The 281,265-nt window shown below is 43.1% G+C and overlaps 6 protein-coding genes and 1 pseudogene across 10 annotated transcripts; 3 read left to right on the top strand and 4 right to left on the bottom strand.

The window, feature by feature from the left end:
- Positions 1–18,262: 18,262 nt before the first annotated feature.
- Positions 18,263–62,889, bottom strand: LOC127689802 (beta-galactosidase-1-like protein 2). The gene is made up of 21 exons (XM_052189387.1): positions 62,798–62,889; positions 62,072–62,269; positions 57,847–57,915; positions 56,850–56,945; positions 55,896–56,004; positions 53,263–53,355; positions 50,065–50,146; positions 49,041–49,105; positions 48,278–48,362; positions 47,383–47,520; positions 46,267–46,347; positions 45,573–45,679; positions 37,723–37,869; positions 35,415–35,483; positions 34,797–34,884; positions 33,945–34,032; positions 33,390–33,501; positions 32,588–32,704; positions 32,414–32,477; positions 21,799–21,920; positions 18,263–18,409 (listed from the first exon to the last, which is right to left on the bottom strand). Exons 1-21 carry the CDS (start codon positions 62,887–62,889, stop codon positions 18,263–18,265), a joined length of 2,169 nt encoding a protein of 722 aa, XP_052045347.1.
- A 12,962-nt stretch (positions 62,890–75,851) lies between these two features.
- On the top strand, positions 75,852–78,783 carry LOC127689801 (40S ribosomal protein S6-like; annotated as a pseudogene).
- Positions 78,784–92,555: 13,772 nt separating this feature from the next.
- Positions 92,556–115,198, bottom strand: Acad8 (acyl-CoA dehydrogenase family member 8). 4 transcript variants are annotated; one of them, XM_052188780.1, is made up of 11 exons: positions 115,033–115,198; positions 108,905–109,005; positions 107,928–108,097; positions 107,272–107,381; positions 106,812–106,888; positions 101,666–101,803; positions 96,875–97,010; positions 96,687–96,784; positions 95,988–96,140; positions 95,008–95,113; positions 92,556–93,174 (listed from the first exon to the last, which is right to left on the bottom strand). In XM_052188780.1, the coding sequence occupies exons 1-11, from the start codon at positions 115,133–115,135 to the stop codon at positions 93,122–93,124; spliced, it is 1,245 nt and encodes a 414-aa protein (XP_052044740.1). In that variant the 5' UTR covers positions 115,136–115,198; the 3' UTR covers positions 92,556–93,121. The 4 variants fall into 4 exon arrangements, with proteins under 4 accessions (XP_052044740.1, XP_052044741.1, XP_052044743.1 ...); XM_052188781.1 differs by having other exon boundaries at positions 95,008–95,110; positions 115,033–115,197; XM_052188783.1 differs by having other exon boundaries at positions 108,905–109,033; positions 115,033–115,126.
- Positions 115,199–115,300: 102 nt separating this feature from the next.
- On the top strand, positions 115,301–124,773 carry Thyn1 (thymocyte nuclear protein 1). Of its 2 annotated transcripts, none has more exons than XM_052188785.1 (8): positions 115,301–115,403; positions 115,544–115,694; positions 121,141–121,322; positions 122,621–122,689; positions 123,035–123,127; positions 123,811–123,906; positions 124,254–124,404; positions 124,598–124,773. In XM_052188785.1, exons 2-8 carry the CDS (start codon positions 115,652–115,654, stop codon positions 124,642–124,644), a joined length of 681 nt encoding a protein of 226 aa, XP_052044745.1. In that variant the 5' UTR covers positions 115,301–115,403; positions 115,544–115,651; the 3' UTR covers positions 124,645–124,773. The 2 variants fall into 2 exon arrangements, with proteins under 2 accessions (XP_052044745.1, XP_052044746.1); XM_052188786.1 differs by having other exon boundaries at positions 115,312–115,403; positions 115,589–115,694.
- Positions 124,774–125,210: 437 nt separating this feature from the next.
- Vps26b (VPS26 retromer complex component B) lies at positions 125,211–147,202 on the bottom strand. Its single transcript, XM_052188784.1, has 6 exons — positions 146,542–147,202; positions 136,897–137,053; positions 132,471–132,635; positions 129,915–130,090; positions 127,854–127,996; positions 125,211–127,467 (listed from the first exon to the last, which is right to left on the bottom strand). The coding sequence occupies exons 1-6, from the start codon at positions 146,762–146,764 to the stop codon at positions 127,321–127,323; spliced, it is 1,011 nt and encodes a 336-aa protein (XP_052044744.1). The 5' UTR covers positions 146,765–147,202; the 3' UTR covers positions 125,211–127,320.
- Positions 147,203–147,305: 103 nt separating this feature from the next.
- Ncapd3 (non-SMC condensin II complex subunit D3) lies at positions 147,306–214,765 on the top strand. The gene is made up of 36 exons (XM_052188778.1): positions 147,306–147,394; positions 147,833–147,948; positions 152,315–152,469; positions 156,350–156,512; positions 159,487–159,671; positions 160,048–160,221; positions 160,524–160,585; positions 160,940–161,027; positions 162,514–162,647; positions 164,772–164,844; positions 165,858–165,983; positions 166,116–166,368; positions 166,847–166,906; positions 167,141–167,215; positions 172,987–173,060; positions 173,577–173,711; positions 175,578–175,798; positions 180,681–180,872; positions 181,184–181,281; positions 181,394–181,509; positions 185,984–186,091; positions 189,030–189,147; positions 189,240–189,347; positions 191,062–191,300; positions 192,124–192,203; positions 201,778–201,915; positions 202,187–202,320; positions 202,539–202,735; positions 205,224–205,334; positions 206,695–206,877; positions 207,319–207,479; positions 207,716–207,849; positions 208,584–208,661; positions 213,966–214,040; positions 214,130–214,190; positions 214,263–214,765. Exons 2-36 carry the CDS (start codon positions 147,888–147,890, stop codon positions 214,369–214,371), a joined length of 4,479 nt encoding a protein of 1,492 aa, XP_052044738.1. The 5' UTR covers positions 147,306–147,394; positions 147,833–147,887; the 3' UTR covers positions 214,372–214,765.
- A 1,984-nt stretch (positions 214,766–216,749) lies between these two features.
- Positions 216,750–271,842, bottom strand: Jam3 (junctional adhesion molecule 3). The gene is made up of 9 exons (XM_052188777.1): positions 271,720–271,842; positions 223,476–223,541; positions 222,668–222,781; positions 221,059–221,211; positions 220,442–220,644; positions 219,358–219,457; positions 218,127–218,256; positions 217,993–218,047; positions 216,750–217,740 (listed from the first exon to the last, which is right to left on the bottom strand). Exons 1-9 carry the CDS (start codon positions 271,793–271,795, stop codon positions 217,705–217,707), a joined length of 933 nt encoding a protein of 310 aa, XP_052044737.1. The 5' UTR covers positions 271,796–271,842; the 3' UTR covers positions 216,750–217,704.
- Positions 271,843–281,265: the final 9,423 nt, after the last annotated feature.

Below are 281,265 nucleotides of genomic sequence, written 5' to 3'. Positions count from 1 at the left end.
GGCTTCCTTAAACTGCAGCCAGCTGGCTCACAGCACAAAGAGCAGACAAAGGAAGGAGCAAGAGCAGAAGACTCCAAGAAATTCACACATCTGATAAGCACTTCGAGCAAAGTAACAGTTTACAAAACCCTCATCCTTCCTATATACCAAAGACAGACTGAGAAAGAAATCAGAGAAACAAGCCCATTCCCTATAGCCTTTTAAAACCTAGCCCAAGGAGTGAATGACTTACTATTTTGTTAAGTACTCATTCTTCTCAGTCTGCTCCCTTCCCTTCCCTCCCATCACCCAGTGATATGAACCTTAGGTCTTCTGTCATTTCCCATGGACTTCCATGGTTTTCAGACTTCTATTTGTTTATTCCCACTGTGTTTTCAGGTTTTGTGAATTCTTTTCCTCTTTTTTTTTTTGCACATATAGTCTTTCTTCTATCCACTCCAGACCGTGTGCTACGCGTTATAACAAGTGCAGAAAATAACCCAAAAATAATTATGATTTTTTAAAAGGGCCAGCACCCAAACAAAACTCTCCAATAAGAAAAAACAAAAACAAACAAGCAAACAAACAAACAAACAAGAAAACCAGCCAGGCCACATACACATTTAATACCTGTGGATGGGATGGGTTACAAAGCCAGACACCAGACTCTGGAAGGAAAAACACCTTACCCTGCAAAGCAAGAAATAATACAAAAGAGCACAGTACACAGCGGGAAGGAAGGTGGTGCACAGCTGTGCACCCAGGCTTCTCTTCACTACCAAGACCCAGCTGCCCCAATGCCTTGCATGTGCTCCCAATGGCAGAGTTCTCTTGAATGGTTCATGTTTCTATCCTCACAGTACCTTCCTCCAAAGACCATGACAATCTCAACAGAAGCAAGCATGTTCTTCCACAGCCAACGCCCGGATAGTCCCTTCACAGCATGTATCTAGTGTTAAAACGCTTGCTTGCTTGCTTGCTTGTCTATGCAATGCTTGGGGTTTTGTTCTGTTTGTTGGTTTCATTATTTCCCACCACCAAGTTTAGATAAACAAGTTCACTTTGCATTAGAAAAAAAGCATTTACTGAACTCAGAATTTAACAGTAGAGAGTATGTTTAACTTATATGAGGCCCTGAATTCAATGCACTACAAAAAGTATAGAAATTTCTTTCTTAGACATCACAAAGATTTTTTTAATATATCATGGGCATTTCATAAAGTCAAAACAATCTATTGCTTTATGACTGACAAGGGAATTGTTTGTTTTTAGGATGGTAACACAATAGATCATGGTTAGAGAGGCACAGTCTTTGAAAACATACATAGAGACAAGAATATACAAAATGGAACCACATAAAGTTCCATCTTGAGTTCAGAAACTTCAAGGTTATCTTCCAGGAATGGATTGTAACTTTGTTATACACAGTTGGCTAGCATGCCAATGGTTCCATGCTCAACTCCAAGCACCTCAGGGATAAAGATTAAAGGAAAAAAATCTACTTTGGAGAGGAAAAGAAATATATCATCATTCTTTAAAACTGATGCAGTCTCAAACAGGAAAGCTTCTTGAGTTCCCCCAACAAATATGCCAAAAATTAATTATGACAAGATAAAGAAATTCTCCCTTGGCAACTTGAAAAACATCACTACCCTTCTCCCACTGTGGGTAGTGCTCTGCACTCTGTATCCTTTTGAGAATTTCCTGAACATGGTCAGTGCTTTCTCCTTTATCTCTACAGAAAAGGGAAACATTTGCCTAGATCTTTTAGTTCTCAAGGGCATTTATGTTGACTTCAATAGCACTGTGAATTGTGAGCCTATGTCCACACCCCTATCTCTGCTCCTGCAAGCACTCTACTGATGAGCCCCACTCCAAACACCATGTAAGATGGATTTTAACTTTGTCTTAAGCAAAATTGAACCAAAAAAGGGATTTATTTATATTCCATTGAGCTTTGGGGAAAGCAGAGACTATGGATGTTCAATTCCTTTCTGGATCCCAATATCCCATGACGTCTGGGTGTAAAACATGCTCTCAACAAGTATCTACTGATTAAACAAATAATTTAGGCAGCTGCAGGGAAAGGGCTGAATCCTCCCAAAGTGATTGCCCCCATGACATTTGACATAGAGAGATTAGAGTGGGGACTCCAAGTTTTAGGAGAGGAGTTTGGCAACAATCCAAGCAGACAGGACTAGCCACCCTGAGACAGCAAAAGCTGAGCCTGCGATCTCTGTGAATCTCTGTGAAACCTGTATATCTCCTTTTAGGCTGAGATAGAACATACCTGGTTCAGTACAAATATTCTTGGACTTCAGAGAGAAAAATTTCAACAAACCTGGTTTCCTGGATCCTTTGCGTGTTTATGTGTACACACATCTGTATTCATGCATGTATGAATGCGAACATAAATGGAGGCTGAAGATCGGTCTCTGGTATTGAACCTCAGGTACTCTGAAGCTTGATTTTTGATGCAGGATCTCACAACAGGCCTGGAACTCACTACAAAGGCTAAGTGGGCTGGCCGGGGAACTCCAGGAGTGATGGCTTCTCTCCACTTCAAGCAGATTCTCATGCTGACTGAACTGACTCAGCTAACTCTCCAACCTAGTTTCATAGACCTTTATTTAATTGGCTTTGCTATTTCTAATTCAAGCAACAATGTAGACCCAAAATGGATCAGAATGTCTGGTTGAAAGGACTTTCAGCACCAGGATGAAAGGGCTTAAAAGGGGGGAGTATAGGGGGTTAGGTGAGTGTGGCTAGGCGGCGTGGGGGAAGGTGTCCAGGCGGGCCCTTGCCTGGGCACCTCTGCCCCTGAGGGGCCACACACACAGACATGGTATAGAATAGAGTTTATTCAGAAACAGAGAGAGAGAGAGAGAGAATAGAGAGAGTGGAGGCCGGCCATGGCCACGTGGAGGGGGTAAGAGCCCCAGGGACAGAGAGGTGAGAGAGTGTAGGAGAGCAGAGAGCAAAGAGAGAGAGGAAGAGCAAGTAGCCCCTCTTATAGTGGGCCAGATCTCTGGGGCAGGGCATACCTAGCTATTGCCAGGTAGGTGTGGGGTGGAGCTTAGATAAAACCCCAACACTGGTCCCACCACATAAGCAAGGTATGCCTAGTGGGAGCCTTTTGCCTCTTTGTCTGAAGCAGAGAAAGAGAGAAATAGAAAAGTCTGCCTGTCAGACAGAATCAGAAGCTGTTCAACCAGGTGATGGCAGGCTTCAGCACTGGTGGCACTCAAACAGGGATCCTCTGAGAGTTTGAGAGTGGACACCACAGAAAAAGTGAGCGCTCACAAAAGGTGAAAAGTGTGGTAAGTATTTCTTGGGGGTAATAGACATAGGAAAACATAGACAAGGCAGTTCAGAAAAAATAAGGGAGCTTGGAAAAGCTAAAAGTCAAAAAGAAAGAGAAAGGGGGAAAAGAAAAAAGAAAAAAGAGAGAAAATGGGTGTGCAGATGCTTGGGAGTGTGTTTTGAGCTCAAGGGGCTAAAGAAAGAGCAAGCAGGTTTGTCTTGCTCACAGACTTTATATTAAATGACTATTCTGAATATTCAGCTGGTTGCATCTCATAGTTAATTACTGCATACGAAAATAGAAAAGTTGAACTTTATTAAGGCCTAAGAGAAAAAAATGTTTGTGGAAAATGTTTCAGATTGATAAATGCAAGGGATGGTTAGAGGATGTGAAAGAACTTGGATGATGATGATGATTTAGGAGTAAAAAAAAATGCTTCCGGGTGTAAATATACCAGTTTCTGTATCCATTCCTCTGTTGAGGGACATCTGGGTTCTTTCCAGCTTCTGGCTATTATAAATAAGGCAGCTAGAAACATAGTGGAGCATGTGTCCTTATTATATGTAGGAGCACCTTCTGGGTATATGCCCAGGAGTGGTATAGCTGGGTGCACAGGTAGTACTATGTCTAATTTTCTGAGGAATCACCAAATTGATTTCCAGAGTGGTTTTACCAGCTTGCAATCCCACCAACAATGGAGAAGTGTTCCTCTTTCCCCACATCCTCTCCAGCATCTGCTGTCCCCTGAGTTTTTCATCTTAGCCATTCTGACTGGTGTAAGGTAGAATCTCAGTACCGTTTTGATTTGCATTTCCCTGATAACTAAGGATGCTGAACAATGGAGTGCTATTCAGCTATTAAAAACAATGAATTCATGAAATTCTTAGGCAAATGGATGGAACTAGAAAGTGTCATCCTGAGCGAGGTAATGAAGTCACAAAAGAACGCACATGGTATGCACTCACTAATAAGTAGATGCTAGTCCAAAAGCTCAAAATAAACAAGTTACAATTCACCCAGCACAGGAAGCTCAAGAAGAAGGAGGACTTAAGTGAGGGTGCTATGGTTCCTCTGAGAAAGGGAACATAATACTCACAGGAGCAATAAGGGAGGAACAGAGGCTGAAGTAAAGGCCACCCAGAGAGTCCCCTACCTGGGGATTTATCCTATAAACACATATATCCTATAAACACATCCGTCCTATAAACAGTCACCAAACACCAAAAGGAGCATGCCATGGCTGTCTCCAGAGGGGCCCTGCCAGAGCCCTACAAATACAGAGGCAGAAACTAGTAACCAACTATTGGACTGGGCTAGGGGTCCCCAACAGAGGATCTGGAAGGTGATCTGGAGGAGCTGAAGGGGTTTACATCCCCATGGGAAGAACAATGACTTCGGACACCCAGACGCCCCAAGACACCCAGGGACTGAACCATCAACCAAGGAGTACACGTGGTTCCAGCCAGAATTGTGGCAGAGGAATGCCTTGTTGGGCATCAGTGGGAGGAGTGGTCTTTGGTCAGGTAAAGGCTCAATAGAGGCCCCAACAAAGGGAAATGGATGGGAGGTAGGGAGTGGGAGTATGTCTGGTAGAAGGGCATACACATGGAGGCAGGGGGTGGAAGGAAGGGTTGGGAATCTTTGGGGGGGGGGGCTTTTGGGAGGGAAACTGGTAAAGGTTTTACCATTGGCAATGTAAATGAAGAAGATACTCAAATTTTTTTTTAATTTTTAAAAAATGCTTCAGATAAAAGATTTTTAAAGTTTGTAAATGCAAGTAAAGATATATTAAATTGGCAAGTGCAAGTTGTATATTTTGAATGTCTAAGAAGATGTTTTATGGTATATAACTACAAGTTATAAGGATGTAAGAAATGATTTAAGATGTAAAAATGGGAAGTTTCATATCCCCCCACATATTACTATTATTTCAAGGTTCCAAATTTTTTATGATAAAATTAAAGATTTATATGGAAAATATTTCAGATAAACATGCCAAAATCGACAATTTCCATAAAAAATTAAAGAGTAAAGTGGTAGACATGTAAAACATTGCTAAATTAATTGAAATATAGGATAGAAACATTTTATGATAGAATTGAATATTTACATGGAAAATATATCAGATGAAATTGTAGAAAAATGTAGAAAAGCATGTTAGAATTGAAGATTTTCATGGAAAATTTTATATAGATATAGTAGTGGTAGTCATAAATGTATTCCTAAGTTGATTGAAAGTGGAATTATAAACGTTTTCTGATAAACTTGAAGATTTACATGGAAAATATTTCTGATAAATTGAAGAAATATATAGAAAAACATGTTAAAATTAAAGATTATCATGGAAATTATACAGATAAAATGATAGGCATAAAGATAATTCTAAGCTGATTGAAGGTGGAATTACAAACATTTTCAGATAACACTGAGGATTTACATGGAAAATATTTCTGGTAAAATTCAAGAAATAGACATGTTAAAATTGACTATTTCATGGAAAATTTTACATATAAAATGGTAGTTATAAAAACTCTATAAATAAATTGAAGGTGTAATTAGAAACATTTGTGATAAAAATCAAAGATTTACATTGAAAACATTTCTGATAAAATAGAAGTATATAGAAAGACATATTAAAATTGAAGATTATCATGAAAAATAATGCAGATAAAATGGTAGACATAAAAAAATTACTAAATTAATTAAAAGAGGAATTACAAATATTTTCTGATAAAATTGAAGATTTACATGAGAAGTATTTTGTTAGTCTTTATCTTTTTATTGGGGAGTTGAGTCCATTGTTGTTAAGAGACATTAGGGAATAGTGATTATTGCTTCCTGTTATTTTTTTATGTTATTTTAATGTTTGTGTGGGTATCTTCTTTTGGGTTTGTTGGAAAAAGATTACGTTCTTGCTTTTTCTAGGATGTAGTTTCCCTCCTTATGTTGGCATTTTCGATCTATTATCCTTTGTAGGGCTGCATTTGTGGACATATATTGTGTAAATTTGGTTTTATCATGGGATATCTTGGTCTCTCCATCTTTGATGACTGAGAGTTTTGCTGGGTATAGTAGCCTGTGCTGGCATTTGTGTTCTCTTAGAGTCTGTATGAAATCTGCCCAGGATCTTCTAGCTTTCATCGTCTCTGGGGAGAAGTCTAGTGTGATTCTGATAGGTCTGCCTTTATAAGTTATTTGCCCTTTTTTCCTTACTGCTTTTAATATTCTTTCCTTGTTTAGAGAATTTGGTGTTTTGATTATCATGTGAGAGGATTTTCTGTTCTGGTCCAGTCTGTTTGGAGTTCTGAAGGCTTCTTGTATGTTCCTGAGCATCTCTTTCTCTAGGTTAGGGATGTTTTCTTCTACAATTCTGTTGAAGATATTTACTGGGCCTTTAAGATGTAAATCCTCGCTCTATACCCATAAATCCTAGGTTTGGTCTTCTCATTGTGTCCTGGAGTTCCTAGATGTTTTGGGTTACCAGCTTTATGTATTTTGCATTTTCTTTCACTGTTGAGTCAATGTTTTCTATGGAATCTTCAGCACCTGAGGTTCTTTTTTCTATCTCTTGTATTCTGTTGTTGATGCTTGCATCTATGACTCCTGAATTCTTTCCAAGATTTTCTATCTCCAAAGATATCTTAATTTGTGATTTCTTTATTGTTTCTACTTCTACTTTTAGATCCTGGATGGTTTTGTTCAATTTCTTCACTTGATTGTTTGTGTTTTCCTGTAATTCTTTAAGAGATTTTTGTGTTTCTTCTTTAAGGGCTTCTGCCTGTTGACCCATGATCTTCTGTATTTCTTTAAGGGATTTTTATATTTTCTCTTTAAGGGCTTTTTCCTGTTGACCAATGTTCTCCTGTATTTCTTTAAGGGAGTTATTTAAATCTTTCTTGAAGCCCTCTATCAGCATCATGAGATACGATTTTAAATCCAACTCTTGCTTTTGGGACTTGCTGTGGTGGGAGAACTGGGTTCTGATGTTGCCATGTGGCCTTGGTTTCTGTTGGTAAAGTTCTTGTGCTTACCTTTTGCCATCTGGTGCTATTTGGTACTTTTGTCTCTGGCTGGAGTTTGTTCCTCCTGTAGGCATGTAAGCCTGTGTCCTTACTCCTCTGAGCTCAAAATTGAAAGCACTGCTGGGAGATCTCTCTCTCTCCTGGAGGGCTATGCATAGAAGGCTGTGGAGTTTCCTGGTTCCCTGGTACAAATGGCAGTGGGAGACTTCTGACCTAGCTCCTCCACTGATCTTGGGCCCTGTGTGCTCCTAACTGGTCCCCTCCAGAGAGAGGGTAGAGATCTCACCTCTGCTCTCAGAAGTGAAAGTGCTGCTGGGAGATCACTCTCTCCTGGCAGGCTATGCACAGAAAGCTGTGGAGTCTCCCGGCTCCCTGGTGCAAATGGCCCAAGGTTCAGAATTTTAACATTATTCAGTGGAGTTCTGATATGTTAATGGATCATTGGCAGCTTACAATTCAGTCACAAGCTCAAGATTTTAATTTCCCTTTGGTTGATGTCTAAATATAAACATTAAGATGCTTCTCACCATGCTAAAAACATGTCTGTTCAATCTAACCTCTGGATGGAGGAAAGAGTGTTCTGTGCCTTTTAACCCGAACCTATAGCCTTTACTAGGTCTCAGAGGCATGAGTCTACTCCTGTTGTCTAACAGACACATGTTAACTATATTTCTAAAATACATATTTCAATACAATAGTAAATAATAATGCACATCTTTTTGTAAACTAAAGTTCACATCAGCTTTAGAGAATCAACAATACTGAGTCTTGAACCTGTCTGCCACAGATCAACTGGTCTCCAGATAAGTACACATGCCTATTCTTGAAAATGGGATTTTCCTTTGGTCTTGGGTTTTCTAATCTGCCTCAATTGCTAGACAACTTTCATTTCTGTTCCTAGTTTATAATTTTCTCAGCAGATTCTCACCTGGCTGACAGACTCGATCCAGGGATCAGCTGTGAAACTGCTGAACTCTGCACTTGCTGAAAGCTGATGTTAATTAGTTCAGCCAATAAGATTGCTCCCTGTCTTTCATCTGGATAGCTAATCAGATGCTTTTGATAAATGCCCCATTGCCCAGCCTTTGACTAGCATTTCAGCCTTCCTGGACTTCTTTGCAATATCCCAGTGTCAGTAGGAAAAGCACAGAAGAGAGATATGAATTCCATTGTCCCACTCTACAGGTTGACATGCTGGGTCAAAGAGGAACTCTACTGGGTACACTCTGAAAACAACCCCATATCTCTTGTCAGGTTTTGTAGCAACCTGTGTTTCTTTGACTCAAGTGTTAATGACTGGGCAAATGAATGTTCCTATGTCTGGAGAATTATTTAATGTAACCCGTGACAATTGCACTCTTGATAATTGTATGGGTCCTGATTAAATGTAGTTTGCTGTGTCTGTAATTTGATTGTGTATCTAACATTGTACAAAGTATTTCTGTCACGGTATTTTGTCAACCTTCACTTGATATGTTTCCTGTTAACGTTTCAGAAGTTTGGTGTGCAAAAAGTGCCAATGTTGGATAAAATTTAAAAAGTGTTGAGTAAACCTAAGAGAATGGTCAGATTAATTATTGCTGAAATTCTTGCTATGTTATCTATTATAGCCACTGTTGGGTTCATAAAAAGAGAGAGGGGTTTAGAGCATGGAATAAGGCACTGTGGGGAAGGGGGTGCCTATGTGGGCCCCTGCCCAAGCACCCCTTCCCCCTGAGGGACCAGACACACACAGACAGGGTATAGAATAGAGTTTATTCGGGGCAGAGGATGGGAGTTGATGGGATAGTGGAGGCAGAGAAAGGCAGAGAGAGAGAGAGAGAGAGAGAGAGAGAGAGAGAGAGAGAGAGAGAGAGAAGAGTAGAGAAATGGAGGCTGGCCATGACCAATCATGTGGAGAGAGGGGGGGAGGGGAGCCCAAGAGGGGCAGAGAGGAGAGAGTGCCAAGAGGCAAGAGCAATGAGAGAGAGAGAGAGAGAGAGAGAGAGAGAGAGAGAGAGAGAAGGCGCAAGTAGCCCCTTTTATAGTGGGCCAGGCCTACCTGGCTATTGCCAGGCAACTATGGGGTGAGACATACCTGGCTGTTGCCAAGTAATTGTGGGGTGGAGCTTAAACAGAATCCTAACAGCCACTGCTACTACTGCTGCAGTATCATTGTGTCAATTTGTTCAAACTGCTCAATGTGTTAATGACTGGTCTAAGACATGCTAAATCCCTGCAATTTGATGCTGAAAATGATGCCTCTGAATGGTTGGAGCAATTAAGAAAAAGCATGCCTTCCTGGTCTTCTTTTACTCCTTTGGCCTTTTTAGTGCTTGCTTTAGCTACTCTAATGGTTATAGGATTATGCCTGTTACCACTTGTGGTTAAGTGTGCCCTCCATTCCTGTCTGAACATCCCTAAAGAGCTCCATCATATATGGCTCAAAACTGTAACCTAATGGGTTATGTCCCCATTGCAGAGGCTGACAGTCAAAGATTAGGTAAGATTCTCTCATAGAGAATTCATGTACGGATGATGGGTAAGGTCCACACTTTTTGAGGGGACACCTAAGACAAGCACAGTCTTTCTGTGCCAATAGCTGAGACAGCTTTGGCTTGTTTAAAATAAAAAGGGGGAAGATGTCAGGAGACATTTGCCTGTTTTTCTGCTAGGCAGAGTAAAGGTGGGTCAAGGTCTGTTGATAGATTTCTCAGCCTGCAGGGGGTGGAACAATAGGGGGAGGCGCACTTGAAGCTCAAGGCAGGAGGCTGAAGAGTCTATTGATTTTGGTGGAAAGAACAGGGAAGCCTCTAGATGAAAACAGACATCTTATGTGTTTATTTCAGCAATTGTTTCTGTATCTTGTGGCTACATCATGCTGTGAAGTATAAAAAGGCTAAGAAAAATAAACTCGAGGCTGATGCGGGATTGACCTGCAGCCCTCCCGATTCTAAATCTTGACTTTGTATCTTCTTTCTGCCTTTCCTATAATAATCTTCACTGACCCCTCAGAAAAAAATGTTCAACTCTTGCTGGTGGGCTCTGTCACATGTTATAGTCAGAGAAAAAGAGGAAACATGAGGAAAATCAAGTGACATCTGATTGATTTTAGTTCCAGTGTACTATTTGAACTTGACATAAACAGTTGTCTCCTTATGATTGGTTGAGACTCAGACCCTTGTTACAAACATAGGATATTCTGATATTCTGTCTTTATATAACCAGATGCATCTCATTACATACAGAAAAAATATGTAGGCCATATTTAAAATATGTAGAGAAACTGAGAACAATGTAACAATGTACAGCAAAACTGAAATGATACCCTGCCTCTACTTGGCCACAATGTGATAAAGCCAGATAGCAATACCAAAAGAAAGAACAGAAAGCACAGGAATTGCAGAAACTAAATAACACACCACTGAATGGTAGCTGGAACAAAGGAAAAACAAACAAACAAAAACGAAATTTAAAATTTCCTAGAATTAAATGAAAGTAAAAGCATAGCATACCAAGGCCTATGTCTGGGACATAATGAAGACAGCCCTAAAAGGAAGCTTTATAACACCAATTGTCTACACAAAAAACTTAGAGATCTTGAAATAATAAGTTAATAATGTGCCAAAAGCTTTGGGAAAATAAAAATAAATAACACCCAAAATGAAGCAGATGGAAAAGATAAAGTCAGGGCTGAAAGAGACATTTTTTTATTCTTCTCTCATACAATATATCCAACCTCAGTTTTTCCTCTGTCCACTACCCTAGTTTCCCTCCTCTTCTCACCCCCAGATCCACTCCTCTTCTGTTTCACTTCAGAAAATAGATGGCCTTCCAGGAATATCAACCAAACACAACATAACAAGATACAATAAGATTAGGCACGAACCCTCATATCAAGGCTGGATGAGGCAACTCAGTAGGAGGAATTAGGACTCCAAGAGAAGACAAAAGAGTCAGAGATACCCCCCACCCCCACTGTTAGGTGTTCCAAAAAAATACCAAGCTAACACCCATAGCATTTATGCAAAGGACATAGCCTAGACCCATGCAGAGTCCACAATTGCTGCTTCAGTCTCTGTGAGCCCCTATGAGCCCTGCTTAGTTGATTCTATGGCCTGTGTTTTCTGGGTGTCATTAACCCCTCTGACTCCTGAAACTCTTCTTCTCCCTCTTCTGCAGGATTTCCTGAACTCTGAGCAGAGGGACCTGACAGAGATCTCCAATGTGGGATTTCATTTTTAAAATGTAAATAATCAATGAAATGAAGATTTGATTCTTTGAAAATATTAATAAGGTTGACAAACCTCTAGCCACATAACCCCAAGGTCAGACTATCATAAAAAAGACTCATCAAAATCTTAAGATACAACTTCAAAGATTAAAATCTAGTGATCATTACTATTCACCTCATCAATTATTAATCCCTAATTTATTTACCATTAATCACCTTAATACAGATGATAAAGGTTTTACTCCTATACAAAAACATTGGGCTCCCCTACAGCAGACAGTTACTCCTTTAGTAATGTGGAAGGATCTTTTAACAGACACCTAGAAAGGGTCAGATATATTCACCTCAAAAAGAGGATATACATGCATTTTTCCACAGAATACAAAAACCCCAATGTAGATCCCAAACAGACTTATTCAACCCTTCACCAAAAAGCCTCTATCAAGAACCGTCCCCCCAAAAAAGTAAAAAAAAAAAATTAAAAAAAGTGAGAGAATATAGAAAATAAAGAAGCTTATTCTCTCTCCTTCACATAATATTTCTAATGTTTTTCTAAGATTATTTAGATTTTTTTACTGAAACTAACATGGTCCTTCTAAAAAAGCCTAAAGCATCTAAGAACATTCCTTTGGTAATTAGATCTTGCCTAAATTATCCTTATGATATATTCACTAGACAGTCCTCAGATTTAAAAGTTACTAAGGTAGAATGATTTTATCAAGTATTCTAATTGTGTTGATCCTATTTCAACTAAAAGTTATTCAGTTATTTTGCTATTACAAAGACTTTCTTATGTTATGCTTCCTACAGATTTAAAAGATGATGTTTGGTTTGATAATGTAGCTTTAGTAACACTTAAAATAGTTAATGAGCTAATTAGACCAAAATGTTTTGCTACAACTTTAGTTTCAGACATTAGTGCTTTGATAACCACCCTTATCTCACTTGCAATTTCAACAGTTACAATAGTCTCAGGTATAAACAATACACATTTGGTTGATGATTTAAATGTCTCTTTAATACTTACAAGACAACAGATTATAGATAAAAAGTTAAAAGTAAAACTTGATACTTTAGAGGATATAGTTTTAGCTTTAGGACAAGAGATAAAAAATATTAAAGTGCTTAAAAAATACTAAATGCCATGCCAGCTTTTGATACATATATGTAATGTCATTACGTTATAAGAAAAGTCACAATTAAAATATTACTAAAAAACATTTGTTGAAAGTTTAGAAGAAAATGATATCACTTATGATATGGCTCAATTACAAGCCCAAGTCTCCACTATGAACAAAACACATGTTGAACCTACTGACAGAGGATTTGGCTCAGTCTATTAGCCTTGGTTTACGGTCTTTAAACCCTGTTAGTTGGTTACATTGGATCATTGATGTCACCATGGCTACAAAAATAATAATTATTATTCTCCTTATTTTTCCAGTCATCTTCCAACTAATCTTTTCCTCCATCTACATCCGGGAAAAAAAAGAAAGAAAAACTAACTTCAATTAAAAAATAAAAAAGGGAGAGATGCCACACGGACCCCAGCAGAATCTCTGTGACAAGTTCCACAGACGGAGACATTAGACTTCAAAAGAAGGAGGCCTCCTGGAACCGGATGTGGAACTCTCAGCCAGAGAAAACATATTGAGCCATAGTTCTCATGGCAATTTTTTGTGTTTTGTTCTCTTTCATTCCCTTTCTTAGTTATAGGTCCCTGGTAGCCTAGACCATGATCTTAAGCAAGAATAATGGGGACCAAACCACCCTTGAGATGGGGCATTAACATGACCTTATCTCCAGGGAAACCAATGCTTTACTTTCAAATCGTTTACAAAATTATTATGATAGATGAAAACGTTCCCAACAATAAAATTTCATATGGCTACACATGTTTCATGGGAGGTGGGTTTTGGTATATGGTAAAGAAAGCCTTAACTAGAAAGAATTAAGATAGTTTAAATTTATACTTTGAAGATTTATAAAAAATCAGACATTAAATGTTAAACAATAATTAACCATAGGGGATAGAAAGTTATCTCAGCGGTTAAGAACACTGACCATAAAGATTTATTAACCTGTTGTTGAGAATATGCCACTAGCCTTGGATGACTGCCCTATTGAGTATATTCTTTTAGAATTGTTATATTTTGATGGTGACAGTACCTGCTCTGTTTGTAGATTCACTGAACATGTAGTTTCAGGGTCATAATGCTCAGATGATTTTTGTATTTTACTATGCCAAATGATTCTTCTTGGCATTCATGATTGTTTCACTAGATATGGTTTCTAAACGTTGCTATGTTTGGTTTAATGTATAAAATCCCCCGCTTGAGCACTACAAAAATATACTCAGATTCAAACTGCCTCAATATTTGTTTCTGTTTGTCACCACCAAATCCTTACCCACCTGGACTTCGAGGACCCCCATCCCAGGGACTCCCATACCCAGCTGGGAGGTCGGTGACATACCCCCAACCTTTCAAAACAGGAAACCATAAAAGAGAACTCTTTAAAATTGAGGTAAGGATGCTGAAGTGTAGCTCTCAATATATATGGCTACTGGCAGGGGTGGGAATAGGAAGAATTCACTTTTCTTTAAGGAACTGCACTCTGGCAGTTGGCCGATGAGTGAGTGGACATCGCAAATGGGACTCTTGGGGGAGGAGGCCCCAAGGATGGCAGAGCAGATATGAAAAAAAGTGGGAAGTAAGGGTGATGGGGTGCACTATGTGAAATAATCAATTAAATATTATGAAAAAGTATCTATCCCATAAAACTGCAAAATGTGAAAGAAATGGATGAATTTCTTAGACATATTCAGCCTGCCAAAGCTAAACAAAGAAGGAATAAATAAGGTAAAAACACCTATAACGTCTAATGAGATAACTGTAATTAAAAATCTCTCAACTAGAAGCTGGAGAGGTTGCACAATGGTTAAGAGCACATGCTGTTCTTCCAGAGAACCCAGGTTCAGTTACAAAACCCATATCAGGAGGATCACAGGCTCCTCTAACCTCAGCTCCAGAGGCATGTGACACCCTGGCAATCTTGGTTCTCATAGGCACACACCCACACAGAGACCCACAAATATATAGTTAAAAATAATAAAATAAATTCATTTTTAAAAAAAATCTCCCAACTATAAACAGTCCAGGGGCAAATATATTCAGTACAGAATTCTAACAGGTCTTCAGAGAAGAGCTAACAGCAATACTCCTTAAGCTATTCTACAAAACACAAAATGAAGGAACACCTCAAAATTCTTTTTACAAAGATGGTATTATTACCTGATACCAAAACCAGAGAAAGACAGCAAAAAAAAAGAATATTGACTAATAGTGCTGATGATCACAGATACATGATGTATCACGGATATTGATACAGTATCACATCAATAAAATACTTGCAAACTGAATTCAAGAACACAGCACAAACTTTAACCACCATAATCAAATCAGCTTCACCCCAGAGATGCAGGGATGGTTCAACATGTGTAAATGAATAAACGGTTATGCCAGATCACAAGGTCCCCACAGACCACCAGAGACCCCCAGGAATCCAACTCATATGCAAAAGCAACGAGTCTTTACTCAAGCTCCAGCTGGGATCCTCCAAACACTCCAACACAGTGAATGGTATGGAAGGTCCTGAGCTGGCAGTTACATGATAGGTTGACATTCTATTGGCTAGTAATGATTTCAGTTTGGTAGGAATAATAGCTGCTAGCTTAACTGATCTACTTTAGGTGTTAGATACTTTCCCCTTAAGAATTCATTGGTTGTTGCTAAGGGTAGCATAGCTATCTTCTCAGGGAATTGTTCTTGCATACAGATCATTCACTTGCTTTGTTAGAGTTACACCAAGATATTTTATATTATTCTAATAATTTCTTCAAACTTTCTTTGCAAGTCAAGCATTAATCTGGAGCTATAATTGTACAGCTATTGCACTGTTTCCAAGGTGAGAACATGCAGCATGCACCTGGGTCATTAGGACTGTGCTGTGCTGTGCTGTGCCCCATGCCTCAGTTCTCAATTGTTTCAGAATCATTACATCAGGGAACGTCTAGTTTCACAGAATTCGCCAGAGCAGAAGAAGAAAGAAGTAAGAAAGTCAGACAGAATAGAATAATTATGCACACCAAGGCAAACTGAAAAGCAGTCATGCACAAATGAAATCTATACAGCCATTTCTCCTAACCAGAGCTAAGGTTAGGAGAAATGGGAACAACTGTTTTTTTACAAAGAGCTGCCACAGGCTACTGAGATGTCTGGATCCAGGCCTACTGTAGCTAGTCCCTCATTTTAGGTGGCAGGTCCCCTAGAGGGATGTGCCTCTTGTTTCTCAGGGTCCCAGATGCCATCCTTTTCTACAAGGAGCTGCCACAGGCTTCTGAGATGTCTCCATCCTGATCTACTGCAGGCAGCCCCTGTCATTGTATGCTGTCCCAGCATCTCCCCCCTTTTTGTTTAAGAAGTTGTATGGTACAGGCATCCACAGTTAAGGCCAAGAGTGAGCATTGAATTAAGGAGGTAGCAACTGGAAAAATAATAAGACTAAGTCAGAGAAATCCAACAGCAATGGTGGCATTCTGTAAAAATGATCTCCAGTTCACATCTTGTACAAAGGAATCCACAGAGGAGGCAAAGGCAGTAGCCACTCCAAAGAAGCAGAGCCAACGTAAGAATTACTAATATCTGAAATTTCATGGTGTAAAGCATCAATATTCATAGCTATAGATGAATGACTCCACAAGCCTCTAATATGCCTCCAAATACTTTCCCAGTCATGAGTAGACTCATTAAAAGGCAGGGGAGTAACGCAAATCCATCTAAATAAAGAATGACACTGTAATGATAATCTGACTTTGATATTTTCAATTTTCTGTCCCATATAAAGAACTGACTGTTCTAGGGCATTCAACCTGTCCTCAAACCTGCAATCTTTTCTGAATCAATAGAGCAATACTAACATTTTCAGATAGCTGGTCCACATGATGAGCAGTGTCCTCAAACCCTCTATCTTTTCTGAATCAATGGGGCAACACTAACATTCTTAGATAGCTGGTTCACATGATGATCAGTGTGGACTTCCTTGACCAAAGAAACGGTAAACAAGGCAAAAGAAGAAATTACACCAATCAGAGCAGTGATACCTAGAATTAAGGTGGCCACCAAATGCCTACCTCTACAAAGCATAGAGGAGGCACTATGAATGGCTTCTATGCCAGGATTACAAAACCATGTCCCATTGATATAGACAGGCAAAGGTACGTAAGGAGGCTGTCAAAATATGACAAAAATGCTTTTCCTTGTAACAGTAAGGCAACTGTATAGTTGTCAATTTATATAAGTAACACGAGAAACACCATGACTATCCTGAACAAGGGAAAAATTGCCACATCTTCAGAGGAGAGAATAGAAAAAGGAGCAGCCACACAGGCTAGAACTGAAGCAAAAATTCTCTTAACTTCAGAGCAGGGTCTAATAAGTGATACTTTATGAGTAGCAGCAAAAAATAGTGGGGATATAGATCAGGCTGAACAGGAAGTAAGTGGGAATTAAAAGTTGGCTGAAAGGTAGAGGAAACCCATCTAGGGGCATACCAGGCATTAGCAGGGGAGGTAGATAAGGAAGCATCTCAATTGGTAGACCTATATTGTCTCAATTGCATAGTATAATCATAGCCGGGTGGTGGTAGCGCACGCCTGTAATCCCAGCACTCTGGGAGGCAGAGGCAGGCGCATTTCTGATTTTGAGGCCAGCCTGGTCTACAGAGTGAGCTCCAGGATAGCCAGGGCTATACAGAGAAACCGTGTCTCGAAAAAACCAAATTAAAAAAAAGCATAGTATAATCATGCTCTGCACTACTACAAGACCAATCTAAAAGTTTAAAAGTTTTATCTGTAAAATTAAAGAGACTGGGCTGGAGAGATGGCTCAGTGGTTAAGAGCACAAACTGCTCTTCCGAAGGTCCTGAGTTCAGATCCTGGGAACCTCATGCTCACAACCATCCATAATAAGATCTGATACCCTCTTTTGGGGTGTTTGACGATAGCTAAAGTGAGCGAGTGGGGCCAGAGCAAGAAGAAAGGAATACTCTCCCAGACAGAGATGAGCTCCTCACCATTCTGACAAGCAGATAAAAAGGAAAGCAAAGGAGGTGAAGAGGATGGACAAGAATAATGAAAACCACATTAGAAAGTAATAATAATTTTATATGCCAAATGTCTCACTGACCAGTGAAATTATCACCACGAGCATATTTCAGAGGAGTTGGAGATTCTAAGACTAACTCTCACCCCTCTAAAGAAAAGCATCCTTCACTGTCATCTTTAACAGTAAAACATATGGGAAGGGAGTAAACCATTCCAGAATAGTTGTAGCCAGTCAAAGTTCGTTCTTTCAAGTAAGAACTACTTTCTCCTCCAGGCAACTCAGTATCATTGGTGGTCACCTTAATTGGACCAAAATCCCAAGTGGCCATTTGAAACAAGGGAGGATCAGGTAAATAAGCCCAATAGGAATCTTGGGCAGCAGCCCAGGAAAAAGTATTCCCTGGGTGAAGAGGAGTGAAAACGTAGCAAGAAGATTGGATGGAGTAACCGATAGGTGGAGAGAAAGCACACTATATCTTGCAGCAGAGACCAACTCCTGAAGCTGATCCCAAGTTGGCAACATTGTGGTGGATGAGCGACCATGTAGCTGAAGTCTGGCGAAACGGGAAGAGAGGTGCTGCTCAGAGTTGTCTGGCATCATCTGGAATGAGGCACACTTCGCTCTCAGCCTTCATTGTCGGTAGTTGAGACGGGACTTCTTGCTTCTCTGCATTGGGAGTATATGATTTGACGAGATGGTCAGGAATCCAGACTGGTGACTCGTCATCCTGTGGAAAGACAAAAGCATACCCCCTTCCAGAGGCAAGAAGAACATCTGGTCCCTTCCAGGTAGATGGCAGGACATCTTTCCACAAAACTAATGGATGGTGTTGTTCCATAGGATCCCAGTGATGCTGCACTGCAGATCTACCTTGATAATCTTTATTCAAATAATTGAGTACAGAAAGAGCATGATTCAGTAAATGAGTGGGGGAGACATATTTTAATTCACCTCCCTGTAACTTAGCCAATTGTGTTTTTAATAATTGCTTAGATCTTTCAATGATCACTTGTCCTTGAGGATTGTATGGAATGCCTGTAGAATGCTAAATATTAAATTTAATACAAAAATTTGCAAAGGCTTTAGATTGATAAGCAGGAACATTATCAGTTTTCAGATGTAGTGGCATGCCAAGAAACACAAAGCAAGCAAATAAGTGCTGTCTTTGAATGCCTCTCCTGTCCTGGCTGTGGCAAAAATAACTCCAGAGAAGGTATCACCAGTAACATGAACAAAGGATAATTTTCCAAAAGATGAAACATGAGTTACATCCATTAGCCATTGGACTCCAGGCTTGAGTCCTCGAGGGTTAACTCCAGGCAGGGAAGTAGGAAATGTTGTAGGACAAAGAGAACAATTATTTTTACAATCTGATGAGCTGCCTCCCAAGTCAAAGAAAATTGATATCTCAATGCCTAAGCATTTTGATGGTGAATAGCATGGGAGGCAATTGTTCTACTAACATCATCTAGAAGAGTAACATGAGTCAGTAAATATGAGTTTCCTGTGACCAAAGGTCCAGGGAAACTAGCATGAACCTGAATATGTCCTACAAAATAAGGAATTGAGCACTGATGCAACAATTAATAAGTTATTAACTGTTGTTAATCACAAATGTCTCAATACCAGGGAAGAGTCTATATACACATTGAGAATCAGTATAATGGATAAAAGGAATCAAGGAATGGCAAGAAAAAACCTGAATGACTGCATATAGCTCTGTCTTTTGAGCTGAGGTAAAGGAGGCCTTAAAGGTCATAGTATCACTTTCAGAAACTATAACAGATTTTCCATTTGAAGATCCATCGGTAAGGAATGTTTTACATTGACCTAAAGGCTCCACAGAGAAGGCAGAAGGAAATATGACTTGCTGTAAATTCAAAAAAAAAATGTAACAGTGGATTTTTTGGAAGATGATATAACACTTGCCCTGTAAAGGAGGCAAAGGGTAATGCAAAGGAGTCAGAGAACTTTAACAACCATTCAACTTGAGCATTTCTGTAAAGTATTCTGATTACTTCAGAATCTTCACCCAATATCTCCCTAATCCTTCTTCCACCCTTCATAATCAGTGGAGCTATTAAATCATAATAAGGAATCAAAACTTTTGGAGAGGAAGCAGGCAAATGTACCCATTCCAAATGCCCCTGTTCTTGTCAAATAACACCAGTGAGTGTTAGGGAAGTATGCATGACAACAAATTCACAGGATTTATATAGATCAATTCTTACAATCAGTTGTGTCTGGATGGCTTCTTCAAACAGCTGCAAAGCCTTTTGTCCCTCTGAAGTTAACACTCAGGGAGACTTGGGACTACTATTTCCTTTTAAAATATCAAAAAGTGGCTTTACTTGGCCAGTGGTAAGTATTAAATAAGGTCTAATCCAGTTAGTTTCTCCCAGCAGTTTTTGGAAATCATTTAAGGTTTTCAACTTATATGTCCTAAATCTTAAGGCTGCATGTGAGATAGAAACAGAATGAATAATCTTCCCCAAATAATTATATGGGGGTAGGGTCTTTTTTAATTTTTTCAGGAGCCTGTTTTAACCCATATTGATTCAATAAAGTCAAGGAAGAATGAGCAATTCAAATGTCATCCATATAGTGAAAAAGCAACAATTCAGGAAACTGCTGATGAATGGGAAGCAAAGCCATATCCACAAATTTTTGACATAAAGTGGGACTATTTTTCATTTCCTGAGGGAGTACCTTCCATTGAAAAGGTTGGTGTGGCCTTTGTAAGTTCATTAATGGTAAGCTGAAGGCAAAACGCTTCGTGCCATCTGGATTTAAAAGAACTGTATAGAAACAATCCTGCAAATCTATATAACAAAACAGAGTAGCCCTGGGGAATCAACAGTGGGAGAGGGCAGTCCTGGTTGCAGAGCCCCCACAGACTCCATGGTTGCATTCACCTTCCTTAAATCTTGTAACAGTCTCCATTTGCCAGATGTTTTCTTAATTACAAAGTTAGATGTATTCCAAGGACTGGTGGATGGTTCAATATGACCCTTATCCAGTTGTTCTTGTACAAGCTGAATAGCTGCCTGGATGTTTTCTTCAAAAAGGGGCCACTGATTGACCCTTTGATCAGTGGTCCAGACTACCTTATCAGCAGTTCATTCAGTGACCCCAGAGGAAAAGGTTATCCTGATCCATGCCTGTTATATTTTGCTTTGACAACTACGGGGTCAGTTGAACCTTGTACATGTTTACTGAGCCCTTTTCCTGATATACAGGAGACGTCAGTCCCAGTGTCCAAGAGCCCTAACGAATCTCAGTCCAAGATGTTATCTGAGCCTCACTAAGAGGGAGCTGTTGCCAGGCCTTCAAAGCACAATCCATCACGTCTTCTAAAACTTCTGTTGGGTAGTTTTATCTGTTTTTCCAGAGTCACCCACTTCTCTATGTTCATGTAAGCAGAGTACCCTTTGTCTTCAAATTTTTCCCCAGAAATTCTTTTTCCACCAAAAAGAAGTTTAACATCATCCTCATAATTAGCTTTAAACCTAGGAAATCGTCACCCTGTGAGACTGGACTTGGAGAGGATAAACCAGTCTACAGGAGTGAGCCAAGTGCCTGCCAGATTTTCCACACAGGAAAGGGCATAAGGTGAAGTAGGGCCATACTTAGAAGTATTTTCTTTTAATTCCTTAATAAGTTTAAAAGAGATGGGTTCCCATTCTGGATCTCCATCATCATGCTTACTGTTGGAAAAAGCATCAAATTTCCCCTTGTTCTCTAGCCTTCTGCACTGCTTGCAGAATACAGGACTGAGGGGGTCTCCTCTTCTTGTCACTCCGCTTTGGCCTAGGAGGTAGAAGAGGGGACAGGTCAGGATTATGATATTTAGCTGCTTCCTCCTCTAACTCAGATTCATCTCCAGAATATAAAGGCTTTCCCTCATTATCATCATCATCACCACCATCATTGGAGGATGAAGCCTACAATACACTGGGAAAGAGGTGTTTTTGATTTCTTAGCAGTTTGTTTCTTAGCAGTTTGTTTAGACTACAAAGGAATATCTTCTTCCATAACAGTTTCTGTACTACAAACAGACCCTGCTGATGAGCTGGGGAGGTCTGTTATTTCAACATGGGACAGTGCTTGTTTTACCACAAGCCAGAACATAACTGCATTCTCTGGAACCTGCCCTTCATCCTCCTCATCCTTACGTTCCGGGATCCAGGTTTTCATAACCTTTCCTGCCCTTTTCCATGCAGCCTCATCCAAGGTTCCTTTATCAGGAAACCGGGGACTCACAGAACGAACAAAGAGAAGGAAATCAGAGAGCTGCTGCTTTTGAAAATGAATTTCCTTTTTAAGCAGTGACTTACGAAGAATCTTTTTATACATAGATTGCTCACTGGATTCAGCTTGCCCCATAATAAAACTATAAAATTATTACACCATCACTTCCTACCTATCCTTTCTCAGCACTCATCTCTGACCAAGGGGACTGCGGGTCCCCAGCTAGGGTCCTTTCCAGATCGACAACAATAGGAGAGGGGAAGAGGAGTACCCAAATCTTCCAGTTCTGAGTCCCATGACCTGGGAGCCTCTTACTGTCTGGGTCCAACCTCTCGACACAGGATTGGCGTTCTCTACTGGAAGCAGGGATATCTGGAAGGCACATAATAAATATACACAGACTACATTTGGGGTACAAGCTGACAGGCAATTTTTCAAGGCTTAAAGTTTCTCTTTCATTCTCTGCTCTCTCTGTATCTCTGTCTGTCACTGTCTGTCTCTATCTGTCTGTCTGTCTGTCTGTCTCTCTCTCTCTCTCTCTCTCTCTCTCTCTCTCTCACACACACACACACACACACACATACACAGCTTGAGGCTGCACACACTCTGCATTCTCCTGCACACTCTGCTTTTCTCCTGTGCTTTTCTTTTCTTGTACTCACACTCATACACACCTCTGTCTGTTCCCCTTTCACTCACACACGCACTCTTCACACACATCTCACACACACCACATGCACTCTTTTCACACACACATGCACTCTCCTTTCACTCACACTCTCTCTCTCTCTCTCTCTCTCTCTTTCTCTCTCTCTCTCTCTCTCTCTCTCTCTCTCTCTCTCTCTCGCCCTCTCCATACACGCCTCACATTCTCTCTTCACTCACTCTTCACATGTTCTTCTCATGCTCTCCACATTTCGCTCTCTCACTGTTCTCCACATACCCCTCACTCACTCTCTACATGCTCTCTTGCCTTTCTCTTGTTCCAGTCTTTTATTGATACTCCAAAAGCAGATATTTTTTAAAAAGGCATTGTATAATTATTGCCAAATCAAACTCAAAAAAATAACCACGTCCCACAAAGAATCAAGAATTACAATTGTTCCCCAAAGTTTCAAGCTTCCTTGTTTGTTGTATTCCATAGCTGCCTGCAGCTATTACGAACTGGATTGCTGGAACAGAAGCTGAGGGATGGATGAAGAAGGGGCGAAAAGAAAGGAGGGCCAGGACAATGTTTCACTGATCAAGGCCGGAAACTTTAATGTCGGTCAGACCTTTTAACAGTTTGGGCAAAACCTTCTCCCCAGACTCCGGGCTGAGTTCCGGTGGAAGTTGTCTAGCTTCTCTTGGAGGTCCTTGTCTCGACTGCTCCAGCAGCTGGGTAGGTCACCTGCTTAATTCAGGAATTCCTATACCTGGAGGAACAAATGAGCTTAACCTTCACTGAGCTTCTCCACCCTAGGATAAAAATTCCTGCTTTAACCTACTGCCCTATTAAGTCCTCTGCCCGGAGCCAGGGATTGTCCTTGACCAAAGTCAAGTTCCTACCATGAGATATGACTCCCAAATATGACTCTGTACACCTATTCCTAGGCCTATAGCCAAAATAATAATAATTGCAAACGTATCATTATTTAAACTTTAACATTAACTTATTATACTTCAGAACCGAGAGCTCCAAGGTCAGCTACTAGCATTTTCCTGCGAAACTCTAATGATAAATGACGGGCAAAGCTGCCAGGCAGTGGTCAGAAAGAATCAAGCTAACCCTTAACTCCGTAGTTCCCCTAGCTTTCTGCTTCTGCACATTGCACACAGTGACTCTCCTAAGAGTCCCAGTGTTTTGACTTAGTTTTACTAGTATAAGATTTTATGCATTCCATACTTTCTTATCCAGGAACCACTCTCAAATGTTGTGCAAAACTTATTTCATAACTTCAATAGCTTTTTTTTTCTTTCTTGGGGTCCCAATGTTGGCTCTATTTCTTTTTCTAATAATTTCTTCAAACTTTCTTTGCAAGTCAAGCATTAATCTGGAACTACAATTGTGCAATTATTGCATTGCTTCCAAGGTGAGAACACACAGCATACACCTGGGCCATTAGGACTGTGCTGTGCTGTGCCCCATGCCTCAATTCTCAATTGTTTCAGAATCATTACATCAGGGAACATCTAGTTTCACAGAATTTGCCAGAGCAGAAGGAGAAAGAAGTAAGAAACTCAGATATAATAGAATAATTATGTACACCAAAGCCAAGTGGAAAGCAGTCATGCACAAATGAAATCTATACAGCCTTTGTCCAGGGCTAAGGTTAGAAGAAATGGGAACAACTGTTTTATACAAAGAGCTGCCTCGGGCTACTGAGATATCTCCATTCAGGCCTACAGCAGGAAGTCCCTGTCTTTGTATGCGGTCCTCGGCAGAAAAGTTCTGTAGATATCTGTTAAATCCATTTGGTTCTTAACTTCTGTTAGTTTCACTGTGTTTCTGTTTAGTTTCTGTATCTATAATCTCTCCATTGGTAAGAGTGGAGTGTGGAAGTCTTCCACTATTAGTGTGTGAGAGTCAATGTTTATTTTAAACTTTAGTAAAGTTTCTTTTACAAATGTTGATGTTCTTATATTTGGGGCATAGATGTTGAGAATTGAGAGTTCATCTTGGTGGGTTTTTCCTTTGATTAGTATAAAGTGTCCTTCCCCATCTCTTTTGATAACTTTTGATTGAAAGTCTGTTTTATTGGATATTATAATAGCTACTCCAGCTTGTTTCTTGGGACAATTTGATTGGAAATTTTTTTCCAGAATTTTCATCTGAAGTAGTGTCTGTCATTGTCACAGATCTGTGTTTCCTGTATGCCACAAAATGCTGGGTCCTGTTTTCATATCCAGTCTGTTAGCCTAAGTCTTTTTACTGGGGAATTGAGTCCATTGATTTTGAGATATAATGAAGACCAGTGATTGTTGGTTCCTGTTATTTTTGTTGTTAGTGGTGGATATTATGTTTGGATGATTCTCTTTTGGATTTGTTGTGAGATGATTAATTTCTTGGGATTTCATGGGTGTAGTTTTCCTTTTGTGTTAGAATTTTTCTTCTATTCTCCTCTTTAGGGCTAGATTACTGGAAAGATATTGTTTAAGTTTGGTTTTGTCATGGAATTTATTGGTTTCTTCATCTATGGTAAAAGAGTTTTGCTAGTAGCCTGGGCTGGCATTTGTGTTCTCTTTGGGTCTGTATAACATCTCTTCAAAATCTTCTGGCTTTTAGAGTTTCTGTTGAGAAGTCTGGTGTAATTCTGATAGGTCTGTCTTTATATGTTACTTGGCCTTTTTCCCTTACCACTTTTAATATTCTTTCTTTGTTCTGTGCATGTGGTGTTTTGATTATTATGTGATGGGAGGAATTTCTTTTCTGGTCAAATCTATTTGGTGTTCTGTAGGCTTCTTATATGTTTATGACCATCTCTTTCTTTAGGTTAGGGAATTTTTCTTCTATGATTTTGTTGAAGATGTTTCCTGGTCCTTTGCATTGGGAATTTTCTCTCTTCTATTCCTTTTATTTTAGGTTTGGTATTTTCATTATGTCCTGAATTTCCTGGATGTTTTGACTTAAGAGATTTTTGCACTTTGTATTTTCTTTGACTGTAAGATCAATATCTTCTGTGGTATCTTCTACTCTTGAGATTCTCTCTTCTATTCTATTGGTGATGCTTGCATCTGTAATTTCTGATATAATTTCTAGGTTTTACATCTCCAGGGGGTGCTTCCCTTTATATTTTCTTTATTATTTCTATTTACATTTTTAGATCCTGGATGGTTTTGTTCAATTACTTCACCTGTTTGATTGTGTTTTCCTATATTTCTTTAAGGGATTTATGTTTCCTCTGTCAGGGCTTCTACCTAATTACCTGTGTTCTCCTGTATTTCTTTAAGGGAGTTATTTATGTCCTCTTTCAGGTCCTCTATCATCTTCACAAGATGGGATTTTAGGTTGGAGTCTTGCTTTTCAGGTGTGTTAGGGTATTCAGGGCTTGCTGTGTGGGAGTTCTGATGGTGCCACATGGCATTTGTATCTGTTGTATATGTTCTTGCACTTGCCTCTAGCCAGATGGCTATCTCAAGTGTTAACTGGCCTTGTTGTCTCTGACTGGATTCTGTCCCTCTTGTGAGCCTGTGAGCCTGGGTGTGACAGACCTCCTGGGAGTGGAGCTGTCTCTGGGTGTGGGAGGGGGGTCTGGAGCCCTGGCTCTGCCCCAGGCCAAGTTGTGAGCCAGAAGGAAGATGTCCCTTTGTACCTTTTGTATTAACATAAATTTCTGCCATTTTTCTCTGACAGGAAATTGGGTTCCTTCTCTTTGTGGTTATTTTGAGCCAGTTAGGTTATTTTCAACAATTTGGGTACCTGCTGCTGTAATAGGGAAACCTGAATCCAATATGTTCCAGGCTCCTTGCCATTAACATCCTAACCCTTCTCACTTTCTCCCCTCCCTAAACTTCCTCAGCTCAATTCACTGGCCTATTTCCCTTCTGCTTCTCATTTTCCTTTTAACCCTACTATTTTGAGTATTCTCCTCTCCCCCCCGCCCCATCAACTATAAAAACCATTGAGTTATAACCCTTAACCATACCATTGAGTGATATCATCAATCTATACAAGAACACATTCTGTCTCAATATTGCTTTCTGTTTTGTTTTACATATTTGTCTATTAGTCTTTGTGTCTGTGTCTAGGCTGGAAAAACCTGCTGGCTGTAGCCAAAGTCCTATTAGACATTTATCTACCATGAGGTCCGCTGGACCAGCAAAGAAAGTAGGCAAATCCTCTGGATCTTTCTGTGTGACTTTAGGTGTCTACTCCTATTGGAGGTGTCAGAGGATATCAGTTACCTGGTGAAAACAACTTAAAGAGATAAAGGTTGATTCTGTTGATATTTGAGGGCACAGTGCATCATTCCAGGGAAAGCGCAGCCATGAGATTTGACTTTCACTGTATCATGAGGAGCATGAGACAACTGTTCATATGTGCAGTCAGGGAGCAGAGGGGTGAACTCTGGCTCCATTTGTTTATCCCCCTGCTTGGAATCAGTGACCCCAGAGTATAGCATGGTACTGTGATGGTTAGTATTAATTGTTAAGTTGACAGAATCTACAATCACCTGGAAGACAGGCCTCTGTACAAGTCTGGAGGTAGTTATCTCAATTATGTTAATTAATATATGAAGAGCTATCTTGATTGTGGGAGGACTCAATCCCTGGACAGAGGATCCTAAGCTTATAATTTGCAGAATAAAAACTGAGTACTATGATAACTGCATTCATTTCTCTCTGTTTCTTTTTGTTTCTTGGTTTCTTTTTTGTTGTTGTTGTTGTTTTGTATATTTTTATTTGTTCAGTTTTTGAGGCAAGATCTTTCCACATAACCTTGGATGGCCTGGAACTCACTATGTAGATCAGATTAACCTCAAACTCGTAGAGATTCACCTTCCTCTGCCTCCTGAGTGTTGAGATTAAATGTGTGCACCACTATCACTGTGCTGACTGTGCTTTCAGCATCTTGCCTGTAGATGAGATGTGACCAGCTGTTTCAAGATCCTGGTACTTGGATTTCCCTGCCATGACAGATTGAACCTATGAGCTGTTCTCTCTAAAGTTGCTTTTGTCAGGATATTTTGTAACAGCAACAGGAAAAGAAACTGAGACAGGTATTACTGTGTTGTGAGTGACTCTCCCCCAAGCTAAGAAATGGCCATCTTGGGGAGTTAGGCTGTACCCTCTTGTAAAAGAATGGTCCCATTCGGGCTTGTTGACTGTTGGTGCTCTTTGTGGAGGGGTACCAGCAGCTCTATACCACCTGTTATATGCAATTCTGTATAACCTCTCATGGCCTTGTGGAAGTGCTAGAGTATATAGGCTAAGGAAGACCAGTGAGCTATAGGGAAGCCCTCATTCTGCTTAGTAAAGTCTTTCCAGGAACATCCTTCAGGGAGAATATCTATACCTCTAAAGTAACCCCTCACCAGTGCTCTAGAGGGAAGCCCAATAAACGTATTGGTTCCCTAGAGTAAACTTTGGTAGAATGCCTCAGTTTTGTCATTGGGACCTTAGGAGAAGGGGTAGACATGGCTTATGTCTCCCCCTGGGAAGGAATTTACATTTAGGATGAGTCTTCCTTCCTCCATTAAAGCTTTCTAGAAGTGCCCTCATTGGTGTGCCAAGTGATGTGTCTCCTAGGAGATTTTAAATCCCATCATGTTGATTAGGTTAACTACCATTTGGGTATATGACCACAATGCATGGTAATCCCATCGGGAGCCGAATTAAAATACACCAATTCCAGGCTTAAAACAAACTCAGAGCGTTCATCCAGTTTGAACACATATGGGTTATTTCATCCAGCACACCTAAATGTTCTGTACCAATTGATGTTGGGGTTTTTAACACATCCAAGAGAAAGTGGTCAATCCATGATGCTTTGGAAAGGGATTCCTGCTGAACAGTATCCCTCACTGACTTAAAGCACTCCTCTAGCACTGACTCTTGCTTCTGTCACACAGATGAGCCTTAAATCAAAGGAGTTTTAAGACAACATAGAGAGAAAGCTAACCTGCCCCACGAATTCCTAAAAATCAAACTGTGGTTACTTCACTTTTGAAAAAAAATTTTAAAACTTACTATATGCTAAAAATCACTACTCTTTATATTCATAATATAAAACATATATCTAGGAGAATGTTTGTAAATGTGAATTTGAAGGGGAAATTTCTTCAAGATTCTTATCATAGCCAAGCCTAGCTAATATACAGGCACAAGAGCTCACTCTAGAATTTGGGAATGAGGGAAAGAAATGGGGTAATTGTAAAAAAGAAGCTGCCATCCACTTAGAGGCTTCTGATGTTCCACCATGTAGACCTGTTGATTTAATCTCTTTCCTTCTGTCATAAATGGAATTTGAGCAGGACAAGTTCGTTTTCACTAATTATCAATATATAGAGAAGCAATTTAAGATTTCTTTGTTCCTGTATTAAATAATAAATTTATTTAGCATTAAAATTTTAACTAGCATTTGAAATCTATGTGCAGAAAATGCAAAGGAATGTAAGAGAAATTTATGATAAAATTATTAAAGAACAAAAGATTTCATTTTATCAACATGTTTGCAAAGTTAAAGGGCATTTTTAAAAGATATTTTTAAATGTAAAATCATCTAGAGGATTTAACATACCAGTATAAAACTAGAACCTACTTTTCTGTGTTAAGGCAATGATTATTTATTAAAATATTATTCTATTCCTAGTGATATCAGTGAAAATAATGGTTTTATTTTTTCTTTTCTTTTTTTTCTCAGATTGACTTCTTTTTCTTTATTTTCTACATTCTTTGTTTACATGCCAAATGATTTCCCCTTTCCCAATTCCCCCCTCCCCATAAGTCCCATAAGCCCTCTTCCCTCTGCCCATTCCTCCGATCAACCCCCTCAAATGATTCCCAAAAGAAGGAAGGAGAGGGCCCTGATCCTGGAAAGGCTGGATGTAGCAATGTAGGAGAATACCAGGACAGAGAAGTGGGAGGGGGTAGATTGGGCAATGGACAGACTGAAGAAGACTTATGGGACTTATGGGGAGGGGGGAACCAGGAAAGGGGAAATCTTTTAGAATGTAAACAAAGAATATGGAAATCACACTGGCAGTTCCTCAGAAAACTGGGCATGACACTTCAGGAGGACCCTGTTATACCACTCCTGGGCCTATACCCAGAGGATTCCCCAGCATGCAATAAGGACACATGTTCATAGCAGCCTTCTTTATAATAGCCAGAAGCTGGAAAGAACCCAGATGTCCCTCAATGGAGGAATGGATACAGAAAATGTGGTATATTTATACTATGGAATACTACTCAGCAATTAAAAACAATGAATTCATGAAATTCTTAGGCAAATGGTTGGAACTGGAAAATATCATCCTAAGTGAGGTAACCCATTCACAAAAGAACACACATGGAATGCACTCACTGATAAGTGGATATTAGCCCAGAAGCTCTGAATACCCAAGACACAATTCACATATCAAATCATTCCCAAGAAGAAGGAAGGAGAGGGTCCTGGTCTGGAAAGGCTTGATGCAGCAATGTAGGGGATTGCCAGGACAGAGAATAAATAAGGAGGGGGGGAGAAACAGAAAAAGGGTCTGGGTGAGGCATCTCAGCAGGAAAGAGCATTTGCCTCCTTGCCTGAAGACCTTAGCTTCATCCCTGGAAACCGTATGTGCTGTGACCTGTACATGCATGTACAGGCACACACGCTGAATGAAGGAGGAAGGGAGGGAGGGAGAGAGGGAAGAAGGGAGGGAGGAAGGAAGGAATAGAGGGAGGGAGGGAGAGAGGGAGGGAAGAAATATAGATGAGAAATTATTCTAATTTTAAGGTAAAGTATGGGGTTTTTAGAAACAAGGAAATGACAGTATTAATTACCATTTGAGAGATCTACAGTCACATGGGAGATGAACTTCTAAGGAAGCCTTAGCAGGACTGTCTTGAGGATGAAGTTAACTGGTGTGGGATGACACATCCAAACTGTGGATGACTATTCTTGGGCAGGGGATCCTGGACTGTGCAGCTGGGAAAATCAATCTGAATACTAGCATGAGCTCATGTTCGTTGTGCTCTGCTTCCTGCCACATTGGCAGCTGTGGCAGCTGCTTCAAGCTCCTGCTGCTTTGACATCTCTACCATAACAGAATGTGCCTTGAACTATAAGTCAAAATAAGCCCCTTTTTCATTAAGTTGCATTTATCAGAGCAACAAAAAAGAAACACAGACAGAGAGTCTTACTGGATAGCCTTGGCTAGCCTGGTATAGAAGACCTGAGCAGCGGTGTTATACGTATGATGCTAACTCCTGGGCTAACGCAAGCTGATGTTCCACATGCAACCCAGCCTAACTTTGCTTCAGTCCACAGACTCTGAGGTCTAGCTGGTACCTCTCTATATTCCTTAGTGCCATGCCAATTCATGTGGGGACCCTCTCCCAAGTTCCCTGAGTCTGTAACCTAACTGGAGATCTGTTTGCACTACACTAAAATTTGTAGTAGCTTTAAACACAATATGTCCTCCCTCTGTCAACCTGAGATGGACCACCAAACTGATTTACCCCAGGAATGTAGGCAACTCTGTGACCTTCAGTATGCCTCAGAAGGGTTGGATCCTAGGAGTATCAAGCATAGACCAGGCAATCAACAAAGACTATATAAATCAGAGGCCAATAGAAGAATGTGGAGGTACCAATGACTGACAGCCTCTAAGAAGCAAGAGTGGAATGACCGCTGGAAAGATAAAGAAAAATATCACTGATGTTTTTTACTCTAAATCCAGAAACCATATATGATAGCTGCCTGTCATCGCCTGCAGTTTGTTTTATTTGACTTCTTAGAAATCATTTGTTTTCACTTCAGATTTATACTTGCAATGCCAATTATTCTGAGCAACTTCTTGCTTTTTTCCCCAAAATTTTATTTGCTGGCCAAAGAGTTTTTAACAGAAGAAACATGACAAAGAAAGTCTACAGGTAATGCCCATTTTGTTGTGAGCATCAGAAACAGTTAAGCTAATGAGTCAAAAGATGGGTTTGCGTCAGTGAGGAGGTGGATGGCAGAACCCAAGCCTGGAGTGGGATAGAAAATGAAGCCAGTGTAGATGCGTGTATGGGCCAGGACTGATGGGTTACTCCCAGTACCACTGAGGATATGATTCAGCTGTCCATCTTCTAGCTTATATCACATTTCTTGAGATTCAATGTCCTGAAAAACAAAATATGATTAGCAAAATGTGTGCTAGATGTCCATCCCAAAGACGGTAAAACTGTGACCTGTGGGAACTAGAAAGCTCCAGCACTAGGCCCACAAAGACTCTGATGACGTGAGACACGTGATTCTCCAGAAGGCTCTCCGAGGCTGGGTTGTGACTCACTTGCAAGAACACTTGCTTTGCATACAATAAGGTCTCAGGCTTGATTGTCAGCCGTGGGAAAGGGAGGCGTGTCAGAGGACAAAAGGATATCTGACGCTTACTAACAAAAAAGGCTCAAGGGAGGCTAGGTACCAAGACAGTAGCTGCTTGGTAAGGACAAATATAGACACTCTGCAATTTGGGTTCCACACATTCCTTACTATGAAAACTGTCTAAAGGGCACTAGAAAGGGTATCCAAAAGTTACCTAATACAGCAACCTGAGAAAGAGCCACAGGGAGCAGGTTTGTTTTAGAAAAGGTTAGAAGTGGAAGATGCTTAGGTTGATTCACAATGAAACTTGGACCCCAAAAACATGGTGGGACCGTCAGAAAGGAAGACCATGGGAGCCGGGATGAGGCTGTCAGAGGTAGAGGCTAATTATGTCATCTTAAAATGGGAGAGAGGAATGGGGCTGTGTAAGCATTACAGAAAGTCCATCTACTATACAGGGGCTAAAGATGTTCCCAGATGGGAACGGCATACCTAGTTGAGCCCTGTTGGTGAAGCGGATGTTTACGTCACCTCTCAATTCCTCAAATATTATGATCTGCACAAAGAAGAAAGTAAATCAGTCAGAAGATTCAAGTTCTCCCTCTGAAGCCAGAGCAGAGTTCAAAGAAAGTGAACTAGAAAGCAGAGGACACTGGGAAAATTCACCTTATTAACTCCAGGATGAAGCAAGGAGCCAGGGACATAGATGGTTTCCTGGGGGCCGACATTCCAGTATCGTCCTAAGCTCCTTCCATTGATGGATATGACACCTTTTCCCCAGCCCTGAAAAATATTATGAGGTTTCGGGATCTAACTTCTAGATGTAAATATAGAAAACAGAAAGACCCCTATCCCAACGACACACCAACATAGAGCTCTATGTTATCCTTAGCATAGAGCACGACAGGATAGATTAACAGTGAGAGCCTTGGGAGGGATGCTGCTCTTCAGTCTGTGCCACTGCCCTGCCTGGGAGGTGGCTCAGCATCAGGCCTCAAGAAAGAATCTAATTCCATTCTCATTTCCCCAGATCTGACCCAAGCCAGCAGAGGGGATGCCCACCTATACTCCAACAATCATCACAACATATTGGGCTTTACAAGCATAGCTCAAATTGTAGACCGTCGAAATGGCAGCCAAGTTGTCCTGGATGACATGTAAACTCATGACAGTGGTGCAGGTCTCTACCTCCCGGGGTGTGTGAGGACTAACGAGTCATACTCACTAAATCCCTGCTGCAGTGCGTATACCAGCCAGCCTCACTGGCTCATGCCCCCGTTGTCTCTAGTCACTTTCCTTAGCCTGTCCTAATAGTCCTCAGAGAGAGACGACTTCAGGATGTGACTGTGACTTGGGGTGGCTCGGCTTCCTGCCACAGGACAAGACTCACACACAGGGGAGGGGAGCTTTTCTTAAGGTTCTTTGGGTAGGGGCCGGGGCCCATGAGCAGAAGAAAAATGGTGCTAACCTTTATTTTTATGAAGGTGTCCTGGGGAGGATCTCCAGCTCTCAAGTGGCTGAGGAAAAAGGCAGGGCCCTGAACATGGCCTGTCACTTTTTTCCAGGACTTGGGAAATTCTCTAAGAGAGAATCAAGAGTCAGTGAGAAGCTATACTTTTCTTTTAACATGCCACCTGAGACCTCTGAAGCTGGCCTCTTCTATGCACGCTGCCACCCCGCCCCTCCTGTGGTAGCAGCTACACCCTCAGATGCATGATACAGCAGTTTAACCAGTGGACTAGAGACAGTCACTAGCCTACTGGTAGACAGCTGAGAAGGTTGGCATCATTTCTTTGAGTACCTGGGATATTTTTGTTTTTTTCTATCAGGAAACCAAAGGCTGAAATTACCTAGAGACCTCTGAGCATGCTTCCAGCTCTACTTGGCCACCTCTTTGTGTTATATTTTATCTTATTTTGTTTATCTGCAGGGTGATAACCGAACTAAATGCCTCACACATCCTGGGTAAAGTCCTCCACCACCCTTACCTAACCTTTAATCATCCTGAAGGTAAGGCACCCACCTCTGTATGAATATATCTTTCATTTCCAGGCTGTAGATTTTAAATGGTCTTAGTGGAGACTTTTCTAGATAGATGTCTCCAGTTAAACCTAGGGCGTGGGAATGAGAGGGATTATGAAGGAGGCAAGAAAGACAGAAGGATGCTCGGGAAGGAAGGTGCTTTCATAATCTCAGCTGGCTAGATGGTTTCTATAACCTCCCATGGATTCCCCTCCCTCTCCCCTGCGTGCTGCTGAAGATTGAACTACCAAGGCTCAACAGGCTTCAGGCATGCTAGGCAAGTACTCTACCTAAGCCCACGTCCTACACGGGTATTATCCTTATAAGTGTACACTGAGATAGGGGGCTCACAATCCACATTAACAGCCCAGAATCATGGCAGCTGCTACAGATCTCATAGAATCGTGGCAGCCGCTACAGATCCGGCCAGCATGAGGCTTCTGGCTAGCTCGAATACTCAGGTTGGTCAAAGCACTTAAGGTGGAAAAACTGTGTGTGTGACTCTGTTCAGGAGTACTGGGCCAAGCAGAAGGACACACATAATCCCTGGGTTCCTGGAAATGAAGAAGTTATATCCCAAGAGAAAAACCCCCAACCAGGGACATCACCAGAGCTTTCTCCTGCTGGTATCTCTTTCAAACCCCCTACCAACAATGTGTGTGGCAGTGTTATGGGTCTTGCCTGGCATCTACACAACACAAAAATATCACAGTTTCTATATAGATATGCCTCATAACCAGGAAAGTGTGCTCTCTTTTCCAAACACACGCCTGTTCCCAGATGCCATTGGCCTGGGGAAGAGCAATAGCAGTTTGGTGCCACACTATCTCAGCTATCTTCTTCTGGAGCACACCTTTTCTCTCCTTGTTCATATCCTGCCCAGAAGAGAGTCGGCCTTGGTTCTCCACCAGGATCCTCAGAATCTGGGTTTTCTTGGAGACCTATTTAATACAGACCAGAGTAAGCCTCATTTGGCACCTCCTTCAGACCTTCCAGGACTCCCTGGAGCTGGGACGGGCCATGAGCAGGTGGCTTGCCGACTTCAGGCCTCAGAACCTTGGAGGTCTCTAGCTATGGGATAGGCAAGCCCTTGTACCCCAGTTTCCCCTCCCCCCCACCCGACTACCCCCCACCTCCCGACTCCCCCCACCCACCACCCACCACCCACCCACCCGTTTCTTTCCAGAAACAGGCACCTGAATATTTAAACAAGAACACTCTTGGGACTGGTAACCAAGCCAGAGTGCTCTGAACAGGGGATACTCAAGGGGGAGTGTGGTACTCACTCAAAGAACATTCACCAGTACCACCAAGTTGTACATACGTCCCTCACCCACCTCCTGATTGCTGGGCTCCTCTGCATGGAGCACACCAAGGGCAGAGGAATGGAAATAATCTATAATAAGGCCTCGCTAATTCTCAGGCCCAAGCCTAGCTAGAACTAGAATGTTATCCATTAAATGTTATATACATCTTTGAAAAGAAGCAGCTCGTGGTTGGTTTGGTCCAGGAGTCCTACATAGTTGTTATCCAAAAACACCTGCCAGACAAAGAAGAGAGCACTGTTAGATCCTCATAAAGAAAAGAAAAAAATATTGAAAATGCAAAAAAAAAAAAAAAATAAAAAACAAAAAACAAAAAAACTCCACAAAAAATAAAAAACAAAAAAATCAAAACAAACAAACAAACAAACAAAAAACCAAAGCAAGACCAGTACTGCTTCGGCTCAAGAGTTCACAAAGAACACGTTAAAGTAATACAATGAGAAGATGCACGAGGTGCAGCCTGGCACAGAGCCCTCGATGAAAACTGAACCCTTGATCAATGGTAGAACAAGGAGGGAACAATGTTTAAAAGACCTGCAGGGGGAGGAAGGTCAGAATGAATAAACATCAAGGAAATGATGGCAAAGGGAGAAGTAACTGAGGGAACAGCAGCTGTTCTGTGTCTATCAGCCTTAGCCCAAGGGTTTAACATTTCAAGGGGATCGATTCTTCCCAATTTGTGTCTGGAGAGCCTACTACCGAGTTTAAGCTGATTTTAGAGATGATCTGTGTGTAACGCCCCTCCCCCGCCTCCTCTTTACTATTACCTACTCTGCTGGTAGTGTTTTGTCAGCTTGACAATCTAGGGTCACTTGGGAAGAGGGAACATCAACTGAAAAAAGGTCTCAGATAGATTGGCCTGTCCGCAAGGCTGTGGGGAATCTTATTAATTCATGATTGGGATGTGAGGGTGAAGGCCCTAAGGGTGGTTCCACACCTTCCCAGGCGGTCCTGGGTTGTATAAGAAAGAAGACTGAGTAAGCTGCAGGCAGCAAGCCAGTTCTTGCCTTGAGAGTCCTACAATGATGGACTGTAGCCTATAAGCCAAATAAACTCTTTCCTTCCCAAAGCTGTTCTGCATCGTGAGGTTTATGACAGTAAGAGAAATGCAAACTAATAGACCTATTATATTGATTGGTAGATTAAACCACCCAGCAGACTTGGACTAGTCAGGTAAGACCACATAATAATAATTTGTTTCCCAGATTAATTAATTTAAAGCATGTAGGGGAATTTCCCCCCTAATTAATTGATTAGATAATAAAAACAATGATACGGGGTGGGGAAGAGAAATGAACTTTTTTAACGGGGAGGCAGGAGCAAGAGGAGGCAGGATATATCTGGAGAACTGTCAGACCCGGTGGCAACCTCCACCACCACAAGATTTCCAACATAGAATAGTTGATGAGTTTAGGATGATAGATTCCCCACCCAGGGCTTGTGTCATCTGTTGATTTTGTCTGGTGTTTTCCATTCACAGTGACTCGGGTGGGCAGAAGGGAAAGAACATAGCTGGGGTGGAATTCGGCCAAGCTTTGGAATGGGAAGATTGGACAAGGGACAGAGAACTAGGGGACAGGTAACCACATCAGAGTGCAAGCTGGTGAGAGCTTGCCCACAGCATATTCCCATACATGTGCCTATGGAGGAAAGGGTTGACACTGTGTGTCTCCAATCAGTCTTCGCATTATTTTTAAGGCAGGACCTCTTTATTGACCCTTAAGCAAGCAGTTTCAGCTGGGTTGGCTGGCTGGTCACTGAGCTCCTAAAATCTTCCTGCTGTTACTCCCCCGAGCTGGTATAACAGGCATGTGAGACCCTACTTGACTTTTTATATAAGCTCTGAGAATCTGAGCTAAAGTCCTCGGATTTATGCAGCAAACACTTTACCCTCTGAATTATCTTCTCAGTCCCATCTGAAGTTTTTTGAGCATTATCATATTTTCACTGAGCCTCTTAGGCTTTGGACTGGGAATACCCAACCTGAAGTCTTGGGAAAAGTGGATATAGAAAAGATGGGAGAGAAAGAAACCTTTCAGAATGCTTAGAAGAGCTCATAACTTGGAGTGGGATGGAACATCAGCTTCTGCACTGACTTTCCGGCTGTACCTCTCCTGAGAATGTGGCACACATATCTCAGCTAGATCTTAAAGACCTAAATGACAAAAACCAGCTTCTCATATACTATATTAACATTAGGGATTGATACATGATAAATATAGGGACTACTGAAGCACCTCCTGGATTTAAGATCACTATCAGCTCCTATAGCATTCAGGAGTATATGCCTAGGGATGTGTGTGTATAAAATATTTCACTAAAAGGACAGATGATAAGCAACAGCAATAATTTTCTGGTGGTCAAATGATTTGACTACCACTTAGACATTAATCTCAGTATCATAGGATGATATTAACACACAAGTTCTACTAGGAACTACATATTGTTCCCTACCTGCCCCCGGCCTTGAACATGACCCTTTGATGATAGGATGCCTCCACCGAAGATTTTGGTCTCATAAAGTATATACCCAAAAGACTGGCCACTCCGATCATTCCCTGGCAGTTGCTCCATGGAGAGTGGCCTGATAGACTTGGTTATCTGTGGCAGGGATAGGAGTAACAAACATGTTAAAGGGTTGGGCTAGAGAAAGGAATCTCAGAATCAAGAATTATGGCCCACTTCTCCAAGGAGATCATCCCAACAGCCATGCAAACAGAAACACTGAAAAGGACTACACAAGGATAACCATGTGTCTTAGTCAGGGTTTCTATTCCTGCACAAACATCATGACCAAGAATTAAGTTGGGGAGGTAAGGGTTTCTTCACCTTACACTTTTCACATTGCTGTTCATCAGCAAAAGAATTCAGGACAGAAACTCAAGCAGGTCAGGAAGCAGGAGCTGATGCAGAGGCCATGGAGAGATGTCTCTTATTGGCTTGCTTCCCCTGGCTTGCTCAGCCTGCTCTCTTATAGAACCCAAGAGCACCAGCCCAGAGATGGTACCACCCACAAGGGGCCCTCCCCACTTGATCACTAATTGAGAAAATGCCCCACAGCTGGATCTCATGGAGGCACTTCCCCAACTGAAGCTCCTTTCTCTGTGATAACTCCAGCCTGTGTCAAGTTGGCACACAAAACCAGCCAGTACACCATATTTAACCACAACATTTAAATTAACTTTCTGGTTTTCCAACCGATCTCATATTTTACTGCACACCCAGCCAGTGAGTTATTCCTATAATTTAAATGAAAAGCTGAAATCAAGAAAAGCACATGTGTTGTGGTATATGCCTGTAATCAGTAGTTGGAAGGCAGAAGGCAGAAACAGGGGATTCCTGAGGCTTGTAACTAGAGAGATTAGCCAGAATTGATGACTTTCAAATTTGGTGAAGAGACTCTGCTTCAATTTTTTTAAAGTACAGAATGATGAAGAGAAGCATATGGCACTTTGAGCCTTCATATACATGCATACACATATGTGTAAATACATTCACATGCACCCACATACATGTGCCCATACATATGCAAGCACACAAGCACACACATATATACATATATGTATATACATATATACAAATATGTAGAACAGCAAAAGCCCTTCAGAGCCCCTTGGAGAAACAAATTATTCTAAATCTTGGGAGCCACATAGCCTAGATCCCCCAGAGGAACAAAACAACAAAGATGTTGACAGCTGTGGGTATCCTGTCAAGAGGACACAAGAACCAACCAGAAGGGGTTCCGATGGACTACAGTGGGTCGATGTGAGTGTCAAAAAGACTATGATGACATACAACAATCTAGATCTTACATGCTTACTTACCCTTACAAAGAACCACATCAGAAAAAACAACAACAAAAACAAAACAAAACAAAAATCCTGCTGCACCTTTGGAAGACACATAAACCCATTTGTTTGATTAGAGAAAATATTTGAACTCACCCCTTTTCTGTACAAACTGTATTTAAAGGTAAAAAGGTGATGAACACCTTTCTGTAGAACAATTCAAGGGAATAAATACTGAGGGAATTTCAGAATTAAAGTATTTCCAAGATGTTTGTTTCATGAAGTGTTGGCTTATCTCGTCGACATATGGCTTATGTTGTTTCATTTCCCACTTTTTACAGAGTTATTTTAGTATTTTACACGTATGGGTGTTTTGCCTGCGTGTTTGTGCATCATGAGCATACAGTCCCTACAAAGACCAGAAGAGGGTGTTGGATCCTCTGGGCCTGAAGTCATAGATATGGCCTAGTGGGTCCCATGGAAGGACAACTATCAGTAACCACAGAGCCATATCTTGACCTAGATGATCATTTTAAAGCAGATCTCTCGTTTACCACTGAAGTTCAACATCTATCTTAAAACTGGAGGTGCTCTTTAAAAGAAGTCATCACTACAATAATATAAGCACAATAAAAACAATAGTTCCCTAATATAGGAAATTTTCTAGAAAATTCTTGGCAACTGATGTTCTATCTCCGTACTGTAAATATTCCCGGCGTGGTTAATTTCAATGCAATAAGGTCAGCTGCTACTGAAACCCACTGGGGAAGCAGCCAATGGGAAAGCTGAGAATGAGCATACACGCTAGCAGCACCTACCCCCACTGACCAGCACGGAAACCCGAAGCAGTTTGTCCGATGCTGTGGAGATGATACACAAAAGCACCATAGTAAGCTCAGAAGCAGAGATGCACAAGAGAAAAACATGGGCATGGTGGTGCATACATGTAATCCCACCTCTTAGGAGGCCAAGGGAACACCATGAATTTGAGGCCAGCCTGACCTACATAGAAAGAATTTGTCTCAAAAATGTAAATGACTAAAAGCAGAACGAGAAAATATGAGAATTAGCTGCTAGAGTGTTCCCAGTCTGATTCCCACCACAGCATAAATCCAAAATGCTGGTGCCCGTCTGTAAGCAGCTCCTTCTGTGTTGCCTGGCTTTCTTTCTTTCTTTTCTTTTCTTTTCTTTTCTTTTTTTTTTTTCTGTGACACTGAATCACACAGCACTTTCTTGTGCAATCCTAACTCCAGTTCCCAAACACATAGCCCTCCCTGTCTTTATAAATGGACCCTGGATGCCTCAGTCTCTCTACCTCAGCATATAGCTGCCATATTGTTTGCTTCTGTTCAGCCTTTCAGCCTTAATACTAAGTTGATCAAAGTCTCCCAGACTACTGTGACTGTCCCACACACAGATGTATCTCTATAACAATGATGATAAATCTCAGTTCCGCCCTATGTATGGCCCATGGCCCTCCAATCTGTTTCTCATTCAATCTTCTTATTCGTTAGATATGAAATTGTCTAGAATAACATCACCATAATTCAGTTCCAAAATACTGATATTTGATGGGTTCTATAAGAATAAGCATGCAATGTTTCCTTAGACCATTTTTCAATCTGTGTTCCTGGAAACCATAGGGGTAAGTTAAAAAGAGTGGCAATATCCCAAAAAAGGGATGGCTGACCCTTATAGGGGAAGAAAGTTCAATGCCACAGAACACCCTCACTAACCTAGTTTATTTATGTTTTATATATTGAACTTAACAATGAGTTTAGAGAAAGCATCCCTCTATGAAAAAAAAGACTAAAAATCCTCACCCTCGGTGAAGGAGAGATGCACTCCCCATCCTTGCCCCTTGCTACCTACAGCAGGAGGGAGAGATGTCCCTGCCCCTCACCTGCTGCAGCACTTGACAGTATGGGTCCTACACATTGTCGTAGGCAGCAAAGAGAGTTGGCCCTGGTTGTAGGTGGTTGCTGGTGAGCTGGCCCCAAGACTGTGAGAACAGAAAAACAGGGGGGCTGACTAGACAACTCTCAGGCCCAGATCCAGGACTTTGACTTGGACTGCTTCAAACTCTATCCAATCGATGAACTGCAGGAGTACATGAGGGGCAATCCTACAGATCCAAAACTACAGGATCTCCATAACATAGGGCAACAATAAAATCTCTGAAAGGAGTCCCAGTAAGATTCAAGTATTGATAGAGTAGCACAAGCCAAAGACCATATATGAGTCATTGTATTGAACATTTGCAAACAAAGAAATATTGACAAAGGGGTACACTGTGAGACACACTGTGACACACTATACCTTCCACAACAAGATTCTTTTCACTGTTGGTGGGTCAGTTATAAGTGTAGGGGACAGGTCTGAGGGAAGGGAGAGATGAGTGGGATTGGGGTGCATGATGTAAAATCCACAAAGAACCAATAAAAAAGTTTTTTTTAAAAATTACTACCATAAGTCTAGTCGACGTACTTCTAGTCTATTCTTTTTTTAATTTTATTTTCTATATTCTTTGTTTACATTCCAAATGCTTTCCCCTTTCCCAGTTCCCCCTCTCCCCATCAGTCTCATAAGTCCTCTTCCCTCTGCCTATTTCCCAATCATCCCCCTCCCATTTCCCTGTCCTGGTACTCCCCTACAATGCTAGATCAACTCTTTTCAGAACCAGGGCCCTCTCTTTCCCTCTTCTTGGGTATCATTTGATATGCTAATTGTGTCTTAAGAATTCAGAGCTTCTGGGCTAATTAATATCCACTTATCAGTGATTGCATTCCATGTGTATTCTTTTGTGATTGGGTTACCTCACTTAGGATGATATTTTCCAGTTCCAACTATCTGCCTAAGAATTTCATGAATTCATTGTTTTTAATTGATGAGTAGTATTCCATTGTGCAAATATACCACATTTTCTGTATCCATTCCTCCATTGAGGGGCATCTGGGTTCTTTCCAGCTTCTGGCTATTATAAATAAGGCTACTATGAACATAGTGGAGCATGTGTCCTTATTGCATGCCTGGGAATCCTCTGGGTATATGCCCAGGAGAGGTATAGCAGGGTCCTCTGGAAGTGTCATGTTCAGTTTTCTGAGGAACCGCCAGACTGATTTCCAAAGTGGTTGTACCATCTTGCAATCCCACCAGTAGTGGAGGAGTGTTCCTCTTTCTCTACATCCTCGCCAATACCTGCTGTCTCCTGAGTTTTTAACCATTCTGAATGGTGTGAGGTGAAATCTCAGGGTTGTTTTGATTTGCATTTCTCTAATTCATGATGCTGAACATTTCTTAAGCCATCTAAAGTTCTTCAGGTGAAAATTCTATGTTTAGCTCTGTACCCCACTTTTAATAGAGTTATTTGGTTTTCTGGGGTCTAACTTCTTGAGTTCCTTGTATATATTGGATATTAGCCCTCTGTCAGATTTAGGGTTGGTGAAGATCCTTTCCCAATCTGTTGGTTGCCATTTTGTTCTTTTGACAGTGTCCTTAGCCTTACAGAAACTTTGTAATTTTATGAAGTCCCATTTGTCAATTCTTGATCTTAGAGCGTAAGCTATTGGTGTTCTGTTTAGGAAATTTTCCCCTGTGCCCATGTCCTCAAGGGTCTTCCCCAGTTTCTTTTCTATTAGTTTCAGTGTGTCAGGTTTTATGTGGAGGTCCTTGATCCACTTGGGGTTGAGCTTAGTACAAGGAGATAAGAATGGATCAATTTGCATTCTTCTACATGCTGACCTCCAATTGAACCAGCGCCATTTATTGAAAAGGCTTTTTTCCACTGGAGGTTTTCAGCTCCTTTGTCAAAGATCAAGTGACTATAGGTGTGTGGGTTCATTTCTGGGTCTTCAATCCTATTCCATTGATCCACTTGCCTGTCATTGTACCAATACCAAGCAGTTTTTTATCACTATTGCTCTGTAGTAGTGTTTGAGGTCTGGGATATTGATTCCCCCAAAAGTTCTTTTATTGTTGAGAATAGTTTTTGCTATCCTGGGTTTTTGTTATTCCAGATGAATTTGAGAATTGCTCTTTCTAACTCTATGAAGAACTAAGTTGGGATTTTGATGGGGATTGCGTTGAATCTGTAAATTGCTTTTGGCAAGATGGCCATTTTAACTATATTAATCCTGCCAATCTATGAGCATGGCAGATTTTTCCATTTTCTGAGGTCTTCTTCAATTTCCTTCTTCAGAGACCTGATGTTCTTGTCATATAGATCTTTCACTTATTTGGTTAGAGTCACACCAAGATACTTTATGTTGTTTGTGGCTATTGTGAAGGGTGTCATTTCCCTAATTTCTTTCTCAGTCTGCTTATCATTTGAGTATAGGAAGGCTACTGATTTGCTTGAGTTGATTTTGTAGCCATCCACTTTGCTGAAGTTGTTTATCAGCTGTAGGAGTTCTCTGGTAGAGTTTTTTGGGTCACTTAAGTATACTATCATATCATCTGCAAATAGTGATAGTTTGACTTCTTCCTTTCCGCTTTGTATCCCTTTGATCTCCTTATGTTGTCTAATTGCTCTAGCTAGTACTTCAAGAACTATATTGAAAAGATATGGAGAGAGGGGGCAACCTTGTCTAGTCCCTGATTTTAGTGGGATTGCTTCAAGTTTCTCTCCATTTAGTTTGATGTTGGCTACTGGTTTGCTGTATATTGCTTTTACTATGTTTAGATATGGGCCTTGAATTCCTGTTCTTTCCTAGACATTTAGCATGAAAGGATGCTGAATTTTGTCAAATGCTTTTTCAGCATCTAATGAAAGGACTTTGTGGGTTTTTTTTCTTTGAGTTTGTTTATGTAGTGGATAGCATTGATGGATTTCCTTATATTGAACCATCCCTGCATCCCTGGAATGAAGCCTACTTGATCATGGTGGATGATCGTTTTGATGTGTTCTTGGATTCAGTGAGCAAGAATTTTGTTAAGTATTTTTGCATCGATATTCATAAGTGAAATTGGCCTGAAGCTCTCTTTCTTTGTTGAATCTTTGTGTGGTTTTGGTATCAGTGTAATTGTGGCTTCGTAGAACAAGTTGGGTAGTGTTCCTTCTGTTTCTATTTTGTGGAATAGTTTGAAGAGTATTGGTGTTAAGTCTTCTTTGAAGGTCTGATAGAATTCTGCACTAAAACCATCTGGTCCCGTGCTTTTTCTGGTTGGAAAGCTTTCTATAACCCCTTCTATTTCTTTAGGGGTTATGGGACTGCTTAGCTGATCTATTTGATCCTGATTTAATATTGGTATTTGGTATCTATCTAATAAATTGTCCATTTCCTCCAGGTTCTCCAGTTGTGTTGAATATAGGCTTTTGTAGTAGGATCTGATGATTTTTTTTAATTTCCTCAGTTTCTGTTGTTACATCTCCCTTTTCATTTCTAATTTTGTTAATTTCGATACTGTCTCTGTGCCCTTTGGTTAGTCTGGCTAAGGGAAAGCCCACATACACATGGAAATTGAACAATACTCTACTCAATGATACCTTGGCCAAGGAAGAAATAAAGAAAAAAATCAAAGACTTTTTAGAATTTACCGAAAATGAAGGCACAACATACTCAAATCTATGGGACTCAATGAAAGCAATGCTAAGAGGAAAACTCATAGCCCTGAGTGCCTCCAAAAAGAAAATGGAGAGAGCATACACTAGAAGCTTAATGACACACTGAAAGCCCTGGAACAAAAAGAAGCTAATTCACCCAGGAGGAGAAGAAGACAGGAAATCATCAAACTCAGTGCTGAAATCAATCAAGTAGAAACAAAGAGGACCATACAAAGAATCAACAAAACCAGGAGCTGGTTCCTTGAAAAAATCAACAAGATGTACTTCTATTCTAACACCTAAGAAATCAGGGATAGAGCTACAGTGATAGCTCAGTGGGTAATACCAGTGCACTCTCCTTGCAAAGGACTCGGATTCAGTTCCTACCAGTTTCAGTTGATCTGGTACCCTCTTCTGGCTCCACAGACAGATGTGGTTCACTTATATACATGTAGGCAAAACACACGTACACATTAAAAGAATCTTTAAAAAAAAAAAAGCAAAAAGCAAAAATAGAAAGAGAGAAAGAAAGAAAGAAAGAAAGAAAGAAAGAAAGAAAGAAAGAAAGAAAGAAAGAAAGAAAGAAAGAAAGAAAGAAAGAAAGAAAGAAAGAGAGAGGGGGGGAGAAGGAAGGAAGGAAGGAAAGAAAGAAGGAAGGAAGGAAGGAAGGAAGGAAGGAAGGAAGGAAGGAAGGAAGGAAGGAAAGAAAGAATCTTTACAGTTGGATCATGGGATCATGAAAGGGACTGTTTCCAATGTTATACAAGTTTAGACCATTTCTTCAAATTTAGTCTAATCTGAGTTTGTACCATTGGTTTCCTATTGCTAACTGGAAAACTTGAAAAGGAACTAAGATTTCCAAGGATTATTTTGGTTCCATAATCTTCTATTCCTTGGTCTTTGAGTTACCTCTTTATTTCCCATCCCTTTTTTCCTAAAGTGATACCATGTGTCTATACACCAGAAACACCCACCTTGACCAGATAGGGCAGGAAATCCCACAGGGTCATGAAATATAACAACGTCAAGGTCTGATAGGCAAACATCAGTGTGGCTTTTGGTTGAATGGGGGCGGTATTATCTGCAATGAAAAGCACATCGCTGGCAACCCTAGGATCTACCACAGCCCCATTGGAAAACACCAAGTTCCCTGCTATCCCACAGCCTCCACAAATGAAGGACCAAGTCCTGTAGCACTAACTTCCGAATTCTAGGAAGAATGAAGGCAGGTGCTATTTGAGTAAGGGTCTTCTCATGTCCTTAAATATGCGAGGAAGCACCCTTTATTTTCCTAGAAAAAGGAGCACATTGCCCTTGGCTGTTATATCTAGAGAATCTCCTAAAGCCCAGCTACAAATGCACATGCTTTCAGTCTGCCCCTCCTTCCTCCCTCGGCCAAGTCATGCTTACTGAATAGTGCAGAAGGGGAGCTGGAGCCTCTAGCTTTTAGGAGTTTTAGCAGATTGCAGGCCCAGCCAAGACCAAGCAGCATGGTCCTGTGCACACAAGAGCAGACCCTGTATCTCATGCATTTCCAATGTCCGTGACAAAATGAAGCAAATTGGGTTTCTCCCCAAAATGTCTCCACTCCCTCCCCTCATCCCTGAGCAGATGCCCCGGGAGGTCTATGTCACCCTTCAGATTGAAGTTACTACTGAGTCTGAGTACCTGTAACAGAATGGAAAAAATGCTGAAATTCCTGGTACTCAAGTGTATATTCTCCACCTTCTGATATCAGTGCACTGTAGTCTAAAGAAAACAAGAGAAATGTGTCATTTCCCCTAAGAACACCTTAGGATTGACTCCTTTCCCCTAAAAAGGAAAAACAAAAAATTAGCAACCGGGGCAGTGGGGCCCCTTGGGTTATGTGATAAGAGAATTTAACTAAGAGGCATAGGCTGAGCTTTCAGGAGGGCAGGGATGGTTAACAGGAGGCAAGCTGCACCAGCCTGTACGGCTGCAGGAGGTCCCGGCAACAGCACACGACCCTCCAATGCAGTGGCTTATCCTGCCTATCCAATTTCTTTTATGTGTAATAAATTAATACTTTTATTAAAAATTTTAAATTTCTGATCTTCCAAGCACACCATGAAGCTAATAAAAAGGCAGGCTACATACTGTGAGAAAACATTTACAGAGCATATACTCCACAAAAGCCTTTTATCCGGAGTTCAGGTTTTTAAAATTTTCAAAATTTCAAAAAACAAAAAGTTGCTCTTGGGAAAAAGATGGAACAAAGATATGCATATATACTTCACAAAAAAAATGAACAAATGATAAATCAGCAAACTGAAAGATCCTCAAAATCATTACTCATTAGAAAGACACGAATAAAAGTCTTGACTCCAAGATACACCTGTCAGAAAATTACATTAAAAAGAATCGAATATGGTAATAATGTGGAGGAAAATAAGACCTCATATTTCTAAATGAACATCAGTTTTATTTCACCCTTAATTTCCCACTTGGTCTCTTGGGAAATTTGGAGGCTACATTTTGTGGTGTTCTTAGAAAATCCAAAGCAACAGACTTTGCATAGAACTGCTTAAAACAAGGTTCTCTGTGCAGCAGATACGCATGACTAAGGTTACAAACCTGTCTGCTCATAAAGTCCCAGAAAGCCAAGACCCCAATACCTAGTGGAGTCATGAACAAATACCAAACCCTCAGTTTCCATTAAAGTCAAGACAGCTAAACAGGTCCAGAGAGTTCTCTAATCTTCTCTGTTCTAGACTCGTCAATGGGGCAGTCAGGTTGGAGGTGATTCTGGGGACCAATACTCACCATAACTGGTCACTACAGGCATGTAACCCTGTGAAAAATGAGCTCCGCCAATTAAGCCAAAGTTGGTGCCACCTTGGAACATGTAGAAGTTGAGGGAGAACCCAAGGCGGAACATCTCACGTACATCCTTCATCAGCACTGCAGAGAGCAAGACAGGGAGAAAGCAGAGACACAATTAGGATTTAAGTATTCACAGCTTATAGGTTTTCAAACTACCTCGACCTGAAATTATTAAGATCTTAGCGCTCGTGCCCAGAAAAACATGTTAGATGAGCCAGGACTGACTGAAGTAGTTGGTGGTATTTGTTTTCAAAATCCAAAGTCACGTATTACTTCTTTCTCAAGAAAGACCTTCATGACCTTTTAGGGGCATACCTATTTCCAGCTTACTATTTCTAATAGCTTACTATTTCTATAGCACGTACCAGCTTCTCACAGTGACTTATCTAAAATGGTGGCAACAGTCACATTTACCTTCAACTCCATTTAAACAGTCATCAACAATTCTCCAGGGAGAGCAAAAGAACTAAAATCAGATGAGCTGGAGCTGTATCACTATCTACTTCCATACTCAGCACACCGCCATTGTGTTACTCTATCTCACTGAACAATTTGTTCTCGTTACTTTTCTAACCTTAGACAAGTGTATTTATAATAAAAACTACAGAAACTTAGGTTCCTATTTCAATGACCCCCCAGAAGTGTTCATGCTCTGTGACCTCTCTTTCTGAGCAGATGTCTAGGAGGCATCTACTTATCCAGACAGATATTTATATGATAAGACATCTAGGAGCCTTATCCCTAAACCTCAAGGTTACAAATGAACTAGAAAAGGACAGCACAGTGGCACTGGGGTTCTCACATTTCCCTGAAAAGGTCAGGAAGGAGGACTCACTCTGCGGATCTCCAAGCTGGCGCAGAGCCCCCCATGTGTCAAAAGAGTTGGCTGTATATACCATCATCAGAATAGGGCTGTTTTCCTGAAGGAAAACAAAACATGTGTCAATTTTGGATGCTCTGCTGCAATTCTGAAGCCCTGAACTGCCTACAGGGGAACTCTGAAGCCCAGAGCTCCCATGTACCCTTTCACTGAAAGCACCCTGCCACTTCCCAGAACTCCCACTCTCACATGATCTTCCCAGCCACATGATCTCTTCATGTGGTTTTATTGGTCATCAGTTCCAAGCTTTTTGGTTTTTTTGTGGGGAAGGGCTGCCATTTCAATATTTCCCTTTCAAGATATCCTAAAAGCAAAAACTGGAAATTTATTTTTAAAAAAAATAGGATCTTTTGATTCTCTTGATGACCAGAGTAGAGATCTAGTAAGAAACACCTGACACAGAGGAAGAATTTAAAATATTCAATGACACAGTGGCTCCATCAGTGGATGGATTATGACAAATGCTAGCTTTCAACAATGTCCTACAAATCAGAGTAAACAAAAGTTAGGGTTGTAACACTCTAACACTATGGCCTGTGAACCAAGTATTCTGCATTTATACAATTTGAACCTAAATCCACCTAAAATAGATATTGAAGGACACTGCAGATTGCAATTTTAACTAAACTAATTAGTACTAAAATTTTTCTCACTAAGTAAAACAAGAAGTCATGGGTGGGGCAAGAATCAGTGTCTGTCATGTCTGAAAGGCCCTTACCTGAATGGATTTGAGGTCTTCATATGTTTCTTTCTTTATATTCTTCATGTGGATAGTGGACAGCACTGTGGGTAGGAAGAGCATACACAAGAACCTACCATGACCACACAGAGCAGGGGCAGAAGACTCTCCCAGAGCCATTATGGCATCCAGTCTATACCTCTTGGACTTATGCCTCCCAGATTCTCACTCCAATACTTCCATAGCCAGAGCTCGCACTAAAGATATGTGGCTACACTTGCAGCCACATAAAAGCATACAAAGGAACTTTACACATGGTCTTTCACTCAGAACTTATAATGATGATCTAAAAAGTTAAAATGTACTTAAAATATGCTGCATGGCACTAATCAGTACATGAAAAGCAAGTGAAGAAACTGAGACCCTGAAACTTGACATCTTTGGTTGTGGGGCTCAAATCTTGAACCTCTTTCATGCTTGCCTTCTAATTCAGGACTTCCTACTACCACAGAAAGGGCCACCAATAAGACCAGGGACAAGAACACTGGAAGAGAACAGAGCTGACCAAATTGCTTAGAGGAAAGATTTTAGAAATTATGTTTCTCAGTCTTGGTCTCCATGCGTTCACTCTTTCTTCTTTGTGCACCTGAGGTCAGACCCATGGGCACAAGCCAAACAAATGCTCTAGTCGTGAGAAGTTTGCCTTCTGACACCAGATTCCCAGCCGCAGTTATTCTCTGGACTCATTTCTCTGCCAGGGCTGGGCCCATGACAAGTCTACTCTGAAACACCTCCATTCTTTGTTCAATCAGGGTCACTTGTCAGTGCTGGGGACAACTTTTACTTGGGCCACAGATGGATCCAGGACCAGGCCACTAAAATTCTGAAAGAATGGAGTAGCTCTCTCATCATAACGGCTGCTGTCCAGCAAGATTGGGTCTTACTTCCTAACTCAGTTTTGCACACAAGTCCTTGCTACCGGGAAATGGGAAGAGGAAGCATCAGACAGACCTGTGCCTTTTCAACTTGGCCAGTGTAGAAATAGATGCAACGGAAACCGTACCATTTTGCAAGTGGCCCTTTTTGAGACTCGCACCATCATCTGCAGTCAGGAGCAGTTCATTGATCCCTCTTGACTCTAAAGCCTAAGGAGAAATTCATTAAGGGAAAAAGATTGCTCCTAGTCCCATGAGGTTTCTTCTTCCTGGGAGTAGAATAAAAAAACAAACTATGCCACTGGAAATACCACAATGAAGTTGAAAAATGGAGAGGAAGGCTTGATTCCCTAGAGTGGCTGGTTTGGGTTATCAACTTGACACAAGCTGAAGTCATCAGAGAGAATGGAGCCTCAGTTGATGAAATGCCTCCATGAGATAGATCCAGCTGCAAGGTATTTTCTCAATTAATGATCAATAGGGGCAGGGAGGGCTAGCCCTCATTGTACATAGTGCCATCCCTGAGTTAGTAGTTCTGGATTCTATAAGAAAGCAGGCTGAGCAAGTCAGGGTACACAAACCAGTAAGCAGTACCCCTCCATGGCTTCTGCATTAGGTCATGCCTCTGTTTGAGTTCCTGTCCTGATTTCCTCCAATGATGAACTATGGTCTGGAAATATAAGCCAAAAACAAAACAAAACAAAAAAAACTTTCTTCCCCAACTTTCTTTTTGGTCATGGTGTTTTGTGGCACCAGGAGAGACCCTAACTATGATATTCCCCTATGCAACTACTTTTAAGTTAAAAACGTTAAAAACAAAAATCCAAGTCCTGCCTCAGTTAAACTCCTCAACAGCGGTTCAAATTCCAAACCTCAAGGAAGAAGTTGAAGGTCAGCTGAATCACCTATTGTAGTGCTTTCCACAAAGCACCTCCTGGGGTTTCTCCAAGCTGGAGAGCAGAAATGAGTGTTTCATTCACAACGTCTCTAAATTTTCCCACATGATGCACACTTTTCAGTAGTTTCTTTGGTCATTGAGAAAGACAGGTAAGCTGTGGATTAATCCACCTACAGTGGCACTGTCACTTGCCACTAGAACCTTAAAGGTTTTTACTTGAGCCTGGCAGTGGTGGTGCATGCCTTTAATTCCAGTACTCAGGAGGCAGAGGCAGGAGGATTTCTGTGAGTTCAAGGAAAGCCTGGTCTCCAGAGCTAGTTCCAGGATAGCCAGGGCTACCTACACAAAGAGATTCTTCCTCGAACCCCGCCCCCAGAACCAAAAATAAAGTCCCTACTTTAATTACAAACACTCCAGGGATACTCTCAATCAAGGCAGACTAGAGATTAAGAGACGTATTTAATTCAAGATCAAAATACTGAGGTGGTGACTGTAGGTTCTAAGACAAGTCAAATGTCTGGTCTGTTGTGTCTTTTTGGACCCAGATTCTTAGAATTCACCCTTGAGTCCTCTGTTGGTATCAGAAAATGGTTTTTCTATAAGACAAGGGAGCAGAAAAGTCAGTTACGTAAGAGTGTCCAGCATGTCCCTTGTCACTCCTTGCCACTGTACCCTGGTTCCCATGGGTTTGATGAGGATTCCGTGTCTCATTCCAGTCCAGTGGGCGATGTGGCTTATCATTAGGTGACCATATAACACAGACAATCCAGAATGATTGAAAATGAAAAGTGGTGGCCACATCAGATCAGACAGAAACAGATTCTACTTCTGTAGACAATGGGCTACTTTTATTCCCACTGACACTTCTAACATAACCACAGAGGTAGGCAAAATATTTCCTAAAGATTCAGTTGGAGAACCTAGGCAGAGACTAAATTCAACAAGCCGAAGTGCAAGCAAAGAAGGGAGACTGGCATTCAGCGCCATTTTCTACTGAGAGAGCAGTGATTCCAGGAAACTGGATGGTAAAATTATCCAGCAAACAGCATGCTATTGCCAAGAGATGACTGGGTGGGTGACAACACATGCTGACTAACTAGCCTGGTCACTTGAATTTAATACCTGAAGCCTACATGATAGAAGAAGGAAAGTGACCCCCTGAGTTGACCTCTGACCACCACGTGTACATTGTGGAACATACACCCTGACACACAGACACACAAATATAAACAAATATTAATTTCTAAAATGTCAAACCTTTTAAAACCTGTATTTTCATGAGTAAATGGTTGGTTAAGTGTTTGTGTATTATGAACGAAGATGGGTTGGGAGCCTCAACAACACATAGTGATACTCACCGATAATCCTATCACTTCGGGAGGAGGAGGCAGGAGGATCAAACCTTCAAGGTCACCCTGAGAGCAGGAGGCAAAGGGACCAGAAAATGGCGCAAATAAAAAATCAGCAGTAGTAGATCTAATGCAAGTGTAACAGCAATGAATGGGAACAAACCAAATTGTTACAAAGACAGGTTCTTAGCTGTGGTGGTCGTGATGGTTGTAATGGTGAAGATTAACTATTAACCTGACAGGATTTAAAATCACCGGTAGGCCTATGGAAGATTATCTTCATTACATTAACTGAAATAGGAACTTCTATCCGAATTGTGAACAGGACCATTCCCTGGGTTAGGTATCCCCAGCTACATCAAACGCAGAACACAAGCTAAGCACTAACATGCAAGCATCTGTCTTCTGCTGCCTCCGGGGATGTGAACCACTGTTTCAAGTTCCTACTGCATTGGCTTCACCAACATAATGGACTGTATCTTGAACTTCAAGCTAAAAAAATAAGCCCTTTCTCCTTTAAATTGCTATTGTCTGAATATTTTATCACAGTGACAGAAAAAGAAACTAAGAGTACAGTTTTTTTTTTTTTTTTAAGACAGGGTCTTGTATCATTCAGGCTGACCTTAAACTTACTATATAGCTGAGGGTGATCTTGAACGGTGGACCTCTCTAACTTCACCATTCCCACCTCAACAACAGATCTACACATCACATGCTACTTGTAAGTATTGTCTATAGATGAATACATCTGAAAGTAGAAGAAAGGAAGAACACATAGTAAATGTATTTATTACCATGTGTTTTTCAGGTAAAGAAAATGTAAAAGTTCTTCAACCCAAAGAAAGCTGAGATAGTCATAGAAAGTAGAGCTGTCCTAAGGTATGTTTCTGCCTTATATTAGGGCAAACTGATATTTCTAGGCTGCTGTTTAGAACATAACCAAAAATCAATGATAAAAGTAAACCCCATTCATCTTCATACCTCACAGCTGCAGACAAGAACATACAGGCATTCCGGACACGTTTGCTCCACAACATAAGGAAGAACAAGAAGCAGAGCAGAACTGAAGGAGAACTTACCGTTTTCACATACGCCAGGTATTTCTTATCCATATAGTAGGAACCATATTCATTCTCGATTTGCACGGCAATGATGGGGCCTCCTTTTTTAAACTGAGTCAAGGAGATGAGAACGCGAGAGTGAGATAGCGGTGGGGAAAGATTGTAGTTTTCTAAATGCTGGTCACACTCAGGCTGAAGAGATGGCTCAGCGGTTAAGAGCACTGGCTGTTCTTCTAGAGGACCCAAGTTCAATTCCCAGCACCCACATGGTAGCTCACAACTATCTCTAACTCCAAAAGAGGAGTAAACAGAACACCAATGCACATATACAATATACCAATGCACCAATAAACAAATCTTTCTTTAAAAGAAAATAAATAAATCTTTTTTAATAGACCATAACAAACAAACAAACAAACAAAAGAAAGAAAAAAAGCACACTCCACCGAGAATGAACCATGATCCTGGTCACTTCTCCTGCTCAAAGTCAGTGGCTCAATTCAAATGCTTCCAAAACGGTTCCTTAAAAACACCCCTAATTAACTACCATTTCCTCTTGATTTAGTGTGTTGATCGAGAGGTCGAAAACTCCTGTAGCCACCCTTCCCACCGCTCAGATCTTTGCACTTAGAGGCACCCCTGCCTTCAGCATCTCCCTCCTTCTCATTGTCATTTCAATGCCTTAAGGAGCAATATTAAAATTAACTGGCTGGGCCAACAACCCCTCCAGTTACCACCTGCAAAGCCAAACTTATGAAACATTTCTTCACACTTCCTTCAGAGACGGGGAACAACCTCAGGTGCCTGTCCTGGCATAGGGGGGAAATAGACTAGGATGACTCCAACCCCATGCCCGTGATGTAGGTAGCAATATGGGAGCATCCAGGACTGTCTAAACCTATGTCACAAGTATTTGCACACGCAAACCTGACCATGGTGACTGAGGATAGCTTTAGATGGAATTGAAACAGGAAGATACTGAGAAAGCAGCAAGCATTTGGTCCCTACGTTATGTGGCAGGGGAGTCGAAGGGACACAGACTAAAGGTGTGGTTTAACTTTTTAAACTTAATGGCCCTAGCTGATGAACACTGGAAGACTTTCAAATCCAGCTTCTTCGCTTCATTTCTTATCTCTCCGGTGAAGAATACAGCAGAAGCAAAGAAAGATTCAGAAGCTGTCAGGACCGGAGACGATCAGAGAGACAAAAGAGCTAGAATACTACACGGGGCTACGAGATGCTGAGGATTGAACTCTGGGCTGATGTGGTAGGCAAGCAAGTAGTCTACCAACTGAGCTCCACTCCTAATCTGAGCATCTCTTCCTGTACTGTCCATAGATGCCCACATGTTCACTGGCCTGTGCTGTTTGGTCATTTACAAATTTTAATAGCTTTCCTGAGTATTGCCTATTCCCAAGAAGTCCAACCATGTGAAGCATTCATTGAGCATTTGCATAGACATACGCCAATTTTGCCATTGCTTCCATTCAACACATACAAATCTAAAACTGATAACTGAGGATGAAAGTTTCCTAGTGCAAAGCCTAATACCTAATAAATGTCATTAAACATTTGTTTCTCTACTCATTTTCTACCTGCTATAGATTCTCATCAACCTAACATGCTATTCTGTCCCAACTAAAGCCAACCTAAGTTGAAAATATTGTTTGGCGAGATAAAGAGGTGGCTCAGAGGTTAAGCGTACTACTGGCTGTTCTTCCTGAGGACCTGGGTTCAGTTCTAGAAACCCGAGATAGCTCACAACCCTTTGCTGCTCCAGTTCTAGGGGACCTAACACCTTTTTCTGGTTTCTTGGTCACTAAGTATATGTGCATATGTGTGTGTCTGTGTGTGTGTGTGTGTGTGTGTGTATGCAAAACATGAATATACATAAAATAAAAATAAATACTAAAAATATCAAACTGGGCCTGGTAAGATGGCTCTTCAGAGAAAATAATTTACCACAAAGCCTGATGACCTGAGTTCCATATCACATGATAGATAGATAGATAGATAGATAGATAGACAGACATAATTTTAAAAATTCAAACTGTTTCCACTGAAAACATAAGCTTTCACAAAAAAGTCGTCATCTGAACCACTATAATTCTGACGACTCCATTTTAGGCTCCTGAATTGAGAGACCATAACCTCTCCACGGCTCCCCTAGAGCAATGTTTGTGGTGCACTGACATATAGCTGCCTGCGAGAGCTTGTAGAACGACCTTTCACTCTAATTTCTGGTCATCTTGAGCAGAAGCTAATAACCAGCAAATCAAAGAAAAGACACACTGAACATTCTTCCAAGTGTCTTGATAGTTGGAGGGAGGGCAGATTCCAGTGGAACAGTTGGTGTAAAAGACAAAAGGAGATTAATTGAATCTAAGATCTCACAATGTAGCTCAGGCTGGATCCACTCAGCCTGAGAGAGGCTTCTCACTTCTACAGCATTCACCACCATGACAAGCAATGGCCTAACACCAGAAGCTCTCTTAGATAAGAAACTGGACTTCTTCGCTTCTAATACACAGAGCCCAACATATGCTCCCTGCTTCTTGAAGTGAAGAAAGCCACAGTACTATCCATTACTCTCCAGGAACTATATCTGTCAATCAATTTCCTCACCCATGGAGATGAGGACTGGGTTTTACCTGGTATTTTGCTATCCTGGGAATCAGATTGTCGAAATACCGATTCATTGCTTTAGTAAATCCCTTGTAAGTTGTACGCAGCTTCATTTTGGGATCCCTGAGTAACCAGCTATGATTTAGAAAAGAGATACAGACTTAGGATGGGAAACAGTGATAATAAATGCTCCAAAGAGGACTCTACAACACAGCTCACATTCACACACAGAACGGAGATGTTAGGGTGTGGTCCTGCTTCGAGAAGGAACAGTCAGTGCCAGTTAAAAGCACCTCAGCACCCCAAGATGGAGGGGCAACGGGGGGAGCTGTGAGAGTTTTGTAACTATGATCCAAGACCAAGTCCAGCAAACTGCAGTCTAAAACCAAGTTAGATTGTCTGCTTGACTAGATAGCTCGGTTGGCACACTTGTAACCAATCGTTCACATATTTTCACTGCAGTTTTCAGGCTAATTACAGAGGCTCGGAAAGCCTAGAATATTTGTTATCTGTACTTTACATCAGAATCTTGCTATGTAGCACTACTAATTATACTCATTATATAGTCTAAGATGGCCCCAAATTTGTGACAATCCTCCTCCCTCATCTGGGATTACTAGCTGGCCTTTTACAGGAAAGGCATATTGATAAGATTTATTGATAAGCTCTAGTCTGGAGTGAGAGGGTTATAACACTGTTTATAGAAGGGCTTTTGTTTGTGTGCACAAGAGAGAAGAAGAGACTAGTTCTACTGGAAAATACTCAGCTAGGAAAAGGACAGGTGGCCCTGCTACAGTATGCATACATTTTGAAAGTATTAACTAAGAGAAAACAGCCAGATTAAAAACCATCCCCATAATCCCCATCACCTGCCATCAATGAACAAAATAGTGTAGAGGTTTTTTTTTTTTTTTAATGTGTACAGAAATAAAGCCCTGTCAATGTGCTTCCCAACCAGGGACCCTCAGACCACAACTCACCTGGGCAAGCCTCCAAGGTCTAAGTCACCGCCGATGTAGGGGCCTGGACACACAATGACCCAGAGTCCCGTCTCTGAAGCCATGGTGATAAAAGCTCTGGAATGAAAGCAGTCACAGTGACGTCACTCCAAAGCAGGCCTCTGTTTGGCAGCTCTCAAGCTCTGTCTTCTGGTCTTTATTACTCTTATGAGCTCAGTACCCGAAAGGATGGTGACTTAGAAGATAGTATCAAATCTTAAAGATTTAAGACGGAAACTATAAACCATAGCTCAGAATCTGCTATTATAACCAAGAAAGCAGGTTCTTTTTGCTGGACTCACACTGCCAAATGCTAGCTAAAACAAGGTCTAGACCATACTATAAGAGCAGGCTGTGCAAGCCATAGACCAAAGGCTCAAGGAGACTTGAAGCCAAGTGAAAAACTGGCTGGCTTACTAAAGCAGAATTAGAGGCTAGGGCTTAGCAGCACACACCTTTAATTCTAGCACTCAGGAAGCAAAAGCTAGTAGACGTCTGTGAGTGTGCAGCCAGCCTGACCCACATAGAGAAGGCCAGGCCAGGTAGAGTTCATATGATAAGACACTGCCTCAAAATATCCACAACGTGTTTTAGTATGCAGCTCCAAACAATAGAGACAAAATCAGTCATGATAAAATTATCGAGCATGATAGCAAGGATGAGAGCAAAAAGGTATTATTACAGTCTGCTGAAGCAGATGGGTGGGTTGAGCACCTATCGCCAGTCTTCATGACTTGAATTCAACCTTCAGATATGCACATATGCACACATACAGATGCTTGCAAATTCAAAAAATACATTAAAATGTAATGGAAAGTATTTACTATAAATTAAAATGCTTAAAGCTATAAAACTAAACAAAAAAACAACAACAATAACCAAAAGTAGAACTATACACCCCATTCCATCCATCCTTCAACCCACCAGAAACTTTCCTGACTGAATCTCAGAATCAAGAAATTAAAGTATAAGCACCTACATGAGATCCACGTTTTCAGTGAAACGAAAGTAGCCCACTGCTGGCTCGTGGAGGTTCCAAGGAATATGCCTATCGCGGGGAAAAGAAGAAAAGTAAGAACCTCCCCATCTATCCTGATTCCTGCGTCCTTGACAGAGAAGCAAGCTTCTGTCCCAAGAGAAGCCTGTACCATGCACAGATGCATTCCCAACACTGAGGAGGAGGTGGAAGCAGGAGGAGCAGAAGTTTTAGGCCAGTTGGCTAGACAGCAAGACCTGTGTTGGAAAAAAAACCCTAACAAACAAAAACAGCTGGATGTGGGGTACCTGCCTATAATACCATCACTTTGGAGGCTGAAGGAAGAGAGACTCACAAGTCTGAGAACTGCCTAACCTGCGTGGTGATCACCTATCAAAATAATAATAATAATAATAATAATAATAATAATAATAATACAGGTCCTGGTGAAACATGTCTTTAATTCCACCCAAGGGTGGTGAAGTAGGAGGATGGAAAGTTCAATGACAGATTCTGGTAGAGAGTTCAAGGACAGCTCTAGCAATTTAGCAAAACCCTGTCTCAAAGTAAAAAGGGAAAAGGACTATGTATGTAGTTCAGTGGTGTGTGTGTGTGTGTGTGTGTGTGTGTGTGTGTGTGTGTGTATGTGTGTTCTGGATACAATTAAAAAAAAGGAATGACAGCCAAAAATGTGGCAGAGGAATGCCTTGCTGGGCATCATTGGGAGGAATGGTCTTTGGTCAGGTAAAGGCTCAACAGAGGCCCCAACAAAGGGAAACTGAGGAGGGGAGGTGGGAGTGTGTCCAGTGGAGGGGCATATACGTGGAGGCAGGGGGAGAGAGAAGGGGTTGGGGGTCTTTGGGGAGAGGGGAAATTGGGAAAGGTTTTACCATGGCAATGTAAATGAAGATGATATTCAATTAAAAAATGAAAAAGTTGGAACAAACAGAAGAGTAGACACCTAGAATAAAAGACCAGTGAACTTGAAGGTATAATAAAAGAATTGGGTGTGGTGGCTCATGCCTCTAGATCCAGCTCTTGGGAGGCAAAGGTGGATCTTTGAATTCAAGGTCAGTCCTGAACTAACAAGTTCAGAACAAGTTCCGGGACATCCAAGGTTACACAGGGAGACCCTGCCTCAAAAAATAAAAGACACTTAAACACATAAATGATGGTGTATTATTCCAACTAAAACAAGAAAGAGATTCTGTTACGTACTACAGCCTGGACGAGCCTTGAAGCATGGCGCTAAGTGAAAGAAGACAGACATGAAAGGACAGAGGTTGCCGTTGCCTGGCAACACTGAGCTGAGCACCCTGAATAACCAGGTGTGTGAAGGCAGAGATTAGATCATAGGTTGCCAGAAACTAGAAGAGAATGGAGAATCACGATGTAGCAGGAACCCAGCATGTGAAGATGAAAGGACTCCGGAAACAAGTGAGGGGAGAGCTTGCTCAACTATATGAACTTACTTAATTCTCTGTGTTTTGGGAATTTTGCAGAATGGACTGACATTCACGAGTGAACACGGGCCACTTTGTCGAGCCCATTCCTAAATACACCCTATAGACAGGCACATAGGTCACTCATGGCTGCACCATTAACAGCTTTGAACTGCAAATAACTCACGGCCAAACACCTTAGTGTGTGTGTGTGATTGACTGTGGGATTCCAAGTGGTTTTGTAAACAAAATAAACGGTATGTGGCATCTGGGTGGGTGTGTCTCCAAAACAATCTCTTGGGTTTGTTCTTGAGTTTTGTTTTGTTTTCTGACGGAGTCTCACAGGTATCCTAGACTGGCCTCAAACTTGTAATCCTCCTGACTCAACCTCCTAAGTGTGAGGCTCCCAGGTGTGCACCCCTGCTCTTAGCCTCCCCTTTTAGGTTTTGACTCTGCCTGCTTTTGAACTAGAACGTTGACCATCAGATATCTTGTTCTTAAGCCTCAAGACTCCACTATAAGTTCACTCCCTGCTGTCCTGAGTTTTCATCCTTCAAACTGGGGACTTCTCCACCCCATAGATGCAGGAACAATTCATAATCGCTCGTTCTACCTGCTGATTGTGCTTTCCCAGAGAAACCTGACTGCCACAGTCTACCATTGCTTAAGAATGGTAGAGTTGCAGCTCATGAGCTGTGAGATTCGGCACAGATTATCTTGATGGTTTAGAAACTCCGCAATAGGGAAAGGCTTGTGGGGGTGGCCCTCCTACATTTTCATGGTGTTTACCTCCTCCAGAAGCCTAAGTTCTCTCTGAGAAGAACAGAAGAACATTCCTTTCTGCTTCCTACTGCGGAGGGAGACACTGACATTTGTTGTGCACTCAGAGCATTCTGTTCTCAACAAAAGCTCAGGGAGACTGTTTCACTGAGTCCTAGCCAGACTTTTTTAAAAAAAAAAATCCCACCTCCAGCCTCCCGTCTGTAACAGGCTCCCAGACCTCAGCAAAACTGACTCCATGTTGAAAGAACCATTCAGGCTGAGAAGTCAGCATATAAGCACCACCTGCCAGAACTAAAGCAAAGACCTAGCCCACCAAAGTCCATAGATTTCTGGGAAAGTCTCAAAATGTATTCACCTTGCTTTTTGGCTTCTGTGGTTTTGCTTCTGGCTAACTGTTCTTCTTAACTGAAGTATGTTAACCCAGAACACAATTTTTGTGCTTAAAAGCTTACATTGTCTTAAGGGGTTTGCAGCCCCATGGAGGGAGCAACAGTTGTCAACTGGCCAGAACCCCCGGAACTCCTGGGGACCAGACCACCAACCAAAGAGTACACATCGAGGGACCCATGACACTGGCCGAATATGTGGCAGAGGATGGCCTTGTTGGATATTAGTGGGGGGAGAGGCCTTTGGGTCTGAGGGTGCTCGATGCCCCAGTGTAGGGGAATGCCAGGGTGGGAAGACAGGAGTGGGTAGGTGGGTAAGTGAGCATCCTCATAAAGGAAGGGGGAGGGGAGATGGGCTAGAGGGTTTCTGAAGGGGAGACCTGGGAAGGGAAAAACATTTGAAATGTAAATAAATAAAATATCCAAGAAAAAAAGAAAAAGAAAGAAAGAAAAATAAGGAAAAAACAAAAACAAAAGCTTACATTGAGAAAGGCTCAGGATATGTTTGGATCCCAATCACCCAGTGTTCGTTGCTAATAACACTAATAAAGATTTCTGTTGGCTTCTGCTCATGCCTGAGCAGCCTCCTCTGGTAAATTCTCCAAAAACACTCTCTACTTTCACATGGAAGAGAGAATCATTCAAATCTATTTCATGCTATCAAATACTCAAGGAAAAATAAACATAATACACACTTTTGCAGTTAGTTGCTATTTTAGTAGTGGTTTTTTGTTGTTGTTTGATTGGCTATTTGGGGGATTATTTGTTTGTTTATTTGTGTTTTAAACAAATCTTATGTAGCTTAAGCTAGCTTCATTTTTTTTTATGTAAGCAGGGCTGGCTTCGAATAATCCTCCTGCCTCTGCCCCCTAAATATTGAGAATACAGGCCTTTGCTATAAGCCTGGTTGTCAATTTGATTACATCTGGAATTAAGTAAAATTCAAACACTGGGCATGCCAGTGGTTAAGGAACCTCTTAAATGGATCGTTTAGGTGGGGAAGCCAACTCAGAAGTGGATCATCTGAAGGCAGAAGACTCAACCTAAATCTGGATCATTTGGGAACAAAAGATCCACTCTTAAATATGGGTCACAGTTTCTGGTAGCATCCCACAAAAAAAAAAAAAAAAAATGACACGGAACAAGGAAGCTTTTGATTTTTGCTTGCTTGCCTTCAATCTCACTGCAAGTTTATCTTGGCTCCTGTTAGAACCTGTTTCTTCCAGAAGTCCACTGTACAATGAAGACCAATGCTCTCCAGCACTTCCCTGGAACTCCATCATCGGATCAGGGCTACTGAGACATTTGGTCTCATGGACTGGCCAATTACCAGATCCTCAGGTTTTCTATCAGAGGACAGCCACTGTGGGACTACTCAGACCACAGTAAGCCACTCTAAGTCATACATATATATAAACATATGTGAATGCATATTTCTGCTCCTTTAGAGAACCCTGACTAATAAATTGGCTAATAAATATCTTTGGCTAATAAATATCTTTCTTAATAATAATAATAATAATAAATATAAATATAAAAAGACTGTTCAAATGAAGTCTCAGCTAGGATTCAGTTGAAAACCTCTTGAAACAAGAACCAGAAGAAGCAAACACTTACGTGGTAAGAGTGTTGAAGCCACAGGACTGCAACTTCCTCAAACTGAGTCTCCAGGAGTGCCTAGGTATCCGGAAGTAGTCTATAGTGCCAGATATGATCCGGAATGGATAGCCTTCCAGTGTGAATTCTGAGTCCTTGATTTCCAGACCCACTTTTCTGGTTATCAGCAACAAGGGGTTCAGGTGAGTCTGATTGAGCCTGCAAGGACAAGAAGGCATCTGAATTCTAGAGCACAGGATGAATGATCAGCAGGGCTCAGGAAAAACTGAAGAATTCAAGGTCAGCCTCAGCTTCAAAGCCCACTCTGTTTCTAAAGAAAAGAGATGGAGGAGAGGAAGGGAGGGAAAGGAAGAGAAAGAATGAGAAAGGAAGAGAAAGAATGAGAAAGGAGCTAGGGACAAGGCTCAGTGTGTAAAGTGCTTGCAGATTCCCAGAATCCAGGTAAAGCCCAGACACATCAAATGCAATAATGCATGTATCTAATCCCAGTACCGTTGGAGGAGAACGGGAGGCAGAGCAGGGAATCCATGGAAGGAGGCCTTGTCTCAAGCAAGGTGGAAGTCAAGGACTGACATCTGAAATTGTTCTCTGACCTCCACACACACACCGTGGCACATGCACACAAACATGCACATATACATGTGTGCACGTGCACACACAGGAACTGTTTTGAGCCTTTCCTTCAGAGGGCTCCAGGTATACTTCTGCAGGGGTCTGAAAACATACCTGGGTAACTGGTTATTGGTGAGCAGAGCCGTCGCACATAAGGCTGAAGACAGACACAGAATGCATTCAGGTCTCCCCAGGAAGGTCCACATGCTAAATGGAACAAAACAGAAAGGTCAGAAATAGAGTGGGGGGGGGGGAGCAGGGGGAACAGCTAGGAGCTGAAATAGGCCTTCCCTGGAGAAGGGTGGGAAGGAGGAGGGTGGCCTATGGGGAAGGCAGAATTGGTTCCTAGGCTTTGCACCAGCGGAGATAATGACAGCACAGTGAAGCCTTGCTGCTGACTGCAGAGGAGAGGCTTCGTGGCAATAGCTTGCTACACAGCTGGGTTTTCAGGCACGGTACACAGTTTGGTGTGGCTCAGGATCCCATCAAATGATGGTTTTAATACAGTGGAGCAGAATCTCTAAGGCTTCCACACTGGCTCTGCTGCCAGGGAATGGTTCCTCACGGCATCCAGCTTAGCACAGGGGGAAGGTCTTCACAGAGGGGATCAATTCTTTGTCTCCCGCTCAGTTTTTCATTTGTCTGCTACTGTTGGGGATCCAGCCAGACATTGTCAGAGGACTTACGGCCTGCTGATGTCTTTACGGTCCTCATTCTGGGGCAAATGAATCAAAAAACCAGTGAGTCCAAGACGGACTGGACTTTTTTTTTTTTTTTTTTTTTTTTTAGCAGAGTCTGAATGCTGCTCTTTCTAGCACCCACAGCACTGAGTTCCTGGGCTCAACTAAGTTTTCTAATTCAAATACTTGATGTTCTACTTTTTAAAAAAATTTAAACATCATTTAATTAACATGAGCTTATTATAAGGCTATTACTAAATCAAAGCAGAATAATGTTTCAAATCCAACCTCCTTTTATTCTCTCTCTCTCTCCCCCCTCTCTCTCTTATACACACACACACAGAGAGAGAGAGAGAGAGAGCGTCTATTCCACTTGCATTAACCACTCTTTTACACTCAGATCAACACCACCACCACTCCCATAAGTATTTTTGAGCAAATGCTAAGTCATTACTGTTAATAAAATGTCTAAATCAGGCAGAATTGAGAAAGGGTACATTAGGAAGATTTTCTTTAAAAAAAAAAACAACCAAAAATTAAACAAACAAGAAAAAAATACTGTGAGGAGGCTTTGGCAGTACACAGGGCAGGGTCTGGTGTGGTAAGAGAGGATAGAGGACTCTCTGGCAAGGTTTTCAGGGAGAAGAGGAGACACAAAGCAAAACTTCAAGAGACTCTGAAAGAGAGCTCCAAGCAGGCTCCTCAGTCTGAGCCAGTTTCATGGGAAACCCCAGAAGAGGCATGCATCCAGCCTGCAGAGACCAGGCTGTAAAAGCTCGCAGTACAGAACAGCCCAGACAATGTCAAACTGGGCCTCGCACAGCCCAGAGGACACTCATCTGGGTTCAAGTGGGCAGCTCATCAGGCTGACCTAGGCTGTGAGCCTTAGCTGTTCCAGAGACCACTGGCACCAAGCGGTGTTCCCAGAGTCTGGCCCTAAAACATCACCTCGTCCTGGTCGAGCCTGCACTGCCTCCGTAACTGTTCGTGTGATTAACCACAAGCCAGTCTTCCTGTCCTGCACACAAGAAGTGCTTGACACACACGTCCTCCCTGGATGATCAGCAGTACATCAAAGACCTCAAGGAGGAGATGCTGATGCCTTGCTGGACTGGTATCTTCTCGAAGCTAGTTGTTGTCAGCCAGCAGCCACAACACTGTGAGCCTTTCCTGATGCCTACTGCAGTCTGCAGCCTCGTGTCCCCACCAGGGCAAGCTGAGCCCAGGTGCCCAGACACCTGTGGTTGATGCCCGTCTCTCGGCCTGCGGGCACAGGACATCGTGGGTGGAGGGAAGGTCTGTTTCAAATTCTGCCAACATTATTTATCCTTTGTCCAGTCGCCAAGCCTCTTTTTTTTTTTTCCTGCAGATTTACTTAGGAAAGAGCCTCAATCTATCAGCAGGCTAGCTTCCCACAGAGGCGGGCAGTGCCTCTCTCATGAATGGCCTCTCCTGGGTCAGACTGAAAGTTCCAGGCCATCTCCTCCTCAACTGTGGTTCTTTAGATTGACTTTTCTTTGATTTTACTACTAAACAGTTGAAAGTTAGACATCGGATGAAGCACCAAGAGCAATGAGTTTTCCCCCCAAATTGCCTTCCCTAACTTAAGACTTAGATCTCTTTCCTAGCCTTAATTTTCAGACCACTCTCTATTCTTGTGCTTTTCCTGAAATGTACCAGGATAAAACCTCCTTGGGAACCCACTCAGCTAAAAGCCCTTTTGCCTAATCTGTCATTGTCTTAATTTACAACTATGATTTTTTTTTTTCATAGTGGTTTCCGCAAGATAGGCTTTCTTTAGCGCTGGCTGTCCTGGAACTAGCTCTGCCCTCAAACTCACGGAGATCAGCTGACTGTCCCTGCCTTCGGAGAGCTAGGATTAAAGGTATGGGTCACCACCATAGGCTATAGCTATGATTTTAACTCAACTATTTCCCCATAAATCCTTTCCTACTGGCCTTCACCTGTAACCTTTATGTTCTGTTCTTCCACTTTTACTGGTACTCTCGCCTTTTTTCACCCAGCGGGCGACTAAGCTCGCATGCTCGCTCGCACGGTCCCTGCAGACAAGGGATGTATAAACAGCGGGCCGTCTGCCTCTGTTGCCGGATGTTACGGTGATAGTTCCACCCCTTTTAAATCAGGCACCTTCTTACACTCCAGCACAGACCGTCCGCTTCATTAGCATCAGACGTCCCATAAGCAGGATCCTAAACACTGAGCCTGAGCGATACTTTCCTGATACAGTCGTGATTCTCCTCAGCTCTTCCAATCCTGGTTCCGAGCATCCTGTGGGTGACCGACCGGCTTTCCCTCCCTTGCCTTCTTTACAGCACTCACTTTCTATTATTAAATAACCCACATTGCTTTGTTGTTCTGTTGTTGTCGTCGTTTCCTGAGCTCTTAAATACAGCCCCCACCCAACTGAGCTCGAAGGACCGGAGACGTGCAAGTGTGCACAGGTTCACATTGTTCTTACGTTTGAATATTTACAGACCTCAAGACACACCTCATAAGTTGCATGATCATTTATGTTGCAAGTTGGTTGACACACAGTGTTAGAATTATCAATACCTTTACTTAAAAATATACAATAAACGTACCAATAACCCAACCCTCCGGAGGCTGAAGCAGGAGGGAGGTACGTGTGAGTTACAGACCAGGCTGAGCTACTTGGTGAGTTCAAGGACAGCCTGTGTTACAAAGTGAGGCCAAGTCTCAAGAGCACCAAAAGAAAGAATTAATAAAAATATTGCTGACAAGGCAGGGTGAGATGCACGGGAGGCCTCCCCTTCTCTGAGGAGAAAAGGAGGTGGGTTGAGGGGAGATGAGGTAAGAGGGAAAGACTGGGAGGAAAGGGAGGAGGGGAAGCTACAACCAGGACAGAAGGCGAACAAATAAATTAATTAAAAAAAAAAGACGTATTACCGAAGAAAAAATTACATAACCACAACTTATTGCCGAAACTTTAATAATTATTTAAAGATGAAATATGAGCTGTATTGAAGTAATTTACATATTTATGATTAGTCATTTGTAATTTCTATTTAGGTTTTTTTTTATTTGTTTTTTTCCGAGACAGGGTTTCTCTGTATAGCCCTGGCTGTCCTGGAACTCACTCTGTAGACCAGGCTGGCCTCGGAACTAAGAAATCTGCCTGCCTCTGCCTCACAGAGTACTGGGATTACAGGCATGCACCACCACTGCCTGGCTTCTATTTAGTTTTTAAAAAGCATTTTCAGTATTCCCATTTCCCACTTGGCTTTCTCTCCCCTCTCCAGTTAGTCATTCTAATGTCCGTACTGTTTCCGTTGACCCGTTGTTGCCTTGTGGCCATCCGTAGTATTTATATAGTAATATTGGCTATAGGTCCTGCTATAGTTTAGCCGTTTCTTATGTCAGAAATTCTGTAGATGCCTAGTCCCACTACGGCCCGATATCTTCTAATATTTCTAGAGCTTTTCTTTTAAATCATTGACCTGTAAAGATTGTGTTTCAATACCAGTTAGCCATGGGGGTGAATCTATTTTTTTTTTTATTTATCTACAAATGACTAGCAGTTTACTCTAAATTTTAATTCCTATTTTGCAACAGAGTGTTTATCATCTACTAATACACTAAATGGCCAACTCTGTTTGCTTCTGAATTGTGTCATTCCGTTGTTCTATGTATGCTGGGTTAGCTACAGAACGAGAGACTAGTGCTTGCCGGACACGGTGTCCAACTCCAATGTTCACTCACGTGCCGTCAAAAGAGCGTTGCTTCTTGTAAGGTTTATGAAGAGCCTACTATGCTAAACAGTCCTCTGGGTGCTGGCAATGCACAGCGTCCCCACCGTGTTGACAAAAATCTGTGCCTATGGAGAGTCCATTCTAGTGAACATGTAACAGAGAGGACAGCGTTAAAATAGAAATGTTTACAGGGTAATAAGCACTTTAAGGATACAAAACAGGAAAAGTGGGGAGACAAGAAAGGAGAAGGAGGGAGGAAAGATGTCAACATAAGACAGCATTTTAGGCACAGGCTCAAGAAGGGTCTCTCACAAGAGGAGCAGAGACCTGCGTCATTCTAATGTAGGACAGACAGTCACCTCAGACAGGACTGCAGGAGCAACGGGCCGAGGCGGGGACACTGATGACTAGGAGAAAGAGGAAAACTTGGGAAACTGTGGGCCCCCCCAGAACAGAGAGGTTAAGGAGGATGCTAAATCATGTAAAACCTGGTGGATCAAAGCAAGGGCTTTAATGTTTGCTCTGGGCTGGGACAGCATTGGAGCGTTTAGTCCAAAGAGTGACAAGATCTGAGTTGCATATTAACATAGTCTAAAATGCCAGCGGCCAAGTTAGAAGGAAACAAGATTTTCTGGCACTGAGATGTGAGTTCACGATGGGTTGGACCGGAGTGGGAGTAGTCACAGAGGTCGAGCCGATAATTGGTTACTAACTGGTTAGATGTGATTATGAAGCTACAGGGTGATTCCAAGGTGGTTTTATTGTCCCCTCTTGGGAGAAGTGGGGAGACTGAGTTGTCACTGGTTAAATAGGAATGGTTTCAGGGACTTAGTTTTGCTTTTCTGTTTTATTTTATGTGAAGTTGAACACACCTATGAGATTTCAAGAAGAGCTGTGTGCAATGGAGACAGGGCCGAGACTTGAACTTGTAAGTTATGAGCACAAAAGTGGTATTGATAAATGTAAAACCATATTCAAAGACTTTCTAGGGGTAAATGAAGGTGGAGAGGATCCAGGACTGAGACCTGGGATTCTAAATTGATGATGATGATGATGATGATGATGACGATGATGATGACGATGACGATGACGACGACGACAACGACGACGACGATGACGATAACGATGACGATGATGATGATGATGATAATAAAGCAAGGACTGTGTGTGCTTGGTTATGTTCTTGTGAAGCTGAGACAGGGGAATCACTAAAGCATGAGATTAACTGTCCCCCCCCCCAACCCCCAACAAAAAACCCAAGAAACAAACAGACAGACAAGCCAAAACAGCAATGGAAGCTGAGAATCAGGGACCCCGAAAAGGAAAATAATCAGTTGAGAATGGTACCCTCAAAGACACCTGAAGAAAGACATTTAAGGACTGTGGCGTTTGCTCTGTGGTAGAGGATGTTGACAGGCCTAACATAACTAACGTTGGATTCTGGGGTCCGTACCTGCCTGTGCGGGCGGGGAGGGAGAGGGATATTAAGTACTTTATCATCTGTGAGTCAGCTGCGACTGGAGCATTGACTTTAGCTACCTGGGTACTTTAAAGGCAGTTTAATCACAGCGAGGGAGAAACCCTGAATTAAGTTCCAGAGAAAACAGGAATGGGCAGGGCGGCGGGTCAATTAAGACAGTGCATCCTTTAAAGGGATGGAAAACTGGGCTGCGCTTTCTGTAGCAACTGGTGCTCTAGGGGTGAATAGCCTGTGGGGCCAGGCTGGAGTGGGAACAGAGGGTGCTGAGGAGAACGGACACAGCATTCCTTCCCCAACCAAGGGACACATGCAGGCCCGTACGGACCGAGAATGTTAGGATTGCTCTCCAGGAAGAGAGATTCAAGCAAGCAACCACGCAAACAGTCGGTTTCACAAATCGACAGCTACACAGATGGCTTCAGTCAGAGGCGAAGGGTATGGCTCAGCACAGCTCTCTTGCCCAGAATAGGGAAGTCCTAGGTACACAGTGCGAGAGTCCATCCCAAACAAAGGCAAGCAAACAAAACAGAACACTTCTGCCCGAACACAAGGGAGTTGGAAATATCACTTAGTGATCAGGACTGGGACTAGCAGCCATTAAGCTGTTCCACAGAAGGGAGGAAAGGAATTAGGTGCTGCCTTCCTGAGGGGAAACTGATCCAATGACGGAGGAGTCTAAATTCTCAGTCTGAGATCTGACTAATAGTCTCTCCCAACTGTGCTTTCAGATCTGAGAACCAGAGGTGCTACTGAGACCTCTTCTCCTTGAGCCCTGGAGGGGCAGTCTGCAGGGAGTGACTCCGCAGTCCACTGAGGCACACTAGATTTCCCAGGTGGCACATATGCCCACAGAGGGGTGGGTCTCACTCAGAGCCTGGCAGAAGGAGGGGAGCTGAAGACTCCGTGGGGCTGAGCCCAGCCTAAAAGGTCTTGCTGCCTCTAAGGCCAGGTGTTTTCTGTATTTCAGAGATTGCCAACCCAGCTAGTAAATCTGCTTGAAGATGGCCTCTCTTTCGGTGGCCTCCACAGGTCCCCTCAGAGCTCCTTTAAGGAGCTGGGGCAGAGGGAGCAGAAGTCTGGATCCACTTCTGTTGCTTTTGGCCAAACTCTTTGTTATGGTATCGTAATCATCTTAAGGGAAATGGGATTGGAGAAACACTTCTATTTCCAAGGGGCAAGCATCATGGGCTACTGATTAAAAAATACACTAACAATTCTCTTATCACATTTGTACATAGAACAATGTTTTACATGTGCCTCCGTGTGTGTATGTGTGTGCGTATGCATGTGTGTATCTTTGTGTGTGTGTGTGTATGTATGTATGTGTTTGTCTTTGTGTGTGTGTATGTGTGTGTGTGTGTGTGTGTGTGTGTGCAGTAGGCAAGCATGATTTCAAAGCAAGTAAATTTTAAGCAAAAGATTTCCAACCTAACACTTCAAGTCTTTGTCATGGCTCAGTTTTCTTTAATTTGTCTTTGTTTAGCTTTCCTGGCCTTGATTAATTCTGATACCAAGATGCTTCTAGCCACAAGCAGTGGGTGGTATGGCATTTGCTATTTTATTATGAGAGTTTGGAAGGGTGTGTTGGTGGTTGGGCTTGTTTGCTGTTTTCAGGTTTCTTGCTATTGTTGTTTGAGACCAGGTCTCATGTAACTCGTTCTGGCCTCCAACTTTTTATGTAGCCAAGTCTGGCCTGGAGTTTCTGATCCTCTTGCCCATACATCCCAAGGGCTTGAATTATAGGTGTGTGTTACCACAGGTGGCTAATATTTCAATCTTAATTTCAGGATAAGTTTAAATTATACTGTTATCTCAAATACAGTTGAGGAAACTATGTTTTCTTTTACATTATTCCAATTTCTCATTCTTGCAACGATTTTAGGAATTTATGTCATTTTCTGTTTCACTTTATGTGAAACTGCTATCTTTAATTTTAATGATCACTTATTTTACTGATTCCTTCTATTGTACTTTTATGATCTCTATTTTATTAGCATGCTAAGCAATTTTCTAGATTTGGGTTTATTGTTTCTTTTATTATTTGAATTAGGGTTATTTTCCCCCTTGTTCTAGTTTCGCAATAGGAATATCTATCTGGCTTATTTCCATTTCCTATCTCCAAACATGTAATTGGAAACTTTACACTTCCACTTATGTTTTAGTTTATATAAATATTGGTATTTTGATACTGCCATCTAATCCTGAATATTTTTTCTTCAGTATACAAGTCATTTATGTGTTCCATTTATTATAAGTATCTCCATGTTAAGGCTGGGGATGTAGCTCACCCCAGCTTCTATACTCAGCACCACACAAGCTAAGCATCCAAAAAGCAGAGGGGGAAGTGGAGGAAAAAAATCTGATTTTTTTGTGGGATTTTTGAGAATTAGTAAGCCCATCTACAAAGGACTTATACAGCCCTTCCTGGGAAACGTCACAAACAAGATAGTTCAAGATGGCAAAATGGCTAATGGACAATGTCTTAGATCCAGTCTCCTGGGAACTAAGCAGTGGTGTAGTTGAAAGGCCAAAGACAAAAGCAAGCACCCCCGTGCTAGTGCTTTAACAATCAGATTCTGAATGCTTGGAGCCTGGCTCCAGTGTCATGTGACTCGTGACGTCTTATACGTAAGTCGGAGCCTAACGTCTACCCGTGGCAGTTAACTCCAAGGAGCCAGTCCCAAGAAAGACAACTGGTACTCTAAAGGTTATTACTCAACAAGACAGTGAGATACCTACCTGCTCATCTAGCCTCGCGTGGCACTTGCATAAAAGTTAAGACTAAGCAACGTTCATTGGCTGGAGTCTGGATGGGCAGTGGAGAGAATCTGCCCATGGCATTCATCTCTGCTAGCAGCACATTTTCATTAAAACCTTCCTTTCTCAGTATTTTCTAGCCACTGGAGAGATGGGTAGCAATTAACAACACTAGCTGTTCTTCTAGAGAACTTAAGTTCCATTCTCAGCATCCACATGGCAGCTCATAACTGTCTACAACTCCAGTTCCAAGGGATCTGACACCATATTCTGGCTACTGCCAGCACCAGGCACAAAAGCAGTGCACGGACATGCATTCCAGCAAAACACTCCCACACGTAAAGGAAAGGAAGAACAAACAATAGCAACGAAGCTACACTGGATGGCACATGTGTTTAATCCTAGTACTCAGAAGACAAACTCTGTGAGTTCAAAGCCATCCCAGTCTACATAGTGAGTTTCAGGATGGCCAGGGCTATGTAGAGAGACTTTGTCTCAAAACTGTCTCAAAAATTCAACATAAATAAATAAATATTTTAATTTTTTTAAATTAAATACTTCCTATATTTGTTTCATTCTGGTAAATAGATTTACCACCACACCTTCGGTTTGGCACTATCATTTCCAGCAGGTCACTAAAAGAATCTCTTTTTTTTTAATGTTTTATCTCCACGAGCACTAACAAAATGTTCATATAAAAAGAAAATTCTATCTTAAAAGACATAATTCTGTGGCTAAGCAAAGAATATACTGTCCCTAATATCTAAATTTAGGTGCCGATTAAATAGCTTCACATTTCTTGAGTGCTGAGGCACACAGATGTGTTCCTTTTAATGCCTATACCTGCCTCTCTGTGCAACTTGTCTTTCTGTTTAATTAATAAACTCACTAACTTTGCTTTCCTCTGCCTTATCCTGAAATTCTTTTCTATGGGGAGCATCAGGTTATGGTGCTGACAACACTAAGTTGTACTTTCTGCTGACAACATCTCCAGTATAATAACTTTAATTATATATATGGCAATATTAATTATAATTAATTATAATTAATTATAAATATATAATTCATTTATTTATATATAATGAAATATATTCATTTATATATAATATAAATGAAAATATAATACTCATTTATTTATATAGTATATGTGTGTGCAATTGAGCATGTGTGGCTGTATAACCACAACTTCATGAGTCAGTGATCTTTTTCTAGTCCTATGGATCCCAGGGTCTAAACTCAGCCTGTCAGGCTTGATAAAAGACCCACTGAGGCAGGGGAAAATGGGAGTGTAGAGACAGAGACAGAGAGACAGGGTCTCTGTGTGTGGCCCAGACTGATCTAAGACTCACTTTGTACACGACTGGCCTTGAACTCAGAGATTTCTGCCTCAGCCTCAAGTGTGCTGGGATTAAAGGCATGGGTCCTCATTCCCAGTGTCCCGAACCATCTTGCAAGCATATTTTACAATATTGTTACCAGAATTTTAGTGCAGAAGGGTAAAAGCCCTGGTTTTCAGACTTCCTGACTAGCTCAGCTCAGCCACTGTTCTGTTCTTTAAAAAAAAAAAAACACTAATTAAAGAGACAAGTAATGATGAAAAGCATAAAGAAGAGAATTATTTATTTATTATTATTTAGTCAATACATCGGGAAGAGGAACAAAGGGGCCTGTGACCCCTACTCAAACTCTGGGCTACTAAGGCTTTATATTTAAACGGAGGAAGCATGGAGGTAAGTGGTATTTGCAATTAAGCAGTCCTGGCCAAGCAAAATAATCAAGAAGTTCTTATTGTTGGGGGAGAGGAGTTGGGGGGACATCACAAACTGTTCTCCGAAAATGACTACTCATGCTTCTGAGTACAGCCTCCTCCTGATGGGTAACTGCCAGCAACCATGGGGAGGTCTGTCCTGCAAGACTCTACTGTTCCTGGACTCTGACGACAGGCTTGGGACAATGACTTTCCTCTGTGCCTTCAGCCTTAAAGGGGTATGAAATAAGGTCTTGAGATATGGCTCAATAGTTAAGAGCTCTTGCTGCTTTCCCAAGGATCTGAGTTCAGTTCCCAGCGCCCACATTAGGTAGCTCACAATTGCCTATAATTCCAGCTTTAAGAGAATCAATACTCAGATGGGCGGTGATGGCACACGCCTTTAATCCCAGCACTTGGGAGGCAGAAGCAGGTGGATTTCTGAGTTCTAGGTCAGCCTGGTCTACAGAGTGAGTTCCAGGACAGCCAGGGCTACACAGAGAAACCCTGTCTCAAAACACGAGAGAGAGAGAGAGAGAGAGAGAGAGAGAGAGAGAGAGAGAGAGAGAGAGAGAGAGAGAGGGAGAGGGAGAGGGAGAGGGAGAGGGAGAGAGGGAGAGAGAGAGAGGGAGAGAGAGACAGAGACAGAGACAGAGACAGAGACAGACAGAGACAGAGAATCAATACTCTCTTCTCTATAGGAAGCTGCATGTTTGTGGCACATGTGCGCGTGTACACACACACACACACACAGAGTGAGGTGAAATAGGTTAGACAACATATATTCCATGAGTGGTCAACCAAGGATTCTATTCAGAATCAACCAAGGATTTGACCCAAACAGCCAAGGATTTGGCCAACAAACAGTACAGAGGTCTCGGGCTTTATCTTGATTTTAATCACCTATAGAACCCAAGAAGACAATTAATTTTTAAAAAGAACATTAGCCAAAGCAATTTCTAAATGCCTGTTATGAGATACAAATCACAGAACGTCTCACGCCTATTACCCAGTGTTTCCCCCAAGTGATAACATCTTGCAAAACCAGAGTGCAATATAGCAGCCAGAAAACTTGACCTTAACAAAACGAAGGCACAGAGCCCTCTGTGACAAGTGTTCCTCACAGTGTCTTTTATAATTGCATGGTGTCTCTCCCTCTTCCTAGCCTTGGGCAAGCACTGATTTGTTTCCAGGTGTATAATGTAATTTTGTCACTTCAAGAGCATTCTATGTGTATGCTGAGGAGAAAAGAAAAAGGAGTTGGAACACTGGTTTGAGAGCATTGAAAATTGCTGAGTATGGTGGTATACTCTTGTAACACCAGTACTTGAGAGGCAGAGAGGAGGGGGGATCAAAGTTTAAGGCCAGCCTTGGTGACCTAAGATACCATCTCAAAAAAAAAAACAAAAAACAAACATACAAATAAATAAGCAAACAAAAAGCTAAAACCCAAGGTGAAATGAGAAGGAATGGACGTGTCCACATTGACATTCTAAACCGGGATGCCTAAAAGCCTTTGGACTGGGCAAACTGCAGTTCACTAGCTTTCTTTTTTTGTTTGTTTGTTTGGATTTTGGGAGTTTGTTTTTGTTTTCATTTTGGGGGGGTTGTAGGGTTGTTTTGTTTTTGTTTTTTTTTTTTCTTGGTTTTTTGAGACAGGGTTTCTCTGTGTAGCCCTGGCTGTCCTGGAACTCACTCTATAGACCAGGCTGGCCTCGAACTCAGAAATCTGCCAGCCTCTGCTTCCCAAATGCTGGGATTAAAGGCGTGCGCCACCACCGCCCAACTACTAGCTTTCTTTAACCATTTGTGAAACCTCCCCAATTTGCTTTAATTGCTGATACATTGAGATAACACTTAATCCTTTCTTAAGAAAAATAATTTAACTCAAATCAGTCATAATTTCTGACTAGCAAATTACATAACCTTCTTAACCTTTGTGATTGTAAGATTTAAATGTCCATCATCATTTTTAAAAAACAACATGTTTGCAAGGTGGTTTTAAAATGTGTTTCCTAGACTCAGTGCAACAGTATAGGGGAATACCAGAACAGGGAAGTGGGAAGGGGTAGATGGAAGAACAGGGGGAGGGAAGAGGGCTTATGGAACTTGCGAGGAGTGGGGACCCAGAAAAGGGGAAATCATTTGAAATGTAAATAAAAAATATATCAATAAAGAAAAAAATGTGTTTCTTAGATCCTAATCCTGGTTAATCCAAATAACTGCAATTCTTATTCAGAACTGGGTTAATTTTTATTCTCAGTGAACACATAAAATAATATACTATGACAAATTTCATTTACTTTATTTTTATTATTTACTTTTCTGTTTTTTATTGACTTTGTGAGTTTTACATCATGTAACCCAGTCCCACTCACCTTCCCAGCCCCTCCTGCCTGCCCTCTACCCTTACAACCTCCCCCCAAATAAGAGCAAACAAATTAACAAAACAAACCATAGAAAACATCTATCTGTCCATCATCACACTGTAAGACCCCCAAAAACCGAGGGTGTCCCAGCACCCCACGCCCTGGAAGGCAACACCCAAATCACTCTCGAGAAATGGTCTCAATGCAATAACTTGAGGATTTCTTTATTCCAGATTTCTGGGTGCCACAGCCATGCACCGCACAGGGTTAGAGGACTGTGGACCACGAGTGCCGAATTGCGACAGCTTTTATAAGTTTACAACAAAGCCCACGCTCAGTGGACCAATTAGTTTCCTATTTTCTTGAATGTCTATAGCTGCGTGAAGTCCTCCAGCATAGGGATAATGGTGTAAGCAATTTACAGAAGCAAGATAAGTTTAGCCCATTTCCAGTTACCTGTAGGGCCAGGATCACCTATTCAAGGCCTTTCTGCTAAGTCTAAACAAAGGGCGGGCTCTGGAATGTGACCTTTTACCTAGTTTCTAACAAAGCGAGATAGCATTTTAAACTTCTGACTTCTTGGGGTCATTAGGGTTAGGCTGTATCATTTTCTCTCCTTTCAGCTCCTCATACAGGTAGGCTACACAGCTGGTAGATCTCTGGGTGATCTCTGTCCTTGCCCTTTGGCATGGAGGCCAGGGACCTGTAGGTGTGGACAGTCTGCCAGTGTGGCATAGTGACAGGCAGGGCTGTGTGTCTACAGCCCCGCCATGCATTTGGTTGGCTAGATCTCTGGATGTCTCCTGGCTTTGCTTTTAACCTCTACTGTCATCAGCACTGCTACGGAATTCTGTGATGACCTCCTTGTCACTGACCTCACTACGGAAGACAGAGGCCCCAGTCCAAGGCAAGTGAGATATGTTTTAGGTGGTTTGGGTAGTGCTAAGAGAGCTGTGGAAAACCCAACGGTTCGTGCCTGCTAAGCTTGTGGTCTTTTGATTAAAATTCCAAGCCTTGTAAATTTATTGTTTTAGTTTTAAATGTATGAGCCATACTGGGTCTGGCTCCTCTGCCTAAAGCCTACCCCAAACTATTACATTCTACTTATTGTTTCCTCTTAGGAAGCCCAGTGAAGATGTTAGGAGGCTTACAGGTCACTAAGATTGGATTCCCCCATTCTGATAGTTAGCTGTTTCCAAAGGCAGTAAGTAAAACTAGAGAAGCTGATTACTGATGCAAAGTGTGGGATCTGAGCATATATGACCTTGGGTGGAGTCATAACCAGACTGTCCAGAATTACACACACACACACACATATGTGTGTGTGTGTATGTATATGTTTGTATGTATATATATATGTGTATGTATATATATATGTGTGTATATATATATATATATATATATATATATATATATACATGCTGTGGTTGCCCAGTGAAGCCTGTAAAAATAATATTTTACAGACAGAGGCGAGAAAATTTCTCCCGGGAAGAACGGAACTCTCTCTTACATTCAGAAGCTGAAAATCTCAATTGGCAATTCTGATTACTCTCCTCTTTCCTTATAGCCGAGACATGGTATGACCAAGCAAATATAGATATGTAAGAATCCATCTTGTAGCCAAAAAATTTTGCTACACTTTGCTCCAACCATTTATGTTATTAAAGTAGAAAAAGGCATTTCAGGAACTCTTACATCACAGGTTCTTCTTTGTTTTTTCTTAGTCATTCCTTTCAGGGCAGGTGGATTCCACACTATAGGCCCAGACTAAGGAGATTTACATCTGAAGAACCTTTCTATACTAGTGGTTGTTGGGCCAGTTAGTAAGAATTTACATTTGAGTTGGTACCTAGTTCATAGCTACCTTCCCCCTACAAGTTAATCCAGTTCTGCTTTTAACTCTTGATTTTGCTTGTTATGCAGACAGGCTATCTCTGGCCCACCTGGATAGCTAGGGAAGTTTGTGTGGAACTGCTTTTTGTGTTGCAGGCCCCACCCAGGGAGCCCTTAAAAAAAAAAACATTTTTAGCTCATCCAGGTGTGGTTCAAGAGGCAGTACTTACTTTTTACTCAGAGAGACAATAGATATTTTTGACTGAGGGGAGGAGGAATGAGTTAGTTAGTTCTTCAGGCTGGGCCTATAGGCTGCAGCCGGTTAGTTCATTAGGCTGGGGGCTAGAGGCGGCTACCGGAGCCCACGGTGGCCCCGGGCTAGGGGGGAGTAAGGGGGGGTATGTCACAGAGAAGAATGCAACGGGCAGACTAGGCAGTAGGACTCTTGAAAGACAGCGCGAGCCAAGCAGCTTCTCAAGCTCTACAATGTCGCCATTTTCGCCAGGAGGCTAGGCACAGGAACCATCCTTCCTCAGCTCCCCGGCTGGTGCGACAGCGAGACCAAGATGAAGAAGCAGTTTAGCCACATGCACCCTGGACTTTGGGTAAACACCCCGTATTGCCCAAGAAAGCCTAGCTAGCCTTTTACAGATGTATGTGATGCTTAATTTGAGATGTTAACTTGACTGGACTTTGGGAGATACCCGGAAAAATAGATTCAGATTTCAAAGTACCTCGGTGGTCATGTCAGTTTGCAATTCCTGCCGGACCTGTGTCTTCCTGGACCAAAGAATCCTGGTTATCCCACAGCAGACTTCGGCCTGCAATACACACACACACACACACACACACATCTATGTGTCTGTGTGTGTGTGTGTGTGTGTCAGGATCAGCGGAGGAAATGACAAACACGGTTTGCCCATGAAGCAAGGCGTTTTGACCCATGGCAGAGTGTGCCTGCTGTTGAGTAAGGGCCATTCTTGTCATAGACCAGGGAGAAGTGGAGAGAGGAAGCACAAGTCTGCTCATGGATGCATTGTGCAGCCAATCTGAGTGTTCTAAACACAGTTATTGTTAAAAAACAACAACAGCAACAAAAACCCAAAAAACTGGAGATGATTTTCCTGGACTGACAGATACTGCTGTGCCTTATTGGTTGGGCCCTAAAAGAGCTAGTAGAATCTGAAATCTTTTTTTTAATCTCTCTAAAGAAGATGGTGCCTGCCAATATGTAGTCAGAAAGCCCTTAAGCAAAGAAGGTAAGAAGTCAAAAGCACCCAAGATTTATCGTCTTTTTACTCCACATGTCCTGCAACACAAACGCTGATGTACTGCTCTGAAGAAACACCTCACTAAGAAGAACAGGAGGCTGCAGAATACGCTGAACGTTTGGCCAAGAGAATGAAGGAAGTCAAAGAAAAGCGCCAGAAACAGATCGCCAAGAGACGCAGGCTGTCCTTGCTGAGAGCTTCTACTTATAAGTCTGAGTCTAGTCAAAAGTAAGTCTTTAAAAGTAGCAAATAAATAATCATACCTCGAAAAGATAGATAGATAGATAGATAGATAGATAGATAGATAGATAGATAGATAGATAGATAGATAGGCAGGCTTTTGAACAGTGTTTTGACATCTTTGGATAGTTACTAGGACGCACAGGGGAAGGTTCTGTCTGACTGCAGAGGGGCGGACAAGAGTGCAGTCAAGAATGGAGCTGGGAATGAAGCCTACAGCCTTATGAAAAACTGAACAAACTGTGTGCGAGGTGGTGGTGCAAGCTGAATCCTGCATTTGGGAGGCAAAGGCAGGCAGATCTTTGAATTCCAGGCTAGCTAGGGCTACATAGTGAGACCCTGTCTCAAAAGCAACGCAAAACAACAGTAAAAATCCACAACGACCTTTTGAAAGTATTTAGCTGAAAGCATTTACATACAGAACCTGAAATAAGACTTAATTTAACAATAGGTTTTGGGTTTGTGTTGTTGTGGGGATTTTTTTTTATTTTGAGACAAGTTTTCTCCGTGTAACCCTGGGTGTTCTGGAACTTGCTCTGTAAAACAGGCCAGCTTTGAACTCAAGAGATCTGCCTGCTTCTACCTCCCAAGTGCTAAGATTAAAGGCATGCACCACCATGGCCCAAGTAATGTTTTGTTTTATTGTTTTTTAAATGAAACAAGTTGTCAAAAGCAGTTGTGTGGTGTGCCCAACTATACTTCCTTGTTGGAACAATAGTAAGAGAACAATATGTACTCAGGTTTTCTCTCAGAAGTAAATCTGAGTATTGGAAGTGGGCACCAGGTCAAGAGAGACTACAGTTCCCACGTTCTCCCACAGTCTTCGTAGTGCCCTAGGGGCACATGACACAGAATGCCACAACCTTTCTTCCGGCATATCTGGAAACCAGGCATGCTGGTTTAACCTATAAATTTAATGTCTGGTCTGACATCTATAACCCTCACATGAGTAAGGCTAAGTCAGGTATATAGGTAGTTCAGAGATGTCCCCCAAAAATGGTGGCACTGAGCTGGGTATGGCACATATTATAATTCATTGACTACAGAAGTTGAGGCAGAAGGATCCTGAGTTCCAGGATAAGTTGGGATATATAATGAGGTATGTCTAGCATATCTAGCATATGTGACCATGTCAAGAAGAAGAAGGAGGAAGAGGAGGAGGAGAAGAGGAAGAAGAGGAGAAAGAGGAGGAAGAGGAGGAAGAAGAGGAAGAAGAAGAAGAAGAGGAAGAAGAAGAGGAAGAAAAAGAAGAAGAGGAAGAAGAAGAAGAAGAGCTGGAAAGATGGCTTAGATTGACTAAGAGCAATGGCTGTTCTTCTAGAAGACCCAGGATCAATACCCAGGACCCATATGGCAGCTTACAACCATCTTTAACTTCAGTTCTAACACCACGCTTCCCACCATGAACCTCTGAAACTGTAAGTGAGCGCTAATTAAATGTTTTCCTTTATAACAGTTGTTATGGTCCTAGTGTCTCTTCAGATCAATAAAACCCTGACTAAGCAGCTGCCATGCTCCTCTGCATGATCAGGTTGGACCTGATCTTTGTCTTAAAGCAGAGCAGCTGGGCTGTCTTGAATCAGATAGTCAAGAGACGAGGTTTATGAACATTCCCTCTTCAAAGAAAGAAGGTACTGAGACTTCTGAGATCCTCATGAGGTCCCCCTCCCAGAAATTCTCACACCACCAAGTAAAAGGTTAAACAATTATGTGGTTTTGGTACCAGAATAATAGTGTTTTTCTTTCTTTTTTTTTGTTTTTTTTTTTTTGGATTTTTGGTTTTTTGGGTTTTTTGGTTTTTTTCGAGACAGGGTTTCTCTGTGTAGCCCTGGCTGTCCTGGAACTCACTCTGTAAACCAGGCTGGCCTCGAACTCAGAAATCCGCCTGCCTCTGCCTTCCAGAGTGTTGGGATTACAGGCCTGTGCCACCACTGCCTGAATAATAGTATTTTTATCAAAAGAATTTGGAAAATATATCCAACCTTGAAATCAAGACCTACTCCATGAGACGGAACCCCATACCTGATACTGCTAAAGTCACTAAGAAACAGAGACTAGCTAGGTCATGGACCTAGGGGGAAATCTACTATGATTATTCTACTAAGTGAACATAAAAAATGACTCCTAATGACATTCTAGTAGACCCAAAAGTCGGTGCTTCACTCAGTCCATGTCAGAGGAGCTTTTCCTTGAGGTAGATGAGAATGACAGAGATCCACAACTGGACAGTGTGTAGAGAGTGACAGAGTTTGGAGTGCTTGTCCTTGAGAAGGCTACCCTCATCAACCCCCTCCCCCTCCAAGGCTCAGGAATCTATGCAGACGAGGAGGCACAAATATTTTAAGAGCCGTAGATGGTGGCTAACACTAAGAAAAAAAGCATTTTCTTGGTACAGCAGGGTTAAGACACATATAAACTCAGAGGCTATATATGTCAAGCAAGATAAAAATTCAAGTATGGAGAGGGAGGAAGAGGAGGAGGAAGAGGAAAAGGAAGAAGAGAAGGAAGAGGAGGAGAAGGAGAAGGAGGAAGAGGAAGAGGAGAAAATTGCACAAATTCCTACCCCTAACCAAGAATCTTTTAAGCTGCTAGGAGAGGAAGAAACACACACAGCTACTTACTTCAGTCCAAATTAGTGATTGCACCAAATTCCAACTTGGTGAACTAATAAGTTTTTACTGGGGTTACTATAGGGAAGGGATTAGTTCCAGGAGCAGGGATGACTCGAAAGCAGCTGTATCAACAAATAGACATATGAAAGGCTGCAACCCGGGAGCTGTCTGTGCAGCTTGCAGGCAGGCAGCTAGATGTGTCTCAGAATCTTCTCAGCAGATCCAGACAAGTGGGTCAGTTCCTCCTCATATGTTATCTATTGCTTTCAAAACATTGTGGAGGCCTCCTAGTCAATCTAACGAACGTCATCTTTCCAAGATGGGTGAAAATGGTTTACTTCCTGAGTCTTATGAACCTCCCTCCTTCCTACTGGAGGAAGTGTTCTAATTCAGAGGGAACAACTATTCTACACCTTATGAAAGGCGATAGTCATCAATTATCAGAGTTAGCAGGGCCAGGAAGGACTGCTTCTTCAGTGCTTCAAAAGAAGAGTCCAGTCATACACCACACGTGTGGGATTGCTTTTAAGAAATGAATCATCTAGAGACTAAAGTGTAGATAGATGCTCAGTGCCCATCAAGTCCAGGCAAGGCTAAAAATGCTGCCACAGATGGTGGGAAGTAGCTCAACAGTTCTTCACAAGTTTTTAAATTACCAAAGAGTACACATGGAGTTACCCATGGCTCCAGACACATCAGTAGCAGAGGATGGTCTTGTTAGGCACCTTGGTCCTGGAAAGACTTGACGCTGTAGTGTAGAGGAATACCAGGACAGGGAAGCAGGGGAGGTTGATTGGGGGAGGGGAGATGGCTTATGGGATTTTCCGCGGAGAGGGGGACTAGGAAAGGGGACAACATTTGAAATGTAAATACAGAATATACCTAATTAACAAAATACAAGCTTAGCATCTATAACTGGACAAATGATAAAAGAAATGTGATATATTTAGGCAATGGGGTGTTATTCTTCCATAAAAAGAAAGACGTCCTGGACTTGGGGTTGTAACAGGAGTGCTGGTGGTTGTCTAGGAGGGTGCTGAGCTCAGGCTGTGGATGGACACAGAACTCAATGCCAGGGAAAGATACGGAGACAGAGTCAGAGAAAGTGGCAGCTTTGTTGAAGCAAGCAAACAGTTTTCTGAGAGTAGGATCCAGACCTGGGAATCTGCTAAACACAGTCTTAGTCAGGGTTTCTATTCCTGCACAAACATCATGACCAAGAAGCAAGTTGGGGAGGAAAAGGTTTATTCAGCTTACAGTTCTGCATTGCTGTTCATCACAAAAGGAAGTCAGGACTGGAACTCAAGCAGGTCAGGAAGCAGGAGCTGATACAGAGGCCATGGAGGGATGTTCCTTGCTGGCTTGCTTCCCCTGGCTTGCTCAGCCTACTCTCTTATAGAACCCAAGAACACCAGCCCAAGGATGGCACCACCTACAAGGAGCCCTCCCCACTTGATCACTAATTGAGAAAATGCCCCACAGCTGGATCTCATGGGGGCACTTCCCCAACTGAAGTTCCTTTCTCTGTGATAACTCCAACCTGTGTCAAGTTGACACACAAAACCAGCCAATACGCACACTGTAGGTTGGTTGTTTTATAGAGCAGGATTCAGATCCTGGAGCCTGCTAAACACACTGTAGGTTGGGTGTTTTCTAGAGTCCCTGGGTCCTCTCCTTTCTCCTGTTGTTCCTGAGTAGATACCCACACCACATTCTCACTGCTTCTCTTTGCTCTGTTCTTTTGGAATAAGAATCCACCATCGGGGGCTGGTGAGATGGCTCAGTGGTTAAGAATACTGACTGCTCTCCCGAAGGTCCTGAGTTCAAATCCCAGCAACAACATGGTGGCTCACAACCATCTGTAATGAGAGCTGAAGCCCTCTTCTGGTGTGTCTGAAGACAACTACAGTGTATTTACATATAAATCTTAAAAAAAAAAAAAAAAAAAAAAGAATCCACCATCTACAAGAGATGAGTCTTGACTCTCCTGTCTATGTCCACATAGCTTTTCCTCAGTGTGCAGCTCAGTAGTCGAGCACTTGACCCCAGTTATAATCACTGATTCTTTATATGCAGGAAGAGTCATTTTTTTGAATTTGTACCTAATAACTCAGAATTAACTCTGTTATTTATACAATTACAACAGGCCATCAGAAGTAGAAATTATCGATTACATATTACTTATATTCAGGTTCATACAAGTTTGCCAGGTCCATTAGCTCAAGGAAATGAGGAAATTTACCAATTACTAATAGGAAATGTGTTAGAAGGCTCAAAAATATGTTCCCATCATGTTAATGGGAAATGTTTAAAGAAAAAAATTTCATCGCTTGACAACAAGCCAATGAAATAATAAAAGAAAGGTCCTACATGTTCTCTATACAGCCAAATTCTGTTACCTGATGGCAGTAACTCTAGGGATACCAAAAGACATGACATCTGGCAAATGGATGCTTTCTATTTTGCAGAATTTGGAAAACTAAAGTATATACACCATATCATTGACACATACTCAGGGTTTCAACAGGCAACTGCTCTAAGTTCTGAAAAGGCTGATTGTGCAATAACACACTTATTGGAAATAAGGGCAATTATGAGGATATCTGAACAAATAAAACTGACAATGTTTGCACATATGTATCTAATAAGATGATGAAATTCTTTGCATATTATAATATAAAGCATGTTACTGGTATACCACAAAATCCCACAGGACAAGCAGTTATAGAAAGAGTGTTAAAAAAGATGCTTATTAAACAAAAAGGAAGAGTAAATATCCCAGGGACAGACTAAATAATGCTTTGTTAACTCTGAACTTACTTTCTTTCTTTCTTTCTTTCTTTCTTTCTTTCTTTCTTTCTTTCTTTTCTTTCTTTCTTTCTGTTTTTCTTTCTTTTTCTTTCTTTTTTGTTTGTTTTTTTGTTTTTTCAAGACAGGGTTTCTCTGTATAGCCCTGCTGTCCTGGAACTCACTCTGTAGACCAGGCTGGTCTCGAACTCAGAAATCCACCTGCCTCTGCCTCCCAAGTGCTGGGATTAAAGGCGTGAACTGCTGCTGCTGCTGCTGCTGCTGCTGCTGCTGCTGCCGCCGCCGCCGCCGCCTCTGCCGCCGCCACCACCACCACCACCGAATTTTCTTAATGTTGATGAAAAAGGAACAATGGCAGCTGAGAGTTGCTAGCTTAAAACACACACACACACACACACACACAAACTGAGGAACTAAGCCCGCCAATATACTATAAGGATGTGTTGACATTAGAGTGGAAACCTGCAATAGTTTTAAGATAGGAATGTGGCTTTGCTTATGTATCTACAGGGATTGAAAAAATAAGATTACCAATAAAACGTATAAAGATTAGATCAGATCAGGGAAAATCTCTTATCCACTTCAGTTATGAGTCTCTACTGCGCATAAGGAAGTGGTTTTGACCACAGTTGAGAATATTTACCATGGATACAGACATAAGTATTTAGCAGGAAGTTTGACTATCCAGCAAAGCATGAGTAGTAAATCCTCCCCAATCCTTTACCTCCCCAGAAGCAGACTCTGACCAGGCCACAGTACCAGACATGCATTCTCTCCTTGGGGCAGATCTCAAATCCAATCAGAAATCAGCTGGCCACAACCCCAAGCAGTCATGCTGCTGCTGTCTAAGGGTACAGGAACAGGTACATTGTTCTGCTAATGAAAGAATTAAAATGCAGGGAAAAGAGTGTTACTGGAGATCTGGAGGGATCCCTGATACTAAGTGATACAAAGTAAATCAGGGTTTCCAGTGTCAATAACAAAAGAATTGAAAGCTGAACACAGGGGCTGGAAAGATGGTTCTGTTGTTTAAAAAAAAAACAAAAAAAAAACACCTGCTGCTCTCATAGAGGGCCTGAGTTCACATCCCAGCAGTCACAAGGCTGCTCACAAGCATCTTAACTCTAGTTCCAGGGGATTTAACAATCTGCTACAGGCATCGAGCACATGAGTGGTGCACAGACATATTTCCAGGCAAAACATCTGTATGCAAGGGACTTTAAAAAAAAAACAAAAAAAACAAAAAAAATAGACACAAATGTTAGCTGAAGGACAAAAAAGACTCAACTGAAACTTGAGAAAACCCCAGGACCTGTAAATCTCGAAGCTGCTCAGGTGGGGATGGAGAGGATAAACTGGTGTGGAAGTAAGACACATGACTGCAGACAGCCACATGTTAAGGAGCGGGCTTTTGAAAAATAATATGAAAATCGAAGCATTATGGCTACACACACACACACACACACACACACACACACACACCTTAAGATTCCTTTCTTGTATCCTAGCCTCTACAGATGTTTACTCCAACTTAAAACATGAAAATCTAAAAATTCAAAACCACAAGCCACATATGAAAGAACATACTGTCTATGTCTCTCTGACACTGGTCCTAGATTATCTAACTCAGCATAGAATTCTGCAGTTGATCCATTTTCCTGATGATTTCATTTTTCTTTAGTTCCAGTGGTATGTGTGTGTGTGTCCCACTGTTAAAATCTATCGCTTAGTTGATGAACATCTAAACTGATTCAATAAAGAAGAAACAGGTATGTGTCAATTATCTCTGTCATAAAATATAGAGCCCTTCAGGTAAATTCCCAGAAGTACAGCTGACTTATATGGTAGATGTATTTTTAGCTTTTTAAGAAATGTCTACACTGATTCTCATAGTGGCCACATCAATTTATACTCCCAAGAGTAAATAAAGGTTCCTTTTCCCCACATCCTGACCAGGATTTGCTGCCATTTGTTATCTTTTTGAAGGAAACGTTATTGCATGTATGAATAAGGCTATTCCCATGTGTGTGGGTGCATGTGCATCATGGCATGTGTGTAAAGGTCAGAGGACAGTTAGTGACAGTTCTGTCTTCATTATGTGAATCCCAGGAAATAAACTCAGGTTCATCTTACTGGCCCCATTTTCTTTATGACAGCCATTGTGATGGATGCAGGATTTCAAAAATGGTTTTAATTTGCATTTTCCTGATGGCCAATGCTGTTGACCCGTTTTGTGTTTATTATTTTGACAACTTTCTGATCCATAATGCAAACTAATGTGTACCTTGTTTCATTTTATCCAGGTATAAATAACAACAACCTCTTAACAAAGATTTCAGTCTTTGTTTAGTCATTTGCTATAGCAAAGCTTGTTCAGATGACCATTATTACCAGGTGGTAGTCATATAAAAATAAAATACAGAGGTGTTTAAATCATTTTTGCTCTATTATATAGCAAAGATAACCCAGTTGCATTTCTCACTGTATCTAACAGATAACAGTTTATTCAAAGTGATGCTATTATTTGATAGCATTCAGCAGCCACTAACAACAAGATTAGCTTTAAAACATATTCTTTTGAACTGACAGAAAATGTATGTTTTATGTTTTACTTATGTTTCTATTGCTGTGATAAAAACTATTCACAAAAGCAGTTTGGGAAAGAAAGGGTGCATTTCTTCTTACACTTCTAGATAACAGTCCATCAAGTGAAGGACATAAAGACAAGAACCCAATGCTGAAAACTGGAGGCAGGAAACTCGAGCAAAAGCCATGGAAAAACAGGATATCACAAATACACACACACACACACACATACATATTGGCTATAGACATTTTAAAATTAAAATATAATTCCATCATTTCCCCCCTTCTGTCCCTCCCTCCAATTCCTCCCTTGTCACCCCCACTCCCTGCCTTGCTCCCTCACAAATACATGGTTTCTCTTTCTTTGTTACACACACATGCACACACACTTTGGGTGTTTTTGTGGCAACAACTTTCTTTCCTCCTCAAGGCTGTCTCTTGATTGGCAACTCCTTTTGCTCCATGGAAGCTTTTTAAATTCATAGGTTCTTATTTATCAATTGTTGGCTTTCCCAAGAAACTGTGACTAGACCCCTATTTAGAATGTCTTTACCTATGCTTATATCTTGTGTACTCCCTAGCTTGCTTGGAACTTAATATGTAGACAAGGCTGGCTTCAAACTCAAAAAGGTCCACCTGCCTAGCCTCACTAGGACTGTGATTAAAAGTCTGCACCACTACACTTGGCCTAAATATTGGATTTTTGTCAAAAGAACTTTTCTGCATCTATTAAGGTAAGTTTATAACTTCTATATTTGAGTACACTTATGTATTACATTACATTTATTAATTTATATATGTTGAGCCTTCCCTGCATCCCCAGAATGAAGCCAATTTAATCATGGAATGACCTTTTGATGTGTTTTTAAATTGACTGCATGTTAAATTTTTGTGTTTTGTTTTTCAGTGTTCATTGAGATATTAGTCTAGTTTTCTCTTTGTTATGTCTTTATATGGTTTAGCTCCCTGTGCAATGCTGATTTCAGAGTGAAAGTGTCCCTTCCTTTTCTACTTTACAGAACAACTGATCTTTTCTTCAACTGTTTAATAAAATTATGTGAAGAATGTATTGGAACTGGGAATTTTTTAAATAGAAAGCTACTTTTATTACTGTTTTAATCTTGCTGCTTGTTAGAGGCTTGCATAAATTATCCCATCTTGGTTTAATTTTGGCATGGACATCTAGAAATTTATCAAGAGATGTTTTTTCCAGTTTTGTAGAATTGGTTTTGTTATATCCTTATGATCTGAATTTCCTTGATATCTGTTCTAATGCCTCCCTTCCCATCTCTATAATCTTATTGAATCTTCTATTTCTTTTGGTTAATTTGTATAAGGGTTGTCTATTTTGTTTATCTTCTCAACTAGCCAACTAATTTTTTGTTATTTTTCCATTTATTTGTGTGTATATCTATGTGTGAGGATAGACCTGTATTTGAAGCACATATACAGGTCAGAGGACAATCCAAAGGACTTGATTTTCACCTTCCACACTTGCATCCTGGGGGTTGAGTTCAAGTTGTCAAATCTGGAGACGAGTGCCTTTATTCAGTGAACCATCTCACTAGCCTTAGTTGACCCTTGCTATCTTTCTGTTCTTTTCATTAATTTCTTCTTTGATCTTAATTATTTCTTCCAATCTACTACACTTGGGTTTGGTCTGTTCTTGCCTTAAGGTTCATATATCACTATTTATTTGAGATATCTCATTTTGCAATGTAGGCACTTAGAGTTATATATAAATATCCTTTAGGACTGGATTGCCTTCATTATATCCAATGGGATTTTGTATGTTGTATTTGTTATTGAATCCTTGGAACTCTTAAATTTTTCTTGATTTCTTTAATAATCCAGCCATTCAATAGTGTGCCCTTTAATTTCTGCAAGTTTGTTGGTTCTTTTGCTGATTTCTAGCTGGTCAGATAAAACACTAGTATTCCAATTTTCCTTTATTTGTTGATACTTAGGTTTTTTTCCCCCTAATATGATCTATTTTAGACTAAATCTTGTGGACTGCTTAGAAAAAAAATGTGTATTACGCAGAGTTTGCATAGAATCTGCAAATGTGTTTTAAATACTTAATCCGTGATGGCATTTAATGTCAAAATTTCTTTTTATTTTGGTCTGAATGACTTATTAGCAAAATTGGGGTGCTGGCATCTCCTACTACTGATTACTGTATTGGGTTAATCTGAGGTAGTAGTACTTGTTTTATGAAATTGGGAGCACCTCTGTTTGGTGTTTGGTGTGTGCATTCTTAGAATTTCAATGTCTCCTTTAGAAGTTATTCCATCAATCATTATGAAGTAATTTTTATTTCTGCTGATTTAATTTGAACCCTACTTTGTCAGATGTTAGAATAGTGGTGTATGGTTGCTTGAATGACCCGTATTATTGAATATTTGAATGTGTGCTTCCAGTCGCTGGTGCTGTTGGGGGTTTAGGAGGTGTGAGGTGGTGGAGAAAGTGTCACTGGGGGGCGGGGGGGGGGGGGGTCAGGCTTTGAGAGCTTATAGTCTTACACCATCCCACTTCCTTCTTGCAGCTCAGGGTGTGGGAGCCCCAGCTTGCTGTTTCAGGTATATTTGTCTCTTCTGCTCTGCCATCATTGACTCTAACCTTCTAGAATTGTAAGCCTAAAAACACTTCTTTGTTACATCAATTATAGTGTTTTATCACAGAAACTACAAAACTAATACACAGCACCTGCTTGATTGTAGTTGTCCAGCAGCCATGGATGAACTGGGTTACCTGAAAGGGGGGCTGGAAATGAAAAAGGACGGTGTGAGAGAAGAATGAAGCCAAGACTAAAGTTTCTCATCGAGGTTCAAAGTTTATATAGGGAAAGCCCACAGACCCCATTCTTCTTTCAGCTGGATTGAGTTGCAAAGCAAGCTCAGCAGGTAGTCTGCTCCTGTAGGAAATTGACTCCACCCGGGTCATTAAGGTCCCACTCTTAAGGTCTATTTAGCCTGCTCAAGGCTGGGGGAAGGGCACACTTTAATACTGGTTCCCTTTGCTTAAATAGTATTGCACATCCTTTCATCCTAAGGAAGCCTCTGTCTTTGACAGTTAGGTGAGTTTTTCAGAGGAAGCAAAATTAGAGATATTTTCTTATTTAGTCTGTTGGTATGTCTCCTTATTTGGAAATTTAAGACCAATAAATTTCAAAATAGTACCAAAAGGTGTGTCTTGCAGTTCTGTTTTCTTACTGTCCTATCATCATCTTCCTCTTGATGTGCTGTTCCTTTTTAGTTCGGAGTTCCTTCCAGTATCCTTGGTGTAGCTGGTTTAGAGGCTATACACTCTTCCAGCCTGATCTTATCATAATACATTTCTTCCCTTTCTCCCTCAAACATTGTTAGGTGTATTAGTTTAGGTCTGTGTGGCCCTTCAAAACCTCAGATAAAGCATTCCAATTTGTTCCTGCCTTGCAAGTTTCTGTAGAACAATCAGCTCTTATTTTGTTAAGTATGTCTTTATATAAAATTTAGTTTCCCAAATTTTGATACACCTTTATTCAAAGTTAGTGTTTCAATAATATGATGTGTTAAAGATAATTTTACCTAACCACTTTTCTCTCCCATGCTCACTGCATCTGCCCAGGAACTCTCTAGATTCTCAATGAAAGACACGCGCACACATGTACACACATACCAATTAATTTTAAATATGCCTTGACTAGCTCAAAGGTTGGGCAGTTCTAATCCTCCCTGATGCCCAGCCATTGGCTGTTGACTATTGATTGATCAAAAACCAACCTGGGGCAAGGACCTTCAACAATTGGACAAGCAGATTCCTGATTTTGGGGGCCAGATTAATTCAATGCATTAGAACCAATCCCCAACAATGGCATGAAGGTTTTTTATTGTGGACTTCTTTATTTGGTATTCTGTAAGCTGCTTGTGCCTGGTGGGGCCCCTTTCTATAGATTTGCATAATTTTCCTTTATAATTGCATCAAAAGTATTTTCTACACCTTTGGTATGGAGGTCTCATACTTCTATGCCCATATTTGTAGATTTGGCCTTCTCATGATATACCAGAGATTTCACACTTAACTAACTGGTCTTAAGCTCCTGGATTCTGTCCTCATATTCTAGTCCATTGGATGGGCTTTCCAGTGTGCTATCCATTTCCTGAAACTTCCATCTCCAGTGTTTCCCCACTATCATGCACTGCCTACGTAGGTGGTTTCCTACCTTATAATTTACATTTAACACTCTGGTGTTGAATGCTTGCTTGGCTTGGGGTTTGTTCTTACTTTAGCTTACCCCTCTCTGCTGACCTAGGTGAGAGTCAGTCCTGCAGACAATTTTGAGTGGTGCCATCTGAAGTTTTTCTGGCTTGGTGTCAACTCACAGGTGGCTGGGGATAGCTAAAGGATGTGGGTCTCTGACGTCACTTTTATTTTTTTTAATGAGACAGGTTTATGTAGTCCTGGCTGTCCTGAAACTCAGGGACCCAGCTACCTCTGCCTCCCAAGTACTGGGATTGAATGTCTGTACCACCACGCCTGGCTGACTGCTATAATTTTAAAGTAAATCATAAAAATTAAGACTTTCAACGTTAGGGCCTGATGGCTTAGTGGTTTTGAGTACTTGCTGCTTGGGTTGTTCCCAGCACCCACATGGTGGCTCCAGTTCCAGGGGAAAGCCACCCTCTTTTGGCTTCCAAAGACACTAACTAGGGAGGCATGTGGTGCAGATACAAACAGGTAGGCAAAACACACACACACGTAAAATGAAAATATATCTTCTTTTAAAATGATCTTCAACTTTACTCTTTTACTTATGTATTCAAAGTCAAATTGAATAGTCAATAGTAAATATTCAACATTGGACATATCCTTTGTATTTCCATACTTTTAGAATGAATCTGTCATATTCCATTCTCAACAATCCTCTCTCTTGCCACACACAAAATTTAATCTTGAACTGCAATGATTTGAGCTGAAATTAAAAGGCAAACTTTTAATTTTGTCTATAACTTTTAAATTTTTGTAACAATATTAATAATATTCAGCAGAGAGGCTCTACATAACTTTATATTTATACTTAAATGTAAATTGGAGAGACTACTGTGATATTTTAAGTTTCTTATTGTTAGTACTGGGAAATAATACACTGTGCTTTATTAACTTATTTTTGATGATGTGGAACAAACCCACCAGGCAAACAGTGTACCACTGACCCATATATCCTCAGCCCCGTTCTGCTTTTTGAGGTGGTTACCTGGTGACACTCCTTCACGACACTTCAATGAGGTTGCTTATCTTATTTAGCTCAGGATGCTGTACAAAAATACCACAAGCTGAGTGGTGTCACCAACAAACTAAACCAGAATGTCACAAACTTTGTGTTTTGCTGGTTTTGGTTTTTGTTTGAGGGCTGTGAGGGACAATCTTGAGAGGACTGAGCCAGGTTGACTCCCTGAAAAGCTGTAAGATGCCACTGCAGGAGACTAGACCTAATACTTAGACATTCACACATGATGTAACAAATAGTGCTTTGTTTACAAAATTCTTAATAAAAGGATGTACTGCTTACAAGACAAACTGCCTTAGGAGAAATTTCTAATTATTCCAAAATCCAATGAAATATTTAATCAAATATAATATAAAACCTCAAATATAGTTTTAAGGCCTCTAGTTGAAAGAGCAGTAAAGACATAGACTTTCCTATCAAGGGACTAATTAAATGCACTTAAAAAGAGAAGGAGCCCCCAGAGGAAATAAATCCCATATAAAAATCGAAATATTCCAAAACAATCTTAGCCCTTGACATTTATTTCGTGGTTATAGGAGTTAAAGGTGCATCCTAATTCATTGCTTAGCAGCAGGTTCCCAAATATTTATTTCATCATGATCTGAGTTCAGGAGTACTGTCCTGAGATACCCCAGGAAACTGTTCTGAGTGCAGAACAGAAACCAGAAAAGGGCAGGTCTGTCCATTGCCCTTTCCTCCCCAGCCTTTACCTGTTTAATCAGGAACAGCTTCATTGAAGTACCCAGACCCTAAGGACAAGACTCAACCAAATGCACATAGTGTGGATCCAAGCCACAGCTTTGACTGTCTTTCCAGAATAAGGAAGACTGTGTGCAGGTCTTCTTTTGCCATGGCCCCTCAGAGCAAGCCTGCTAGCTCTGCTAAGAACTCTGTTCTTGTCTCAGAGCCAGCATTGGCTGACAGCTCAGGGTCTGTTTAGAAGAGCTCTGCCCTTCAGTCTATTTCATGATTCATTTGCACCTGGACAGCCCACAGGAGCCTTCAACATTGATTCCAGCGGCACACAGAGCTCTAGGCTCGGCTCTCCAGTGTGGGAGCTAGTCCTGAAGCAGGTTTCTCGAGATGAGCATCCTCATTACTTCATTGCTACCTGCAAGAGGAACAACGACAGATTCAGTAGGGACAGAGCAGTCATGAATTTAAACAACTGTGACTTCTGTAATTACAGAGAAATGATGGTATAAGAAATAATATTTACATTCATTGCCGTTTGGCTTGAGACAGGGTTTGATATAGCCCAGAGTGGCCTTGAACTCAATATGTAGTTGAGGATAACCTTAAACTCCTGATCTTTCTGGCTTCCACCAGTGCTAGGATTACAGGTGTGCAGTACCACACCCACCAATGTTTATGCCTTAAAATTTTTAAAAATTGTATTTATTGTGTGTGCATGTGTGTGTGCTGCATGAGTGTGCCCATGCGACGGTGTGCACATGGAACTCAGAAGACAGTCTGCATGCCTGGTTTGCTCCCTCCACCACAGGAATCCAGGGATCAATTCAGGCCTTCAGGCTCGGCGGTGGGTACCTGTACCCAGGACCCATCGTGTTGGCTCAGTGGGGTAATACTTATATTTTTAAACACCTCTTCTGGTGACAAAAATGATTGTATTAAATTAAGATATAGAAGAAAAATAGTATAACTTTAATTTTTAAATTTTAATTATACTTGTAAAAAGCTAGGAAAAAGTCTGAAGAATTTAACAAATAAAATATTTAAAAAAAATACAACCTGGATGAAAAAACACAACATCTTTTACTTTGGGGATATTTTATATATTTTCAATAATATATATTTCTTTTGGTAATCAGAAAACATAAGCATAAAATAAAACATTTCCCCTGAAGGAGGGGATTGCTCATTTTATTTTTAATCACGGCATTCAGTACATGTAGATTACAAAGTAAAGCCCTTGAGGAACCAATAATCACATGATCTCAAAGAAAGTCACATCTAAACTTCCTTGTAAAACAGTGACATTTCCCACTCAGGAACTCCTAGAAGTCTGATTTTAGTATAAAAGACTGAACCACATAAAGATTAGAGTTCAAGTTTGGCTCGAAAGCAGATTATGATTCAGACACAGGGACAGCGGGCCTCAAATCTTTCCACACCAGCGACCACAACCTTCACTTGGCCCAGTGGAGCAGAAACTCTGAGGGCGGGGCCCATAACCTGCTTTAATAAGTCCTCCAAAAGATTATGGTGCCCACTCAGGTATGACATGAATCCTTTGAAGGTCTCTGTGATCCCAATATAATACCCCTACACTGGTTCACCAAAAAGCACATGGAGAAGCTTCTGTCCCTCACTTCCGCAGTACTGTCACAGCCCTGGCTGCCTACACTAGCTGGAACAGAAGTTCTATCCCTTCCAGACTCATCCACTGACTGCTGAGTGTAAGCCACATTCTGTGCCTAACTAACAGCTCAGACAGTTATCTGACAGAATGTCTGCAGTTACAGAACAAAGTCACATGCTGACAATTTTCCTTAACAATATACTAGCAATCCTGACACAGATAACATAGACAATGTGGCTGCTAAACTGCTGTTTGGAAGTTTAGGATCCCTGAGGACCAAGTCCTTTATAACAGGGAAAGGTCCCCGTGTGCTTCTCAACAAGAGCTCTCACACCCTAGCTTGGTTTGAGCTGTCTCTGAAATCTACAAAAAGAAGTGGAGTGCTCTGATGCCTCAATCTTGAGAATAAGGCAGAGGCTCCGGGCTCCCAGCCTAGAGCACATTCTAATGTAGCCACAGAGCAGTGACAAAGCAGGGCCGAGGAGAGGAAGAATGGAGAGAAAGGCAGGGACCTGGCAGGATCCCAAGGGACAGCCAGCACAGGAGGACTGGCATAGGCTTGGAAAAGCATAGATCTTACAACTGCTCCAAACAGAAGAGAGTAACCCCGCCAACTTTTACCTTCTAGGATTTGGTGGACCCTGCAGTCCCGCATGTACTGCTGAACAGCATAGTCCTTCAGGTAGCCGTAGCCCCCATGCATCTGCAAAGCCTGGTTGCAGATCTGCTGGGAGATAGGAGGACACAGATGTCTTTGGTCCCAGGAGACTGTGCAGCTCTTAGCTTCCCCTTGACACTCCAAACCTCAGTCTGGCAGCCTAGTACTATAAATGAACGAGAGAAAGAAGAGAGGACAGCCCGGAGAGGAGCTGCAGATCCTACGTGGTCAGATGCAAAGGCAGCCCTCCTACAGAACCAGCACTTCCCGCCAGTCAGACAACGCAGACATTTGCTTTTCTCCTTTTATGCTGGCCTAAGGCCACTCTGACTGACTGACTATAGGAAGCTCAGGTGCCACCTAGTGACAAAGTAGTCTCAATGTAGAAACAGCTCTGTGTCTCCGTGAGACAAAGTAAACATGGTAATTAGTGCTAAATTTGGGTTAGCATCACTGAGCTGTTCCGCATCTTATAAAGATGTGCCTCGTCTAGAATACACCTGAAAGACAGAGCCTTACTGATGCATTTGTTTGTGTGGGTTTTTTTTTTGGGGGGGGGGTTGTTTTTTTTGTTTTTTGTTTTTGTTTTTCCAAGACAGGGTTTCTCTGTGTAGCCCTGGCTGTCCTGGAACTCACTCTGTAGACCAGGCTGGCCTCAAACTCAGAAATTCACCTGCCTCTGCCTCCCAAGTGCTGGGATTAAAGGCATGCGCCACCACCGCCCAGTTTACTGATGCATTTAATAGCACGGAGAAGACTACGAAAGCAGCAGGGTGAGCTTCCATGCAGACCTTTCACAGATTCATTTTATCCTTAAGGCCCAAAGTGATATCCTCCTCAGGAGGATAAAGTTCTACAGATGAGTCATCTCCCTCAAAATCCCTAAGATAGACGGCGGCTGCTTCCTGCCTGTCCCAGGAAGGCTGGAAGACCCATCACTTACAGTAAAGCACTCCTCCGTAGCAAAGAGCTTGGCCATGGAACACAGGGACACTGCATCTTCCCGCTCCTCTTGCAAAGCCACTGCTGCGGTCCGGATCATCAACCGGGAGGCAACTAGCTTGGTGGCCATGTTTGCCAACTGGAACTGCAGATACTGGAGCCATAGGCAGGGATGGAAGCAAAATAGACACGCAGAGTTAGATAGGTCAGCTGGAGGTAATCTGGAACTACTGACAAGACATCTTGAGCTGGTGAGCTAGCTCAGAGGCACTTATACATACACAGATCAAACCAAGTTCCACCCCTAGATGATCCACGGGTGACAGGAGAGGTCAACTCTGACCTCTACATAGGCACTATGACATGCACACATGCGTGTGTGTACACACACACACACACACACACACACACACACATACACACACACACACACACACTCACAAAAATATCTCAAATTAGGTGCCTTTTCTAAGTACTTCAAATCTTGCCACTTCTAAAGAAGCCTACTTTGCTTGCCTTGGTATTACTGCCTCCTTAAAAAAAGGTACAGGTATATGCAAAATATACATTCTGATTAAGATGGTGCAAGTTCTTCACTGGATTTCATGTTCCTGTCAGGCTCCAATACCCCATCAAGAATGTGGGCCCCAGCAAAGGCATGAACAGAATACAAATGAAGTGTAGACCCTAGGTAACTTACCTGGTTTCTGGCTAGCGGTGCTCCAAACTGCTTCCGGACCTTGAGGTGCTCTTGGGTAAGGATAACTGAAGCATGGGCAGCTCCCAGAGAACAGGAAGCTGAAGAGCAAGAGTCAGACTTCAGCTGAGCCCGGATGACAGTTGCTAGCCTCAGCCTGGCCTTCCCTCCCAACTCCATTCTGGCCTCACCAACATTGATCCTTCCACCGTTCAGTCCTTTCATGGCGATGACAAAGCCCTGCCCCTCATTTCCAATTCTGTTGGCCACAGGTACAGCACAGTCTTCAAAGATCACTGCTCGGGTTGGCTGCGAGTTCCACCCCACCTGGCAAAAATCAGGGTCTTGATGGCTGCCCTATGATTCCCCAAGCAGGGCGGCCTTCCCTGTGGACAGAAGCTTGTAATGTATAGGTTCCAGCAACATGGCACTTAGACTCATAAGAACATAAAACAAAAGGAAAAAGTTCAGATATACAGGTTTATTAATACGTAGGAAGATCTTATTTCAAGTAAGCAATGTTTTGTTTATTTTTCAACATGGTCTTCGTCTGTAATCCAGGCTGACTGAGGTGTGCTCTTCCTGCCTCAGACTCCCAAGTGCCCAGCTTACAGCCATGCCTGGCTAACACAGTGGAACATATCACACACATCTACTTTGTGCACTCTACCTATGAATACTGCTCACATTTGTAGGGTCAGGACCAGATCTGTCCTTATTTTCAGTGTCTCTGAGTACAACTTCCATGAGAAATTATTTGGAAAAGTTTATTTTTAAAAGCCTTGTGAACAATAACCACTTTTCTCCTTTCATATGATTTGCGTCCCCAAAAGGTACTATAATTAGACAAAGTAAATGTCATACAATGTCCTGGAGAGCCCTAGTCTAACATCACACTGCAGTGAGACCCAGTACAGTGATGTCAACTCACCAGAGCCAATTACGCACTGTTTTTTCTCACTCAGCATTCTATGATCTTGCAAAAGTGCCGTGAAATCAGCCATGAATTGGCAAACGCCACAAATATGAGTTTTTGTTTTGTTTCTCCAAGAAAATTAGCTTACTAGAACATCACTGGCTAAATCAGATTAAGTTCAAAGAAACATCAGAACAGTTGAAATGCATGTAGCCTCTGACATAGAACCTGGTTATAATTTTTACCTTTGGACAAATCATGACTTCTTTGTGACCTTTGTTTCCTTACATAAAAGTACGGCCATTGGACTAGAAAGTTAACAGAACCTGTTAGCAGAGTCTTAATTTGACGTTTCATATATTAATAGTTACAGGCCATCAGCTCATCACAGTACTCAGAAACTCAAAGGAACTTCAGGCTCAACAAGGGAGCCTGTGGAAACTGTGAACTACATATAATACGTGAGCTACCTCCTACCTAGAAAACACTGCTTCTTACATTTACTAACACAAACCCTTCTAGTCAAATGTGGTGGTGCCTGCTTGCAAAACTAGCACTGGAATCACGTTGGCAGGAGGGTCAGGAGTCCAAGATGAGCATTCATTACAAAGCAAGTCTGAGGTTAGTCTGGGCTAAAGAGATCAAGTCTGCCAAAACCAAATAAACTGCAACCTAACTTGCTCTCTCCTAAGCTTTTGTAGTCTCTGCCAAACATCTAAAACTTCCCAGTACTGCCCCGTAAGACCTCTGCATTTCATTCTGTCAAACCAATAGACAGCTGAAAGCAAGAATGTATCTGGAAATTCTGACCTTAAGAATGTCTAACCATGGGGCTGGAGAGATGGCTCAGCAGTTAAGAGCACTCACTGACTGCTCTTCCAGGGGTCCTGAGTTCAATTCCCAGGAACCACATGGTGGCTCACAACTATCTGCAATGGGATCCTATGCCCTCTTCTGGTGTGTGTCTAAAGACAGCCACAGTGTATTCATAAAATAAATAAATCTTTAAAAAAAAAAAAAAGAATGTCTAACCATACTGGGCAGTGGTGCGCCATACCTTTAATCCTAGTACTAGGGAGGCAGAGGGAGGTGGGGCTCTGAGTTAGAGGTCAGTCTGATCTACAGAATGAATTCCAGGGCAGTTAGAGCTACACAGGGAAACCCTGCCTAGAAAACAACAATAACAAAAATATAATCATTAAAGAAACAAACTACAAATTGCTGCTGCATGCTTACACCTGTGAAATCTTTATTTTAAAAAGTATGTATCTTCATGATTCCGAGGGTAAAAACCCTTGTTCTACAAGCAAACGGAACTCAGTTAACACCCCTGGTCCCCAAACAGAAAGCCTGGGGTTATTATACAAATATCTGCAACTGCTTTGTGTGTGTGTGTGTGTGTGTGTGTGTGTGTGTGTGTGTGTGTGTGTGTGAATGGTGTCATGAAAAGAGACCAGCTAATTCATGAGTGTTAGATTCAGTGGTTCAGTTAGAGACTGTCTCAGAGAGAGAGAGAGAGAGAGAGAGAGAGAGAGAGAGAGAGAGAGAGAGAGAGAATATGAATAACCCCCACAGACTCATATCTAAATCTTGGTCAGCAGTTGGATTAAGAGATGTGGCTTTGGTGGCCTTGTTGGAGATGTGTCACTTGGGGTTGACCCCGAAGTTCTAGAAGCCCAGGCCATTCCTAGTTAGCCCTCTCTTTGCCTCCTGCTTATGGGCCAGATTTTCATGATTGTCATGGTCTCTAACCCCTCTGGAGCTGTGAGCCCCAAATAAATGCTTTCTTTTATAAGTTGTCTTGGTCATGGTGACTCCTCACAGCAATAGAAAGGCACTGAGACAACACGAAAAGCTAATCTCAGTCTCCAGATGCAGGTACACGGCACGCACGTGTGCCCACAGACCAGATGCAGGTACACAGCACGCATGTGTGCCCACAGACCAGATGCAGGTACACAGCACGCATGTGTGCCCATAGACCAGATGCAGGTACACAGCACGCATGTGTGCCCACAGACCAGATGCAGTACATGGCACGCACGTGTGCCCACAGACCAGATGCAGTACATGGCATGCACGTGTGCCCACAGACCAGATGCAGGTATACCGCATGTACGTGTGCCCACAGACCAGATGCAGGTACATGGCACGCACGTGTGCCCAGACCAGATGTAGGTACACGGCACGCACGTGTGCCCACAGACCAGATGCAGGTACACGGCACACACGTGTGCCCACAGACCAGATGCAGGTACTCGGCACGCACGTGTGCCCACAGATCAGATGTGGTACACGGCAGACACGTGTGCCACAGACCAGCAATCTACTTTCTGTCCCTATGCGAACAGAACTATTCTAATGTCCCAGGAAAGCTGTAGGGGTTGAGGAAGAGGGTAACCGACCCTCTGCCTTCAGGAAGATGAGCAAGCCTTAACTCTGGTGCAGCCCAGTCCTGCTCAGACTTTTTACTCCTTTGCATATGTTCTCACATCCAGACCTCAATAGAACTAAATCAAAGAAAAGTAAATAGCTATCCTCCTGGAAAGACAATACAAAGTGGGAGGTTAAAAACTCTCAAAAGTATTATTAAACAGCTAACCGAAAGAATTCAGCTCCTTTCTTGTTCACTGAAACCCTATCTATATACATAATTTTTTTTTTTTTTGCTTCTGGAAATAGGCAAATATTTTGTTGCTACTGTAATTTTTGGTATGTATATATCACATGTAGCCCACATAGGACTAGTACTTGTAACCTTACAGCCCCAGGCTTCAGAATGTTGGATGTGTACACCATCAAGCCCAACTGTAGAGATTTTATACAGATAAGGCTGCATGTGATTTTAAGTCCAAACAGGGCTAGGAATGACTAAGGATTCTGCATCCTCCCAGAAGACAGATAGCACTAGCTTTGAACGCTGAGTCATCTAATAAATACCTGCTATGCTATAAAAGAGCAGAGGCACTAAAACCCATAACCCATTGGCAATTGTGAGGGTCAGAAAGCATCAGAAAGAACAATGTGGGAACTCCGGGAGATCTGGAGGAATTCAGGGTTCACTTTACACCTGCCTTACCTCTAAATACCCTAAGCTAAGGCAACAACTGTACTCCTGTTTTGACCACCTGTCCTAAAAAAAACTCTCAATGAGACCTAAATTATCAGCAATTACATTATTACATGTTTCCTATTCATGGCCTGCACGTAGGGTTTAATCCTAGGAGTATCTTGTTTTTCAAAGCACTCATGAAAACTGTCCTTAGTTCAAACACCTATAGCCCTCTCTCTCAATGAGTTTTATTTTTGTTAGAGAAGTGTTCTACATGCCTTTCATTCCTGAGACCTCTGACAAGCACCAGATCTTCATATGTATCTCTTTTGGGGATAAAGAAGTATGGTAAAAGCTGGCTAAGAAACACAGGACAAGGACTGGGGAGACGGCTCAAATAATAAGGGGCCTGCTTTGCATGCACCTGAGTCCAAGCTGCAGTACCCAGCCAGGGGAGCTGGGAAGGTGACAGGAGGACTCCTGGGATGTGCTGGTCAGCTAGTCTCACTGACAAGCAAGTTCCAGGTTCAATAATAATATCAGAGATGGTGTCTGGTCAGGCATGATGGTAGAGGGAGGCGGATCTCCGTGAGTCTGAGATTATCCTTGCCTATGTAGTAAGAATAGCCAGGTTAACACAGTAAGACCCTGCCTTAAAACAGTAACAGTAAAATCAAAGACCCTGACCAAAAAATAAGGTGAACAACTGAGGAAACTATCCAGCATCAATTCCCCTCCAATACATGCACATAAACACATAGCACAGACATACCAAGAGAAAAATAAACACAGGACAAAAGCAGACACAGAAAAAAATAGGAGAATTTAAATAGACAGCAGCTTATGAAAACAGCTGGCAAATTTGTCATTTCCCAGGAGCCTGTTTCTTTAGCAATCACTTCTGTTTTGCTGCATACCTGCTCATAAACCTGTTCTGTAAAAGAGGGCAGGAGTTGGTCTAACACAAGGCAGAGACCCATAACTTGAGTTGCTTACAGTTGAATAGACACCCACCTTCTTTTCCTTCTTGCCAAAGCTGAGGCCAGGGGTTCCTTTCTCAACAACTATGCAGGAGATACCTTTGGGGCCTGATCCACCAGTTCGGCACATGACCACATAGATGTCTGACTCACCTCCCCCACTGATGAAGGCCTGTGGGGGGAAAGAGGGTATATGAGAGTCAGAAAATGCATGTTTTAAGTCTGGCATCTGGAAAAAACACTGGAACACTTCCAATAACAAAACAAAGGTACAGTGCAGAGGAGGGCAGGGTAAAGGGCACACCTTCATAACAATACAAAGGAGGGCACACCTCCCAGACCAAGTAAGCTGCCTACCCAGATCTCCCCCACTCTGTCCGTGCACCCTCCTGATGCTTCGTCCAATCCCCCTGCTCCCTCACTGCCATATCCCAGCCACCAACTCAGGTACAGACTCCCTGCTGGACCAGAGGCCACACCAGCCACCAGAACTCCAAGTAGGCCTCCTGAAGACCTCCTTGACTCTCTTGGTCTCCCACTCTAAGCACTATCCCAGTCTCTAACTCCAGAGGAGACTCCACCCTTACAAGATAAGATAAGACAAGATAAGATAAGAGGTTACGCAACGTCCGCTAGGTTAAAACAGAAATAAAAAAGAAATTAACGACTTAGAATTCAATGAAAAAGAATGTCCTACATACCCAAACTTAAGGGATACAAAGAAAGCACTTCAAAGAGGAAAGTTTTTATCACTTAAGTACTTAAAGAAATGGGCTAGATAGATGGCTCAGAGGTTAAGAGCACTGACTGCCCTTCTAAAGGTCCTGAGTAGAAATCCCAGCAACCACAAGGTGGCTCACAACCATCCATAATGAGATCCGAAGCCCTCTTCTGGTGCGTCTGAAGACAGCTGCAGTGTACTCATATATAATAATAAATAACTCTTTGGGCCACAGCAAGTGGAGCCAGGGCGAGCGGGTCTGGAGCAAGCACAGGTCCTGAGTTCAATTCCCAGCAACCACAAGATGGCTCACCTCTGTACAGCTACAGTACTCATATACATAAAATAAATAAATAAAATTTAAAAAAAAAGAAAGAAAGAAAAAAGAAACTGGAGGGGCTAGACAGAGGTGCTAGACAGATGGCTCAGCAGTTAAGAGCACTGGCTGCTCTACTAGAGGAACTGAGTTCAATTCCCAGCACCCACATGGCAGCTCACAACCATATATAATGGGATCTGAAGCCATATTCTGGCATGAAGGTGTACATGCAGATAGAGTACCCATATAGATAAAATAAATAAATCTTAAAAAAGAAAAAAAATTTGGAGAGATTTCATACTAGCAACTTAACAGCACACCCAAAAAGTTCTAGAACAAAAAGAAGGAAATACACCCAAGGGAAATAGCAGAAAATGAAACTAAGTGCTGAAATCAATAAAATAGAAACAAACAACATCAAAACAAACAGTTGGTTCTTTGAGAAAAATCAACCAGACAGACAAACCCTTATTCAAACTAACTAAAAGAAGGACTGAGAAAATCCAGATTAACGAATCAGAAACAAAAAGGGGACACAACAGACACTGAGGAAATTCAAAGAATCCTTAGGTAATACTTTAAAACCCTGTACTCTACAAAATTGAAAAATTTAAAAGGAATAATTTTCTAGATAGATAACACTTACCAATACTCCTCAAATTCTTCCACAAAATAGAAAGACACATTACATTCTTAAAGCCAGCTACTAAGGTCTATTCCCTACTTCCTCTTGAGGCTGACTATCAAGATCCAGTCCAGGAATAAAAGCCCCCTTTGGTTCACCTAATTAACAAGCCCAATTAAAAGTAAGTACCTCATCTGTTGTAGTTTGAAAAGGTATAGCGTCACAGACTCATGTCTTTGAATGATTGGCCCATAGGCACTGTTAGGAGGTATGGCCTTATTGGAGGAGGTATGGCCTTGTTAGAGAAAATGTGTCACTGTGGAAGCAGACTTTGAGGTCGTACATAAGCTACACCCAGTATGACACACACAGTATCTCCTTGCTGCCTGTAGATATAGATATAGAACACTCAGCTCCTCCTTCAGCATCACGTCTGCCTTCTTTCCCCTTGTACCTTTATAAACTGCCATTTTCTTATGTGCCCTGTCTGTCTCCTCTCTATCCAAAGGCAGTCCTTTGTCTTCTCCCTAGCTTCCTAGCTCCTTATCCTCTATCTTGTGTCTTTATCCCTCCGGTGCAAATAAATCTTTGTGCTGGGAACTTGGTCTTGGAATTCCTGAGCTTATATTTTTCCTAACACTAATAGTATATGTAAGCAACTCTAAAATTCTACCTGAGCCGGGCAATAGTGGCACATGCCTTTTCTTTTTCTTTTTTTAAGATTTCTTTATTTATTACATGTAAGTACACTATAGCTGTTTTCAGACACACCAGAAGAGGGCATCAGATCTCATTACAGATGGTTGTGAGCCACCATGTGGTTGCTGGTATTTGAACTCAGGACCTTTGGAAGAGCAGCAGTCAGTGCTCTTAACCACTGAGCCATCTCTCTAGCTCAGCACATGCCTTTAATCCCAGCACTTGGAAGGCAGAAGCAGGCTGATTTCTCAGTTCAAGGATAGCCAGGGCTATACAGAGAAACCCTATCTTTAAAAAAAACAAAAAACAAAAAAACTACTTGAAAAACTTATATAGCTGATAAACACCTTCAGCAAAGTGCTGGATAGAAGATTAACTCAAAAACAAACAAAAATTCAACAGCCCTCCTAGATACACAATAGGCACAAAAAATATAGATCCTAACCAAGAAAGTGAAATACTTATAAGACAAAACTTCAAGTCTTTGAAGAAACTGAAGAAAATATAGGAAGATAGAAAGATCTCCCCTGCTAATGAATCAGTAGAATTAGCACAGTAACTACCATACCAAAAGCATCTACAGACTAAAATCAATCCCCATCAAAATTACAACACAATTCTTTATAGACCTTGAAGAACCATATAGGAAAACAATTCTGAATAATAAAAGAACATTTGGAGGTATCACCACCCCTGACTGCAAGCCGTACTACAGAGTTACAATAAGAAAAACTTCATGGTATTAGCATAAACACAGACAGCTTGATCAACAGAATCAAACTGAAGACCCAGACATAAATCCATATACCTATGGACACCTGAATCTTTATAAAGAAGTAGAAATACAAAATAGAAAAAAAAATCTTCAACAAATAGTGATGGTCTAACTGGATGTCTGCATGTAGAAGAATGCAAATACATCCATATTTATTACCCTGCATAAAACTCAAGTCCCAATGGATCAATGAACTCAACATAAAATCATATAAATTGAACCTAATAGAAGAGAACATAGGGAATAGCCTTGAACACACTGGCAAGAGCCAACTTCCTAAACAGAACGCCAACAGCACAGGCGCTAAGATCAATAGTTAATAAATGGGATCTCATGAAACTGAATCTATAAGGCAAAAGACACCATCAAAAGGATAAAACGGCAGGCTACAAAATGGAAAAGAATTTTCATTAACTCCACATCCAACACAGGGCTAATTTCCAAAGTATATAAAGAATTCAAAAAACTAGACATCAACAAGCCAAATAAATTAAATTATTAAATAAATTAAAAAATAGTATACAGATCTAAACAGAGAATTCTCGATAGAGGAATTTCAAATGGCCGAGAAACACTTAAAGAAATGTTCAGCATCCTTAGTCATCAGGGAAATGCAAATCACAACGACTTTGAGATTCCATCTTACACCTGTCAGAAAGGCTAAGATTAGTAACACAAGTGACATCTCATACTAGTAAGGATGCAGAACAAGAGGAACTCTCTCCTCCACTGCTGGTGGATATTAACTGTTAAGTATAAAGGATAATCAAACTTCAATCCACAGACTCAGAGAGGCTAAGTATCAGGAGAAGAGGATGCATGGATCTCCCCAGGAAGGGGAAATAGAATAGATTTTGTGGCGGCAGGTCAGAATGGGAATTGGGGGGGGGGCACTTGGGAGTGGGAGGATGTGAAGACCTAGTGCTGGGGAAACTCCTGGAATCTATAAGAGTGACCCTAGTGAGGACACCTAGTAATGGGGTCCAAGGACATGAACTAACCATCTTCTGTAACCAGGCAAGGCTTCCAGTGGTGGAACTGGAACAACAACACAATCACAAAATTTTCAACCTATAATCTGTCCTGTCTGCAAGATATGCTGGGGTAATGGTGGCACAGAACTTGTGGAAGTGACCAGCCAATAACTAGTTTTAACTTGAGGCTCACTTCATGCCATTAGAGAGAGCCCATGCCTGACACTACCTGGATGGCCTGGAACCAGAAGCTGGATAGCCTAAATAACCAAGGATCAACCATGACTGGCAAAAAATAAATAAATAAATAAAAATAAAAAAGTCAAGGAAATGATTCCTAATGATACTCTGCTATACCCATAGATGGTCCCTAGCCCAATCATCATCAGAGGGGCCTCCTCTGGAAGCTGACAGGAGAGTACATGCAGAAACCCACAGGCAGACATTAGGCAGAGCTCAGTAAACCCCTCTGAAGAGATGGAGGAAGGATCATAGGAACCAAAGGTGTCGAGGACCCGAGGAGAACATGGCGTACAGAATCAAGTACGCTGGGCTCATAGGGGCTCACAGAGTCTGAAGTGACGATCACAGAGCCTATGTGCATCTATGCTACATCTCTGCAAATATGTTACAGTTATTTAGCTTTGGGGTTTTGTGGGATTCCTAACAGTAGGGGTGAGGGTGGCTCTGACTTTTCTCTGTTCTTTCCTCCCTTTCCTCCTAATGAGTTCCGTCCGCCAGACTTGATATGAGAGTTTCTATCTACTCTTTTTGCATCTTGTTATGCTGTGCTCAGTTGGTAACCTGGAGGCCTGCTCTTTTCTGAGGGAGAAAAGGAGAAGGGGATCTAGGGGAGAGGGTAGACAACAGTGGTTTGGAGGAGAAGATGGAACAGAACTGAGAGGAGTGGAGGAAGGGAAGGAATGCAGTTCGATGTACTGAGGTAAGAGTGAGAGGCTTCCCAATGTGAACTGCTTCAGAGAAGTCAGAACAGACTCAAGGAACCAAGGGGTGTTAGGAGGCATGCAGGAACGGCCTCAAGTTGCTCTGAGAACACACACTCTTACCTTGGAACCGTTGAGGATGTAATGATCTCCTTGTCGTTTGGCTGAGGTGAGAAGAGATGCAGCATCACTCCCGCTGCCTGAGACAGGGGTCAAAGGGGAAGAGTGGAAGGAGGTCAGTGTCGTCACAGGAGCTCGGCACAGTCCCACATCCAAGCAGGTCTTCCTAAGAGTCTATCATGCGTTGCTTCAAAACCCACACGACCAAGAAATTCTCATGCTGGGTAAAAACTGCTTGCACCAAGCAGTCCACTGCCTCACTACCAAAGCAGCCAACAGTGGTCTGCAGCCTGGAGGAACTCTAACCTAAAGGCCCTGGTCCTAGGACAATAACCCTGATTATTCCACAACCAAACTGCACTGTAAACCTTATTGTGTGGCAACAGATGAGGATGCTCAGTCAGTGACACACGGCCCCACTTATCTCCTTGGTAGGTCTCACTTGCAGGGAGGACAAACGCACCTGGTTCAGTGAGGCAGTAGGAGGCAAACTTCTCCATGGTACAGAGCGGTGGGCAAAATTTGTGCCTCTGTTCCTCATTTCCAAAGCTATCAATCATCCAGGCACACATGCTGATAGGTAACCAAGAAGAAAAGCCATCGACAGAAATAAAGACAGCCAAGAAAATTGGGGTTTGGGGGAAGGGGAGAGAAACAAAAGACAACACCGCAGAATGGAAGCAGGAGAGAGCGGGAAGGGCAAAGAGACAAATGAGATGATGCAACTGAAAGGAAGGCCCTGCTCTAAAACATCCCTGGGACTCAGGTGCTTCTCACATACCTAAGTCCTGAAAATCAGAGACAAATGCACTTCCTATTATTTTCTCAAATTACTGGAGGTCTTGGCAATAGACCGAGGAAAACTAGAGGAGTCTGCTGATACCAAAACTGTAATTTGGGAGGTCAGCAGAACCAATTCTTTAAGTACTACCATAGAAGGCAACAAGCAAATCCAACAGGCAGCAGCAGACCTACTGTGTACCAGACCTACTGTGTCCCACTAACAATTTACTTTCCCAAGTAATCAGCCCACCGTGACTCATCTTTTTCTCAGTGAAGTTTCTCTACATCCGGTGTGAGCCCAGCCCTTCACCATGCTCTTAGGTGGGGGATGCTCACTTGTGGATGCTTATATAGGCAGTGGTGCTGGTGCAGCCTGTGGCCAAGGCTTCAAAGATGACAGACGTATCAAGGCGAGACAGTCCAGATCCACCCACATCTGTTCGAACATAGATCCCCCCAAATCCCAGCTGTGCGGCCTTCCGCATCACATCCACGGGGAACAGCTCCTACATGGACGAGAGAGCAAGTGGTCAGAGACCAGTTCTGAGACAGATTTCCCTTTAGAGGGGACAATGAAGGGATTAGGATGTCTGCACCCAGGAGACTATAGGAATTCTCTTAGCTTCAGAAGCCCATGTTATTTTATAGTGGCATCGATTAACAAATGTTCTCCAAAATTTTTTCTATAGAACTGTTTTAATTTTAGGTATGTCTAAATATGTGTCCAATTAAATAAGAAAAGGGGTGTCCCTGTATATCTGGAATGACTTCCAGGAAAGTAGTCATCTACTGTCTTAGTAATGAAACAGAATGACCAAAAGCAACTTGGAGAGAAAAGGGTTATTTCACTAATGCTTCCATGCAACAGCTCACCATCAAAAGCAGTGAGGGCAGAACCTCAAGAGGCCAGAAACCTCAAGGGAGAAGCTGAGGCAGAGGCCATGGAGGAGTTCTGCTTACTGGCTTGCTCAGTTTGCTTTCTTATAGAACTAAGAACCACCAGTCCAGAGGTGACCCCACCCATAATGGGCTGGGCCCTTCCTCATAAATCACTAATTAAGAAAATGCCCTACAGGCTTGACTATAGCCCCATCTTATGGAAACATTTTCTCATTGGAGGCTCCCTTCTGTCCGTGATTCCAGTTCCTGTCAAGCTCACATAAAACTATCTAGCACATCTACCACCAGTCTCCACCTTGCAGTAAGAGTTGGTGGGTGATGAGCAGAACTGAGCAGTTAGGACTGTAAAGAGAGGGGGATAAGTCATTGTGTGGAGCATTTGTTGGAACATCTAGCCACAGCAACACTCCTACCTTCTGATCCCACTCCGCCATATTGGGAGCCATTTCCCGAGCAGCAAAGTCAAAGGCCACTTTCTGAAATTCTTTCTGTTCTTCATTTAGCCCCAAGGAAGCTGTGAACAGGACCAGACATATTCAATTCTAGGATGGAAATGAGAGAAGAGTTTCACTAATAAGGAGCACCTCAAAGCTGAGGTGGACCTACTAAAGCACTTCCTAGAAAACAGTAAGAGAATGGTGCCACATACTATGTGTACCATTGTTTTTGTTTTTGAGATAGGGTCTTATAATCTAGTCCAGGCTGGCTTGGACTCCTGACCATCCTGCCTCTGCTATCCTAGTGCTAAGCTAGGATCATTACTAGTTTTCCAGGTGGAGAAGGGATCGTTCTAGCACTTACCCATAGTACCCTAAGGTAAAACATAGCTACTTCCAGACATCTCTTCCTTGGTTCGTTGGTAACACAGAGTTATAGCTAATAGGTAGAAGCCTCAGGGAGCACAAGGGGGAAACCCAGGATGCATAAAGAGGTTGTTGAAACATCTAGCCACAAAAACACACCTACCTTCTGATCCCACTCTGCCATGTTATGAACCATTTCTGGGAAGAGCATGATGCATAAAAATACCAACTCACCAAACTCCATCACTATTCCTTTCAAAACAAGTGATTTTATTTATTTAATCTGTCTCTCCCCCACCACCTCCGTGTGTGTGTGTGTGTGTGTGTGTGTGTGTGTGTGTGTGTGATATGCATGTGGAGGTCAGAGGACAACTTTTAAGAATGGGTTCTGGGGACTGAACTCAGTGGCAGGTCACTAAGTCATCTTGCTAGCCCACCAGTCTTCTTTTGATTCCAAGTAGGTCAACTGGCTTTTCAAAATTGTTTCTCTCTTCTTCCTCATAAATCCGTGTTGTTTCTTTAAATGAAGGGCTGGAGATACAACCCAAAGCAAAGTGTTGCTGAGGTGAGGTCACTGTTCAAGCTTAGCAACACAAAACAAAACCAAAAAGAAAAAAAGAAAAGCAGTTGCTCTCACGTGCCATGTGTTCTTAAGGGCTGTCTTAGCTTTTCTGCAAAAATTCCTTGGAAAATTCCCATCCTCTCTCTGCATATTTGGCAGCAGCCACTGTTTCCTCCAACACATTCACTTTATAACATCAATTGAGAAATCATAATCTGTATACATTGGCTTACTTTCCAACCAAGGATGCAATGGAATAATATAGGTGCACAACTTGTAGATAACACTGATTTAAAAAACAAACAAAAAAATAACAAAAAAACAAAAACGAAAACAAAAAAACCCCAACTTTTCTTATGATGAAACACAGTTAAGACCCCAACAGAGAAGTTGAATTCTTAGAAAGTTTTCTGTCTAAACCACTATGATACGACTCAGTAACTGCTTCATTCCTTGGACTGAGATAAATGAAACTTAAGAGAATGAACTGGCAAAGTGATGCTGTCAAGAAGGATAGATGGATGGGAAATGTTTCTAGAAACTCCTAAAATATACAAAGCCTCCACTGTAATAGAATCTCTGCAGAGGAAATGGTAGGGGATGCTACCCACCTACACAACATAAGTAACCTGGTCCCCTAGCAGGAAAACACAGAATTTTTTTTTTTTTTTTTTTTTTTTTTACAAACATTCTCAAAGGAATGTTTTTTACAAACACTCAGTAAGGAAGGTAGGACTGAATTGGAAAACAAGATTGTCAGGAAAGCCTAGAGTATTGTCCATACCTTTTAAGATGAAGCAGATTTCCAGAGACAAGGTAGACACTAAAAGCAAAGAACTTAGGCAAAACTGTGAAAAAGTAATGACATTTTAAGACTGGAAAAGAAGACAGAATGAATTCCAGAAGCCAGAGCACTGAAGTAGAACCAGCAACTCATAAATGACTAGACAGGCCTATACTAGCCACATTCCTTTCTCTTTTACTGTGAGAACCACTACCTCAGGTGTGCTGGTGCAAACCAAAGGAAGGAACAAGTGCATACTGCCGACATTTGGAGGTCCAGTAAAAAGCAGGATACAGTGAGGCTCAGGGTGGGGGAGGGGCAGGTGTAAAGGGATGGGCCTTCAATGCTAAAACTTTGGTCATTATAATGCTAATGGATCCTGAAGAAAAACTAAGAGGAAGAGATGGGGCACATCTGAGGTGGTATGGATAAAGGCTTAAAGAAAAAGTACAAGCCACTCTTGACAATAATTTGCTGTGGTGCCTGCTGGCTATGCATGGCTCTTCCACAAGTGATGGTGACAAAGTCTGCTCCTCTGGGGAACATCTGGGCATCACTCCTAATGAAAAGGGAATCCCAGCACGGTGGTGTACACCTTCAATCCCTTCATTCAGGAATCTTTTGAGTCTGAAGCCAATGTGGCCTATATACAATTCCAGAATATGCAGGGCTATAGTCAGACCCTGCCTCAAAAGCATATGAGGGGGAAGGGGGTAAAAGGGGTGTAATAAAAGTGGGGAGGGTTGTGAGGAGTCTAGCAAGATCACCCCCTAAAAGACCTAGAACAGAAACCTGAAGGAATCACTCTTAGGAATATTGAGTGGGACAAAAAAATTCATGGTTTTCTTACTGGGGCAATGGTCAGGCTATTTCTAATGCTTTCTTTGTACAAGTGCTGCTGCTACAGATCATAGTTTAATGCTTAAGTGCAAAAGAACTGGGCGAATGCAGCTGAGTGGTAACGCTCTTGCCCAGCATGCCTAAGGCCTTGGCTTAAACTCATAACTGTAGGAAAACACAAAACAAAAAGCAAAAAAAAAAAACCCATGCAGTAAACAACAAACAAAATGGCGCTGAGCCATACTTCACTGGTAGGTATTTGTCCAGCCACAGCGAATCCCTAAGTTTGAACACCAGTACCATTGCACCCAACAAATATTCATCGAGCATCAACTGTGTGGCAGTGCTGGTGTTACTAAGATGAACATGGTATACACGCAGACATGAACATGTGTGCACGTTTTAAATGGTAATAATTCAAAGACCTTAAGCCATAAAGAAGTGCTGCAAAGTTTTACTTCTATCAAGAGTTCAATACAGAGTCTATGGTTTGGTTTTAGTTTTTGAGACTTTTCAAGCTGGCCTGCAATTTATTACGTGGTTCAGGTTGGCTTTAAACTTGAGGTAATATTTCACCTAAGATTTCCAAATGCTAGGATTACAGATATAAGTAACTATGTCCAGCTTTAATATGTATTAATAAATCTTTATTTTATTACAACAAAGTAAAAGGATACTTCCTAAGACAAACAGTTCAAGTAACCAAAGACTTAAAAGTTTTAAAATTTCATTTTTAGAAGAGTAGTTTTATATAAGTTATATGTAGTCAGCATATAGTAAATACAACGTAGCCACAAATTCTTCTTATATAACAATTACATTTGATATTCAGAAAAGAAAATGATCAACAAAAGAAAAGCATTATGTAAAGAAAAGAAATGGATAGCAAGTTAAATAATAAACTGAAGCCAGCACTATGTCATGTTTATAATCCCAGAACTAGAGAGGAGGCTGAGGATCATGAATTCCAGGTCCATCTGAACTACACTAGCAAATCTTAGAACAGGCTGGGGTACATAGTGACACCCTGACTCTAAAATGCAAACAACAAAAGTAAATTATATTGTCTAAGCAAAAACACCCCAATTCCCAGAAAACAATAAGACCCTAAGGGCAGAGTTCAAAGCATGAACACAAGCATTTGAGGAGCTCTCAAAGCCCACCTCCACTGTGACATACTTCCTCCAATAAGGCCACGCCTTCTACTAGTAGCACTTCCCATTGGCCAAGTGTATTCAAACTACCACACAGATTTATAAGTCTTCTTGGAAATTCTCTTGCCCTGGTCCTCACTCAGAGCCAATCTAGATTTCCCAACTATGATTCAGAGTCAAGCTAGATAAAGGTTAGTCTGGACTATCATGTCTAAACTACTAAAAACCTTGGGAAAAGGCCAACCACCCGGGTGCCCACCCTGCATCTGCAGCCCACCTGCATCTGCAGCTGACCCTGGACAATGCACAAGAATGAAGCTTTCAGCTCCTGCCCTGATCAATCAGTCTTTAGGTGTGTGTTCAATAATCTATCCCTGTCTGACTGGGATTGGTATTCCGTGTGGTTTGTGGGATGACTCCTGGACCCCAACATTGCAATGCTAAATTATGTATCCCAAGGTCTAGTTGCCTCAAAAGAATTCTTCTCTCAGGTATGCTAGCTTTTGTTTTGCTAACCTTGTTCCTTAATTTAAAGCTATTGGTTGAATAAAGATGCCTACAGCTGGGCAGAAGAGAGGTAAGCATTGCTTCAGTTCCAGGGTTCCCAGGCTTGGGGTTTGAGGCACAGATGAGGAGGGAAAGAGAGGGAGCTAGGAGAGAAAGGAAGAAAGCCTATGAGGTAGGTGGACTGTGAGCCTATGACCATGAGGGCCAGCCTGTTGGAACTGGAGCAGCCCAGGCAAAACCTTATCTTGAGGTTATTGACAGACAAGCAGACAAAATAGCAGGGAAGGTTAATACCTGCCCAGCTCTAGTGCTTTTAAGGTTTATTATAAACATAAAGGTTTTGTGTCATTTATTTAGGAACTAAATGATCTAAGGTGGGTTAGAAATCCCCAATTAATGTTTACTACACAACTAAGCACCCCAGCCCACCCACTCCCGTGGCACACAAGTCTATAAGTAGAGAAGTATCTTGAACAATGGAAAAATAATGTTTTGTTATAAAGACAGAATCTCATGTAGTCTGGGTTGGCCTCCATCTTTCTGCGTCACTGAAGAATGATCCTCTAGCATCCACATAGGTGCTGTAATTTTAGGCACATGCCACCAAGGCAGGCATGGCAGGCTGAGTCAATATTGGGGATGGAATCCAGGGCTTCATGAATGAAAATGCTGGGCAAGCATTCAAACTGATTGAGCTAGGTCCCCCAGCCTCAACATTTCGTTAAAAACCTTGAAAGTGCGCTAGATGAATGCTGGTGGTGCAGCCTTGCCTTTAATCCCAGTACTTGGAAGACAGCGGCAGGGGTGATCTCTCTTGAGTTCAAGGTCACCCTGGTCTACAGAGCTAGTTCCAGAACTGTCACCGCCACACAAATAAAGCCTGTCTCACATATCTTAGTTGCCCAAGTCAAAACAACAATCTATTGGGAAAATACATTGTATCGTTCATTTGTTATTGGGACAAACTCTTTCCTAACTTTAGAATCAACCCATGCTACCCTGTTTACCCAGTTCTGTGCCTAAGTAGGGCAGTAACTTTTAAAACTGTCTCAGGTTTTCTACAAAAAAAGTCTATGCCTCAATGTACTTTATAAATGTTCTCAACTGTCAAAGTTGTGCTGCCATAAGCAATGGATACTTATTTAAAATAAATTTTAAAATTATTATTTTAATTGTTTCAGAAGAAAAGGTGGTTCTGGTTTTTGTTTTGTTTTGATTTTGGTTTGGTATTTTAAGTGATTGACAAATCTCAAAAATTGGCTTGGTTTGCATGGGTGGCAAACACTCCCAGTTACATGCAAGTTTTCTGCCAGGTTCTCTAAACAATCAGTTTGTAATCTCAGATAGGGTTTCTCAATCGCAATCATCTTTCTTTTTCTTGCAGCAGTTTCTACAGTATGAGTGTTATCTGTTTATAAATTATGAAATCTATACTTGTGGGCATAACATATGGTATTACCTGGAGCTTTTCGTCTATCTCTACCATCGCCCACATACTTAGTTCTCTCTAACTTAGAAATTTATTGCTACGATTTCAATCCTCCAAAGTCACAAGTTCCTTCACCTTTGGAAAGCATGGGCGGGGGCGGGGGATAGGCAACTGGACCGGACTGAGTGCTGGTCACTGGGACCACACAGAGCGGGTCCCGAGAGCAGATCCTGGGTTATGGGATTAAGCCAGTTCGTGGAACAGGGTTGCTTGGGGAGAGAGAAGTGGGACCGGGACGGGCAGAGTCAGGATGAAGTGAGTCCGTCAAGGAACCCGAGTACTGGGCCTGAGGGGGGGAATCAGTGTGCCAGACGAAGCCCAGAGTCACCAAGAGGCTGGAAACTGAGGCCCGCACAGATGCCCACCGAAGTCCCACTCTCCCCTCGCCTAGACGAGCCTTACGATCGATGCAGAAGGTGATGCTCCGGCGGTCGGTCTGAGCCAGGGACTTGAGTGCGGCGCGCAGACAGCCAAAGCGCTGGAAGCCGGACCGCAACATCGCCATGGAAACTTCCAGTCTCAGACTCCAGGCCTTTTAGCCCAGGCCAGAACTTGCAGTTCGCGACCCTCCCCCGTGAGACTCTGGGAGTTGTAGTCCATCAAACCTTTGAAGCTTGGGCTCCAGCAGCACTATTGGCGTTCTAAAACTACAGTTCCCAGAGATCGTTGGGGCGGCGCCTCTGAGACCCGTCTTCTACTAAACCCGACCGGGCACGCCAGTCGCCTCAAGGCTCTCTGAAGATTAGGCTGGCAGAGCTTCAGGAGTCTGGGTGGTGTGTTGAATAAATGGTGGTGGGTGGAGCCGAATTAGGAAGGGGCTGAGGAGAATTTAGGGGTAGATTATGCGAGAAGGAAAGGGCACTGATAACGAGAGAAGGATTAGAATGGCTTAATCATAACTTTTCTTCTTAAGTCCCAGGCCTTTTAGGCTTTCTTGCCTCCATCTTGCACCGTACAGGTTTTGGAAGACAAGAGCTGCTTCTTACACGTCCGGTTAGCTTCAGCCTCCTACAGAGAGGCCATGGCGAGACCCCGCAAGAGGCAGATTGGGACTGCTGGTCCAGGTGAGCTGCACCCACGCTGCAAAAGGCAGCACGGAAAGAACGTTTCCGTAGGGCGTGCATTATTTACTTTTTCCACTCCCTGATTTGGAGACTTGGGGCGGGGGGGGGGGGGTGTTACTTATGGTCATCTTTACTCTTTCTGCCAAACCTTCCACTTTTAGCCCCTTCCACTTATTTGTCCATTCAAAGAACAGCTATTAAGCACTGTGTACATGTACAGAACTGTGGTGGCCCATACGTGTGGGAGACTGAGGCAGGAGGATTGCCTTGGGTTCAAGAAAGTATTGAACTGCCGGGCGGTGGTGGGGCACACACGCCTGTAATCCCAGCACTTGGGAGGCAGAGGCAGGCGGATTTCTGAGTTCAAGGCCAGCCTGGTCTACAGAGTGAGTTCCAGGACAGCCAGGGCTACACAGAGGAACCCTGTCTCAAAAAAACAAAAAAAACAAAAACAAAAAAAAAAAAACAAAAAACAAACAAACAAACAAACAAAAAAAAAACAAATCCAAAAAAAAGAAAGTATTGAACTGGTATTACGTGAGTACTACAGAAGTAGGAACCGGTCTCCAAAGTGTGTGTGTGTGTGTGTGTATGTGTGTGTGTGTGTGTGTGTGAGAGAGAGAGAGAGAGAGAGAGAGAGAGAATAAAATATCCTTTACAACATGGGTGAAAACAGACTAATTTTTTAAATTACATTTATTTACCTTTGTACGGTATGTGGGAACGCGCACACGCACTGATCCGAGGATAACTCAAAGGACTAAACCCCCTTTATCACCATGTGCATCATCTCAGGGGTTGAACTTGGGTCCTTAGGCCTTCCACCTGGACAACCCTTAAATCATTGAGTGCAGTAAGTCAGACGCAGAAAGTCATGCCTGGTTTCATGTGAAATGTAAACAGGCCGAAAGCTGGACGGGGAAAGGGAGACCAGATAGGATTCCAGATCTTCCTTGACTACATGGAGAGTGTGTGGCCAGCCTGGACCACAGGAAACCCCACCTTTCACACAGTTTTCTTTCCCTAGGTCTTTAACTTCTTGGCCTGTCAATTTGTAATTGCTAAGTCTCTGAGGCTGACCTGAATTCCTGATCCTTCTGTCCGTGCTCCCAAGTGCTTTGGTTATAGGTTTTTTTAAGTCACCAAAACCATTTTTACTTACCCTTAAACTTCCTGAACTATGTAACTTCAGAGACTACCAAATCCTAGACATAGTTGTTTGGGCACTGACTGCAGCTATGCTTGTGTGCGCTAGGACTTCTCCCCTTGGCCTTATCTTGTGTTTTATCAGTTTTTCTGGGTTTGTGCCACGGCCCTTGGGACAGTGCAGTGGATTCTGTTATCATATGTGCCTGAGGGGATGGAAGTCTGGTCCTCTGGCTTGGCAGTAAGTGCCTCTACCAGCTGAAGCACCGCCATCTGGCCTCTTAATGCTGGAGCTCAATTTTTATGTTAAACCCCTTTCCTGTTTCGAGACTGTAGCCTAGTCTGGCCTTGAATGTGCAGCACGTCTCTTAAGAGTCTTAGGCTCTAAACTTCTGTGATTAAAGTCATGAGCCAACACACCCAGCTTAAAATCTTAAACTCGGATTTGGCTTCATTCTCTTTGAAATCCTATCGGGTGGTTGAAGAATCCCAGGTTGGGAGTTAAACTCAGTTGGTTGGAGGCTGCAGTGGGCTGTGTTTCCTGCTGCTGCTGGCAGTGCCCTGTAGGAACAATAGAGCCAAATCTGACAGCTCATGGCTGTCATCACGGTAATCGTACGTGTCCTAGGCCAGCCTGGTGGATAGCAGGAGACTCACAGCTCTATAACAAATAAAAATGTGTGATCCTAATGCTTGTGAAGGGAAGCTGAGGCAGGAAGGAGTGTGGCTGCAAATTGGAGGCCAGCCTGGGCTACAGAATTCTGAGACCCTGCCTTAATATAAATAGGTGCTTCAGAAAGTATATTCAAACCGATTATTAATGTATATATATGTATGGACACGCCATATGGCAGCTGGTGCTTATTAAATGCTTACAATTCTTGTTTTTTGTGCCAGTTAAAATTTAATAGAAAAAGGCAATTAATTGACTATTAAGGTGCAAACAATGAAGATAAGATCCAGTTCCTTCTCTGAGGGAAACTACAAACCTGTATGAGCAAAAGGTCCTGAAGACAGCGTTGTGGCAGCAGGGACAAGGAGGGCTTACAGGGAAGGCCTTGAGAGGGAAGCAGAATTTGAGCCCAGTTTTAAAAAGAATGGGAGACCTTTCCACCAGCAAAATTGTAGAACTCAGAAAACATGTTTTTCCATTCTCAAAAATGAATTCAGAAATTAAGCAGTGGCAGGCAGAAAGGGCCTCTTTTAGGAATGACAGGTTTCAACCTATTATTGTGATTATTTAGTTACATGTATATGCCTGTTTTGTTTTTTACTGAAAATAGATTCTTCTCTCATACAGTGTCTCTCAACCAGTTTCCCTTCCCTCCACTCCTCACAGTTCCCTGACTCCCCAATCCATCCACTCCCCCTTCTTCTCCCTTCAGAAAAAAGCAGGCCTCCAAAAGATAGTCAAATAAGACAAAACAAGATAAACTAAGACAAGGCAGCTGTCACACTGAGGCTGGGCAAGGCAGTGCGACTGGAGGAAAAAAGTCCCAGGAGCAGGCAAGAGAGTCCACTGCACCTGCTCCCACAGCTGGGCTAACAGCCACAACACACGCAGAGAACTTGGTGCGGACCGTGCAGGCACTGTACCTGCTGCTTCAGGCTCTGAGCCCATATGAGCCCTGCTTAGTTGAATCAGTAGGCCATTGTTCCAGTGTCCTTCATCCTGACTATTGCCCCCTCTTCCTCAGGGTTCCCCTTGCTCTGAGCGGGGACTCAATGGAAACCCCAATTTAGGCTCTCAAGAAATGTTTGGCTGTGGGTCTCTATATCCCCTCCAATCTACTGCCTTGAAGAAGCCTCTCTGTTTTTAACTAGACAAGGCATCACCAACCTATGAGTCTAAGTATGCTTGTTTTTAAGATAGCTGGAGGGGCTGGAGAGATGGCTCAGCCGCTAAGGGCACTGACTGTTCTTCCAGAGGTCTTGGGTTCAAATCCCAACAACCATATGGTGGCTCATGGCTATCCTAGATGAGATCTGATGCCCTCTTCTGGTGTGTCTGAAGACAGCTACAGTGTACTTACATATAATAAATCTTAAAAAAAAAAAAAGACAACTGGGAAATTGTGCTAAGATATGCTAATCAGAGTGGCAGGCATCCATAATGATATTTAATGAAGACTGATATAGTTGCAAACTAAAATCTGAGGTAGTAGAGTTAAGTGTAGATTCAGACAGACTCAAGTGACAACTGTGACTGAATTCATAGTTGTGATCTGACTGCAATCAGTAGCACATTATTCAGATGGACAGCACACCTCATATGTCATGTTTGCCAAAATAAGGTTAGGACCTGGTGTGTTTGTTGAGTGATTGCTGTCTCTCAGGCACATTTTCTTTTATTCACTTAGTAAAAGCCAATTTTCAGGGTTGGAGATGTAGGTCAGTGGTAGAACACTGTGTAGCATATTTGAGGCCCCAAGTTCAATCATTACTACTTGACAAGTGGGGAAATTGGGGCTGATGCTAAAGACCTATAAACCAAGTCAACCAGGAGGTGGAGAATTATAAGTTATTGCTTTTCTCAACTACAGAGTGAGCTGAAGGCTGGCCTTGGAGACTTAAGTGAGACTGTCTCATCGTAAAAACAAAACAAAAATGGGGTAGGAAAATAGCTTAGTGATAGATTGCTGGTCTAGCATAGGTAAAACACCGGGCTCAGTCCCCACCATTGGAGCAAAGAAAAATCTAGTTATTGTTTTTTTTTTAAACCATGTCTACATGGTCCTGATTGGACTTCTTTCAAACTTCTCTTGATTATGATTATAATGGCTAATTTTTCTGAACATTTATGATGGGACTTATATCCTAAGCCCTAGTTGTGTGAAATAATCATTGAAACAATTTCAAATAGTGCTTCATTTCCTCATTGGAAAGAATGGCCTTATTGAAGGCACCGAACTGAGGTGGGGCACACGTACTGATTACTACCAGTATTCTGATCTTAACTCTATGAGGGTCCTCTTTGTCTCATTGAGTAAAATAAACAACCACCATTCTTTATTCTCTTTTATTAAATTTTACAATTTCATAAATGTACAGAATGCAAACAGGCCTCTTTTTTTTTTTAAGTTAGTATTGGTTTTTGGTTGGTTGGTTAGGTTTGGGGATGGGATTTCTCTGTGTAGCTCAGGCTGTCTTAGAACTTGCTTTGTAGACTAGGCTGGCTTCAAACTCATCGATCCATCTCTGCCTCTGCCTCTGCCTCTGCCTCTGCCTCCTAAATGCTGGGATTGAAGGCATATACCACTACCGCCCAGCAGCTTTTAAAATGTTTTAATGTCACTGGGCGGTGGTGGCGCATGCCTGTAATCCCAGCACTCTGGGAGGCAGAGGCAGGCGAATTTCTGAGTTCAAGGCCAGCCAGGGCTAAACAGAGAAACCCTGACTCCAAAAACCCAAAAGAAGAAAGAAAAAAAAAGTTTTAGTGTTTACTTTTGTTTTATATTATGGGTGTTTTACCTGCATGTATGTCTATGTAACATGCTCATGCAGTACCTGCAGAGGCCAGATAGTGTTGGATCCCTTGGGAGTGGAGTTAGACACTTGTGAGCCATGTGGGTACTGGGAATTGAACCCAAGTTTTATGGAATCTTAAGCAGAGCTATGTATATAGTCCCAAGAACACTCTTCTCCCACCCTCTCCTATCTCTCTACTATACCTATATCCTACATGTCTGACCTACAAACCACACTAGCATCTATTAATTTTGCTTTGTGACCTACTAAGTTTAACCATCTATGAAGCCATGGGAGCTGTCTATTAGAGGCTGATGGGCTTCGCAGTGGTTACAAAATTCAAGACAGCAACTCCCCCTCTCCTGGAAGATATCAGTAGGCAATAGTTTTAGCAGTAGAGATAGTACCCCATGAGCTCCTCCCCCATTCATAAATGACTGTTAATAGGATCAGTCTTGTGTGGGCCCAGTACAGGTACCTGCAGTTGATGTGAGCTGATGGTTTCAATGGTCATGTTGTGTCAAGAAGATGTCACTTTTGAGCCCCTGACATGTAGATATTGTCCAGTCTTTATAGAGAAGGTAAGACTAGAGAAAGGTATACACATGAAAGTGAGGCTAGACCTATATCCAGTCATGCTGGTGAGACGGGTAGGTGGGTTAAGGTACTTACTGTACAAGGCGGACTTCTCTATGGGACTGTGGTGCTGCAGCTAATGTTTTATAGAGTCTAAGCTTTGAGTCTAGGTTTGACAGAGTAAGGTTTTTTTTTCACAATGGAACATTGCCTCTCAGCTTGGTGACAAGTATTTTCCTTTGTTTTCCTACTGCAGATAAGAAGAAGCTATCTGGAAAACGTATTAAAACTGAAAACTCAGAAAGCACATCAGTTAAGCTAGTGAACTCTAGCCTTGAGAAGACTACAACCTTTAAAAACGGTGGCGAGACTTTAAGCAACTACTGGCTGATGAAGTCAGAACCAGAAAGCCGGCTAGAGAAAGGTATAGACATGAAGGTGAGGCTAGACCTATATTCAATCATGCTGGTGAGACGGGTAGGTGGGTTAAGGTACTTACTTAAACCCACAGTGAAGGGAGAGCCAACTTCTGAAAGCTGTGCTCTGACCACACATCATACACACAGATAACTGCTCCTAAAAGAAGAGTGACTGTGGTTTATCACAGAATTCAGACAGCAGCTTCTCTCTAAGGAAAAGGTTAAAAATGGAGAGTTGGCATTACTGTCACTAACCTATGGTTGGATAGCCCTTATCCAAAATTCCTGGGACCAGAAAAGAAGTGTTGTAGATTTTAAATGTGAATACCCCTAAGCCCCACCCCAGTCTAATGCTTTAACAGAATACAAGATTTTTGAATATTAGAATATTCCAGAGTATTTTGGATTTCAGATGTTAAGAATAGGCATGCCCTGGTCTTATTGTAGCTTGTTGAGCTGTGGTGTGTGTTTGACATTCCTCGGAAGCCTGCTCTTTTCTGAGGGGAGGCAGAGGTGGGGTGGAGGGGAACTACAGTTAGAATCTAATATATGAGAGATTTAAAAACAAAACAAACCAAAAAAACCAAAAAAACACATGCCCAGCCTGTATGGTTTGTGGATTTCCTATTAAGCAAGGGTTGGCAGACTTTCTGTAACCAGCCAGAGAGGTTTATGGGTTTTATAGTCTGTTGCAGCTCTGTCCCTGTAACAACAAAGTAGCCACACACAACACCTTAAAAGGTAAAACTTTATTTATAAAATCAGGCATTTGGTTCAGTTTCCCAGTGTCAATATAATCTAACTATATAGCCCAAGCTGGCCTCTTAACTTTTGAAGTAGCCCAGGTTGCCCCTTAAATTTAAGATCCTCCTTTCCTCCCAGGTTTAGGAGGGCTGGAATACAGGAGTGTACCACATACCTGGCCCTGCTTGGTTGGTTGGTTTTTCTTACTAGATGACTAGTTGTCTCTCTGACAAGTGTGGCCATGTATTTAGGTAATGAATAGAAGCTGATTTTAGTGCTAGCATGAGAAAAATAGAAATATTAGAGAATTATGATACTTTATTAAGTGAAACACAGGGAACCAGCTGACTTTTATTATCCTGATTATCCATTCAACTAATCATCTTAATTAGCAAAGATCATAATACAAAACCCACCAATGACTCCCTGGAACTAATTTCTAGTAACCTGCCTAGCTCCTTTACAGCCTGTAGCACTTTTCAAGATTAAGGCGAGAACTTCTTGTTTCCATAGAAGCTTACCGATGGGTCAGTGACTTTTTAGTAACGAATGACTTTGATTTTCTTTGCCTAGTTCAGCATCGAGGATCTCAAAGCACAGCCCAAGCAGACAGCTTGCTGGGACGGAGTTCGCAACTATCAGGTAAGGAAACAAGGGGCAGGAGGAACCCTGGAGCCGCCAACAGTAGGACACATGCCTGCCTCCTCCACTAGTCTGCAGGAGCAGGGCCTTTTAGCCAACACTACTTTTCCCTGAACTCTATCTAAAAATGTTTTCAGAAATTTCATAATCACTGTGACAGCATGCAGTCTGCAAGTGGCTTGGTTCTGGCTAGTGTCCTGGAACAAGGCTAGGACTCTGAACAAAGGAACAGACGTCATTATGAATCAGAGAGAAGCTGCAAAACAGAAATAAACATCTAATATCAACAGACTTGCTTTCTTCTCAGCTGTTTAGTGGGTAGCCCTTGTTTTTTCTTTGCCACAGGCTCGGAACTTCCTCAGGGCCATGAAATTGGAGGATGAAGCCTTCTTCTACCATAGCAACTGCAAACAGCCAGGCATCGTTGGCCTCATAAAGGTTAGACACACACATTGGAGCCTGCATTCCTCCCTTTGGAGATTTATTTGTGAAAGGCCTACAGCTTGACCTCACACTGCCTGTCAGGGCCAGTGAGGAAAAGTGCCCTGACCATCATCAGTATGACAGGTTAGAATAGGACGGCGGTCATTTCTGGCCCTACTAATCCTCACTATCTGAGGTTTCTATCAGGTAGCTCCTCTTCACTAAGAGTTTCAGGATAAAACTGTGTGTGGAGTTGGGAGAAAATAAAAACAAGTTTCCAACAGTAACTTATTATTTAGTTTTAGAACATGACTGTGAAACCTTGTAAAACCAGATTTCCTTCCTAGCTATACTTGCATAGGCTGTTATTTCCAGAGTACTAGCTGTCTCTATGGCAAGGGAAAATGGTTAGAATGGGAAGGAGAGGAAGTTTGAGTTAGATGTATATTAAAATTTGAGCAGGAGCTGATGAGATGGCTCAGCAGTTAAGAGCACAGGCTATTCTTCCAGGGGTCCTGAGTTCAATTTCCAGCAACCACATGGTGGTTCAGGACCATCTGTAATGGGATCTGATGCCCTCTTCTGGTGTGTTTGAAGAGAGCAACAGTGTACTCACATATATAAAAATGAATAAATCATTAATTAAAAAACTTGGGCAGGGAGCTAAAATGACTGGATTTGGATTTTTTTATTTTCAGATTGTAAAGGAGGCTTACCCAGACCATACACAGTTTGAGAAAAGTAATCCCCATTATGACCCATCCAGCAAAGAGGACAGCCCTAAATGGTCGATGGTAATATGTGTTCTTGTTTCATAGGGCAGAGTGGACAAGAGGAGGAAGAGTGTGGGATACTGTTAGGTCAAGGAGCACACCAGCTCTCTGCTAGATGAAGTTTTGCTGAATTGGGATATTAAAATAGAATTTTGGCAGCGATAATACCAGGCACCTCCTGCAAAAAGCAAAAACTCTCTGTGGGCACAGAAGCAAGACTATAGTCCTAACTACTCAGTGGGCTGAGGCTTGAAAACTGGTTCAGAGACAGGGATTCAAGGACAAGCTAGGCAACATACTGGACCTATCCCTTCAGATTGGGCATCTAGCTAAACTGGGTTTTGTTCCCTTCAAACGCTGTCCAATAGGTAGATGTACAGTTTGTTCGGATGATGAAGCGCTTCATCCCCCTGGATGAGCTTAAAACCCATCACCAAGCCCACAAAGCTACTGGTGGCCCCTTAAAAAGCATGACTCTCTTCACCCGCCAGAGACTTTCAGTTCAGCCTCTGACTCAAGGTAAGACCTAATATGGAGAGTTGTTGCCCTCACTGGAGCCACCCACAAGAAGGCTGTGTGCTACATTGTTCATTGTTATATACCCAGTACCAGATATTCCAGTTTTTTAGTGGACGACTGCCCGCTGCCCTTCAATTTCCCTATGCAGGAGATGATAAACACCTAAGTCTCACCCCCAATTCCTTTTTTGTAGAAGAGTTTGAATTTATTTTGAGCCTGGAGGAAACAGAACCAAGTTAATCAGAAGGCTCTACTGATGGAATGAACAAGCCAAGATTTTATAAGACAGAAGGAGAAAGCTTACTTTATCTACCTGGGATCATGTACATGGGTGGTTTGTTAATTTTCCCAATAAAAGATTTAACAAGGTTGGAAGTGTTTTCTTCTAAACTTGTATCGGGTGTGGAGGGCTCCTCCATTGGAAGTCTCTTATCTCCAAGCCTGGTTCCTTTGGTCAGCTAGAAGATGTAGGCACCTCTACTCATACCTGCCCCTACCATTGTAGTTATGCAGTAAATAGCAAAATGTAGGACTGAGTCCCTTGTTTCCTGAACGCCCAGTGAACCTACGTCTTGATTTTCCATGCTACTACTTTTGGTCTTCCTTGTCCCACCAAAGTGGAAAGCATGGGGGGGTTTAAGGAAAAGTGCCAGACCAACCTGAACTGGGCCATGTTTGTATATAATGCATGGTTAATACAGTGTTCATTACTGTTTACCATCCATTGAAAAAGAAGGCAGTGTTGAAGTCATGCTGCATACTGTGTCAGAGATGAGACAGTGTCAAGAAGGAAAGACCACAGAATCTGGTGGACCATGGGCACAATGCCTCCAAAGCCACAGGGCTTTCTTTAATTAGAGACATCGTTAAAACAAATGTTCTTTTAAAATACAGCCATTGAAAAGACAACACATTAAGAAACATGTAAACACTGCAGCTTCTTAATTACAAGTTGTACTGCTTGGTTTAGTACCTATGCACTCCAGGTTTGGGAACTTAAAGGACAGGGATGGCAGCCTCCCCATACTTTCACAGTTGGCAGAGAAAAGAGAACGGGGGCAGAGGCAGAGAAAACAAGACTTGGCTTGTGCACAGCTCCTGAGAGAAACAGCACATTCTACCTTCTAGTTCTCCCAGAAGAAAGGCTTATGATGTTAGCAAAGTTGGAAAATGATTTTGTTGTCAGCTGGGAGCAGAGAAATTGACAAATGCGTTTTAATAAGATATTAAAAGGAGGCACAGCAGAGTCTAGTCTCATACCCTGAAAAAGGCAAGAGCACAGAACCCACCTCCCTCATTTGCTAAGGCCCGGCCTTGATAGCCAAGGACAGCTGGATGGGTGAACCTGTTCCCATGGGGATAGTATGTCACACCTAAACCTGGGGTTGGGCATGGAGAAAACTTTACTTTCCTTAGCTCTGCTACCCCCAGTCATTCCGAGTCTTTCATCCATCAGCCCTGCCCTGTCAAAGCCAGAGATTGCAAGAGTCCCCATTTTGTATACAAACTGAAAGATGACACAGGAACAAATCCTTTACTTTCCAAATTACAAAGAACACAGACCAGCGAATACTGTACTTGTTGACTATCAGGTCCACTTGATCTTTCTCAGACAGGGGAGGGTGGCCATCAGATGGTAATTCTAGTCATTTCCAGACGAGGTAGAAAAGACAGTCAACCCCTTCTCTACTTGCAGGCCAAGCAAAGCAGGAGGAAGAACTGCCTCTTCTCTAGTATAACAGCATCTATCAGAGTTTTCCTATTTTGTTTTTAAATCCAAAACAAAACAGTGGTCCTAAACTTGAATCAGTGAGTTGGTGAATAGTTGTCATTTGGCAAGCAGAATTATTCTGAAGTCACAGTAGCAGAACCCTGTGCAGAGGCCCTTCCTCCCTTAATTTGTCGATAGTGGGATGAAAGGGGTGGGTGGGAGTAAGAACAAAACTTGTACATGCCTGAAACCAAGCCCAGTTCCAGAAACCAAGCAGAAGACAGGGAGTAAGGATAGACTGCTTCAGGGGGGCAAATGGATCCCAGCCTCTTCTAGGGATCTAGGCTAAAGGAAATAGACCATCTGCTTGGGGCTTGTTGGAAAACTTAAAATAATTCCCTAGAACAACCCAGACACTGGGCTGCCAAGTGGAGTCATGTGGTGAAGGCAGATGCCTTGCCTGATGTTTTCCCCCTCGAGAAACATAGCTTAGCCCCTTGTCATCCATGTGTGACACTGCATCAGGGCTTCTCTGCGCCTATTTCTCACAAGTGAGAGGACTGTCAGACACAAACCCTTCCCTAAGCTTCTGCTCCTGTATAGTTCCTGACAAGCTAGAGAAGATGGAGAAGAGAAGGCTCTTGTCCCAGTAGTGAGAGGCCAGAGATGACCATAGAAACTTCAGAGCACCACGTCCCGGACACCCAGAGAGGTAGCTTCCTGATCTTGAATCTTCTTCCAACTTAGATGAGACAGGCCCAACCACTTCTGCCACTACCTCAGGACAGTTGAAGGGAGTATAAGACATGACTACCCAGAGCCCTGCTGGCAGGTTAATGCCAGGGACACACTCAGCTTCTGCATCAGGAAGCCCAGAGAACCTGGAGCCAAAGATGTGTGCTCTCAACTCTGCTTTAGGCTTGAGCCAGCCTTGACACACAGCTCATTCCCAACGAAGAGACTAGCGTCCAGAATGTTTCCTCTCCTTATCCCCTACCTAGGCTGCAGAATTCCAGGGAGACTGCTGCCCAACCCAAGCCCCTTAGGTTCTTCAGAGAAAAGAATTTAAGTAAAAAACATGATTTGTTTCCAAGGTTGCAAGTAACAGCCAGTTGAACCTCACACCATCCTCCCCTCCCCAGTGCCTGGGACTTGGTAGATGGGGCTCTGTGGTGGAAGCCCAGTGACTTCTTGGCCCCAGGGGCCTACTGCCTGCTGTTGTTGTCAGACAGTTGGCCAGGGGTCCGCACCTCACCCAGGGAGGTTGTGCCCTCGAAGCGCTGTGAAGCGATGGCTGCCTGGTGGGACATGCTCTTCCGTACGATGTCACCCTTCCGCCACAACACCACTTCCTACAGAGTTGGAAGAAGGGGCAATATGATACTTGCGAGAGGCTCAGGGGTGCTTTTCTCAGGGATTCCCACCTTAGTCCCAGGGAATCTCCAGGAATAACTTCCTTTGCTCATCTCTCACCAAAGCAATGGCTGCTAATACCCATGTTCCTGTGGGAGCCACAAAAGTGGGGGTTACCCTGGGAAAGCAGATCCTGGGTATCGGCTGGGAACGTGTACTCCTGCTGGAGGGGCCTAGGCAGTCCCTCTTGGTAAAATAACAAGGATAAAGGCTTGACTGTTTTCTTTTAGCATTTTGGTTTAAGGATCAAGATGGCCCTCTGTGGGAACAGTGGCCTTTCTGTGTTGTGCCCAAGGGGACCCAGGGTCCTGGAGGAGGCACCCACCTGCTGCTTGAAGTAGCGCCGTTCCTCCTCGTCTATCAGCACCAAGTTGAGGTAATAGCGCACAGAGAACTTCTTATTTATGTCCCGCATGGTGGGCGTGAGCTCATACCCTGCCAGGAAGAGCCTGATAGGGATGGACTCACCTGTAAGGGACAGGCAAAGGTGAGGGCACAGGACACAAGAGGCACTGTCATCGTACAGCACCCATTCTGGCCCAGTGAGCAAGGCAAGGAGATGGAGCAGAGGCCTCTGCTTCTCAGTAGTCTCCTGAAGTAAATATGACTATCTAGCTCCACTCCAATATGTGATTTCTGAACACACCCTCCCATTGCAGGAAGCAGTGAAAAACGCAGAATAGCATAGAGAAACCATTAGGCACCAAGGTGCAATGTGCCTTGTTTGAAAGAGGGTGGGGGCTTGTTTATTTGAAACGTGATCTTTATGTAGTTCTGCCTGGCTTTGAACTCACAGCAATCCCCCTGCCTCAGCCTTCGAAGTGTTGAAATTTGGTGACCCAATAAATCAGTTACAGGGTTTCTTTTTCTTTAAAATTGTTTTTCTTTTAAAGATTTATTTTTATTGGTATGTATGTTTGCATCTGTATGTGAGTTTGTACATGTATGCTCAGGTATCTGGGGCAGCCAGAAGAAAGCTGGAGTTATTCTGACAGAGCTGCCTGATTTGAGTGCTAGAACCCAAACTCATGTCTCTACAAAAGCAGTTAAGTGCTCCTAACCACTGAGCTATCTCTCCAACAGGGATCCCTCCCTTGAAACTAGTTAATTCAGGACTCAGAATGCATCTCCACTCCAGCAGTGATCTGCAGTAAAGTAGCCTAGAATACAGAAAACTCATCCTGGATGCTGTTTTCCAGTTGCCAGTTTACTTCTGAATGCATCTATAGCTTTCACTGGGAAAACAGAGAATCCAGGGACATATTTTATAGGTCCTATCACAGTCTAATAAGAGGAACAAAATGAGGGCAGCAGTTCTACTGAGAAAGGCCAACCTTAAGCTAAATATAAATGGATTTTTAATTATCTGCTCTTCTGTGCCCCATTTCATTTGCACAGCAAAAATGACAGTTGGCTCTACTTACACAACTAGTCAAAATGGAACATCAGAGTTAAGACAGCTGGGTTCCAACACTCTCAAGGGTCTGATAGAGTAAACACTCAAGAATCTGTTGTCTCAGGGCTGAAGAGATGGCTCAGTGGTCAAGCACTGACTGCTATTCTGAAGGTCCTGAGTTTAAATCCCAGCAACCACATGGTGGCTCACAACCATCTGTAACAAGTTCTGACGCCCTCTTCTGGTCTGAAGACAGCTACAGTGTACTTACATATAATAATAAATAAATCTTAAAAAAAAAAAAGAATGTGTTGTCTTCAGTGCTATGTACTGCCCAATGTGACATCTTCCTTCCTCGTGGAACGCCCATGGGAATGTACTACCAGCCATCTAGCCATGCACTCTCCTGGCAGAGAAGTGAGTTCCTAGAGAGAATCCCTTTACTGTAGCTAGAACTACGTAATAATGACAGTGATGGATGGACCTCTTGCCCTCAGCCACAAAACATGTCCAAATGCCAAGAGAAAGAGCAATTCAATATCCAAATAAATCTTAACACAGTTTTCAATTTGTGTTTTGATATGTAGGGTCTCATGAAGCCTAAGTAGGAGGCCTTAAACACTCCAGCCAAGGATGAGGTTGAACTCCTGATCCTCCTGCCTCCACCTACTAAGGTGCAGGCAGGCCAACTGAATGAAGTCCCAAGTATATGTGAAAGGTCAGTGGGGGCTCCTGGAGCTGCAGGTGGGTAGGAAGCAGAAGCTCCATGGACTCACCTCCCCCCACCCCCACACACACCTGAGTGCTGGGATCGCCCATGCATCCTCACTAACCTGGGCTGCACAGTAAGACCTTGTCTCAAAAATAAATAAAATAAATAGATAAAATAAAAAAGATATTTTACTTCAAAATTTGAGCCCTTCCCCAATGCTGTGACTGAGCACGTGGCCTGGGAGCAAAGTGACAGTGGCCCTGGGCCAGGAGGCTCACCTCGGACCGGCGCCCCGTCCATGATCTCATACTTGGCTATTGTGTCGTTCTCATGGTACACATTGGGACCCGTGCCTGTCGTCTCCCGTTTGATGATGTCTATCTCCATGTGCTTGATCTTGATTCTCACCAGCAGGAAATATATTTTCCCTACAATGACATCTTTCAAGTGGTATCTGAAGAAGAGAAAGAACAGGAAGGAAGATGGTGGTGTAGTGGCTAGCTCCTCTGTGTTTCAGCGCGGAGCACACTGTTAGGATGTCCTGCTGGTGAGAGGGGTAAGGAAGTGTGTGCTCAGCCTCACTATTGGAAGTTTCCTGATATAACCTTACTGGAATCTGTGTGACTTTCCTCTTCCACATCCTACTAAAGGAGATATATTTTATATCAACAACTAATATTTGTTTATCTTCTTTGTCTCCACAGGATACACCTTTAGTTTTGTTTTGTTTTTCCCAGACAGGGTTTCTCTGTTCAACAAGGTTCTCCTGGCTGACATAGTATTCTCTTAGTAGACCAGGCTGGCCTCCAACCTGTCCCTGTCTGCTGAGTGCTGAGATTAAAGATGTGCACCACTAACCCAACTGTACCTTTAGTATTTTTTAATGTATGTGTTTTTCTAAGGTACTAGGCTAGTCTGACAAGCACAGGAATTCTCTTCCTTCTACTTTACTCTCCATACAAAGCCTTCCAGGGAACTAGGCCTTAATAGTTCCTAGTTCCTAGCAAATAGTTTGCTTCAGGCTAGACAGCCTAGGCAGAAACAGAACAAAACAAGTGGCTCTCCCTCTGCATGGTTGCCTCTCTGGGCTCACTAGCATGGCTTATGCTTCTTAGCTAAGGAATTTAGCCCTAACACTTTCTATCCCTTTCTAAGTCTTCCTCTGTGGGCTAGCCAATGGTGCTGCTAGTCTATGAATACACAGCCCTCTATCACCGGTGCCCAAAAGACAGCACACTCTTCAAGCATGAAGCTAGGACTCAGCCTGAGATCCCTAGCAGGGATGCCAGAACTGGGCCTACTGTCTTGGCCAATGGGAAAAAAGAAGTTGGAAGACTCAGTCATTCAATTGAATGAGAGAGAGAGTTCAAATAGGCAATTCCTAGTGTCCAGGCTTTGTTACCCACTTTCCAACCCTGTTGAACACAGTCCCCAGAAAATGCTTCGGACTGTGAGTAGGTGACTCCATAAATGTAGACACCGCAGGGGGCCACCAGCAGCCTTTCTTGGGGATATTTATAGACCATGCGTGGATGCTAAGGTTTTCTATACTCTTATAAATGAAGCATTTGTTTACTATAATGAAACCTTACACAGGAACACACCCATATGAGAAACATATTTCTTGTTCCCTTATGGTAGTGCCTGTTTCTTATATACAAAGAGAGGGGAAGACTAGGAGTATCTATCCCTGCCTGCATGTAACTGACTCTAAAACACCTCTTTTTTTTTTCTTCAGAAAACTGCTGACTAGTGGCTGCTTCAGGCTTTTACACATAGCACTGCTGCTAGGTGCCGCCTTCATCAGAGGGTTGGAGGTTAACAAACAGGACCGAGCTAAGTAAGAAGACTGGAAAAGAGGGTGGGGCTCCTTCCTAGCACTTCTCCTATCCAACAGGTGGGCCAGGCAAAGCAGGACTGGCTCTAGGTCACAATGGTCATTTTATGGGGGCCTCACTAGGATCCAAGTTAGGGAAGATAGACATGTCACTTTGTTTCACAATTGTTCTTGGAGTAAAGTTATGCTCCTGGTTTAAAAACTATCCCAGTCAGACATGGTAGCACATGCCTGTAATCCCAGCACTTTTGAGGTAGGAACGGGATCACAAGTTTGAGGCCAGCCTGGTATGTATAGTTGAATCTGTCTCTTGTTCCTAAACCCTTAGTAGATTACCTGGCTCTCCTTAATGCCTAGTCTGTGGTTGGCAGCCCACCTGGGGAAGGCCACTATAGTAAGGAGGGTAATGAAGACTGAGAAGATGATGCTTCCAGTTTTGGATTGATCTCCAAATACTTTCAGGAGCAGATTATATTCAAAAGGAAGATGTAAGGCTGCCAGAAAATTCTGCACCTTACAAACAATTAAATATTTTGATGTTCTAATAGTAAACACGAATTAAAACACAGCTTTCCAACTTGCCAGATAAATGTTATTTTAAGACCTTTATAAAAGTGCATCAGGTAATCTGTACTGTAACTCATTTTGGTTCAGGAAGGAAGCAGGCAAATAATAGTGGCATTGTGTTCCATGGTTGTTCTCAGACATGGAAGGAAGGAACTTTACCTAGCATCCAAAACAAACAACCTAAAAATTACTTTAGCTTGACTTTGAAAGGCATCTTAATGTTTACAGATGTGATCGTAAATAATTTAATACACTGACCTATGAAGTCCTATTTCCTGGCCAATCTATCTATAACTGGCCTAACATCTAGTGTATTATTTTTGTGGTCTCCCCAAGCAGCACGTTATCATGAAGCTGTAAGTAGACACTCAAGATCTCTTTTAACCTCCATAAATAACTATCACCCAGGCTTGGGTCTCAGGATACTTACTTGGATTTGTTATACTCAAATTCAATGTGCAGGCAGTCCTCAATCCCAACTTCCATCTTGATGGATGAGTTCAGCTCGGGGTATGTGCTAAGTGTGTGAACTACAATGTCCATCTCTTTGACAACATCATTGAGGCGGCGGCTGATGGTGGCACGAAGGAAATAGCTGTAAGAGATGGAGTCATCCTACGTGAATATTTCCAGTCCCTAGATGCTGCAGAGATGACACACCAAAGTAGCCCACCTCACAGAACCCTACAGCAAGTAATGTTTAACCCTTTGGGGCTTCAAATCTCTTGGAGAATTTATGGGCTCTTTTCTTTGAAAAAAATTATATATATGTAGACTTCTACAATTACAATTTTAGGGAGATCAAAGCCTTCCTTCAAAATCCTTCTAGGAGCTCAGGACTATGAACTAAGAACCTTGTCTTAGTAAAAGTGATTTCTTTACTCTCTACTCCAACAGCATGGTTTTTATGTCCCCTACCACTATGTACCATCTATGTGGAGGATTTGTTTATTTAACTTCTGGCTATTTAGACACAGAGATCTAGCCCATAGGCTTACATACCTCTCCACTAAACAATATCTGATCAATACAAGTGAGGAATAGGAAACGGAGAAATCAAGCCTCGTATTCACTTCAATAGTCTTTCTTAGCTTAGCCTCTGCTAGGCATGGGAAAAGTATAATCAAATCTCAAGGGAAGCTGTGGTAGTTTGAATATGCTTGGCCCATGGGAAGTGACACTATTAGGTGTGGCCTTGTTGGAGGAAGTGTGTCACTGTGTGGGTGAGCTTTGAAGCTCCACCCAGCGCTGAAGCCTCTGCTCCTGGCTTCCTTTGGATGAAGATGTAGAATTCTCAGCTTTTCCAGAGCCATGCCAGCCTGGACATCGCCATGCTCCCTGCCATGATGATAATGGACTGACCCTCTAAACATGTTAGCCAACCCCAATTAAATGTTGTCATTTATAAACACTGCCTTGGGCATGGTGTCTCTTCATAGCAATGGAAAACCTAACTAAGTTCACAATCTGGAGGGAGATAAACAAAAAATCAGGACAGGGAATGAGTAATTAAAAACCTGTGATTCAGGTTTATGAATATAAAAGTGACTTCAAGAAAAAAAAAATCTACACGTAACACAACAAAGTACCAAAGAAATCTCTGATTTCACCGGAGGAGGCAGCTTCAGGGTACGGCACAGGTATGAAAGAAGATATGTAAGCGGACTCTAAAGATTCAACAGCCAGTCAGCACTGCCTTCCCAGTCCCCTGGGTATAATACTATGCAGACACCCTTGAGTGAGGACGAATCCCCTTAGTTACAATTTCTTCTGAGTCATCCTCTGATAATCCCAGCCTGTTAAGCATTATTGGAAGCTCACAAAGTCATGCTAGTGAGCCACATCCACCACACATGCAGGCCACCAGCTCTGTGGGGCGCTGGCCGCTTCCAGGCAGTCCTTTCTATTTACCTCACTGACTTCTGTTAAAATGACACAAGCAAGGTGTTTGTTCCTAACTCTTTAATTGCTCAGATCTCAGATCCATCTCACTGCTGTAGAAGACTGCACTTTAGTAAAGATTCAAGTCAAGGTTTCTAATTCTTTTCTGCTTTATGCTATTTTGGGAGTCTAAACACATCTTTGCCCCTCACAGAGACTTTCTCTCACAGATGGTCCCTCACCCCTCCAAAAACCAAACAAAACAAAAACCATTCTTTTGCTTCAACACAACTGAGGGGAAGGGGAAAGGACTGAGATCCTGACCCTCTCATACACCACTAACTGAATAGAGTTTTGTTGTGGTGGAGTTTTTTTGAGACAGGGTTTCACTATATAGCTCCGGGTAGCCTGGAAGACCAGGCTGGCATCAAACATCGTGATCCATTTGCCTGTTTCCCAAATGCATCGACCAGCATGCCTCGATAGGCTCTCACTATTAGCTCTGCCTAGCTTGAAGTCACAGAGATGGCCTGTCTCTGTTTCAAGGCATGTGCCACCAAAACTGCTGTGGTCACAGGTGTCAGATACTCTGTTCCAGACTCAGTGTCCAGTTACTTTGATCTACTCCTATGTGGACTGCTGGACCACAGTGATTCTGTTTAACCCTGTATGTGTCTGTTGTTGGGGACTGAGCCAGTGCCTTCGTATTAGTTCAAGTCTGTGCGTGTGTTTCTCCACACCGGGCTGCGCGTTGAGCCCTCTGCCTGCTGGCTTGCTCGTTTCTGAGGGGCCACTCTATTGTTTCCCTTTCTTCTAACCATATCTTTCTACATAAAAACACTAAGGCAAATAACTAGAGTGGGGGTGGGAATTACCAGGCATGGTGGCTTGCCCTTCTCCTCAGTTCCTTGCTAAAAACCCTTAGATAGATTCCTAAAGCTAGCCACCAAGGTCTAGTCCCTTATTTGGCCACTTCCTCTTCCTGAGGCTGACCACCAAGGTCCACATATCAAAGTACTAAAGTCCAGCATTCAAAGGCCCCTTTGGCTGCCCTATTTAACATGCCCAAATAAAACTAAACACCTCATCCTAACACAGGTTTCCTCCTGTACCTTTGTAAATTGCCATTTGCCTATGGGCCACTTCTGTCTCTTCTCTATCCAGACGCAGTCCTTTGTCCCCTGGGACAAATACCCCTGACCCTCTCCCTCCTCCTCTGTCTCTTATCTTTGTCTCTTATTCCCTATCCTTTGACCCTCTGAGGCAAATGAATCTCCTTTGTACTAAGAACTTACTCTTGGGGGTGGGGGGTCATTGATCACTCTAGTGACAGACACCTGTAATCCCAGAACTCAGGAGGTAGAGGCAGGGGGACTGAGTTTGAGGTCAGCCTACGGTACATAACAAGAGCTTGTGCTGAGATTTTTTTTATAGCAATTCCCATAGCTAAGCTAAGTGAGTGCTACTAGATAATCCGCACTGATACTTCCTCCAGAATAATAGGATGAATCACTGCCTTTACTGGGAATCTGGTGCAAATATTTCAAAGAGTCTATAAACAGCTCTGATGGCTGGAGAGAAACTAGGAGAGAGAAAGAAGAATGTTGGTCTCCCTGCAGTCCTCACCATTCTAGACCCAGGCTGGCAGATGGCAAAAACAAGTTGAGGGCAGTGGTGGCGCACGCCTGTAATCCCAACACTCTGGGAGGCAGAGGCAGGTGGATTTCTGAGTTCGAGGCCAGCCTGCTCTACAGAGTGAGTTCCAGGACAGCCAGGGCTATACAGAGAAACCCTGTCTCTGAAAAAAAAAAAAAAAAAAAAAAAGAAAGAAAGAAAGAAAAAAGAAAAGAAAGAAAACAAGTTGAGTTTGTGAGATCAAGACTTGGGGTCACAGGAGAGTGTGCTGTATCCCGGTAACATCACATGATGAGTCTAGAGCTGTTGCAGGGTTTTATTTTCTAATACAAGATCCCAGGCATCTCTCTCCTGCCTCAGTTTCCCAAACTGTAGTAGTACAGTGTTCTACTGGTGTTCCTAGACACATTAGCTTTTTGGTTTAGGACCCCTAGGATGGGTCCTGGATAGTGTATTGCTAAGCAAGTGCTAAGACAAATGCTTAAAAATGCTTTGGAAAGCTGGGCGGTGGTGACGCACGCCTTTAATCCCAGCACTTGGGAGGCAGAGGCAGGCGGATTTCTGAGTTCGAGGCCAGCCTGGTCTACAGAGTGAGTTCCAGGACAGGCAAGGGCTACACAGAGAAACCCTGTCTCGAAAAAAACCAAAAAAAAAAAAAAAAAAAAAAAATGCTTTGTAAAGACTCTATTATACTGTGTAACATTTTTAAAGACTTCAGTTATGCATGAAAACATTGTTTTCTTATCTCTTCCAAAAGATGGAGAAGACAGATCTAGAATTAGAATCCTGAACTTATCTATTTTCCAAACATTTTAAGTTACAGAGTCCAAAATGACATTGATGTCCTGTAGGAGAGCTAGATGAGAAGTCAATACCTCTGGAGACCAAGCTGGGGTGTCTGCCTGCTGCTACCTCACATATCAAAGCCAATTCCTGAATTTTCAAAACATTTTAAGAAATGGTTGTCAAAAATATCTATTATTTAAAGAATATAAACTTAAAATTAAACGACTTACCTAAGAAACGAAGACAATATATTCTAAACTCCCTTTGCTTCATCACCATTTCCCTACACTCTGTGAGGCCCTTGGTCTGAAGCACTGTGTGTGATGGTAGCGGTAAAGGTTACGGTGGCTGCATGCAGGTTTGAGGACAGCCATGGAAGTCCAGTCAGCAGGCTTTCCCCAAGGGAGCCCGGTGGTAACATGGCCTAGCACACTGCAGTTGGCAGTACTCTTCCTTCTTAGTTGCTACACAGAGACTTTTAAAAGCCACAAAGCTTCAGACCCTGGCCCTGTGAGACAGGACCAAGGCCACACGGAAGCAGCAGAGACACTTACCGTAGCTTCACATTCTGTCCTGTGTAGGATTCGTACGGCTTTTCCACGTGGGTGAACTCAAAGTCGAAGGCCTGCGACTGGGTTATCTCTCCTGGCCGAGCCAGGTCCTTCACCAAAGAAACAAACTCATGGTGGTTTCCACGGTCATAGTAGAGTTCTGGAGGGACAACAAAACCTTTGACATGAACCTACATGAACCTAGAGAGGGCACTGCAGGACGAGGGAGGCACTGTTGCCTTCTGACGGCCTCAAACCAGACTATGGCCTTGTTTTAGGGTCTCTTCTTTTTCCCTCACACCAGCCCTCCAATGACTTCCCCCACACACATGCCTTTCCAAAGACACCTTCCTTTTTTTGTTTGTTTGAGACAAAGTCTTATTATGTTACCTAGGTTGGCTACTCACTCTTGGACATAAGAATTCTCCTGCCCCAGTCTCAAATAACTAGAATAGTAGGTGTGACCATCATGCCCAGCCAACTCTTCTGCTTCACATATGGAGAATCCATGATGCAAAAAAAAAAAGCCCGAACAATGGAGAGAAAACCACTGGTTAAGAGCACCTGTTGCTCTCGCAAGGGCTTGGGTTCATTTCTCAGCACCCACATGGTAGCTAGCACACAGCCATCTATAACTAGACTTTCAGGGGTTCAATGTCCTTGTCTGACCTCTACAGACACCAGGTATGCATGTGGTGCACATACATACATGTACACAAAATACTCATATATATTAAATAAAGGAACCTTTAAAATAAATAAATAAATAGCCAATGTGATGCTTCCAATCATTGCTCCTGTTAGCAATCCACTGACTATGCACCAATAAAGGTAAGAAAATTCTGAAATGGTTAAAACAGAGTCAGCAGCTTTCCAGCATGTATCAAAGGAATCAACGTAAAAAACAGAGCACCTAGCCGGGCGGTGGTGGCGCACGCCTGTAATCCCAGCACTCTGGGAGGCAGAGGCAGGCGGATCTCTGAGTTCGAGGCCAGCCTGGTTTACAGAGTGAGTTCCAGGACAGACAGGGCTATGCAGAGAAACCCTGTCTCGAAAAAACCAAATCCAAAAAAAACAAACAAAAAAAAAAACAAAAAACAAAACAAACAAACAAAAAAACCTTTATTATGTCTTTTTGTATTCTACAACTTAAGAATTTATATTGTATATAACAAAATACTGTATATATACATATGCAATATATATTATATATAATATATACATATATACATATACACACACATATATAACTATATATACAAGAATTAGGTTGTTGAGATATACATGATCTTTTTTTCGACTTTGGACTGAAGGCCCTTTAACGATGAAGCCCACAGCTCCAGCTTCCTGGGCCCTTGGTGGAAGCGTGATGATGCACAGCCACATGATAGCTCAAGTGTCATCCCTCAAATATCCTTGAGTTCAAGCCCTGCGCTAGGCTCTACCCACAGGAGGAAGATGAACTGGGACACTGGGGCAGCTGCTTGAAAGACAAGTCCACACTGTCCCTCAGGCCTGGCCCTCGTTCTCAGCATCTCTAGGACATCATCATTTCTCTCTTTCTCAGGGGTGACTTAGCTGCTCAGAGCAGTGTACTTGCTCTGCATTCAGCTTCAACAGTAGAAGATCTGAAGCCCTCATTGGGATCAAAACCTTATTGACATCAAGAAACCAGATAGTCTGTCTTTCTAGAGCCACTGCAGTCTTCAGCCCTGTCCTGCTGAGAAGACCACCTCTGGACGAAGAGAAACAATCTCAGCTAATCTTAACCTGACTACAAAATCCCCACAACAGTCCATGCTCATCTCGTGGGAGCTTTTCCATAGCTTGGGGGCATTTGGAAGCAGAGTGGGCTGTTGTAAGTTTTACTCAATTTGAGCTGGGGGTACAGTTTAGTGGTTGAGTACTTGTCAGTCATGCATGAGGTGGCCCTGTGTTTGACACCAGCATTAGGGAGAGGGACAGGGTGACAGAAAGACAGACAGAATGAAATACCAGAACTAAACAAAAAAGTAAACAAAACTCAAAAAGCATTTATCCAATTCATGAATATGGTAATAGTATAGATAATTCCACTCTACTGATACTATTTCCATACAAATTTACAATGTATCCTGTGGTTAATATACACGGCTTATTTCCTACCTAGTTATATTTTGATCAACTTTTTTATTGGTTTGGTGTGTTTTTTGATACAGTGTCTCTCTGTAGCAATAGCTGTCCTGGAACTTGTCCTGGAACAAGACCAGGCTGGCCTTGAACTCACAGAGGTCCACCTGCCACTACTTTGAGTGCTAGGTATTAAAAGCATGTGCCACCATGCCCAGCATCAGTCCTTTACTACGAATAATCGAATAATCTACTTCCTTTTCTAAAGATGCAGTGCTATCAGCAGTGGGTAGCATGATAGGTAGTAAGTGATTATCCACAAATCCATTGAAGGGGAGATGTCAGTTCCAAATTATGCAGGAGAGAGTTAATAACCCAGTGACCAAGTATGCTCTTAGTAAAGTTAGAACATATGGAGGACAGGGCAGGACTCAGCAGGCCATCATCAGTGACAGGAAATCTTCCATTCAGTCTTGCTACGCAGCCTGGTAGATGGTGCTGACTCACGTGAGAACTGAACCCCTATATTGGGAACCCTGTACCTCAGCTCCCAGGCACTGGCTTTTGGTCCAGTGAATTCATATAAGAAGCAATTTCCATAACTTCCAGTGGAAAAACTGCAGCATCAAGGGGAAAATGGAAAGAGAAGGAGGGGAACACACAAAGGTGACCATCATCATACAGCCCAAAAGCAACATGAGAAATAAAAACCAGAGGCAGTTCAGAGTGTGACTGCACGTGGACTGCAGTGGCTGAGGATCCTAGCAACAGAGCAGAAGCCCCAGCCTGGCCTGGCAGAGGCTCGGGTAGAAGACCTGTTCTGTACAGCATCCCAGTCTCTCCGGTGCTTTTCTTCCCGTAACACGTCAGTAGCATTGCCTACAAGAGATTCCACGAGAGAACACTGTGGCCTGAGGAGAGCAAGAAAGGCCTTTTGTTGTTTTATTTTCTTAAGAAGGGTCTTGCTACACAGCCCAGATGGGCTTTAAATCAGTGTCGTTGTCCTGGTTCATCCGGTCTATGACTAGGAATATAGGTACACACCATCACATCCAGCTTGGAACGGCCTTTCTGATTTGTAATGTTATAAACAGCTTGGAATGTGTCTGCAAACACTGTGGCCAAAGTGGCAGAACAGTAGCTTTACACTGCTCTTTGCCAGGAAGGCTGGTTTCATCTTGAATAAATCAAGGCAGAAAGTCCAAGTGTTCCAGCTAGAGCTCTCATTCCAAAGCAGCAGTTAGACAAGAGTCATCCCAAGAGCCACAGCCCTTCAGGCAGAAGCAGAAACTCTACCCCTTACTACATCCTTTTTATTTCCTTCAAGTAACTTCTATCATTAGTTTCCCTCTTCAGTCAAAAAGAGGAAGTAATTTTTGCATTCAGGATGTTTTCATGGTAATACTTGCCACCAACGGCCAAGAAGGGAGGTTGCCACTGTAGAAGGAAATTGGGCCAACTTGACATTACAGGCCGAGCCCTTCAAACATCCTGGGCCCTGCTGCTGGGCTACCGCCACGTACAGTCTGGATGTCGTGTTAGGCTTGGGAGAGATACAAAGCAGCAAGAGCCTCATCTTCATCTTACTTTCCGAGCCTCTGTTTGCAGATTATGTGATCAAGAGTCCTGCTTGCTATAGCTTCATCCAGCTCCTGCCCCTGGCAGACCCACAGCAACAATGCAACCTCTGGGTTGTGCATGCGCAGTTCTGCTCTGTGCAAATCCAAGCCCTGACTGACAACTTAGTAAGTCTGCCAGAATCAATCCAGTTAACCTCTGCATGCTTTTTCGTTTGGTATTTCAAGAGTAAATGAGCTAAAATAAAAGTCTCTGGAGTTTCTTTGTAAAGGACAGGCTTGCAGGTATTGATGAGCTCATTAAACACTTTTTAAAAATTATCTATTTGGCTCTGGGGTATAAGGATATTTGTGTCTGCCCATCTCTACAAGTTTGACCTTCATATTTGGTTCATGTAACCCCATTTAGCCTTCAAGGTTCCCAAGTCTGGCTTACACCTTTTACCAGTGTTTCCCAAAGGATTTCAGCAGGGAAATGGTCTCTTATAGAGCTGTGCAGTAGTGCCCTCACTGTTCCTTGTATATTCCTCGTCTTCCCAATCCCACCAGTCTCACTGAGAAGACTTCCCTCATCACACATTTACTGGCATTGTTCCAATAGAGACTATGCTATCAGGAGAGGAGTGCTAGATATGAGAGAGGACAGCAAAGCAACTGAAAAACAGGATCACTAAAACAAGGATCTACATTAAAAGCTAGGAACTGATTACTCGCTTGAAACAATATTCACACTGCAAGGGTGCTGCAGCGGTTGCTGCAGGACCTGGTGAGCCACAGGTCTGGCAACCCCTCTTTTCAACAGGAAGGGGTGATCTCAACTTGAAATAGGAATATGAAGAGGAAACAAAAACAAGTAAAACCATGTAAGCTGACATCTGATGTATTGCTCACATCCCAGTTCCCTCAAGAAGATGCTGTTCCAACAGATGCATGATGGTCATGTGCCACCTAAGTTCTCAGTGGCCTTAACTGAGAAAATGCCTAGCTAGCGCACTACTGTCTCCTACACAAGCATGTGCACAAAACCTAGCTGCTTGATCTGTCCCTTCCTTTCCTTAAAGGAATTCCAGGGCCTAGGGATGTAGTTCAGAATTGAAATATTTGCCTAACTGTGACTTCTTAGCTTGTTCCTGAATTCTAAAGAAGATGAAAAAAAAAAAAAAAAAAAAAAAAGAAAGAAAGAAAGAAAATGAAAAAAGACAATCCAGAAAACAATTTCTGTAAAATCTTAGATCTGAACCAAGATTTTCCAGGTGATAAACGATTAATTAGCACTTTCTCTGTGCTAGCCACTGAGACTAGAGATTAACCACTGGACTAGTGATGGAATGGAGCTAGCCACTGAGACTAGAGGTTAACCACTGGACTAGTGATGGAATGGAGCTAGCTACTGAGACTAGAGATTAACCACTGGACTAGTGATGGAATGGAGCTAGCCACTGAGACTAGAGATTAACCACTGGACTAGTGATGGAATGGAGCTAGCCACTGAGACTAGAGATTAACCACTGGACTAGTGATGGAATGGAGCTAGCCACTGAGACTAGAGATTAACCACTGGACTAGTGATGGAATGGAGCTAGCCACTGAGACTAGAGGTTAACCACTGGACTAATGGTGGAATGGAGGCAGTCTCTGGCCTTTGGGGTAAGAAGATGACTGAAAAAAAAACAAAATAAACACAACAATAATGAAGTTACAACCTGCTTGAAAAGAGGTAACCTTGGAACTTAGAAGAATAGGAGAGGAAGCGATTAGTTGAAGAAAAAGTACAAATTGGGCAGATCATACTTTTCAGAAGAAAAAAAGCTAAAATACAAAGGGGAGACACCAAAACTTTAGAAGAAAAAAGGATGTCTGTTTGCTGGTTTGTTCGGCAGTACTGGGGTTTGAAACCAGTAGTTATGCAGAAGAAGATTTTTATTATTTATTTATTTCATTTTAAAAAAGAAAGATTTATAGCTGGGCAGTGGTGGTGCACACCTTTATTCCCAGCCCTAGGAAGGCAGAGGCAGGTAGATCTCTGAGTTCCAGGCTTGTGATCTATAGAGTAAGTTCCAGGATAATCACTGCTATACAGAAAAACCCTATCTTGGAAAAAAAAAAAACAATACAAAACAAAGAAAGACTTATTTGCTTATGTATTTAGGTGTTTTGTCTACATGTATGTCTCTGTAGCAGAAGAGAGCATTAGATTCCATGGAACTAAACTTATAGACTGCTGTAAGCTGCCATGTGGGTGCTGGAAACTGAACTCAAGACCTCTGGAAGAACAGGTGGTGCTTTCAACTAGTGAGCCACTTCTCCAGTTCCTATTTAGTTCATTTAGTTAATTTTCTTTTTAAAAAATAAGGTCTCACTATGTAGCCCAGGCTGGCCTGGAACTCATGATCCTCCTGCTTCAGTCTTCCAAGAGGTGGGCTGACAGGTATGCACCATCATGCCTGACTAGAAGATATCTGAAGAAACTATCATCAGTAAAGAAGAAGTTAAAGAGAGACAAGTCTGGAAAGGCACACTGGGACAAGCTCCAGAAAGGAAATAAATATCCTCCCTCTAAAAGGCTGGTAAAAAGCAAACAAACAAAACAGTTTTTAAGGCATTGACAACATGAGAATTTCCTCTTGGAAATTCATCCTTGCAGAAGATTATGAAAAGGATAGGGAAGAGAATGTCAGAGTAGGTTATAGAGTTACACAAGGGACACTAACTCCAACTCCTCCAAAACCCAAAAAAAGAAACAACAAACATATAACCTATTTTATCAGAAGGACAGAACTCAGTGATGGTAATTAACTCTCTTGGCTGTACCCACAGTTACCCATAAAACCTGACCTTCTAACATGACAGAAGTTCCACCTACTTGATACATAGTCAAAGAATGCAACCAAGGAGAAAACCACAGAACCACAACTTCAACAAAGTTACCCACTGGCCTCGCTCTGGTGCCCTGAAGTCACTTCGTAATAACTGTCTTAGATGTATGACACAGTATGTCATGCCCTGATTCTTTGGGGAAGTCAAAGTTGGTAAGGAAACATGAAGCTCAAGGAAAGTATTTTGCGCAAATAAGCTGGTATATCCTTAATAGCAATCAATTTTAGGACCAGAAAGAGTGGTAAGGAAAGTGGGAAGAGAGATTTTTTTATACCAAACATACCTAGAAAGATTTTTCCTTTATTGCTTTGTTTTGTGACAGTGTCTTGCTGTGTAGCCAGACTGACCTTCAACTCCAGATCTTCCAGGCTTACTTAACCTTTGGAGTCCTGACATTGTAAGTATATGCCATCATGTCTGCTTAGAAAAGTTTTTCTGATGTCTTCTCCTTGATGAAGAAATCTCAAGCCCAAACAATAAATATACTGCCTATAATTCTGGTTAGATCTGTTACTACTGTGTCATGTAACCATGGATAACGAGTGTGAATGAACTTGAACTATATACTTTAAGCACCACACCCACTACTAGCTGTGTGAAAGCTCATGTGGCAGACGTAAATGTTTTAAGGCAAATAGCTGAAAAATGTTCTCTGTAAAAGTCTACATGGCCAGCTAACTGGGAAGAACATATGATGCCTAGAGGGGAGCCTGAATCAGTGCTGTAATTCAATTTGTGAAATGAAAGTCTCATTACATTGACGACTCTTACTCTATAAAGGAACCCTCTATCTGAGACATGAGACACAGCCCCCCCCCCCCTAATTTCTCATCATAATAAACAGGTGATTTTAATATACTTGATTGACAGCTAACAAAGCTGAGTCCCCATCAGGTCAGAGTGCCAAGGTCCCAGGAAAAATTATCCCAAGAAGCAATAAAAGGTTTCAAGAAAATTCAGTAAGGTTATTACAATCTTGGAATGAAGGAGTTAGGCAAGAGCCCAAGTGGGTAATTACAGCAAACAGCCTCTTTGGCTATCTTGTATTTAAACAGAAAGAGACCTGGCCTGAATGAAGCAGGAACGTTTTTGAGTTAGTCACAATCAGGGAGTTGATGGTATAGACAAAGACTAAAATATACCTGCTTTTACTGGTATTACAGAGCAAAAGAACTGATGTAGTAACTTTAAAACTCCTACTTAAAATACCAATTTTCAGTAGGCAAGTACTGACTATTTCATATATTATGCTTAACATAATGCTTTGGATTTATATCATCTGACCTGTGATTCTTCACTAGGAGTGACTTTATCCTCCATGGGGACACACAGCAATACCTCAAGGCATTATTGTGTGAAGAGGATGGGATGCCCTGGTTTCTAGTTCAGGAAAGACTGAAGATACAGCTAACAGCCTGGGACAACAGTGATCTGGCTCCAAATATTAATTGACAGTGCTCCTGTCCTGCCGTCTAAGCCAGAAGCAGGAGAGGAACCAGTGTGAAATTCACCCTTCACTTGTCTCTTTTCTGGTACAGCAAAAGCTCTTTCATATCCTGGCTTTTAAAAAAACAACCAAACAGCTCCTTCATGCTCACCCAGTCTTCAGGTAGATTTCATATTTTTAAATACCAGAGGGAAGATGTCTAAGGCCAAACGGTGGGTTGCAAAAATCGAGCTACCAGGCAGGACTCAGTTTCCCAGGGTCCTCCTACCTCCTGTACAAGGGAGCAAAAAGATGATGTGCTCAACTCTTAGCATGTGAATTTAGCAAGCTTTCCCAAGGAAGTTGCTAAAATCAGTGTCCATATGTGAAGTATGGGGTACAGGGTAGGGATTTCCTGGCTGGCATTTATCATCCACGGGGAATAACCTACTGGTGACTTCATGATACAAAAGTACCCAAGCACTTTGATAACACACAAGACTCCAAATACTTAGAATTGGTGACAACCCAGTCCTAACGGGCAGCTCCCCAAACCTTTGTGCAGTTTTGTTTTATTTTGAAACAGGGTCTCACTACGTAATGTCGGCCAGCCTAGAACTCACTATGTGAACCAGGCTGGCCTTCAACTCAGAGATCTGTCTCTACCTCTCAAGTGCTGCAATTTAAGGCATGTGCCACCAAACTCACCTGGCTCCCCAAATATTTTGTTTTACTACCTTCCCTTGTCTTGCTCTATTTTTTTTTTTTTTTTTTTTTTTTTTTTTTTTGTATTTGGTTTTTTCAAGACAGGGTTTCTCTGTATAGCCCTGGCTGTCCTGGAACTCACTCTGTAGACCAGGCTGGCCTCGAACTCAGAAATCCGCCTGCCTCTGCCTCCCAGAGTGCTGGGATTACAGGCGTGCGCCACCACCGCCCGGCTTTGTCTTGCTCTATTAAAATTAACAATATTTGAAGATGACTACTGAGCACTGCCAATTTTTGATCATTTAATTATAGTCTTTGCACTTTAAGGAAAAATTAGACAACTAAATACTAGCATTGTAATAAGAAGTTTGAGAAATAGAGGCAGTCAGAAAGAGGCAGGTTAAAGGTATCTACATGAAATGTAGTAGAGAATGGAGGTGCAAAAGACAATTTATGAACCCTGTCTACCACGTTGCAGTTTAAAGGGGGAGGAGGGATGATGGATAGGTGGGTGGGGTCACTGCTTAACTTTGGATTGGATCTGACAGCTGTAGCTGTCAAACCCACCTGCAGATATCTGTCTACCTCACTATGAAATCCCGGGAACTAGAAGCAAGGCTGGAAGCATACTGCAGAGACAATGGGGATACCCAAGCACCAGGTGAGCATCCGACCATACAGCAGAGGGCTCCCTACCCCATCTAGGCTGTCCCCACCTCCCCAGCAGCACGCTGTCACTTTTGGCACGGAAGAAGGTAATGAATGCATGGGGGAGTCGCCCACGGGCGGGACTCGTGGGTGAATCTCAGGCTTTTGATTGCAGTTGAAAAGAACCTGTCGCAGGCCCCGCAGAAGCTGGGCACTGAAAAATCTCTGCTCCCAGCCCGTCCCACACTCGATTCCAGGGGCGGGCTGACGTCCCGGGCTTGGGAAGATCTCAGGGAATAGACTCACCGATCTGCCCAATGAACTCGATCTTGATGCCCTGGTGCTCTAGTCGCTTGTTGGGGTTCTTCAGAGACAGGCTCACCTTCCCCGAAACGGTTTCCCCGTCGTAGAAGAGGAAATATTTCTCCTTCTTCCCGTCCTCAGTCTTGTGCTCCGCTCGCTTCCTACTCTCCGCATCATTCAGCAAGATTTCCACCTCCACGCTCTGCCCGAAGCCGAAGAAGCTCATCTCCCCACCTGGCCGCGCCGGTGTCCGCACAGACTGCTCCCTCCCTCCAAGGCGCGGGCTGCCTTCGGGGAAGGCAGGCCGGAGGGCCGGCTGCGGGAACGCGCTGGACGCCGCACCGCAGCCCCGCTCCTCTGAGCTGGGCGGTGGGCGATCGCCGGCGGCCTGCGCCCCTGGGGAGAGGCAAGGCTGAGGAAGGCAGTCGGCTGCGGGTTGCGGCGCCCAGAGCAGCGATGCACCGAGAGGCCAGACACAGTACCTCCCCAGATCCTGGCGGTGCAGCGACTAGGGCCCCGGGCGGAAAGGCGCCAAGCACGCGTGTCTCGTCGCCCACCGGGTGGGGTCCAGCGCCCAGCCGCACACACAGAACTGCCTAGACTCTCGCGGCGCAACGCACCGAAGTGCTACGGCGGCGCCGGGCGGGGGAAGGGGCAGGAGAACTCCGGCCCGGATGCGAAGAAGATGCCACGCGCACGCGCACGTCTTCTACCCCTCCCTTCCAGGCCGTCAAGGGGAGCGCCGATCTGCGCATGTGCAGTGCCACAGGGCTCCTTGTCTCAGTTAACATGGCGGTTCTGGCCTCTTTCCAGTAGAACCCGGGCCCAGATGTTCCGTAAAGTCCTAACGCTGCAGGTGTGTCCTTGTCATATTTTGGTGGCATTTCTCTTACTTCTTAGCCTGGTAAACGCCAGGCTACTCTTCACATTCAAATACGAGCAACGTTTGCGTGCGGTCTGACGGGATGAGGTACCTTTCACATGCACGCTCAGCGTCACCGGCAGGGGCAAAGGTGACTGCTATTACAGGAAGTGTGCTGTCTCCACTGGCCTCTAGGTTCCCTGTCGTGTAAGAAAGATAAGACGGTAAGAAAGACACTAGTGATGGCCTGACCCCGACATTTTTCTGGAATGCCGACGAGAAGCCTCGGCCAGCCTTGTTTAGCTTCCAGCCTCTGCCCCGCCCACTTATGCGCGCGCAGTGGACGACCCAGCCCATTGGCTTAGGTTACGAACACGGCCCAGCGCGGTGATTGGTCGATTGTAAATCCCGAACGTTGTGACTGGTTCGCAGAAACGTCTTGGAGCGCGCGCGGGAGCGGCTGCGAGCCGGTACAGCCGTGGTCAGGATGGCGCTGAAGGATCTTGGAAGAGATCTGCAGCCTTGGTGTCCGGTGGATCTCAGCCTAGGTGAGGAAACTCAGCCGCGAGTTCTGGGTTCGGGGCTTGGGGTGCTTTGCTTCGCCTAAGGTATCTAAGCTTGCGACCCGGGGCGAGTAGGGGTGGGGGAAGGGGAAGCTCCGGTCTCTGCAGTGACCGTGAACCACAGGTTTGTGACAATCCGACAAACGTACGGTGGGATCGGAGTCCAGACGAGTAATTGGTAAAAAAGAGGTAAACTAGTGCTAGTGCATCTGTTTTCTCCATCTTAAAATTTTTGATCATTAATTCAACTGGATGGTTCTCCCGAAGACTTCATTAGCTGTCTGAATGAAATCAAAATTCCCAAAGCCAGCTCGTTGAACCAGTTAAATCACCAACTTAAGGGGTTTCCCTTTCATGCCTACTGCCCCCTCTTGTCCCTACATCCAGGCTCCAGGCCCAAGTCCTCAGAGTCAAGGAAGGCAATTTCAGGATAATCCCTAACTGCTTTCTCAAGTGGTCACTGTCTCCTGTACACCCTGCATTGCATCTTTTGAAGGTACAGGTTTGCATGTGTTGGCTCTTTGGGCCTTTCCCCCTCTTGTTTTCTAAATAGACGACCAGACCACTGGCCTACCATATAAGAGGAGGTGTGGGAGTCCTTTCTTCAAGCATGGCATGACCTTTGCCATCTTGACATAAGGACAGTTATGATTGTTCACAGGAGACCAATATAGAGGTAGACTAGTAGATACTCCAGACACTCCCCTTTGCCCTTCCCAGCCACCTGTGGTCCTGGGAAAGGGGTGTGTGCAGGAGGTGAGGTAACAGAGTAGTGTTGTAGCATTCGCTTGTGCAGCTGTAGGGCTTTTAAGTAATGCAGCTGCCTGACAGTCACCAATGCTTCTGTCACCAATGCTTCCTGTCACCGACTCTTTAGCTTACCATGCTAGGCCTTTTCAATCTGGGGGTATGTGCCTAAAGCCAAACTTGAAGGAATTCTAGCATAGTTGTCTTCCTCTCTGTTGGTGGTTCCTGTTGTGAGTTGTCCTAAAGCTGTTGGAATTCTAACGTTAATTGTGCTAACTCAAGAGGGTGTGTCCCCAAGGAACAGTCCATACTCCTTGGGTCTCAAGTGAACATTCTCTCCATTTTAACTGGCTAGAGGCAGTGACTGGGCAGTGGAGGGAAAAGGTGGGATGGGAGGTCTTTGAGAGTGGGGCCATGTGGAGAGAAGAGAAAGTGAGGGAAGAAGAGAGGACAGAAGAGGAGGCGGAAGCCATGATAGAACAGAACTACATGGTCAGGAGAAACTACAAGTAATAAAGGGTTTCGTAGCTGGGGAAGAGGTCAGTAGAGTGCTAGTACTGCCCAATCTAGATACATATCTTATAAATATAATAACTAGATTGTATGTTTCTTGTATAGGCTTATTGGGGTTGGAAATTACTGCAACAGTTCCCCATGTTGTGACAGCCCCTAACCATAAAATTATTTTGTTGCTTCATAACTAATTTTTCTACGGTTATCAATCATAATGTAAATATCTGACATGCAGGATATCTGTGTGGGCAACCCCTGAAAAAGGGTCATTTGACCCCCACAGGGGTCATGACCCACAAGTTGAGAGTCACTGCTCTGTGTGTTGTGGAGTGCAGTGTCTTTTTGATGGAGTTCACCAGTGCAAGCAGGCCTTAGAGATGGGACGCCCAGACAATGGATAATGAACTAGAGAATATATTGCAGTCTTTCAGAATGGCACATAGGAAACTAGATTGTAAGCTGGCTAAGGCAGCAGCTTTGTGGTCCTTGCAAAAGACTGTGTGCTGCTGCCTTGCACACTAGCTTATGAGCTGGGAGGAAATCTGGGGAAAGAATGATGGGATGGAGACACTGGCTAGTTTCTTCAGACAGCAGTGGGGCATAAGGGAAAGAGTACAAGGAAAGTCTGTGGTAGAGAGCCCTTCCTGGGATCAAAACTGCAGAACCTGAGGAGAGGAGGAAGGAATAAGGGAGACGGGATAAGAGATATTTCTCTGGTTTACTTTTTAGTACAGAAGTGGGAGAGGGGTGACCCATAATTTAACATGAAACTCCCAGGAGTTTCAAGCTCCAGGATGCAAAGGTTTGAGCAAAGGGCAGGACAGATGACAGAGCCAAGATTTGTGTCAGGAAGGCAAATTCAGCACTCAGCCTTGGGAAGGCTGTGTGAGCGAGCTGACCACATTAGGGACAGTAGCACAAGTGGAAAGGTGGTCTAAGAGTAGGTAATTGTGCCTCCTAGAGCGTACACTGCGTACATCTTCCCCTTGCAGTAACTATGCAGGAAGTGGAGTTGCTTGCCTAACACGGGGCCAATTCAGTGACAGATGGAGAGATACTACCCTTGGGGCTGTCAGGCAGGGAAAAAATTTGAGAGCAGGGTTATACCCCCCTGGGCCCAGGGCTGGATGTTGTTTTCTGTCTGCTTTTCTACAAGTATTACCTTTGGCGTCAGAGATGCTTCAGTTAGGTGGTGGCAGTGGTGTGTTACTTAACCTGGAGGGGTCTTGGTTTTCTTATCTGTCAAATGTTTATAATATCTAACAGGATTTTTGTACAGTTGAACTTTGTGCCTGGTATGAAATGCTTGATGAACAGATACTAGCGCTGACTGACTTTCTCAACCCCGACTCTGTTGACTGTCCTGTTTCCAAACGCCCTTGCTTCTGTGCTTCGGTACCCTGTGCACTCCTGTGGTCCGTCCAGCTGAGAAGTCATCCTCCCCTCGCCCTTCCCCTCACTGCCAGTTATACTTCTATTTACTCTTCAGTGTTGTGCATATCTATTACTGTGTTGGCACAATATTATAAAAAAAAAACATAGATAGTTGTTTATTCATGAGAGTTTTGTAGCTAGTACAATTTTTGGTATTTTATACACATCTTTCACAAAAATTATATAGTGCCAATAATAAATAGATTCGCTATGTGTTAGTGGTCAAGTTAGCATATTAGTGTGCTGTATGATGCAAAACTCAGGCTTTGTTCTGTTAGAGGCTCTATGGTATTAAGGGATGTTAATCATTGTGTGGTTCACCTTACAATCTAGGACTTGAAAAGGCTTCATCAACTGTTTTCTTAAAATGTTTATTGATGGGTGTTATTACATCTTAGAAATGAAGTAGTGGAGGCTCAAGAACAGTAGACCTGATATGACTTAACTCATACTGATTATTTTATGAAGATTCTAGAATCAGGGCCAATCACTGCCTTCTAGGTCTGATGCTAGAGACAGTATCGAGTTATCACAGGCAGAGCAGAGACAGGGAGAAAGATGCTTTTTCACATGTCATGCCTATGGTGAGCATTTCCACGAGTACAGAGAGAGGTACAGTTAGTCTTCAATTTCCTAGAGTTGAGTCCCGTTCTGCCTGTGGCTTTACCGCTGACTGAGCTGCGTTCCCAGCCGCCCTCATTGGGCCTTCTTTCAGATCTTCTCATGTCTTTGGGAGGAATACCGAGCAAAGCCACTTGGGCTACGGAAACTTCCAATTGACAAAAGGTGATGGGCAGATTGTGGTCTACCAGAGACCTACAGATCTCAGAGTGTAATGTGAAGTGGGGGGGGGGGGGGCTCTCATCTCTTGTTCTGTCTTTATACTCATACCCCGACTTTTCCTAAACATCCTCCTAAATGGTGCTGAACTTATGAGGAATATTAATTTGAAAATACACCTGACTGATAAATTGAGAGATCCACATTTGCATCTGGTCCTAGTTTTAGACAGGATGGGGAAATAGCTGATGAGGAAACTGGTTAGGCATAAGGCTGGGAAGCCTGGTGAGGAGTGCCACTGGAAGGCTGCACTGCTCTCTCTTTGATTCATATTCTTTTCATTAGTGTTGTGTGCTTGGGAGCCGCTTTGTCTCTTGTAGTGTAAACTTTTTTGGGGAAGTGATATATCTGTTTTGACATGAGATTATTGTCCAAGGGCCCAGTAAAGTGCCAGATGTTTTGTTTGAGTTTGTTAACTTGATTATGAAACTTTCACAAAGAAGTGGCCAAAGCTCTCGGTGATGCATGTGTCTTTTCTGAGTGGAATTTACAAGAAAACTTGATCCCTTTATTCCTTCAAGAGCTATTCCCTGAAGCTATTAACACCTAATAGCTAATGTTTCTTTTTGATGTTTTTAGATTTGTTTTTATTTGCCATGAATGAATGTTTTGTTTGCATGTATGTCTATGCCCTCAAAAGCCAGAAGGGTGCTGGAGCTCTTGAGACTAGAGTTACAGATGGTTTCCTTAATCTTTATAACACCTGTATGACTGTAGTTAAAATGTCATTAGTGTCTGTTTTCTACCTAGCATCTGAAGGTGACTGTTTTTTACTTGCTTGAGAGTATTTATTCGTTTTACTTCATTTTCTTTTAAGAATGGGTGAACACAGTATGGGACCTGGACTTCACGGAGACGGAGCCTTTGGATCCCAGCATTGTAGGCGAGATCCTAGAGACTGGGAAAGATGCATTCACAAAGCTCTATAGAAGCCTCTACCCCTTTGCGACGGACGAAAGTGGATCTTTAGAGGTAAAAAGATAAATGAACAAATCAACCCAGTTTTGCATGTTATAGAGGATGAGAGTCATCATAGATTAAGTTAAAAATAGTTTTCTCAGGTAAGGGTAATGCAGAAACTCTGCTTTGCTCATTGGACAGTCCTGGTAGCTTTGCCTTTCGTTTTTAAGATGTGACCACCTTTTTATAATAGCAGTTTAAAGGGTGAAGCAGAAAGGAAGAGAGCCAGACAAACCAAAGGAAAAGGCTCTGGAAAGTGAAATAACACTTCAGACCTGCCTTAGCTTTAAGAACGCTTGTATTAGACTGAAAAGTGATTAGGTGGTCTGTTTGCACTGAGCGCATGTCCCGCATCCTGCCTGGTGTGCTGCGACTATCAGACATGCCGGAGGACAACTTAATTGTGGTTCTCAAATGCCGTCCACCTCTTTCTTTGAGTACTAACTGCTAGGTCCTTCGATCGCTTGGAATTCCTTCAGGGATCTTGCCTGCCTCTGCTGTTTCACATGGATTCTGAGACTGCAAAGGAAGCTTGAGAGCGGCATGATTTGTGAGCCAAGTCCTGTGCCCACTGCGCCATCGCTCCAGCTTTCGTGAGCTTATTAATACTGAGACCATGAACTTTGTTTTGAAAAGAAGCAAGTCAGCACATGCCTTTAGTCCCAGCACTCAGGCAGAGGCAGGCAAATCTCTGTGACTTTGAGGTTAGCCTGGTGTAACAGTGAGTTCCAGTACAGTCAGTGATACATAGTGATACCTGTCTCAAACAAAACAAAACGAAAGAAAAACCAAATAAATAAGCAGTCATAGCAGCACACACCTGTAATCCCAGTAATTGGGAAGATGAGACTGGATTGTTGCTGCAGATTTACAGCCAACCTAGAGTATAAAGAAGATCCTCTGGGGGGGGGGGGCACCTAGCAGGAGGGCTGGCTGCTCAGTGCTCAGTAGGTGAACATGCTTGCTACCATGCCTAAGAAACTGAGATAGATTCTCAGGACCCACACAATAGAAAGGAAGAACCAACTCCTGCTGTTGTCCTTTGATCTCTACATGTGTGCTGTGAAAAATTCACAAGTGTACACACACACACACACACACAATTAGCAAATAAATAAATATAATTTAACAAAGTTTTTATTAGGTAGAAAAAGCAAAACCCAAAAGGCTAATGAAAAGAATAAGAAAGTCTTCATTCAGGCTAAATGTGAAAGTGCACCTCTAATCCCAGTACTTGGGAGGCAGGGGGATCACTGGGTTGCAGTTACAGCCATACAGGACTATTCAAGAATAAGTTATCGAATTAAACATCCTTTTAGAGTAATACTAAGTGTTTCATTGAGTACTGTAGAAACTAGGGTTGGGGTTGAGACACAATGGGAATATGCAAAGAATGTTGAGAATTATGACCATTATGATTGGCATTGAGACTTTTTAAACCATGGGAGACATAGGGCAGTAAGACTGAGAAAAGATCATAGGTGATGTTAAAAACTGTCCTAATTAGGTCTCTTGCTGGGATAAAGCACCATGACCAAAAGCAGTTGGGGAGGGAAGGGTTTTTTTTTTTTTAATCTTAGGTTTTGAGATAACTTATCACTGAGGTAGGGCGGGGCAGGAATCTGGAGCTGGAGCCTTAAAGGAGTGCTGCTTTCTGGCTTGCTCTGAGGGCTGGGCAGCCTGCCTTCCGTATAGCAAGAGGACTTGCAGCCTAGGAGTGACACAACCAGAGTGAGATCTGGGCTCTATATCAGTCTTCAACCCAGAACTTGTCCCACAGGTTTGCCTCCAGGCCAGGCTGGAGGGGACATTTTCTCTGTCAAGGTTCCCTCTTTCCAAGGTACTCTGGCTTGTGTCAAGGTAACATGAAATTGGCTAGCATAAATGGGCTTTGCTTGTGGAGTTTGGTACATTTACCAAGAAATGGTTATGCCTGAGGTTCTGTTTTAAGTAGCATGCATATATTAACTCACAGTGTGAATAGATCCTCTTTAGAACAAATGTTCTTCCCTGTAGACAGACTACAGTGGGAACAACTGCACCAGGAGATCCCTTGGAAGGCTGCTGGAATAGTATGTAATGGATGCTTGTCTGCAGTTTTAGTTGTGGAAACTAGAGAGGAAAACCAAAACCATGAAATTTGTTTAGATAGAATTAATAGAGTTTTTAGAACTAAGACGTTTTGGCCAGGTATCTAGGACATGGCTTAAACTGTCACATTAGGTATAAGTAGAAAAGATAAGGAATAGGACCTTAGCTTAGTGGCACAGTACTTGCCCAGCATGCATGAGGCCATAGAGTCAGCCTCAAGTACTGCCTGCAGAAGCTTAGAACAGACCTAGGAGGAGGATGTTAACCAAGGTGACATTATATTTGAAGATCCCCGAGAGGTACGATTGGAAGTTGGAAATGCAGGTCAGAAGGCCAAAAGTAAGAGCAAAATGTTGTGGATCGAGGTGTGAGTAGACACTGAGACAAGGTTGTTACTCACTAGGGCAAGAAGACGACCCAGGATGAATGGAGAGTTATTAAATGAGGCCATAGAGGAGTAGTCAGCATGGCAGTACTGGCTCTACAGACTAGACAGCCATCAGGGATCACAGCTGCTGAGGTGACAGGGCAGTTGTGACTAGACAGTACAGTCAGAGGAGGGGTGCCCACTGCATTTTGAGAGAAAGTATGACTGACCTTCAAGGAAAGGCGAATACAGAAGGATTCACCAGCACGGTCCTGCTGTGCAGCCCAGGCCAACCTCAAACTCTTGTCACTTTTGCTTCAGCCTCCCAATGACTAAGACTATAGACCTGTCACCATGCCCCATTTCGTCTGGATTGTCACCAGTCTGTAGTTAGTGCTGGTCAGTATGGCTCCTCTGCAGCATTGCCTATCCTTTTTACTATGTAGCCCTGGCCGTCCTAGAACTCACTGTGTAGACCAGGCTGGCTTCCAGCTCTGAGATCCACCTGCTTCTGCCTCCCAAGAGCTGAGAATAAAGGCTTGTACCACATGCCCTTCTTTTGCCCTTCTTGGCCTAAGTTTTGAAGGAAAGGGGAAACACCACACTATCTGATTTCCTGAATTTTGTTAGCCTTTGTTACTTTTAAAGATACTCAAGGTCTACTGTGGTGGTGGTACCTGTAGTGGACTCGGGGTCACCAAGGCTTGTCTGCGGGGTATTTTCATAATTGCTAAATGTTGTAGGAGGGCTCATTCCCCCAGGTGGTACCATAACCAGGTAGGGTGCCCCTAGGATGGCTAAGGAAGCTAGCAGAGCAAAGGGCAAAGAGCTGGTCAGTAAGCAGCAGTCCTTCAAGTTTCCTGCTGCAGTTTCTCCTCAGGTTCCAGCCATGATTTCCCTCAGTGATGCATTGTGACCCAGAAGTTTAAACCAAATAATCTCTTCCCTCCAGGTTGCTTTCGGACATGAATGTTTATACAGCAACAGAAAGCAGAGTAGAGTACTTCTCTCATCATTATGGGCTAAATAGCAGGGCTGGCTGTACCATGGCAACCACTAGAGATGTCCTTCAGCCAGAAACCCTACCTCCTAAAGCTTCATAGCACCAGCAACTGGGGAAGAAATGCTCAACACACAAGCCTGTGGTGGTGACTCAGAGTCAGGCAGGAACAACTTCACTTGTTGATTCTGTCTCTTTGGAGATTGCAGACATTTATAATTAGGCACTAAACTGTGTGTATATGTCTGCATGCATGCGTGCATATAAGGATCTAGCACAAGACTTGTGCCTGCTAAGCCTTGGGTTAGGGTTAGTAAATACAGGTACTGGGCTGTTATTATTACTCTTTTGAGATGCCAAGTCCTTGTGTATCAGTGTGCTTTTTTTCCAGTTTATCTAATCACTGGCTCTTGTGAACTACATTCTCCTCCCAGAGCATCTGGACCTTCTTCGCTGAGAATAACATTTCCAGCAACACACTGGTGGCGTTGTTCTGTCACTTTGTCCAGGAAGCCAATAAAAAAAGTGCCAGTGTGCAATATCGAGAATATGGCCTTCATGCTGCTGGGCTCTACTTCCTGCTACTAGAAATCCCAGGTGTGTATGGTTGGCCTCTCCTGATAGGTTCCTCATCTGTATGCAACCAACTGAATGGAAAGAGTACTTGAAAAAGTGTTGCACTGTTGCTAATGTGTATGTTCTTATGCCTGTGGTGATTGGATGTGTACTGACCGTGTATGGACTTCTCTCAGTTCCTAAACCATACAGCAGAGCAATTATTACATAGCATTTACATTGTATTGGATGTCTAGATGGGATTTGAAGTATACAAGAAGATAATGTAGTTTGTGTGCAAATAGCCATCTTCAATATTCACTTTTATACGAGGGACTTGACTATTTAGTGTCCTCAGAGTCTGATTCCTTGTTACTGTTTCAGATGTCCATATAGCTATTTCACCCTCCCTCTTGGGTGTGTATCTCCCCCTCTCCTCTCTAATCAGAGCCCCTCCTTCCCATCTCCCATGAGGTCACTTGTGTTCTGCAGTTTCCCTCTCTATAGTGTCCCCACTCCTCAACCCTGACAATGGTTTCTTTTTATTTTCTGATTTCTGCAATTCTCCCAGGCTACGTGCTCACATCTCTGAGAGAATCTGCAACATTTGTTTGTTTTAGGGGGTTTAGGTTACCTCATTCAATATGATCTTCTTTAGTTTATCTGCACATTTCATGATTCCGTGTTTCTTTACACCTGAGTAGTCTTGCTGTGTGGAGATGTACCACGTTTTCATTATCCATCAGTTGAAGGACATTTAGGTGCTTTCCGTTTCCTAGTGATTGTGAGTATGTGAGTAAAGCAGCAGTGAACATGGCTGAGCAGATACCTGTGGGATAGGATGTCCAGTCCTTTAGGCAGGTGCCAGGGAATGCTATGGCTGGCTAGGGCATATCATAAATAGACTTTTAGCATTTTAAGAATTCCTACCACTGACTTCCACAGTGGCTCTACTGCTTTGCAGTTCCACCAAAGGTGAATGAAGGTTCCCTTTTGCCTGCATACCGTCTGGCATTCTTGTTTTGTTTTTGTTTGTTTGTTTCTATGAGACAGGTGTCTGTCTGTGGCCCTGGCACCTCTATGCCTGCCTTTGTTTTTGTCTGCTGTTGTTGGTTATCTTTCCCATTCTGACTGCAGTAAGATGAAATCTCACCATTGTTTTTGATGTATATGTCTCTTAATTGCTAAGGACTATGAATATTTTTCTGAAATATTTCGTAGCTGAATTTTTTTGGGGGGTGGGAGGGTAAAAATTCTCTTTTTAGGTCCCTGGCCCATTTTTTGAATTTTTGTATTGTTTGCTTTTGATGCTTTGTGCTTTGAAGTCTTATCTATATTGTAGGTGTTCATCGTCTCTACACACGTGGCTGGCAGAGACCCCCACTTCTTCGTGCTTCCCCTTCACCAAGTTGATTGCTTCTTGAGCTGTAGAGATGTGTGTTTAGATTTCTGAAGTCCCACTTGTCAGTTGTTGGCCTTATTTCTTGGGCCAGCAACTGTTCGGAAAGTCCCTTCCTACATCTGTAGCATGCAGGCACTGCCTGTGTTTTCTTCTAATAGTCCCTGTGTTTCAGGGTTAGGTCTTTGACCCATTTGGAGTTAGTTTTGGTTGGTTTTTGTGTGTGGTTATAAATACATGTCTAACTTCGACCTTCTACATGTGGGCATACAATAGTCCCGGCAGCCTTTGTTGAAAGTGCTTTCTTTTTTCCAACTTATATTCTTGGCATCTTTGTCAAATAGTAAATGGCTGAAGCTATGTGTACCCATGTTTGGATCCTCAGTTCTGTTCTATTGATCTACATGCCTGATTTTGTGCCAATTGTGCTATATTCTTTTTCTTACTGTGACTCTTGTTGTTAGGGTGTGTTTCTCCTGTACTCAATGCTTTGACTGTATAAAAAGTCCCTGTTCTCTCTGCAGAGCTCACATATATCAGCCCAGTGTGGAGTCTGAGAATTATTTCTCTTCTAGTGTTCTCAGAGCATTGTCTGTGTGCCATTATGGGCTTGTACCCCAACATGGGCACAGGCGCAGTGATGGTTGGTCAGCCCACACAGAATCCTGTCACTTTTGCTTCACAAAGCTGCTTCTTCAGAAGTCTGCTCCATATATCCCAGTGCCTTTCTCACTCTGATTCCTCTGCTTTTCGAAGCTGTCATCTATTTGCATTTACCATTTCTCTGCTGAGACCAGAAATTACCTACAGGCACAAAATTAGGGCAATTTTGAGTTTTATATGTACCTGGACCCACCCCTGTTTTCTCTTAGTGTCTTATATTGGTTTTATTAGACATCTATGTCAGATTTTTCAGTTGTGTTCAGTGGGAGACAAGTATAAAATGAGTTTATCTGTCAGGATCGTGTCTCAGAATTGTGTTATTTATTCCTGCTACGTTGGCAGTGTTGCTCTGTTCTAGGACTGAAGTTGAAAATGGCGCATCTTCACTGAAGACTCACTGCTCCTTAGAGTCAGGTGGAGAGGCCTCCTCTTCCTTCTTAACCTTTCCATCTTCTTAGTGCCTACTTTTGGTATGTGTGTAATCTGTGTGCATGCGTGGTCAAGTGTTTGTGACAAATGTATTCATCTGTGTATAACCTCAGATGACTTTGTGATCACTCCTCATTCTTGAGGCAGGATGTCTCTGAGCCCAGAGTCATAGTGGTTCATCAATTTTAGTCAGTTCACTTAGCAGCTTGTCCTAGGGACCCTGTCTCTGCCTGAGTGCTGGAATAAAGGCAGGCTACTATGTCTGCCCAACTTTTGTGTAGATTCTGGGGATCTGAACTCTGGTCCTCACATTTGCACAGTAAATATTTTATACTCTAAGCCTTCTCTCCAGACTAATATACATATTTAAGACAAGTAAACCTAACTTGCTGAAGCCGATGGAGGTGCATGCCCATGATCCCAGCACTCCAAAGAATAAGAGAGGAGATTTATGAGTTCAAAGTAGGAAGACCCTGTCTTAACAAAACAACACACTAACCTACATATTGTCTATTCCTTGACTAGGCAGTGTAGTCAATCAAGTGTTCCACCCAGTGATGTTTGACAAGTGTATTCAGATTCTGAAGAAGAGCTGGCCTCAAGAATCTAACTTGACTCAGAAAAGAAAAAAGGAGCACTCCAAGAGTTCTAAGGATACTTACAGGAGGGGCAGGAAAAGAGGAAAGCCACCTAGGAAAGAAGATTACCAGGTAAGAAGTGGGTAGGTCAAGGAGACATTCCCAAGCTGGGCCTGGTGGTGTGTGTATCCTTAATCCTAGCACCCGGGAGGGGAGCCAGACACAGGGAGGTGTCTGAGTTTGAGGTCAGCTTGGTTTTAAGACAGCCAGAGTCACAAACTGCCAAAAAACAAAAACAAAGCTACACAAATACAGAAGTAAACAGGACTGTATCAATCAAGCAACCCAGACCGCACTGGCCTTGGAGACCTAGAACGACATAGGGACCTGGGCAGAGTCCGAGGCTCGGTGAGCAAAGCTGGACTGGCATTTACTGCAGGTGGGCAGATGGAAATCGTGAGCAAACAGGGACAGCATCCCAGTCACTGGCGTGTTTTCTGTGATTCAGGTGGATGAACTTTCAAGAGAGGAGGAGGAGGAGGAAGAAGAGGAGATTTATTTTTCTGGCCAGGACCTTTCTAAAATACGAGATGCCATATTTAATCTTCTAAAGAATTTTTTAAGGCTTTTGCCCAAGTTTTCTCTTAAAGAAAAGCCACAGTCTATTCAGACTTGTATAGAGGTAAGTGAAAATCCCCAAGACTTGGGGGTAACTACAGAGGATGAAGTTCCTGATCAGAGGTTCTCAAACTGTGGGTCAAGACCCCTTTTGCAAACCTTAATCTCCAAAAATATTTTCATTATAATTCAGAACAGTAGCAAACTTACAGTTATGAAGTAGTGATGAAGATAATTTCACTATAGTTACACCATAAAGAGCTGCATTAACCGGTCGCAGCGTTAGGAAGGTGGAGAACTGCTGTTATCTCTAGTATTTACCGAATGGAGAAAACACTCACAGCTTCCTTCATATTTGTCTTCCAGGTGTTTGTTGCATTGACTAGTTTTGAGCCAATTCCTCATAAATTTCTTATTTCACAAGCCAGGTGAGCCCTTCATCTTGCAACATGATGATCTAATGTTTTTCATAACTGAAATGCTATTTTATTCTAATTTAGTATGTAAGCAGGATTTATTCATTTAAATTTAGCTTATAGAAAATGCTGTTGGGGCGCCAATATACTTTAGCTGTTTGGAAGGTTGAATAAGTCGTTTGAGGTCAGCACACAGGGATGCTGTATCCCAGGAAAGAAGGGAGGGGGAGAGAGACGGTGAAGGAGAAAGGGAGGGAGGGTGGGAGAAAAGGTGGGAGAGAGGGAAGTTTACAGGCTATGGAATATATCTAGTAAAATCAAATCCTTTAGCCAAGGTTTTTCCTTTCTTTTTTTTTCTTTCTTTAGGAACCTCAATGAAGTAAAATACATATCAGAGCTGGCTTACTATGGGTTGTATTTGCTATGCTCCCCAGTACATGGAGAAGGAAATAAGGTAGGGGAGACGTACATTCTGATACCCTAGTTAAACTGAAAGTAGTCAAACCAAATAATGCAAAGCTCTTTGATAATTCATTTGTCTTTGGTTAGCTGATGTCATGTATGGTAAGAGAACTGAGTCCCCGTAATACTTTCAGAGAGAGAACACATCGACATAACTTTTCTTATACCACATTATTATAATTGTTCTGTTTTCTAACTCTTATTTGTCTCATTCTTGTGAATCTCTATTGTGATTAGTTGAGCTAGTAGCTTGTCCTTTAGGATTACAGGCAGACTGCAGACCTGCCCAGCTTTATGTAAGTTTACAAATGAATTCGTAGTTATGTGTGTAGGAAACTGATAGAGCATTGTACCAGCCACATCTTAGGCATCCACTGGGGAGGTGTCTTGGCACATACATTCTGTGGCTCAGGGGTGGCTGGCTGTGATAGCATTTTGACTTACTATGTCAGTTCAGAATTTGGTGTTCTTCCTATAATAAAATATTACAGTTTTTGCTTGCTATCTACTCCTCATTACCCAGGAGTTACCCAATATACTATACTCGGCGGCCCCAACAAATTATTCCTAGGTTTCTAAGAGGAAACAAAGTTTGGTATTACTTAACTAGGAGAAGCAAACTAAACACTTTTTTGTAGAAACTGACCAAATTGTCGTAAAGAGAGCAGTCAGGGCTGGTGTGGTAGTACATGCCTTTAGTCTCTGCACTCATTAAACAAAGGCCAGGTAGGAACTCTACAGTGGGACTCTGTGTTAGAGTAAAACAAACAAAAGTATTTGTGCTTGAGAACATGTGTATGATGGAATTCACAGGTGTGTTTCCATGTCCTTCTAAGGATTTTAAAAGATACAGTCAATGGGAAACATCACCCTTGTAGGTATATTGTGTCTGTAAGGATTTTTAATTGTGAGGATATCTTGCTTCATGTTAGACAGCCTTGGATTAGGGAAACATTAATTATGTGACTTTGGACAACTTATCTTTGAAATTTATTTTGTTACCTGCACAATGGAAATTCTGTTTCTTTTCTTGCCTCACAGAATTGTTCCACTGCTTCAGATTTGTCAGTCTAGTAACATATCTGGAAGTGTCTAATACCTACCTAGTTGTCAGTATTTACTGGAATTATATTTGTCAGATGAATATATTATCTGGGATAATATATTAGTTGTTTCATAAAATACAAGTGTATTTCCTTTTAAAATATGATACTAGTATTTACTACTAATGAATTATAGTTTGCCATATACCCTATATTCTGTGTAATGACATGAAAACATTAGAGAAGCAAGATGGTATTCTTAAAGTTACCTGTAACTTTATTAATATAAATAACTTAATGCATAAGGTCTAGCATGTACTTACTGAATACCTGCTTATTGCCCAAGAAGCACATACCTAGTGGTTAGCAGCAAAATCTTTTAAGACCACTAGATTCTCTGTCGTGGTTTAAATCAAATTTCCTTTTCTCTTCTAGGTTATTGGTTCTATTTTCCATCAAATGCTAAATGTGATATTGATGTTAGAAGTAGGGGAAAGGTCCCGTTGTGCCCCTCTAGCCATAACCTCACAAGTCATCAGTTGTAGAAACCAGGCAGTCCAGTTTGTCAGGTAAAGTACATATGCCTTGAATTGTTCTTACAGATCACTCTCCCTTGAGAATCTGGGCCCCGCACTAATCAGAGCCTGACTCTAGTGACTTTGGAATGTCAGACCCAGTGGTGGTTTTGTGGGTCAAACGTAAGAACTTTGTCACCTATCTGTTTCCTCTGCCTGAGTCACATTTGACAGCTTCCATGTCGGGACGTTGTTAAAGACACCGTGAATCTGTAGTTCTTGAGCCAGAGTCAGCTCCAGCCTGAGTCTGTCACTTGTGTAGTCAGCTGAGAGGACAGCTGCCCACCCCATCAGTGTCCACTTCAGCACCCCTTCTCTAGAACAGGAGGCCCTCCACCTCCTCCACTTTTTTCTCTACTTATGTTTCTGTTCCTTGCACATTTTTTTGTTCTCACTTTTGTCTACCATCTTCTACATCAAGAACGTCTTGCTGAAGGGTGACAGTGAGGAAGTTGCTTTAATTTCTTATACTGACTGATAGGCTACGTTTTCTGCAGTGATGCTTAGTTCCACCTAAAGTCCCCCTCTTAGCTTTACTAGGAAAGGTAAGTTTGCCGTGTCTTCCATTTTCATTGCTCCACCACTAATTACTTGACATTCAGTGTAAAGCGAATGTGTGTGTGTTAGGGTGCGCATGCCTGCAGGCTTCTTTCCTGGGGTGTGTATGGAGAGGCTGGCACTGACTGATACTGTCTTTTTAGAGCAAGTATCTCTCCATACTAGAACTCATTGCGTAGATCAGCCTGGCCTGGACCTCCTCCTCTTCCTCTCTCTCTCTCTCTCTCTCTCTCTCTCTCTCTCTCTCTCTCTGTGTGTGTGTGTGTGTGTGTGTGTGTGTGTATGCTTAGCAAACATAAAGAGGTCAAAGTATACCTTGGGAGAATTGATTCTCCCCTTCCCTGATGTGGGTCCTAGTGATTGAATTTAGGTCACCAAGCTTAACTGGCAGGTGTCTTTACCCACTGAGCCATCCCACCGACTAGCTTTATGGATAAGAACTTTTAAAACATTAAATATCTAGGAATATAGATATTTAATGTTAAGTAGAAGTGGTTTTTTTTTCCATACAACTTCATGCCTTTAATCTCAGTACTAGGGAGGCAGAGGTAGGCTGATCTCTGTGAGTTAAAGGCCAGCCTGGTCTACACTGTTAGTTGCAGAACCACCTAGGCTACATAGACAGCCCTTGTTTCAGATAAAATAAAAACAAATAAATAGAGTTTGTCATATTGCCAGTTGAATGTTTATATAATGGTACAAATCAGATAATAAATTCTACTAAAAGGAGATTCCATTAAACTAGTAACACCTCATTGAAATGGTACAAGGTGGCACTGTGTTCTACTGATATATTTATCCTAAAGTGATACATTTTACATCTTACTATGAAATTTATTATAGTTAAAAGATTGAATTTTCGGGCTGGAGAGATGGCTCAGCGGTTAAGAGCACTGACTGCTCTTCCAAAGGTCCTGAGTTCAAATCCCAGCAACCACATGGTGGCTCACAGCCATCCATAATGAGATCTGACGCCCTCTTCTGGAGTGTCTGAAGACAGCTACAGTGTACTTACATATAATAAATAAATACTCTTTAAAAAAAAAAAAAAAAAAGATTGAATTTTCATCCTTCCCTAATGACTCAGCTTCTCAGTGGTGGCTCTGGAACTGCATAGGAAGCATGGTTTTGTAACCTGTTGCAATGTATCTTTTAATTCTTTATTAAATTCTTTATTGAAACAACTCAAAGAGGGAGTTCATTTTTTACAATTTTTAGTTATTATTGCGTTGTGTTTGTGTGGATGCACACATGTGTGTGCTGGCCTGTGCTCATGCCTGCACCACAAGCACACGTGGTCAGAAAGCAACTTCGTGGAGTTAGTTCTGTCTTAAAACCTTTAAGTGTTTGAAGGGTTCTAAGAATCCAACTGGTTGCCAGGCTTGCGAGCCAAATGCCTTTGCATGCCGAGCCACCGTGTTGACACCAATGAGTAGGTTGTTTTTAATATTTGAGATTTCTGAAATATACAAGTATTGGGTTTTGAGCAGAGACTTAAGTTCCTGCTGTGTAGTCATCACAGATACATTGTAACTGGATTTGTGTTTTTCTTTGTAACAGCTCACTTGTGAATGAACTACAAGCAAGTGTGTTCCCAGTCCTTGGTACTTTGCTGCAGCATATCTGTGCCAAGGTACTGTGTACTTAGTGTGTTTGTTCTTAGGAACCAGTTTGTATCATTATGAAAGGATGCTCTCGTACACCAGGCAGGGTTTCGGTCGGTCGGGTCGGTCGATTGATTGGTTGGTTGATTGGTTGGTTTTCGGGCATGTTTTCAGGCAGGGTCTTGCTGTATTGCTGAACGTAGGCTCGAGTCGTGATGTGCTTACTCTTGGCCTTCTGAGCGCAGAGGAGAAAGGCAAGCACCTCCGTACCCAGCTAATAACCAAGTGCTCTCTCAAAATTGAAGCTGTTGATTTTGAAACGTGGTAGCCATGCACAGGAGCTCGGAGGAGAGTGTGGCGAGTGAACCAGCGCCTTCCCATCATCCATCAGTCTTGTTTGCTTTGTGTACCCTGACTGCACATGCTGGTTGCACTGGTTTTTTTTTTTTTCATTAGAAGCAAATTCCATTGTATTCTTTTATTCCTTCCTGATATTTTTAAACTAACATACAATATTTACCACCTAAAAGACAAACTACTGTCAGTTATCTTGTCATGTTCAGTTCATAAAGGTTTTTTATGTGCATGAATTTTGCTTACATGTATACATGTGCACGAGTGTGCCTGGTGTCCATGGAGACTAGAAGAGGCTCCTGGAGCCCCTGGGACCGGGCTTCGAGACAGTTATGAGTCACAGTGTGGGTGCCGAGATCCTTTGAAGGATCAATAAGCACTCTTAAATGCCAAGCCATCTCTGTAGCTTCCATTGTCGAGTATTTACAGATAGTTTATAAATTTGTGGAGCAGTTTAAGCAAATGACTCTTCATTTAACCCTATCTGCTCCAAAGTGTGTAGTCTGAAGTTTTATGTTTTCCTGCAGAAGCTTATAGTTTAGGTTTCAGTGGGATAAGAAACATAAAGTTTGTCATTTATGCAGGATTTAAAAGTCGCTGAGCTAATCACCTGCAAATTTTCTGCTGCGCCATCAGCTTCAGTCATTTGGCAAGTGGATGGCCAGCAAACGTTCTTTATTTGTTCCAGGTGGTAGACAAAGCAGAGTATCGGACCTACACAGCACAGGCCCTGGTCCAGCTGCTGAATAAACTTCCCTCTGAGGAGTTTGCTACTTTCATTGCCTGGCTTTACAAATATTCACGAAGTTCCAAGGTAGGAGATGTGTCTGAATAAAAGCTCAGGTCCTGGCTTTGACGGTCTGATGACAGCCAGATCTGAATGCAGAAGGAACTTTGCTTTGATTCTCCCTCCTAGTGATGGATGCCTCTGATTCTCCCTTACCAGATTCCACACCGGGTGTTCACTCTTGATGTTGCTTTAGCTCTCTTAGAGCTGCCTGAAAGAGAGGTGGATGACACTGTATTATTGGAGCATCAGAAGTTTCTAAAGCATCAATTCATTGTGCAAGAAATTATATTTGATCGTTCCTTTGACAAAGCACCTACTGTCCGCAGCAAGGCCCTCTCCAGCTTTGCACATTGTCTGGAGTTGTCTTCAAGCCACACATCTGAGAGAGTATTGGAAATCTTCATTAACAGTGAGTGGGAGAGGCCAGAGGCATAATTTGGTATTTGCTGGCCTAGTATATATGAGGCCATGGGTCAAGTACCCACTATGAGTGGCCAGAAAAGAAAAAAAAAAATCAAAAACTGCAAATGGATCATTCTTTGTTAAGGCTACATGTGTGTGCACGTATGTATGTATAGTATGTGTGTGCAATGTGTGCATGCTAGTTAATTTTAACCCTCACAAACCACTTTATCATTTGTTGTTATATTGTGTGTGTAAGATTCATCCCAGGACCAAACACAGCTAAGCATGGATTCTACAACTTGAACATGTCTCCCACTTCAAATCCCTTCCTAAAGCAGGGAACCCTGCTCCATTAGAAACTCCCTTTCTGAAGGAAAAGAAAGTTGTCAGCAGTTTTGAATGTGTCTGCTTTGACTGTGGCTCCTGTGTGTGTTTCCATGTGATTTATGGTACTTCTCTCTTATGTGTCTGCTTACTTTCAGGTAATTTAGTTTCAAGAGTACAGAGTAACTCTGGCACCTTACTGAGACCCTCAACAGGTGGTAAGCATCAGTATTTTTCAAACACTGAATTGCCTCTTTTAAAAAAAAAAAACAATAGGTTGCCATTAGAAGGACTCCACCCTTCCCCACCCCCACCCCACCTGTCCTGATGCTGTTCCTTTCTTTCTCAGAGAAGCCAGACTTTGTTTTGGCTGCTTGACCACTTGAGTAACATGCAGTGCTCGTGCCATTGGATATTTAGCAAACTTTGACCTTCATCTTTTTCTTTAATAGGATTAACCGGTCACATTTGCCACTCAGAGCAAAGCAGTGCCTCCAACTCCAACAGTGAACAGACTCAGCCTGGAGGTACCCGCCTGCACCGGTGTTTCCCACTCCCTCTTGCTGTCTCTTCCCAAATATGGCCTGTTCTACTTTCATAGCATAGATAACTGTATACGTGTGTAAATTTCATGTAGTTTAGATGTCCCATGTGAGGGAACCTCTGAGATAGTGTATTTCCAAGTCTGAGGGATTGTGCTTGGCATGATCTCTGGTTCCACGCATCCGTCCCTCAGCATCTGGTCATTTTGTCCTTCTGTGTGGTTGACTAGGACTCCACCTGTGTGTGCACCACAGTCTCTATCCATTGTAGACGCTGAGGTCTATGTGTGACTCCGGTGTTGTGAATGATGCCACAACAGGCATGAAGATACAGGCATATCTGTTATGGACTAAGCTAGATTTCTTTTGGCTAAAAACTCACATTCATGTGATATAGGTGAGTCATAGGACAATTCTGTTTTTATTAAGAACTGTTTGTTACTATGTATATATTTAAGACAGGGTCTTACTATGTATTCCCGACTGGTCTCAAACTCAGAGATTCGCCTGTCTTTATCTCCTGAAGCTTGTGCCTATCCAAGAAAAGCAGTTCTGTTGTCAGTTTGCCAGGATTGCATTCCCCTCTGTGTCCTTGCAAGCATTGGTTGTTTTGTTTATATTTTTGAGACAGAGTCTCTTGTGGCCAAGGATGCCATTGTGATCTTGAAATAAAGTAGAAACTAAGAACCACCTTCCATACCCATAATGCTAACAACAGGTGTGGCAGACTAGGGGTATTCTGAAACAGTAAGGGTTTGGGTTTTATTAGTTTCGTGTATCTGTCTGTCTGTTGGTGATCATGCACGCTACAGGTGCATAGCGAAGGTAAAAGGACAACTCGAAGGACTCACTTCTCTTTTCAAGCTCTGAACTTAGTCAGGCTTAGCAAGTGTCTGCCTGCTAAGCTATCTCACCAGCTCCCTAAACAAGAAAAGTTTCAATTTTAAAATTCTTCATTATTGTATCATTTTGTGTGTGTTTTGCCTTCATGCACCACGTGTGCACAGTGTCCTTGGAGGCCAGGAGAGGGCGTCAGCTCCCCAGGGATTGCAGTTAGTGACAGCTGTGAACAGCCCCTGCTCTTCACCACTGAGCCATTTCAGCCCTAAACTGGAAAGTTTTAAAAGATGAATGAAAAGGAAAGGGGAAATAGAGGAGAAGAAAATTGGAAATGAAAAGCAAAAGAAAAATCTAGAATATGCAAAATGAGGAAAGGGAGTAAGGGAAAAGTAGAAAGTAAAATTCATAAGTACATTTTTAAAGAAAAGAAAGGTGCAGAGTGAATAAAATAATATGACTGTTATAAGGCTCAATGAAGCGGTCTCCAAACAAAATCTCAGTCTTAGTCATCTACACGACCTTCCTACCCTCGGAAGCCTAACCTGCATGCCTACACCATAATTTTTCAACCAACTTAGAGTCTTCTGTTGAAGGACTCTAGACACCATGTAAGTCTAAGCCTCCTCTGGGTTGTACTGAGGTTTCTCTCCCATGGTCTGTACCACGACCATGTAAGCATGATTTTCTTATCAAGCTATTGCTTGTTTGTAAGAGTTTGAGCCAATTAACAACTCAGGAACGTTGCTGAGGGGGAAAAGTACCAACATGAAAAATGATAAAGATAGAGCTAGTAGATGGCTTAGCAGGTAAACACACACTGACCAGAAAAAACCCTATGCAGGACCCATATTATAAAGGCAGGTGGGCAGACAGGCAGACTCCCAGTGTGTGTGTGTGTGTGTGTGTGTGTGTGTGTGTGTGTGTGTGAGAGAGAGAGAGAGAGAGAGAGAGACCCTGCTTCAACTAAGCAGAAGACTTGAGAAAACTAACTCTAGAAAGCTCCCACACCCAGCTCATCTGTGACAGTTCATTGCCCACCTTACTTGTGGACTTTACAGTGAGCACACAAGAGCCCAGCAGAGCTCAGCTCCAGCCTGGGAATGAATTAAAAATCTTCCCAGAGTGATCTTTAACCTCAGTGCAACCCAGAGGTGACTTAGACTTACATGGCGTCTTCAACAGAAGACTCTAAGTTGTTTGGAAAATGATGGTGTAGGCATGCAGTTTAGGCTCCGAGGGTAGGAAGGTAACGTGTAAATGACTAAGACTGAGATTTTGTTTAGAGACCCCTGCATTGATGCTTCTGGGCTAGTAAGGACATGTCTTTAGGGCAGAGAATGTGTTTCAGGCCTTTGGGCAGAAAGTGAAGAGAAAAGCTCTTCCCTGTTTGCACTGTTTAACTGCTTTCCATTCAAAAATAATTTTTGGTCATAGAAGGATATTTTGGAGTGACATGCTGGATTCCATCAGGAAGTGGGAGTTCTCTGTATTTGCTCTTTTCTTCAAAACTTTTTGGCCTGCTGGAATCCTATTACATAGGAATTTTGGAGCCACCTATTCAAACCTATGCCCCCCAACCCCTAAAAAAAAGATTTTGCTTTTCTCTATGTGTGGGGTTTCCTTTTCCACGATAAGGTTTCTATGTAATTCGGGCTAGCCTTGAACTAGAGCTCCTCCTTAGTGCCCCAGTGGTAAGATTACAGGAGCATGCACCGTTCCTGGCCCCTGTCCTACATCTTCATAGGGGTTGACGGAGAGTACTGTTGTGTGAATGAATGTGATAATGCTCTAATCTATGAGCATGGAGTATGTCTTTAAAAGGTGTTTCTTTTATTTTAGGGATGGCTTTATTGGATTCCTTTCCTTTTTAACTTTTATTTTTGAAACAAGGCCTTTCTGTATGTCTCTGACTGGCTTTGACCTCTGTCCTCCTGTCTCAGTCTTCAAATACAGTACAGCCTGTGTATGTTACCATGCCAAGTTACCTTGTTGTTTTCACATAAACTTTAATGTTTCACCACGCAACCCAGGTTTGCCTATCAATAACTTCCCAAGTAGCCCTCACTGACATGAAGCCTTTGGTCTTCCTCCTCTGAATGCTGGAATTGCACAACCTTTGTATAATAAATAAGGCCAACCATATAAACAACCCTGGCTCTTTGAATTTAGTCTCAAGTAGTTTATGCTTTTTGGTGCTGTCATAAATTGAAATGCTTTCTATTTCATTTTAAAATTTTTGTTAAGAGTTTTTAAAAAGGCTTTTGGTTATTGATCTTTTAGCCCAATAGCTTGATTTGGTGGTTTCAATAAAAATGGCCCCATGGGCTCATAGATTTGAATGATGAATCACCAGTGAGTAGTACTATTTGAGAAGGATCAGAAGGTGTATCCCTGTTAGAAGAAGAGTGTCACAAGGTCTGGGGCTTTGAGGTTTCAAAAGCCCATGCCAGGCTTAGTCTCTCTCTGGCTAAGGATCAGGATGTAGCTCTCAGCTACTGCTCTCAGGCCCGCCTGCATCAAGCCTCCTGCCGTGACGGTAATCAGCTACACCACAAGCAAGCCCCTGTGCTATCTCTCCACACATAGGAGAGTCACTAAGACACTGATGAGACCCATTCCAGTAGCTTTGATTTCTCTTTCTGTTGTTTTGTGGAATTCTTGAGATTTTCTGTATAGAAGGTTAAGTCTCCCACAAATAGACACTGTTTGCTTATTTTTCTTACCTAGTTGCTACAGCCAGACCCTCTAGTACAATGTTGAATAGACAGAGTCTTGAGTTGTTCGTTTGTTTTTAATTGGGTAGAGCTTTTAGTATTTGTATTAGTTAAGGTGCTTTAGAGTCACAGAACTTATGGAATGAATCTCTGTCTCTCTGCTTATGAGACAGATTGAGAAATACATATATACATACACACACACATACATGTAAAAGGGAATTTATTAGAATGACTTTTAGGCTACGGTCAAACTAACCCAGCAGTGGACAGTCCAAGAATCTAGTAGTTGCTCAGTCCCTCAGTGCTGTGTCTCAGCTGGTCTTCTGTATCTGCTGGAATCCTGAAGAAGTAGGCTCCAATGCCCTTGAAGGAATGGCTGCTGTAGCAAGGAAAGAGCAAGCCGGCAAAGAACAGAGCCTTCCATCTGCCATTGTCCTTATATAGGCTTCTAGCAGAAGGTGTGGCCCGGATTAAAGGTGTCTTCCTGCCTAAAGATCCACAGGTGTGCCCTCCATTTCTGTATTATAGTTCATCCCAGATATAGTCAAGGTGACAACCAGCAATAGCTATTATGTTATTCTTCGTTGAGCAGGACATCAGCTGTAAGCTTTTCCGGACAGCCTATATTGTTGGAAGTTTCCCTCTGTTCCAAATTTGCTGAATGTTTTTTTCCCTGAATATTTTACTCAAGTTTGCAAACACTTTTCTTTACTTAAAAGGATGATTGTGTGGTTTTCCATTCTTCTGATGCTGTGGTGTTTTCATTCATTGGTTTTTCACATTAGAATCAACTGTTAATTCCTGGGATAAATTCCGGACATGGTATAATCCTTTTTTCATCTTGAATTCAACTTACTAGTAGTGTTTTGCTGAGATTGTTGCTGTTTGTAGGTTTAAGGGTTCATTTCACTGAGGTGTCTGCTTTGGCTGTCACGGTGACATCAGCCCAATATTCTTAGGGAGGTATACTCTTCTCCCACCTTTTGTTTGAGGTGAAGGAGTCTCACTCATTCTGTGTCATCATTTGTCTTTGGCTTTGTCATATGGTGTGAGTTGAGTTTCTTTATAGGTGGAGTCATTTTCCTTTGTTAGGTCACCTTTGATTATCAGTCTTCAGAGCACTTGCTCATTTCATTAAAAATTCATTGGCAAAATTTGCCAAATTTCCTATATTGTTGCTGTTTGTAGTTTTGTGCTCTGTAAACTGACAGTAATCTCATAGTGTTGCATATCTGGTTTAAGCATTTTTAATACTGTTTTTTGTTAAATACTTTTAACACGTTATTTTTTTTTTTTTTTTTTTTTGGCTATTTTCAAAATATTACCTGGGGTTCCCTGAGTTTTCTCCATTTTATGTAAACAGTTTCCAATTTTGGTTTGGGGACATCTGAGGGGTTGCTGAGCCCCTTTCAAGGGTCTTTAATGAGAAAACCACGTTCATATTATTATCAAGGTGTCATGTACTTCCCTTACCTTGACCTTCTTACAAGTAAATTGGCATTTCCAGGGGTCCTGTATGTGTAGTATAGTGTAGTATATGTGTAGTTATACCAGTTAGCAGCTGTCTGCTAAGCCAGCCATCAGCATCCAAAAAATATGCAACAGCGATGCCCTACTGTTGTCTTTTAAAAAGCATAGCTGTTTTTAAAAACATGTTATTTATAGTGTATTCTTTTTATTTAATTGCTTTTTAAAATGTTGCTGTGTATCTGTGAAGTGGAATAGGTAGGCCATACCACAGTGCACATGTGGGGGTCAGACAGCAACTTTATACCGTCTTTGCATGGGTTTTAGGGACTCAAAGCAAGACTTTCAGGCTTGCATGGCAACTCTGTACCCAGAGAGCCATCTTCCCAGCTCCTCTTACAATGAATTGCTGAATGTCCTTACAATTCTCAGTTTAAGTTTAGCTTCTATTAAGACTTCATCTATAGAGAACAACTCTTTTAGGTACTTAGTAATCCCAGAGCCTTTTCAAGGAAAAAATTGAAAGGACTCACATATTACCTCATCAGATCTTTAAAAGGTCTCTGGGTCATGATAAGTCTTATCTGTTTTCAAGACTTTTCCATCCTCCCCTTTCTTAGAACTTAGAGTAATTACTGAGTCTTTTAGCCAATCCTGTCTGCTCAGTGTTGCAACATGATAGGTTGTGCCTGGTCTTTCTCAAGACAGTGACTCTTTGGTGTTGGTCCACAGAGAGGTGCTTCATGACAATGCTGAGAAAAAGAACCAAGGATGAGAAGCCCAACGTCAGGAAGTCTGCACTCCAGGTGGGAGCATGAACACTCACAAATGCCACACTCTTTACTTAACTAGCCTTTCATACTTGACCGTGGCACTGCCATTTATAAGCTGTAGAACTAGAACTTGCTGATTTTTAAGCTTTGAAATTTACTTGGTGGCTTTTTAAGACACAACTTTTGTGGGGTGCAGTGGTACAGGCCCATAATCCTAGCCCTCAGGAGACAGAAGCAGGCATCCAGATTGAAGCAAGTTTGAGATTGAGGTCCGCCCCATCCACATAGTGAGTTCTAACTCACCCACCCAGGGCAATTGTATAAAAAACAAACTACCTTTTATATTTATTTGTCTGAACTAGGAGACCACAGATGAATTTCAGTAGGTTAGTGAAGTTGGTTGTAATGTTCAGTTTTCCCTACATAGGGAAGTAGGGTTGATCCCTAACCCCAAAATGTTAGCAACGTGAACTGCAAGTGTTTGTCGATGTTTAAAACCTCTTTCTGTCCTTATGCCTTGTACACACTACTCCATTTTCTACCTTTCAGGTGTTAATGAGTATTTTGAAATACTGTAACATCTTGGGCATAGAGGAGGACCTGTTGATCCTGCAGGACCACTGTCGAGACCCTGCCATATCTGTGCGGAAGCATGCCCTGCAATCTCTTACAGAGCTTCTTATGGTGAGGAGTATCACACTGTGGGTAGACTGCTCACTGCTTTACATCAAAAGCAGCTCTGAGTTGGCATTAATGGTTCACACTTATAATTGTAACATTTATAAGACTGAGGCCATCTTGGTCTTCAGTAAGTATGCCCCATCTCAAAAAAAAAAAAAAAAAAAATTCTGGACTTGTAGGCTTCAAGCTAGAACATGCACTTTGCATGCTCAGAGTGCTTGAGTTTAGTCCCCAACACCAAAATGGGGCAAAAGTAATTGTACACAAGAATTACGTGTTGCTAAATATCAAGTAAACCATTTAGAATTTCACCTGACTATAGAACTAAACACCATCACAGGGAATGAAAAGAAGTGGCAGATAACTGCCTTTTTTAATTCAACTAGGCACTTATGGTAAACAGTACTGTGCTACTTCTTGATTTTTATCTTAAGTCCCAGCTAGAAGAAGAAACTACAAATTTTTGAATTGATTTTACTTTTTATTTATGTGTATGTGTGCATGTCTGTGAGTATGTAAATGCATGTGTGGGTGCCCACATGGGTCAGAGACGTCATATCCCACAGTTGATCATGGGCCGGCTAAGTACTGAGAACCGACTGCTCCTGAGGACCAGCAAGTGCTCTAACCACTGAGATGTCTCTGTTCATTACTTTTTGTTGCTGTTACAAAGCAACAGAACCAAAAGCAACTTGAAGATAGTGTCTGTTTTCACCCATGGCCCCAGAGGGTGAGAGTTCACTGCCAGGAAGGCGTGGCAGCAGTCAGAAAGCGTTATAATGATCTGGAAGACAAGGCCTCACACCTTAACACAGCAGAGAACAGACTGGAATGGGACAAGGCTTCAGCAAGGCTGTAACCTCTGCCCTGTGACCTTTCTAAACACTGCCAACAACTGGGGACAGTGTTCAAATGCCTGAGCCGAAGGAGCATTGCTTATCTTAACCATCACCCAATCTCTTGAGCCCCCAAAACAAATTATAAGGTCAAGTTGATTAACAGGGCCTACATTAATTTTTGTCACTTAAGATATATAAATATTACTTAGAAATATAAATATTTATATTTAATTATATATTATATATTATATTATTAATAATATATTATTATATTATATCATATATAATATAATATTTGTATAGAAATATAAATATTTGTAGGCATTTAAATGCCTACAAATGCCCAGAAGAGTTTGTTCATTGCTATGATATGTAATTTATTTCTCCCAATTAATTGGCTGTTGAAATTTTTTTAAATGATGACTATTTTTATCAGAGAAGGCATTAAAGAATGCATAATTTTAAGATTTATTTTTATTATAAAAGATGGAGGGGGTGTTCATGCAGTGCCCTTGGAGGCCAGAAACATCTGGAGGTGACTTGAGTTGTGAGCTGCCTGATGCTGGTACTGGGAATTCAAGTTAGTCATCTAGAAGACTACCAAGTGCAGTTAACTCTGAGCCATCTCTCCAGCCCTAGCAATGCATATTTTGGCTTTTTGAAGTAAATATCATTTGTTACTGGTTTTGAATAACCAAGTAATATTGATCACTAATAATAAAATAATGGCTTTAATTTATAAGTTTAATATATATTGCTTTATCATAAGCTGGAGGTTACAGTTTGTTTTTCTGTATCTTTGAATCTTGTTTTGGTTTTCCTTTTGTTTTTGTTTACTTTATGTTTTATTCTCAACTAAGTGAATTATTTTATTTGCTTATGCATAGTGCCAAATATGGCAAGGGCTTCCTCCCTTCTGTTGGTGGGATTATATTTAGCATGTCTTTTGAAATGCTGACTGAAACTTCATTGACTTGTATCTATATTTGTATTAATGTTAGATCTTCTGCTGTAATATTTTCAACCTTAGGCCCAACCTACATGTGTCCCAGTCCAGAAAGCCTGGTTGATGGGCATCATCCCCGTGGTGATGGACTGTGAGAGCACAGTGCAGGAGAAGGCCCTGGAGTGCCTGGACCAGATCCTGTTGCAGAACATTAAGCATCACAGGAAATTTCACAATGCAGACAAAAGCCAGGTGCTTGCTTGGGCCCTACTTGCCCTCCTCACCGTAGAAAGCCAGGATTTGAGGTACAGTCACTGGATCCCTCAAATCTCTCGTAGAAGGCCATGTATTGTTTTGTTATGTTTTAAAGAGGGGTTTTTTATTTTATATCAATGTATATTTGGCGTGCGTGCGTGTGTGTGGTGAAGTGCAGCTAATGGGTTACTTGATATTTTCAGCCCTTTGATATTAAAAATACATTCATCTAGTCAGTATTTTCTCAATACCACCTATGCTTTTGCTGATGTTCCTTTAAGGAAGGGATTTATTCCACAGGAATCTACTTTTTTACTCTTGTTATTATTTTAGTTTCTTGCTCTGTTGCTATAATAAAATTCCCTGACAAGAATCTTAAAGAGGAACTTGCTGTTGCATATTGTGTGAGGGAGCCACAGTTAAAAAAAAAAAAAAAAAAAGCAGAAAAAAAAAAAAAGCAGAAAAAAAATGCCAGTGCAGAGCTATCTCCATTAAATACAGCTCAGGATCCCGCCCACGAAATGTTCTTGTCTTCCCATATCATTTAATGCAGTCTGGATAATCTCTCTCAGACATTCTTAGATGCTGACCGTAAGCGAATACCTCATATGGAAGCCTAGAATCCTGCCTCTAGGTGATGCTAGACTGTCAAGGTGATGTGTAATCATCACCTAGTCTAGGTGATGCTAGACTGTCAAGGTGATGTGTAATCATCACCTAGTCTAGGTGATGCTAGACTGTCAAGTTGATGTGTAATCATCACCTAGTCTTGGGTCCCCAGGCTTCCCCAGTTTTCAACAGTCGGCTTCCTCTCAAAAAAGGCCTTTCCTTCCTTCCTTCCTTCCTTCCTTCCTTCCTTCCTTCCTTCCTTCCTTCCTTCCTTCCTTCCTTCCTTCCTTCTTTCCTTTCCCAAGATAGGGTTTCTCTGTATAGCCCTGGCTGTCCTGGAACTCACTCTGTAGTCTTGGCTGGCCTTGCACTCAGAAATCCACCTGTCTCTGCTGGGATTAAAGGCATGCGGCACCACTGCCTGGCTGGCTTTCCTTTCTTACATTTAGTTATTTTTTAACTTTCTAAACATTGGGTTCTTTGGTATTCTATGCTTTCTTTTATAATGTATTTCTACATTCATTCCCTTCTAAGCATCCTGTGATATGCATTCTCTAATGCTTGATAGGAAATGAGGACCCTTTAAATGCCTACTCTTCAAGTACAAATGCTTGTATTTACAGACCAGTTATAGCTTCATTTCAGTCCTGTTTCTTAATGTTTTCAAATACCTAGCTATCTGATTTCAAAATAAATAAAATTAACTGCCAAAAAGGAGGCTGCTGTTGCTCTGACCCAGCCATCAACCTACCCAGGCAGCCACCCAGCCTAGACACTGAATAGATGTCACAGTGGGTGTCAACAGAGGGAGAAAATATAACCCTATATTGTCAATGTGACACAGACTAGGAACATCCAAAAGGAGGGAACCTCAGAGAATGCCTCCATAATTTCCAGCTGTAGTGTGTTTTCTTAATTAGTGACTGGGAGAGGGCCCAGCCCACTGTGGGTGGTGCCATGACTGGGACAGCCAGAGCAAGCCATGAGGAGCAAGCCAGCAAGCAGCAGCCCTCCATGACCTCTGCAATGGCTTCTGCCTCTAGGTTCCTGCCCTCCTTGAGTTTCTGTCCTTGCCTCCTGCGATGATGGACTGCAGTGTGGAAGTGTAAGCCAAATAAATCCTTTCCTCCCTAACTCACTTTAGTCATGGTTTCTCACTGTAGCAATAGATACCCTAAGTAAGACAACTGCTCTCATAAAAGGAGCACAGTCCTCCAGATTTTTTTTTCCAGAAATGTTAAGTGTGAAACTAATGAGTATGGTCCCTCCCATTTGTTTGGTTTCCTATGACAATATATCACGTTCTACATGTCTTCTCATGGTTCTGAAGGCTGGCAATCTAAGGTTCTGTACTTTCTCGTAGGCCTCTTCTTACCTTGCTGTGCCCCAGAGTCTTTCCTCTGTACCTGTATGTTCCTGGAATCTATAGGAGTGCAGTCCCTACTTGTAAGGACACCTGTCACATTTTCTTAAGCTGCTCCCTAGTGGTCTGTCTCCCTTTGAGTCTGTTGGTTCTTTTATAGGCACTGTCTCCAAATGCAGTCACATTCTGAGATTATAAGTATTGGGTCTTTTAACCTAAAGATTTTAGGAGGTTGCAGGTCAGCCCATCACACACATCTAAAGGGAAAACAGTGCATCTTCTTTTCCACACTGAACCTAAGAAGCTGTATCATAGTGGCATGGTGACTATGCGCTGGAATGATCAGTAGCTGCTGCTGTGGCTGCATGCTCCCCTTATAAAGCTTGCTTTGTGTAAACTGGCAAATACAAGAATATCATGAGGGTAAGATGGTATTAGTCAGCCAGGGCTGTATTCTCCTGAATTACTTAGTGTTTGTAGGAGAGAGCTCCCAGGAGTGGGCTGTCTTGTTCCGTCTCTGAGTTTGTGCCGTGAGCTCCCCTGCTCGCTTCCTCCAGAGGATGCAGCCTGCGAGGTACTACGTTGGGGCAGAGAATGGCCTCAGCAGACACTAAGCCCGGACCTTAACCTTAGATTTCCCAGCTTTTAGGATTGTGAAGAGTAGATTCTCTTCTTTATCATTTCCAGATGTGTAAGAGCATCTCAGAAGCCAGGCAAAGATGATACCACCACAGCCACAGGAAGGACAGGCTGGAGAGCTGGAGCCCACAACAAAGGATTATCACCTGCCTTCTCTATCTAATGCTTCTCACTCTGTCGAGCATGCCTCCTAGACAATAGGGGGCTTGAGGAGCAGGTCACAAGTCAAAGTGCAGATGAGCAATAAACAGATAATCAATCTGATATTAATCTTTTCTGCTAGTCAAAGGAGAAAACAGGTTTCGCTTTGTTAGAATGTGAGACTAGAGCCTGTACCACCCACGGCCTGCATACCCACACTGACACATGCATTCATACATACATTCATACCCCCCCAAAAGCATGATTAAGAACAGTAGGGTTCATGGAATAAAGAACCCTATAAACAGTGATATACACTATTTATGTTAAGATTCTTTATCAACAGAGAGCAAGTGCTTTAAAGGATAGCTGACCTTTAAAATGACTTTGTATTTAGATCTTTTTTTTTAATTGTATATGTATTTGTCTAACTTCTCAGGGTACATGCACTTGAGTGAAGGTGCCTATTAGGGCCGGAAGGCCTCAGATCTCCTCAAGCTGAAGAAGTAGTTAGTTGTGAACCAGTCAGCCTGGGTACCAGGATCCAAACTCTGATCCTCTGCAAAAGCCATATGGTTTATTCACCATGGGGCCATCTCTGCAGCTCCCCAAACTGACTCTTGAAAGCAAAAAGGAACAAAAGGACAGCTCTGGGCACATAAGATTGTGTGCACTGCGCTAGCACCTCAGCAGGCTGATGGCTGGTGAGTGTAGGGAGCCTGGGACCCAGATTAAACTGCAGCATTAGAGTACAACATGCAAAGAAGCGTCTGTTAAAAGGCAGAGTATCAAGGAGGAAGTAGCTGATGGACTTAAATAGGGAGAGAAGACTGGGATTTACGTTTTAGGAAAGAGAGAAAATGGATTTGTGCTTGGAGACCAAGAGCCCCAAACTGACAGTTGAGAACACAGGCCTGTGATTTAAGTCACAGGTAATGGGGGCAGAATAAGATGGGGCAGTGGAACAGGAGGAAGGAGGCCTCGGAGCTGTTTAACAAGAGTTGGGGGTGGGGAGTAGAAGAGGAGGTCAGTTAGCATTTTAAGTGCTCTTTTTCAGTGCCTGCTCTAAGTGCTGAAAAGTTGTCAGAATTGACACTTTATTTGGGTTGCTCTTAGTCCAGTGGAAATTTCACAAAACAAAGTCAGTTGTGGTAGGAACCCTATTACAAGAGCAAAAGAGAGGATATAATTGCATTTTGTTATTATTTCTTCTCTTCCGACTTCCCTCCCTCTATCCTTTCCTTTCACCCTGGGTCTTTGATATGCCATCTCTCCAGCCCCAAGAGCTGTGCCTTTGTAGTCTCAAGAATGAGATGTGGCATTAGCTCATAAGTCTTAGCATCTCATTCCATGCTATGGAAAGAAAACCAGAGATAATTTAAAATCAGCAGTGAAGGAAGGGCCCTGGGTAGTGAGCACATCGGTGGGTAGTGTGCGTGTGCGTGTCTGGCAAGCATGGAGACCTGCATCTGGATTCCCAGGACCTAGTCCCCTGTGTAAAGACGAGCATGGTGGCGCATGACCTAAGGGCAGCACTGCAGAGACAGGTGAGCTGCTGCCCAGGGTGTGTAGTTGAGCCCTGACCTCCAGGCTCAATAAGAGACCCTGGCTCACAAAAAAAAAGACCCTGGAGGGGTTGTGAAGACACTCAACTTCAACCTCAAGAACATGCGTGTATGTACATGACACATGGGAACAGCAACATGAATACTTGTACACTGGAAGCATTTTCAATTTTATTTGTGTGCTACTACAGTATAACAAGTTTCCACTTATTTGCTTTGCCATATTTAAATGCTTTGATGTCCCTTCTCTCTGGCCTCTCGTTAAATAAGAGATGTTCATTGTCTTCTGTTATTTTGTTCCTACCAATATGGACGTACCTATTGTAATCTATATGTGTGGAGATTTTGAAAGGGGTTGTTTTGAATTTTTTTTCTTTGTTGTAAAGAGTATTTTGTGAGGGGCCAGGGCATAACAACAGTTTATTCTGAAGGGGAAATTAAGACGACATCTTTTTTGGTACCTGATAATCCAAAGAGTCACATTCGCTCCATGGATGTTTTATGTACCAGAGAAATCCCAGAGATACAGAACTTGGTAGCCTTTCAGTGAGGGTTAGTTGGAACACTTTTGTATATTTCTAATTACATTCTCCTTTCCCTTCTCTTTTTTTCCAGCCGCTATTTAAATAAGGCTTTTCATATTTGGTCCAAGAAAGATAAATTCTCATCCACTTTTATAAACAGTGTGATATCCCACACTGACACCGAACACTCTGCACCAGCCTGGATGCTGCTCTCCAAGATCGCTTGCTCAGCCCCCAAGCTGGACTACACCAAAATAATGGAGTCCTGGGAGAAACTCAGCAGGTATGCACGCTTACAAAGGAGCCACTAGCCAGCACCGGTTTGCTGGAAGCAAAACTCTGGCCTAGTTCATAGCTGTCACCTTACATTCTGGCTAGAGAACAAGCTTGAAAAATAGAGGACTCCCATTAAAGCATGTTACCGTTGTCAAAGTTCAGTAAGCATCATAATGTTCTCAGACTTCACGGTCCCTAATACTAACAACCCAGAGGAAATGGTTTTGTGGTTTTATATTTGGGCCTTTGGGGGTTTGTTGTTTGTTTTGGCAGAGTGCTTGTTAATTTGGTTGTCACTCTCTCCTTCCTTTTCTCTAGAGAACAGTCTCCTAACTCAAACACCTTAGGCTACATGCTGTGTGTCATTGGGCATATTGCGAAGCATCTTCCCAAGGGCACCCGGGACAAGATATCGGGTGAGTCTAACAGACTAGACTGCCATGATGAGGGCCTGCCCTTTATTGCAGCAGTCTTTATAGCTCTGTGTGGTTTTCTACGCAGTTACATTTCCAGCTTTTTACTTCTTAGGTGTGATCAAGGACAAGCTGAATGCATTTGAGTGGTCTCTAGAGCTGATCAGTTCATCTGTTGACACATTGCAAGCGCTCTGCAGAGCATCAGCAAAGACACTGCTGGAAGAGCAGGTACGGCCACATACCCTTCATGTATTTCCACCTTCTTCTCAAGCGTGCTACTCCATTTGACATCTGAGACGTGTTCTCTATGAATAGAGGGCGTGGAAAGATGTATAGTGCCTGGCAGCTCTTACTGAAGGTCAACGCCTGTGTGTCTAGCGGCTGACAGTCCCTAAGAGCTGTCTGCTGATGGCATGGCTCCCTTAGATATCATCCTCACTGTGGCTCCAGGTACAAGTATCTTTTAGTAATGTGTGCCTCTTGATTGGTATTTATCTTTCTGGTAACAAATTGGCAAGGTTATCTTTTAATAAGTGATAGTCTAGATATTTCAAGAGGAAAATTTTAGTAATATTCATACAAATCCAAAAAATGCATGCCTTATGTGAGACAGTTACTTTGACACGTATGGAAAATTTCTCCTATCAGTATTTTAAGTTTTGTGTATTTAATGTGACTGTGATAGCACACGTGAAAGTCGGAGGACAGCTGAGAGGAGTCAGTTCTGTCCTGCTACCAGGTGAGTCCCACAGTTAAACTTGTCAGTTTAAGATTGTCAGACTAGGCAGCAGGTACCTTTATCTCTTGAGCCATTTCGACAACCATATCATTTTCAAGTTATTTTATGCTCATTGGTGTTTTGCCTATGTGTCTGTCTGTATGGGCATGTTGGATCCCCCAGAACAGAAGCAATTGATAGTTACAAGCCATTATGTGGCTCCTGAAATTGAACCTAGATCCTCTGGAAGAATAGCCAGTGTCCTAAACCACTGAGCCATCTCTCCAGCCCCCATATCTGTATTTCTAAAAAAAATTATTTTATCACTGCTTTCTGCTTTTATTATGAGATATACTCTTTAATTTTTCGTTTGCTTGTATGTGTATCTTTGTGAGTGAATGTCACGTGTGTGAGGGTGGCCATGGAGGCCATCAGACTTGTTGGAGTACAATACAAAAACAAATAGCTGATACTGCATTGCTTGGTGGCAGATGTGAGGGACAGTAGCACATACAATATTGATGGCAGAGCTGGGCTTAGAAGGAAGGCCTCTGGTCCCTTCCTGCCCTGCTTCCTACCAGTGCTCTCCAGAAGAAGTCATCTCTGCTGCAGGCTCTGCCAGCAAATACCCGTGGTCCTCAGGCCGTGTGGTTATATCGTGATTCCATCCTGGGAGAAATCCAAAATGTCTTCACATTTAGAAACAAGGACCAAAACTTTTAAAAATGTGATCATGGTAAGAAAACAGCCACTAGTTCTTTCCTGCCAACGTCTCCCTTGTTAGCATTAATAGAATAAGGCCTGGAGACTTTTCTGATACCCTAGGGGAACTTAAGTCCATATAAACACACTTCTCATTCTCCTTTGTAAATAAGCATTCTGTATTTTACTAAGAACAAAAATGATTCCGTGTAGATGAACAATCTGCTGCTCAACAGTGGTATATATGTAGGCCTTGGCCATCTTTGGCATCTGTAAGGTTGATGAGAGTTGGTCTTCTGTAACTGCCATTAAACCCTCAATGAGAGCTTGGACTATATTAATGGGGAAAGAACGTGTCTAGAGTAAGAGGGACAGTGGCCCTGCCCCTTGTCCTATGTTCACTTAAGACACCATCTTCTGTGCTAGCTTTTTGGAAATGTTAACAGAAGACTTTATGTGGAAGACAATTAGATGAGGATATTGTGAAGCAAATTATGTAGCTGAGGTCCTGGTAGAGGGTTTAGCATGAAAGAAGTTATGTGAGACAGGTTGCCTATCTAAATTTATATATGTGGAAGCTTTCACATAAAAGAGTTTAATTTATTTGGTATATAAAAATGTCCCATATATACAAGTGCTTGGATATTGTAAGAGAACAGATTTCAGCCAACTGGAGAAAACTTACTGAAGTGTAAATGGAGTTTAAGAAACTCTATTAGTAGCGGGGGAGGGGGATAGCACATGCCTGTAATCCCAGCACTCTGGGAGGCAGAGGCAGGCGGATTTCTGAGTTTGAGGCCAACCTGGTCTACAGAGTGAGTTCCAGGACAGCCAGGAATATACAGAGAAACCCTGTCTTAAAAAAAAAACCAAATCCCAAAACCAAAAAAAAAAAAAAAAGAAGAAGAAGAGGAAGAAACTCTATTAGTTATTAATGCTACCCAGTCAGCCCCCCCCCCCAATAACCAATGTAGAGTCCTATAGATTATTTAATCAGGTCTTGCACAATAACTGGGGGGGGGGGGGGGGTTACTCCTAAATCTATTTTTCAAATTGCTAGATCATTTTTCCCGGCCTGTGTTACCCAAGAACTTGCTGTTTGAATCTGGCCTGAGGGGTAGGGCATTTCACTTGGGCATGTGCTCCTGGTCCATCACAGCAAATGGAGACCTCTGGTTCTCTCCATCTTCTTCCTCCTCCATCCTCCTTTCTTTCCCTTTCTCCTTATGGTCCCTACCTGTATCCCTAGACCCCAGTCTAGTAACTGATCTCCACCATTTCTACTCTTCCCAATAACTGACTATAGTCAATTACTATTACTGTTAACCAATAGTTTTAAGTTGGGGACCAAGGTTTGCATAGCATCATTTGCTGTGAGGATCTCCTTGGTGGGTAAGGGGACAACCAGATCTTGGGGGCCAGTATTTAGTATTTGAATACATAGCAGCGCCAGACCAATACCCAACACTGAAGTGTGATAAGATAAAGGAGCCTGCCTCACTTGGTCCCTCTGGGTCCTCAGAGGTGCTCAGAATGCGGTTGCACAGCCTGACACGGGTGTTGTGTAGAGAGAATCCCTGGATTGTTTGGCCTCAACAGCATTCTCAGACTCTGTGGCTCTGAGTAGTAGTACTCCAGATCTCCCAAGTGACGCTTATTTTAAAGCGTCACCCCCTCATCTCTTCCTGAGGACTAAGGCCTGTCCATTTCAGGAGCTCTCTTGGCCAGCAAGTGATGGTTAGGTTGGGTAATCTATTAAAATCATAGGTATAATTATTTTTGAGTAATAAACACACACAGGGCAGTGGTAGTGCGCAACACCGTTAATCTTAGCACTAGGGAAACAGGCAGAACTCATACCTCTGAGTTTGAGGCCAGTCTGGTCTACAGAACAAGTTTTAGGACAGCCAGGGCAGAGAAAAGCCTGTCTTCAAAAAAAAACAAAAAAGCTAAACAGAGTGATAAACACAGTAATTTTGGAAAATGCTAGGCTAAGCCAGATTTTTTTTTCTTGTGGTAGTGATTTTCTACATTGCTCTAGTGCCACATGCACTGGATGACTCCTAAGGTGGTCTTTGAAAGCACCAGACATACATGTCACAGAGTAGTACAGTTATCTCTGACATAGAAGGATGTGTCCCCGTGTTCCTTTCAGTGGGGGAGGCACTTAGCTCTACCTAAGTATTTTGGAAAGGAATTCTAGAGAAAATGAAGTCTGAGAAATCTCAGTTTTAAGAATGCTCTTGGGCACACAAGTGTCTTTATATGTTGTGTCAAAGACCCCCCTAGAACTTTCTATAATCATTAAGAGACACTGAAAACTTGAACCAATATATTCCAAAATAGCAACTGCCGTGTGTGTGTGTGTGTGTGTGTGTGTGTGTGTGTGTGTGTGTGTGTGTCCGTCCATCTGTCTATGTCTTGGTCTATGTAGTTCTGTGCATTTTCACAGGGGTCAGAAGATGATGGTTGGGTGTCTTCTTCTGTCACTACATACATACTCATTTTAGGGCAAGGTCTCTCCCCTGACCCCTGGGGCTTACCCTCAACTAGACTGGATGCCAGCAAGCTCAAATGATCCTCTTGTCTCTGCCCTGTTTGGAACAGGCATTCATGGGAATGTGTGGCTAAGACTGTCTAGCTGGCCTGAAGATCTCAATTTGCCTAAATCAAGCTAGAACTCAGAATCTTCCTACCTCCACCTACTAAGTGCTGGGATTACCATACCTAATCCAACATCAGTTCTTTATAATCTTTTAAAAATAAAGTATTAGTCATAAAGCTAATTCTCTTTTTTTTTTTTTTTTTTTTTTTGAGACAGGGTTTCTCTGTATAGCCCTGGCTGTCCTGGAGCTCACTCTGTAGACCAGGCTGGCCTCGAACTCAGAAATCCGCCTGCCTCTGCCTCCCAGAGTGCTGGGATTACAGGCGTGCGCCACCACCGCCTGGCCTTAAAGCTAATTCTCTACTCATGTGTGCTACCATTATAATTTTTCCTCTAGTGTTGGAGGAACACTGCTGTCGAAGGTGATTTGTACTTTCTAGAGCAAGTATGAGAAGAAAGCTGATATGCACAATGCTCTTTCAACATTTGACTTAGCTAATTCAAGTTTGCCAGATGGCTATAAGTGCTGTGGTGTGGGACAGTGGGAGAAGGTGGAAGTCCTCAGTATGGCAGCTGGGGTCTTCCATGACTTCCAAGGGCCTGGAGGTTCTGAGAGGTAGATGTGGTGAGTCATCGGAGACAGATGAGACCCTTCAGAGCTGACCTGTGACTTGCAGGAACTGCTGAAGCAGGCGTGTGGGGATGTGCTCTCCACCTGTGAGCAACACCTCTCTAATATCCTTCTGAAGGAAGACGGCACAGGGAACATGAATGAAGAACTGGTGGTAAGCAGCTGCCTTTTCATAATCTTTTTATAGCAGGGGTATACTATTGACAGGAAAGGGCCTTTCATACCTTACTTTTTAGATGCTTTGATTTATTTTATTGTTGTTGTTGCTGTTGTCATTGTTAGAGGTTTGCAGAGGGTACATGCATGTGAATGCAGATACCTGTAGAAACCAGAAGAGAGCATTAGAATCTGTGGACCTGGAGTCACAGGTGTTTGTAAACTGTGGTATGGATTCTGGTGCCCTGTAAAAGTACCTTTTATTCTCCTGGAGTAATTGTCATCTCCAAGGCTTCCTGCCTTTGTCTGCTAACCTAGGCCTAGTCCTGGATGCTTCTAGCCTCTGTACAATCTGATCTAGAATGATTTTAGCCTCTGAGACTTGCTGCCGAATAAGCTTACCCTTTCTTGTTCTTATTGAACTCTGGCTGGCTGGTTCAGCTCAGCTGTTCTGGCTCAAAAGTCTTCTTTCTCCAAGCTGACTGGTTCAATATGGCTTCTTTCTCAGCCTCTGACTTTTTTGCTTTGCTTGGCCTCATACTAACTTTGGCAATGTGTTCCAATCTCCTAGCTCCTCTCATTCTGTCTTCACTTCTATCTAGCTTGTTCTCTCTCTCTCTCTCTCTCTCTCTCTCTCTCTCTCTCTCTCTCTCTCTCTCCCTCCCTCCCTCCCTCCCTCCCTCCCTCCCTCCCTCCCTCCCTCTCTCTCTCTCTCCCTCCCTCCCTCTCCCTCCCTCCCTCTCCTCCCTCTCCCACTCCCTCTCTCTCTTCCTCTCCCACTCCCTCTCTCTCTCCCACTCCCTCTCTCCTCTCTCTCTCTCTCTCTCTCTCTCTCTCTCTGCATTCTGTCTCTGTACAACTGTCCTGGTAAAAGTTGTAAGGGAAGGCCACTCTGTCCCCTCTCCTATTTTCTCTCTGAGCTCTCTTAAGAGGCCCTTCTATTCTGTCAAAGCTTTCTCTGATTCGTTTCAATTAGACATCACTTTCAAACATAGGTACTTGCTTCTACAATTTTACTCTAATTTTTCCTTCAGTGTTTATGATTAAAGATGTGTACAAAGGGCATGTCTGTATTCCAGCCTGAAGGATTGAAGTTGTGTGCTAAGGGCTGAGCCATATCACAACTAGAAACAGGTTTTTCCAGTAAACAACACAATCTCGGGGTTCACAGTTTGATCAAATATCCTATAACAGTCCCCTGCAAGAGCAGATAAGTGCTTTTAATCATTGAACCATCCCCCCAGCTCCTGTATGTCTTTTTGACTTTTAAAATAGTTATAACAAGTCTTACCCTGGGGGGGGGGGGGGGTAGAGCTGAGCATTTTTTTTTTTTTTTAAAGATTTATTATTTATTTATTTTATGTATGTGAGTACATTGTTGCTGTTTTCAGACACACCAGAAGAGGGCATCCAATCCCATTACAGATGGTTGTGAGCCACCATGTGGTTGCCGGGATTTGGACTCAGGACCTCTGGAAAAGCAGTCAGTGCTCTTAACCGCTGAGCCATCTCTCCAGCCCCCGGAGCTGAGCTTTTGTAATGTGCAAAATAAAAGGGGAGATTTGACCAGTGAGGACACAGATGCCCTTGGCTAAGCCAGTTATCTGAATGGATGCCCATACAGTAAGAGACCCCTTTGAACTTAGGAGTCCATTACCAGGTCTTTTAACAGAAATTCTGACTCTGGCATCAGACATTGTCCAATAGAGGAAATAAGCCATATGAATCACCATTAACCAAACCTGGCTGGGTTTCTCTTCTATTTAAATGAGTAGAGCTGCTGCTCTTTGTCAGGTCCTGCTCTGCCAGCTCAGCTCCTGTAGTTGTTAGTGATTGTAGAGTTGTAAGGGAAGGCCACTCTGTGCAATAGACAGTAGAGGGCTCAGCTTTTTAAGTATCAGTCACCACCACCCATACCAGTATTATAAAAAACAGAGCAGAACCACAGCAACTAGAAAAAACACCATACTCCATGATCGAGACATGTGCTACTGGCTTTCTTACTGCAAGGTTAAGGAGTATTTTGTTTTTTGTTTTGTTTTGTTTATTTGAGTCAAGATCTTGCTGTGTTGTTAGGGCTGGCTGACCTCTAACCTCTAGGCCCAGATGATCCTCCCCCTATTGTACCCCTTCCTTAGTAGATGAGATTGTAGGCATGCATTCCTGCTCCAAGATCTAAAATAAGCCTTTGCCTGACATTTGACTTTTTAATAATTCTTATCCATCTTCAGGGTAAAGAAAAACAGTATTATTTATTAAACTGGTGTCATTAGAAACCATGAAGAGTGGGAGCTGGCTCTGTGGAAGAAGGACTTCCGTGTTTTCTGTGTAGGAGTTTAAATAGTAAACTAGTGTGGAGGACAGTTGGGAATTAGAGTGAGTTCATGTGCTTCTAATAACAAATTTAGTTAGTGCTAGGAATCAAACAAACAGGGCCTTCCTTGAGCATGCTAGGCCAGTGATTTCTACCATGAGCTAGACTCCGAGCCCTCGTGTGCTCTTTCAGTGTGGATTTCACCACTAGGAAAATCAAACAGTAGGCTCACAGGTATTCACTGGGGCTACTCTAGAAATAAACACCCACTAAGGGTGCAATACTCAGCACCCTTTTAGCATGAAACGCATAGCTTTCACATGGTGCCCTTATTGTCTTTAAACATTTATTATATGCATGAATAAGAAGGGATGATACCCTCCATCATAACTCGATTATCAGTAGAAGCCCCAGTTAATCACAGAAATTTCTGGGTTTAAGTGACAAAATATTTGTTACCCTAATTTGGAATGACTTTATTAAGCAGCAGATTTTTATTACTAGCAAAAGTCATGTTTTTTGTAATTTGTGAAACAAAATACTGTTCTTTTGACATGTTACTCTAGCTAGTATTTACTTACTTTTTGCCTTGTTTTTATTGCAAAATCCATTCTCTTTGCAGGTGAAATGTATCTTTACCCTAGGAGATATAGCCCAGTTATGTCCAGCCATAGTAGAGAAGCGAGTCTTCCTTCTAATCCAGTCTATTCTGGCTTCTTCTGCCCATGCGGATGATCACTGTAAGGCCCTTGAAGTCATCTTCCGCACCGTTCTGTCCTGAGGCTCAGTTAACTATCTCATTAATGCGCCCTTTCCTCTTTCTCCCCTGCAGTACCATCATCTCAAGGGACCACAGAGGCCCTCCTCAGTCAGCCTCTTTTCCAGGCCAGAAGCTCTGCCATGTCTTCTGTGATTAGAGCACATGCCATCATCACTTTAGGTAAGGGTAACACACGGGGAAATGCCTCCAGAGTCTGTGAAGCGCATGCGTGTTCTGAGTACTGTGCTCTGTGCTGCTGAGGCTAAGCCTGCTCTAGCTGTTATGACTTCACAGTTGACTCTGGTGTGAGGGCCCACCTCTGCGGATCTCACTGCCTGCTCACAGTAAGAGCCCTTGAGACTGCCACTTATGTGGTGATTGTTTCTCTTGTTGCTGTGATGAAACACCTGAGAGGCAACTTTAAGGAAGAGGGGTTCATTTTGGTGCACGCTACAGAGGGTGCTCCAGTCTAGTTTATAGAGTGAAAGCGTGCTAGCAGTAGATGGGAAATGAGCCAGGCTGAGGTAGGATCCTCAGAATCCCTCCACCACTGACCCATGTCTCCTGCCTCTAACCTGACCTCACAAAACAGTCATCAACTAGGAACTAGCTATTCAATCACATAAGCCTAAGTGGGGCATTCTCTATCCATAAACCATTATAATATACAGGGAGATTTTTTTTTTGTAGCATTGTTTCTGTATTTTTTTTTTTAATATTTACAGTATGACTCAATAAATCTATCAAGAAGTGTACTTCAGAGGTTGGAGAGATGGCTGAGGAGTTAAGAACACTAGCTACTTTTCAGAGGACCCCAGTTCAATTTCCAACTGCTAGAACTCCAGTTTTAGGAGATCCGATGCCCTGTGGTCCCTGCAGGTACCAGCCACACAAGTAAGAATTCAGAATGCCAGCTGCACTGGTACATGCCTATAATCCCAGTCAGCTAAAGATGCAGACTGACAGAAAGCCTGGTAGCAGTGGACAGGAAGTGAGCCAGGCTGAGACAGAGCCTCAAAACCCCTGAGGCTCACTGGCCTGCAGCCTCGCCAACTTGGTGAACTTGGGGCCAGTGAAAAGCCCCCTCTCAGAGTATAGATGGATGGTGCTGACGAGCACTTGAGCTTGTCTCCTGTCCTCCACTGATACTTGAGTATACATGTGAGTCCGTGCACACAGAACAAAGAACTCTAACCTAGACAGTACACGGAGTTTCAGGAATGGAACGTTTCGGTTTATAGAAGGAAAATGTTTAATATTTTCCAGAACTCAAAGATCTGCAGTAAGCACATTTCCCACCAGCTCAAATAGTTCATCATGAAACCTCTGACCTCTGGCTGTGGTTTGAATATCCCATCTTTAAAGTGATTGTATATTTTGTAAAAGGTGCAGTTTTGAATGGTGGCCTTTATGGTTGCTGTGGTTTAGTTTGGGAGCTTTTTGACTTTTGTTTGTTTGGTTTTGTGATGTTGGTTATTTTAAAAATACTCCCAAGTATTTTTACAAAACATCCCAAGAGTGAAACCTTCCCCAAACCAGAAGGCAAACACATACATGAATATCATTCTTCTAGCTGAATAAGGAATAAGTGAGATGGCATTCACTCCTGCATGTCTAGCTTGCATTTCTAATGCAGTAAGGCTAGTTAGAGTATGTATATAATCAAAAGTGAAATGTGTTAGGTTGTACTGACCATTTTGTGGGTACTAGGTAGCTATAAAAAGAGTGACTTTAAGTGGATGATTTTATTGCTGCAAAGGTATGTGATAGAGTTTATTCTAATGCTGTTTTTAACTTCCTACGATTTCTCGTTTGTTTGTGATTTGGGGCATAAATTTACTTTATGTAAAACGTATAGGATGTAATCTAGACATCTTTCTCTCTTCTTTGATAGGTAAACTCTGTTTACAGCATGAAGACCTTGCAAAGAAAAGCATCCCAGCCCTTGTGCGAGAACTTGAAGTGAGTGAGGATGTGGCTGTCCGCAACAATGTCATCATTGTGATGTGTGATCTTTGTATCCGGTACACTGTCATGGTGGACAATTACATTCCCAATATTTCCATCTGCCTGAAGGATTCAGACCCGTTCATCCGGAAGCAGACACTCATCTTGCTTACCAACCTCCTACAGGTATGTGCAGGAGTCAGAACTCTCCTTTTCTGCTGTACCATTGCTGGCTTAAGGAACTATTTAGTTAACAGTGGGAAATGTGCTTGCTTTGTTGTAGAATTCAAAGACGATTATTCCTATTTCTGGTTTAACATTCAGTGCTCACTGGCATATTTGCACAGCAGTCTTGTGAAGTAGTGCAGTTCTGTGTCAACAGATCTGCAGAGGGAAGTGCCTGGGTACAGGTAACTGCAATCCAGGCCCCACTGCTCTTGACCTCATCCGTGTGTGTCAGTCCTAATGCCTTTTTACAGGATAGATCATGTTAGGAACACACTGTCTACCAGCATTGCTGCAAGAGTTCAGTGAGCATTCTGTCTGTTTTCAGTCTGTTAACCATCTGGAGCTGCAAAGCCAGATAGAGCATTTGGTATCTGTGTACATTCAGAGCTTGTAGAGAGCCTGTAACAAGAAAAAAGATTTGACTATTTTAAAAAGAAGGCATTCACTAACTTATATATCCATCCTACAGATTCATAAGGTCATCTCGTCATGTATTACATACCTTACAAAGGCACCAGCGAATCTACCCATTAAAGCCATATTCTGTGTGTAATTTTCCTGATAATGTAGATTGGATAAGTTTTTGCCCAAATATTCCTCTATGTGCTTTCAGGACTGTTAGGAAGTAGATACAGTCTAACCAAACTCCAGTCCCAGATGGAGCAGTAGCCAGCAGGTGGGGTGTTTTAGAAAGGAAAGCCAGCAAATGTCTGCAGCTTGGTGTGTCTAGTGCTTACCTGGTGAGTCCATCCTGAAGTATGCTGTTCTTCTCCTTGTGCAGGAGGAATATGTGAAGTGGAAGGGCTCTCTGTTCTTCCGATTTGTCAGCACTCTGGTGGACTCACACCCAGACATTGCCAGGTAATCTTGTCAAACAGCACAACCTACCTAATCTCTGGTATGCACTCTCTTTCCTTTCAGTGTAGTCTACAGTTGTTTGGGATTTGGTAAGCTTCTAATAATTACCAGAAAACCTTAAAATACTAAATAATAGAACAGATCTTAGATATGTATGTTTTGGGAGAAAAACAAACCAAAACCAAGCAGGCTGATAACTTAATAAGCTCAGCATTAACTCTACTGTGCGCTAGCCCTGTGTCCTCATTAGGAAGTAGTAATGAGCGCTGTGCCTTGTCAGTTAAAGTGTGTACTATGGGAAGGCACAGAGTCATGACTCTCCTCGTCATTGCTAGATCAAACAAAGGTTAATTTTGACAAAGAGATTCAACTTTCTTTTCAGCTCAGAAATGTTAAGGAAGAGAGTCTAGGAAGCAAGAGTGGATGCACAGTGAGAAATGCAGTGTGCGCATTGCAAAGGGCTGTTTCTTGAGAATTGGAAGGGAGAAGTGTTACTTTGCCATTTTGTAATTCTTATCCTTCTATTAAAGACTTATTTTCAAGGGGTTTGAAAATGCTCTGATGGGATCTGCTATTCCAGATTATACTCTATGAATAATTATTTTTAAAGCAAATCTTCATTTAGAAAACAGGATGCTCGGTGCCACACAGAAGCCTCCACAGCAGGCGGAAGGTCTCCACAGAGTTCATTAGCTATAAATAGCTCAGGACAATGGCTCCCTCTGCTTCTAAATTTGGTCACCAATAATTTAGTCTGCTTTCGGTAGAAGAATTTCTGTTAAGTTCTTTTGGTGTAATTTTGAAAGGAGGAACATTTCACATAACAAAGTAGCAGAGAATTAACCTTCTAATTAATACCGTCTAAGGCCAGAAGCAAAAAAGCTGGGGCCACCAGCTTCTACTTTGTGTAGTGGGGGAAAGGATGAGATCCGCGGGTCCTGTGTAACTTTAATGTGCTCCCATAGGCAGGCCCCTTGTGGCCAGCAGTCCTCACGGTCTGCAGGCCAGGCCTGGCAGAAGTGCTCAGAATGCTTTCAGGTGATGAACCTAGGATGTGGCACGGTCTAACCTGTACTTCTGTCTTCTCTCTTATTTTTTATCAGCTCCCATACAAGCACCTTTAAAAGAGGCAATAGATAAGTTTAACCCAGTTTAAACATTCACAGTCTACCCACATGTTGAAATATTACATGGTACCCCATAAATATGTACAGTGATTGATATATGATTGAAAATAATACACTTTAAAAAGTTGAAAAGGATATATAAGAATATATATCTTATATATATATTAGTTTAGTTATATCTTATATAGATTAGTTTCTTTATGTGTTTCTGCCAAGTCAGAATATAAAGGAATATATTTAAAGAAGAGCATTACTCAGTGTGCATAGTGTTTACACAGAAGGTGTGAATCCAGTTCTCAGGGCATATGGGTCAAAAGGAAATTCGGTCAGATAAAGAGATACTGTACTCTGGTGAAACAGTTAACACATTTAGGACCTTGATATTGTCACTAAAGGTTTTATTGTATCTTATTTCCTTCTTACCCATCTGTGTTGGGCGTGCACCACGCATGTGGAGGGTGGAGGACAACTTTCAGGAGTTACTTGTCTCCTTTCACCCTGGCTCCCAGTCTTAATCTCGGCCTTAGTTTGCTGGGAGGCCCTTTAGCCATCTCACCAGCCCCTAAATCTTTCAGTATTATCTACAGTTTGGGTTTAAACCATAGTTTAAAAGTGGACAGGGGTTTCTTCTGTCAGAAAAGCTGATGTCTACATATGCTAGGCCAATGGTCAGCTTATATTATGGATTCATTTCTCCATGTGTTTCTGCCAAATCAGAATTTACCAAAAGTTGTCTATGCCAGATATACCAAAAGATATTCTATACCAGAATATCTTTTCTGGTGCAGTTGGATTTCCTAAAGATTCTGGCATGAGGAAAATGAGGGCTGGACACTGAAGCCCAGGGCCTCGCCTCGCACATGTTCTGTATGTGCTCTACCCCAGCCTGCATCCCAGCACATCTTTAACAGGTTCATAGAAAACCAAGTTTTGAGGCTAAAATTTGTGTAATATTTTCTTCTCTGTCCACTAGGTGGTGGCCTTGTAGATTAGTAGTCACAATGATAGCCAAGTAATAAGCAGACTGTTTAATAGGCAATTGCTGCAAAAGTAAGTCCAAACAAAATATAGCTGAGAAAGAAAAGGAAGGAAAACCATAGGTATCTTGGCTTGGGAAACAAGGAAACTCCATTCTGTAGAGCTCAGTGAATCTGCAGAACCAATGGAATGGGATGGGGTCGTCCAGACAGCGGGACGGTAGGCGAGGTGTGCACAGGGAAGCGCTTAGATTTGGTGCAGTGACATAGTCCATGGTGTGTGCACAGAGAGGTGGCATGAAATACAAACATGGGGCACTGTGGGTAAAGAAGTGGGGGAAACGGCAGGTGTGGGTGACAGTTGGGTGCCTATGTGTGAGCATTGAACATCTGAGTCAGGATTTGAGACTGAGAGAAAAATACCAAACTAACAGAATACTGGTGAACGGTAGAGGTGTGCCACAGGCCAGCCGCGTGTCTGCCGCTGTGCCCAGTTGCCACCTCCCCCATGCCCTGCCTTCACCTTCCCTGAGTCTAAATCTAAGTTCCTTTTAACTTTTCAGCAAACAAAAAAGTTAGATTCAGTCAAGACTGAAGTGTGCTGTCTTAGTGAACACTGTGCACTAACTCATTTCAGCTTATAATGGAAGGAAGGCTTCGTGTCAGCTTTTTCCCTGCACGTGCAGTGTTCACTTGCAGGCTTTATGTGAATATTCAGACTGTATGTGACAGTTACATATATGTGCCTAGTAGTAACTAGCCTCAGTTACCTCTGCCTATCTGCATTCCAATCCTGAACCCCAAGAAGACCATCATTTTTCCTGAGATCAGATTAAAGCAGCCTTTCTTCTTACTGATGAATTAACAAATTCATAATTTGAATTCAGATCTGAGGGGAAAGTTCTGGTAGACATGAGAACACTGCTCTAGTAGGCTGGCCATAAAAAAGCAAAAAACCACAGAGGGCAAATTAATTCTTCTTGGGAGATTTGTTCTCCATTTAATGGCTTTCCCCATTCTGGTCACAGATGGTTTAGCAAACTCCATCTGACGTGTGACCTTTGCCTTTCAAATGCAGATTTCTAGACAAAACAGTCTGTAAAGAATACACGGAGCCAGGCATAGTGGCTCACACTCTAATCCCAGCACTCAGAAAGTGGAAATAGGATCAGGAGTTCAACTGTTTATCAAGGTCGCGGTGAACATGGGCTACTTGAGACTCTGTCTCAACAAAAAGAGAGTGCATTGAGAACTCAGAGGTGACAGGCTTTTAAAGCAGACCTTCAGTGAAATTCCTCAGGAACTTTCTTCTGTTATATAAAGTTGTATGTTTAATTCCATATGAGAAAGTTATCCTAGACAGAACCAGAGTCCCTCTAATTCTTCCCACAGCTCATTTCAGCCCTCTCTTCTGGCCCATTTCCATTCTTTCATGACACCTGCCAACCTGCAGAAATACTCTACCAGGGTCTCTTACCTAGGACACAGAGTGGTTACCAGCAACAAAAGAACAGAACATCCACCCAACAGAGACAAAGCCAGATAGCTATGCAACAAACAGTTCAGTCATTCTTACTCTAGATGCCGGGGCAGAATCACAAGCCTGAGCAGCCAAGACAGTTTGCCTCCTCCAGAAGCCAGCAACCCTATTTGTAATAAGCCCTGAGAAAAGCAATTTAACTAAAACACAAGACAAGTACTTCAAAATAGTAATTATGCATGTGTTCTAGGACCTTAAAGAGGACACGAATAAATGCCTTAATGAAGACCATGAAAGCATATACAGTTAATGAAATAGTGAAAACTATTCAAGACCTGGAAATAGAATTTAATAAAGAAATAGTCACTAAAGAAAACCCAAAGTGAAATAAAACTGGAAATGGAAGCCTCAAGATGTCAAACAAAAACCTCAGAGGTAAGCCTCACCAACAGATTGAACGTCTTGGAAGAAAGAATTTCAGGTCTTGAAGACAAGATGACGAAATGGATAGCTTAGTCAAAGAAAATGTATCTGGGAGGCAGGGGAGAGAAATCCAAGCACAAAACATTCAGGTCTAGAACATTCTAAAAAGACCAAGTCTATGAATAATAAAGGAAAACAAAGAAACTCAGGTCAAAGGCACACAGTATTTTCAACAAAATTAGAGAAGAAAATTTCCCCAACCTAAAGAAGGAAGTGCCTGTCAGGGTACAAGAACCATACAGAACACCAAGTAGACTGGACCAGAAAAGAAATTCCCCACAACACATAATAGGATGCTAAATATATAGAACAGAGAAATGACAGTAAACACTACAAGCTCAAGGGAAACAGCCAAGGTGTATACAAAGACAGGACTATTAGAATAACCCCTGCCTTTTCAATGGAAATTGAAAGCCAGAAGGGCCTAGGTCTATGTTCTAAAAACTGAGAAACCACAGATGCAAGCCCAGACTACCAAACCCAGCAAAATTATTAATCACAATCAACAGGGAAAGAAAAAACACTCCACAATAAAAACAAATTTAAGCAATTTCTGTCCACCAGTTGAGTGTATAGAAGACACAAGAAGGAAAACTTCAGTTTGAAGAGAAGTTAACTACACCCAAGAGGACATGTAAATAAATAATCCCAAAACAGTAAATCGTGGGGGTAGGGGTAACTCACCACAACAACATAGGAGTCAGAAACATTGTTCGTTAGCAACTCTGTTAATGGTCTTAGTTTCCCAACTACAAAGACACAGAATAATAGATTGAATTAGAAGACAGTAGTATCCTTCTTTCTGCTGCATCCAAGAAACATACTTCACCAACAAGAACACACATCATCCCAAGCTAAAAAGGTGGAAAAGGCTATTACAAGTAAATGGACCTAAGAAGCAAACAAGCATAGCTACTTTAATATCTGACAGAAAATAGATTTCTAACCAAAACTAGTCAGAAGAGATAAGGAAGGACACTACATACTCACTAAAGGAAAAACCCACTGAGAGGACATTGCAGTTCTAAACATTTGCACACCAATTCATAAAAGAAACACTACTGCATACAACTAAAATCACATAGTGACCCTAATACAGTGATAGGATAACCCAACACTCTCCATGGGTCATCCAGATAAAAACTAGACAGAGATGCACTAGCGTTAAATAACATTACAAATCAAAGGAACCTGGCAGATATTGACAGGACATGTCCCTGAAACACTAGATAATATACTTACCCTTTCTTTAGCCCCTCATGGAACTTTCTCTAAAGAGCAAGTCTCAACAGATACAAGAAAAGTAAGATAACACCCACATCCTACCTGACAACTATGGACTAAAACTTGATATCAACAACAGAAATAGCAGAAAATATATAAACTCAAGAAAACTAAAAACTTACTGCTGACTGAAAACTGAGCCAAGAAATAAAGAAGGAAATTACAAACTCTTAGAATTGAATGAAGATTACAACACAATATACCCAAGCCAATGGGACACCGCCAAATTAATCAGAAGACAGTCATTAATAAAATTAAAGATTAAAGGGGAAATATTACGTGGACACTGAGAAAATCCAGAGAATCATAAGTATGTATTTTAACAATCTTTGTTCCACCTCTTGAAAACATAAAAGAAGTGGATCAATTTTTTGATATATGGCCTAAATCAAGATAAAATAGTTTAAACAGATCCATGATCCCTAGGGAAATAGAAGTAATCCCAACACCATGCTTAGCACCCGCATACATGGTGGCTCATAACCATCTGTGATGGAAGGTCTCCTTCCCTCTTCTGGTATATATGAAGACAGAGCACTCATACACATTGGATGGATGGATGGTTGGATGGATGGATGGATGGATGGATGGATGGATGGATGGATGGATGGATGGATGGATGGGTGGATGGGTTGATGGGTGGATGGGTGGATAGATGGGTGAGTGGATGGGTGGGTGGATGGATGAATAGATACATAGATAGTTTATGACAAAGGATACCGTCACTCAAGCAAAATGATAGCCTAAAGAACAGGGTGGGAGGGCGACTTTACAATTTATACATCTGATAGTGTCTAGAATATACAAAGAACCAAAAAAAAAAAAAAAAAAAAAACCAGTAAACATCTCAAGTTTAAAGCAGGCAATAGAACTAATCAAAGAGTTCTCAAAGGATAAAGCACAAATAGCTAAGAAACACTTAAATATTCAATATTCAATATTCTTAGCCATCGGAAAGATGCAAATTAAAACTACTTTGGCAATTTCATCTTACCTGAGTCAGAATGGCCAAACTCAAACAAATGACAGCTCATGCTGGTGAGCTGTGTGTGGAAAGGGGAACACTTACTCATTGCTGATAGAACTGCAGACTGACCTTGAGAATTGTACCTCAAAATCCTCCTGTACCATCATGAGGCATACGCCCAAAGAACTCTGTGTCTTACTGCACCCAAGCTGTCCATCAACTGGTGAATCAGTAATGAAACTGAGGTGGTACATTTACACAATGGAATATTACTCAGCTGTTGAGAAAAATAAAATTATAAGTTGGCAGGTAGGTGGGTGGAACTAGAAACAGTCATCCTGAGTGAGGCAACCCAGACCAAAACATACATACATACATACATACATATATATATATATATATATATATATATATATATATATATATATCATGCTAGCTCTTACACATGGCTATTAGCTTTTAAGCTTTCCCTATCTGGGCTACCAGCTGAATAACTACAGAGGTTAGCTACCTAGTAAAGAATGGCAGGGGAGCAGGGCAAGGGGATCTCCCAGGAAAGGGGCAAAATAGAGTATAGTATTGTGGAGAGATGACAGGGAAATTAGAATAAAAGGATTAACTGGGGAGGGGAACGGGAGAATGGGATAAAGGAAGGAATATGGGAAGGGACAGCTAACACTAATAGCCCTCTGAAAAGCTATACAGAAGCCTACTACTATACAAGCTTCCTAAAACGTATTCATATATGAAAGGAATTTAAATTAAGTCACCATTTTAGGGGGGAAACAGTACCAAAACCGAAACCCCCGGTTCCAAGAATGGGTTACAACTCATGGAGTCCTTGGCTAAAGGCCTCCCATGGGCTTCCTCAAATTTCATAGACGATTGCCAATTCGGTCGGTTGGTCTTCACATCCTAATGGGAAGACCCTATTGCTGAGGACACTTCGTAATGTCAACAAGCATGGAAAACTGCAACTGGTACCTAACTAGATCTTCACTCCTGCTGACTCGCATTCTTGGTGCTAAGGTTCTCTGCATGCTGCTACCAGAGGAAAACAGCAGGCAGAGTCACTCAGCGATAAGCCCTGCAGCCTACAGTGACCTGCCTGCTGGGACCATGACTCAGATACAGTGGCACAACGGTGGGGGGGGGGGGTACTTAACTACTTTCTTAAAACTAAATTTGAGGCCCATGCACGAAATGGAACCCATACCTGATACTGATAAAGTGACCAAGAGCCTGAGACCAGTTAGGTAATGGCCTAGGGGATCTCCTAATCCTGTTGTTCTGCTAAGGGAAACTAAGAATGAAATGACTCTTTATGACAGAGTGCTCTACCCATAGATCAGTGCCTCACCAGAGAAGCTTCTTAGAGAAGATGTAATTAACATAGAGTAGAGAATGAAAGACTTTGGAATACTTCGGCCTAAATGGGAGGCCTTCATCAAAGCCCCAACCTCTAAGACTCGGGGAACTATGTGAAAGAAAGGGAGAAAGATTGAGGAGCCAGAGGTCATGACTGACGTCAAGGAAACAGTGTCTTCCAGATGAGCTCGCAGAGACTGTGGCTACATGCACAAGACTCCAGCACTGAGAAGGGGAGATGGGAACAGGCCCAGCCCTTACTGAGAATCTTTGCAATTCACCCTGCCAGGAGAGGGAAAATGAGTTTGCCTCAGTGGAAAGTCACTGGGATATCAACTGTACTCCAGGGCAGGCCCGTGCTTCTATAGTTGGCCAATACAAAACAAACTCCATGTTTTGTTTTGTGGGCTTCTTTATTTTGGTTTTGGTGTTTTGGGGTTTTTTTTTTTTTTTTGAGGGGAAGTTAGTTTGCTTTTCAGAGGGTCAGGAGAAAGAACTTGAAGTTTGGTTAGCAGGGAAGTGGGGAGGATCTGGGAGGAGTTGGGGAAGGTGAATAGATAATATGATCAAAAGATATATTGTAAAAAATAGGTTGTACTTGGCACCATTTTTCGAAAACATTTCAAATAGTTTTTGAAAAGGTTATCCTGATACCTTATTTCCTAGGCAGTGCCTAATTGTTCTCTATAGAACTTTTAAAAACTAAGCTTTTTTTGCATCACAGTTTCTAAGCGCCCTTGTTCTGAAATTTAATTGATATGCATAATACAAACTCGTTAAATTCTCAGTCTGAGAGATACAACTTGGAAAAGACAGTTTCCAGCAATGTCCTGGTACCTCTAAAGCCAGGTACAAGACTTTAACTGTCAACCTTGTCTCTGCCCCCAGCACCGACGGGCTAGTGCTCCTGGGTAGGTGGGGTCTTGGCTGAGCTACACAGTGAAATTAAACCTCCATTTGTGACCTGAGTCGCACAGCAGGCCCTGCCCTGCCTGGGCAGCCCCTTAGCAAGTCTTGGTGCTCGTTCATTCCTAGTGTGATCACACAGAAATGGTCATGTGGGCTGCAGGTGACAGTTGATCCTCGGAAGCCATTAGAAGTTCAGCCTTCATTTCTGTATGGTCCTAGGTGGTATTTGTCAAAGTTATATGCAGCTGCAAGACTTCCAGCTTTGGAGCCACAGGTGCATGGAAAGTGCCCAGGACTTGTTGGTGATTCCAAAACTCGGGGGCTGTCACTAATTCTCTGGAGAGTAGTTGCTTCCTAGCCCAGGAGCAAAGCTCTTGTTCTCGCTGTTCTCAAGGAAAGCTTTCAGCATTGAAGTGGGGTTTTGCTCATCTTTGTGGGCAACAAGTTGAAGTTGGAGTACAAAGGCCACGTGCTCATTTTCAGGTAACCATTATCTTTGCACTAGCCATGAGGACCCAGGCCTCTGCTTGAAAGAATTTTGGAGAAGTTGGTTGTTTCTTTCTATTTTCTAATAGCTGGGCAGTAACACCGTATTTGAGTATTGAAATAAAAGCTGATAGAGCAAGACTAGTTCTTGCAGGGGACACAGTTCTGTTCTTCAGCTCCAGGGATTTCAAAACCCTTTTCTGGCCTCCTCAGGCTACACATCTGTAACATGTAGACATACCCCTTACACACACATGTGTACACATACTTAAAATCTTAACAATAAGCAAAACCTGATAAAAAAGGCATTTATACAGCCCCTAGCTTTGAAATGAAACGTTGAGCCTGGACAGGGGACGTAAGTAGCATCCTTGACTTGCCTTGAGCTGTGTGCTGGGATGTATGTCAAGTTCTGTGCTTTTCTGTGAAGCAGCAGGATTCTTAGTGACTGTAGACTGAGTGTGAGTAGTGAGTCTTTTCTGCCTCTCCTTTGCAGCCTTGGAGAGTTCTGCCTGGCTCACTTGTTGCTGAAAAGGAACCCTACCATGTTTTTCCAGCACTTCATAGAGTGCATATTCCACTTCAACAGCTATGAGAAGCATGGGCAGTACAACAAGTTTTCCCAGCAAGAGAGGTGAGGAGTGGCTGGGCGGAGGTCACCATGTCTCAGGAAGAGCTTCAGTAAGGTCCGGAGTCTGCCCGTGTCACATGCATAGGTTGGACACCGGCACTCACATGATGTCTTCTTCAGTGGTCATTAGTATTCTTGGCACTGTGACAAAAAATAATGCCTATAATGACACTTGAGCTTCTCAGTATCCTTGTCAAACAACTTTGAGGCTGCTGTATTTGAATCTTTGTCCCTCTATCCACACAAGCAGTAATGTTGTCCTGTTCTGCACCAGGGGGAAGCCGCTGTTTTTACTAAAAGGAAAGATAAACAAGGAGAAGCGAATGAGAATCTACAAGTTTCTTCTTGAGCACTTCACAGATGAGCAGCGATTCAATGTCACTTCCAAGATCTGTCTTAACATTTTGGGTACGTCTGGTGTCTTTGAGATAAACGTGTTCTTAAAATACTGTGTCGATGATAGCACAGCAGGTCTGTACAGGAGACATGTCTGTTCTGTCCGTCTTGGCATCAGTTATATCTCTTTGAGCTCTAGCCCTGTAACGGGACTGTCACTTCCCTATTCTGTAAAATCTCTTTCCCCTCTGGGCCAAGGGTTTCTCAGGCTGGTCCTGTGTTCCCCCCAGCATGCTTCACAGATGGCATCCTGCCCGTGGACATGGAAGCCAGTGAGTTGCTCTCAGATACCTTTGACATCCTCAGCTCCAAGGAGATCAAACTATTGGCAATGAGAGCACAGACATCCAAGGACCTCCTGGAAGAAGATGACGTGGCTCTGGCAAATGTTGTCATGCAGGAGGCCCAGATGAAGATCATCTCACAGGTGTGTGCCCTCTGCTGCTCCACATTATGGGCTGGCACCCAGTCTCTGCTCTACTACCCACAGCTCCTCCCATGAGTGTGTGTCTACTTGCTTGCCTGGGTATCTCAAATTTACTGTCAGAACTGAATTAGTCATTTCTTCTTGCTTGATTTCTTTTCCCAGCCTGTTGCAGGGAATAGAACAATTATATACCAAAGGTATATGCACCCGAAAGTTCCTTTTTAGATAGTTTGTGATACAGTCAAAGGCAGAAGAGGAGTCTGGCATGCCAGGAATGTGTTTGGGTTGACCAAAGATGTCACATTAGAAATTCAATGACTGGAGCAACCCAGGCCCCCAGCCCTCAGCAGGCTCCGTGGAATTGTACCTTATTTGATTTATGGTTCTCACCTGATCCCTGGAGTCTTCTGATCCCACTGAAATGGATTTTGATTACATCCAATCCACCAAGATCCACATCTTGTCTGTTTTGCTTGCATGCCATCTCTTTTGCCCTTCTGCTGATTGTTTCTTTAAGCCTGTGACATTTTCTGTCAGCACCCTTTCTATCTCTGTTTTCTCTCTTGCCAGAAAAGTCTTTACTCAACACATTTTTTTTTCTCTGTAAAATATACTGAAAATGGCTGCTGGGGCAGCAAGAAACTTCCAGGAGGGGATGGATTATAGATGATCTGTGGTATCAAATACTTTTGTGACTGCTCCTGGAATTTTTCTATTAAAGCTGGTAACAGTCGGGGCTGGAAAAGGGGCTCAGCAGTTAAGAGCACCTGCTGTTCAGCTCCCTGCACCCTCATGGAAACTCACAGTGGCTTTAACTGGAGTTCCAGGGATTCCAGTGCACTTGTGATTTCTGCAGACTCCTGTATGCATGTGGTACACACATAGAAAGTTAGGCACACATACATACACGAAATAAGTGTTTATTTTGTTAAAAAGAAAGGTAAAAGTATCAGATGTTCTATAACTCTAAGCTATCTTGGCGGTGCTCTGTCACCTGCTGGATTAAAATCCAGATTCTCAGGGAAGGAAACTGCCTGCCCTCACCTCATGTCTTCCCTTTCTCCTCAGATGTGTTCTGTTCATGCCTTTGACACTTGTTCTTCCAAGTCAGTATTCTCAAACTTCCCAACGCCAGCACCGTTCGGTTTGGTACAGTTCCTTATGTCATTATGACTCCCAACCATAAAATTACTTCATTGCTACTTCATAACCGTAATTTTGCTATTGTTCTGACTTGTGATGTAAACATCTGATATGCTGGATATCTGACATGTGACCCTGGTGGGTTAAGAGCCGTTGGTCTGAGTCCTAACTCTCCATACACACAAACTGCCCTCGGCCCATTCTAAGCCCCACACATCTAAGGCAACATCACAAAGACTCCTGTGGTGCACACCTTTGCCTCCTCCTGTCTTCCCAGAATCCTTCCTCTCTATCAATGCCCCAGCTCCTACACTTGTCATCTCTAGCCATTTACCACAACACACACTGGTTTGGAAGCAGTATAAGGACAAAAACTCTTGATGTCTTTTCTGTGTCTCCAGAGGTTAGCGTGTGTCTAGGACAGAGAATGTTCTTGACAGTACTTGGTGAGTGCATTTAGGCCACATTTAATGGCAGTGACTGAATGTCCTGTATTTTCAGATGCATGTGTATTAGCGTGTGTATTTCTTCATTTGTTATCCAAACCCTGTTATCTTTAAGTAGAGAGCAAGAGTACATTTCAGCTTCAGAAAGACAACCTTACATATGTGGACTAGTATAATGAATTATTTTTAATTCTTAGACTTATTGCACAATATCTTGGATACTGATTATTGAAATCACATACTGTTTGTTTATTTGCCTGTTTGGTTTTTTTTAAAGGTCTTACCGTCTGACTCAGGTTGGCCTAGAACTCTTGTTCTTCCTTCCTCGGCCTCCTGAATACTGTGATTATAAGGCTCAGGTCATCACACCCCAGTACATTACACATTCAAAAATTTATACAGAGATATATACATATAAAAAGGCAGGTGAATGTGTGCATTCATGAACACTCCCATACACACACATACATGTGCACACTTACCCAACTATAGATCATTGTCTTTTGACACACAAGATTATAATGTATCTCTCTGGTGGTCACATGACCAGATTGTATTTGGAAAACAAGGATACATAGTGGCTCAGCACCTAGGGTCCATCAGGGTTGTGTGGAGATTGAAGCTTTTTGTCAAGTTCTTCAGTGTATTTCTTACTCCTTTTTCTAATGGAGAACATGGAAGGGGTGTTAATATGCATTCTGCTATGCAGGCCTGCATGTGCTGTGGTGCTTACATTCTGATGACAAGCCATGCAAGCTCTTCCTTCCCAGTATCCTAGTCAAACAGCAGATGGGCTTCTGTAGCTGCTAGATTTGGTGTACTTAAAGAAGTAGATCAAGGAAAAGTTATTCTTCAGATGTGTGTGCATCTAAAACATGCTTTTGTATGTGTTCCTGCAGGTTCAAAAGAGGAATTTCATAGAGAATATTATTCCAATCATCATCTCCCTGAAGACTGTGCTGGAGAAAAATAAGATCCCTGCTTTGCGGGAACTCATGAACTACCTCAGGGTAAATGAGGAACTTGCCCTGTGGGGTTTTCCTCCCAAGCCCCACTGCCCCGGGTCTGTCACTTATAAACAGTGACTGACAGGCGCTCAGAGTGCTAGGAAACCTTGTCTGTAGAAATGTACCTGCAGGCTGCTGAGGGCATTGAAGGGCTGAAGGGTGTGGCCGGAAGTACCACTGAGGTTGCTCTCTGTTTCTCAGGCAGCTGAGTTTTTAAAGCATACGTTCATGTCTTACACCTTCCTTGGGAATATGTTCCAATCTAAAGATTTTCTCAAGTAAAGCTGAGGACAGGACATTGTCCTAACTCATTCTGTAAGGATGAGGTGGAAATTGATCATCTAATGTTGGGTGTTTGATTTGAGGCAGGAAGTCACAGCCCTGTGGCGATATCCTGCACACAGGAATAAGGTGTTATCTTGAGACAGCTCCTGTTGCTGGGTTGTCTGTAGAGCAGAGGACCATGGGAAGCTGCCCCAGCAAAGCTGGGATGTATTTGCTTATAATACAGCTCTGAGCGAAGCCTCGGGCTTCTGACAAAAAGCATTCAGAAAGAAATGGCACATTTTCTCCTTTAATTTAGCAGCTTTTTCTTTGTTCACATTTGTTTTTCTTCCAAAAAAAAAAAAAGATAAAGAAAAAAAAAGAATCTTGATGCTAGCAAAATAGCTCAGCAGATAAAGGTGCTTGTCAGAACCCATGCTAAAAGGGGAGGCTTGACACCAGTAAGTTTTCCTCTGACCTAAAATGTTTTTTTGAAAAATTGGAAAAGCTCCTTAAAGGGCTGTAGCAAAATTATCCTAAACAAAATTTTTCAAATAGTTTTGCATCTAGGGAAGATCAGATGGAAGAGCTGAGTTCACGTTACAGAGAACACGAGAATTTGTTTTGTTTTGTTTGTGACATACCTCCCTCCCCTTCACACCCACCCCACCCCCAGGCACCCCTGGGTGTCTTGCTGTGGACACAAGAAGCTTCCTGGCTATACAGCCTCTGTGATCTCTACAGGGTCCTCTCCCACCAAGAGCATGGCAGCTAGACAGGAAACTTCCCGAGAGACCACAGCTGTTAACTAAAACTAATAATCATGGTCACCTGCTTACATGGTCAGTGTCTCCTCAGGAAAATGCTGTCATACTGAGTAACCTGCAGGCAGATCTCTGAGTCTGAGGCCAGGCTGACCTATGGCATGAGTTCCAGGACAGCCAGGGCTACACAGAGAAACCCTGTCCAAAATGATCTGCCGTGGGGCTGGTCTGGAACTCCTTCTACTCTCATTTTGGAGATGCAGGTGTGCACCATACCAGTTAGTCCTCACTTTTTATGGAAAGGGCACTAAAGGATGTTTCTGGATCTGTTTCAGGAAGTAATGCAGGATTACCGGGATGAAATCAAAGATTTCTTTGCAGTTGACAAACAGCTGGCAGCTGAACTTGAGTATGACATGAAGAAGTACCAGGAGCAGCTAGCCCAGGAGCAAGCTCTGACAGAACATGCTAATGCAACCAAAGTGCCTGAAGACAGTGACAGGGCACCCTCCGCTCAGGTGGGTGATGGACACACCGGTAACTCAATGGTTCTCTTTCCCAAAGCCCTGTGAGGGAACTGCCTGGAAATTGTGGGAATCATCAGAATGCGTGAGTTCCTAGTAGGTACACTGGCAGAGCACGGCACCTGTGATATTTGGTTGGTCTAGCCTCCTCCTACATCTCTCCATGTCTTATGTATTGTTTCTGCCCTATAGAGCTTATTGTCTGCAAGGGCATTTCTGAGTATAGCAGTAACTCATATTCTACCTGAGGAATCCAAGTAGATAGCTATATGAAACAATGAGAGACACGCCTGCCCTGACATTGATGTGTGGCAGCTTGCCAACAGCTTTGCTTTAAAGACAATGTTGTAGCTGTCCCTGGGCATAGGTTTTCAAGTGGATTACCTGTATATTTCTTATAGCAAACAATGATACTCCTGTTCACTCTTGTGATAGGTTGCTCCAGACTTACAGGCTGTACCTGCTGTTGCTGCAGACCAGGACAATGCTAACGTGCCTCCAGCCCAGAGCCGGCCTTCGGCCCCTGGGTCCAGCTTTACACCATCTTTGCCTCCCATATCTGAAAACGGACCTCTGAAGATAATGTCCAGTACCAGGTAGGGAGCCCACTGAGCCCGCAGCCGCCCCAGTTGTGCCATTCTCATAGGCATTTCTTCCTTCCCACCAGGCCAGAGCTGCCCCATCACTGTTGGTGCTAACCCCTCACACCACGTGCTTCCCTGAGAGGCTGGCAAGAAGGTGGTTGAGCAGAACATCAGAGAGAAGTGGGTAGGAACTGATGCCCCCGTGGTGGTCTGACTTGGAGTCGGTGTCTGGCATCTTGTCTCCGTAGGCGCATGTCTCTGAGTACCATCGCGATCCTGAATTCAGTCAAGAAAGCTGTTGCATCTAAGAGCAGGGCACACAGTTTAGGAGCCTTGCCTTTCAATGTGGAGACTGGAAGCCCAGAAAATCCCTCCAGCCATGGTAAGCCTGTGGTTGACATTGAGTGTATTGAACATGCACAAAAAAGTGAGTCTGTGTCTCATTCCTTCTTAAATGTTTTCTATTGTCCGTAAATAGCATTAATTGGAGATTTCAGGTTAAGGTTGAGAAGATGAATTTCCTGTGCTAAGGGGTATGGGGAATGGTGTGTTAGAAGTCAGCGCTTTCCTTACATACACTGTGAGGCATGCGGCGAACACACTTCCTTGAGATTTTCAGAACTCTTGTCCCAGTGACTCTAAAGCGTTCCACCTTTAACTGGAAATATTGAGACTAACATTACTACCCTATTTGTGAACGCATTGATACTTTTTTATGTAAATGACACAGTAAAACAGCCCTGTTAAGTATAGCCTTGTATGGGAAATTATTTCCAGTGGCAAAGGCAAAAGTATTTAAAAACTGTTAAGCTGGGTCTAAATTAATAAATAACATACACACATTAAAAACTCTATATTGCTAAACTCTCAAAAACCTAAATTTAATATAGGCGTACTTGCCGCTTCCTTGGGAGCTGTGCCGGCGGCGGCGGCCATTTCCTGGGAGCTCTCATGTTGATTCGCATTGCTCTCTTCGTTTTTGTGGCCTGTCTGAATGCCACTCGAAGCACTGGGAATTCTAACTTGTCACATGGATTGTGGGCTTTGTTGTTGTTCTCTGTATGGTGCTGCTTTGGGCTTGTGTACTGACAGACTCTTTCTCCTGTTTTATCCTAGCATCTTCCTTAAGCTTGGACCAGGAGTCTGATAGAACTGTCAAACATGTAAATAAACGGGCAATCAGCACCCCAGAGAGTAAGTAACTGCCTGGAATAGGCTAGTGTTTCCAACCTTCCCTCCCGCTGCCCACGCAGTAACCCTGGCGGTGAACCTCTATATAGAATAGTAACCTCCTTGTAAAGTAGTCCTTACCCTGGGCTGCTCGTGCTTGCTGGGCTGCTGTCCACACTGTGTGTCACGGTGATTGTCGGTAGTTGATAGAAAATGTATTGACTCTGAAGCTCGCACCCCAGTGTTGTGCATGCATTAACTCAGTCCATGTGTGACCACCGTGAACTGAGGGATAGGTCAGGTCAGTGACCTTGTGGAGGCAGCCCTCTGCTGCTCTAGGTATATTGGGGAAGTGCTAGTTTGTTTTGCCCTAGGTTGTTGTCGGGGTTTGGCCCTACATTTATCTTATGTACTCTAGGGTTCTACCCTGGTGACACATCAAGACTGCAGGTTCACTGATATGTTCAAGTTCACACTCCAGCTATGCCAAGGGTCTGTGTGTCTCCTTCTTACTGGATGATTGTTCCTAATGTTCTGAGTTAAGAGCAGTTAGCCTCTTCTCCCTAACCTAAAGAAACTCTGATTTTGAGAGAATTATTGTTCAGGTAAAAGACCCTTATGTTTGGCACCAGAAGTGTTTGCAATTAAGATATCTTTAAATTTTTCTGAATATTTATATTTATCTTTGGCATGGGGCCCAAGATTAAATAGAAAATTCATTTATGTCTCATACATATGTGGTAAGATTACTAAAAAATCCCAGCGAGGGGTTTTACCTACCTTAGACAATTTATGTTCCCAGATGAAACACACACACACACACTCACACAGCCTTCATATCTTTAAATATGCCTTCGGCAGCATAGTAGCTGGGCAGCTGCCTTCCCTCTATGCTGTTGGAATCTGCCTTCCTTACGATAACCCTGAACGATCATTTTGTATGTTTCATCGATCCGTATGGGCTGCTCTTAGCGCCCATTGACCAGCCCGCTGGGCCAGTTTACTCCTGCCCCATGACAGCTCTATCTCTCCCTCCTGCAAGTTCTTCTTCCATGCCTGCTCCTTCCTTCTCCCTCCTGCTCCTTCCTCTAAGGCTGCCAAAACTCAACCCCACCTGTCTGTCTTCCACCCATCTATTGGCTGTTGCCATCTTTATTCACCAGTCAAATTCACTGCGGGCAGGGTTATTCAGTGTCTTACCTGTGGATTCTCTCCACCCCAGGACAACAGTCTTGGGGGAGCTCTAAATTAGCATTAGAATACAAGCAGCATTAGGCCAACACACTTCATGAGTACCCCCAAACTAATAGCCTGGAGTAATTTTAGACAATACACAGAGTGTACCTGTGTTTTAACTGTCACCATCATGTGAGGTCAGTACAAGTAGAATTCTCCACTTTGACTTGATGTCAAATTATTGCCCTGAAAATAATTCAAGTTTTAAAGTCACTTTCTTTTTGTTGTTGTTGTTTTTGGTTTTTTGGATTTGGTTTATTTATTTTTTTTTTTTTTTCTCGAGACAGGGTTTCTCTGTGTAGCCCTGGCTGTCCTGGAACTCACTCTGTAGACCAGGCTGGCTTCGAACTCAGAAATCCGCCTGCCTCTGCCTCTCAGAGTGTTAAAGTCATTTCCAATTTCCACTGTTTATGATCGGCATTGTTGTTCAGCTTGTATTGAGACCCCTGCTGACTGATTGCATACTTTGCGGTTGAGCACCCACCTAGAGACTATGCCCTCCTTCTCGCCCCAGCTGTGCATCAGTGTGTACGTGTGACAAGCCACTCCTCCTTGGCTGAGGCCCTTGCGCTCTGAATGCCCCTCTCCTTGCTTCTTCATGCTGAAAGGCCTCAGACCTCTTGGCATTGCACCCCACAATTCAGGCTTCATTCAGTCTGTCCTCAATGGCTTTTGCAAGCTGTTTTACTTCTGTCTTCATGAGGCTGACCACAGAGTGCCTGGATATATGTCCCAGAGAGCTGCTCAAAACACCAGATTGCGGCCTCTGCTCCTCCAGGCTTCTCTGCCAGTGTGGTGCTCGTGCCTGTGAGATGAGAACAGAGCCTCCACTCTGCAGTAGTGCTCATGCCTTGAGCCCACGTACTGTTCCACCATACCACATGGATCCTGTCTGCTTGCCGTTTTGTTAACTTATGGTGCTTTGGTGTCTTAACAGTATTTAAGAGGCTATACCTAATTAATTGCCATGCGGGATCCCCTTTTAAGACAGATCATGAATGAACATAATTCCCAGCCTGCATTTCCTTAGATAACTGGATCATGGCAGTTTTGGGCAGAGGGACAGTAACTTTGGCTTATTGGGTACCAGCAGGTATGACATTAGATATGTAAAATTGTCCTCCTCTTTCAGAGAGGTTTTTATGAGAGTGTTCTGGCTCAGGATAACTAAGTACTTCTATTTTGGCAGTTAGGTACCATATGCTGTAGAAGCAGAACACATGCACCTCATTTCAGCTTTGCGTATCCCGTGAGTCTCTGATCTCAATCTTGAGTTGGTTTCCTGGCACCCTGTGTTGCTTAGCAGTAAAATCTGGCATGGTGCACTAACGCTGCTTTAATTTGCATGTAAGGACTCAGCTTTGACGGAAAATCAAACTCGGGTGTCACTGGGTCGTAACACTACTTGTTCCTTCTCTGGCTGTTGATGTAATTTCTGCCCATCTATATTTTGAGCCAGGAAGGAATGCTTAAGGAAGGGGCCATTCTCTGCTTCCTGAGAGAATGCTCAGAGCATGTGCTGCTGTGGCAGCATGATCAGCTACCATTGCTTTATGAGAGCTGTCCCTTCTGATGAGGCAGATACCGGATCTCCTCTCAGTTTTCATTCCCATTTCTCTGATGGCTGAGCACATTTCTTCCATGTACATATTAGCCATGTGTACTTTGAGAACTTGTTCAGTTAATGTGCCAATTTATCTACTGGATTTTGTTCATTGATGTTTAATTCTTTATGTGCTATGAATATTAACATCATCAGAGGAACAACTGACAGTTTTTGGCCTGTCCCATCTCTTCACTCTGTGGTTTGTTTCTGGGTAGAACTTTGTGGTTTCATTCAGTCCCATTCCTCAGGTCTTGCTATTTCTTGGGTTCCTGGAATCCTATTCAGAATGTCATTACTCATGTTGTACCTTGAAATCCTGCCACCCCGGTGTCTCCTCTAGCAGTTTCAGAGTCTTATATGGAGGACTTTGCTATTTTCAGAGGATTTTAGTCTACCGTTGTTGTACAGGCAAAGCTGTTGTCTTGAGCAGCCTCCTTATTGAAGATGGTGATTTCTTTCCCTCGTTTTAGCGTGCCTTTGTTGAAAATCAGGTTGATGTTGGGGCCTCTGCTCCGTTGAGCTGCGGCCCTGCCACTGCGCAGGTCTGTGTAAGGTCACTGAAATCAGGCACGGCTGTACCCCAGCATTGTGCTCCCCTCTCCATCGCTTTGGCAGTTTGCGACGGAGTCTTTTCTTCTTCCAGGTGAATCTCAGAATCCTTTTGTTTGTTCTGCCACCATCAATGGAATTTTGGTGATGAGTCACTGAATCTGTATTTATTTTGGTGATCTATCCCTTTTCATAATGTGAATTCTGGTAATCCATAAACATGGGAAGTCCTAACCTTTAATTAGCGAGCCAGTCATTTCTCCATACCTCACAGGAAGTCTTTATCATCTGACATATTTTTTTCCTTCAGTGTTTTATAGCAGTCATTGTGGAGGTTCCCCCAGCCTCCCATTAGATATTCCTAGTTTTTGGTTTTGGCTAATGTCAGTAAAATTATTTTCCTGATTATTCATTCTGCCTTTGATGCTGAGCAGAATGCACTAGAACTGTGAGAACCACCCAGGGTGCTTGGAGGCTTGCAGCTGGGGAGGGGGGGGGGAGAGATTGGGGGGGGATTCCTACACCAGTGCCAGTAGACCCTCCAGGGATAGAAACAAGCAGCAGCTGGGAGAGTCTGTGTGTGTGTGTGTGTGTGTGTGTGTGTGTGTGTGTGTGTGTGTGTGTGTGTGTGTGTGTGTTGGGGGAGATTACTACAGCAGTGCCAGTAGACCCTCCCTCCAGGGATAGAAACAAGCAGCCGCACACTGCTTGATGGTAGTAGCAAAAGATGGGATTGCCTGCCGGTGTGTTAACAGAGCCTGAGTCACTGCAGTGATGCAGCTCTGCAGTAGCTGTTAGCATCCATGACAGGTCATTGTGTGCTCCTCACGAGGACAGTGTATGTGGGCTTTGGGGCCAACCTCATACATGTGCCCATAGGGCTGCTGCATGTGAACCCAGGCTCTGCTCCTGTGTGGAGTTTTTAACAGCCTAGGCTGGTTCAGGCGGTACCAAGGCTATAGCAGTAGGATTCTGGGATGGGGCAGGGGGATGACAGAGCAATTGAATGAGCGCACAGGTGTGACAGGCTAGGACTGCTCAGCCATATGCCTGGTGGACACAGTGTTTGTGAAATCTCAAGTCTCAAACAAACACCATGTTTGTGAAACCTCTTGCGTTTAGAGATGGGTTGGACTAACTCAAAGTGATAGATTTTAGGGTCTCTTTGATGATACCTAACAAAGACACTAACTTTACCTGTTCTTTTAATCAGCATGACTCCAGTCATTACATAAGGGATTACAGCTAATAAATTATTTCCTTGGCATTTACCTTGTATCCTGTGTTAGACACTTTGCATCTTGTATAAACTCTGAATGACTTGAGTCTCTGCTGATGAAAGAGCCAGAATACTATCCCAGCGCACTTTGCTGTGTGTTGCTGGGGAGGCCTTAAAGGTCAGGACATACCACGAAAGGTTAAGAGTGAGGGCTGAGGATGAAGAGCAAGGATGAAGACAAGGAAGGGTGTGCAGCCCCAGGGAGGTGCTTGCTGATTCCATATAGAGATGTAGCCTAAGGTTCTGGCCAGTGAGAGCCTTAGAGACCCACGTCTCAGTCCTTCCAGAATATATGGACAAGAAACGCAGTGGGGAGTACGTGCGGAGATACAGCAGGCGTGCTGCGTTTAGGTGAGAATAGGAAATATAGGTCACCCCACGGGCGAGGGACACCACTGAGGGACAAGCTGGGAGAAGACGCTACAGGTCTGAAAACCAGCTGCAGTGCAAGCTCTGACAGGCCCTGGTGGAGAGAAAGTCAGGGTTTCAATCAGCGCACAGCCGAGGCAGAGCAAAGCTCTTGAGGAATGGCCATCTGTGTGAGCGCCCTAGGGGCGAGCAGTGAGACCAGAGAGAACCATGGCAAACTCAGCGGGGCCCTGCGTGTGATGTCCATGCGTCACAGGAATTCTAGTACTACTGTTCTCCCTTTCTCCAGATTCCATCAGTGACGTCACATTTGGAGCAGGGGTCAGTTACATAGGGACACCAGCAACTCCATTTTTTACCAAAGGTAAGTTCTGGGTTTTCTTCTGGTCAGCACAACTTCTGTCTCTGAAGTGCTGAGAAATCTCAATTTCTTTATGTTTGACTCCTTTTCAGAGAAACTTGAAGCCCAGGAACAAGGAAATGACATCTTATGTTTATCACTGCTTGATAAAAGGTAAGTTTTGGAGTGAGCTTTCTGGATGCGTTCTCCTTGCTAAGGTGTTGACTGCACTGTTTCCTTCTCCAGGCCGTCACAGTCTCCACAGTGGAATGTCAAGTCTCCAGCCAGGAACCAAGGCCACCCAAGAGCCGGCCGGAGGGCCCTCCGTAAGGCCCCCCTGAAGACAGCCAACTGAGACCTGCATTTCCTGTATGGAAGGGGAGAGGGTGGTGTGGCCTGCACCCACATGCAACAGACTGACAACTCCTGTCTGGGGATCAACACATCTTTGTGCAGCTTGGGTTTGGCTAGCCAACCCTCCATATTTCTCTTTGTATCATTATAGCGGAGACAACATTAAGCTATTTAATACTGTGATACTCGATATAGAGTATCAAACCCTCTGTGGTAAGTTACAATCTGGTCTTTAAGGAACACAATTTTAGAAACCAGCTTTCTTCTGTGTGTCTATAGCTTGTGTGAATTCAATATAAAAGATAATAATTTTGCCCTTAGCTAATGGCAAATTTTTGAAATATTTTTCTATTATTTATAATTGCAAATTTTTATTAAAAGAGGTGTACAGTCTTTCTTAAAAAATAAAGGTCAAATATAAATATAACCTAGCATTATAATTTTTCTGGCTTTGGAGCAAGGCTTTATTGATGGTCTTTTAACATTGCATTAAGTATTTAAGATCAGATCTTTCCCATTAGGGTTTAGTTCATCTGCTCACCTGCCCTTTTCCCATAGAGAAACTTGGTCTCTCTTGTGTCCCGACAGCCATCCCCATTAGTATATTAGGTAGGTAAACCCTGCTTGTGATAGAATGGCTTCTTGACCGTTAGCCAGAGCGGTGGTCCTGAGATGTGAGGCTGCTAGGGACTGCTGCAGCACTGGGCATGCCGTGCGCCTCCTGGACAGGTTCTGTCTCAGGAACCGCCAGAGTAGCCATTGAATGCTCTGCCTGTTGGGGGACGAGCATCTCCTGTAGCGCTCAGCAGGTCAGCAGGTTCGACAGTCCTTCTCTTGCCTTCCGAGTAATGGGGTCCAGAGGCATGCTCCACCATACCCTCCCCTCCTACCCCTATGCTAACCCAGGACCATGCATGCCTAGGCAATGTCTAGGGACCACCTGGTCCCTGTACTCTGTCATAAAGAAGCTCTGACAGTTGGTGGCGTGAGTGTCATACCTGCTCTTGAGTGAATGACTTGGCTGCAGTACAGGTGCTGATTTCCTTAGCGTGAAGCAGTGGGTGTGTAACCAAATGCTAAGAATTCAGGCCAAACCTAATTTTGTTAAGTTTTTATAAATGAGTGAGGTGGTGTCAGTACAAGTCTGTAATGCCTATGAACAGCTTCAGTCAGGCCAGCACCAGCCTCTTTGGAGTTTCTTCAGTCATATTCACATGAAAGAAGGCTTTAGGGCACAGAGGAGTAAAAGAGGGGGCAACATGGCTACCCTGTTGCTGTAACAGCCACTGGAAAGCCAGTGTCTTATCCCACCACCCCACTCCAGCCCACTAGAGTGGCAGCTATCCTCTTCCCAAGAAAGTAGAGGGACAACATCTAAGGCAAGAGAGACCAGGCTCCTGAACAGACACAGACACCCCCCAGCTGTTCCTGCTAACATCTTAGCATATAGCCTTCAACATAACACAAGAAAAACGGGGTGCTTCAAGTAGTCAATGAGAAAAGGAAGAGAAATGGAAAAAAAGAAGTTGAGGTATAAGGAAATTATGACAGAGTGTCTAACATCTCTAAAACCTCCCTGTAGGTGCAAGGCAGGATCAGGCACTCCTTAGCTGCCCTAGCTTCTAACCCCTTCATAGCATAAGTCTAGCGTGGGAAAGTGTTTGGGACCAAGAGCATCTGTTCTTGAAGAGCAAAGGCTTTGTAATGGTATTTCTAATGTCCCATAAAATAAACAGTGTCTCGGACAGAAAAGGTTTACAATTAAAATGAGAACCTGCTTTTGGTCACCACCGGGCTCTGCCCCCTCGTTGTACTTCCTGATATCCTTCAAAGAGCGGTGCTGGGCATGGCGGCTTGTCCTGGCGGAGACGGCCTGCAGTGCTGAGACTCTTGTCACCACAAAGAACCTTCTTTTTAAATATTACTGTGGTTGAAATGTTCAGTTTCAAAATTGCCTTTGGTCTCAAATGCACTTATCAACTAAACAAATATTTAAAATGACTTTTACAAGCCAGCGCACTGGCTTTATCTTAGAAGCTACCCAAAACAGACGGGGGTTCTGTCACAGGCACTCAAAATCTAGGAATCACTGGCCACTGGCCTTCCTCCGCTTCCTGCCTGAGACCAGCCCAGAATACCACCAGTGACCATTTTACTCAGGTGCAGAGCTGAGGTGAGGGCTGTGCAGGTTAAAGTGGACATTCCATCCCACACAAGATAGGAATGGTGAACAGTGACTTAGCTAACCCCAGACCACCCAGCTAGAACTGCACAGGGCCTCTCTGGGAGTAGGAAATCTTAAGATTTCAGGGTGAGGCCATGCAAAACTAGCCCAGGAGTTCTCAGAGTTCCTTGATTAAAAAAAGATGCAAACATGACTAGATTGGAATTCTTTAATGGTTTCCTAAGCAACAGATGTCAGACAGAGTAAGTTTTCTTATGAAAAATGCTAAAACTTCTTTTGAACAAAGGAATATTCAGCCAGCCTCCTTAAGAAAATTCCTTAAAAGATTTTATTACTGGTATTTTCCAATTGAACACTAGCAGCCTGAGCCTTCTACCTTAAGTTGAACTCTTAAAAAAATAAGTTTTGAAACACTGTATGGCAATATATTTACAGTTTATATAGAAATTTTCAATAATCAAAATACATCTTTAGCAAAAATTTAGAATGTTAAATTTTTATAAAATAAGCAAGACCAATAGAAAAGGAGACTTCAGTACCATTTCAGACTTAGCTTAAGACAGAGGTTCTCCTAACTCCTGGCAACTCTTGGGAAGGAGAGTTCCTGGGGTAAGAGCCCTCTTCGCAGCAAGCAATTTCACCTTTCTGATTTGGGTTTTTTATAAAATGCTGATTCCAAACATATTTTCCAGGATGGAAATGACAATACTGGCCAATCAACAGAGGCAACACGGTGGGTTGGGGTCCAGGGAGCAAGGCACTGCCTGAGAACCTTCCTGGGGCACTGTCACAGGCATCAGGTGACAACTGCAGCTGCAGCCGGCCTCATTCTCATCCTCTTGGCCAGGGTTGTCCTGGCAGCTAAACAGCCTGGGGCAAAAACAGTCCAAATTGCCCTGCATGGGAGAACTAGACCAGAAAAGCCTTAAGGATCACTCTAATCCCCATAAGGAGATCAGGCTAGCAACAGTCTGTGTCTACATCCATCTTCAGGAGGATTTCTTTTATTCTTGTGGCTTATTAAAGAAGAACTTTGGCCAAAACAAAAAAGCTTCTGCGTGTCTAGCTTTGTTCAGTGCTCTGGGCTCCCAGCAGCCCGTGACCAGTTTCCAACAGAAGCACTCGCATGTGCTCTCCAGCCGACAGGTTTCAGATAACAAAGGACGATTTGTGTCTGAAGTCACCCTGCAAAGGCAGCACAAAGAATCAACTCAGGGGCTTTATATAAGCTAATCTTGTCCCCTAAATATGAAACCAGGAGCAAAACTGAGAGATAACTATATCCTCACTCTTCAGCAGTAACCTCTATTAGCGCTCATGAGCTGGTGAGGAAGGAGTTACCGCACTGTAATCCCCAGACCCTGAGAGCCACTGGGTTCCAAGCATTCGAAAGTTTTCCTGGTAGACACAGCTGGAGCACAGGGTTTCTGCTCTCACCTCCTCACTTGTCCGGATGTAGTTGACACCATCATGCTTCCCCGGGCTCTTATAACTGTGAACAACAAGAAGACAGCTCAGCAATGCAGCTAGGCTGTTAATACAAGTCTGAACCTCAGACAAGGCAGGCATACCTTTCTCCATCTTGTTTACTGCTGATAAAGCAGCCTCTTCTGTATGCACAGCAGATGCCCATCGTAATCACAGCAAGAACAATAAGGACAACAAGGACTCCCCCAACAATCCCAGCAACGTTCAAATCATCTGCAGAAAAAGTTTGTAGACAGAGATGGTGTCAGCTTACCATAGTGGGTCAACCCTATGCTGACCCACTTACCCCGTCCACTCATGCCCACTCTAACCAGAAAAGGAAGCTGATCCGTTAACATCTCTCTGGATAAGAAAATACAGGCTACCATAGCCCCTGATATCATAAAATGTACTGAGATATGGATGGTTCAAATGCAGTTCTACTCAAAGCCACTGAAAGACGCTTACCAGTGTATAAAGGCTTTAAAGTCTTGTAAATATTATTCATGGAGAAACGGCTATATTTATATAGCATCAAGAGCCAGGATCTCTGAGGAAAGTAACCTTCCTAGTTTATACAGCCTGCCTTTTGCTGGAGATGACTTGAGGAAAAGAAAAGCTTCAAATCTGAGCTGTAAAAACCATCAAATGCAAACTTGACCTTCCCCTTCAGCTGCTGCCTGTCCTTGGCCCTAGAATTTAACCGTCTGCAGTCTTCCAGGCAGAGGCTCTAGTGGTTTTCTCCCTCTACACAAATAAAGATGCTTGAAGAATGCGGGAAACCTTCCTACACCAGTGAAATTACCCTAAAGTAATTCCCAAACTGGACCGATGACATGCATTAGAATGTGACATGGACATGGACACAGACACGTGGGCAAGTTCGGGTGATCCCTGGATGGTGTATGCAACAGTCTTCTGACAGGCTAGGGAAACACTGCTCTGGGTGTCCACACCTGAGAATGGAGGATGGTCCCAAGTGGCTCAGCTCACCCTATCCACTTCTTCCCAACACCTAACGATGGATGGCATCACTGGAGAAAAGCATGAGGCTTTTGAGTTTCCTGCAAAAATAGCTACTCTAACTGGCTAGATCCCAGAGGCCCCTCAGGGCTCCCTACACAACTTCAATCATTTACTAAAATAATGTATTACACGTGGAGCAAGTTCTATGTCACATTACCAACACCCAAGCCCCCAGGAAGCTGGTCTGAGGGAGGATCTTCTCATGTAGACCTCATGCTCTTTTATACTCCCTGTCCGCTCCAGAGCTAACATTCAAGTGAAATGTTCTAGTCATTTCTGTCTTCAGTGTAAGCTTTTCCAGTGACTCACAGACTTCCATGTCCTGCCCCTCACACCTGGCTGCACCCGCGTCATTCGAAGCAATGCAGTAGTACTGCCCAGAATCATCCTTGTGGACAGCATTGAAAACCTGTTTTAGAAATGACAAGTATTACTTCACTCAACAGGACAAACTGAGTGGCAGACATCAGGGCTGACACCGAGGCGCCATCCCCTCAGCAGCAGCTCTCCTCCTCTCCTCCTCCCTCCTCCCCCTCCCTACCATTGCCCTCCCGCATTAGAGTTTAACCAGGACCTCCCTCCAGGATGCAGCGCAGAGCTAGGCCACAGCCACAAGCAGCCCATTTCACTTTCCCTCTGAAGTTGCTTAGACAAATACCAATACCCAGATCGGTTCACCGGATCACTCCATGCGCTGGGTATTTATTTCACAGACCAGGACACCTCCCTCCCTGCCAACGCGCCTCAAAGGCAGCATGTCCTTTGCACGTGGCCAAGCCATGCTGTTTCATTTCCTTTCCCTCCCATGTACCTACTCCCAGTAGGTTATTCTTTTTTTCTTTTTTTGTTTTGTTTTTTTGAGACAGTTTCTCTGTGTAGCTTTGGCTGTCCTGAAACTCACTCTGTAGACCAGGATAACCTCACATTCACAGAAATCTGCCTGCCTCCTGAGTACTGGGACTAAAGGCATGTGCTGCCAACTACCACCAGGCACTAGGAGGTTATTCCGAAGCAACTTCAAGACATGTTTAATCCATACGTATGTATCGCTATAAGGATTTAAGAACTATAATAATAATTCTGTTGAAAATGATTTAATATCAAACATCTGCCCAGTAAGCACATGATGTGTATGTTGCGTAGATTATTCAGACTAGGATTCTAATAACTTGAACCTACTTGTTTACCTGCCCCTTGGTCTCATCCAGATGTACAGGTTTCGTTTTGTTTTACCCCTTAACACTTGTTCACAGAAAAGCCAAAGCCACCTTTCCTGTATTTCTGATGTTCTAGGTTTTGCCTCTGCCTTGAAAAGGAGCCTCCCTGGCTCTCCTTACAGGCATCCTGGACTCCAACAAATGCATCTGCTTCCTCACCTTGGAGAAGATCTTACCAGAGTGCCTGTCTCCGAGTTCACGCGGAAAGAGGAATTCTGGAACCTGGGATTGGCTCTGGAATCTGTAGGCAGTGGCACATGGTTGCGGTACCAGCTGTAGTGAGGCCGGGGATAGCCCTCGCTCTCTTGGCACTGCAGTGTTGCCGTCTTGCCCACAGGCACAGCCGTGGGAACTCTGCAGACAGGGGTCACCGGCTTCACTGCAGGCAGAAGATGTGTTGGTGTTTAAAATCCCAGCATGAGCCTGCCACACCTAAACCTAATGTGACAGAGCAGCTCTAGGCCCACAGCCCCCCACCCCACCCCCCGCTGCCTGCGGTCGGCACCCCTCTCACTGAGTTCATCCCCGCTCACGCATCCAACCTGTCTCCAGTTCCTCCACCTTCAGGAGGAAGCTGAAAAGGAGGCTGCAAAGGCAGCTCCTAAGGCCAGGGAGGAACACAGCAGGTGCGGGTCCTCATCCTCCCAACCCAACTCTACATAGCCTCACTGGCTCCCCCCAGGAACACAGCTCTGGAGGACTGAATCAAAATCTGAGCTAGTCTCTTATTCTAGAGCTAATGATGGGCTCGCAGGGCTGGCCCGGGGAGATGCTGCACATTAATGGGGCTTACCCTGCACAATCAACTCAATGGTAATCTCATCAACTTCTTTGCGGTCACTTAGAGCAACGACTTCACAGCGATAGATGGCTGAATCCGACCGTGTCACATTCCAAATCCTCAGGGAAGTTTTTCCAAACACATCTGTGCGACCTGCAAGGTCTCCTATAAAAAAAAGAAGACACAAGATACTAGACACTGGAAGACAGTGTGGGGCTGGACTTGATGGCAGAGCAAGAAGACTGCACAGTGCCCTCTGTCCTGTCCTCCCTGGGTGAGAGGCGTGAATGTCATGAGGAGAGGACTGACTTCTCTCCATGTGCCTGGTATTTAGGACAAAGCCAGGAACCTTATTTCTCTTTACTATTTCCAGGATGAGATAATTAATTCAAGGAAAAGTTAAAAGAAAATTAAAGGAAAATCAAATAAACATTAAAAACAAACTGTACAAAGGATGTTGTGGCTATCCACATGAAAAAGGAGACCGCTGACCCCTGGCTGCCTCCCTAGTCAACAAACACAAAGAGTTGAACAAGAGCTGGGCATTTATTTGCAATATTGTAAGCTTATAGGAATTGAGTCTGAGGTTAGCCTAGGCAACACAGTAAACTCAAGGCCAGCCTTAGCAAACTGCAGCCTCAAAAAGTAAAAGCTTAACAGCCTTAAGGAAAAAACGGGCCTAAAGTTTTTAGATTTATTTACTGTGTGGAAATTTAGATTATTTACTGTGGAAGAGTGGTCTGCCTGCATGTATGTCTGTACAGCAGATAGATGCCTGGTGTGTGGAGTCAAACCCGGGTCCTCTACAAGAGGACCACTGAGCCATCTCCCCCAGAAGGCAGAATCTTCATGACTTTGGCTTCGGTCATTAGATTTGACAACAAAGACACAAGCACAAAAATTTGGGGTTATAGTAGATTCTGTCAAGTTAATAGCTGTGCTTTAAAGGATACAAGCAGCTGAGAAGGCAGTCTACACAGGGAGAGACTCCAAGCCATGTCAGAAAAAGGACTCACCTCTGCAATGTATTAATCTACAACTCAATGGAAATAGTGGTTTTAAATAAACCTAACAGTTGATCAGATGTTTCTCCCAAGAAAGTCTACACTGCCCACTTTGCACACAAAGAGATGAAACCCCACTGGGGTATCTTATGCCCTCTAAGACTAGTAAGAGAAAGGTCAGATGATTACCAGTGTGGGTGTGCCTATGGGGGAAGCACTCAAGTGTGAGTGTGAACAGAGACCAGGGCTGGGCACCCGGCATGCTCAGTGGTAAAGGACAGTTACTACTTTTGCAGAGGATCCAGGTTTGGTTCCCAGCAGCTGTTTGGTGGCTCACAACCATACATAACTCCAATTCCACGGGAACCATGCCCTCTTCTGACCTCTGCACACCCGCCATCAGAAGTAGTGCACAGACCTATGCAGGCAAAATACACATATAAAATTTAAAAAAAAAATGGTGATGCCACATTGGAAAGCTGTCTCAAAAACTCACCATGCAGCTCCCGTGCGGCCCAGTAGTTGTGTACTCGGTCTTCACACAGAGATGAGTACAGAACACTGATGTGACCTGCGGACAAAATGGCAGTGCAGAGGACAGTGGGCTCTGTTCATACCTTGAATCTTGTTGTCAAAATACACATATGTGGTTTGACCATCTTGGATTTTCTTCCATTCAATCCTAGGGTCATTTGTCTGTGAGTCTGTAATGATGCAAGACAATTCCACACCTGGAGAGCAGTGGGAGAAAGATTATAAGGTTAAACTTTCCAAAAAACAATGAAAACATTAGTAAGGATCTCACTACAGCCAACACATCTTCCCTCAGACACCCACATCTGTTATTTGAGTGTTCTTTGTTGTGTAGATACAAGGATAGGCAGGAAACAGATGGCAGCCAGTGTGCCCTGCAGAGTGTGATGCTAGTCCAGCACACACACCAGCCATTCTGAGCATTCTTGGCTGTTACACACAGGGCAGTGGGGGCTGGAGGGATGGCTCAGAGGTTAGGACCACTTACTGCCCTTGCAGAGAGCAGTTCAATTTCCAGCATACAACTATCTATACTCCATCTCCTAGAGATCCAGGCCCTCTTCTGGCCTGTGCAGTATCCTCCTGACATGTACATAGACAGACACACAGTCATCAATAAATATTTTGGATGAAAATAGATTGGGTGTGATGGTGTACACTTTTAATCCCAGCACTTGGAAGGCAGAGACGGCCAGACCTCTTGGAGTTCTAGGCCAGCCTGGTCTCTGTAGTGAACTCCATGCCAGCCAGAGATACACAGTGAGATCCTGTCTCAAAAAATATATAAATATGTCAATAAATAAACACAATAGAACAGGTGCTGGGTTGGCTGCAGAACTGCCCAATATCCACTAGAGGGCCCCATCCCTCTCCATGTTTCCTTGTACTTACTTTCAAATTCATGTACCACTGGGTTTCGGTTGCTGGATTTGAGATTCACTGCCTCTATCATGCAGCCTGAAGGAGAGAACAAAAGTAAAATCAGCCCATAACAGCAAGAAACACTGCGTAGAGGCCACAGCTTTTCCTTCCATGTAAACATGGATGTCCATCTCAAAGCACGGGGGGTGGAGGGTGGGAAAGTACACCCTCCGCAGCGCTGTACAGATAAACAGTGGCTCATGTTTTCCTTCGTTCCTCATGGTCTAAAAGAATTTAAGGGAAGAGCTTTAAAAGTGGAAAACCCAGCTATTAGTACTACTCACAACAACAAAGAACAGCACTAACGAAGGCCCAGCAAGCTCTGACCAGGGTGACTGTCCTGGGTACCCTAATGAGCCTCGGCCTGCCTCTCTGCTCCAGCTACCCTGGTAGGCCTTGCAGGCATGCTGTTTGAGACACGGTCTCTCGCCGGTCTGGAATCCCGGATGAGGACAGAACGTGTGGCCAGTGACCCTCAGTGACATACTGGCAGTGCCGGATGACGGATGTGTGCCACCACACCTGCTTTCTGACACAACTTTAGAGACCTAACTAAGGTCTTCAATATTTTCAAGGTAAGCACCCTATTGACCAAATTATCTCCCTAGCCTATATTTTATTTATAAATGGCACTCGGTATCTTAGGCTGGGCTTCTATTGCCGATAACGCCCATGACTAAAAGCAACTTGGGAAGGAAAAGGTTGATTTCATCTTACAGCTCTTCACAGTCCATCACTGCGGGAAGTCAGGGCAGGAACCTGCATGCAGGACCTGAAGCAGAAGCCATGGAGGAATGGTGTTTACTGGCTTATTCCTCATGGCTTTCCTAGGTGCCACCGGGGCAGGGGTGGCCCCACCCACAATAGGCTGGGCTCTCCCACATCAGTCACTAATCGAAAGAACACCCTCACAGACTTGCCACTGCTGTGGCTGTCTACTAACCTGATTTGTAAGTCCTGCTATGGCTGTCCACTAACCTGATGTAAGTCCACTGCTGTGGATGTCCACTAACCTGATGTAAGTCCACTGCTGTGGCTGTCCACTAACCTGATGTAAGTCCACTGCTGTGGCTGTCCACTAACCTGATGTAAGTCCACTGCTGTGGCTGCCCTCTAACCTGATGTAAGTCCACTGCTGTGGCTGTCCACTAACCTGATGTAAGTCCACTGCTGTGGCTGCCCTCTAACCTGATGTAAGTCCACTGCTGTGGCTGTCCACTAACCTGATGTAAGTCCACTGCTGTGGCTGCCCTCTAACCTGATGTAAGTCCACTGCTGTGGCTGTCCACTAACCTGATGTAAGTCCACTGCTGTGGCTGTCCACTAACCTGATGTAAGTCCACTGCTGTGGCTGCCCTCTAACCTGATGTAAGTCCACTGCTGTGGCTGCCCTCTAACCTGATGTAAGTCCACTGCTGTGGCTGCCCTCTAACCTGATGTAAGTCCACTGCTGTGGATGTCCACTAACCTGATGTAAGTCCACTGCTGTGGCTGCCCACTAACCTGATGTAAGTCCACTGCTGTGGCTGTCCACTAACCTGATGTAAGGCCAAACTGAAAAAGATACCACTGGCTTCAGATGCAGGACAGAAATCAACTCACACCGACCAGGAAACTAGTACACTGTTGCAGAAGGTGCTATGTAAGTGGCTAAGGAGAAAAGACATCAGTGTCCTTACCCAGTGCTCAGCACTGCATGCTACAATGTTGACCTGCTGGCAATGTATGGCCACTGGTACAATAATGACGTGACTTTGGGGGTAACCCTGATCCACAGGAATTATTTCATGTCTAGTATTAGGAACTTGGTCAAAAGCTTATAGCTTGGGGATCCTACAGCTGGTGCTTTGCTAAATACCTCTGTTGTCAAACTGCTTTCTAAAGATTTATGTTTGTGCCCACAGATCTGTGCTTCTCTCGCCTTGGACAGAGAAGCGTCTTTTTGAGGTGCGGAGTTGTTAACACACAGACTCATAACTGGTCCAAGTGCTGAGTATAACTACTGAAGAGCACTCAGCTGTGCAAACATCATCATTTCAACTTCCCACCATCCACAGCTCAGGGAACTTTGCAAAGCGAGGTGGAAAGAACATAAAGAGCAGGGGCTGGAGAGAAGAGATGTGCAATGCTCACTTCTGGATATGCCACAGCTGTTGAGTGCATCAACTCCCGGCATCGGTGCTTACTATCGTGCCGGAAACCAGCACAAGACTAAGCAGGTCAAAAAATCCCAGCGTGGATGAGGGAGGGCCTAGGACCCCACTTCTTTCAGAGGAAGTACTGGCAACTGAAGTCTTCTGAGAAAAAAGGAGTCAAACTTTCTTTGGGGATGCAGATGCTGATAGGTTGCTCATGTTGCAATGGATATCTACCCAGTCACTCATGTGCATATGAAGAGCACTAATGTGACTCAGTTATTAATAACAACAACAACAAAAAGAGGGAGGACAAGAAGCTGCAAGGGAAAGAGTGTAGGAGGCAGCGGGCTGTTGGGAGGAGGTGGAGATGTAATCAAAACATTGTATAAATGCACAGAGTTTTCAAAAGCAAATATTATTTAAAATAATAAATAAAAAGAAAGAAGTGAGGGCCAGGAGTGGTGGCACAGGCCTGTGACTCAGCACCAGGGAGGCTGAGGTTGGAAGAGCAAGAGTTTGAGGCCAGACTGTGATACATAATAAATCCAGGGCCAATTAGGGCTACTGACCTGGTCTCAAAACATAGGAGTTAGGGAGAGATAATAAACATCTGGAAATCCCTTATCTATGATCTAGGTATTTATTTCCCAAATGCTAAAATGGTCCAAACACAAGGACATCCTACAATGCACCAACCACAGGTTATTTGTAGCACAATGAGAGCAGGCAGGAGAAAAACTGACATCCGTGAATCCGATCAAAGCAAATGAAGCCGAGAGGGTCAGAGTACCTCAGGTCATTTCCGAGTGTTCATATCCTCTGGTTAAGAAGCTAGCTCCAAGAATTACCAGCACTCCACCCTTCTGGACATGACAACCCATAAGGCAAATCTGGGTTTTCTCTGGGAAAACTATAGTAGTCAGGATAAGGAAAACCCATCAGCTAAAGAGTATAAGATGTCACATATGAGGAGCCAGTCAGCAGTGTGCAAGGAAGACAGACCAGAAATGAACATAAACTTACAGACGGCATGATTTTGACCGGCACCAACTACAATGCATTGCTTCTTGTAGATCAGCTGACTATTCTGCTAAAGGAAATTATCATCCTGCCTGCAAACTGATGCTTATTGTAGAGAAAAGACCCAGCAAACCCTGCCCCACTTCCTCCGTCCCCCAGTTCTCTAAACAGGGCAGGGAGGCACACCGTGTGCTGGGATTCTACTGTGCGGCATCTCTCCGCATCATTGGGGCCAGCTAACAGCACTGTCACACTGACGGACTCAGCCTCCTCGCACCCTTAAGTTAAGTAAAGCCCCCCTGCAGCAGATACTTCCCAGGCAGCAACAAGCTCAGTCAAGAATCAAGCCCAGGAGTTTGGACTTATCATTCCTACATCATGATTTATTTCATTAATTTTCTTATAGGAAACAATACTAAAAATCTACCCAGAAATAAAAGAGGCAGCAACAGATCCGCACCATGGAGACTTTATACTAAAAGGAAGACATGAGTCAGCCCCTGACGTCTAAACTGATAGTCCATTGTTCTACCAAAATCCCTTCTCAGTCAAGTTTGCAAGGGAAGTGGCTTTTAAAAGGTCTTGGTGTGATGTGCAGTTGGCAGGGTCATCACCAACCCAACACCTCTTCCTCCCGCTCACAGCATGGAGCTGGGCTCAGGGAGAGGGCAGGGAACAGGCAAGATGAGGATGATAAGGCACACGAGGGGACACTGGCGCTCTGTCGGTCACGTGGCCGTCCTCATGGCCAGCACCCAGAGCTGCCGTGTTCTCCGTTTCCCCTTCCCTTTCCTTACCGGGAACAATTGAGGCACCTGTGGACAAGAACTGCAGTTTCCTCCTTCAGTGTTGAGAGACCTAGAGACTGCCAGGGTCGAGCTAGGATGGCGGGCAAGCTATACGCCAATCCGTCACTTGTTTAAAATACCATTTTCCTAAGTCAGACTCAGAAAGACATGTTTTCTCACTGCCAAGGGTGGACAGGGACTGGGGAGGGGCAAGTATGAGCAGAGTGTACTGGCGGGCACAGAGGAAAGCACCATGGTGAACCACTACACTAACTAAAGTAGGTAAAGGCAAGGACCCCTGTCCAACCCCTCACCCCGGAATGCGTACATTTTAGGGTTTGCTAAACAAAGGTAGCATAGCACCTACACTCGTGCTACGCAGGAAGCCTTGAGCAGCGACTCGTTCAGTGGGCCAGGCACCCATCTGTAGTTACACTCAGAAACAGCCGGCTGCTGGGCCAGGACACCCATGCTTCCTTCTACTGCCCCAGGCCCCACACCCCACCCTGAATGACTCGCTATAAAATGCTTCTACAGCCTCAAGCAAGACCAGCCAATAACATAAAACACCGCGACAAACCCAGACTTGAAACCATGGGAAGTGCTGAACGGTGGAATGGCGTGTTCTGCACCTACTTGTTAGCTCTGCAGTCAGCTCTTTCTGGGTGAATGTTCTAAGGGCTGTGACACACTCAGAGAATGCAGCTCCAAGGGTGCCGACCCAGCCCACATTACACTGCTGAGCATCTACGTGCATCTTCCTTCATCTTCTCTTCCTTCTTTGAAATTAAAGCCATGCAAACAGGAGACTGGATCTACTGACTGGTGAATAAACCGCTACAATAGCGGGAGAAGAGGTCTGGATCTGTAACAGTGGCTTTCCTTACCTAGGGCCAGTCGGGCGAGGAGATCAGTAAGCTTAGCTTTTCATGGGAAATTATATTAACCACGATTTGTACCAATTACTATAAACCAGGATGAAAATTTTCTTTTAAAATTATTTCAGCCTACAATATGTTGTTGCTAAAACCTAGTTGGTGTGTGACCAGCTCTCAGGATTTATATTTAGCTTTCTGGCACTCTGTTCACTTTGTCTCTTGCTCAAAAGAAAACTTTCCCCTAACCAGAGCTCAAGCCGACAGGATCACGTCAGCACAAAGCACTGTGGGACTGTGCTGGCCCACTGGGGCTCAAGTCTAAATATAAAGCAGCAACGCAGGCTGATCCATGGCATCCACTGATGTTTACTGTTCAGAACAGAACACTTGCTTGTTCTGTACAGTGAAAGCCACCTTACAGAAAAGCATTTCAGTATAAAGCATCGTTTCAACAATGTCACAGCGTATTAGCCAACTTTCCAGGAATTTAAGGGCAAGAATTGAGGGAGAGTGAAGACAGAATGCTATTGTCCTGAACCATCCAATTACACATACAGCAGAATATAAATCATTCAAAACAGGTTCTGACCGGCCATGGCACAGCTTCAGGAAGTCCTGCTTATACCTACCAATGTGATCAAGGCCAAACTAAATGTCAAGAGAAGTTAACAGATCCTTTAAAATGAAGTAATACATGTGAGAGGACAGCACGAATATAAGTTTTAGGCCAGCTTGGCATACAGAACAAGACCCTGTCTTTCTTTTTTTAAAAAAAAAAAAAAAAAAAAAAAGCTGGGTAGTGCACACACCTTTAATCCCAGCATTCAGGAGAGAGGCAGGTAGACCCGTGAGTTCAAGGCCAGCCTGGTAAACACAGCAAGTTCTAGAACAGCCAAGGCTACACAGAGAAAACTTATCTTGAAAGAAAAAAAAAAAGGATCAGCCAAACAAGATGGTATTAAAAATAAATCTGGCTCGAATGGTTAATTTTATGTGTCAATGTGGAGGGTGCTTTTGCATAGCATTACTATTTAAACGGTAGAACTCTTGGTTCTCTGGTATCATTAGATCTTATCCTAAAATTGGCTGCAGATCTAAACAGACTAAAAAGCACCCTCCCTATGGGGGAGGAAGTTCTTCAGCAGAATGTTTGGGGGGGGGCTTGTGACATCACTGTCTCTCCAGGGTCACCAGGCTGCAGGGACACACTGTACATTCCAGCATGTCAGCTTTCATAATCAATCAATCAATCCTCCCCCCCTCTCTTTCTCTCTCACTTTCTCTCTCCTCTCTTCTCTCTCTCTCTCTCTCTCTCTCTCTCTCTCTCTCTCTCTCTCTGTGTGTGTGTGTGTGTGTGTGTTTTGTTTTTTTCAAGACAGGGTTTCTCTGTATAGCCTTGGCTGTCTTAGAACTCACTCTGTAGACCAGGCTGGCCTCAAACTCAACTCAGAAATCCGCCTGCCTCTGCCTGTGGAGTGCTGGGATTAAAGACATGTGCTACCACCGCCTGGCTCAGCCTTCATAATCTCAACACAATCCTCACCACACCTCTTCTCTGAAGGTCTGTCTCTCTGAAGAGTGCTGACGTGCTCATGCTCTACCATGGTACTTCTTAAAAGGACAATCTATGTCCACATACACTGTACACATGCTCAGAATTCTCTGAGGGAATCAGAGCACAGAGCCAAGTCAGATGAGATGTTGCTTCTATTTGATTTTACTGTCTCCTAGCTCAGGACACCAAAGATTTATTTTTTAAAAACTACTTTTATTTTTAATTATGTGTACATATTGGGGTGGAAGGTGCACAGAATACCTTCTGAGAGCATCACATCTCCTAACCAGGTGGCCAGGGTTAACAAGTGACTTTGTGCCACCTGATGCAGGTACTGCCTGTCACACTCAGGTCCTCTGTAGGTGTGATATACATTCCTGTCACACTCAGGTCCTCTGTAGGTGTGATATACATTCCTGTCACACTCAGGTCCTCTGTAGGTGTGATATACATTCCTGTCACACTCAGGTCCTCTGTAGGTGTGATATACATTCCTGTCACACTCAGGTCCCCTGTAGGTGTGATATACATTCCTGTCACACTCAGGTCCTCTGTAGGTGTGATATACATTCCTGTCACACTCAGGTCCTCTGTAGGTGTGATATACATTCCTGTCACACTCAGGTCCTCTGTAGGTGTGATATACATTCCTGATTGCTGAGCCATTTCTCCAGCTCCACCAAAGACTTCTTAAGCACAAATCTGATTATTATCAAAATAGTAAGACTCTGTCTAATAATGCCTGAGACAGACACGAGTAAAGAAATAGCTGTCCTGGAAGAAGTGAACACACACACACACCCCACAGTCCTCTCCTTTCTCTAAGATGTTGCTTTGTACACTTGAAAGAGAAGGTCTGGGACTTGTAGAGGGGAGAAGTTCTGTGTGCAGACTCTATGAGAAAAGACCAAGGAAAAGGGGAGCCCGCATTACACACTCTTCAGCACCAGACCTTACGAGGCAGTAAGACGGGGCCTCTGCACTACATCAGCACCAGACACTCTTCCAGGAAGCAGGACGGAAGAACAAGAGAGCAAATGGGCCTGAGGCCAGGTTCGGAAGGCAGACCGGCAGGAGGGGAAACGGGAAGGGAAAGAACCCCCCAGAGTAATAGCCGACCTCTTTTTATAACTGATCATTGATCCCCCTCCTCTTTAATCATTCAAAAAGTTTATACAACAAAAACATGAGCTGGATGGCATCCCTGCTTGGCTCCCCAAGAGCTGCAGCTGAGACAGGTATAGAACGGTGACAACTCTGGAGAGGGTGGTCAGCAGGTTCACACGAGCCCAGCACAGCAGTCTCTAGCAGCAGACTAGCAGCGCACCACCCTGGCCTCAAAGCTTAGAGAGACATCTTTTCCCAGGAGACTCATCTTGGAGGTACTGAGGCATGACAGTGGTGATGACTGAACACGTGGCATGAGTCAAGGCACATTCTTATTCTGTAAAACATCTCATCTGCAAATGCATCATCCCTAACACTTAACCTGACTGCAAACCCTAGCCTGATGCACCTGTGTGAGCCGGTCCTGTAAACACAATTTGCATGTCATTACAAATTCTGGTATCAGAGTCCCAAGACAAGAATATGTGCTCTTATGTGCTACAAAGAATATATTCAATTCAATTCAAATGAGATATATTCAATCCGACTCAAATATATACTGAGTTATATTTACATTCCAACTGCATAAACTCTGCAAGAATCTTCCGTCTTGCTTACATTCTACAGGCCCTCTCTGTCTCTGCAGCCTGAGGGGGGTGCACAGAAACAGCCTTCGGGGCCATGGTCAAGGGCAGTGAGGGGTATGGCCCTACTTTAAATGTAAATGGAATAGGCACTTCATGCTCCCAGACCTACCAGGGAAAGAAGGGATGAGATTTCTTCATCCCACTGTCATAGCGAGAAGAAACAGTCAAGCTACTCGACACACTCAGCTTTAACATGTTAAAGGAAAACTAAACGTGGTCTGAAAGTATCCAGTGTAACTGCAATGTTAAAGGACGAGGAAAATTAAGAATAGTTTTATGGAAAAAAAAAGAGTAAATTCAATTCTCATCTGTACAGTTTAAACTTCAGCTCAAAATAGGACAAGAATATGTACTACCAAGAATTTGTCTATTACAAGAAAGTCTTTTCTAAGTTATGACTACTGAGTTATATACTTAGAAATAAAGCAATTTAGTTGTATTTTTCTTTCCTCAATGAATACGAAAAATATTCACAAGAGCTATGTGCGCCAGTCGGGTGCCTCCGATCCCAGCACTCAGTGCAGTGAGCAGAAAGCAGAGCCTCTGAGGTAAGGCCTGAGGCACAGGAGAGAGGCCGGCGAGGCGGCAGCGAGGCCTTGTTCTACAAAAGGAAGGAAAAAACATTGTATTTTAAATTAAAGCATGAAAGAAATACGTGTATATTCAGTGGATAAATTATACAACTATATAAATAAATGTAGTCAATATAATTCAAAATAAATACTGTAGTGTTATGTGTAGTTTAAGGAAACAAGCTAATAAGAATAACCGCTATACTTTAATATCATATATATAATCATGACTATCTAAATTTCACTGAATAAATAAATTCACAAATACAAGAAAAAGGCAAGAATGAAAAAATATTTTTAAAGAGGTAGAAAAGAACAGAAAATCCATGGCCCAGTCAGAAGGCTGGGTCACTGCGTGAGGGGACTCGCGGGTACTAATGGCGGCAGGCTACAGAGTGTGCGAGCAGCAGTCTCCCGCTGGCTGACTCCAGTTTGTTTTAAATGGCTTCACCAAGGGTAAGAACAGGAGAGGTGCTATTTCAGCGGGAAGTATTTCTAACTCTCGCTGAAGGCAACCATTCCAGCCCAGAATGAAAACAAAACAAGGGTCGCCTAGACTTGCTCCTTTCTGTTGATTTCAGGTATCAAAATTCAATGAATTTAGTCCTGCCTAATCTACATGCTTTTTATGTCCAAGGCCACTGTGAAAAAAATGACCATGACATTGTCTCTGTTGATTTGGCTTAAACATATATACTATCCATAAATAAGTTACTTTAATTAAAAAAAAAATCAAAAGATTCCAGGAAAGATGACATAATGGTATTTCAGGAGTATAATGCTGCAACAGTGAACTCATGGCTACGCATTTGTAAGAAGCTGCAACAGTGAACTCATGACTAAGCAGTTTTTTTTCTTTTTTTTCTTTTTTCGAGACAGGGTTTCTCTGTACAGCCCTGGCTGTCCTGGAACTCACTCTGCAGACCAGGCTGTCCTGGAACTCAGAAATCCGCCTGCCTCTGCCTCCCCAGTACTGGGATTAAAGGTGTGCGCCCCTACTGCCCAGCCTAGAATTTTTCAAGAACTTAGAATTTAAGATCCTAACAAGTGAACTTGACCAGGGCAGTGGTGGTGTACACCTTTAATCCCAGTACTCAGAGGTAGAGGCAGGCGAATTTCTGAGTTCAGGGCCAGCCTGGTCTGCAGAATGAGTTCCAGGACAGCCAGGGCTATACAGAGAAACCCTGTCTGGAAAAACCGAAAGAAAAAAAAAAGAAAAGAAAAAGTGAACTTTACTGGATGGAAACTTAAAAAAAACATTTATTTATTTAATGTATATGAGTACACTGTTGCTATCTTCAGATGAGATCAGGCACGTTCAGGGTGGTATAGCCGTAGACCACTGTCACTGTCTCCAGACACACCAGAGAGGGCATCAGATCGCATTAGAGATGGTTGTGAGCCACCATGTGGTTGCTGGGAATTGAACTCAGGACCTCTTGGAAGAGCAGTCGGTGCCCTTAACTGCTGAGCCACCTCTCCAGCCCCCTATTGTATGGAAACTTAACAAAAGAATCTGCTAGGATGTTCAGGAAGCTAAACTGGAGGACAGAAGGTGACAAAGAAAACAGTTACAAATACCAGAACCTCATCCACTGGGATGGGGGGCGTGTGGGGGAGGGGGACCTACTGACAAGCGCATCTGAGAAGACACTGCACTGGAGCTTCCCCCACAGCAATGTGAGTTAGCAACTCAGATGGAAAAGATCTTTACATACGTAACAACCAAAAAATAAATCATGGTGTACATAGAGAACCAAGTTTCTTACAAGAAGAAAGGAGTGCACAAGGGCAATCAAAGCTTCTGTGCTGGGTTAGAAGAGATGCCGTCATAAACATCTCATTTAGTGTACACAGCTGGCACAGACAGACCAGTGGGCGTGCACTGAGAACAGAAAGGCATGCATCCCCTAGGCTGGTTCCACAGAGAGCCTGGAGGCGCACGCACCACCATGGCATTCTAACAGCATCCTCCAGTAACAGGACAGAGGGCACACTGGAGAGATGGATGATTCTGTCACCAGGAAATACAGGATGAGCCTTGTATACCAGAAGATTAAAACTGCATCAAAACAAATATCAAAAGTGTTAAAGAATGGGCTGGAGGAATGGCTCAGCAGTTAAGAGCATCTACTCCTCTCGCAGAGGACCTGGTTCAATTCCCAGCACCTACACAGTAACTCACAACCCTCTGTAATTCCAGTTTTGGTGGTCTGATGCCATCCACTAGACTCCATGGACTGCTATGCATATGCTACATACAAAATCCTGCAAGCGCACTGGAGAGACGGCTCAGCGGTTAAGAGCACTGACTGCTCTTCCAGAGGTCCTGAGTTCAATTCCCAGCAACCACATGGTGGCTCACAACCATCTGTGATGGTTGACACCTGGTGCCCTCTTCTGGTATGTGTCTAAAGGCAGCTTCAGTGTACTCATAAAAATGAAATAAATAAATCTTTAAAAGAAAATACTGCAAGCACACACAGATAAATATAAAATAAGTGATTTTCTTTTCAATTTTATAAAAAGCTGGGAGGCAGTGAGCACATGGCTTTAATTCCAGCACTGGCGAGACAGAAGCTGCTGGATCTCTGAGATCAGACACAGCCTGGTCTACAGATCAAGTTCCGGGACAACCAGAGCTACACAGAAGAGAAACCCTGTCCTGAAAACTGAAAAAAATAATAATAAAAACAGAAATTAAAACTATTTTTAAAAAAATCAAAGGACAAGAGCCATGTTGGTGATAAACAGTGATATCTAATAGTGATACATCACTCTGCAAGGGGACATAAAATTCCAAGAGTCATGTGCCTAACTAACTTCATGCAAAACTTACAAAAAAAGTTACAAATTTTTTGTAACTTACAAAAAACAAATAAGTTACGGGCAAGACATCTCACAATGGTAAGTATAAGATGTTCGACATCACTAGTGAGCTAAGGTAAAACCACAGTAAGACAGCAAGACACACTGGTAAGAACGGCCAGCAGTGAAAAGAATGAAATGACCACAATGTGATACAGACGTCAAACTTGCCATTTCCCCTGGGCTGCCAGGGAAAATACAAAGCAATTTGGAGAACTGACCTGAAAAACTGAAATATGCCTACTTTCCTAGCCATATTACCTAACATACAAAAAAGAATGAAATTATATTCAGAGCAACTATATGTTTGTTAATTACATACGTTACTAAGAACTTAAAATCATGCAAATACTGGTCAATACAAAGAGAAAAACAATTGGTGCTGTCTCACGAAATGCAGCTCTGCATCAAGGAAAAGGCTGACCTAAAGCAGCACGGGTGGCGCTCGGGGTAATGGCTGGGTGAGGCTGGGTGAGAGAAGCCCGATCGATGGAGTTCATCAGGTCTTATCCAGCCAGGTAACTGAGGAGGGAGGGCTCAGTGCGTAAGAGCGCATGCATGGTGTGCTTGCTGAGGACCCACAGCGCAGCCCACAGGGCCCTGCAACTCCAGCTCCAGGAGATCCGGCAGCATCTAATGCCCTCTGCAGGCACTGCACTACACTCATGTGCATACACACACACACACACACACACAGACACACACACACACAAACTAAAAATTTTTGAACAAATAAAATCCTTTTGAAAACTGCAGGAAATGTAAACTAGTGTACATACAAGTATTCATGAAGATCCCAAGAAGAATGGGGAACAGTAAAGAGGGGGTGACGAAGGGAGAGGTCACAGGGAAGACTAGGATTCTTGTGTGTGAGGCATGTGTCCACGAGGAACACTGTGCATGGTTCGAGACCCACTGGGGACAGCCAGACTGGTGGGTATGTCCACCACAAGGACCTGGAAATGGTGGCTATAGTCACTATTTTTGATGTGGTAGTGGTTGCAAGGACTTTCATATTTGTTAAATTTACCAAATTAGATATTGCATATTTAAAATTATACAGTTTGTCACATGGCAACTTATACCTCAACTGTTTTTTTAAAACTCCAAACCCAAAATTTAGTACTGATCGTGGACCAATTAAAACAGCAACTGGAGAACAGAGATGAACTAATGAATGCAATCATGTCTTCCTAGGAAAGGCTGAGGGAAGAGAAATGAGTTTGCTCTTTTTACACCCTTCCTGTATTCCCCATACTGGCATTCTATCCAACAAAACCAATTTTTAACTCAACTACAGAAGATATTCATGAAACGTTTCATTTTTCTGCTGTCTCTGTAGAAACCAAGGGGGGAAAAATAGATGAAAAAAATCATTAAAAAAAAGAAAAACAGGAAAACAGGCTAGGATGTAGCTACATAACAGCATTAATCTAGCATACAGGAGACCCAAATCTGATCTACCGCATAAGAAATGAGGGGGGAGGGGAGGGGAGGGAAAGGCAGGGGAGGGGAAGGGAGGGGAAGGGAAAATGGCCTCTCTGAGAAATAAATCTCGTGTCAACATTCTCATGACAGAAAAGAACTTAAAATGAACTATATGAATAAGCATGGTAACAAATGCCTGTAATCTCACACTGTAGAGGCTGAGGCATGAAAGATAAAATGTGAAGCCAACCTGGGCTGCACAATGAGATTCAGGCCAGTCAGGGCAACAGAGCAGCAAACCATCAAAATCCAAAAACGATCATCACCAACTCCCACCTTCCCTGCCCCCAAAAATGCTGTATATTCAGTGTTAGAAATGGAAATGTGTTTCAAACCAGACAATATAAACTACTATATTTATGTGTGTACATCAGATATATAATATATATATATATATTCTCATATAGAATTCCCTCGAGTGCTTGTTCTATGCCAGCCACCACTTTCCTAAACAACTTTTATATTCTTCTCAGCTCTCCTAGAAGGTACCTACTGTGACCATCCAAACTACAGACATGGAAACTCACTCAGCAGGATAATGTAGTCACTAAGTGGATCAGGTGAAAGGGAGAAACCCAAGAGGGTCTCCAGAGCAGGAGGGCAGAGTGTATACCCCACACAAAATTAACACACTCTGTCTTCACATGGTGTAAGACGCTAGCAGACACCTTCAATGTGAGAAAGGAAGGATGGAGACTAGAAACCCTGTCTCCTGGAAGGACTGAAGCAACAGACTGGTACTAAAGAACACTTACTATGCTGTCTTGTGTAGTGGGAAGGAGCTGGAGTGGCCACAGTGCCTGAGTAAATCACTTACAAGGTCATTAATGAAGCCCTCCAGCCAAGGACACTGGAAAGAGAGCACGCTGGCTACCCTGAGCCAGCGAAGCTTGTAAAGGAATTAGCCTAACAGGCTCCTAATTGTTTTGCTGTGTGAATCTTGAGCAGTAAACCTTTCACTGATAGTAACTGACACTGGTTCTGGAACTGGGTTGGGAAGAGGCCCGCCACCATTCACCACGCTGCCTGGGCTGTTACTGCTCCTCATTTATGAGATACTAAAATTAGTGCCTATCTTATAAAGAAGTTGACATTATTAAGGATTGCATACAAGGACTTATAAAATTCCTAGTACATAGCAATTACTCAATAAAAACTGAAATAATAAGCCGGTGGTGGTGTTGCACACCTTTAATCCCAGCACTTGGGAGGCAGAGGCAGGTGGATTTCTGAGTTTGAGGCCAGCCTGGTCTACAGACTGAGTTTCAGGACAGCCAGGGCTACACAGAGAAACCCTGTCTGGAAAAAAAACAAAAACAAAAAACAAAAAACAAAAAACAAAACAACACCAAAAAAACCCCTGAAATAATGAAAAAGTTAGCAGAGTAAGATGATCAGATTTCCTTTTAAGCTAGTGAGGTACTGCTGCAATGGATGGAAACCCTACCAGAAGAACACTATGTCCCAATAGAAGCACCAAGAAGCTCGCTTACTTTCTATTATACTTAGAATACTTCCTGGTTCCAGAGAAAAAGGAACGCCTTGTCTAAACCCAGACATTCTAAATGGAGACAAACCGAAATTCCTAACATCTTGAGTCACACCCCAATGATCTCAACATTAGGATATAGTTATTTCATCACTTGCTAGGGAGATGCTAAACAAACAAACAAGCAGCTGGAGAGATGGCTCGGTGATTAAGAGAACTGCTCACTACAAACTATACTGGACCACAGCATGATTCCCAGCACCCACACGAGGCAGCTTACACCTGCCATTACCAGTTTCTGCCCTCTTCAGAGTGCTGCAGGCACTACTCTTATATGTACACACACACACACACACACACACACACACACTGTAAATCTTTTTAAAAACTCATTAAAACACCTGTGTACATATACACACTATGTAAGCAGGGCCAAAGAAACAGTCTAATATAAGTTCAGACTGGAGAACCAATGTTCTAAGATTATTTATGGCTGACTCAAAGCAGTGTCTTAGTTTGGGTTTTATTGTTGTGAAAAGAAACCATGACCAAGGCAACTGTTATAAAGGCAATAGTTAACGGGGGTGGGAGCTGGCTTACAGTTTCAGAGGTTCAGTCCATTCTCATCGTGGCAGGAAGCATGGCGGAGTGCAGGGAGGCATGGGTTTGGAGGAGCCGAGTAGTCTACATCTTGACCCAAAGGCTGCCAGGAGGAGGGTCTCTTTCCCCACACTGGGCAGGAGCCTGAGTTCTAGGAGAGCCAAAGCCCGCCTGCACAGAGACACTCTAACAAGGCCACACCTATTCCAACAAGGCCATGCCTCCTAATAATGCCACTTCCCATGGGCCAAGCATATTCAAACCACCACAGGCAGCTGTTACATCTCAAGGAAGTCCCCAGACCAACTTTTAGCTGCTTCCCAATCGGAGTCCACCAGAAGAAGCTACACCCTTAAAGAATCCCACACACTCGCAGGCGCTATGCCTCTCTACAGTCCCCTGTGCCAACTGTTTACCTCTTGTCTGACCTCATCAAAGGAGACACACTGAAGACCTTGGGAGTCCTGTAGTCAGAGTCCCCCACTACAAAGGATTATCAGACTTCTTCAGGATCTCCTGAGAGTGATCACAGCCACTCCAGAACAGCTGTTAAGTCCAGAAAAAGTTAACTAACAGAAGCATGAGAATCCTGACTGGACACTACAGCTTAGGGATTCTCAACCTTCTTAATGTTGTGACTATATTACATGTCTTCATGTTGTAATAATCACATCATAAGGGTATTTTTGGTGCTATTTCACAACTGTAATTTTGCTACTATTGAGAATCATAATATAAATCTCTGATATGTAGGGCGGTCTTAGGTAACCCCTATGAAAAGGCCCTTTGACACCTCCCCAGGGGTCAGGACTACAGGTTGAGAATCACTGCTGCAGCTGAATTCAGAGCTTACAGTTACAGAATCAAGAACGTACTTAATGATGCTCCATGGGATACTCAGTGGTTCCCAGGGCACAGCACTTACTGTGGAGCTGGAGTGGAAAATCCACATTTTAATTTGCATCTGAATGTCAAAACCATTCTGTAAATAATGCCACATTAATTCAGCATTACACCAAGTAATACTTGAGAAGCCCCTCACTAAGACAGCACTGTTAGCTGCTTCTGATTGTTCGACTTTAGAGGAGGAGAGAGAAGCCCCGTGTTTACACGGCAGCCTGTCAGGGGCATCATCTTCCGTAATTATAAGCATCACCAAGCACAGCAGCATGCTGACCGCTCACACTGAGCACCGGTTATTGTAAGGAGGCATAAAATATCTCTGTGATTCTGGAACATTAATTTTAAGCTCAGTTCATTCACTGTTTTGCTCAAACGCTATTTATTTAAAAGCCAAGTGTTTCCTAAGAAGCGGTGGGATGTCGTCGTGTTTGAGCTCTCGCTCCAGGGCTTACGGCCATTTTGACTTGGATCTAGCCTATGCCAAAGAGGCGAATGATTATAATGCTTCCTGTCCTAAGACTGCAAAGTGCAGTGCCCGACACACTGAGAACATCTGGCTTAGATTAGCCGTTATTGTTATATTGGAGGATGATTTTACATGTACTGAGGTATCAGTGATGTTCAAATTCCAGACTGACCTCAAGGAACAAATTATCAACAGGGAAACAGAATTCCACATGTAAATAAAAGACTGGGTACTTGTACATACTCTTAAAAAGAGTCAAACCAGGAAGTAGCACACGTCTATATTCCCAGCATATGGGAGGTGGAGGCGTGGAGGCAGGATTAGAAGGACTCAACGTGCAAAGTCAAGGTCATCCAGAGCTACAGGAGTTAGAGGTCACCCTCATATACATCACACACACACACACACACACACACACACACGCACGCACGCACACACACGCACGCACGCACGTACGCACGCATGCAGGAGAGGTAGGTTAAGAGCAGGAAAGGGCAAGAGGGAAGGCATGGGGGAGGGGAGAGATAATATAAACATGAATGTCTAATTATGAACTTTTAAGTCTGCTATCACTCATCTAATTTATAGCTCCCCATAGGGTTTTCCTCACCATCTGGGCCATCAATTAAAGCCGGTCTGAGAAGCCTTCATAATTTTCCTGTATCACACCTCCTCCTCACCAAGAAAGGCTCTGTGGGCGGAAAGCAGCAAGGAACACTGTATGTTATGTACAAAGCAAACACTTTCCAGAAGATACGGCCTTACCGAAGAGTTAAGAAGCTTGTTTGAATTGGAATAAAAATATAGGATCTTTTTTTATTTTTTAAGTGCACAGATAACTACTAACTTTTTTAAGGTAGAAGGAGCGGGGTTAACTTCAAGTATCTTTATCAGAAATGTGTACAGTTCTTCAGAGAAGTAAAAGGAAATCCTAAAATTCAGACAGACACACAATAAACAAACAAACAAACAAACAAACAAATAAATAAATTCACAGGGAGCCAAAGCCATCCTCAGTAGAAAGAACATTATCAGCACATGACCTCAAAGCATACTACAGAACCGTAGAAGCAGAGGTATCGTGGAACCATACAGACACAGAGATGAAGACCACTGGAACACGATACAGGCCTATAAATAACTCTACACAGCTTCAGCCACCTGACAAAACTGTCAACAACACACACTTGGAAGGCTGGAACAGCTAGAGAACCAGCTGATCTTCCCTCTGCTCACCTCTGTGGGTAGGAGGCACGCATGCCCACATGGTCAGCCATCAGACATGTCCATCAGCCGGCCCTCAGGGTGTGGTAGCAGCTTAGGTGACACCTGCCACCAACAGGTGTGACAGGTGCTACAGGTACAACAGATGCACACATAAGAACCCCTCCCATCTCTCTCTCTCTCCCTCCTTTCCTCCCTCCCTCTCTCTTTCTTTCCCTTCCCTTCCTTCCCTTCCCTTTCTCCCTCCCTTGCTATCTGACTTGTCCTTTTGTCTGTCTGCTTGTCTGTCTCCATCTCATGTCCCCACTCCGTTTGCTCTCCCCACTTCCCCAATACACCTCTTAGACTAGATCTGTCAGGTGGAATCCTTTCCTAGTGGCAGATCTTGGAGGGCCCAAAGGGACCCCGGTAGTTCATCACATGCATCCTATCACACACCGTGCATAGTCATAGATGCAGGTAAATGTAAAAACAGATTTAAAAACAAATTAATCATACACCAGCAAAAGACAACCTATTCAACAAACAGAGTGCTGGCGAAATTGGATACCTACCTCAGAAGAATAAATTTCATGTATTCTCTCACCTGCATAAAAATCAATTCCAAATGGGTCAAAACCTAGGTTTTAATTCAAAACCTAAACCCCCATAACTACTACAGGAAAATGTTATCAATTTGGGGTCAACAGCCTGTACCCCAAGGAGCAAAACTCAGCCACTGTCCTGAAGAAGTCAATTTTAAAACCCCAATTAATAGTAAAAAACAGAAAAAGGAAGGTTATTCACTGTGGCTCCAGGGGAGGAAGGACAGAGGTCCAGCGGTCCGGCCTGCCTCCAGCGTGTTTTTACACAGGGAACAGGGCAGTGCACAGCTAAGCAGTCCCAGGGAAGCTGTGGTCCTAGTTCCCCACCATCCCATCTCACCCGCTATGACACCATCCAAATTGTAGATCCCCTTCCTGACAAGCCCCCGACCCCCACTCTGGGGCTGATGCTTTTACTTCTCCCTGAGTGAGATTCCTGAAGGAATTCCCACTTCCTGGGGTCCACTGTTAAGTGTCTATTTAGAATATTGTCATTTCTGGCAGGCTAGATACAGTCTCACTTGAAGACAGAGTCATGACCAAGAACGTTCTGAAAATCGTCATGCCACATGCAATAACCCAGAGAACTAACAAAAGACAACGACAAGACCTGAAAAGGCTTCTGCACAGCAAAGGACCCTATCAAAGAGGAAGCAGACCCTACAGAATGAGCTAGACTCACACTGGGTCTTAATATCTAAACTATATGAAGAACTGCAAAACCACACATACACACACACACACACACACACACACAGAGTCAGTCAATACACAGGTTAATGATCTCAACAGAGAGTTTGCAAGAGAAGGATCACAAATGGTTAATAAATGGGAGGGGCTGGAGAAGTGGTTAAGCAATTAAGAGCATTCCCTTCTCTGCTAGAGGACCTGGGTTTGTTTCTCAGAACCAATAGCACAGCTCAAAGGGAGACCAAAGCAGAAGCAACATACCTTGCAAATTATGGGGGCCATCATGTTAAGCTTCCACACTTTACAAAAATGTTTCTATTAAAGAATATTTCTGCTTCTTAAATTGATGTAACCTGAACACCACGTGACCCTATTTACATGCGGTGTATCCTTGCCTTCCTCTTTCACTGTTTTTTCTAAACAATCCCTCATAGCCAATTCTCTTGTTCCTCTAAACACACTTTACCTCTCCCCATAAAAGAGAGAGACCTAGGCTAATATCCACTTATCAGTGGTTCTGGAAAGACTCAGTGCAAGAGTATAGGGGAATTCCAGAACAGGGAAGTGGGAAGGGGTGGATGGAAGAATAGGGGGACGGAAGAGGGCTTATGGGACTTGCGGGGAGTGGGGACCCAGAAAAGGGGAAATCATTTGCAATGTAAATAAAAAATATATCAATAAAAAAGAGAGAGAGAGAGAGAGAGAGAGAGAGAAAGAGAGAGAGAGAGAGAGAGAGAGAGAGACCTAAAAAGGCCAGAGCAGCTACTCTCTAAAATCCCTACTTAGGGGGAGACAGTCAGCTGGCCAGTGCCAGGAGCACCTCTAAAAAAAAGTTTGCTTTAATTGGATAATTGTGGAACTGGCTTTTCTCCTCTCAGTTATCATACTTAACAAAAAACATCCCTAACTCCTATTTCCGGGGATCAAATGCCCTCCTCTGACTGGCGCCTACTGTCACTGCATACATGTGATGCACATACATGCACATAAGCAGAACATCAGACACATAAACAGTTCCTAAAAGAAATGCATATTCAAACTGCTTTGAGATTCTATTTCACCCCAGTGAGAGTGATTACTACCGGGAAAATGAATTAATGGCAGCAAGTATTGAGGGTATGGGGAAGGAGGGCCATCGTGGGCAGCCACCATGCACTGTGGATGTAACTTAAACAACTAAAATGTGAACTACCACGTGACCCAGCTACACTACTGTGCAAAGACACAGCAGTGGGCTGCCCACTCAGGATGATGTCCGTGCACCCTTTCCTTTGACTCCACCCGACTGGGATTTTAACACTGCTGCAGGTATGGAGAGGCTCTGGGTCTACTGCCAGATTCTGACGGGGGCCTCCGAGAGGCCACCAGACTACCCAGGAATTTATCTACGGTGAGCCAGATGATGCAGGGAAAGAAGGAGAGCCTCAGGAAACATCTAGAAAGACTTTGTGAAGCCTTGAGGACCTTCTGACCCAGAAGCCAGGGAGTGCCAGTCAGCTGTGAACGAGGCTTTTGTTAACCAAGCTGCCCCTGACATCCACTGGAAGTTCAGCCACTGAATGGATTAGCCAGCCTGCCTCTGGCACCCAAAAGCCAGCTTCTATTGCCTTTGAATGGCTTCAAGGGACAACTGACTTGGACACGCCTACCTCAAGGATTCAAGAACTTACCAACCACCTTTGAGGAGGCACTGCATGAAGACTTGGGTGAGAACCAGCTAGCCCACCCCAAATAACTGTGCTCCAGTATGTATTGCGGGTCCCCAACTTGGAGACATGCCAGGAGACCACAGTAGACTTGCTACAGGAGCTGAGTCAACTTGGCTACTGAGTGTCTGCTAAGAAGGCCCAACTTTGTCAACTTGAGGTCACCTATCTGGGGTACATATTCAAGGAGGGCCAGCCAATGCATGCTGTCAGACATCCCGGAAGCAAACTATCCTTAGCATCCCAGTTCCATCAACCCAAAGGCAAGTAGGGGAATTTCTGGGATCTTCTCAGTTATGTAGACTTTGGGGCCAGGGTTCACTGAGATAGCAAACCATTATATGAGGTCACCAGGGGCCAAGAAGAGAAAATAGAATGGACCCCTGAAATGGAGATGGCTTTTAAGACTCCAGCATCAGCCTTAGCCCTCCTGGACATTCACAAACCTTTCCACTTGTATGTACACAAGAGAAAGGGGATAGCAAAGGGTGTGCTTACCCAAACTTTGGGACCATGGCAAAGACCTGTGCTTATTTATCTAAGAAGCTGGACCGGGTGGCCCAAGGATGGCCACCCTGCCTCCAGATCATAGCTGCCACTGCCCTGTGAGTCAAAGATGCTAACAAAATAACCATGGGGTAGGAAGTGGTTATCACCACCACCCCACACTATTGTGGGTACACTCAAGAATCCATCTAGCCAGTAGCTGTCCAACACCAGACTAATATACTTTCAGGCCCTACTTTGGAATCCCCCACAAATTAAGAGATAATGCATTATCTGCCCTAAACCCAGCCACCCTACTACCTGACCAATCCTCAGACGGGCAGCATGGCTGATCTATAGCTCTGGGGCACATCTAGAACATCAGGCCGGACTTGACTGAAATAACCTGGCCAGTATCAACTTCACGGATGGGAGCAGCTTCTTCCAGAATGGAGTCAGGTGTGCAGGGGCGGTGGTAATGGCCTTGGACTCTGTTATTTAAACAAGTGCTTTGCTGCTGGGAACTTCACCCCAGAAAGCTGAACTAAAGGCTCTAAGCCAGGCTTTAAAGCTGGCCAAGGAGCCATAGCTAACATTTACCCCGACAGCAGATGGGGTTATTGACTGCTGAAGGAAAAACCATCAAAAATAAGGAGGTAACAAGGCTTCCTCTCAAAGCAGCCATCATTCATTGCCCCACGTATCGGAAAGGGGTGTCAGAAATTGCCCGAGGGAACAGACTAGCTGATAAAACAGAAAGGGAGGCCACCCAAGCTTCCACTGCCGACATCCTGGTAGCTTTGCTGCAGTCCCCTGCACTCCTAGCCATCCCTGAATATACTGTTGACATCAGGCGAAATGCCAAGGAGTTTACAGAAGAGATGGTTGCTGACCTCTGCGGGCGGCACCATCCTACCTAAGGAGTTTGCTAAGCAACTCACCCATCAGATTCATCAAGTTTCACACCTGGTTACCAAAAACTGAAGGAATTGTTGTGAGGAGCAAGGTACAAAATATTTGACTTAGGACATTTGGCTGATCAGATAATCTCAGACCATACCACCTGCCAGTCTGTTCCTCCCTCTAAGCCCCGCTGCTTTGAACCAGGTAACAAATCTGGATTAGAGAGACATAACCACAAGACTGTGGGACCTCACTGGAAAGGGCCCCACACCGTGATCCTGACCACGCCTGTGGCTGTTAAGGTGGATGGGATCAGGATGCGGATACACCACTCCCATGTTACGCCTGCCAGGAGAGACCATCCAGCAGTTGAGGTCCCAGCAGAGCCTTCCAGGTGAGCTGCCACAAGAATGATGGATGGGAGGTCAGCCCAGACCCTGTCGCTGAAACTGCGACTCCAGCGCTCCTGATCCTGCTTGCTGGCTGCGTTGGCTTTGCTGCACCAGCCACAAGCCCCCTTACAATCTGGGTACCCCCAGGGGGCGATGCAACAACCCTGTCATCAAGTTCACAGTGGCCATGGCGAGAAGGCTGACTGGACAGCAGGTTCATAACTCCTCTCTCTCTGGACTTAACACAGAACTGTTGGTTACCAGACAGGGACTCTGCTTTGGAAGTAAGGTACCCGTAGCCTATTCCCACCTCTGCAACTGCACTGTAACCCCTACTGTTGCAGGATACATGCTGCCTCCAGAGAATACTTGTACCTCAGGGCATACTCCATGCATTTATGAAAATATGACTGAGGATTTTAATGTTCCAGTACAGCTTGTACTTAGTGACTTATTACTCTGCAGAGGATGTCTTCAACCAACTAGCACCTCTCAATAATCAGGTTAAAAGGGTGGCCATTTCTGCTGTGTTTCTAGGTTCTCTCCTTGGCACAGGACTGGCCAGAGCTGCTACTGTAGGTGCCTCAACCCTCCAAGACCCTATGGATGGCAACAGACACAGATCTACAGGAGATGGAATAGTGCATCCTGGCCCTGCAGGACTCGCTGTCCTCCCTGGCAGTAGTGTTAACACAACAGAAGAGGACTAGACTTGCTGTTCCTCCAGCAGGGAGGACTCTGTGCAGCCTTAGGTAAGGAATGTTGTTTCTATGTTGATCACTTAGAAGTCGAAGAACCCATAGCCTTAGTCAGAAAGAGACTACAAGACAGAAGAATAGAAAGAGAACTGTCTCAGTGTTGGTATGAGTCCCTTGTCAACTGGTCTCCTTGCCTGATCTCCCTTGTTTCCTCCCTGACTGGTCCTCTTAACCTACTGATGTTGGTCTTGACTTATGGTCCCTGCATAATCAATGCTTTAATTAAATTTGTTAAGGAATAGACTTCCATCATTCAGTTGATGATTCTCAAATAATAACAGCCCATAGAATCATCTCAAGGATTTGAGATGGCCCATTACTGAGGGGGGGAATGAGACATGCTGACTCCATGGCAGGCCTCGCATTGGCAGTTCAGGAGACTGGGCCTAAATCTCTGTTTCCAACAACTGGGCAAGCCCAGGCAAGTCCAGGCCTCAGAAGCTGCCCCACCACCTGCCCAAAGGCAAGGACAATGGGTCAGCAGAAGTTTTCAGACTTCCTCAGAATAGTTTCCAGACTTCCCCAGCAACAGTCTCCAGCCCCCCACACCCATGCAATGGTTCTGGAATGTCCCTAAAGATAGAGCCAACAAATTAAGATAGAGGTCACCTACTCCTCCCCAGAATCCCCCTAATGTGCTTTAAATCGGGCTGCTGTGAGATAACTTTGGGCCCTCTGTCTTGGAAGACAGCAGACCCCAGCATGCTGGACTTCTGCGGAATAAAACTCTCTTTGCTTTTGCATACCATCTAAGTCCAGGGTCTCATTCTTTGGGGAATCATGGACCGTTACAAAAAGCAAACAAAGAGGGGGTGAGTTGTCTGTAGCTTTTGTATAGGGGTGGGGCCCCTTGAGGCACCTCCTAATGGTGACATTCCCTATGAACCTATATGGGCATTTTCTTTCAAATCAACATATACACACACACTCACAATCAAGGGGAAAAAAGGGCATGTATTTGAGAGGGATGGGGGAAGGGAAGGGGAAAGAGGGGAAACAAGGCAATTATAATTTAATTAAAAAACAGAGAGAAGGGCTGGAGAGATGGCTTAGTGATTAAGAACACTGACTGCAGCCGGTGTCACACACCTGTAATCCCAGCACTCTGGGAGGCAGAGGCAAGCAGATTTCTGAGTTAGAGGCCAGGCTGGTATACAGAGTGAGTTCCAGGACAGCCAGGGATATACAGAGAAACCCTGTCTCAAAAAAAAAAACAAATAAAAAATAGTAACAAAATAAAATAAAACAGAGAGATGAGTGCAATAAAATGCATGTGATAGAAGATGAAATGAAGATTGTTGGGGGTGGGGAGGGTAACAAGGACTAGATCGGGGTGATGAGTCACAGAGAAGGATCGCCCAAAATGAAGTATGGATAAAAATTTCCACAGAACTTGTTGGTGTATATGGTAATTAGAAATAAATAAAATTCATGCCTGAACAACTTGTCTAATAGTTTTTTTTTTAATTTTTTATTCGATATATTTTTTTATTTACATTTCAAATGATTTCCCCTTTTCTAGCCCCCCACTCCCCGAAAGTCCCATAAGCCCCCTTCTCTCCCCCTGTCCTCCCACCTACCCCTTCCCACTTCCCCGTTCTGGTTTTGCCCTATACTTCTTCACTGAGTCTTTCCAGAACAAGGGGCCACTCCTCCTTTCTTCTTGTACCTCATTTGATGTGTGGATTATGTTTTGGGTATTCCAGTTTTCTAGGTTAATAACCACTTATTAGTGAGTGCATACCATGAGTCACCTTTTGAGTCTGGGTTACCTCACTTAGTATGATGTTCTCTAGCTCCATCCATTTGTCTAAGAATTTCATGAATTCATTGTTTCTAATGGCTGAATAGTACTCCATTGTGTAGATATACCACATTTTTTGCATCCACTCTTCTGTTGAGGGATACCTGGGTTCTTTCCAGCATCTGGCAATTATAAATAGGGCTGCTATGAACATAGTAGAGCATGTATCCTTATTACATGGTGGGGAATCCTCTGGGTATATGCCCAGGAGTGGTATAGCAGGATCTTCTGGAAGTGAGGTGCCCAGTTTTCAGAGGAACCGCCAGACTGATTTCCAGAGTGGTTGTACCAATTTGCAACCCCACCAGCAGTGGAGGAGTGTTCCTTTTTCTCCACACCCTCTCCATCACCTGCTGTCTCCTGAATTTTTAATCTTAGCCATTCTGACTGGTGTAAGGTGAAATCTCAGGGTTGTTTTGATTTGCATTTCCCTAATGACTAATGAAGTTGAGCATTTTTTAAGATGCTTCTCCACCATCCGAAGTTCTTCAGGTGAGAATTCTTTGTTTAACTCTGTACCCCATTTTTTAATAGGGTTGTTTGGTTTTCTGGAGTCTAACTTCTTGAGTTCTTTATATATATTGGATATTAGCCCTCTATCTGATGTAATAGTTTTAATGACATGCTTTAAGGTGATACTACATTCCTGAAGCTGGAAAAGTGGCTCAGCAGTTAAGAGCACTGGCTGCTCTTGTAGAGGAGCAAAGTTTGGTTCCCAGCCTACATGACTGTTCCCATGTTCCACATCCCAGCTCACAAAGGTCTCTAACTCCACTTCCAAGAGATCGAATGCCTCTTCTGGCCTCCATGAGCTCCACATGCATATAACACACAGAAACTCGCATAAGCACACACACATACACATAATGCTTAAAGAATATATATCTGTAAACCACAGTAACACATGCTTCTAATCCCAGTCCTGGAGAAGCTGATCTACATAATGGGTTCTAGGCCAGCCAGGGCTACAAAGTGGTCATTATGCATTCTAATCAAAACAAGAACCAAAGCAGAGGCTAGTCAGACAGTTCAGGGAATAACACGCTCTTCCTTCTGTGCAGGGCTGAGGGCCTGTGTTCAAACCTGGGCACGGAAAGAAGCCAGGCACTGTGGCTCGAGTTTACAATAAAGCTCTGGAGAAGCAGACACAGGAAGACCATGAGGGTTCCTTGAGTCCAGCTTATTTGAACTGGTGTTCCTCTGGGGATTACCACTAAGAAACTGTCTCAAAGAACAACACGGAAAGCCAGGCACAGTGACAAGTGCCTTTAGATATAGCCTTCCAGAGGTTGAGACGGGAGGTCTGATCTGAGTCTAAGGCCACCCAGGTCTACATAGTGAATTCAAACCGGCAAAGAAAAAAGCCAAAAACCCAAAAGAACACTCCCACAGAACATTTGAGGTTGACTTCTGGCCATCATACAGAAATGTGTATCGTCACACACGTGCACCCACACACGTACTCAAAAACAAACAAGAAAACACTTCTATCTTTATAACCACTGACCTACATGTCTAAGAAAAGATGTTGTAACAAACCTGACAGAAATGAAGGTATTCTAAAGAGAGACTTATCGGACTACTGATGACCCCAAAGAAATGGAAATTTCCCTCAGGATTCTCACGCTGGGAGAAAGCAAAGGTACCAGCCAGAGGAGTATTCATCTCCCAAAAAGAGATTTCACACAATTCTGACAACCTGTCAGAACACCTTATGGAGTAAAACTGAAGTTCAGATAATGATGGGCAAGTGGTAGGTGGGCCCACACTTTGCCCAGGGCTGCTTAGATGGGCGTATCCCTCAGTCACACTTAAACTTTGAACTCGCCTGAGGTCCTAAAGACAGGTTCGCTGTGTCCCGCGGTGGTTTCAATGAGGATGGTATCCACAGGCTCGTATACTTGAATGCCTGGTTCCTAGTTGGGGGAACTGTTTTAGGGAGCGTTAGGAGGTGTGGCCTTGGGGGAGGTGTATCATTTGGGGGTGAGCTTTGGGCTTTCAAAAGCGCATGGCAGACCCCGTCTCACTGGCTCTCTCCGCCACATCCTCATGGATCAGACGTGAGCTCTCGGCTACTGGTTCCAGCACCATGTCTGCCTGAGTGCGGCTAAGCTCATCATGGCCAGGATGCTTGAGGACTCACCTCTGAGACTGTAAGCCAGCCCCCACGTAAATGCTTCCGTTTATAAGTTGCCTTGGTCAGGATGTCTTTTCACAGCAAAAAAAGAAAAAAGAAAAGTGTTACTAAGACAGTCCCTGTTCCCAATGTGGCCACACTGTTCTGTTCTCCGTTTTAATTTTCCTTTTCAAATTAGAGAGCTGAGGATGGGTGGTCAGATCTCACTTGGGCACAGGTTGTGATCCCCAGCTCAATAGTATCAACTTCCCATACCACAGTAGTCTTACAGACACTAATGCAAGTCAATAGCACACTGACTTATAAATATATTTAGGGTAACGCTGAAAAATCTCCACTAGGCAAGAAAAGTGAGAGTAGAAATCTGGAAATTTACAGATACAAGTGGTAGAAATCTGACATGCTAATACAACACTGTTAACTGAGGCTGATAAGTGCTATGAGCGCCAGTGCTGCCAGCCACTGCTCCGGCACCTTGTCTGCCTGCGTGCTGAAGCCCAGGGCGCGTTGAAAGGAGGATGTAGGTAGAGTCCTATGTGTGTACCTCCAGTGCCCTTCCAATTAGAGGCCTGCTCTGGAGGAACCGAAGAGCGTGCAGACTTCCGCCGTGTGCCACCACTAGGCTCCGGGGTCTGGCCTGCCATTCTGCCTCGCCGCCACCTGCCTCGCCCAGGCTCCTCTTGCTCCTGTGCCACCTTCTAGAGATTCTGACAGCCAAGTTCTACCTCTAATGATGGACTACCTATGCGTATTCACGGCAAAATGATTCTAAGAACAGAGGATGAGCGTCCCTGACAAGTACCAGCGGGTGGAAAGCTAAACATCACCAGATGGCTCCAAAATCACATGAATAGGAACTCCGAATAATGTTATTAAATAAGACCCAGGAAAGACAAAGAGAAAGCACCGCTCTCCGTTCAATCCACAGGTTGGCACACAGAGACAACATGGCGGGTACATCGCGGGTACACAGCAGCAAAGGGTCTCCCCACCACTCAGCAATCTTGTTGAGGACAAGTCCGACATAAAGACAAGGCAGCTTGCCCATCCTGAAGCGTTTGCTTGTGAACTTGGGATGGCACTTACACAACAGAGACCACAGTTCTTACTATGCAAGCAGGAAAATTATCAAATTCATTGACAGATAAACACTGAAGCTAATTTAGCAAATCCCAAAATCCTCCCATGAACTCTTCTAAGGTTCACTGCTTTTAGCCCCTGAGTGTCTTCTAAGAGCCAACTTTTGTCTCATTAAGAGACAGCTTTCCAAACAGATATCCACTAACTTGGGATTATTCTTAGTTTCTTGGGGTTTTTTTAGGTTTCTATAGAGAGGCAATTTGCATACCTAGGCTGCAGTAAAGAGTAGAGCCAGCATTCCAGAGGTGGAGGTAGGAGGAGCTCTGTGAGTCCCAGGCCAGCCTGGTCTACACTGTGAGTTCCAAGACAGACAGAATTACATAGAGAGAGAGAGAGAGAGAGAGAGAGAGAGAGAGAGAGAAACAGGACTAGAAGGCAGAGCCTATGTCATTCATGCCTGGGTACAGCAGGCAGGCGCGCCCTAAATACTGACTAGTCTAAAGGGCTGGATCTGATCCAGATTTTTAAGGAAAATAGGAAAGGAAGTGTTTCCTGTGTGTTACATAAAGTTTATGTTTTTACAGATTGAAATAATTAGAAGAAAGTGAATGTAGCTCTCACAATTCCATCGGCACTAACTTTTTGAAAGCTCAGGGGCACACCTGAGAGACGGCTCAGCAGGTAAAAGCACTTGCTTTGCAGGCCTGATGTGAGAGTGGAACACCAGAACCACACAGGAAAATGAGGGTGCAGTACGTATCAGCATTCTTTTGGGGTAATAAGAGGCAGAAACAAGAGAATCTCCCAGAAACTCATGGGCCAGGTAGCCTACAGTACAAGTGCAAGAGAGACTAACCTCAAACAAGGCTTAAGGCAAATTCATTCTCTCTCATTCCCTCTCTGCCTTCCCCCTCTCTCTTTCTCTCAAACCCTCAAGGGCTAGAGCCCTTAACAATAGGAAGAACTTAGAATTGATCTTAAAGTGTGAAGAGCATATATGCATGCAAGGTGACAGTAAGCAGAGATTTAGGTTGAGCACGGTAGCACAATAGGGAGTCAGAAATTGGTGGATCTCTTGAATTCGAGACCAGCCTGATCTACATAGCAAGTTCCAGGACATCCAGAGCTATGTAATAATGGAGACCTTGTCTCAAAAAACAAATAACAACAAAAGGATAGATTTAAAACCTCAAAAACAGAGGTATGGTGATGCAAAATTGTTACTTCAGCACTCAGGCGGCTGAGGCAGGAGAAACACACCCCTGAAGCTAGTCTGTACTGCACAGTGGAGTCCTGTCTTGCTGGGGAGGAAGCACAAATAAAACCCTGAAAGAGAGGCCTTAAATCTGTTCTCCGTAATTCATAGGATTTTCAAAGAAAGAGCAACCTGAAATAAGTGTTATCCAGACAGAAATACAGCTAACATTAGAAAGCAGTTCTGACTTGTTTCAATTCTTCACTGTTCAGATTTTCCATACTTTGTTTTTATTCTCTGTTAGCAGAATAAAAACAAGAGCTATCTCCACAGCCAGAGATGAGCCTGTTCCTTCAAGCTGCAACAAGGCATTTAGATTTAAGAAATGCTTCTGCAAACAGCATTGTGTCATCATGCTCCAAAAAGGTCCACCAAATGATTTCACAGGTCTCAAAAATGACGGGAGACACGAGCCCCAAGGTTCCCAGCTCCCACATGGTGGCTCATAACCACCTGTAACTCCAGGGGTTCCAGTGCCCTCTCCTGACCTCCCCAGGTACCTGGAGCACACACAGTGCACATACACGCATGCATGCAGGCAATACATTCATACTTTAAATAAATAAATCTAACAGAAAGAAAGGGACGCCAGGGGCTGGAGAGATGGTCCAGCAGTTAAAACCACTGGTTGCATAGCCAAAGGATTCTTCATTCCCAGAACCCACACAGTGGCTCACAACCATGTTGATTGCAGTTCTGAGGAATTCAATGCCCTCTCTGGCCTCCAGAGGGCAGCAGGCATATAAAAGGTGCACATGCATACATAAAACCAGTAACACTTATAACCATATAACCAGAAACACTTAATGACATGAAATAATCTTTAAAAAGACTTTTTCGAAGTATCATGCCCTGTTCCTGGCTGCATCATGCAGAATGATAAGCAGCTGGGATAGCCCAATTAGCAAAGGTCTTGAAATGCAGAGCCCCTATCACAGATATTAACAACTGTGCCACAACCGGCCAGCTTTTTTCCCCTTAGAAACTGGATCTAGTGCAAACTTCTGGGAAGGAGGATAGCCAAAGAAAACAGAAGCACTCACAATTTCCATTCCTATCGTCTAAGGTGCTGACCTCATTCTGAGGTCTCAGTGAGGCATAATTCAACGGCAAAGGGGTTTCTGTAGTGTATTCTACAAAGGCAGTGACTGGAGCCCTTTTCCACAACCTCCAAGACACCCACACACTCTTTAGGTAATCAATAAACCATCCTGGAAAGTACCAACATCCATGAGCATCCAACAAATGTTTAATAATATTAAGCCAAATTAAATATGTTAACATTTGTTGAGTTAGTTATTCCTCTAATTAGTAAATCTAGGCACTGTCTACCAAAGGAAGGGAGAATCAAAATGTTTATTGGTAACCAACTGCACACTCCAATATACGGAAGCTGTCGGTCTGAAGTACAGAGCAGTTGCAAACATCAGAAAACCACCCTCTGCTTGAAGGAAAGCAGAGCAGGATAGGACACTGAAATGGATTCTGGGCAACAGGAATAAGGAGACTTCAACACAAAAACCTACAGATGTTCAAAGTCCCCCCTCCTTCCTTCCTTCCTTCCCTCCTTCCTTCCTCCCTTCCTCCCTTCATTTTACTTATTCATCTATTTATTCGGCATATATGCATAGGTGTTTCGCCTGCAGTCTGTAAACCAAGAGCATACTGGTGTCTACAGAGACCAGGAGAGGGCACTGGATCCCCTGAGAGAGTTGTGAGCCAACATGTAGGTGCTGGAAATCAAACCTGGGTCCACTGGGAGAGCAGCCAGTACTCTGAACCACTGAGTCATCTCTCCAGCCCCCTCAAATGCCGTATAAAATGGCACAGTGACCATATGCTAGTGCAGCTCTCAGACCATATCAGAGAAGCTGCTATGTAGCTGACAGTGGTTAATACAGAACTCTCAAGCAGAGTACAAACAGGAAGAGTCAGCCACAAATGGGACGCCTAGATCACATCTCCTCCTCCCCACAAGACTCGATCGAGGTCAACATCAGAAGAGGGGTAGAAAGAATGTAAGGGCCAGAGGTCTAGGGGACTGGGGCAAAACAGTGTGTTTGGACAGGACAGAACCATTGAATTTATGAACTCACAGCAGCAAATATGGTTGCATGTATAAGATCAAGCCTGTGACATTACAGCAGCGATGGGGAGGGGAGGGGCTCACAAGCCCCCAACCCCTACCTGAGGGGGTACTGACAGCTGATGGCTTCTGGGTATAGACAGTTTATTTAAGGATGTGACCCTGGTAGGCTGACCATGGGTCTCAAAGCTCTTTCATGTTGTAAATTCAGTTTTAGAATCACATTGTGTAACAACCCAATTATAAATTCAAAAATCTCGGTACATTTAAGAAGAAAAGCATCTTCAAAGCAAAGCATCTGAGGTCTTCAACACAGCAAGTAGCTCAGGCAACCTGCAAGGATAAATGGCGTTGTTACACAACCACCAGAGAAAAGGTCCTACTCATGACTGCACCGGCGCTGAGAGATTTCACAGCTAAGAGCTTGAAAGAACTCTGGAATCCCAATGTTCAGATAATGTGACCTGACCTTAAACAAGTGTTTGCCTAATAGTTCTGGATGTCCCTGTCTGACATTTAGTTTCTTTCTGAGAACCAACTGTACTCAACTTTTTGCTTGATTGATAAAGTCCATGAAGGACAGTCTGGCCTCAAATTCTATGTAGCCAAGGATAGCCTTGAACTCCTGCTCCTTTCTCCTATCTCCCACTGCTGTGATTACAGGAGTGCAGCACCTCTCACAACCTCTTTTCTCTGGGCCCCTCCTTTACAACTTTTCTTGCTAATTTCCAAGTGAATCCAGAATGTCTATGCACTGAAGACTCAGGACATAAAGGTAAAATGAAACAAAGCAGCAACGTACTAAAGGATGACTCCGTAAACTTTTGTCTTTATTAAAAAGCATAAATTGGAAAGCATAAAAAGTACAAATGGAAAATACAGAAGAGTTCAACGTAAGTCCTAAAGCAGTTCATTTTATTTGGGCGCTGGATATTGGATTCTAGAGCCGTATTCCTGCTTGCCTCCCTAGACTGGAATTCAGTGGTTATCGACACTCCACGTTCGCCTCAAACGTAGTTACTCTATGGCTCACAGCAGCAGACTGAGTACTCCAGAAACTCTACTGCAGCTGTTTACACTGCTCAAAAGTTTCCCCACACTGAAGGGCTGGGAAGGCGGGCTCCTTTAGGATGAACAGGTTTCACACGTAGCAGATAAGCACTGAGCAGTTGTCCAGTTCACTCATGAAGCTAGATTTTCAGACCCAGTCCTACCACTTAATGCCGTCTGATCTAAAGCTTGTTGCTCAGTTCTGTAGGTCTCAACTGCCTCCTGCCGACTGGCCTTAGCAGGGGGATTTAGTAAGCTGACTTACGAGTAATGCTGACACCCACACCTGGGAAGATCTGGAGCCACGTTCAGGTGTCTGGCATCTAGTGAGCTTCCCAACACTGCAGCACATGAGCGCATCACCCACTGAAAATGAGAAGTCCCACCTTCCCGAACTCCCCCTCCACCCTGCGTGCCTACTGAGCAGATGGGTAAGAATTTATCTGTGGATAGAAAACAACAGAAAACGATGAAACAACAGGCCGAATCAACAGTGTGAACCCAGGCCTCCCAACCATCAGCCCAGTTACTAAATAACAAGATTTTATCAAACTGCTTCATGTGCACAAGTCCAATGCAGGCAAACTGCATAGACAAAGGAAATTTGTCTATCTATCTAGGTCTACAAGAAGACAAATTCGAAGAATTGCTGCCCAGTGTATGCCTCTAACTTAAACAACAATTCAAACTTCCAGACTCTACAGATTTCAACTAAAGATCTGAAATGAATATGGATAATCTAGAAAAGCTCAGGAAGACCAGAACTTAATTCCATGATGCTCTGGCTTAACGCCTTTGCACACAGCTAGTTGTATCTTTGAGTGGTGAACTTTGCTAGGTTAGACATTTTCTTTTCTCTCATTCTTGCCCCTCCTCCAAAAATTTCCTTCACCCAAAAATTATAACACAATAACCTCAGAATATGAAACCTATGGGAACCATTATTATATCTATATAAAATCTTCCATGATAATCTTCAATTTTAACATGTTTTTCTACATTTTTCTACAATTTTATCAGAAATATTTTCTACGTAAATCTTCAATTCTATCAAAAAATGTTTCTAGGGCTGGAGAGGTGGCTCAGTGGTTAAGAGCACTGACTGCGCTTCCGAAGATCCTGAGTTTGAATCCCAGCATCCACAAGTAGCTCACAACCATTCGTAACAAGATCTGACACCCTCTTCTGGAGTGTCTGAAGACAGCTACAGTGTACTTACATATAATAAATAAATAAATCTTTAAAAAATGTTTCTACTCCCTTTTTTAATTAATTAAGCAATGTTTTTTATGTTTACCAGTTTACTCTTCAATTTTCAATGAAAATTGTGAATTTAAAAAAAAAGAAATATATGGGAAAAGTTGTGGGAAAAATAAAATAAAATAATGAAAAGTCCAAGGTATAAATACATCGCAGACCATGGAGTCAAGCAGTGTACCCTTTTAGCCATGGGTTCCTCTATCACGTGTTTAGGACAGTCTTGCTAAGCCGTCCTGGAACTCATAATCCTGCCTCAGTCTCCTGAGAGCTGTAATTATACATATGCACCACACAAACAGCTCCAGCCATTAAGGGTATTTATTGAAGCACACGTTTGCTTTTAGTGTAAACTCTGAGGTACAGTGGCAGCTCCTTTACTTCTAAAGATGCTGGAATTTCCACTAAACTTCTTACTGTCAGTGTTTCCTGGTTCAGGCAGGAAAAAATGTCTCCCAGGCAAAGAGGTCTAATCTTTTCTATAAATATTCAGGGAACCACTTTCTGACACTAAGAATGTCTGAAAGAATGCTTCTTCTTTACTCACAAATTTTAAAATCTGATTACTGTTTTGCAGAAAAATTCTGGAAGACAACCAATTTCATTTTGACTATAGTATTTTTGCAACATAAGAATTAAAAAAAATTTTTTTTTTAATTTGCAACCTCCTGTGTGGGGATGGCAGCACACGTCTTTGATCCCAGCATCAGCATCAGCTGATCGGAGTCAGAGGCCAGCCTAGTCTACAGAGTGAGTTCCAGGGCAGCCAGGGCAATGACATAGAGAAACTCTGTCTTCAGGGATTAAAAAAAAAAAAAAAAAAAAGTTGCAACCTCCCAAATCAAGTCCCCTTACCTGGGAAAATGTCTGTGGCTATTCTAACACCACCTTCATAATCAGAAGTAAAAGAGGGGGGAGGAGGTAAAATGGAAGAAAAGAAAAAATTATTTTTAAGATTTATTTATTCATTTTATGTGAGTACAATGTCACTGTCCTCAGATACACCAGAAGAGGGCATTAGATCCCATTACAGATGGTTGTAGCCACCACTCAGGACCTCTGGAAGAGCACTCAGTGCTCATAACCACTGAGCCATCTCTCCGGCCCGAAAAGATATCTTAATTGTAGATAAAGCATCTTTTGCAAAACCAAGGGCACATTACTACATGGGATCCAGGGCCGTGGACGGGCTTCCTCCATAGGTGAGGCCCGGATGCCAGCTAGACAACTTCACTTTGTCTCTAGATAACTAATAATCAAATAAATTGCAGCTTTACATACATGTAGCTGCAGCAACAGGGGTTGGTAACCGCAAATCTTGACTGCTTAGCACTGAAAAGCAAACCTAAAGAAGCACTTGTGGTCAAGCCAGAAACTCTACTGAGTATTTTCCATATGAACTATGAATTTATTGTTTGTTAATTTATTTCCTTTGGGTTTTTTTTTTTTTTTTAAGACAGGACCTTGCAATGTAGCACAGACTGCTGTAGTATACCCAGACTGCTGTAGTACACCCAGACTGCTGTAGTACACCCAGACTGCTGTAGTACACCCAGCCTGGGTGTGTGCCACCATAAACTAAAAGAGTTCATCTTAACAGTAGTATACTAGTGAGGTTTTCTTTTTTTATATTACTATAAGTACTTTATATAGCCAGTATTTTATAAAATAACCCTACAGAGGTATGTAGTACTGCTGGTTTCTAGATAAGGAAACCAGCCGAGAATGGAGACAGCAGGAGTGAGAGTCAAAGCCAGATTTAGCTTATGCTGGCTCTGATAAATAGAATGTGGCAGAGAAATAGGTTGCCTCAGACTAAAGTTCTACCAAGAGGCCGCACAAAGACTCCATAAAGCTGGAAGTCCTGGAGAGAGCTGAAAAGGAACAAGAAGAAAGATGATGTCCCACAGTGCACGGGTCAGCCACAGCAATGGACCTGTAGGACGCCAACACAGCAGTCACTCAGTGAGACTCCACAGAGCCTGACAGCACGCGACCAACCAACCTCAGGGTCCTCTGCAGAAAACCAACTACTACAGCGTTATCATCACTTATTACATAGCCATAGGCATGAGTCGGAGGGGGTGGGGCTGTGCTCTAGCACCCAGCTCATCTCCCAGCTCCTCTTTGGAAGGCAGGACACAGACACGACAAGAGGGGTACTACATTGCATTCAGAAAGCTACACCTCATCATTTTCCCTTGAAAGGGGATTTGCATGGGAGATGAAGGCTTTACAGCAAAGCAGGTCACATGATTCTTACATTACAAGTAAGACAGAAAAGGGGATAAGTCATAAGGCTAACACCAGTGTCTTGACCACTTACTTTGGCTACAGGACATTGAGAAAGCAACTGAACCTACCAGGAGGAGTCTTTTTGCAGGCTACCTTCCATCAGAAGGCACTATACAAACGACTGGAGAGAAAATACATTGGTGGGCTTTCTTACCTAGCATTGGGCCTTGCACACTACAATACCAACCTACCAGTCAAGATATACAGCAAGTGTACATAGTGGTGTGGCTGTTCTGGAGTATGGTGTTTTGACTGATCCAAGGCCTGAGCTAACTAACTCTCATGGCTGGGAAGGAAGGTCTTAGAACCTCGGGTAGGAGCCCAAAGGGTTAATTTGCTCAAATATAATAATGTCAAATTTTATTTAATAAATATGGTAAAATTTGGGCCGGGGCTGCCCAGTCTTTCTGCACTGGGCAACAGTCACTGGAGAGATGCGTGGCTGTCAACATGCTGAGAATAAGAAATTGAGGGCTCAGTTCTCTATGGGACACCTTTATCACACACCATCCCACCACTGCCACCGCTGCCCCCACCACCCAGTCCCAGGCAACATCAGGGGAAAGAAGTAGGAAGAATGCATGAGTTGGAGAAGGGGACTGTGGTATCACACTCATTGGTTGTTCCCTTGAAAGACCTATCCATGACCAGTGCAGCCAAAATCCCAGGGGAATGATGTGCCTCAGGTCCCATCCCTTACTGAGGAACTCTCGGCAGATGAGCTTCTGGGAGAGGAGACTCATTCTTTTCTAAACCCGTGGTCACTGGGAGATTTGCTGTGCTCCAACACTCAGCCCCAACACTCAACACACATACGGGCAGTGCCAACAGGAGACCTATCAAAAATCAGAAACAGAAAAGAGAAAGAGACACACACAGATTTTGGGGGGCTTTATTGCAGGGGCTTGAGGGAAAGGTGGAGGATTGGAATGATAATGTCTCACTGTGTATGTGTATGAAACGCTGATAAAGATTATTGGTTTTTAACTGGTATCTTCAAACCTGAGCTAATTTTCTTCCTCGAAGTCTCTTAAAAGGCTTTCAAAATGTGTGAGGTAGAAGGTGCTGTTCACAGGTAAGAAGAGAAGCAACCAAGTCTTAGTAAATCTTATTTACTTCACACGTAGCAAATGTACTTGACAAGAGAAGCACAGAGAGTAAATTCTGTGAGCTCAAGAGCAAAACACAGAACATACGCCTCAACAGTCACCTGGTCTGAACTCACAGCTTTCCTGCAGCTTCAAACAGCCAGTGAGGCTTCAGCCAACCCAAGACCTTGACCTCAGTGGGGTCCGGTCCGCACCTCCCTCCAATGCTATGAACCGTCCTCTCAACAGTAGTGCCTGGGGAGGATAAGTGGACAGCAGAGGTAGGTGATGGACGCGAAACTCCAGCAACAAACTCACCCCTGTATCCTGTTGTTTCCTGTGTGGCTTACCTCTGCTACCTCCTGGGACTGTTAGCACCCGGAAACACCAGGAAAGTCAGAGATTAGCCTCCCTCAAGTAACATGCACACTTTTTCCATTTAATTTTTCTTAAAGATTTACTTTTTATTTATATGTCAGTGTGTGTGCCAAGTGCAGCCGCTCACCCAGAAGTCAAGAGGAGATGTTAGATCCCCTGGAGCTGAGGTGACATGTCCACATGAGCCAGCTATGAAGCTCCTGGGAACCATGTGAGTCCCAAGGACTGAACTTAAGTTATCAGGCAGCAGGCCCCTTTACCTGCTACTCCCACTTTTCCCATTGAGATGAATAGATATGAACATAAAAATACTTTTATAATTTTCATCTTTTACTATAATGTTGGATTAAAACCAGTATTAGTTTCCTGAGATCCAAATATGAATTACATAAACATCTGGAAAGAATCTAGACCGTTCAACGCCCACAATGCAGTGTTCTTTCCATCACGCAGGAAGTGTGTGGATATGAGCAGGGTGCAGTGGGTGGCATCTGTCCTTTTAAGCTAGCACTCCTCGTGAACGAGGAAGAATCTCCTATTTCAGCGGGAAGCCCGGGTCACCTTTGTCCCTGGCCTCAGGCTGTCTTGCTTACAGCTGTCACAGCAGTGACTTCCTCGTTGGGTGACTGTAACTCTCCTATCTAAGTCACCTTGTCCTGAATGACAGATAAAGGTCAGATTACAGCTGCAGGAGGAGGCACATGACTGAAGCTACAGAGCCCCCACCCTAGGGCAGTGTCATCTGCACTCTTTCCCCAGGGACAGCACACCCGCTGGAAGGGTGTAAACTATAGCAGATTATATTTGAGTGACAACAGCATTCCTTTTGTGAGTGTGTAGCTCTTCTGTTAATCAAAAGAGGAAACAAGTAAAATAGAGCTTTCTGGAAATGCACTTTACACCAACAGCAAGATCTACAGAGGCTAGGCACTGTCTGCACCTCTGGACTCACAGGCAGTGAGAAGACAGTAAAAGAACAAATAGTTTGAGTGAAACCAGAAAGCAGGGAGGGGGGCACTGAGAGCACGTGCTCATATTTTAGCATTTCAGGGTTCTCTGTGTCCTTGAGCCAAAGGGAATAAAGGGAACCTAAAGTTTTCAAATTATTCCAGGGATCCTGCAAAGGACAACAGTCACCCTAGAGGGGGCAGCAGGTAGCTGGAACTGGGTGAAAGTCTGCTCTCAAAACAAGCATCTTTGAGTTAGGCTTAGCTGTCACAGATAAACCATGTTCCTTATAAGCAAAGAAGCAAAACCCTACATGTAAAAGTCACAAGAACCAAGAAACATTAGATTTTGATGCCTACATTTAGATTTAGATATTTGGAATGTCGAATATGGAAACTGATAGCTTAAATGTTAAAATTTATTTGCATGTTGAATTGAGTCAAGATTTCAACGTATTATAGTGACAATTTCAGAATTTTAGTTTCTTTAATTTCACATGGAAATATTATTTGAGAATATGTTTTCATTTTAATCCCAGGTGTGGATATGGGGCTGCTTTGGACTGCCTGCCACAGATGTGACTGGCATCGAGCTCTAGCAGGGCGTGGTTTTGCCACATTAGGAATTCTGGGGACTTTTCAGAGGATATAAAAATGCTAAGGCCCCGAGTTGGTGGTGAATTTTTGGTTGGTTGGTGTTGGTCTCAGTTTGTTCAATAGTTGTGTGCAAAGAAAAAAGAAGAAGAAATTAGATATTCTGACAGCAAGGAAGATCAAACTTGCCCCAAGGAACCTGAAGCCCCTAGTCAGCTGGAAGGAGTCAAATGTTCCCCTTCCCTCTCTACCCACTGATTATCATATCTAGGGTTAGGAGGTTGAAAAGGTGGAAAATGGGTGCAGAAGAATAGAAGGAATAGGACCCCACAAAGCAGCCAAAGGGCCAGCTGTTACCTGTAGCCCAGACTGGGCTCACACCCAAGTCCCTCCTGGGTGAGTGTCCTGAATACCAGCGCTGATTAGACACATAGCCTCAAGTTTTTCAAAGACTGAAAACTTAAGCAAAATGTTCCAAAAAGAACCAAGTAAAATTGCAGAGATGAACACAATAATCAGTAGGGAAAGTCCTCCAGGCATTGGTTCAATAACAGATAAGGCTGGAAGCAGAAATAGCCAGTTGCAGAATTCAAAATAGCTTACACAGGCAAGAATATAACAGTATGAGAGGAAAAAAAACAACAGTCTTGGAGAACACAGGAACTGAATGCATTTAGTCAGGGCCCCAAGTGGAAAAGGATAAGAACAAAAAAGATGACTGTTTAAATAATACGCAGGAAAAATAGATATATAAACTGTAAAATCTAAGTAGAAAGCTAAAAAGAAACTCACCTTAGTGATGCACTGCAGAAACATTTCAAAATGCACCCCCACCTCCTCACAAAAAGAAGGGGAAAGGAGAAAAACAACCTTTAATGTAGCTAGGGGAAAGATTAGCAATACAGAGGAGGTGATGCACACAACACTAAACTTCTCATATTTCTGATTGTGAGCCTAACCTTTATTTAATGGCGGAGCCATCTCTACAGCCCAACTCTAAACTTCATACACTGTCTCTTTCTGTTCTAAGACAAAAGGACTGACGACCTACAATAACGTATCGAGTAGATATGCATTTGAAGAACAGCATTAACTTAGGTGCAGCACTGCAGACACAGGCACCCCTTCCTCCATCAGCAGTTTGAGTTACCTGAGGTCAGCTGCATCCTGGAATAGCAAAGGAGAATTCCAAAAGCTGCAGTTTCTAAGTTAGAAACTGTACGCCACTCTGCTGCAATAAAAACTTATGCTCGTGCTACCTAGGGTACGGATCACCCCCTCATCCATCATGTCTACACCGCATGCATGAGGGCTCACAGTTCACTTGGGGGGGGGGGGCTCGTCTGGCTAGTGGGTCCACCATCACTACAGACTGTACCAACATACCCCTTATTTGACACAGCGGTCCCAACACTGGCAATTCAGACATGGCACAGAGAAGCTGCACAGTGCTGCTCTTCAGTGAAAAAAAAGCTGATGGCAAAGAAAAAGAAGTCATTCGCAGTATCTTCTAACTATGAAAGTGTGAGGGAAAAGACATTAACTGTATTTCATTGCCCAAAACCTGGATAAATCTCAGACACAGTACTTGACACGGTTAAGTGCTTAATTAAGAGGGAAAAGGCATGATGTTTGCATGTTGTGTACAGGAAATGTAGCACAACACAACCCAGGGTTCTATCCAAGTTTAGGAATCTACTGGGTGTCTACTGGAGTCTCCTGGAACAGACCGACCACAGCTAAAGGGAAGGTCCAGAATATAAACAAAGCCCAGTCTAGAGCCAGGATACCCGTTCTACAGAACATTACTGAGACTATTAAAAAATACTCTCTAGGTGGTACTTCCACTGCAGTCTTCCTGACTTTTGTTCATACATATTCCTGTTTCCAACTGAGAAATCTCACACTTCCAGTGGTGACAGGTCCAATCTCATGCAGCTAGTCCAGCTTCTGTGAGCTCCAGGGTACAGTGCTGTCATGTCCAGAAGACAGTGTCACACACCTTCTTTAGGCTCATTCACACGGTATTTCCGCCTTTTCTTATGCACTGGCCCCTGAGCTTTGGAGAGAGCACTACAGCACTTTTGGTGTGGCTCCACTTTATTGTGGCCTTGGGCCTCAGATTCCATATCTACAAATTCTGTACTTAAAATAAAAACAAGCTTACGAATGGTAGCTCAAGTTCATGTCCTCCTAAAGTTCAGGCTGAAGCCTTAATCCCTAATTAGATAATATTAGGTGCATGTGGATAGGACCCCATCACGGGATAGAGGCTGCTCTAAGCAACATCATGCTCTCTCTCCTCCAGCCTGTGGAAAGACAGTAGTCATGCACAAGCCAGGAAGAAGGCCTCACTAGGAAATGGATCTGCTAGCAACCTTGATCTCAGACATCCGAGACCCCAAAACAGTGACACAAATGTCTGTGGTTTAAGGCACTCAGTTTATGATATTATGCTAAGGTTGTCTGAACTCACTATATTATCTGGTGCAATCCATACAGTGCCCAGCACACAGCATCCAACAGCTGTTATTTATCACAATAACCCAGAGTCTCAGCAAACACTAACTCACTTCCAAGCACATCCCTATCTGCACTATTTCCTCTACTTTTTTCTCTTCCCACATCTCTACTCACCTAAATCTGCACTTATGTGGTCACCAGGAAGTCAAGTGTGGTGTCACACACCTGTAACCCCTGTACCAACAGCTGAGGTGGAAGAACCGCTCAGTAAGGCTGTGCTAGCATGCCATCTGGGGAGGATTCCTCAGAACCCATGCAAAAGCCAGGCAACACAGCGTGAGCTGCAATCTCAGCGATAGACAGGTAATGACAGGACGCCCTGGGGCTTGCTGTCCACTCTGCCAAGAGGACTCTGCCCAGTCCTCAGTTCAGTGAGAGACCATGTCTCAAAAAATAAGAGAAAGCAATTACGGAAGTCACTTGACATCAACCTCTGGCATTATGGGAGGTACACACACACACACACACAGAGAGAGAGAGAGAGAGAGAGAGAGAGAGAGAGAGAGGGAGGGAGGGAGGGAGGGAGGGAGGGAGGGAGAAGAGGGAGAGGGATAGAGAGGGAGAGGGATGGAGACAGAGAAAGACACAGAGTTAGTTCCAGGCAAGCCTGAGCTACACAAGCCCAGACTGTTATTTGTTAGCAAGAAAAGAATAAAATAAACATAGCAGAAGTGTTTTAATGTAAACCGTGGCCAAGGAAAGAGAAGCAGCTGTCTGAGGGTCAGCTACATCTTCCAAAAGCTTCCAGACAGCTGCAAAGCTGCACCTCATTCTAAAGACAGGGATGACCAACGGGCAGGAACAAATGACGGGCACACCGGCAGATAACTTTCTGCTTCCCAGGAAAGCAATCTACCCTCCTCATCAACTTAGAGAATCATTCCCTTCCCCACCCCCAGCCCCACCCCCTCACTCCACACCCCAGCCCCACCCCCCTCGCTCCACACCCCAGCCCGGGAGCTCAGTGGCTGGCACAGGGCAAGCCAGGCAATCCCTCGGGTTCTTTTGTTTGTTCCTAATGATGGGGGGCAGGGCAGGTACTCCCTCTCAGAGACTTCAGTCCCCCTTAACCATTTGTTGACGACACAGCTGTTCTCCTATGGCAATTCATCGCTGAAATGTGTCACAAAGAATACGAGAGCAAACAACTGCACTCCAAGGACATTCTTCCTTCATCCAATTGGGCTGCTGTGAGGAAACTAAATAAAGGCAGAGGCTTTGTGTGTTAAACAAATCACTTTCCCTTTACTAATGTCAAATCTAAAATCCCAGTACTGTAGCTTTGAGAAATCAAAACAAAACACAACTTTTAAAAAATTATTTATGCCGGGTGGTGGTGGCACACACCTGTAATCCCAGGACTCTGGGAGGCAGAGGCAGGCGGATTTCTGAGTTCAAGGCCAGCCTGGTTTACAGAGTGAGTTCCAGGACAGCCAGGGCTACACAGAGAAACCCTGTCTCGGAAAAAAAAAATTATATATATATATAAATTCATTGAAGACTTCAAAAATAAAGCCAGGAAGGGAAAGCACAAGAGCAGAAAACATGCAGCCCTGAGCTCAGCTGCTTAGAAACAACCTATCCATGATCTCTACCTTTTCCCCTGGTGTTTTATGTAACTGTAATCACAAACTGTAGTAGTTGCAGCCTGTGTTCTTTAAAACGCCTGATAAACATTACCCCACGTTTTTCCTCTTTGCTGTTACACAGAGTAGATGACAGAAAATACCATTTCCTTCCACAACTACTACAGTAAAAACTGAGACTACCCTGACGTTCCTGCTGCCGCAAAACTAAAATAAGCTCTACTAAAAATGCCTACACACGCAGAGTGGTTAAAAATGTTAACTGGCTTTCAAGTGACAAAGACAAACAGGCAATATTTTCGAGAGCCATCTCTGTCCTGGGTCAGTTTCCTTTTTAACATCATTGCTAACTGTACTCACACCAATGTCGGCTCTTCCAGGCTGGGCTTCCTACTCACCGTGTGCCCCTACTGTGGTGACACAACGGAGACATGTTCACATGTTGGTTGGAATGAAAAGAACTACAGACTACAAAATGTGGTTATTCAGACAGGAAAGTTTCCCGTGAGTTGAAGTTACCAGACACAACAGGCGGTATAACTGGAAGAATTTGATTTTAATAATAATTGTAGAAACAAAGTAAACCAAAGTGGACTGGGATACTCTACAAATGAAAGACATAGAGAGGCTGGGAAGAGCTCAGCATTTAAGGGCATTTGCTACCCTTGCAGAGGACCCAATTCTGTTCCCAGCACCTACAGAGTTAATTTCAAGTCACCTGTTCATTCCAGCTCTGGGGGGTGAGGGGAACCTGACACCCTCTTCTGGCCTCTCTGGGAATGTGCATACATACAGTACAAAAACAAACAGGTACACATTCATACAATAAAGTTATGGGGGCTGGAGAGCTGGTTCGGTAGTTAAGAGACTGGAGAGCTGGTTCGGTAGTTAAGAGACTGGAGAGCTGGTTCGGTAGTTAAGAGACTGGAGAGCTGGTTCACTAGTTAAGAGACTGGAGAGCTGGTTCACTAGTTAAGAGACTGGAGAGCTGGTTCAGTAGTTAAGAGACTGGAGAGCTGGTTCACCACAATTCCTGCTTCGCACAGTGAAGATGTGTGTGTGTGTGTGTGTGTGTGTGTGTGTGTGTGTGTGTGTGTGTGAAAGGCAATGCAGGGCACATAATCAATACCATAGAGAAGCAAGAAAACCAAAACACCACAACCAGAAAGACCTCTGCTTCCCGGGACTGTGGAGACAGGGAGATTTCTGTGCATCACAGCAAGCAGCAGAGAGGCAGCAAATTAGTGCTTTAGGCTGCCATTCAGAGGATAGTGTCCTTGCTAACCTGAGTGTAAAAGAATGTGCTTACCCAACTTGGTCTCCGGATCTCTTCCTAAGCCAGTCAGGATATATGTATACAGTGCTAGAATTCAGAGGCATGCGCAAAGATTTAAAATGTGCACTCAGTCCTAATGCCACCACACGCACAGACCTGATTGGAAACACCTTGAGAAAGAATCTAGACTCTGCCTCCCATCACTAGGATGTCCTCAGCCAACTGCACGCTCTAACTCACTCACTCACTCACTCACACGCTCACACACATAGTTTCTTTTCTTTTACTGCACTTGTGCTTTGGAAGAATCCAAAGGATTTACGAAGAAGGAATTTGTTAAGACCGCATCTCTGACAGCTGCAAGCTGGGTGCAGGATGTCCGTGGAGTCTTCTATTACAATACACAATCAGAAAGCATGCTTGGGCATCTGCTGCCTTCCAGAAAATGGACTTAGGGCTATCTCTTGGGGGCTGCCTTGAGGGCACCTTCCACAGAGCCTAGGAGATGGAGCACTGTGTCTCTTGAGTTTAACACTGCAATTATTTAATAACTAAAGCCTCTACCAACTATCCACTCGGTCTCCTCAGCCTGAAGCACGAGCCTCAGCCTGAGCATAAACAAGTCATCTGAGGGTGAGCAGCAGAGCCAAGTATCTCATCTTTTGGAATCAGCTGTCCTCTGTTTTTCTTAAAGAACACATACAACCCTGACAATGACTGTGACAATCAAGTAATCAGAAGGAATCAAATGCCATAAAAGGCAGGAGCTATATATGTTCAAGGCCCTGAATTCAATCAAGCAATCAATCAACGGAGGCCATTCTAAAACACATCTCAGGAGTCCAAGTGAACGGAAGAATTGGAATATTTGGTCTGAAATTTCTCTACATTTTCACCTCCCAAACTGTCTTTGAGACTGAAAACTGTTGTTTTAGTTCTAAAAAAGGTCTGCTCTCCGGTACACCGAAAGTTCTGGAAAGTTACTGACTTGCTACATAATCACTCAAAAAGGGGACGAGGCACAACATCTGTAAAGCTGAATCGCACCAGTCACCCGTCTCACGGGGAATATTATACATGTACAAACAGTACGTCTCTGAGCGCATGATAACTTTACTAAACAGATCCATAGGAAGAATTTCCACTGTCAAATACGATAAACATGACTGAACTTCCACAGACTAGGGACTTCTAAGTTTAAGATGCTTGAGGTGCCAACCTCAAGCACCTTACCTCTGTGTGCTTGTTTTTTTATACGTAAATCAGGAAAAACAATAACACAGTCTTAAATTATCAAAATTAAATTAAATAACTCACACTAAGTAGTCATAATACAGCCCAGCAAAGGGCAATTACATGGAATGTTTACTACTATGTAAGAAATTACCTCTTTTTTTTTTCTTTTTAATTTTTGAAATGTGGTCTCTGGGTAGCCCTGGCCTGCCTTGAATTTGCCATGTAGGCTAGGCTGGACTTGAAGAACTAGCAGTGATCATCCTGCCTCTCTCTCTGACCCTCAAGTCCTGGGATTATAGGCATGTGCCACCTTAGAACTCCAACTTGGAACTTATAATTTTTTTTTTGTTGTTGTTGTTGTCTCATTCTACCCCAGGCTAACTTAGAACTCTCTGTGTATCTCAGAATGCCTTAAAGCTCAAGTGATCTTCCTGCCTCAGCCTCCACAGCACTGGGATTACAGGCATGAGTCATAGCAAGCAGGAGCTAGCATTTTTAAATGAAAATGGTACATAGAGACACCCAGTGAAAAGCATAATCCTGAAAAATTAAAAAGGCACAGCTGTCCCCTAGGAAGACGACACGTTTTTAAAGGTTTATTTTACTTTTATTTATGTGTGAAGGGGCCATGTGTGGTTGAATGAGAGCCTACAGAGCTCAGAAAAGTGTGTCAGATCCTCCCAGTGCCGCTTGCCGTTTGAGTCATCAACTTGGGTGCTGTGAACAGAACTTGGGTCCTCTGCTAGAATACCCTTTCGTAAATACTGAGCTATCTCTCCAGCCCCAGCTTTAAGGTATTCATAAGCTAAAAGCTACATACTAGGAAACTCCTTCCCTTAAAAAGGAAGCTACGGCTTTCTAAGTGGACTTATACATCCTGCCACCTTTCTCACTGCCTTCAGTCCTAGAGTGCAAATTATGTACTGTAATTCCTATAGAATGCAAGTAAATGCCATTCCCCCAATACCAAGAGACCCACCAAATTAGCCCCGCCTGAGGGGCAACATCTGAGACAAGAGTCTGTGGAGCCCTTAGTAGTTTGTACTTTTACTAACAAATCAAGAAGAAATTCATCCCTGAAGTCAACTGCAAAAATGCTTCTCCAATAAAAACTGCAGATTTTCATGTGAGCAAATCTCTTCAACAATAGGGAGTTGTTCTAGTCTGTGAATAGGACGTGTCAGTGTGACTAAAACAGTGGGAGCTGGACATTCCTGACACTTGTCTCCCGGGTAGCCTTTGGTCAGCTCTATCTTCCAACTGCATTTGACTTTAAAACTTAAAAATCAAGCAAAGTATATGGTTGAAAATATATGCTAAGCTTCATCCTTACTACAGAAGCCTGTTTCCAATACTTCTGCACCAGAGCCCCTGTTTTCTACCACCACTCTGAGCACCCCTCGAGAATAAGTGTCGAACACAAAACCGCTTTGTTTTCTTGCCTGACCACCCCCAACTCCCTACAGTGCTTTGGTGTATTAATTTGTATATTTTGGAGAACATCGTGGGCGGCAACAAATCCAAGGAACAATCCATGGGTTGAGGAGTGGTCCAGGTTGGGTTACCTTGTAAGTAAGGAGTGGTGTCTTATGCAACCTTAAGTTTGGCACTACTTATTTGGCCGTCGGTATTGAAATACTTTTTTTTTTAAAGAAGACTAATATTAGCCTCTGAAAATGGGTTCACAAACCCCACTCCACTGGGCTGTTTTAAGGACTGCGATAATAGCTTCAAAGCACCCAGTGGTATTTATGGAAAGTAACTGCAAAGTAAACTTTATAGTGCTTTTGCCCAAGCGACCAGGGAAATAATGTCTCCCAGGAATTCCACTGGAAAGAAATGAGCATAACTTTCAAGTTTAGCAATGTCGAGATCAAATGTGCCACATGCTATTTGGGAATCAGGGTCTGCTCCACCGCGCTGCAACAAAGGTGCTTATCCCTCCCTGTGCAGTCCCCATCTCCGCACAAGGATGGCTGGCCTTGCCCAGTTCAGCCTCTTTGTTGACCCTAGCAGCTCCCGGGAGGACAGGCCTCTGGTCGTCCACGACTTCTGGGTACCACACTGCTGATGGGGTGTTTTCTCCAGCAAGTTTTAGAGCCCCTGAGGCAGCTGCCACGGTCCTTGTAGAAGGCCGTGTCCCTGTGCGGGACCAGCCGCATCCACGCGGGTCAGCTCGAGACCCGACCCGCCCGCCCGCTGAGCCGCGCCCGCCACGCTCCCGCAGAGGCCACCCCTTAGCTCCTTGGCCGGACCTGGAGTCCTGGGCGCCGAAACCGCTATTCCACCGCGGCCCGGGCCGCTCTGTCCCCATCGTCACAGACCACACACTTCCTAGCGGCACTGAAGCATCAACTCACCCCTGAAGAGCAGCAGCAGGAAGAAGTCAGGCAGTCGCGCGCACAGCCGAAGTCGCAGCCGCCGGCTCAGCGCCATGTCGAGGGGAATGTGAGGGGCTCAGGCTTGGAGCGGAGAACCGGCCTCGCGCGCATGCGCCCAGCCTGCTTGGACCCTGCGACCCGCCTCCAGTTTCCATAGCGACCACGCGGCCCCGGCCGAGCCGGCACCATAGTGACCGAGAAAGCTCAAATCTGGTTGCTATGGATGCAACGATGCTCAGTGCTTCCAGGTACTACCTCTGGCGGTGAACTTAGCCGGAGGAGAATTAGAAAGCGTGTCTGGGAGGGAGGCGGGGTAGATTTATGAAACTGTAGATTATCGCTACCGATCTAAGAAGGATTACTCCATTAAAATTTAGGAAATGATGGGGCTGGAGAGATGGCTCAGCAGTGAAAAGCACCTGTTGCTCTTGAAAGGACCCGGATTCCATTCCCAGCACCCATATTCACAACCATCTGTAACTCCAGTTCCAGGCGATCTGACGCCCTCTTCTGACCTCTGAGCATCAAACATGCCTGTGGTGTGTATACATACATGCAGGCAAAACACTCATACACGAATTTAAAATAAATCATTTTTTTTTAGGAAATGTGTGTTGTTTTACAAATAAAGATATTACCGAGTAATTTTTGAGAAAGTAGTATTTTCAGACCTGTAGGGGTCCTGATTCCATAGATAATGAAGGGAGAAAATGCTGAAATCTGCACAAACATTAGCAAGGCACACCCAGTACATAAGTACAATAAACTGCCGTAGAATTATAATTCATTTCTATGGTAGCATTAAAGCATAACGGAATTCCCAATAGTTTTTCCTACACAATACAAGGGTAAGTCTTGTCACTGAATTTTCTACTTTTTTTTTTTTGACAGAGTCTTAATTTAAGTAGCCCTAGCCACCCTGGAACTTGAAAGCTAAATAGACCAGGCTAGCCTCAAACTTCACATAAGCCCAACTTCCTCTGCCTCCAAGAGTTAGTATTAAAGGTTAGCACCATCATGTCTGGATTTTTAAAAAACGTTTTATAATTTTAATTATATGCATGTGTGTATATCTGCATGTGGGGTGTGTGAAAATAAGTGTGGGTGCCCGAAGAGGCCAGAGGTGCAGAGTTAACAAATGGTAAGCCTGGTGTGGGTGCTGAGAACTGAATGTGGGTCCTCTGGAATAGCAACAAGTGTTCTTAACTTCTGAGCCATCTCTCCAGTCTTCTTTTTTAAAAATGGTTTGTTATTTTATCATCAATCATCATCACCATCATCATCACCATCACCATCATAACCATCACCACCATCACCATCACCATCACCACCATCACCATCATCACCATCATCATTTGTATGTGCGTACAGGAGTACACGACAGGAGATCTATGCCACAATGAGCATGTGGAGGTCAGAGTACAACTTCATGACATTCACTTTCATCCAACTTTACATGGATTCCAGGTTTCAAATCCAGGTTTCCAGACTTTAGGAGCAAGGACTGCTACCCACTGAGCCATTTTACTAGCCTTGCTCTGAATTCTGAATAGCAGGGAGCGGGAAGGGTAGGGTACGAAAATGCTGCAAGATCTTATAAGCAGATGATGAGAAGGATAAAAATGAACTGGAGCTGGGCTGTGGTGGTGCGTGCCTTTAATCCCAGCATTCAGGAGGTGGGGGCAGGTGGATCTCTGTGAGTTCGAGGCCAGCCTAATCTGTAGAATGAGATCTAGGACAGCCATGGCTACATAAATAAACTCTGTCTCAAAACAACAACAGAGAACTGGACATTAGGCCTAAGGGAGTAAGGCAATCTGAGCTGTCATTTAATACAATGGAAAACTCTTGAGAAAGGTTTGCACATCCCTAAGATTCCAGAAGCAACACACTTAAAATAGAATTCTGAGCCTATGAGAAAGTGTGTCAGAGTTCCCAACTGATATTATTATTCCATGGGTAACAAAATAATATTTCAAGAAATTTGAAAGAGAAAGGTCACTGCCACAAACGTGTTTCAATTTTCATTTCCGTATGACCTTCAGTCTACATTTTATAAATCTTCAAACCTTTATAAACGTGAATTGATTACTCCACCTCAAACCCAGAAGAAAAAAAGAACTAATCCCAAATGTCAGGAAAAAAATTTAAAATAACCAATTATGATGCTACATGTCTTCTCGTTCCTTCTGTCTCTGATCATCACGCGTCTAAGTCACAGGGCAGTGTGTGTAAATGGTATTTCTCTTGCTGGCCTCTCTCTCTCTCTCTCTCTCTCTCTCTCTCTCTCTCTCTCTCTCTCTCTCTGCATTAAACACAAGACAAAGTAGAGTTTCTTGGGACTTTCCATAAGTCTAATTGATTGGGAGGTTGTTTGTTTGTTTGTTGTTTGTTTTGATTTTGATTTCTTTCTGCTCTTTTTCTTTCAGCCACGTGCTCAATCATATTTACCTAACTGAAGAAACTGTTCTGATTGCCTGGGGGGCCGTGAGATGGCATCTGACTGTAGACAGAGCACCTTTATTTAGAAGCCAAAGCTTCCTTTCTTCTGCTAAATTCCCGTGTTTGCATTATGAAAATGGTTCTTTCTGTTAAAAGCCCTTCTGTTTTAGACTCTCTTTTGAAATTCAGGCAGAGATTACAAGAAAGGGCTTCATGAATATTCAATCAAGGGCAGAGGTTCCTGGGAGAGAGGGTAGCAGGTGCTTCTCTGTGACGTGCTGATTTCCCTCCACAACAGAGTTCCCGCGTCATCAGTAGTGTCTAAAGCGTGTTCTTGGAATGGAAATGCAAGTGGAGAAACTGCTAGGCAGGGTAACACATTTGCCTGCGATGTGGTCTGTTCTTCCTGGAGAAATCAAACTCTGCACCGCATGAATAAGTTCAAAGAGATCAGAAGCAATGTTCTGGAAGCATTTGGTAAGAAATGCTGGGAGTCCGTGCCTTTAACCACAGCACAGTCCGTCTGAATGTGTTTATTCTACTGTGGGGCATACTAGAAAGAGATGCTTTCTTTCTGGTTTGTCGAGACAAAGTTTCTCTGTGCAGCCCTGGATGTCATGAAACTGACTCTGTAGACCAGGCTGACCTCAAACTCAAGAGATCTGCCTACCTCTACCTCCTGACCGCTGAGATTAGAGGAGTGTACCACCACTGCCCAGATGAGAGATGCATTTCTTAAAAGAACTAAAGAAATTAAATCTGCATAAGCTGAACTTAAGAGTTTTACAATACTGTTTAATACAGACGCAAAAAACAAATCAAGAGGCAAAGAGTGGGTTTCCCGCTTGATTCGCCTCCGAGCAGAGCAAATGTGTCTGCTTCTTTGTGCTTGTCTAAGACTTGTATTCCTTACCTATAAAACAGAAACAATACTACTCAACGCAGTGAACTGATTGCTGGAGATTGAACAGCTGAATCACAGACAATGCTCTATACAGGCTTACTACTCAAAGTTCTTCTCTTTCTCACTATCACGCTTCTGATAAGCATGAAAAAAAAATGGGTCAAAATGGCTTCAATATTCTGCCTGAGTTTTGATAAGTAAAACACCCCTGGCCTTCAGAGATGTCAGAGGGAATGAACAGCAAAGAGAAGCCTTACGTGGACGTTTGCTTTTTCCTGTATTCTTTCTTTGATGATTGGAGGAAAAGACCCAAGGCCCCAAATTTACCATGTAGACCAGGCTGGCCCCAAATTCACAAAGATCTGCCTGCATCTGCCTCCCAAGTGCTGGAATTAATGACATATGAGTTCCACAACACCAGCTGGTATTATTCTTTTTTAAAAAAAATATTATTCTTTTTAAAAAGTTTTGTTTCCTTCCCTATGTCATTAAGCCCCAAAATAATCACCCGAAGTCAGCTTTTCCAGCATGACAGAAGGGAGGGAATCCTTCTCTTTACGGGAGACTTGACACCCCCCCCCCCAGTCATTCCTCTACACGGCTTTCTGGGAGTGCGTTCATCTGCCTGCTGTTCTGTTTCTCATTTCTTTCAGCTCCTTCTTTCTTTGCACTATTTTCCACTGCACTTACCTACATCTTGGACGACCAAGAGCTGCCATCCTCTTGTCTTTGTCTCCAAAGTAGTTGTTTGATTTTGCTTATGTAAGACTCAGCCTTCTCCTATCGATCTAATGAAATAGTTGCAGGTACATCCTTTTCCAGTAAAATGTGCTGAGGTTCACTTGACTTCCATATTCCTCTCTGTGATTCAGGCAGAAAAAGGTCACACTGGTGTCAGCTCTTTCTCAGCAGCTGTGGTGAAGCTGCTGCTTAATAAAACTGTCACAGGGGAGCAGGGGAGACAACTCAGTTGACAGAGCACTTATCTGACGTGCATGAGGCTCTGGGTTCAATCCCAAGCACCACATAAAGGGGTTTGGTGTCACATAACTGTAATCTCAGCACTCAGGAACACGAGGTAGTGGGGTCAGAAATTCTACATCATTTTCAACTATAAAGCCAACCTAGGCTACATGAAACTCCATCTAAAAATGTGAAAACAAAAACAACAACCCCACTACCACCACCAAGCACGGTGGTGCACACCTTTTATCTCAGCACTCAGGAGGCAGAGGCAGAAGGATCTCTGTGAGTCTGAGGACATCCTCGGTTGCAAAGAAAGTTCCAGGACAGCCAGGCCTTACACAGAGAAACCCTGCCTCAAAACTCCAAAATAAAATTAATTAATGAAACAAAACCATCTCTCAGGATCCCAAGTGTAAGTGTTCTGTGTGTGTCTTCATGTATGAGCTGGGGGTTATGCTAGTGCAGGGGTTAAAGTATCTGGGGCGCCTTACTCCCCAATACACATTCAAACACAATACCACTGGCTAGCGCTGCTGAGGAGTCTCAAGGACAGCCTGAGCTACCTTGGAACAAAACCAGAAGCGAGTCTTGCTTCTGAAGCGCAGGGTAGACCACCTCCTGTTGCAGTGTGCCTAACCTGTGGCACTTCGTGCTATGGTTGTATGCCTCCAGCGGACTGCAATTGCTTTGTTTACAGATGGGAGATATTTTTATCCCAGCCCTCCAATTAGAGGTAATTTTCACTTCACACAAATTGCACCACAGAGTGTTCGCTTCCTCAAGGCACCAGGGAGAAACCAGAAGCCTGCACTGTTACCACCCTCAACCCGCCCTTTGCTGTGGGGATCATGTGAACTCAGTAGAGACCCTGCTAGGTCCAATTTGGTGTTTTGGGCCTCTGCAATGAGCAAATTCTTCTAGAGGGTACTAACCTGAATGCTTGGACCTATGCAGCAATGGGTAGGGAAATTTCCCTGTAGTTGCCTCTGTGTAGATTCTAGATATCATGTTCCAGGAATGGAAACCATGGGGGTTTGATTCTACTTTGTGGTCACCTGCATGGGGATGACACAGCCATGTGAAGCCCCACAGTGAGAAGTGACCCCAGTCATAATAAGGAATAAGGAGAAGGACATTTAATAGGCACATCAATTCGGACCAAAGCCCAAAGGGAAACTGGCCTTGAAATTTTAGCAGCTTATATAGGTCTTAGGCTTTCACCTTCCTCTTTAAATCTCTCTCGGGTTTCCACTTGAAGTTAAACTTTGAGCAATTAGAGAGAGAGAGAGAGAGAGAGAGACAGAGAGAGAGAGAGAGAGAGACAGAGAAGACTGTATGTCTGGTTGTTTGGACAAGTAAGAAACTTAAGCAGGAAAGATATTGTCATAATTATTGAAGTAAACCAGTGTTATTCTTTTCCAGCAGTTGCTACTCAGGGTCACCCTGCCCACCTCACAGAATTATGTGCCCCGCCCCCATAGTTGAGTAGGTGGGACTTGATGGCAGCTGTGATCCTGGAGCTAGACATAGGGGTGTGTTCTTCAATATGGGAATGGGCCCCAATGGCCAGTTGTAAGCCAGGACTGTTTCTTTTTATTATGGAGAAGAGGGTCTAATTGGTTGCAATCTTGTTTTGTTTGTTTGTTTGTTTTTTTAAATAATGAATTTCATAGCTACACTTGTTTGTTTTTTTAATTTTTTAATTTTTTTATGTATCTTTAAATGTAAGTACACTGTCGCTGTCTTCAGACAAACCAGAAGACATCACGGATGATTGTGAGACACCATGTGGTTGCTGGGATTTGAACTCAGGACCTTCGGAAGAGTAGTCAGTGCTCTTAACTGCTGAGCCATCTCTCCAGACCCCTTTGTTTTGTTTCAAGACAGGATTTCACTGTGTAGCTCTGGTTTTACTGGAACTCTGTAGAAAAGGCTGGCCTCAAACTCACATAGATCTGCCTGCCTCTGTCTCCTGAGTGCTGGTATTAAAGACAAACCCCACCACCGCCCTGCTAATTGGTGACAATCTTAGTGAACAAATCTTAATAGAAATGTTTGTTCAGCAAGCCTAAACTTCAATTACGTTAAAGGCACAAAATTCCCTCCTAACAAGCCTGATTAGGCTGTTGATTACCTTTAAGTCATATTGGAGGAAATGCTCTTCTCTAGGTAAGTTCTACTTTGTGTAACTTAGTATTTCCTTAACAAGTTAAACCCATTATAACATCAATCCATTACCCCAGTTTCTTCTGCAAAAGGGAGAGGAGGCAGCTTAAAAACCTTGTCATGCTAATGTTACACCAAAGAAACCCTAAAAATCCTTGAACTTCTTGTCACTGACTAGTTAAAAATGAATCAGAAGTCTGGAGAGATGGCTCAGCTATTAAAAGCTAGGCTCACAAATAAGACGACAAAAAACTAATGAGAAAAACAGCTGGAGACCCTCAAGTTGCCACAAAACTAAAGGGCAGACAGATGACAGTAGATACTGTTAGTTGTGCCTCTACAAAAGGTAAACTTGTGACAGTATCAATTTGGCCTGCTATCTCATATTTCAAACATCCCATCCTGTGTTTTGGTCCCTACAAACCAACCTTTAATCCACCGCAACATTAAACTGACATTAATAGAATACATTTTTTATTTCTTCGATGGTTAGCCTAAGGAATCAGCACAGTTTGGGAGTCAAAGCGGGTGGGTGGAGTCAGATCTGAAAGCACTGATAATATTCAGCAGTCTTCCTCCCCTGGCAAAGCCATCTAATCCCTGTACGGGATAAAGAGCTTGAGTCACCCATCTCTAAGGGCTCCTCTGTTTCCCCACCTTTGACAGTCTGGCGTTATATTTGAGCCCATTCCTTCTTTCCAGGTAACATTTTGTCTTCTGGGCAGGCCTTGTTTCCTAGAGTTCAGAAAAGAAATAGGCTGAGCTTGGAGATGCAGAGTCCTCATATGTCCTCCTCACAGGGTAGCCGTGCAACTGGGACTGACCTAATGCAACTTCACCATGCTTTATCTGTCTTGTTGTACGGGCCTACAGGTGGCTCTTTCTATGTGTAGACATCAAAATTGAGGCCAAGATAACAATAGATGCTTCATAGCTTTAATTAGCTAATAATTGATACCTTTAGAATGAAGGAAACACTCCTGTGTCCTGTAGAACCAACAACTTGCTAAGGTGTTCAGATTGAAATTCCTCTCCCTCCTCCTCCTCTTCTTCCTCTTTCTGCTCTTCCTCTTCATTCTTTTTGAGACAGTCTCCCTCTGTATGGTCCTGGCTAGTCTGGAACCTGCTATGCAAAACAGGCTGGCCTAAAACTCACAGAGATCTACCTCTGCCTCCCTCGTGTTTGGATACCCAGCTTAACATTCCAAAATGCTTAATTTGTTCCTTATGCCCTTTAGGTTCCTTAGTTATGACTGAAGAAGTCACAGCTAAAAAAAAAAAAAAATCAATTATTACATTCATGAGCACCACAATTTCAGTCTCTTGTATTACCTTTTCCTCTCTTCCTTAGAACTGGCTTACACCGAGCACCTAACCCTTCTCAAAACTCCTCCGCTGTCACAAAACAGTGCCTATGTGAAATGTTCTTCTGAATTTCCATTCCTTTCTCATGGTCATTTCTGAACTCCATTATGTCATGTGGATCCATTTCAGATATTATGTCTTTACAACCCGACACTAAGATTCCCTAGTTCCATTGTGTCCCACAAGGCAATTTAAATGGTCTTCTTTTGTCTTTCCAAATATAACATATGCACCTCTAATTTATACTATTTTCGGTTGTACTACATATTTTCTCCATAGGTTTTATAGACTTTAAGTCTAATTGCTTTTAGCTTTTCTTTTGTGTTAATGCATGTGTTAATCCTTTTTAAGAACAGCTTTAGCTGCATCCATAGCCAAAATATACTACTGCCTTTTGATATGTGGTCTCAAGTACTTTATGATTTCATTTATGACCACTAATTATTTTTAAGATTTAATTATGAGTATGGGTGTCTTGTTTTCATGCATGTCTGTGCCTTGCATTTGTAAAGTCCCCACTGAGATCAGGATATGGCATTGGATCTCTGGGAATTGGAGTTACAGAAGGCTGTGAGCCACCACATGGGCCCTGGAAAGTGAACCTGGGTCCTCTTCAAGAACAGCAAGTGCATTTGACTGCGAAGCCATCTCCCAAGCCACTGTGACCATTGCTTTATACTTCACTATTCATTGTTTAGAAGTCTGCTTTCTTGGAGCCTTTTTGTCCTCTCCCATTACCCCATGCTGCTGGGGATTAAGTCTCGGCCCTTCAGCATGCTGGCTAATGATTCTACCGTGTCCTTCCATCCCCAACCCTGCTGGAGTTTCACCCACTGTCCTGGTCGAAAAATGAGATATCATTAAAATTGACGCTTCGGTATTTGTTGAGAGTGATTTTATGTCGTCCTAACATTCAACTTTAAATGTGCTTTTTGTAATTAGAAAATGAGGGTTATTCTTGATAGTTGGGAATAGGAGTTTAAATAAATATCCATTCAGTTAAATGTATGTATCATTCTCCCCCAAGCTCCAATATCTTCATGGAGTTATTTGCTCTCTTTCTGGTAAAGTACAGTTCTGTTAGAATTCCTTTTACTTTTAACTAAGTGGTATACGCAGTATACACCAGAGAACTGAGAGCCATTGTAGTGATATCTGAAAATGTGAGGCCTCCACTCCTATAGCCTCCTTCTCCCACCTCCTTCTAGCTCAAGAGCAAATCCTGCCCCATCCTCAAACTCCGGAGAATCTGAGCTGCTCTCACAAATAGCCATGTTAAATTATTTTCTTCCAAACATATACAGTCTGTACTGGCTAGTTTTGTGTGTCAACTTGACACAGGAGAGAAAGAAGCTTTAGTTGGGGAAGTGCCTCCATGAGATCCAGCTGTGGGGCATTTTCTCAATTAGTGATCAAGGGGGGATGGCCCCTTGTGGGTGGTTCCACCTTTGGGCTGGTGCTCTTGGGTTCTATAAGAGAGCAGGCTGAGCAAGCCAGGGGAAGCAAGCCAGTAAGAAACATCCCTCCATGGCCTCTGCATCAGCTCCTGCTTCCTGACCTGCTTGAGTTCCAGTCCTGACTTCCTTTAGTGATGAACTGCAACATGGAAGTGTAAGCTCAATAAACCCTTTCCTCCCCAGCTTGCTTCTTGGTTATGATGTTTGTGCAGGAATAGAAACCCT

Source organism: Apodemus sylvaticus, chromosome 7, assembly GCF_947179515.1.
Source record: "Apodemus sylvaticus chromosome 7, mApoSyl1.1, whole genome shotgun sequence".
NCBI classification, from domain to species: domain Eukaryota; kingdom Metazoa; phylum Chordata; class Mammalia; order Rodentia; family Muridae; genus Apodemus; species Apodemus sylvaticus.
Note: the sequence above shows the minus strand (reverse complement) of the source record. Positions and strands in the feature narration are given on the sequence as shown.

What these genes read in the sequence shown, in the direction of transcription:
- LOC127689802 (XM_052189387.1), bottom strand. Translation starts at nt 62,889, where the DNA reads ATGTGGACCTTCCTGGGGAGACCTGAATGCATTCTGTGTCTGTCTTCA. An exon ending in CCAGCTTGGAGATCCGCAGA is followed by an intron (nt 47,521 to 48,277) that starts GTGAGTCCTCCT and finishes TGCTCTCTGCAG; the next exon opens with TGCTGATGAAGGATGTACGT. An exon ending in TCCTGCCCTATCTGGTCAAG is followed by an intron (nt 37,870 to 45,572) that starts GTGGGTGTTTCT and finishes TCCCTGCCACAG; the next exon opens with ATAACCAAGTCTATCAGGCC.
- Acad8 (XM_052188780.1), bottom strand. Translation starts at nt 115,135, where the DNA reads ATGGCGATGTTGCGGTCCGGCTTCCAGCGCTTTGGCTGTCTGCGCGCC. An exon ending in CTACTGCCTCACTGAACCAG is followed by an intron (nt 106,889 to 107,271) that starts GTGCGTTTGTCC and finishes CCCCTGTCTCAG; the next exon opens with GCAGCGGGAGTGATGCTGCA. An exon ending in CTACGGAGGAGTGCTTTACT is followed by an intron (nt 95,114 to 95,987) that starts GTAAGTGATGGG and finishes CCTATCTCCCAG; the next exon opens with CAGATCTGCAACCAGGCTTT.
- Thyn1 (XM_052188785.1), top strand. Translation starts at nt 115,652, where the DNA reads ATGGCGAGACCCCGCAAGAGGCAGATTGGGACTGCTGGTCCAG. An exon ending in ACAGCCCTAAATGGTCGATG is followed by an intron (nt 123,907 to 124,253) that starts GTAATATGTGTT and finishes GCTGTCCAATAG; the next exon opens with GTAGATGTACAGTTTGTTCG. An exon ending in AGTTCAGCCTCTGACTCAAG is followed by an intron (nt 124,405 to 124,597) that starts GTAAGACCTAAT and finishes CCTTTTTTGTAG; the next exon opens with AAGAGTTTGAATTTATTTTG.
- Vps26b (XM_052188784.1), bottom strand. Translation starts at nt 146,764, where the DNA reads ATGAGCTTCTTCGGCTTCGGGCAGAGCGTGGAGGTGGAAATCTTGCTG. An exon ending in GGACAGAATGTGAAGCTACG is followed by an intron (nt 132,636 to 136,896) that starts GTAAGTGTCTCT and finishes CATCTCTTACAG; the next exon opens with CTATTTCCTTCGTGCCACCA. An exon ending in GGCGCTACTTCAAGCAGCAG is followed by an intron (nt 127,468 to 127,853) that starts GTGGGTGCCTCC and finishes CCAACTCTGTAG; the next exon opens with GAAGTGGTGTTGTGGCGGAA.
- Ncapd3 (XM_052188778.1), top strand. Translation starts at nt 147,888, where the DNA reads ATGGCGCTGAAGGATCTTGGAAGAGATCTGCAGCCTTGGTGTCCGGTG. An exon ending in CTAGGAAAGAAGATTACCAG is followed by an intron (nt 159,672 to 160,047) that starts GTAAGAAGTGGG and finishes TCTGTGATTCAG; the next exon opens with GTGGATGAACTTTCAAGAGA. An exon ending in AGACACTGCTGGAAGAGCAG is followed by an intron (nt 181,510 to 185,983) that starts GTACGGCCACAT and finishes TGTGACTTGCAG; the next exon opens with GAACTGCTGAAGCAGGCGTG.
- Jam3 (XM_052188777.1), bottom strand. Translation starts at nt 271,795, where the DNA reads ATGGCGCTGAGCCGGCGGCTGCGACTTCGGCTGTGCGCGCGACTGCCT. An exon ending in CCTGCTGCTGCTCTTCAGGG is followed by an intron (nt 223,542 to 271,719) that starts GTGAGTTGATGC and finishes TCTCTCCTTCAG; the next exon opens with GCTGCATGATAGAGGCAGTG. An exon ending in GGGGCAGGACATGGAAGTCT is followed by an intron (nt 218,257 to 219,357) that starts GTGAGTCACTGG and finishes CTTTTTCTGCAG; the next exon opens with ATGATTTGAACGTTGCTGGG.